The sequence below is a fragment of the Podarcis erhardii genome (assembly GCF_964252035.2).
Source record: "Podarcis erhardii genome assembly, chromosome: 13".
NCBI lineage: Eukaryota > Metazoa > Chordata > Lepidosauria > Squamata > Lacertidae > Podarcis > Podarcis erhardii.
Window position 1 is genome coordinate 40,404,533 of NC_138502.1, and position 218,319 is coordinate 40,622,851.

At 46.9% G+C, this 218,319-nt stretch overlaps 6 protein-coding genes across 13 annotated transcripts; all 6 read left to right on the top strand.

Annotated features, from left to right (window-relative positions):
- Nucleotides 1-1,332: 1,332 nt before the first annotated feature.
- On the top strand, nt 1,333-12,850 carry LOC309328228 (B-cell antigen receptor complex-associated protein beta chain-like). Its single transcript, XM_081838291.1, has 5 exons — nt 1,333-1,519; nt 4,672-4,956; nt 6,654-6,772; nt 9,839-9,880; nt 11,183-12,850. Exons 1-5 carry the CDS (start codon nt 1,450-1,452, stop codon nt 11,282-11,284), a joined length of 618 nt encoding a protein of 205 aa, XP_081694417.1. The 5' UTR covers nt 1,333-1,449; the 3' UTR covers nt 11,285-12,850.
- An 8,937-nt stretch (nt 12,851-21,787) lies between these two features.
- GH1 (growth hormone 1) lies at nt 21,788-31,043 on the top strand. The gene is made up of 5 exons (XM_081838254.1): nt 21,788-21,939; nt 24,874-25,040; nt 25,448-25,564; nt 29,159-29,320; nt 30,770-31,043. The coding sequence occupies exons 1-5, from the start codon at nt 21,882-21,884 to the stop codon at nt 30,968-30,970; spliced, it is 705 nt and encodes a 234-aa protein (XP_081694380.1). The 5' UTR covers nt 21,788-21,881; the 3' UTR covers nt 30,971-31,043.
- A 1,651-nt stretch (nt 31,044-32,694) lies between these two features.
- On the top strand, nt 32,695-44,038 carry RDM1 (RAD52 motif containing 1). 2 transcript variants are annotated; one of them, XM_081838209.1, is made up of 7 exons: nt 32,695-33,251; nt 34,729-34,908; nt 36,560-36,682; nt 39,026-39,197; nt 40,489-40,578; nt 41,868-41,956; nt 43,574-44,037. In XM_081838209.1, the coding sequence occupies exons 1-7, from the start codon at nt 33,150-33,152 to the stop codon at nt 43,628-43,630; spliced, it is 813 nt and encodes a 270-aa protein (XP_081694335.1). In that variant the 5' UTR covers nt 32,695-33,149; the 3' UTR covers nt 43,631-44,037. The 2 variants fall into 2 exon arrangements, with proteins under 2 accessions (XP_081694335.1, XP_081694334.1); XM_081838208.1 differs by lacking the exon at nt 32,695-33,251 and adding an exon at nt 34,211-34,587 and having other exon boundaries at nt 43,574-44,038.
- A 1,318-nt stretch (nt 44,039-45,356) lies between these two features.
- Nucleotides 45,357-88,441, top strand: LOC309327976 (leucine-rich repeat-containing protein 37A-like). The gene is made up of 18 exons (XM_081837704.1): nt 45,357-46,318; nt 49,417-49,488; nt 51,380-51,451; nt 53,791-53,862; nt 54,940-55,020; nt 56,706-56,777; nt 59,066-59,140; nt 59,335-59,453; nt 61,192-62,720; nt 64,944-65,051; nt 66,949-67,001; nt 69,110-69,149; nt 71,954-72,090; nt 75,543-75,581; nt 77,797-77,838; nt 81,205-81,240; nt 82,801-82,839; nt 88,296-88,441. The coding sequence occupies exons 1-18, from the start codon at nt 46,107-46,109 to the stop codon at nt 88,339-88,341; spliced, it is 2,844 nt and encodes a 947-aa protein (XP_081693830.1). The 5' UTR covers nt 45,357-46,106; the 3' UTR covers nt 88,342-88,441.
- Nucleotides 88,442-94,515: 6,074 nt separating this feature from the next.
- Nucleotides 94,516-141,260, top strand: PLEKHM1 (pleckstrin homology and RUN domain containing M1). 3 transcript variants are annotated; one of them, XM_081837667.1, is made up of 13 exons: nt 94,599-94,620; nt 104,594-104,713; nt 109,320-109,415; nt 112,581-112,828; nt 114,618-115,244; nt 119,250-119,649; nt 123,100-123,343; nt 124,724-125,644; nt 127,540-127,685; nt 129,000-129,193; nt 131,263-131,326; nt 132,466-132,623; nt 140,445-141,260. In XM_081837667.1, exons 3-13 carry the CDS (start codon nt 109,362-109,364, stop codon nt 140,560-140,562), a joined length of 3,174 nt encoding a protein of 1,057 aa, XP_081693793.1. In that variant the 5' UTR covers nt 94,599-94,620; nt 104,594-104,713; nt 109,320-109,361; the 3' UTR covers nt 140,563-141,260. The 3 variants fall into 3 exon arrangements, with proteins under 3 accessions (XP_081693792.1, XP_081693793.1, XP_081693794.1); XM_081837666.1 differs by lacking the exon at nt 104,594-104,713 and having other exon boundaries at nt 94,516-94,620; XM_081837668.1 differs by lacking the exons at nt 94,599-94,620; nt 104,594-104,713 and adding an exon at nt 107,230-107,250.
- Nucleotides 141,261-148,490: 7,230 nt separating this feature from the next.
- On the top strand, nt 148,491-217,098 carry ARHGAP27 (Rho GTPase activating protein 27). Of its 5 annotated transcripts, none has more exons than XM_081837712.1 (17): nt 148,492-149,819; nt 156,116-156,421; nt 158,192-159,001; nt 189,797-190,246; nt 191,499-191,693; nt 192,949-193,053; nt 194,831-194,898; nt 195,851-195,938; nt 197,425-197,529; nt 199,115-199,213; nt 202,717-202,822; nt 204,271-204,396; nt 206,240-206,338; nt 207,584-207,661; nt 209,498-209,632; nt 211,943-212,048; nt 213,275-217,098. In XM_081837712.1, exons 3-17 carry the CDS (start codon nt 158,234-158,236, stop codon nt 213,450-213,452), a joined length of 2,706 nt encoding a protein of 901 aa, XP_081693838.1. In that variant the 5' UTR covers nt 148,492-149,819; nt 156,116-156,421; nt 158,192-158,233; the 3' UTR covers nt 213,453-217,098. The 5 variants fall into 5 exon arrangements, with proteins under 5 accessions (XP_081693840.1, XP_081693838.1, XP_081693839.1 ...); XM_081837713.1 differs by having other exon boundaries at nt 148,492-149,807; XM_081837714.1 differs by lacking the exon at nt 156,116-156,421 and having other exon boundaries at nt 148,491-149,819.
- The last annotated feature ends 1,221 nt before the right edge of the window (nt 217,099-218,319 follow it).

Genomic DNA, 218,319 nt, shown 5'->3' on the forward strand with positions numbered 1-218,319 from the left:
TTGAAAGTATTGGATGTGGGGTTTTTTTTGTTTTTCTCTCTTTTTAATTGTTTTTCTTTTATTTTTGTTATGTATATGTAGTATTTTTCTCTTTGTATTGTATTGTATGGTTTTGTTATGTTTAATTCTTTTTCTTTCTTTCTTCTGTAACTTTCAAAACTTCACGAGGATTTTTAAGCAAAAATGGCAGATCGCTGCAGAAATGTGGAGCACTAGATTCAAAATGGAGGAAATGAGAAATGGAGAGAACCAAAACTGAATGATCCTTCCAGCCCTAGCTGAAAGACTAAGGTTACTCAGTGAGGTTTGCGGCTGTGTGGGTCTCCCTGCTCCTTGTCTAACACACTTTTTTTAAAATAACTTTTTTATTCAAAATTAAAACAAAACATATTATCCAGAAACATATCATCCTTATTCCCCCCCCCCCATTTTTCCTCCCTCCCCCCACAGAACACCCCCCCACACACCTCCCACCTCCCGGCTTCCCTCAGTTCCAGTCTTTGATTTCTCTAAAAATGCTGTTTTCTGCATGTTACACAGTTGTATAGATCCTCAAACTATTTAGCTGATTATTATCAATAAAAGGGATGTGGGTGGCGCTTTGGGTTAAACCACAGAGCCTAGGACTTGCCGATCAGAAGGTCGGCAGTTTGAATCCCTGCGACGGGGTGAGCTCCCGTTGCTCGGTCCCTGCTCCTGCCAACCTAGCAGTTTGAAAGCACGTCAAAGTGCAAGTAGATAAATAGGTACCGCTCCTGTGGGAAGGTAAACGGTGTTTCCATGCGCTGCTCTGGTTCGCCAGAAGCGGCTTAGTCATGCTGGCCACATGACCCAGAAGCTGTACGCCGGCTCCCTCGGCCTTTAAAGCGAGATGAGCACCACAACCCCAGAGTCGGCCACGGCTGGACCTAATGGTCAGGGGTCCCTTTACCTTTACCTATCAATAAAAAGTTTGTGAATGTTTATTCAAAGCCAGCCAAGGAGTCCAGTTTGCTTTGTTGCATCTTCAAATATTTCGTAAAGCGTTCCCATTCATCTTTAAAGTCACAGTTATCCTTGTCCCGTAGCTTGTATGTCAGTTTTGCCAACCTTGTCTATCACTCTTAAATACCGCTACACTTCTCTGCAAAGGCATCTGCCACAGGCGCAGTAGTACGGCAGCCTGGGGAAAGGTCTCTGTCCCAGTGATATGCTTAACCTACCAATGGCCGCTTCTCCATGGCAGTCCTGTCAGTCAAACTGGCTACCCGTGGCAGCCCCTGGTCACATGACAGAGTGCGCCCTGCCCAAAGGGTCTGCCTCCATCGCAGCTGCATTTACATGGGCAGGAAACAGAAAAACAACAAGGGAGAGGCCTCGGCACTTTCAGTTTTTCAAAGGCAGAACTGAGAGCTGGTTGTGTTTTCGCCAGGTCTGCAGCTGGGCTCGAGTTGGTATCTTCAACCGGCAATGGCGCCTTATTTCCTTTGTGTCTGCGGAGTGTTCTGGGTGATGCTGGGCACCTGCTTTGTGGTCACAGGTATGGCTTCTTCTCTCTCGTCTTCTGTTCCCTTCAGTGAAATGGGCCTGTTGGTTTATTCACAGCGGGACGGCAAGTTGAGGGGACAATGGGCCTGTCTCAAGCCAGATGTTGCTGGACTCCAGCTCCTAGGCAACATAGCCAATGGTCAGGGATGGAGGCAAGGGCATCGACTCCTTGGGGTGAGGCACTTTGGGGCGCCCTATCTTTTTTAGGGTGCTGGGCCTCCTCAATATTCAGAGAGCCCCGTGCCCAATGTCAGGACACCACATTGAGACCCCTCTAACATCTGGAGAAGCTGGCACCTCTGAAAGAAGCAGAGTTATAGGCTAGCAACACCTGGAGGATTACAGGTTTCCCTCCCTGGGTAATTTCTAAAAAGAGAGAGACACTGGGCCTCAGACCTGCCTAAAAACTCAAGTTCTCTCACTGTAAATCAGCTGGTGGGGAGGCCCTTTGGGGTATTGGATAGTTCCCGCCCCCTGCAGTAAATTGGACTACAACTGCTATCATCCCTCACCACATTTGGGTTTGGAAAGACTGCTGTGGACAGGGGACTCAGCTAGACTGGTAAAGAAAAAGCAATTTAGATGCGTTGTACATGCTGAGCCTCTTGGGCTTCCTGATCAGAAGGTTAGCAGTTCGAATCCCCGTGGTGGAGTGAGCTCCCATTGCTCTGTCCCAGCTTCTGCCAACCTAGCAGTCCGAAAGCACGCCAGTGCAAGTAGATAAATAGGTACTGCTGTGGCGGGAGGGTAAACGGTGTTTCCGTGCGCTCTGGCTTCCGTCACGGTGTTCTATTGTGCCAGAAGCGGTTTAGTCATTCTGCTCACATGACCTGGAAAGCTGTCTGTGGACAAATGCTGACTCCCTTGGCCTGAAAGCGAGATGAGCACCGCAACCCCATAGTGGCCTTAACCGTCTAGGGGTTCTTTACCTTTACCTTTTACCTATATGCGATATAACATTGTGCCACCATATGGCACTGTGGGGTCCCGTTTTTCTCTACCTGCTTTCCCTGTTTAAATTTACGACGCGTTTAACTGAAACGCTTCTTTGAAGTGTCTAGATCAGGGGTCAGCAAACTTTTTCAGAAGGGGGCTGGTCCACTGTTTCTCAGACCTTGTGGGCTATATTTTGAAAAAAATAATGAATGAATTCCTGTGCCCCACGAATAACCCAGAGATGCATTTTAGATAAAAGCACACATTCTACTCATGTAAAAACACGCTGATTCCCGGACCGTCCGTGGGCCAGATTTAGAAGGCGTTTGGTCCGCATCCAGCCCCGGGGCCTTAGGTTACCTACCCATGGTCTAGATCCAGCCAAGGTCTGTCCACTTAGGAAGCCTCACACTGTAAATGGAGGAGCAAAACAAGGAAATCCAACCAGGTTACAGGACGTGTGCAGGAGAAGAGTTGAGTGTAGGAACTGAAAGGGGAGAGATGCTGAGCTAGAGAATGGTGAACTCTTCCAGTTGTTTTGAGCCCTCTGGGCACTTTTCAGTTTGGAGATTTAGCCCTAGAAAACTGGGACCAAATGTATGAAGCTGTCATCGTATGCACTGTTGGCTCCTTCAGCTGGTGGGGAGGCTCTTTGGGGTCCTGGGTGGTTCCTTCACCTCCCCAGTCCGCTCCTGTTTGGACCAGACAGGTCTGGGACCAAGATGGGACCTTCTGCATTTTGCTTCTGCGTGGGGCTCCCAAAACGCCCCCTCAGCCCCGATCACCTGACACAGTTGTGCTAACTGGGGATAGACTTTCACAGAAGCAAGACCAAGAGGAGTGGCCATGTGTGCAGTGAGCTCTGTCAACAAACAGTGCAGTACTTCCTGCCCATCTGTTTTGCATTTGCGGACAGACCTAAAATAAACCAGTGCCTGGTTAGATAAATAGATATAGATATAGATATAGATATAGATATAGATATAGATATAGATATAGATATAGATGATATAGATGATATAGATATAGATATAGATATAGATATAGATATAGATATAGATATAGATATAGATATAGATAGATATAGATTATATAGATATATAGATATATAGATATAGATATGAATTAATTCATTTAATTTTAAACAACTCATAAATGCATGATATGATTATTATCAAGTTACCAAGAAGATAAATAAATTGCCCAGACACACCTTCTCCTGGAATTTATGCTTCCAAAACTGTACTGCTTCATTTACAATCGGGGCACGCCCCATAAGTTCCTGCTGAAATCAGGTAACTTTTAATAATAATAATAAATTTTATTTATATCCCGCCCTCCCCAGCTGAAGCCGGGCTTAGAGCGGCTAACAACAGTAAAATGATAAAAGATTCTAAAATCATTTCATTATAAAATTAATTCAAATCAGATTAATGGCAACCATTGAGCTAGAGTTCTGTGAGGATTTCCAAAGGAGGGAGTCAGGCTGTGCCCTGGCCAAAGGCCTGGTGGAACAGCTCTGTCTTGCGGGCACTGCGGAAAGATGTCAAGTCCCGCAGGGCCCTGGTCTCTTGTGACAGAGCGTTCCACCAGATCGGGGCCACAGCCGAAAAAGCCCTGGCTCTAGTTGCCAGCCTAACTTCTCTGTGGCCTGGGACCTTCAAGATGTTTTTATTTGAAGACCGTAAGTTTCTCTGTGGGGCATACCAGGAGAGGCGGTCCCGTAGGTACGAGGGTCCTAGGCCGTATAGGGCTTTGAAGGTTAAAACCAGCACCTGGTTTACCAGTTAAAATAAATAATTCTAAACTATAATCAGTCAAATAACAGCAAGTCATAATGCATAAAATACCACAAAACATGCAAAACAAGGATCAAATTGAGAAAGCAGGGCGCACAACTTACAAAACTGATTTTTTATAAATATCCCTGAACTCTTCCCTCCTCCCACCTGCTTTTGCTGTTCTCAAAGTGATATAATCATAGTCTTCTTCCTAGGGCTGGAAGGTGAAGCAATGTTTAGTTCAGGACTCAAATTTCAAAATTGTGCTCACATTTGAAACCTGTGTAAAATGTGGTTCCAGTTAGACATTAAATCACCGGAGAGCTTTGCTTTGTCTTGTTTTGGTCAAAAGAGAGAGATCTCTTCACCTCCGCCCTCCCTTTCGCTGCCATTTTGTGGTTTTTCACCTTTTCTGCACATGCTGTAGTTTCTGAGAAGGCGACGCGGATACGCTTCATCGCTGCCCGCTGGGGCAGCCAAGTTTCCTTCAGGTGCGTTTCCAGCTCTCCGGCAAATTGGTACAAAGAGACGGAAAAGGGCAAGCATCAGGAGATGGTGAACACTTCCAGAGTCCAGGTGCTGAGGAACGAATCGCTGGTCCTGATGCACATCAGCAAAATCCAGCACACCGACAATGGCATCTACTTCTGTGAGAACAACAAGACACAAATTAGTCGGCAGCAGTGCTGCGGCACTGAACTGCGAGTCATGGGTGAATAGCTTTAATTTGCTTCAATATTCCTTTTTCCTGCTTCCAAGGTCCTGTAATCTGTGGCTGTGAGTAACCATGAAGCAGGGCTCTACCATAAAGTCTACCTTTCCTGGGCACAGACCCTGCAAGTGTCCCTATTTTCCAGAAGCCATCCCAGTTTATGATTTGATCCCAGAATGTCCCACTTTTCCTTAGGATGCTCCTATTTTCCTTGGAGAAATGTTGGAGGGTATGGAGTTATCCGACCCCTGAGCCATCTGAAGCCAGTTCTGCATAGGGAAGTTTTTTTTTAAAAAAAAATGTTGAATGTTTTATTATTATTTTTTATATGTTGGAAGCTGCCCAGAGTGGCTGGGGCAACCCAGTAAGATGTGTGGGGTATAAATGGTAAAATTATCATTATGGAACAGGATGTCCCTATTTTCATCGGGCACATGAAGCGAACAGCCACATATTCACAGGGACAAGGTATTGCCTTGCATCTTGGATTGTTTCTGATCCCATTTAGCGGGCCATCCTTGCTCTGTTCAATCAAAGGGCAGGATTCAATTAATGAATCTTGTTAGTGGAAGCCCAGAACAAGGATGTCCATTTGTGCGATGGAGCTTTCTTCCCTTATCTTGCTTCGCCCTCCAGAATTGGCTCCGGGGAGGTGGAGGGCATAGCTGTCACTTTCCCATTTTCTCGCGAGGAATCCTATTCAGAATAAGGGAATTTCCCTTAAAAAAAGGAAAAAGTTGACAGCTATGGGGGTGGCTCTGGGAGAGAAATTGGCTTTGGGTGAGACACCCCCCGCCCCCATGGAAGAGATGGGTGGGGTTGTTCCTGTCAGGAGCTCGTCCTACTCTCGAGTAGGACCCTGGCAGAGACGCATGCCCGATTGGCATGTTCCCTCCCTTCTGGTCGATCGTTCAGGAGCTTCAAAAGCTTTCTTCTGCCCAAACATCACAGTGACTGATGCCAACAGACACCGGCACACTTAGGGATCTGCAGAGTCTTCGCAGCTTGCGTAACAGACCTCAGCAACTCAGCATTTTGGCTAATCTACTTTATTTACATATAAACACACATGGAGCACTGCAACATAGCTCCTTCTCTCTCTAGCATCAGTCTGCAAAGAGAAAAAGAACAAAGGACAATAGTTTTTTTCTTTTTTACTGTGTTCTTTTTCATTTTTTATATATGTTAATGATGTTTGAATGTTTATATGTGTTTATTTGTTTTGTGTTTTTCTTTATGTAATTTCTTTCTTTTTCATAAAACTCAATAAAATATATTTTTTTTAAAAAAAAAGAACAAAGGACAATAGTCCCACTTCACAGAACACAGTAACACAAACATCCTGTCTCCGTCACTTCCCACTCTGTGGAATGAAAACATACACCGTCATGTGATAGACAAAAATCCCATGACTGCAATCATGGAGCAGGAATTCTAACAGTTCCATCCAGCAAGCCGCAATGTTTACACTGACAGAACCATCACCGTAGCACAACATTGGATTCCACCAGAGCCCTGGATGCTTATGCAAATACAAACCACGCCCACAGTTGTACTGCATTGTGGGCTTTGTAGTCTGTTGTATATTATAGCAGGGAGCTGTTCCCGTTCAAAGATGGAAAGGAAACCATAGTCACATTGCAGCCAAAGATGACAGACTGAACTAAGTAATGAGCTTATCTTGTCTTTGTTCTAAGGTATCAGCACATTTCAGCAAGTGCAGAATCGAAACACCCTGAAAGATGCCATCATCGTGATCCAGACCCTTCTTATTGTCCTGTTTGTGAGCGTCCCTGTGTTTCTAACTATGGGAAAGGTAAGTGAGTTGGGCCCTCCTGTGGAAATGCCAAATTCTGACATCACTGGTGCTCAAGCGCTGCTACAGCGCAATGATGTAGTCCTAACATTATTTCATTCCTTTTAATAGCCTGTTTTTTTGAGAAATTGTGCGTATACAGCAGTAAATACAAACAACCCATTTGCAACAAGGCCATAAAAACCGACATGTGGCAAGTCTTTTAAGGTTCAGCCTGCAAGTAACATCAGCTCGATCAAACTGGGAAGTCATAGCGTATTATGTTTTTAATATTAGGTTGCAAGCCGCCCAGAGTGGCTGGGGAAACCCAGCCAGATGGGCCGGGTATAAACAATAAATTTTTATTATATTATAGCGCTGTTTCCTGGCTGCATGCAAAGCAGAGCCAACAGACGACTGCCACTGGGGAGCTGGTTCCACAAAATCAGAGCTACTGTGAAAGAGGACCTGGTCTGTACTTTCCCAAGTCTCACCTCCCATGTAGAGAGACTGGGCTTTGCACAGAACCTCCATGACTGACCCTACTGGGTAGCCGCTTCTTGTTTCTAGCATGGCATTGCAGAAGTGTAATAGACGAGAGATCAGATGCTGGGACAGATATTTAAGAGAGAGCTTTAATGGGTGTCAGGTTCTCAGAACCCCAGGGGGTCTCTCACCCCCAGTGACCCCTCTGGTGGGTTCCTTATTCAAAGAATTTAGTTGCTCAGTTTCATCGTTGGAACCCGGTCTATTCTGTAACGTACACAGTCCTTCCTTCTGTCAATATTTCCTCTCCTTCTTATCGTCTTAGTAGCTCGCCATGTCAGCTTAAAAGCCCCAGCCCCCTTTTTCCTATTCCTCTTTCCTTTACCCTACACTTTGTCCTCGCTGGGGCCATGCCATTTTCCTCTGTCGTTCATCCCTTTTCCACTACACTTCCTCTGAAGTGTACCCTTCACACTGAGAGCCAGTGTGGTGTAGTGGTTAAGAGCGGTAGTCTCGTAATCTGGGGAACCGGGTTCGCATCTCCGCTCCTCCCCATGCAGCTGCTGGGTGACCTTGGGCTAGTCACACTACTTTGAAGTCTCTCAGCCCCACTCACCTCACAGAGTGTTTGTTGTGGGGGAGGAAGGGAAAGGAGAATGTTAGCCGCTTTGAGACTCCTTAAAGGGAGTGAAAGGCGGGGTATCAAATCCAAACTCCTCCCCTCCTCCTCCTCCTCCTCCTCCTTCTCCTCCTCCTCCTTCTTCTTCTTCTCTGTCTTATCCCTTTGTGTTTCTCTCCTCCTTGCCCTCCTGGCTTCCTCTGTGTTTCTCCTCTATGTTTCTTGTCCTCCTCCTCCTTCATGTTGGGACTGGCACCAGGCACTCAGCAACACACCAACTTTTAAAGAGCTGCCCTCTGCATTCATCTCTGCACAGCTCTACTTCTGGTCCTGATGCCTCCAGGTTTTGCTGGACCAGCCAAGGAGCCTCTTGGAGTCAGTCAGTCAATCTGTTTTATTGCACATAGCCAAAGGCTGCCGCAATGTACACAGAATCATTCAACAATTAAAAGGAAATATACTGGATTGATACAAAAACATTTATATTATCAAGACATTACCTACTCTAAACAGAGCTATAAAAGTACTTTAATATACAAGTTAAGACATTAAACAATAAAATTTATAAGCTAAAATTATCACATGGCCACTAATATATTAAAAAATAATGTTAATTACCGTATTTTTTGCTCTATAAGACTTACTTTTTCCCTCCTAAAAAGTAAGGGGAAATGTGTGTGCGTCTTATGGAGCGAATGGAGGCTGCGCAGCTATCCCAGAAGCCAGAACAGCAAGAGGGATCACTGCTTTCGCTGCGCAGCGACCCCTCTTGCTGTTCTGGCTTCTGAGATTCAGAATATTTTTTTCCTTGTTTTCCTCCTCCAAAAACTAGGTGCATCTTGTGGTCTGGTGCGTCTTATAGAGCGAAAAATACGGTAATACAATGTGCAATTATATTCGGAGTTTGGTGATAAAGATAGAATATAGCTTGATGTAGATAGGGTCAAATAAATTCATCTCCTTTACAGCTGGTGGCTACCTTGGCTATATAATTTGCTCTAATTTTCCTAGCAGCAGTTGCAAAGAGTGCTACACGCCAGGTCACATACTTAACTGTGTCTGTGAGGAGATATAAAATCATGTCAGAGGGGTCAGGGGACCTTGTCATTATAGGTGCTAAAAATCTTTCTCTTGCTTCATTATATAAGGGGCAGCGCAAGATATAATGCATAAGGTCCTCTACTTCAGGACACCCCTTAATGCAAACACGTTCGTTTGTTGGTATGCCTCTGTGTCTCCCATCTCTATAAGCAGAGTTTATTGTAACTCTGTAAAAGCTTTCCGAAGTTGCACAAAAGTCAATTCATTAAAATAAGATGTACCGTATTTTTTGCTCTATAAGACTCAGTTTTTCCCTCCTAAAAAGTAAGGGGAAATGTGTGTGCGTCTTATGGAGTGAATGGAGGCTGCGCAGCTATCCCAGAAGCCAGAACAGCAAGAGGGATTGCTGCTTTCACTGCACAGCGATCCCTCTTGCTGTTCTGGCTTCTGAGATTCAGAATATTTTTTTTCTTGTTTTCCTCCTCCAAAAACTAGGTGCGTCTTGTGGTCTGGTGCGTCTTATAGAGCGAAAAATATGGTATATTCATAGTCCTCTCACCAAGGACTCCTTCTCAAAGGGTCTAGGGCCTTCTCAAGATGTACAGATTAATCTGAATCACCCATGAAGTCCCATGAAACTGTGTTGCTTGGTAGTGTGCATAGGTATTTTTTTCGACCATCTTTAGCTGGACTGGTGCAAATCTGGCTCCAAGTTTGCGTAGGCCTTTGGGCAACACCATCTTGCTGCCCGCCAGCCCTGGCACTGCCCCTTCAGCATCATTTCTGGCAATTTTTCCAAAGCCCTTGTTTGAGACAATCCTGCTCAGTTACTCTGCTGATTCCAACCCAACAATTGCCACGGTGAGGGATGCTTCGCTAGCCGTTCCTTTTCAAACAGAGACTCAACAGCTTGGAATAATGTGACGCTATTTCTCCTTCAGGGTGATGGCAAGGATGCGTCGGCTGAGGACCATACTTACGAGGTGAGCAACAGAGTGAGGTATTTTCAAAATGGTAAAGCTGGAAAGTGGGGTAGTCCATCTTGGGCAGGAGAGAGAAGAGAAAGTATAGTGGTGCCTCGCAAGACGAAAAGAATCCGTTCCGCGAGTCTCTTCGTCTTGTGGTTTTTTCGTCTTGCGAAGCAACCCTATTAGCGGCTATTAGCGGCTATTAGCGGCTATTAGTGGCTATTAGCGGCTATTAGCGGCTATTAGCGGCTATTAACGGCTATTAGCGGCTTAGCGGCTTAGAAAAAGGGGTGGGAAGCGAAAAAAATTGCAAGACTCACAAGACGTTTTCGTCTTGCGAAGCAAGCCCATAGGGAAATTCGTATTGCGAAGCGCCTCGAAAAACTGAAAACCCTTTCGTCTAGCGGGTTTTTTGTCTTGCGAGGCATTCGTCTTGCGGGGCACCACTGTACAGAAATTCATTCAGACATCAGCCAAGGTAGGAGCAAACAGAGCCTGGCTAGAAGCTGTTAGTGGAGCACTGGGTTCAGAGAGGAGAAGAAGTGTTCATCTTGCAGAAGTGGTGCTGGGGGGGACGGGGGACGGACGGACAGACAGTATATGTGTGTCAGCATCTTCACACAAGTAAAAGAGAAAAAGGAGGAGGCCTAAGTGAATAGGGCAAGACAATGGTGTTTGTATATGGCATGATCTGTGTTCAGGTGACTGCTGAGCGCTTTAAAACAATTGTGTGCCTGTTGTCTGGCGAGAGAGAGAAAGAGTTCGCAGAGAATGGACATAGGAAAATATATCGAAATCCAAAGCCATACCTGTAAATTTATGTGGTTCTGTAATGTCATTCGGATCCAGCCTTTTCATTGGTACGTTTGAGGAATTGGGGGGTGGGGGGTGACCCAAACCAAAGCAATTACAGCAAATCAACACAAAAATATTGTCACAAATATGAAAATCACGTTTGGTACATAATTATTACGAATCGTACATTTCTGTGATTGTGGGGTGGGAAGATAGAAAGCTGGTTTTTGCCCCTTCTTCCTGCTGCTGCCCGTTGATGGTTGCCACCCATAGCTGTCAACGTTTCCCTTTTTTTAAGGGAAATTCCCATATTACGAATAAGATTCCTCACAAGAAAAGGGAAAAGTTGACAGCTATGTTGCCACCTGGGTGCATTTTGGCCAAGCTGAACTGTTTTCAGGTGTGTAAGCCATTGCTGGTGATTTAAAAGACAGTGATTGCTGGATATGTATTTGGGGTTAAGAGTGGATCCCTTACTTTGTATACAAACTTTTTTTCCTTTTCCCTTTTGCTTCTTCACAGGGGTTGGCGGTTGAACTAGCTGATACATACGAAGACATTTGTACTTACCAGGACAGAGTAACAGACAAGTGGAATCTGGGGGAGAGTCCAGGCGAGGAGTGAAACTTTTTGCAACATCTTTGGCAAGTGTGCCACACCTGAGTTGGGAACAAGTTTTGCTTGGCTACAGTGCTCTCGATGCAGCTCTTGCTTGCTTGCTTGCTTGCTTAGTTATCATCAGCCGAACTGCTAGATCAAATGTGGTATTCCTTCGCTCCTGATTCCTTGGGCATTGGGTTTGTTGTTAAGAGGGACCCAAAGCTGGGGTAGTGGCAGACCCTATTTAGGGAAGCTCCCTTCCTACCTTCCCCATACCGGAGGAAAACACAAAATTGTCAGTAATAAAATCTGAGCATGGGTTTGATTCTCACATATGTTTTTTTTCCCCTAACATCAGTTTGCTTGCCATAAATGTGCATTCTAATTTGAATGGGTTTCCACCCACACATGCACACATCCTCAATTCTTGAAGCTGCTAGATTTAGGGTGGTTTTTAAAGGAAAGCCGGATATTAGAAGTGTCAAATTTGGTAAGCCAATGCCAAACATAGGGATGCGGGAGCCATTCAGTTCAGTTCTCATTTAAAGGTGAACCAATGTAATCTGCAAGGGACACGGGTGGCGCTGTGGGTTAAACCACAGAGCCTAGGGCTTGCCAATCAGAAGGCTGGCAGTTTGAATCCCCGCGACGGGGTGAGCTCCCGTTGTTCGGTCCCTGCTCCTGCCAACTTAGCAGTTCGAAAGCACGTCAAAGTGCAAGTAGGTAAATAGGTACCGCTCTGGCAGGAAGGTAAACGGCGTTTCCGTGCGCTGCTCTGGTTTGCCAAAAGCGGCTTAGTCATGCTGGCCACATGACCCGGAAGCTGTACACTGGCTCCCTCAGCCAATAAAGCGAGATGAGTGCCGCAACCCCAGAGTCAGCCACGACTGGACCTAATGGTCAGGGGTCCCTTTACCTTTTTAATGTAATCTGCATGTTTTGAAACAATATGCAAACCGAAACACAACCATCCCTCGAAAGGCAGGCAGCTCTGAATTTTTCAGTGCAGTTCTTCAGCCAAGTGATATGCAGAAAGATGCATATGCTAAAGCATAGTGTGCAGAAAAAATGCACATATTGGTGAAAATGATATACCACAATGCATTGTGCTAAGGGGAACTGCTTTGTCAAAATGTGCATAATAGACTAAATTGCAAATAAGCATGTATATTGGGAGCAATTCTCCTAATTTAATAATGGAATAATGGAAAATCGGAATAGAAATAATGAATATTAAATCAAATCCAAAATGCGGATGAATTTTCATGAATTGCTGACGTGCGAAAATGTGGAGTCCCAAAAATACATTTGGAAAAATTAGAAGCTGAAATTGATAGGTTTACCGATCTCGAACCAAACATTAGTACTTTAAAACTAACCAAGAAGACATTAAGGTATAGCACGCAATCTATTGAAATGTCCTGTCATTTGGCCAGGACACTCCAAATTTACATCACCTTTGACCCCCCTCATAAGATTTAACATATTGCCGTTTGCAGTTCTGCAAGGCAGATTTTTGAAAATCCCATATTCTGAAAGGTACTGCCTTTGTGGCACAAATCAGGTCGAATCTGTCACACATTTATTTTATTGCCCATTTTGTGAGTGTGTGTGTGTATGTATATGTATATGTGTGTGTGTGTGTGTGTGTGTGTGTGTGTGTGTGTGTAGGGGATCTATTTCACCGACTCTTCCAGGGTGCCCTTTCTGCTGAATAACTGTAGGAATGACGTTGTGGAGAATGTGGCAAGATTTTAGCGTGATGCCACGAAACTACGTCACCGTAGGTCCCAAGAGCCACCTTTGTGTCTCACGATGTCTGGACAGCTTTATCCTAAAGTATCTCCTATTACGACTCGCTGCCAGTGTTGTGTTTTGATCCATGTATACGACGTCCTCTTTCTATGTGAATAAAGGAGACTGAATTCAATTGAATTGAAGAGTCCTGTCACCAAAGCTTCAGTTTCACAGCTCAGACTAATCTCAACGATGCTCGTGCAAGATGTGGTGTTTGCCTCCTAGATGGGTCATAAGGAAAGGGTTAAATGAGTGTGATGTGATTAGCCAGAGAAAAACTGATAGGAGGAGTTAGAGTGAGAGTGGAGCTCTGTGGAAGTCAGCTGAGAGTTGGGAGTTGAAGAAGGAAGAGGGAGGATATAAGTCTGTGGGTTGGTCGAGTTGTGTGGTGAAAGAGTGAGAGGAATTGTTAGGTGGAGTCAGATAGATAGTTGGAATAATCAGTTTGAAGTTGTTAGGAATGAATAGGACAGTTAAGGAACTAAGATTAAGAAACTGCCAAGAAAAATTAACTGAAACCATAAGCTTGTTCATGCCTATAAAATAAACTTAATTATTTGTTAATGTTAACAACTGTCTGGACTCCGTGTGTACCCGTGAGGAGAAACGGGTTGGTGGCAGCGAAGAAAGCAATCACAGTGGTGGCACAGGGTCAATAGACCGTCAAACGTCTGGGGGCCCTGTGTGATCGCCACACAAGAGAACCTCCCTTGTGCTTTTTTTTCAAAAGTTGCTCTCCAATAAATTTTTCAAAAGTGATCTTTTAAGCTTTTCAAAATTAAAAAAATAGTTCTAATGCTGATTTATTTTATTTTTTTAATTTTTGAATGTGTGTGCTGGTGGGACCTGTAACCAAAAGTTTCCATGTAGAGTTTTGCTGATTTTCCAGTTCTCCCTCCACCCAGACTTAGAATCATAGAATCATAGAGTTGGAAGAGACCACAAGGGCCATCGAGTCCAACCCCCTGCCAAGCAGGAAACACCATCAGAGCACTCCTGACATATGGTTGTCAAGCCTCTGCTTAAAGACCTCCAAAGAAGGAGACTCCACCACACTCCTTGGCAGCAAATTCCACTGTCGAACAGCTCTTACTGTCAGGAAGTTCTTCCTAATGTTTAGGTGGAATCTTCTTTCTTGTAGTTTGGAACCATTGCTCCGTGTCCGCTTCTCTGGAGCAGCAGAAAACAACCTTTCTCCCTCCTCTATGTGACATCCTTTTATATATTTGAATATGGCTATCATACCACCCCTTAACCTCCTCTTCTCCAAGCTAAACATGCCCAGCTCCCTTAGCCATGCATTCCACGCCCACTGAGCTTGCTCAGTCCACACTGGGTTCTTTTTGGGTTCCCAAGCTTAGGATTCTTTCTGAATGTTTTTATACCCCATTGTGCACAGCTGGTACCATTTTGGTTCTGTAATAACCACTCGTGGTCTGAAAGCCAGAAATGGAGGAAAGTGTGTTTCTTTCAGCTCTGGAGTGGATTTTATTGATCCAGAAAAGGAGGGGGGGGCATGTGAAAACTGTGTGGAATCTGGCACCATTGTCGGAAACTGTGTCTTGAGGCTCCCACATGAGAGAAGTATAGCAGTGGAGAGAGGAGCACATGGAGGAGCATATGTGAAGTAGGAGCAAACTAGCTGATGCTGTTCTCCTGGTATGCCCCGCAGAGGACCTTAAGGTCCACAAATGACAACATTTTGGAGGTCCCAAGTCGCAAGGTGGTTAGACTGGTCTCAGCCAGGGCCAGGGCCCTTTCAGTACTGGCCCCGACTTGGAGGAACACTCTGTCTCAAGAGACTAGGGCCCTGCAGAAAGATCCTGCAGGGCCTGCAAGACAGAGCTGTTCTGCCTGGCCTTTGGTTTGGACTCAGTCTGACCCTTATGTTTCCCTCCCCTTATGGTTTTGATCTATGGGCTACTTTTAAAACGAGGCTGCATTTTAAACAGCATTTTAACCTATATTTTAAATTGGGGTTGGTTTTTTTTGCATATTACGTTTTTACTGTAATTTTATTGGTGTTAACCGCCCTGAGCCCGGCTCTGGCCGGGGCGGACAGGGTATAAATAAAAAAAAATATTTTTATTTTTTATTAGGCTGCATCAACAGCTTCTGACTGGATCCTGGAATGTCCTGTTTTTTGGTCCCCTTTTTGGTCCAGAGCTCTGGCATGAGACAGCCGGATCACACCAGACCATCAGACTGAAAGACACTCGTTTTTTGGTCTAGCTCTCTGCCACAAATCAACTGGCTCACGCCAGAGGGCCAGACCAAAAGACACTTGTTTTTTCAGTCTTGCAGTCTCACACAGATCAGCTGGCTCCCACAAGGGCTCAGGACCAAAACAAAAAAGAGCATTGCAATTTTGATCAGTGGGATGTCGAAAGGTACACATGCTGATGTTCAAAGCAGAGGAGGCCCAAGCCAGAAGGAAACAGCGGCAATTTATAATTACACAACACCCTGGAGAGAACACACTTGAAAGGTACCAAAGCGTTGGCCCCCAGTGATCTTTTGCTAGGAGTTGGCGGTGCTTCACAGTGTTTCCTCTTGTTTTCGTGTGGTTCACCGAAGCAGATCTCTTTCTTTCCTGTCATCTTGCATGACTAAATAACTCCCCCATGTGCAGCGGGGAAATGGGTATCTGGGGCGGGAGGCAGAAATGTCACACGTTCACTCGGGCAAGGCAATGGAAAGGGGACTTTACACAAGCAAGTTTCAGTTCTGCCCGCCACGCCTCATCCCTCCATCGCCATCTTAGCTTTGAGACCCTCGCTGGTCTCTGAGGTTGTTCTCACTCCATGTTCCTTTTGTTAAGGGAAAAATCCGAGGGCTCCCTTGGACAAAAAACAAAGACACCAACCAGGATTACTTGGAGCAAAACAGCAGCCTGTAGGCTTGGCCTTTATTGATCTGTTGCAACAGGGTGCTCCCCTCACCTGCAGGAGAGAGGAGGGACCCAGAAAAATGGTGTGCAAGGCCTTATAAACACTTGAAATTGCCACCCTGTAGATCAAGACCACCCCCAGAAACATCATACATACATCACAGAAGGGGTGTAACCTAAGACCACCCCTCAGATACATCACACCTACATCACAGAAAAGGTGGTCTAAAACAGAAATTTGAATATTGTTTTTCTCCTGTTGTTTATCTCCTGTCTGGCAGGTTACTTGATTGGATTGCCTGGGGAGCCTGGCCAGTCTTTTGTAGTGATAAATACTTATTTCCTGGGCCAGGTCGCAGGCTCACACCCTATTCAAACACAGACATACCCTTAACACAGGATTTGTGAAGGATAAGACAATGGGGAGGCCTTTCCAGTTTGACCTTGCAGAGAAAATATTTGCTCAGTTTAGGAACCAAAATGGTTCCAGGTTGGCCTTCCTGTGCTGATCTATGTATGTGCTTGGTTGGTACACTTATGAACATTACCATATATTTAAGACCATAAAATTCCTATCACACTTTCAACGGGCAGCGATTTCTTAGCCCTTCAGTGAAAAAATGTATTAATTCAAAATGGAAAACAGCAAAGAAGCAGAAACCCTGTCAGAAAAATAGACCCAGAACTTCTCCTGTTTCAGCCCTCATTATGCTTTCCATCCATTTACCTCCTCCACACAGATATTTTTTCCTCCTTTCGCTCTGGTTTGTTGGTTCTAGGGAGGGAGTGAAAATTCCGTACGTTTGCATTTTAATTCCAGCCAGCGTAACTGTTTTCTTAATATTTATGCGCCCGGTCATTACCTGCTCCCTGGAAATTAAATCCCACCCACCCTTTCCTCCCCCTCTTGCATGTAATAAGATACAAATGCAAGTGCCGTGTTTTGATAAACAGATGGATGTCCCCTGCAAGGCGATGAGGGCGGCAAAGATCAGAGCTCCCCCACCCCAACACAACCCACAGTGATCAAGGGGTCAGCTAAGGATTTTGGGGTTATATCTGCTAACGGGGGACTCTCCAGCAAGAGACGGAGAGCTGAAACTGGAGGCAGGGCTCACCATCAGAATCAAGCTCTGGCGAACCAGTTTTCAGTCTCCGGGCTCAGTTACTTTATTTACAGATTTATACCCAGCCCTTCTGTGAAAAGGATCAGGGCAGCATGTAAAAGTCTACACGAAAACATCCTCAAACACAACTGCATTTCTCTGAGCATGTGCGTGTTGGAGGTCTTTGTCAAGTACCGTATTTTTCACTCTATAAGACGCACCTGACCATAAGACGCACCTAGTTTTTAGAGGAGGAAAACAAGAAACAAGAAAGCAACGCAAAACCTCTTAAGCAAAGAGGGAGGAGCGCTCCCACTGCGCTCCAGAGTCTTTGTGTAGCTAAGCCAGAAGCCAGAAGAGCAAGAGGGATTGCTGCGCACCGATCCCTCTCGCTCTTCTGGCTTCAGCGATAGCTGCACAGCCTGCATTCTCTCCATAAGATGCACACACATTTCCCCTTACTTTTTAGGAGAAAAGTGCGTCTTATAGAGCATAAAATACGGTACTTGACATAAAAAGGGAGACCATCTTTGGATCTCAGCATCTTTTCCCTCAGTGCTTAAGTCACCCCACCCAACATTCCTCACACTCCCGTGATTGCAGAGCAATGTTTCCACAATATAAGTGGTGGCTTCGAGGACCCTGTTCCAAGCCCAGCATGTTTCATTTTACAAAATAAATACTTGGGAATGATAAAAACAAAACAAAAACAAGATAGGAAAAAAGGAAATTCCTAATTTCTTTGCAGGCTCCAGAGCTGGCTGCCCTTTGAGGAAATATATTATCAGATGACTGTCCAGATTTTGATACGGGTGTGTTTGGCTGTTGTTGCTGTTTTGTTGTCGTTTGTACCAGAGCGATGGCAAACCTGTGGCTCGCTGGACTCCAGCTTCTATCAGCCCCAGTCAACGTGACCAATGGTCGGATTTTATTTATAAGAATACTTACATACCGCTGTATCATTAAAAATATATCCCGGTGGTTTACAACAACTGTTTCTAGTATTTTGAGAAGCTTGAATTTCTGTGCTTACTCTCTTCAGACCACCAATAATTTTACAAACCTATTTATAGCACACACACCCAACTTCTTGGGAGGAAATGTGCTCTGACACACATCACCGCCTGCTTTGACTTCCTTGTGTGGTGCTTCCCTCCAGCTCTGATGCGCCTTCTTGAGGTGTAAGTGATCAGAATTTCACAAGGTAGGCTGAACGTGGGCGTTACCCAGCAAACACGGATGAACCTGAAAGCAACCCAGCATCGAAAGTGGGGAAAAACACACCCAGATGTTGCTGCCTCTGCGGTTACTGGACACCTGTCCTTGGCAGGGGGGTGATTTTCTCTCCCGCCCCCTCCCCAATGGCTTTCCTAGGAGATGACCTTTGCATGATGCTCAAATGAGGCAAAGCTCAGAGGGGCTTCTGAGAAAAGGCCCACAACTCACCTTGCAAAATCCATGTTTATTAACGGGGGTGACTTTCCTCGAAATGTCATGAACTGGAAGATCCCTGCCCAGGATTGCATAAGCCCCCGTGGGTGTGCTACTAAGATGTCAGCAACGGATGAGATTGTAGACCACACGCCTGGGGTGAACATTGTCACCATCACGACACAGAGAGTAAAACATTGGTTCAAAATGCAGAATCCCTGGAATTTCAATGTTCTGAATGTTCTAGGGCATTGAGAAGGGATGGGAATTGTTTGTTTTGTTTCCAAAAGCAATGGTGTTTCTATAACATATCGTGATGGCTTTTTTAAATTTTAAAAATATTTTTTATTCAGTTTTACATTTCATCATCATCATCATCATCATCTATTATTTATACCCCGCCCATCTGGGCAGCTTCCAGCGGAATATTAAAATACAATAACCTATTAAACATTAAAAGCTTCCCTAAACAGGGCTGCCTTCAGATGTCTTCTAAAAGTCTGGTAGTTGTTTTTCTCTTTGACATCTGGTGGGCGGGTGTTTCACAGCGCAGGTGCCACTACCGAGAAGGCCCTCTGCCTGGTTCCCTGTAACTTGGCTTCTCGCAGGGAGGGAACCACCAGAAGGCCCTCAGCACTGGACCTCAGTGTCTGGGCAGAACAATGGGGGTGGAGAATTAGAATCAGATACAAATCATAATCATATATACCTAGGATTCTCTGAATCCCTTGACTTCCCTCCACCCCTCCATGGGTTCCATATTCTTTTCCAACTGTATCGTATACTGTTCTCCCTATTCCCTTAACACTCAATTCTTACCATGGTTCTTGTGACATTGCAAGTGTTTTCAAAACCCTGCCAATATTTTTAATTGTTTACAGTGTTCTTTTAAGTAACTTATAAATTTTCCCCATTCTTTATTAAATTTATGATCTTCTTGGTTTCTGATCTTTCTGGTCATTTTCGCCATTTCAGCATAGTCCATCATCTTTGTTAGCCATTCTTCTCTGGTAGGTACATTATCTTCCTTCCATCTCTGGGCAAGCAACATCCATGCAGCTGTCGTAGTGTACATAAACAGTCTTTCTCTTTGTGGAGCGGATTTGCCACAATTCACGCATTTTCCTGAGATCAGTAACAGAAGTCACGCAAAAAGAAATATGAGCAGCATTCACTTTTTTTAAAAAAGTCCAAGAACATCACATAACTGTGTTATTTTCTGTACTGTTGCTGATGTTTCTCTTCCACTGAAATGCACTGACATTAATTATGTAATTAACGATTACATAATTGTGTTCATATTGAAGGAGTCATTGTTTTGTTTTGTTTTGTTTTTGTTTTATTATGTATTTTGTGTTCTCACTGTGTTGTTGAACCAACCTGTGATCTTCAGATGAAGGGCAGTATACAAAATTTTAATGATGATGATTTAGGTTTTAGTAGAAGCCGAACTGTAGCACAATGTGTATCTGAAGAAGTGTGCATGCACACGAAAGCTCATACCAAGAACTGACTTAGTTGGTCTTTAAGGTGCTACTGGAAGGAATTTGTTTTGTTTTGACTGTAGCACAATGGAAACAGTGCTGACAGAGAGGAATACAGGACAGGATTGAAATCATGGCCTCCTTACATCCCGAGAAACTACACAGGGGATTGCAATCATGCTGTTCCTAATGAATTGGCTGTTGTGCTATGGTGTGTGTGTGTGCGTGTGTGTGTGTTCAACACAACTGCCTGCATGTTGATTTTTTCTTCCAAGTCATGGCCATGAGCTCCTGCACTTCACAGTTTTTCACTACACCACTGCAAAAAAAGAACTCACCTCACTGGTGTCCACAGCAGCATCAACAATCTCCATCTTTCAGCCCCATTCCTTCCAGTTCCTAGCTGTGTTCCCCTGGGAGCTGCCACCTCTGAGACCCAGCAGTCTCTTTGGGTAGGAACAGTATTACAGCTGACTTTATCACTGGAGGTGTGCTCCATTGTCTTTTGAGACAGATGGACAACAACAACAACTGACCTTCATGTTTAAGAAGAAGCTCCATGTTAGAAAGTCTCCATGCAGACTGCCTCAAGTTATCTCCCGCTTGGACTACTGAAATGCGCTCTATGTGGGGCTACCTTTGAAGGAGACCTGTAAACTGCAACTAATCCAGAATGTGGCAGCTAGACTGGTTTCTGGGAGTGGCTGCCGGGACCACAAAACACCAGTCCTGAAAGACCTACATTGACTTCCAGTACGTTTCCGAGCACAATTCCAAGTGTTGGTGCTGACCTTTAAAGCCCTAATCAGCCTCGGCCCAGTATAGCTGAAGGAGCATCTCCACCTCCATCATTCAGCCCAGACACTGAGGTCCAGCTCTGAGGGCCTTCTGGCGGTTCCCTTCCTGTGAGAAGCCAAGTTACAGGGAGCCAGGCAGAGAGCCTTCTCAGTGGTGGCGCCCACCGTGTGGAACGCCCTCCCATCAGATGTCAAGGAAATAAACTATCTGACTTTTAGAAGACATCTGATGGCAGCTATGTTTAGGGAAGTATAATAATAATAATAATAATAATAATAATAATAATAATAATAATAATAACGCCCCTGCCCTAGCTGTAGTCACCACCTAGCAAGAGAAATTTGGTACAACAATCATGTATGCCAACAACAGAATCTAGTTCCAATTGTCAACAACCAGGTAAAAAGGTAAAAGGACCCCTGACCATTAGGTCCAGTCATGGCCAACTCTGGGATTGCGGTGCTCATCTCGCTTTATTGGCCGATGGAGCCGGTGTACAGCTTCCGGGTCATGTGGCCAGCATGACTGAGCTGCTTCTGGCGAACCAGAGCAGTGCACGGAAACGCCGTTTACCTTCCCACCGGAGCGCTACCTATTTATCTACTTGCACTTTGATGTGCTTTCGAGCTGCTAGATTGGCAGGAGCAGGGACTGAGCAACGGGAGCTCACCCCGTCGTGGGGATTTGAACCACTGACCTTCTAGTTGGCAAGTCCTAGGCTCTGTGGTTTAACCCACAGCGCCACCTGCGTCCCCAACAACCAGGTACAAACAGTCAAATCCAATATTCACCTTGGCCGGAGGTTTCTAGCAAGGAAGATGGTGGAATTTTCACTTGGCATTGTGACACCCCACCACTTGATCAAAAGCCTATTTTGGTGGTGTACCAACAGCCTATGTGGACACAGCTGAGATCAGGTTGTCCTAACTCATCTGCCCAGGTGTTGATGATGCAGGTCAACACCCTTGTTGTTGCCAACTGACATGGATAGCCTCTACATATATGCATCTGCATGTGCTGGTTAGCAAACGCAAGCATGGATTTACGCATCCGATCAATAAACATTATATGCTTGGCATATAAGTATGGCTCAGGTGGGGCACTAAGTAGTACTGATGAGAGGAAAACTGCCTTCAAACACCTCAGTGATTTGCCAGCGGGACATGGATTCAGGTATGCTTTTGCATGTTAAGAAGAGGGAGGTTGCCATAATTCTGAACGAAAGAGATTCTATGTCCTTGATAACGGCAGGTTTTGCAGAAATCCAATGGGTGCAGATTTCCTCATGGGGAAAATATTCACCTGTTACGTTTTGGCCGCTTGGGCAGCTGCTAAAGTTGTGGAAATCTCTGTGCATCAGAAAGGTGGCAATCCAATTAGGATGATATCTGGGAATTAGCTGCTGGTTTGATGGATATCGTTCTCCGTGCTAATATTAAGCAAACTCGTAACTTTGGGTTTTATGAGACCAGGAGCAAAATGAGATCCAGCAATCTTGGAGGGCAGGGCAGGGGAGTCTGTCATGCAAATAGGTACAACTGTCAGGTAAGTTCAGGTAATAGTAAGAATTCAACATGCTCAGCAAGCTAAGTGACAAAACATGGACTGTACGTGGGTGACATGCTTTGGAAGTCTAAACCTTCCCCACTCCAGCTATCAGCCCAGGGGCTCCCGTGCCCAATTTGACAAGCTTGGGGTGGAGGGGAAGAAAACTGCTGCCATTCAAACTGCTGCCAAGCCTTCAAACCATCTTAACCCTGAGATTAAGAGTCTGCTGCTCCACCAGTTGAGCTACACTTACTCCCAGGTAGTGAATTTGGAGACTTCTGTCAGAAATAAAAACAAGGACAGGGATTGCCACAATTCACACATTTTCCTGAGATCAGTAACAGAAGTCACGCAAACAGAAATATGAGAGCATTCACAATTTATTTATTTTAAGTCCAAGAACATCACATAACTGTGCTATTTTCTGCACTGTTGCTGATGTTTCTCTGCCATTGAAATGCACTGACATTAATTATGTAATTAGCGATATAATTAATTGTGTTCATATTGAAGGAGTCATTGTTTCGTTTGTGTTTTATTATGTATTTTGTGTTCTCACTGTGTTGTATTTTTATGTAGTGAACCAACCTGTGATCTTCAGATGAAGGGCAAATTTTACAAATTTTAATGATGATGATGATGATTTAGGTTTTAGCAGAAGCCGAACTGTAGCACAATGGAAACAGTGCTGACGGAGAGGAATACAGGACAGGAATGAAATCATGGCCTCCTTACATCTCGAGAAACTACACAGGGGATTGCAATCATGCTGTTCCTAATGAATTGGCTGTGATGCTATGTTGTGTGTTTGTGTGTGTGTTCAACACAACTGCCTGCATGTTGAATTTCTCTTCAAAGGCATGGCCATGAACTCCCACACTTCACAGTTTACCACTACACCACTGCAAAAAAAAGAACTCACCTCATCTTGAAAAGTGATAATAAGGGCACCTCAAGAGTCAGGCAATGATTCTGAAGGGAAGATTGGGGCGTGCTTGGGGCACATCCATCCCCTGCTCTCTGCATGCACCAATGACTTCTTCCATTTTGCTCTTGTTTTCCCCATTCGTTTCTGTCCACACCAAACGTCAGACAAGGTGCAGGCTGCTTGTTTCAAATGCCAGCAGACTCCCCAGCAGAGAGGCAGACTACTTGCAGCTGCTTACTTGAGTCCCCAACATTTCTGGCTAAAAGATCTCTTGCAGAAGGTCTCAGAAAGGTGACTAACAGTTCAGTGCAGGTGGGCTGTTAAGACCATAGGGCTGACCAGGTATAAGGTATTTGTCTTCCCCAGCAAATCTTGCTTCTAGTTTAGAGCCCAAATACTGGGGTGAGGGTGCCAGAAGGTGGCTGTCTAGATTTGCCTTTCTAATCTGTTTGAAGAAATAATAGAAAAGGTAAGTTGGAATACAACCTCCAACCCACCTGCCCATGCCAACAGCAAGAACCGGCAGGAATTATTTTGCCAAACCTGCCCCCATCCCAAAGGAGGATAACTATCTCACCTGGGCATATGCTGAACACAGTCAAAGGCTGCTTAAAAATTCCATGACTTCCTCTGGAAAAACACTAGGAGGGCTCACACTAAATGTATATTTCTCCAGAAAAGATGGTTGTGCGGTTCAGAAGCAACTCTCAGTGGTATAAGCAGGTAACAGAAAACAGTGCTCATCTCGCTTTATTGGCTGAGGGGGCCAGCGTACAGCTTCCGGGTCATGTGGCCAGCATGACTAAGCCGCTTCTGGCAAACCAGAGCAGCGCACAGAAACACCGTTTACCTTCCCGCCAGAGTAGTACCTATTTATCTACTTGCACTTTGAGGTGCTTTCGAACTGCTAGGTTGGCAGGAGCAGGAACAGAGCAACGGGAGCTCACCCCGTTGCGGGAATTCAAACCGCCGACCTTCTGATCAGCAAGTCCTAGGCTCTGTGATTTAACCCACAGCGCCGCCCGCATCCCTAAGGTCATTGTAGAAGATGTGAAATCTGAGCTCTATAGCAGCTCGAATTTTGTAACCTTTAACATTGCTCACTTAAAAAGGCGATGTGACTCTCCGGACGTTATTGAACTCCCATCATCCTTGACTGCCGGCAACATTGGCTGGGGCTGGTGAGAGTTGGAGTAATATCACATCTTGAGGACCACAGGTTCCGTATCGTCGTTTTTACAGGTTGATTATAAGGCTTTTCAGACAGTGGCGTAGCGTGGGGGTGCAGGGGGGGCCGGCCGCACCGGGCGCAACATCTGGGGGTTAGGGTTAGGGGGCGCAAATCCACGGGTTAGGGGGCGCAAATTACTTACTTGCCTTGCCCCGGGTTAGGGGGCGCAAATTACTTGCCTTGCTGACAACCCACGCTACGCCGCTGTTTTCAGAGACAAACAGAGATCTACCTAGACTGGAGCTCGGCTTTAGCAGAATATATCAAATTGCAAGATTTGCACAAAGCATGGATTCAAAGGAGCTGCTTAGGTGTTGCATTGCTTCTTTCAATTATGTTGCACGCATTGTAGAAGACTCTCTTTTGATCTGAGACTCTCAGCCTCCATCTTCTTTTGCAGCTTCCAGACCTTCTTCTCTGTTTGTCATTGCACTGACTATCTTGGCCCTGCAATGGCCGAAGGGAACAACAGCCTTTCCCACAATGCCCCTCTCCAGCCTGTTTGCCAACGCAGTTATAAGGGCACAGCATCTTCACCTGCTTGCAGCTGATACCTTCAAGGAGTTTGTGAGTAATAGGACTCAGCTATACAGCTGCAAATAAAACGTTTTGAACGTGTTGGAAAGTGCAATATACAAATGTGACAGTAGATGGCGACAGTGAGCTATGCCAAATTCTGTGTCTTTTTCAAAACGTTTTTTAAAAAAGCATTTTCACAGCGTTTTTTTTATATGTGTGTAGATTCCACCATAGTGTACTATTCAGAAATGCATCCATTTGGTTTCTATATCATCATTCCTTCTGAACAAGGGCGGCTGGGTGCCACTCAGGCATAATTATAACTTGGCTTGGCAGCCCCTTATCCAGCCTCAACTTCACCTTTGCTCCTGGCTAAACAGTGGATGGAGGAAGCAACCCTCGTAGCATTTTGTGGCTTTTTTTGTTTTTTGTTTTTTGTTTTTGTTTTTTTACAGGAACGTTCCTACATCTCAGAAGCCCAGCGGTACTCCAACAAAAACTCTCCGTCTTCGTACTGTTATTCCGAAACCATCCCTGCGCCCACAGGGAAGGACGATGCCCAGCAAAGAACAGTAGGTTGCCTCCCTTGTTGCCTTATTTTATGGAATTAGCAAAACAACAACAAATCTATGGTTACGTGAAACATACTCAATAAACACGCAAGACGTAACCGCTGCACTTTTGAATAAATAAGGTATGCTATTCATTGTATCAAATTGTAGATTTCAACGAAAAAAGCAGAAGACCCAGTGGGTCAGTTCATTCTATAGTCTGTTCATGCCTAAGGTCCATACATGTATAAGTGTCTATTCCACCTGTCTGTTCATAGAGTCCAATAATCCACATGAAGGGTTGTTACAGTTCCACTGAATCCTTTCACAGAGTCTAAAATTAATTTAAATAAATCCATCCTGGTTTGAAATGCAGAATACTTGGGAGTAGGAACAAAACCTAGACCTAGATTTAATACTCGAGATTCCTCTGGTTTTTAAAGTTCTATCAGATAAGTTAACCACTAAAGTGGTATCTCGATGTTCAGGAATTATTTCCTCCGATAAGATGCGCCATTTGGAAAAAGACTGGTACGTTTGACCAGATCTAAGTTCTCTGTCTTCATCTGATCTGTCTTGTGTGTTTATTATTTTATGGAATGGCTGCATCAAGGTGCAAAATCTGGAATTTCCGTGTTTTGTGTGTTTAGCTTCCCATTGTCCCACTTGGCGAACAGTGGGGCAGCTCCCAACTTCTGCAACAATACTTTACAATCCCATTTTCTCTCCAGCTGCCATCTGAACATAACTTGTCCCAAACAACGTAACTATTCCATCACTGAGGAAGGAATGTTCCCAGCCATTTGTGCCCATTGAGAGAATGCCCTCCGCCAGCTTTATAAGCATCATCTGGCATTCACTACTCTTTAGCAAGTTATCAAGGGCACTTCCTGACAACCTCGTTCCGGAGCAATCTTATTTGTTTGCAGAGAACCTAGATGCCTACTGTTTAATGAGCATCCATTCTGATTTGTTTGAGGGTAGGTTAGATGACGTTGCATCAAGGCAAGCCTTATTCCACCCTTTCCAGTGTTTCCCCCTTCACTTTCCTTCCTGCAGAAAAAAATCAGATTCAGAAGCAGTTTTGTTGTGCAGACCAACTACTAAATTAGCTGGTATGCAATTGAATCCCACTCGAGCAAATGGCTCCAGGTATACTTCAATTAAATGTAAGGGTTTCCTGGAATAGGGCTGGGAAAGTCCTCTGCCCAAGTCCTTAAGAGGTACCTATGGGTCATGGGGTTAAGCTAGACATGGCATTTGGGAGATCTTCTTCTTCTCCTTCTCCTTCTCCTTCTCCTCCTCCTCCTCCTCCTCCTCCTCCTTCTTCTTCTTCTTCTTCTTCTTCTTCTTCTTCTTCTTCTTCTTCTTCTAGGAGAGTATTAGTAGCAGTGCAAGGAAAGAAATCCGATTGGAACTAAGATTTTGAGGGTGTTTGACATCTGGGAGTTTGACACCACAGGTTTCCCCACCCCTGCTGTACATCTTCTGGAGGTGGTGCCCTTATTTAGGTTGACGTTTGGTCTCAAGGACGGAAAAAGTATAATAATTAGTATACCATTATCTAGGGATGTGGGTGGCGCTGTGGGTTAAACCACAGAGCCTAGGACTTGCCTATCAGAAGGTCGGCGGTTCGAATCCCTGCAATGGGGTGAGCTCCCGTTGCTCGGTCCCTGCTCCTGCCAACCTAGCAGTTCAAAAGCACGTCAAAGTGCAAGTAGGTAAAAAGGTACCGCTCCAGTAGGAAGGTAAACGACGTTTCCGTGCACTGCTCTGGTTCATCAGAAGCGGCTTAGTCATGCTGGCCACATGACCCGGAAGCTGTACGCCGACTCCCTCGGCCAATAAAGCGAGATGAGCGCCACAACCCCAGAGTCGGTCACGACTGGACCTAATGATCAGGGGTCCCTTAACCTATTAGTAGCAGTGCAAGGAAAGAAATCCGATTGGAACTAAGATTTTGAGGGTGTTTGACATCTGGGAGTTTGACATCACAGGTTTCCCCACCCCTGCTGTACATCTTCTGGAGGTGGTGCCCTTATTTAGGTTGACGTTTGATGCTCAAGGACAGGAAAAGTATAATAATTACTACACCGTTATCTACCTTGTTATTGGGTTGGATGGAGAGGGCTGTAAGTACAAAGAGGCACACATTGAACCCAGGGCACAGCATTCCCTCTCAAACCATTTCCTTGATCTGACCCAACATTTGTTGCTCTAATGGAAACACATGGACTCCAAACCGCATCAATTTCATCCATCAATGTGATCAGTAGTCAAGGATGGGAGCTGTCGTCAAGAAGGCCATAGATTCCCCACCCCTGATGTGCAGGTTCAGGTTTTGGCGAGTCCTCCAGGGAACGAATCTCAAGGTTGTGGGGCCACCACAATAGTGTTTTGCTTTGCTTGTGCAAAGCTGGTTTGGCACAGAGATGACGTACTTAAGAGTGTCTTCAGTCTTGAAGGCTATTGTAATGGTTGTAAGGGGGTTACTTGTGCGTAAGTTGCCTTCAGTTTTAGTTAGATTGCCTGGCCAACCATGCTTTGGCTGACAGCTCACACTCCGTGACCGGTCAGTCACTTGCAGAATCCGTCAGTGGGCGTTTCTTGAACCTCTTCCAGCATAAGAGCTGTTTGACGCCAAGTCTCCTCCTACTTTCCCTGCGCGGAACTCGTCTGCGCAAGTAAGGAGAAGGCAGGGGCGTGTCAGCGCTCTCTCCACTAGTCTCTGGTGAAGGGTCTTGGAGACCTGTCTCCAATTCCTCCATCTCCCTCTCTTCTCTACTGCCCTTAAGACTGACCCAGAAACTTCAGCGGGTGCAGAATGCCGCGGCGAGACTCCTTATGGGGTCTTCGCTGCGAGATCACATTCATCCGGTACTATACCAGCTGCACTGGCTCCCGGTGGAGTACAGGATCAGGTTTAAGGTGCTGGTTTTAACCTTTAAAGCCCTATACGGCCTAGGACCCTCGTACCTACGGGAACGCCTCTCCTGGTATGCCCCACAGAGAAACCTACGGTCTGCAATTAATAACATCCTCAAGGTCCCAGGCCTCAGAGAGGTTAGGTTGGCCTCAACTAGAGCCAGGGCCTTCTCGGCTGCGGCTCCAATCTGGTGGAACGCTCTGTCACAAGAGTCTAGGGCCCTGCGGGACCTGACATCCTTCCGCAGGGCCTGCAAGACAGAGCTGTTCCACCAGGCCTTTGGTCAGGGCGCAGCCTGACTCCCTCCTCTGGCAACCTGCTTAGAATCTTGCTTAATTAGTTGCCATTAATTTGATTTTAATTGATTTTTATAATGAAATATTTTTAGAATGTGTGAATATCTGATTGTTTGATTGTTGATTGTTGTTAGCCGCCCTGAGCCCGGCTTCGGCTGGGGAGGGCGGGATATAAATAAAATTTATTATTATTATTATTATTATTATTATTATTATTACTGGTGTTACGCTGAATTCCTTCCCCCCTGCTGGTCCCCTCTCCGGCATCGCTCTGGAGCCCTGCCTCCGCCTCTCGCTCTGATGTCAGTTCCCTGACAGCTATGATGGGAGGGAAATGAGTGGCTCATTATGGTTCTTTTTAACACTGGCCTCTTTGTTTATTTTCCCTTCAAGGACATGGAGCTGCTCAGGTTTTCGCTGACTCTCATTCAGTCCTGGCTAGGTCCTGTACGGTTCCTAAGCAGGGTCTTCACTAATAGTCTGGTCTTTGGGACTTCGGACAGAGTGTATGAAAAACTCCAAGATTTGGAAGAAGGCATCCAGACTCTTATGAGGGTAAGCCATCTGTTCCCAAGGGGCAAAGGGGCAAGCAGTTCCCTTTGAGTGAAGCTGCAGTTCTGATCACCCTCCTAACCACGATGACTGTGTGCTAGCTCCCAATATTGGAGACAAGATGCATCTGAACTCCAGCTGCTGAAGTATGCAAGTTGTGCTCATGTGAGCTTCTCTTTTGGCCTCCCCCAACAAGGCATTTGGGACGTGGGTGGCGCTGTGGGTTAAACCTCAGAGCCTAGGACTTGCCGATCAGAAGGTTGGCGGTTTGAATCCCCACGATGGGGTGAGCTCCCGTTGCTCGGTCGCTGCTCCTGCCAACCTAGCAGTCCGAAAGCACGTCAAAGTGCAAGTAGATAACTAGGTACAGCTCTGGCGGGAAGGTAAACGGCGTTTCCCTGCGCTGCTCTGGTTCGCCAGAAGCGGCTTAGTCATGCTGGCCACATGACCCGGAAGCTGTACGCCAGCTCCCTCGGCCTTTAAAGCGAGATGAGCGCCGCAACCCCAGAGTCGGCCACGACTGGACTTAATGGTCAGGGGTCCCTTTACCTTTACTAACAAGGCATTTAAAGCTCTCAACTTGCAGTTAAGCCACATTTGGGGGAAAGCCGGAAACAGTAACTGCTGCTGAGTTCCGCATTGCTGTTGCTGCATCTCAACCCATCCATTGCAAAACTGCCTGTGCAGGGCCTCTTACTCGATTTTGCAGCCAGGCTGAGGAGGACCTATAGCAGGCTTCCTCAACCTTGGCCCTCCAGATGTCTGGTGACTACAATTCCCAGCATCCCTGACCACTGGTCCTGCTAGCTAGGGATCATGGGAGTTGTAGGCCAAACACATCTGGAGGGCCGAGGTTGAGGAAGCCTGACCTAGAGAAATGGGCTTCAAATGCTTGCCAATAGACACCTTCCACCTGCCTTTTCCCATTCCAGGGGCTGCCGACCTACAACACAGGGCAGCGGTTGTCGTAATTAGTCATGAAGCAAACCGTGGGAAATTTTCAAAATCACCCAAGTTTGTGATTTGGGGCCATGTTTCCTAATAATAATAATAATTTATTTATACCACACCCATCTGGCTGGGTTTCCCCAGACACGCTGGGCAGCTCCCAACAGAATATTAAAAGCACAATTAAACATCAAACATTAAAAACTTCCTTAAACAGGGCTGCCTTCAGATGTCTTCCAAAAGTCAGATAGTTGTTTATTTCCTTGACATCTGACGAGAGGGCGTTCCACAGGGCAGGTGCCACTACTGAGAAGGCCCTCTGCCTGGTTCCCTGTAGCTTCACTTCTCGCAGTGAGGGAGCCACCAGAAGGTCCTTGGAGCTGGACCTCAGTGTCTGGGATGGCAGTGGAGACGCTCCTTCAGGTATTCTGGGCCGAGACCGTTTAGGGCTTTAAAGGTCTGTCGTAGTACTTCTCCCATTTGCAAGCGCGTATTTTCCCACAGGAGCTGGAGGACGGGAGCTCACGGGGCGCCCAGCTGCTCAGACCCACCTACGACAAATTTGATGTCAACCTCCGGAGCGAAGACGCTCTGCTGAAAAACTACGGCCTTCTGTCCTGCTTCAAGAAGGACCTGCACAAGGTGGAGACTTACCTGAAAGTGATGAAGTGCCGGCGTTTCGGGGAACTTAACTGCACCATCTGAGGGCAGAAGAGATCTACCTCTCCCTTCGGTCCCATTTCCCAAGGCCTGGAGTTAGTGCGCTGCTGATACCTCGTGTGTGCGTGTGAGAAAACCCTGAGTCAAGTCAAGAGCAAAATGTCATGCATTCTATAGCTCTGAGACTTGCAAGGACCCTCTACGCTTCTTTGTACTTGTAAAAATAAATGCAGTTTTGCCTCTAGCTCCATTCAGACGTCGTTATTTGTATTGGATCAACTCAGATAGGCCTTTGCGAGCGAGGGGGCCTCTTTACCCTTGCCCCCATCAGGTTTATTTCCAACTGTGAAGGCCTGAAAGTGGGGGGGACTCTTCTAAGCATGCTCCATGGAACCTCCCTACAGTCAGGAACCTTGTGTTAAGTGGGTTCTCGATTGCGCGTGTTCTAAGGACGTGTCCTTAGAAGCCCCCTTTCACCTTTCTTTTTTTAATTTTTAAAATAAATTTTATTAGTATTTTCCAAACAACACGAAAAATATCGAAAAATAACAATACACAACACACAAAAAACAACATTCAAAAAACAAAAAACAAATCCGTATCTTACAAGTTAATAATATAAACACTAAAAAAAAAAAAAACCATTGACTTCCACAATCCCACAGCACCTCCTTTATCTCTCATTGTGTCTTCCTGTTTTCCTTATCATCTCTATCCTAACATCTAGATATGAATCCCTCTTTCTTATCCTTTCACTTCACAAGGTTATTCCAGACTCAGACAGATTTCTGTCCTCGAACCTTGACTTTTAAGGTATTCATTTAGGCACTCCCATTCTTTTTTTACTTCGCTTTTTGGGTTTTTGTCTTATTATGTCTGTCAATTTGGCTAATTCTAAGTATTCTGAAAGCTTACATAACCACTCTCCCCTAGTGGGTAACTGATTCCCTTTCCAGTACTTAGCCACCAGGATTCTTGCTGCAGACGTTGCGTATAAGAAAAATTTAGTTTTGTCATTTAAAATCCCTTTCGTGAAAGTTGCATGAAGGTTTGAAGCAAGGGTGACTCTCAACTTATGCTGGGTTGACGTTCTAGGTAAAAGGTAAAGGTACCCCTGTCCGTATGGGCCAGTCGTGTCCAACTCTAGGGTTGTGTGCCCATCTCACTTAAGAGGCCGGGGGCCAGCGCTGTCCGGAGTCACGTGGCCAGCGTGACGAAGCTGCTCTGGCGAGCCAGCACCAGCGCAGCACACGGAAACGCCGTTTACCTTCCCGCTATAAAGCGGTTCCTATTTATCTACTTGCACTTAAGGGTGCTTTCGAACTGCTAGGTGGGCAGGAGCTGGGACCGAAAGACGGGAGTTCACCCCGCTGCGGGGATTCGAACCGCCGACCATGCGATCGGCAAGCCCTAGGCGCTGAGGTTTTACCCACAGCGCCACCCGCGTCTAGAGAAAGTTCTAGACGCTCTAGAGAAAGTGCCTAAAACCAAAATTATGTACAGTCAAAGCATACTGAGTTCAGTGGCAAGTGAAACTGCCAAAGGTTTATTTCCAGGACGTCCAACCCATTATTATTTTTTTGCCAGACAAATAAAGCTGAATGTGTACAAGTTTAATGCACATAAATTGCAAATCACCCATACAGTGTTTGTGCCTATGGGGCTTACTCCATTTTAAAAAAATAAATAGAGGAAATCCCTGTGCTTCATTTCTAGATAAAGTTCTTCTGATTTGGAAGCCCTTTCCTTTCCCCTTTATCCCTGACCAGATGCAACAAAACATGTCTCTCCTGCACTGGTTTCTCCTGCAAACCTCCAACAGTTTGACCAAAGGACTACTCCTCTGTTGTCTCCCGAGACAGATGGATGCCAATCTAGCCCTGATTGGTTATGATTCTAGGCTCATCCAAACTTCCATTTGCCCTGCAACTTTCCCCTGGGGAAAACCTGATCTTTAGTGCTAAATCGGACCAAACATCAGCTGGGTTTCCTTCGGATTGACATTTCTTCCGATTTTAATTTCGTGGCTGCTATCACAGCCTTAATTTACTGGAGGCTTTTTTGTGCTCCAGAGTTGAGGTTTGGTGTTGAACATCGAGGCAGGGGGCGAGGGCGGAGGGCGTCCCGGGAAGTCACCGGAGCCCTCCGTCTGCAAACACGTGGCCTGGAGGGCCGCCCCCAGGAGGGAGTGGGGCTTTTGTTTTTTTGGCTGGAAATCCGCTTCATGTTCTGCAGCTGTCCCATGGCAGAAATAGTGGAGTTCCGCGTCCCGGATGGAAACGGTCGGACCCTGCTCGTTTTGGGATTGGAGACAGACGCGTCAGAGGCAAGATCGCAGAATTGTAGAGGGGACCCCGAGGGTCATCTAGTCCAACCCCCTGCAAGGCAGCAATAGTTTTATATTTCCTTGGATTTGCCCTGTGTTTGGGTGGGTTATTCAGGTATTCGGGTGGGGAACCTTCAGCGCCCGACATGCATGCATGCAAGCAGGGGCGAGAGAGGGTTTCTTTGCAGACCTCTTCAGACGTTCGGGGCTGCTCGCGAATGCGTGTCGGGACGCACCGTGTCCGATTGCCCGGGGCTAAGAACTGCCCTCGCTTTGGCTCTGCTTTTTAAAAAAAAAGAAATGAAAAAATAGCGTTTATGCTGTCGGGGACCTAGCACGCAAATTTCTTTGAATCGTTTGGAGGTACTGCATTAGAAAGGGCTTGCGGGAGTTGCTGTCGCTCCTGTCCCGCTTTCACTGGATCCGTGTACGGGCGAACGTCGGGATGGGCAGCAGACGCGGGACTGGCTAGCCTCAGCCTGGCCCGGAACTCTTCGAGCGGGGCTGGTGAGCCCGCGGGGACCTTTCGCCGTTGCGCAGTGTTGTTGGACTACAACTCCCATCATCCCTGACTACCGGCTGCGCTGGCTGCGGCTGGCGGAAGTTGTAGTCCAATAAGATCTGGAGGCCCGCTGATTCCTTGTCCCTGATTGGAAGCAGCTTTTGAATCGGTCTTCGCGCTTTGCAGTAACGACCAGTTCCTGGCTTTGTAAAACGGATCAGAAACATCTTTGCTTATTCCAGGCTTTTATAGATATTTATCCCAGAGCGGCAGTTTAGAAATCAAAACAACGATAAAATGCGCAATAAACCAGTTAAAAGTAATGAACCATTAGCACAACACACAACTGAAATAAGCAATTAAAATAATAAAGTGAAAACAAAATAGGTCACCCTCTCAATACTGTTTCTCTGTACATAGCATTAAAAATGCCCCAAGGAATAAAAAATGGATCAGCTTCACAATAAAGTTGCAATCTCAGCTGTTGGTGCTCTGAGAGGAGCTGCTGTGGGAAATCTTAGTGCCTGGGCAAGTTGATGGGGAGAAAGTGGTCTTTAGGGTGCCCCATCCCAAGCTGTGAAAGACTATAAACATAGCTGTCAACTTTTCCCTTTTCTTGCAAGGAATTATACTCGGAATAAGAGAATTTCCCTTTTAAAAAGGGGAAAGTTGACAGCTATGACTATAAAGGTCAAAAGCAGCATCTTGAATTGGACAAAATATCAAGAGGTTGAATGCTATCACCTGAGGACTGAACCGAGACAAAGGATTGTAGCATGTTATATGGACACAGCCCCTATTATTTTCAATGGAGTTTGCTCTGGAGATGTTCTGGTAGGTTGTGCCCCATCGATCTACCTTTTACTCTGCCGTAATACCCAGAATCTTATGCTGCAGAGGCCTTATGCAGTTGGCTATGCTAGTAGATTTTCTGGCCTTGCTTTTTCAAATGGAATTTTTTTTCTTCCCTTCCAGCATGCTCTATATTTAACCTTCTCTGCATTTGGGCCGCTCTATTCCGTGAGGGTTCACCAAAATGCTCCAGTCGCTGGGCCTGGCTATTATGCCCTTGTGAAGTTCTACTCTGCGAGAGATGCCAGCAAGGCACAATGTGCCTGTAACCAGCGGCCCCTGTTTCAGAAATCCCCTTTGAAGGTATCTTACCAACACTGAATCTTAAGACTGTGTCTATGTTACAGGTGTTTTCCCTACAGAATAGTCGGTGTGCGCTTATGAGTAAATTCTAATGCAACGAGGTAGTTTTCCCCTGGGGTTAGAAACAGGATGTAGAAGGTGCCATGACTGGAATTTCTGACATCTTTTTATTTTACCAAAAGCGGCCACAAAGCTTCTCCAACTGCCACATAACACTCTGGCCCTGTGCCCCCATCCCAATTCAAGTGGGGACTCACACAGCTGTTTTTTTGGTGGGGGTGTAAAATAAAAACATGTTGCACGTTTTAATCACAGAGGCTTCACATCATGTATAGTTTGACTGTAAATCAATAGCGCTCAGCACGGCTCAGCATCCCCCATCTCAGACATTATAGTAGGTACAGTGATACCTCGGGTTACATACACTTCAGGTTACAGACTCCACTAACCCAGAAACAGTACCTCGGGTTAAGAACTTTGCTTCAGGATGAGAAGAGAAATCGTGCTCCGGCGGCACGGCAGCAGCAGGAAGCCCCATTAGTTAAAGTGGTGCTCCAGGTTAAGTACGGACCTCTGGAACGAATTAAGTACTTAACCCGAGGTACCACTGTACTGTCCATTTTGGGTTCTTGCAGTTTCTCATCCCCCCCCCCAATTGTTAAGTACAGTTCTCCACATTTTCTCATCAGTTTGCAAATTCAGTCTTTGTGAAAATTAGCATTGGTATTTTAGTGCGAACTCTCCTAATACACACATTTTCTAAAAAAAGTAAAGTAAAGGACCCCTGGATTGCTAAGTCCAGTCAAAGGCGACTATGGGGTTGTGGCGCTCATCTTGCTTTCAGGACGAGGGAGCCAGCGATTGTCCACGGACAGCATGGCTAAACCACTTCTGACACAACAGAACACCGTGATGGAAATAAGAGTGCACGGAAACGCCATTCACCTTCCCGCCACAGCGGTACCTATTTATCTACTTGCACTGGTGTGCTACGTTGCAGGAGCTGGGACAGAGCAATGGGAGCTCACCCCATTGCAGGGATTTGAACTGCCAACCTTCTGATCGGCAAGCCCAAGAGGCTCAGTGGTTTAGACCACAGTGCCACCCACTGCTTGGTTCTCTTGCCAATCCCCTCCTCCCACACTTCCCTCACTACTGCCCTCCTAGGGTAACCCCGTAGACCAGCCTTTCTCAACCTTGGGTCCTCAGATGTTTTTGGCCTACAACTCCCATCATCCCTGACCACTGGTCCTGTGAGCTAGGGATCATGGGAGTTGTAGGCCCAAAACATCTGGGGACCCAAGTTTGAGAACCACTGCCTTAGACCTTCCCCCTTCCGTGTCATGCTGATACAGATCCCAAGGCCAGGAATCAGTTCCTTCCTCCTCCTGCGACTCTTCAAACTGATGGGTGGGGTGGCAACAGCTTCTAAATGCAAAGAAAACGGGAAGATTGTAAAACCATTGTACGGCTTTGCTTTGTGTTTAAAAAAACGAACCAAATGGGACAATGTTCTAAAACGGCTCTTGATACAAATAGCTGAAATGCCATTGCTTCTTGTCTTCTTCACCTGTGGAAGAAAAGATGATGATGATTGTGGGTTGTTATCACCTGGGACTTCTTTTTCTTCCCCCACCCCTTCCATGCCCAGGTTTGCCTCTGTACCAGACAGCGGCCCTTTTCACAGCAAGGCTTGGGTCTGAGCAGCTACAGATGCCGGGAACTAGCCAATCACTTCCTTGGTTTCAACAGCTGGTCCAGTCGTATCATCACGGTAAGGATGGCCTGCTGTTTGCACTTGGGTTTCTTGTTTTCACTCCGACTTTCATAAGAGATGCTAAGTTTGCTAAATGTCACGGCTTCCCTCTAAGGCAAGCTTCCTCAACCTCGGCCCTCCAGATGTTTTTGAGACTACAGTTCCCATCATCCTTGACCACTGGTCCTGATAGCTGGGGATCATGGGAGTTGTAGGCCAAAAACATCTGGAGGGCTGAGGTTGAGGAATCCTGCTCTAAGGCAGTGGTGGCCAAACTTGGCCCTCCAGCTGTTTTGAGACTACAACTTCCATCATCTCTAGCTAACAGGACCAGTGGTCAGGGAGGATGGGGATTGTAGTCCCAAAACAGCTGGAGGGCCAAGTTTGGCCACCACTGCTCTAAGGGTTGGGAGAAAAACTAGTACAGCGGTACCTCGGGTTAAGTACTTAATTCGTTCTGGAGGTCTGTTCTTAAGCAGAAAGTGTTCTTAACCTGAAGCACCACTTTAGCTAATGGGGCCTCCCGCTGCTGCCACGTCACCGGAGCACAATTTCTGTGCTCATCCTGAAGCAAAGTTCTTAACCCGAGGTAATATTTCTGGGTTAGCGGAGTCTGTAACCTGAAGCGCATGTAACCTGAAGCGTGTGTAGCCTGAGGTACCACTGTAGACCGAGTCTGACAGTCGGTCGGCCGCTTATATAAACAGTCACATGGGGGTTTGCTACCTATGTGTCAGGCGGCAGAGGATACAACCCCCATGGCAGGTAGCCAGAAACGGATAAGACAAGGAAGAGTTCTTACCAACTCCTCTTTAAGCAATATTCAGAGAGAGAGGCTTGGAAATGCAACCTTTTGGAATAATGGCGTTGCCCCAAGTGAGTCTCCACTATCTCCCTCTCTCATGTGTCGTAGCTATGGGTGCTGAGAAGTGCCCTTTGCCTTTGAGCTCTTTGCTCTCCTGCTTTCAATGCTCGCCGGGTTCTGGGAGAGGGGGTGTGTGTGTCTGGAATGCTTTCTAAAGACACTGTGTCCGTCAGCTGTCACCCCTCTGGTGCTGCTGCTACTTCCTCCCCCTCCTCTCCCATTATTTCCCAGCTTTCCCCCTCATCTGCCTCTGAGCTGTGATCTCCCTCAACCACCTGTTGTACAGTGGTACCTCGGGTTAAGTACTTAATTTGTTCCGGAGGTCCGTTCTTAACCTGAAACTGTTCTTAACCTGAAGCACCACTTTAGCTAATGGGGCCTCCCGCTGCTGCCGCTCCGCCAGAGCACGGTTTCTGTTCTCATCCTGAAGCAAAGTTCTTAACCTGAAGCACATTTCTGGGTTAGCGGAGTCTGTAACCTGAAGCATATGTAACCTGAAGCGTATGTAACATGAGGTACCACTGTAATTCCAAACTGTCTTCTTCTCTGGAAAGGTCAGGCTGGGGAGGTGGTCTCCACCATTCCTCTTCTGCCCAAGTCCCTGACATCATGAGAGGCGGCGAACAAATTATATCTTATTTTTTAAAAATGGCTGTCCATTGTAAGCTTTATAGGACATGCTCGAAGTGGGATGGGGTGGGTTGGCGCTATTATTATTATTATTATTATTATTATTATTATTATTATTACATGTATTCATCACTCAAAATGGCTTACAATTTTTAAAAAAGCATACAGGTACAAAAGGTTAAAACAACAATTTTTTTTTACTAAAAATGCTCATCTTGCAATAGTATAAAAAAGGGACTCATCTTACCCACTAAAAGAAGATGAAGATCACAACAGGCCAAGGTAAACGTCTTTCCTTCTGCAGTGTTGGATGGCAGGTTGAGAGGAGTTCCCTACCAGGAGAGACTTTGCTCATGTGCTCAAGACATTGATTCCATAAAACATATTTTGTTGCACTGTGCAAAATATGAGCAAGCCAGGGCTGAACTGATACTACTCTTGCTGGTACCTTTCCTGGGAAAATCAGAAGCTCACTATGTCAGGTTCCTATTGGAAGACCAGACAAATGCTAGAACATTAGCAGTGGCAATGTTTTTATCTATGGTTGCAAGAACCATTGATCCCTATATTCTGAACAAAATGCTTGTTTAACCTGGAGGTAGGCTGTATGAATTGTGTATTGCTTTGTAATGATTTGTTGGGTCTCTGGACCGTAATAAAGATGGTTATTGTTGTTGTTTTGTGCTCATCCACAAAGGTGGTTGCCATAAAAATAATTACTGGTTGCTGGTGGTGACCTGGCAACTTCATTTTTTGAGTCCTGGCATGCAGAAAGATTCCCTGGAATTATGAAGGGACAGGGGAGCAACTTCTGGGGTAGCTAAAAGCAGCTGGACCTTTGCTAACACAGTTTCTGTTGGGAGCAGCTCCAGAATATATCTGGTTTTGAAGACGAGGAGAATGATGTGGAAGAAGTGAGGACATCGCCCAGGAGCAGGAATGCCAAATATCTGTGTATCCAAGAATTGACCTTCCCCCAGTATGGGATCCGCACCAGAGGGATTGGTGTGGCTGAGCTTAATGTAGATCCCAGCCAAGGTAATATGGGGCAGGGTGGGAAGACAGAATAAAAACGGGAAGTATAAAAGTGTTGTTGTTATTAATTATGTGGTCAGTAGGAATGCTGATTGGGAGGCGGTTGGTGCTGTGGGTTAAACCACAGAGCCTAGGACTTGCTGATTGGAAGGTCGGCGGTTCGAATCCCCGCGGCGGGGTGAGCTCCCGTTGCTCGGTCCCTGCTCCTGCCAACCTAGCAGTTCCAAAGCACATCAAAGTGCAAGTAGATAAATAGGTACTACTCCGGCGGGAAGGTAAACGGCGTTTCCGTGCGCTGCTCTGGTTCGCCAGAATCGGCTTAGTCATGCTGGCCACATGACCCGGAAGCTGTACGCCGGCTCCCTCGGCCAATAAAACGAGATGAGCGCCACAACCCCAGAGTCGTCTGTGACTGGACCTAATGGTCAGGGGTCCCTTTACCTTTACCTTTAAGAACGCTGATCAGGAAGAGGGTTATTGCTTGAGCCTAAAGAACCAGGATCCTGTACAATAGTTTGGCTGAAAGATAGCGACTGACCCGTAGTCTCCTTGCTGAGCGGAGATCTGCATTCAAGTCTTCCTGCTGCAAGCACTCTGCAGAACAAAAGACAGCAGTGTAGACAAGATTTCACTGGACTGTTTGGTGTTGTTCAGATTTTTGGTTTGTAAAGTACGTAAGAGATCACAGGGCAAACCAAAAAATCAATGAAAAGGTAGGGGATTTTGCAATTGTGGCAAAAATGACTCCTTTTTTAAGATCTTGAGAGAGAAGACAGAGACAAGATACCTTTTGGGCACAATGGCAGAAATTCGTTGCTTATACTAAGACGTTTAGAACCAATGGAGACCTAAGAGTTTACAATGTATTAATATTTTGGGAAGTCAAATTATGGAAGAAATCATGGACATGCCTTATTATGACAAATATCTAGTCAAATCTGGAAATGCGTAGTCATAGTTTTGTCCCTCCCACCCCCCTTTTTTTTTTCAGTAGGAACGTATTAAAAATATCCTTATATTTATATTATAACTATAATGGCCATCTGGAGTTTCATTGTCCATTTTGTTATGATTAAAGATACTCCTTTGTAATGTTACGGATTTAATTATTTTCTTTGATATCACAGACATCTGAAATAATATTAAAGTGTATTAGTGTTTCAGGTCCCACATTATAAGGACATTCAAACTACTATGGCTTAAAGCATTGATTAGTTCAGAGACTGACAGCAGCTGGCTTGCCAGCAGATGTATCTTGAAACAATCTGGTCTTCTGCTGGCTTCTGTCTTTCAGAGTTTCTCATGGCTGCGAACAACATCCAGAAGCTTGCCGTGCATCGAGCCCTCTCAGATGCATTTCAGAAGATTCTCCTTATAGTTCTAGGCAAGGCTCTTTATTTTTGTTTATTTTTTCATATATACTTTCCATTTGCTCTTTCTTGGGGCATGCATTTGTCTCCCTGGAAATGGACTCCCTTGGGAGGTTGTGGGCTCCTTCCTTGGAGGTTTATAAGCAGAGGTTGTGGGGGGGCAACGGTCCACCCAATCTGGTGGAACGCTCTGTCTCAAGAGACTAGGGCCCTGCGGGACTTGACATCTTTCCGCAGGGCCTGCAAGGCAGAGCTATTCCACCAGGCCTTTGGCCGAGGCACAGTCTGACCCCCCCTGCTTTGGTAATCTGCACAGAACTCTAGCCCAATGGTTGCCATTAATTTGATTTTGAATTTATTTTAGAATGAATTGATTTTAAAATGTTGTGTTACTTTTATTGTTGTTATCCGCTCTGAGCCCGCTCTATGAAATATCAAATAATACTTTTAATTCAGAAATCCCACGTTAATCCTACAGGAGGAATTTGGCATAGCACTAAGGAGACAAGTATTTCTGTTTGCCTGATGGAATGAGCTCCTCTCTCCAGTGTTGTGGTTCTGGGGGTTCTACCACCACCCAAAGCCAATTTCAGGGAGTGGGCTGGAAGACGAGGAGGGGAAGCTCTGTTGGGCTAGAGGAAGTCCTCTCACAGGCTTCTGCTAGTGGGTCTGTCCAGTTCAGGCTTCCTCAACCTTGGCCCTCCAGATGTTTTGAGACTACAATCTCCATCATCCCTGACCACTGGTCCTGCTAGCTAGGGATCATGGGCGTTGTAGGCCAAAAACATCTGGAGGGCCGAGGTTGAGGAAGCCTGGTCTAGTTGAATCTGGCCCTGTATCAATAAAACGCTATATAAATGTCAAGTACGTCAGAAAAATGGGACGCAGGTGGCACTGTGGGTTAAACCACAGAGCCTAGGACTTGCCGATCAGAAGGTCGGCGGTTCGAATCCCCGCAATGGGGTGAGCTCCTGTTGCTCGGTCCCTGTTCCTGCCAACCTAGCACGTCAAATTGCAATTAGATAAATAGGTACCGTTCCAGCGGGAAGGTAAACGGTGTTTCCATGCGCTGCTCTGGTTCGCCAGAAGCGGCTTAGTCATGCTGGCCACATAACCCAGAAGCTGTACGCCGACTCCCTCGGCCAATAAAGCGAGATGAGCCCCGCAACCCCAGAGTCGGCCACAACTGGACGTAATGGTCAGGGGTCCCTTTACCTTTACCTTACGTCAGAAAATAATACAGAAAGCTTTTTCCTTCTTTTAGCTTGTTCAAGCTTGACCACATTTGCTTGACTGTTTTCAGAGAATGGGAAGGTAGCTGTCGAGTACAGCTGTCCCCAGGAAGGCCACATTGACGTTTTAACAGAAGAGGAATTCAAAGGTCTCGTCCAGGTAATCTGGAACACTATCTAATGTACAGCGTCGGATTGCTTTGATCTGTTAAACTCAGTTTTTGAGCACCTTAGCTTCATAGGAAAGAGTGATCAGAGAAAATACGGCTTCTCTGTTGTTAGAAAGTTGAGGAAATTCTCTGAGGATGAACTGCTTGTCAGGTTCGCTTAGGAAGCCAGATGGGTGGCTTTGCAGAAGAGTAGGTGGCCTCTAGCTGCTGATGGACTTCCCGTCGCCTGGCTTCTGCGGCCAAGAGGATTGCTGGCTGTTGCAGAAAACTCTCAGCTGGAGTCTTAACTCATCTGGTTGGCATCCTGGGTTGCACAGAGACCCAGTGTCGGAACCAAAGGGCTCTGTTTTCAAGCCCCATGGCATCTAATAGATCAGAAAAAAAGAAGTACATCTTCATCAACAATGAGTTAACTTTTGGCTTTCGTTTTGCAAAGATGCTAAAGCAGTCGCTATTAGCGTGTGTGTAACCCCCATCATGCTCAGATTCGCAGTGGTTTTCAGCTGGGGAGAGCTCTTCTCGTCTAATCCATCAAAGCAATTTCTGTTTATTTTTTAAGGGATTCTGCAGCCTTGGCAGATCCTGGCAGATCGAGCTCCTTTTTAGTTGCGTGTGGGGCAGGGTGAAAGCAGAATGAGAGCAAGGGAAAGGTGACTGGCGTATTTCAAAAACCAATTCCTGATTGCTCAGGCCCACATGCAAGCCTGCCCCCCCAATCACCCACTGTGGGGAGAAAAGGATCATTGGGTGTACAGCACCAGGCACAGATATTGAACATACAGTTTCAGCAGCTTCAGGCTGCGTACCCAGCATACATTTAAAATACACAAGTTCCTCCCAAAATATTTTTTTTAAAAAAATGGGAAGAGTAATTCATTAAGGGTACTGTACTAGCAATTGTAGCTGTATGAGGGGTGTACAGTTCTTGAGGGGAAGTAATGTGCTTTCAATGTATGCTGTGTACACAGCCCCAGTCTGTGAAATGTAAGTTTTAATGTATTTTTATTAAAGATTTTCTTGATTTACAAAAGTGTTTGCAATGTCTCTCTCTCTCTCTCGTATTTTTTTCCCATGTAACATTTTTACAAATCAGTTTCATTTGTCGAGACATTAGGAAGAAAAGGGGGGGAAAGGTGTGGGGGGGGAGATGGGTAGGGGTGGGGTGGGGTGGCGATGTTTCTATTTTACTTACTATATGTAGGGTTTGGTGTCAGCGTTGATTGTGCAGGTTCTCGGCTGTTCACTTGTGTTCCTTTGGTGGTGAGAGAGGTTGGGGTTGGCCCAAGGTGTGGTTGTTCATTTGTGGTTGGCTGTGGTGATCTTTGTTTTCATGTGTGAGTGGGGTGGGTGGGTGTTTTGGATCAGGTTAGCCATATTGATTTGTATGCTGTTGGTGGATTTTTGTCGTCGTCTTGTTGGGCTGTGTATGTGATAAAGGGGAGCTATACCGGGGTGAAGTCTTCTTCTATTTGTTCCCGTGTCAGTTTCAGTTTATTGGTTAATTTTTCTAGTAAAGCTGTTTCCCATGCTATTTGGTACCACTGGTCCACTGTAAAATGTAAGTGATCCAAACTGCGCAGATAACAAACGCTTCCTTCTCTTCCCAGGTGACTGAATTATCACTCTCACAGTTAAATCCTGTAGAGGAAGAGGAGATATCTTGATTTTAGCATGCAATTAAAATAGCACCTGGTGCCCACAGAGTAATGCCTTTAAAGGAGGATATTTTACACCTGTTGAGTCCTTCTCTTTGCTTTGAAAGGGCAACTGCCGCATCTGAAGCTCGTGACATTATTGGAAGTTCCATTTTGTTGTTTACAGTAGTTGCAGATGATGATTTCCATAAATTGACACCTGCCTATCAAACGATTGCCTATAATTGCCTATTTATTTTTAGCGAAGTGGGGTGATTCCCTCCTCACCAATTTAGTCTCTTTTTTTCTAATAAATTGGTTCCTGAAAAAAAATGATCTGTTATGTTTCTTTCATTCAAAGGTGAGTATTTGTCCTCAGTACAGTGGTACCTCAGGTTACATACGCTTCAGGTTACATACACTTCAGGTTACAGACTCCGCTAATCCTTTGCTTCAGGATGAGAACAGAAATCGTGTTCTGGAGGCACAGCAGCAGCAGGAGGCCCCACTAGCTAAAGTGGTGCTTCAGGTTAAGAACAGTTTCAGGTTAAGTACAGACCTCTGGAACGAATTAAGTACTTAACCCGAGGTACCCCTGTATAGCAAATATGAGCCTGGGATTAGGAATGACCTTTGCCTGATAACTGTTGCCAGTCAGAGTAAGAACTATAGAGCTACATGGGCCAATGGTTGGACTCAGTGTAATGGAGTTTAATTTGCTCCTATATCCATCCAGCCATCTTGGCTGTCTCTTAGTGCAGGGCCAGCTCATTGGGGCCATTCCTGCCACCGCCTACAATGAACCACTGTTGGCAGGATTGCCAGCGATATCAGAAGATACGTTCTCTGATTATATATATATAAATTATCTTGCTAATTACCGTATTTTTCGCCCTATAAGACGCACTTTTCCCCCTCCAAAAATGAAGGGGAAATGTGTGAGCGTCTTATGGGGCGAATGCAGGCTCCTTGGCTTCAGCGATAGCAACGCGAAGCCTCCGAAGCCTGCACTCCAGAGGCTTCGCGTTGCTTCTGCTGAAGCCTGGAGAGTCTGCTCTTTGAGGATGGCGGTGGGAGAAAGCAGCGCTTCCCCCATCGCCAGCCCCAGAGGATGGGGGGCAGCGGGAAGGTGCGTGAAGCCTTCCTGCTACTCTCCAACCCGGCTTGGAGGCTGGCGGTGGGAGAAAGCAGGCTTTTCCCCAAGGAGGGAGAAGGGACAGACTGTCGGAGTCCGTCCCTTCTCCCTCCTGTGGGCTTTTGCGGGAGATGGGGGAATTCCCCCACCTCCCGCAAAAGCAGGAAAAAGCCCCCACCTCGCAGAAAAGCCCGCAAGAACCGCGCAGCCTTTAAAGAGCGCGCAGCTCTTGGGGGCTTTTCCCCGAGGAGGGAGAAGGGACTGACTGGCCGTTTCAGTCCCTTCTCCCTCCTGGTCGAAAAGCCCGCAGGAGTCGCGCACAGCTCCTGTGGGCTTTTGCGGGAGGTGGGGGAATTCCGCCACCTCCCGCAAAAGCAGGAAGAAAGTCCCAGAGCTGCGGGGGCGGGGGCGGGGAATCATATTTTTTCCCTTGATTCCCCCCCCCCCCGAAAACTAGGTGTGTCCTATGGGCCGGTGCGTCCTATAGGTATACTGTTAAATATGCATTTTATATTTCACTTCCTTTAGTAATGTTTAAGATAAAACAAATTTTGGTTCACTTTGCTGCATTAAATGTGCATTCTGCAGTTGACCTCCTTAGAAATGTTTTATTTTGAAATATTTGCGATATTTACGATAATATTTTAGTCTTGTGTTAATTATGTTGCTTTGAATGTATACTTTACCCCCCACCCAAAAAATGAGCCTTTTCCCCATACTAGCCCAGTTGTAAATGACATTGTGTAAACAGTTTTATTTGTTTTTTAATGTAAATACTTTGTGTTTCCCCTGGTTCTACTGTTCATTAAGTTCAAGTGAAATATTTCAGCGTTATACATGGATAAAGAGATTGGGATATTGTCAAGAGTTGGGAGAGCAAGGCCATCTAGCAAGGCCATCTAGCCAGATTCCTCAGTTGTAAGACCATCTAACATCAAATCGCTCTGTCATCCAGATCACTGTGTGTCACAACCGACATTTAGGGATATCGCATCAAGCACCAAACATCTCAAGAACATCAAGGCGTGGGCTGTGAATTTGGACCTCCATTGTTGCCATGGCTATGAGAATTCTAGGATGCTGGGAGTAACGCAGAAACGATGTCACAACCGAGCGGAATGCTTGGAACTGGCACACAGAGGCTTACTGTGAAGGGGTCAAAGATCAGGGAATACACAGGCATGGGGTGGTGATGCGGTGGCCTCTTCCAAGAGCCTCGCCAGTGCAGCCTCCGTAATGGAGAGGCATGTGGCTGTGGTTGCTTGGTAACCGCATGGAGCCACGACCAGTGTTGGCCGCCATTTCCCAAATCATCCTTTGCTGGGGTCAGATGAGCAAGAGGGGAGCAGGGCCTGGAATCTGCTCTGTAGTATGGGCCCCGTTGCCTCCTCTAATGCCCATCTCTTCTTCCTCGTGATACTGCTGGTGTCCTTGACGAGGGTGGACTTAGCCATAGAGCCTTGCCCAAGCCCATGCCGTTGCACCTTGGAGATCCTCAACTGTAGCCGGATCAGCAGCCCTCCGGGACTCCACCGCGTGCCTCTCCCCAAGCCCTTTGGCCATGCTCACGTTTTTTTCTTCTTGTAAGTATTCGAGAACCCGAGAGATGATCACCCTGCTCCCAGAACTCTGGGAGGCCAAAATGCTTTTTTATTTTATGAGAGCCAGTGTGGTGTAGTGGTTAAGAGCGGTAGTCTTGCAATCTGGGGAACCGGGTTCGCGTCTCCGCTCCTCCACCTGCAGCTGCTGGGTGACCTTGGGCTAGTCACACTTCTCTGAAGTCTCTCAGCCCCACTCACCTCACAGAGTGTTTGTTGTGGGGGAGGAAGGGAAAGGAGAATGTTAGCCGCTTTGAGACTCCTTCGGGTAGTGATAAAGCGGGATATCAAATCCAAACTCTTCTTATTTAAAGGTCCCAGGCCCTAAAGAAGCCAGACTATCCTCCACCAGGGCCAGGGCTTTTTCAGTGATGGCTCCAACCTGGTGGAATACTCTGTCCCACGAGACTAGGGCTTTGCAGGACTTGATCTCCTTCCGCAGGGCCTGTAAAACAGAGCTATTCCGACTGGCCTTCAATCTGAATTAGCCTGATCCTCTATTCCCTTTTCCCTTTCCTTTTCTATGAAGAAACCTTTCTGGGATCCCACATTTAAACTCTTCCCTGGTCTCCTTGCTGGCCCTAGTAGGACCAACTTGGCCAGTTAGCCCTGGTGATCATTTGATGTTTACTGATTGACCCCTGAATTTTAGAATTTTATCGACATTGATGCTGCATTTATGTTGTATTTTATGCTGTTTTTAAGTCGCATTTTAATCAATGTTTTATATTTGCTGTTAGCCGCCCTGAGCCCGGTTTTTAAACTGGGAAGGGTGGGGTATAAATAAGAATTTATTATTATTATTTAAGACTCGGGGGTGAGCGAGATGGGGGCAGGGGACTTCTGACTCCCAGGTAACTTGAGGGACGACTAGGTAGAGAGCTGGTTGTGTATCTGCCGAGACCTGTAGTATAGGTGTGACCTTTGGGAATCTCCATCCAGGTAAACAAAGGCAAACGACCAAAGGGGGAAGGCTGTCCAGGTTGGTTCACTGCAGGGCAGCTCAGAGATGAGCAGTAAAGTTGATTATTTATTCAAGGAAACGGAATACAAACCTATGGGCATGGCTGGCCCCATTAAAGCAGTTGTCAGAGCTGATAATCTGTGCCTACCACATCCCCCTATATAGCCTTCTCAGCTGTTTTCCCTGCAGTCTTTAACTCTTACTGGAGAGGGACTCCCTGTGCTCTTTGTTCTTCTACATGCAAGGCCCTCCATGCCCTCGGAGACAAGGGAGGAGAGGAGCTGAATCCAGAGGGACCAGCAGGCTCCTATGTAGCTGCTGCAGCCTCTGTCTCCTCAGCTGCCTGTCCTGCGTCTGCAGTGCCTTCTGCCTCTGGTTCCTCTCTCTCACTCAAGCCTGTTGCTTGTTCAGCATCCAACCATTTTGCTTTGCCCTTTTCATCCTCTGACTTGTCTTGAATGTCCCACCACCACTCCCCTGGCTCTGATCCTTCCTCCTCTGAGTCCTTCCCTAGGGGGCTCAAGGAAAAGAAGGTACATCAGCAAAGATGGGGTTTATCACACCATACCTTCCTCCTGCAGGGCTCATTCAATTGCACATGCTGCCTAAGCAGGTGTCTAGGCCTAGGCCCTAGGGCATCCCTGTTTGGACTCCACATGCCATGACAAGCAGTGTTCAAGACTGGGTTTCTCATGTTGGTTTTGGTAGGGCTGGCTTTCTACACAAAATGAGTGCATGCTCCAGGAACATCTAAGTATCTCCACCCTGCTTAAGGTGGTAGAAAACTAGAGCCTGTCCTCCTCTCTATAATTTGGGGAGTTCAGCACCACTGTGTTAATTGGCATGAAGAAGCACACCCAATACTTGCTTAGAATGGTTACTGTATTGTTTTTTCCTAGAAGGGCTCCTCTGCTTTTGAACTGGAGGGGAAATGTGAGAGTATAGTTCTCTGCCTCTCCTGCAGCTGCTAACGGTACAGATGTGCAGGGGGAAATGTATCATGCCTCTCTCTCTTGGTTATTTGCAGTAGATTGGCAGGGATTATTCCCAGTTGTTTTAATAATTGCAACCGCAAAATGACACCCGCCCATAGTTAGCCTGCTATTTCAAAAAAATACGGACACAAAAGTTGTTGAGCATTTGGCAAAGTTGAGTTGTTGAGCTATTCTTTATGAAGTTCGTCAAGACACGGGCTGCCATACGTCTGGATTTTCCTGGACCCTTTGGCGATTTCTACCTGGACACTGTTTATGAGGGCTGTATATGGACCATGTCCAGGAAATTCTGGACTTATGGCAACCCTAGGTAGCTAGTCATGGATTTGGATGTGGAAGGACTGTGAGCTTCAGGTCTGGGTACTCTAAAAACGCCCCCAACTAAAGCAGCTGCTGAGAGGCACCATGTGCTTTTGAGTCTAGCTGAATGTCCTTTGCACCGAACTCTGAAGTTTGCCTTTCCCTGCCATTCATGGAGGAGAAGGGTGACCCTAAGGAAAATATTCAGCAGGACTGGGGAACCTTAAGGTCCAGCGGGCAAACAGGGGCTCCTCCTGGGCCGCACCTCTCCCTGGGCCTGCTCTGCACCCCTTCTCCCCCTTGAGTACTTTTGCCTGCCTAGAGTGTGTACATGAACCACCATAATGCCTGGACGAAATTGGAGGGTTGTGTAGAAATCTCTGACTTGTGTTGGCTGGAATATAGCCTATAGTGAGAATTCATTCCTCTATTCAATTTGCCTCGGATCCAGGTCTGGCCCCCGGAAGGTCTTACTCAGGGGAATGTGGCCCTGGGTCTGAAAAACAAACCTCTGCTATGCACATTTTAACAGAAGAGTCTGGATCTATTGCACCAGCTCTTCCTAAGACCTTCTTTCCTAGAAGTCATCAACATAGAGGAGAAATTCTCCTGGGCAGGGGTGGAGTTCATCTCCTCTCGGTCATAAATGTGAGACTTCCAGGTTCAGGAAACAGTGTTCTGTGGAGGCTTGGAACACTGTACGTCTGGAAATTTGACTTTCAGGATGCCAGATAAACATGACACACAAGAGATGCAGAGTTCATTTTCCCACACCAGGAGTATCCGTTTAATTTTCGTTCCCCCATGTTTATTATTTTCCCCAGAGACTTCACTGATAATGCGATTTCTTCCATTGGGAAACAGGTGTGGAGGGCCTATCCTTGGGCTGAGTACTTGTGAGTATTATTTAGAGTCGTCAGTGAGTACCTATCCTAGCCTTGGTTTTGGCCAGTTTCAGTCATGGTGGTTTTTGGTTGTAAGTTATTGGCAGTTGACCGACGACTAAGGCCATATTCAAACCATACATTTAAAGAAGGCACTATGATTCCACTTTAAACAGTCATGGCTTCCCCCCAAACAATTCAAGGAGCTGTCATTTGCTAGAGGTGCTGAACAGGGCCAGTCCAAGGCATTTTGGCACCTGAGGCGAACCATAAAATGGCACCCTGCTCCCAGCCAGGGAAGAAGGGGTGAATGAAAATCTACATCAGGAACGGGAGTGGGGGAATAAAGATCTACTTTGGGATCTGCTGCCCCCGTGGATCCTGCTGCCTGAGGCAATCGCCTCACCTCGCCTCATGGGTGGGCCAGCCCTGGTGATGAGAATTGTTAGGAGATTCCTATTCCCCTCACCAAGCTGTTCTCCCTGTGGAGAGGGATTGATATACAGTGGTACTTCGGGTTAAGTACAGTGGTACCTCGGGTTAAGTACTTAATTCGTTCCAGAGGTCTGTTCTTAACCTGAAACTGTTCTTAACCTGCACCACTTTAACTAATGGGGCCTCTTGCTGCCGCCGCGCTGCTGCCACATGATTTCTGTTCTCATCCTGAAGCAAAGTTCTTAACCTGAAGCACTATTTCTGGGTTAGCGGAGTCTGTAACCTGAAGCGTATGTTATCTGAGGTACCACTGTACTGAATTCGTTCCAGAGGTCCGTTCTTAACCTGAAACTGTTCTTAACCTGAAGCACCACTTTAGCTAATGGGGCCTCCGCCGGAGCACGATTTCTGTTCTCATCCTGAAGCAAAGTTCTTAACCTGAAGCACTATTTATGGGTTAGTGGAGTCTGTAACCTGAAGCGTATGTAACCTGAGGTACTATTGTACTACCCTGGGAATTACAGTTCTGTGAGGGGAATAGGGATCTCCTAACAACCCTCAGCACCCTTAACAAACTATAGCTGCCAGAATACTTTGGGGGAAGCCATGATTGTGGGATCATGGTCCTTTAAATGTGTGGTGTGAATGTGGCGTGAGCTGGGCTAGATGAAGGCAAAAGAGCTTGCTCTAGCTAGATGAAGTTCAGTTATGCTGCAAATCAATTCGAAAGCTTAAGGTAATTGGGACAGGGTTCCTGCATGTTTGTGGAAGTTTTGTGAGTTAATAAATATACATTTGTCTAAACCATAGCTGTCAACATTTTCCTTTTTTTTAAGGGGAATTCCCTTATTCCGAATAGGATTCCTCTCAAGAAAAGGGAAAAGTTGACAGCTGTGGTCTAAATCCGAGGTAGCAGGAAGCTCCCAGCTAAGAACATTGCTTTCTTTCCCAGAGTTTTGTACTCAGAAATCCCCAAACATTTCAAATAGATTGATACAACTTTTGAAAGCTGGGGCAACACAGAGCATCTTAATCCAGGCGGTGTGAGTAAGGGGCTAGGAACGGGGAACAAATTCAGTTCGGTTGTCATTTAAAGGCAAAACTACCTAATTTGTACTTTCTGAAACAATAAGTAAGTGAACTAAAGCACATCTCAGCTTCCCGAATTCACGCTTTCCTGAATTTTGCAAACGTGCATATTAGGACTGAGGAAATCTAGCTCCAGTCCAACGATGGAGATCCACCTCTGTAAGCAGCTTCCAGGAAAGCGGATTTGCATCTCCATTATGAAAGTGATTTGGGCCATTTTTTTGACGTGCAGGAGGTGGGTGCGAGTCTCCACCTGGAGCCAGTTGCTGTGCATGGCAAGTTGCTCATGGCTGCAGCTGGGCCTGAGTTCTGCAAGTGCAGAAGGACTGTGCTTTGGTTCTGTTAAGGCAGAAAACATGCCTTGTCTCCACCTCTCCAGGGTCCTCAAGAGCAACAGCCTGAGCAGACTTCAGAATACCTCTCTGGATGGCTTGCTTTCCCTTACTCACCTGTAAGTTTCTGTATCTGGCTGCAGTAATTTATAGGCTTTATAGTTTCAGCATGCCACCTTTCTTATGGAAGTAATATAATGTTCTATCTCCATGTCGTTCAAAGCTTCATCAGTGGTGGCAGGTAACATTTTGACTTGGTAGGGCTGCGATTGTTAACCTTGCTGTTTTTCATCAAAGTAGGAATTTCAAACCAGACTGATTCCATACCTGTTATTTAGAAGCTAAGTCATACCGCATGACAGAAGTTTCTGAATTTGTGTATTTTTTACGCCAACGTGTGAATTTCCAAAAAGCTAATCAAACACACAAAAACTTTCAAAAGTTGAGGAACACTTTCTGCTGGCGTCAAATTTCAGCATCGAAATAAGAATTTCAAAAATTGAATATACAAATCTTTCCCACGTGTCTCTGGACAGGAAAACCATAGATTTGGAATTGACCTCAAGAATCATCTAGTGTTGGGTTGCCATATTTCAAAAAGTGAAAATCCAGACACAAAATTTGTTGAGCTGTTTTTTCTTTTCTTTTTTTGCCCAAAGTTGTTGCAAAATCTCAAGTAAGTTTTCCAGCTATTTTTAAGCAAATTTGCCAAAATCTAGACTTCTGACATGGGTTGTCATACGTCCAGATTTTCCTCCTGCACATTGTTTCCAAATGACATATTCAGGCTACGTCCAGGAAATTCCTGACGTATGGCAACCCTAATTTCTAGTCTAACTCCTGCAAGTGCAGAAATGCTGCCCAAAGCCAGCCGTGGGTGGGCCCAAAACACCAACTTTCTGGTTAACATCCATACACACAGACCCACTGATGTATTTCAAACAAGCCATAACTAACATTAACCACAATTTATATAGGTCTAGAGGGACGCAGGTGGTGCTGTGGGTTAAACCACAGAGCCTAGGACTTGCCGATCAGAAGGTTGGCAGTTTGAATCCCTGCGATGGGGTGAGCTCCCGTTGCTCGGTCCCTGCTCTTGCCAACCTAGCAGTTTGAAAGCACGTCAAAGTACAAGTAGATAAATAGGTACCGCTCTGGCGGGAAGGTAAACGGTCTTTCCGTGCACTGCTCTGGTTCACCAGAAGTGGCTTAGTCATGCTGGCCACATGACCCGGAAGCTGTATGCCGGCTCCCTTGGCCAATAAAGCGAGATGAGTGCCGCAACCCCAGAGTCGGTCATGACTGGACCTAATGGTCAGGGGTCCCTTTACCTTTATCTAGGTCTAGGCAAAATGGCAAGCTGCAGTTAATCAAAAACAGAAACAAAAGATTCCAAATTCTTAAAGGCTTTGCTGAAGGAGCAGAGGGGAGGGTATGAGTCTGAGATTCACCTAGGCTTACTCACAAATGGCAGCCAAACAGCAGGCTTGCAATGGAATTTAGTACGTTCCGTTTTTTAGCCATGCCTTGAGCCAATCAAAGCAGCTGAATCTGTTGAATTTTGAATTCTTGTGAAATTTAATTTGCGGTGCTAGAAATTTCAAAATCTGAAATGTCCTATCAGAGATCAGAAATACATCCAGTTTTCAGATTTGTGGAGAAAGATTAAAAAGAAGAGGACCCGAATGACAAAATCAGGTTGGCATGTGGAAAAGTAAATAGCCTACATTGCTTTGCCACATCTATCTCCCAACTGGTAAGAGATCTTTCTAGGCAAGCATCTTGACACATAGGTGGCCAGACACATATCTCCAGAAAGCTAATAAGCAGAACCCGAAGGTGACAGTCTTCTCCCAAGGTTTGTCCTTAACATCTGATATTTCAAGGTATACTGCCTCTGTGCATGAAGGTTCCATTTAGCTGTCCTGGCTAATACTGTTACAATGATGTCATAAACATGAGTCAAGCTACAAGGATGGATCCATGGAGGAACAACTGTATAAGTACGTTTTGCTCATAGCTGTCAAGTGTCCCTTATTTGGCGGGACAGTCCCTTATCCCAGCGCCATGTCCTGCTGCTGTCCCTTATTGATGAGGCTTCATTTGGCTGCTGGCTAGGCTTTCTGCCTTTGGCTCAGAGGGGCTCAGAAGTTGAACATACCTGTGCCCGGAAAATCCCTTATTTTGGCTGCTGATCCCTTATTTTCAAGGCTGCTGGTCCCTTATTTTCAAATCTGTAAGTTGACAGCTATGGTTTTGCTATATGCCACATTCTGTGCAGATTCCACTCTGGATAGTGCTAAAGGATTATTGATCTTTAGTAAAGCTGACTAAACTAGGCCAAAAGCATCCGGTCAAAAAAAAAAAACCCAAAAAACGTCAAAAGCAGAAACCATGGGATGGACATGTCTTTCTTATAGTCTCTAGTTTGATAAGCTCTGTGTGCTGTCTTAAACAGGGACTTGTCGTGCAATAAAATCCACTTCATTGAGAAAAACGCCTTTGAACCTGTCCCGTTTCTGCAATTTATGTAAGTTGTTGGGGGCGTAAAATGGTCTTTTCTGGGAGCGGGTGAGCAGTAGAAATGGAATGGCTTTCAGCCCCCCAAGTCCTGAATCTGCCAAGCCCCTGCCCTGGAAATAATTTCCCACCCCCAACTATTTCTAAAAGCAACCGGGTGCTGGGGGTCAAGTCTGCTGGGTGTGGGGAGAGTACATTATCTCTGGAAGCCTTGGCCCATGATCCCAGATGGGATGGGTTGATTAATTGCTGAGGGAGGAAAGCGACCTCTGCACATGCTCAGAGGTACCCCGAACAATGTGATTTATGTGAATCAGACTGGAATTCTGAAGCAGCGGGGCTAAGTCAGCCTTCAGTCCTAGAACGGATTCTCTGTCCGGTCCTGGTAACTTGGAAAACGCTAACAGGACTCTGAACAGCTTCCAGGCAGACTTAAGTAAAAGTACCCCTTAGAGATCTGTCCCAGAGTTCATCCAGAAGAGAAACTGGCAATGGAAATTGAAGGGGTCAGTACTGGGGGAAAGGGGGGGTCAGGCGAGGCCAATGGAACAGGGGAGGGAATAAGGAACTACCCTCATGTTCCGTCACAACAACTCAGAGTGAGAATTGATATCCACTACTGGACAAGGATAGTGGGACGCGGGTGGCGCTGTGGGTTAAACCACAGAGCCTAGGGCTTGCCGATCAGAAGGTTGGCGGTTCGAATCCCCGCGACGGGGTGAGCTCCCGTTGCTCTGTCCCTGCTCCTGCCAACCTAGCAGTTCGAAAGCACGTCAAAGTGCAAGTAGATAAATAGGTACCGCTCCGGCGGGAAGGTAAACAGCGTTTCCCTGCGCTGCTCTGGTTCACCAGAAGCAGCTTAGTCATGCTGGCCACATGACCTGGAAGCTGTATGCCGGCTCCCTCGGCCAATAAAGCGAAATGAGCTCCGCAACCCCAGAGTCGGCCATGACTGGACCTAATAGTCAGGGTCCCTTTACCTTTACCTTACTGGACAGTGATGGGCGGGGGCGGGGGGCGGGAAGAGCTTGCATTTGTACAAATGCAAAGTCCTGTACACCACGATTGCTTTTGTTTCCCTTCGCAGAAATCTCAGCGGCAACATTATTGGGCGGATCACACAAGGGGCATTTGAGGCCTGGCACGGAATGCAGTTTTTGCTCAAGATGTAAGTGAAATCAAAGCCTGCAAGTACTTGAGAGTAGCCAGCCTCTGGGGCAGGGGTAGGCAACCTAAGGCCCGTGGGCTGGATGCGGCCCAGTCGCCTTCTCAATCCGGCCCGCAGACGGTCCAGGAATCAGCATGTTTTTACATGAGTAGAATGTGTGCTTTTATTTAAAATGCATCTCTGGATTATTTGTGGGGCCTGCCTGGTGTTTTTACATGAGTAGAATGTGTGCTTTTATTTAAAATGCATCTCTGGGTTATTTGTGGGGCATGAAAATTTGTTCATTCCCCCCCCTCCAAAATATAGTCTGGACCCCCACATGGTTTGAGGGACGGTGGACCAGCCCGCGGCTGAAAAAGGTTGCTGACCCCTGCTCTAAAGCCTGAGCTACATTAGTGAGGAAACACTGTTTTGAATGAGTTATCAACATGCAACACCAGATGGCGCCAGAAGATAAAAGAAATTCTACGCAATTTTCTATACCGTCCCCCCACCCCCTTTTGTTATAACAATTTAATTTCTGGCTTATTTAAAGCATGTTTTTCCTGTGTGTGTAGATCCACCCTCGCACACAACCCAAAACGGTGTGTCAGCAATTAATGCCTTTAGGGTAATGCTGAAAGTACTTTGCTTGCCTTTCACTTTTCTTCAGCCCGCAACAATAGTTCCGAATTGCAGCCCTCGGCCCTGCAAGATGTAGCATGCAGTTGTGAGGAAGAAAGGGCCTCTGAGCATGTGCAGAGAACTGTTTTCTTGTCACAGGGTAACCAGAGCCCTTCAGGACATATATTCAGGGTCAACAAATAAAAAGTGTTTCTATCAGAAGCAAGAGCTTTGAAATTGCCTTAACCCCAGTGTTTTTCTCCTCATAAAAGTATAAATCACCGATACCAAGGTTGGTGCAGGGCTGGCCCTCCAAGTGTCCCTATTTTCCATTGACAGTCCCAGATTTACAGAAGCCTATTATTATGGAATAGGACACCCCTGTTTTCATCAGAGAAATGTTGGAGGGTATGTTAATTCAGGTGTAGTGAACCTCCAGGTATTGTTGGACTCCCGGATGACGCCTATGCTGGGTGGCTTCCAGGATATATAAAAACAGAATAAAACATTGTCTTCTAAAGGTTGTATAGTTGCTTATCTCCTTAGCTCGAGGGTTGCATAACTCCATACCCTCCAATATTTCTCTGATGAAAATAGGGATGACTTACCATACCTTCCAACACATCTCCAATGAAAATAGAGACATCCTAAACAAAACCATGCCATTCCGGGATCAAATCAGAAACTGGGATGGCTTCTGTAAATCTAGGGACACTTGGAAGGTCTGAAGTTTTTAATGCTTGACTTTTTGCTATGTTTTTATATGTGCTTGTAAGCCATGCAGAGTGACTGGGGAAACCCAGGCAGATGGGTGGGGTATAAATAATAAAACAACAACAACAACAACAATAATGGATGATGATGAATGGCTTCCATATTTCCACACAGAGTCGAGCCCCATAATCTCTCTTTAAAACTTTAGAATTTCACAGTATCTCTAATGACTGGTTATTGCTCTGTGCAGTTCATCTGTTTGAGGCAGCAAACTGCCTTAGTCCGGCCAGGTATTTTTAAGCGGCTGGTTTTGTTTGCCTTTTAAGCTGGTTACAACAACCAGTTCCCTTTCCCTGGTTTTTCTGCAGGGTTCTCAACCATAATCCGCTAACGGTCATTGAAGATACCCGTTTTTACAAACTGCCTTCGCTGAAGTTCCTGTAAGTACCTGAAATACATTTGCTTGCGTCTTCGCTTGGGATTTTCCTACTACAGATGCTACTATTTGGGTTTGCTTGGGTCGCGAGGAGTTTCATCCATCTTCCTCCTGTTATTTTTGTCACAGCGGGTGGTGCTGTGGGTTAAACCACAGAGCCTAGGACTTGCCAATCAGAAGGTCGGCGGTTCGAATCCCCGCGACAGGGTGAGCTCCCATTGATCGGTCCCTGCTTCTGCCAACCTAGCAGTTCGAAATCACTTCAAAGTACAAGTAGATAAATAGGTACCACTCTGGTGGGAAGGTAAACGGTGTTTCCGTGTGCTGCTCTGGTTGGCCAGAAGCGGCTTAGTCATGCTGGCCACATGACCCGGAAGCTGTACGCCAGCTCCCTCGGCCAATAAAGCGAGATGAGCACCACAACCCCAGAGTTGGCCATGACTGGACCTAATGGTCAGGGGTCCCTTTACCTTGAGCCAATGTGGTATAGTGGTTAGACTGGACTAGGGCAAGGTAGCCCAAAGTTCAAGTCTGGACTCAGCCATGAAGCACACTTAATGACTATTGGTTGGTTGGTTGCTATATTTTCTCAAATCCTCTGCCTCGCAAGACTGTTGGGAATACTAAATTGGTCAGAGGTTGGAGAGGGAGGCATGTACGCTTCCTTGAATAACTTTGAGGAAAGGCTGGATGGCAATGTAACAAATAAAGAGAAATGAAATTTAAAAATACATCTAAATTAACCGCTTGATAGTGCCTCTGAGTAACTCTCATAGTTAAAGGCTTTCCCCTGTAGCCCAGTTTTCCTGCCAGGCCTCAGCCACAAAATGTGTGAAGTAATATATAAAAAGGAGAGTGGTAGTCTCTGAGCATGCACAGATTGCAGCGTTTAATTTTGACTGAAAATTAGGGGGTTTTTTGTTCCTGGAACACATAAGTGAATGATAAGGGCCTTCTTGGTAGTGATATCTGCCCTGTGGAACGCTCTCCTGTTAGATGTCAAAGAGATAAATAATTATATGACTTTCCGTAGACGTCTGAAGGAAGCTTTTCATGTGTGGTGTTCTGTTGGGTTTTTGTATATTCTGTTGGAAGTCCAGAATGGCTGGGGCAACCCAGTCAGATGGGCAGGGAGAAGGAGGAAAAGAAGAGGAAGAAGAGGAAGAAGAAGAAGAAATAAGAAGTCAACTGCCTTTGATCATATGTTTAGGTTGCTTTTGTGAATCACTGAGGAACCTGGATCACCCCAATGTAATATAGGGAATGGAAAGAAATTTGGTTTGGTTCCCCTTTTAATGCACCAAAACACAGCTATGCGGTTCTCCGACTAAAAAAAAATATGTCTGCATGTTAAAGGAAAGTTTGCATAAAAATGATTATATTAGTGAAAACAACATAAAAGAATGCATTGCGTTAGGAAAAAAATGCTTTCAAAAATGTGTCCGTAAGGAGAAACACACACTAAAACGGTAACAAGTTTTGGTGAGTAAGGACCGTTGTTGTTTTTAATGCAAAATATGCAGAAATGTGCCAAACTGAAGATTTAGAAAAAGAGAAACAGAGAGAAAGACACAAACTGATAGATTTTTACATCCCTAATTGATGCCAGGAATGCAGATTCCCAGTCAAAAGCATGACTCCTAGGCATAGCTGTCAACGTTTCCCGTTTTTTAAGGGAAATTCCCTTATTCTGAATAGGATTCCTCGCAAGAAAAAGGAAAAGTTGACAGCTATGCTCCTAGGCCAGGCTGAGTTGAGGGCTCAAGCTTGCTTCAAAGCCACCAACTTTATCAGAAAGCTTTCATCTCCACACCCAGATGCATAGGGGCAGACTGTTCTTAGTCAGTGGCAAAAGAAATGAACTCTGCTTGTGCTTTGAGGCACTCTTGTCTTTAGTGATGTCCGATAGGTGGCAAGGACTGAGCCTCATGCTCTCTCTCTTCCCATTCTGCATGATGTGGAGCTGTGTATAATTCAGAAGCGGCAAACCTTTTCCCCCGTAGAAGCTGCCCCGGTGGAAACGATGGCCTACTGACGCTTTGAGTTGCTACTTCTCACAATTGCATCCCATGCTTTCTCTGAGGAACTCAGGGGTAGCAGGCACAGGGTTAATGCCATTTCCTCCTCTCAACAACCCTGCAGGGTAGGCCAGTCTAGTCTAAGACATAATTGACCAGACTGAGGTCACCCAGTGAGTTTCATTAAACCCACTACGCAAAGCGCTCCATCTTTTATATCTCTTGGTATGCCTTGGCACTTAGCACAGCAAAGACTCTCGCGTCCTTTTTCCAGGGACCTTGGTGCCACTGATGTGACCCCAGAGATATTGGAGGCCCTTCTCAGAACCTGTCTGCAACTGAAAACTCTGTAAGTGTTGTGTGTGGACCTTTTATTTTGTTGGAGAAGGAAAAACTGAAAATGGCAGCTAATCTTATCTTACTTACCTTTTCCCTTTGTGTTCCTCCTGTTGTCACTCAAGTATCTGGGCTGTTTGCGCTCAGATTGCTGGTAAATTGCAACGAGAAGAGGCTAAAGATGTTTGTCGTTTTTTCCGTCTGCAGCATCTTGCCCAGAAAGATGGCCTGTTGCCTCTGCCATATTCAGGACGACATTGAGCTTTTGTGTGAATCGGTCAAGTTGGATTGTGCCAACACATGTACCGCTAACGTCACTTTGTGTGGTAGGTTTGTTTTTTTAAATTAAAACGTTTGTTTCTGTCTGTCTAGTTTCACACAAAGGCTGGGTAGAAACTATACCTCCATTTTCGAATGTAATCCATTCCAGAAGACCGTTCAACTTCCAAAACGTTCAAAAACCAAAGCATGCATTTCCGGAAGCATTTACATCCAGAAAACTCAATACGGAAGCCACGTGGCACATTCAGCTTCCAAAAAGCGTTCAGAAACCGAAGCAGGTTTTTGGCGTTTGGAAGCTGAAACGTTTGTCTTCCGAGACGTTCGAAAACCGAGTTACCACTGTATCTTTAAAGCAAATGTGAAGCACAATCGTTCCCTCAAAGAATTCTGGGCCTTGTGGTTTGTTAAGGGTTTCTGGGAACTGTAACTCTGTGAGGGGCAAACCACACTACCCAGAATTTCTTGAGGGGAAGAATGTGCTTTAATGGTATCGTATGCAACCCAGCCTAAGGGGGGGAAATGTTGGGAAATGGAACACATTAACAAATGACGCCAGAAACGCCAGTGTTCAAAATGGGACCAAAATCTAAACAAATCCACAAAGTGCAATCTTTTTGCCCCCAGAATCCTGCATTTAGGCTCTTCCTCCACATTTCTAATTGGCCGTGGTTGACCTTCTAAAAGGAAACTTACCGTATTTTTCGCCCTATAGGACACACTTTTTCCCCTCCAAAAATGAAGTGGAAATGTGTGTGCGTCCTATGGGGCGAATGCAGGCTTTCGCTAAAGCCTGGAGAGTGAGAGGGGTCGGTGCGCACCGACCCCTCTTGCTCTCCAGGCTTCAGGAAGCTCTGCGCAACCCTTGGGAGACCAGCGTGACTTTGTGCCGGGCTCCCGAGGGCTGTGCAGAGCTGCCTGCAATCCTGGGCTTCGCGCAGCTTTGCGCAACGCTAGGGAGCCTGGCGCGAAGTCGCGCCGGTCTCCTGAGGGTTGCGCAGAGCTACCTGCATTCTGAAGCCTGCGGCGCACTGAAGAGCGCGCCCGGGCTTCGCGCAGCTCTCCGTAAGCCTGTGGAGACCGGCGCGACTTCCCGCCGGGCTCCCTAGGCTTGCGGATAGCAGGCTGTTCTCGGGGCTGGGGTTGGGGGAAGCTCGGGCTTCCCCCGCGCCAGCCCCGCGCCTGGGGGGGGGGAAATAATTTTTTTTCCCCTTTATTTCCCCCGCAAAAAAACTAGGTGCGTCCTATGGGGCGGTGCTTCCTATGGGGCAAAAATACGGTAACTGAAATAAACAGTTTAAAAGCTTACAGGTTCAGAGTAATACAGAATCTGTAAGAAACTAACACAAAGTGTGGTCAGATAAAACACAGGCATGCAAGTGGTGCTAGATTTGCAGTAGCATTGCCCCAAAACAACAGGGCTGAGGGGAAAAAAACACACACATTTGCCCCATTGAATTCAGTGGGGCTTACTCCCAGGTAGAAGGGTATAGGGTTGCAACAGGGGCCATATTCAGCCCAAACGGGACAGAATGGTCACATTCACACCATACATTTATAACATATGGCTCCCCCCCGCAAGAATCCTGGGAACTGTAGCTCACCCTTTTACAGAACTATGATTGCCAGGAACCCTGAACAATTCAAGGTTCTGAGGATTCCTTGAAGGGAAGCTGTGTGATTTCAATGTATTTATCTTATTTCCAAGTTCCCTTCCCGAAGCTCACTGCTCGTAGACACCAGACAACTCTGTTGTTCTTTCCTTGTTCTTCTTTCTCCGAGCAGAGAAAGAGGAGGTGATGAGCAAGATGCAAGAAGATGTCATAAAGGTGTTGGAAACCAGGAAGCTGAACGACAGCGGCAGCACCCTGAACATTTTGCCGGAGAGGTCTTTCCGCACCAACCTGACTCTGACCCTCACGGCCACTGAGGGCAAGTCTCACTTGGACCTCCATTTCCACCGACTCCCCACCAGCCTTTTCGAATCCGTCAAGGGCTTCAAAAAGCTGAAAAGCGAGGACCTCCTGGATGTGAAGTGGACCGACCAAAGCGAGCTGAAGAAGTTGTACCTGCTGGCCAACTTGCTGCAGGTGGCGCTCAAAGAAAAAATCGCAGAAGACGAAAGGGAGAGTCAAGGCGGGCCACAGCTGGCTCAGGAGCCTCCGAAAGCACAGCCTGCTACAGGGGCTGCCCAAGGGAAGGGAAGACACCTAAGAAGGGTGAAAAGAGAAACTTGGCATGGCAACACCCCAAGGTGGGTGGAGTCGTTTCTCAGGGCTGGCAGAGAGAGGCGAGAATTTGCAGAGTCCGCTAAGCAGCATATGGGGCAGCGAAGCAGCACAGATTCCCCTGCTAGGCCTCGGAACTGGAGGAAGCTAGCCGGGGGTCTAGTGCCTCTAAGTATGGCTCGACTCCGCCGAGCAGTGCTTGGTTCCTCTTGGAAACGCTCCGCCGGACAGTACCCGACCCAGTCCCCTCCCTTGACTGCCTCCATCATGGTGGACGAGAATCCCGAAGACATGACAGGCAAGGTAGTGATTATCTTGAAGCACCCCAACAAAACCAGCAGCACAGAACAGGGAGAGCAAACCTCTTCTGTGAAGGAGGAGGTGCAAGTAGTACCTAACCCGGTTTCACCCGTCGAGGCTCAGCCGGCCGTCGAGGCTCAGCCGGCCGTCGAGGCTCAGCCGGCCGCCGAGGCTCAGCCGGCTGCTGAGGCTCAGCCGGCCGCCGAGGCCCAACCTGCCGTCGCATCTCCACGTGAAGAGAGCACAGACAAGTCGGAGGAAATTTTGCGGGAGCGCCTGGAGTCTGAGATATTGAAGAAGGAGGAGCTGCTCAGCCAGCTGATGAAAGAAGATAAATCCAAGCCCCCGCCCGATGACTCGGAAACCTTGAACGAGATCTCTCCTGACATCACCTTGTCGCAAGAGACGCACTGGGAGCACCACGAGCAGAGGACCACCTATTCCCCGCGCCTTCAGCTCCTGCCAGCTCCAGACGACTATTTGCTTCAGGGCGACCTCTTTGAAGCGGAACTGAACAAGCGTTTGGAGCCTCTCATCCCCAACGCGCCGGTGAGGAACCTCATCTCCCACGTGATCCGCATCTTGAAGATGGACTGCACAGAACCCGCCATCCAGCTGGCTTGTGCTAAGCTCATCTCCAGGACAGGCCTCCTCATGAAGCTCTTTAGCGAGAGAGAAAACATCAAGGAGACCACCTCCCTTTGGAAGTCGTACCTTTGGTCTGCCAAGAATGCAGCCAACAAGACCACGTTGAGCCCAAGGAAAATGGGGAAACCTTCCGACGAGGTAAGGCAGCTTCCGCCAACCTGGTGCTTTCCAGATGGCATTGAGTTACAAATTCCATCGTCCCTGATCATTGGCTGTGCTGGTTGGGACTGATGGAAGTTGTGATCTGAAGACTACAGTCCAAAGTTGCAGAAGAGTGTGGGAATGTTGTGGGTAGTAGAAGAGGACATATTGATTAAATATTATCCTTCCTAACTCACACTAGTGAGTCATATATATACAGTGGTACCTCGGGTTAAATACTTAATTTGTTCCGGAGGTCCGTACTTAACCTGAAACTGTTCTTAACCTGAAGCACCACTTTAGCTAATGGGGCCTCCTGCTGCTGCCGCGTCGCCGGAGCACGATTTCTGTTCTCATCCTGAAGCAAAGTTCTTAACCTGAAGCACTATTTCTGGGTTAGTGGAGCCTGTAACCTGAAGCGTCTGTAACCCGAGGTACCACTGTATAGCAGAGCTCATTCCCCGTTTTACACAGCAAGAAGCTAGTTGCAGATTCGTTTGAATCTCTTTAGTTAAGCAATCCGATCTGGCATGCCCAGATTGGAGTATATTCCTGGGAAGACCCCTTTGATTCCCTCCTAAAAGAATAAAGAGTCTTTCTTATAAGTAATGAAAAGTTTACTCACATTCAGTTCACAGTATGATCCCTGAAGGCAGGCTTTAGCTTGTAGGGACAGGCACAGTGTGGCTTACATCCTTGTAAGGACGGGCCCATGTGCTGCTGGCAGAGAGCCAGCAGACAGCATCAGGAGCAGTGGCCAAAGTGGAAGAGAGCATCAAAAGAGAGGTGGCTGTGTGACCAGCTCCTTTTATGGGGTATCCCAAGTCACACCCACCTACCTGGTCACACGCAGGGGGAGGATGTTCCAGACCAGGTGTGACAGGAAGTCGTCTTGGCTGGAGTAACACCCCCCTGCGTGTCCACTCTGGGCAAACAGGAAGTGTTGTACTTGATTGCTTATGTTACATCCCACAAAGACTGAGGTAAGGGGCAAGTGTAGGCAAGTCTACCAGTGGTCTCTCAGAAGGCTGGCCAACGCCCAGCTTAGTTGGGTGTGCTTCTACAGTCTGTTTACCCCAGGGATTGATTTGGCATAGGTTTCTAGGAAGATTTGTTCTTACGTTTTAAACGCACTTCATAAGGGAGAAAGGAGAGGCAAAAAATTATTGATGTAGGCAGGCAATGCAAAGGTCCTTTGGCTGCCTCTGAGAAGGCCCATAGCTTTGTGGTGAACCACATGGTTAGTGTTAAGTTGTGGGTGAACATATCAGACGACACAGCGATTCTTCAAACAGCTCTTGTTTATTCACAGGCCAGAACAGAACTGAACTGAAGGGTTCAGTCAGCCTGCTTATATAGAGCTCCAGTACAACGTAACTGTAACAATTTTCTAAAACTATCCAATCACTGAATGTCACTTTCGATCCCTTATTTGCATAACTATCTACAGTATTCCCCCTGCTGGCCCAGGGTGAGAACTTCAGTACATAACAGTTAGCATACAGAAGAACCCAGATATAGGGGGGAATTCTGCATTGCTCTCCTCTTTCTTCCATCGGTGCCAGTATTTGTGCTTGTCAGGTGGAATCATTCCCCTGCTCTCCTGCGCTGTTTGGGGGGATACGTTCTCCGTACCCTCCAGAGAAGATTTGGGGGAGATGCAGGGAGTATGCAGAGGGAAGAAGTGGGAAGCCTCATCGCACTAGCAAAAAACCTTGCGCCAACTTCTCCTGGCGCGCCAGTTTAATTGAATCCAGGCCTTCGTCCCTGGCATCAATAGTTAAATATATCCCAGGCAATAAGGAAAGACATTGGTTGCCAGATTCAATAGGCTGGGCTTCATGGATCAAAATCTGATTCTAGTACAGTGGTACCTCGGGTTACAGACACTTCAGGTTACAGACGCTTCAGGTTACAGACTCCGCTAACCCAGAAATAGTACCTCAGGTTAAGAACTTTACCTCAGGAAGAGAACAGAAATCGCACGGCAGCGGGAGGCCCCATTAGCTAAAGTGGTGCTTTAAGTAAAGAACAGTTTCAGATTAAGAACGGACCTCCGGAACAAATTATATGCTTAACCCGAGGTACCACTGTATAAGGCAGCTTTATGTGTTTGTATGAGTGCAAGCCACCCTCAAACAGTGTTTGTGGCTGATGAAAGGAGAGAAACACAGAAAAAGCCAACTGCCTTATTTTACTTTTTTCTGTCCAATCTTGCAGATAGCGAGGCAGGGGATTCCAGAATATGGGTACGGCAACAAGCTGTTGCTGGCTATTTCAGTGACGGCTGTGATAATGATTATCATTTCAGTAATTTGTCTGATTGAGGTAAGCTAAATATCTGTTGTTGTTTTAAAAATCCTTATTTTGATCTCTTAACTTGCCATACCTTCCATTGCTTTGAATGGGTAGCATATACCCCCCCCCAACACACTATATTCTGCTGTTGTCGAAGGACCTTGTTCTTCACCTTAATTTAAGCCAGAGTTACACATAAGGATGAAGAATCTGTCAATTTTAATTCTCTTATTTTCTCATTTTTTCCAGTCTTAAATGCACTTTCCCACTTTTTACAGCAATTAGTGACATTTTTAAAAAAAGAAATCTGCATGAAAATTCATCAGTATTTTAGTGCAATTTTCTTATTAAACATATTTGTATACCCAATTTCGGCTGATGCGCACATTTTTGGCGTTAATGCAATGCATTTTTGTTGTTTTCACTAATATGTTTATTTTTATGCCCACATCCCCCCAATATATGCATTTTTCCCCCTAAACACAGTTGAGTTGGAGAATTGCTTTGCAAAATTTAGATAACTGTGAATTTTGAAGCATAGCTTTGTTTTGGCTCATGAACCGCTTCAGAAAGTGTGAATTTCCACTGTATTTAAATGTGCACTGAATCAATTTTCCCCTCCACCCCTACCACACACACACACACACACACACACACAAACACACAAACACACATCTCTTCTGAAATAGGTCTTCTGCTTCTATAATGTCAAGTAAATGTCTTCACAACAGGGAGTAGGGTTGAGGTATCCAAGCAGCTTTGAGCTCTAGCTCCATCCTTTTAAATAGAAAGGACCCTGCACTTGTTATCCAATGCCCATCTCAATGTCCCCCTCCCTGAGAGGTTCGGAGGGTGGCAATGTAAGAATGAGCCTTCTCTGCAATGGCTCTCAATCTATGGAATGCTCTCGCCAGAGAGTCTCACATGGTGCCATCATTGCATGTCTTAAACGCCAGGCAAAGCCATTCTTCTTTAGCCTGGCCTTCGTCATTAAATACAGTGGTGCCCCGCAAGACGAATGCCTCGCAAGACGGAAAACCCGCTAGACGAAAGGGTTTTCCGTTATGGAGGCGCTTCGCTAAACGAATTTCTCTATGGGGTTGCTTCGCAAGACGAAAAAATCTTGCGAGTTCCCGCGGTTTTTTTTCGCTCCCCCCCTTTCCTAAGCCGCTAAGCCGCTTATCAGCTGTTCCGCTGTTAAGCCGCTTAACAGCTGATCGCTAAAAGCCGCTAGACCACTAATACCGCTAATCCGCTAAGCTGTCAATGGGCTTGCTTCGCAAGACGAAAAAACCGCTAGACGAAGAGAATCGCGGAACGGATTCTTTTCGTCTTGCGAGGCACCACTGTATTCTATTGCCTGTTAAATGGGGGGGGGGGGAGAGAGTGTTATTATGATTATTTTATAATTATGCTCCGTATTACCGTATTTTTCGCTCTATAAGGCGCACCAGACCGCAAGATGCACCTAGTTTTTGGAGGAGGAAAACAAGAAAAAAAATATTCTGAATCTCAGAAGACAGAACAGCAAGAGGGATCGCTGCGCAGTGAAAGCAGCAATCCCTCTTGCTGTTCTGGCTTCTGGGATAGCTGCGCAGCCTGCATTCGCTCCATAAGACGCACACACATTTCCCCTTACTTTTTAGGAGGGAAAAAGTGAGTCTTATAGAGCAAAAAATACAGTATGTTCTTATTATTAGGCTGCATAAATTATGTTCTTAATATTGTACGCTGCCCAGGGATTTTTGGATAAAGGGTGGCATATAAATGGAATAAGTAATAATAATAGTAATAATAATTATAATTATAGGCATGACAACAAACTAGTCTCTTACTTGGCCACCCCAACCATTCCTTCTACCCACCTGTGAGTAATCTTAGAATTTTGAGTCAGTCACAATCGCTTCTTCCTCTTCTTGTTAAACAGATCTGCTCTCAGCGTTCAGCAGCTAAATCAAAGGACGGCAGCTCTGAAAAAAGGTAATTCTTCCCTATGAATCCTTAGTTCTCTGCAATTTAGATTTCTGCATGTCTCAAGCTCATGATTTGAGTGCTGGGGATTCTATCCTTTCCTCTGTGAGAACAACAATTACCGGTAGTTGTCCCCCCAACAATTAGTTAAGGAAAATCAAGTCCTATACCAGGCACCCCCAACCTTCGTCCCTCCAGATGTTTTGGACTACAATTCCCATCATCCCTGACCACTGGTCCTGTTAGCTAGGGATCATGGAAGTTGTAGGCCAAAACATCTGGAGGGCTGCACGTTGGGGATGCCTGTCCTATACTGTAGCTTCCTACTACATATTTAAGAGCAAGTCAAATTTATCCCTTAGCAGTAGAACATTTCATTTTAGGGGGTGAAGCTTAATTTGTGCAAATTTCTTCAGTGAGGGGTCTTAAAAATACGTTTTGGGGTGTAAGGAATCCAAATCTGCTATTATTTTTGTGATCTGGACAACATTTAGCTTGTTAAGTATGTTTGATGAGGAAGAACGCAAACTGCTTTTGGAAAACCAAAGAATTTTAATTTTACTTTCTAAAAGGGTTAGGTAATGCTAGATAATTAATAAATACTAAAACTGCAAGTACTTGATTTTTAAAACTGATTTCTATGTAATTTTTACACACATTTTACTTACCAAACAAAACTAAATTATATTAATCTAGCCAAAATATATTTTGAATTCCCAGTGTTATGAATTTTCAATATCCCCTCATTTGGGGAATTTCGAAGTTGGAAAATTCAACACGCCCTGCCTTAGCAGCCTTTTGTCTTAAAACAAAACCCCATGTTTCTACGGAGAGGTGTGCCAATGTCTTCCTTTTAAACTGGTCTAGTAATCAGTGTATCTTTAGTTGTGTGTGTGCCAAATTTTGGATTTGTTGGTGGTCTGTAGGTGGAGCTCCCATTGTTCAGTCCCTGCTCCTGCCCACCTAGCAGTTTGAAAGCACGTCAAAGTGCAAGTAGATAAATAGGTACCACTCTGGCGGGAAGGTAAACGGCATTTCTGTGCGCTGCTCTGGTTCGCCAGAAGCGGCTTAGTCATGCTGGCCACATGACCCGGAAGCTGTCTGTGGACAAACACCGGCTCCCTCGGCCTATAGAGCAAGATGAGCGCCGCAACCCCAGAGTCATCCGCAGCTGGGGTACCTTTACCTTTACCTTTTAGGTGAACTTTAGTCACTTCAAAGTAATTTTGCAACCATATGTTCAGGAAGGCAAGTAGAAGCATTATTGTCTATACACCTACTTCAGTATGCATGGAGGCGCATTTTGGACATCCGCCTCAAAGTTCAGGGTGTGGCGGCAGGACCTATTGCCATTTGCATGTTCCTTGTGCATACAGAGAACAGCCCTAATAATTGAAAAAAGCTCTTGAGAGAGAGCGACAGAAAGATTCATGTCTCATTTTAAGGTGTTTCCAGTAACCAGGACAGCTTTATGCTACCAAACTGAATCTCTCTCACATTAATGTGAAAAAGTACCTGAAACATTTGTGGAAGAAGTGTACAAATGCCAGTGATTACATTTTAAAACCCGGATCGCAGATTTAAGAGGCGGGAATTCGTAAAGCATTGCACTGAGATTCAAAATTTTGTTTATTGCTCATTCATAAGTTCATTCATAGGGACATGGGTGGCGCTATGGGTTAAACCACAGAGCCTAGGTCTTACCGATCAGAAGGTTGGCGGTTCGAATCCCCGTGACGGGGTGAGCTCCCGTTGCTCGGTCCCTGCTCCTGCCAACCTAGCAGTTCGAAAGCACATCAAAGTGCAAGTAGATAAATAGGTACTGCTCTGGCGGGAAGGTAAACGGCGTTTCCGTGTGCTGCTCTGGTTCGCCAGAAGCAGCTTAGTCATGCTGGCCACATGACCCGGAAGCTGTACGCAGGCTCCCTCGGCCAATAAAGTGAGATGAGCGCCGCAACCCCAGAGTCGGCCACGACTGGACCTAGTGGTCAGGAGTCCCTTTACCTTTAAGGTATCTGCACACACCATCAGAAGGTCTTTTACATCTTCCTAGAACTAATACCAAGCACACACATTTCTCCTTTTTATTTTATTTTCTTTCTTTTTTTACATTAAAGGACCTTTCTGGGCAGAAGGAAGAAAGGCGCAGACAGACAGGTAAGTCGTCTCATTGGGCCTGAGAGATTTGGGTCCCCATTTCCATCTGAACTAGGGATGCATTGTGTGACCTTGGGCAAGCCCCTGTTTATTTCCCTTACTAAGCATCTAGTCCAGGGGCACCAGCGGTTTGTGGACTACAACTCCCATCATCCCTAGCTAGCAGGACCAGTGATCAGGGGTGATGGGAGTTGTAGTTCAGAAACAATTGGCGGCCCAAGTTTGGGGAAACCTTGATCTGGTGTCAGTAAACAGCCAGGAGTCCTTTGGGAATGATGGAGGCAGCAATCTGCTGTTGTTTGTCCCCAAATCTGAAAATGAGAGATAATTACTGCCTCTCAAGATTCTGCCAGTTTCTGTTTCTTCCCGTTTCTCATTTTCCCAATCTTAACTTCAGTTTGCCCAATTTCTGCATCTGTTTGCAATTAAAAAAAAGTAAATTTAAATTTAAATTTTTTAAAAAACAATTTTTCAAAATGTAAAATTATATATATATGTATATATATATCTGCATTACAACTGCATCTGTTTGCAATTTTATATATATATATATATATATATATATATATATATATATATATATATATATGCTTTCGTAGATTTTCACGGGTACAGGAATGCAGGTTTTGGTGTCCTCGGGTGTCTTCCCGTGTAAAAGTTGGGGTGTCTAGGCGACGTTTCGACGAGGTCTCACTCGTCATCTTCAGGCTGGTGCTTTCGGCTTCTTGTTACTGGAACAGAGCAGGATCTCAGTGTTTGAGTTCCTATAAATACTGTAGAGGGGGTGTGGTGTATAGCCTCCAATGTTCTGGGCAGAGAGGAAGTTCCCAGGCTAGTGTGCCTTTTCTTCTTTTGTTCCTTAATTACTTGAGAGATATCTTGAGTGATTTCTTGAGTGATATCCTGAGTACCACTTAGGTGGGTCATTAGGTGTGGATTAGTTGTTAAAGTCTTTGTGTCTTGACCTCTTGAACTTTGTGAAGAGTTTTCCTGAGAAGATGGCTGTACTGTACTTAGTTGTGCTCTGGCTTGGCTTCGTGTATAGGGGCGAGCTGTGGTTTTGTGGCTTGTGTCAGCCAGATCTGTGTAGGGATTGCAGGGGGGTGCAGCATCCGGAGGTGCCACCATGGATTGGCTACTGGATGGTGTCTGTAATTCATCACCATCCAGTAGCCAATCCATGGTGGCACCTCCGGATGCTGCACCCCCCTGCAATCCCTACACAGATCTGGCTGACACAAGCCACAAAACCACAGCTCGCCCCTATACACGAAGCCAAGCCAGAGCACAACTAAGTACAGTACAGCCATCTTCTCAGGAAAACTCTTCACAAAGTTCAAGAGGTCAAGACACAAAGACTTTAACAACTAATCCACACCTAATGACCCACCTAAGTGGTACTCAGGATATCACTCAAGAAATCACTCAAGATATCTCTCAAGTAATTAAGGAACAAAAGAAGAAAAGGCACACTAGCCTGGGAACTTCCTCTCTGCCCAGAACATTGGAGGCTATACACCACACCCCCTCTACAGTATTTATAGGAACTCAAACACTGAGATCCTGCTCTGTTCCAGTAACAAGAAGCCGAAAGCACCAGCCTGAAGATGACGAGTGAGACCTCGTCGAAACGTCGCCTAGACACCCCAACTTTTACACGGGAAGACACCCGAGGACACCAAAACCTGCATATATATATATATATATATATATAATCTATATGCATTATTTCAATGCAGTTTTCTGAACAGAAGCACCTCAAGCCTACATCTGGCTAATAAAATCATGAAATAATAACTTGAATTAGAATACAAAAATGGTAGGTGTGAGGAGGTCAAGGAAATAAGTAAAGGAAGAAAACTATGTAAAGGTTCGATTTGTTCTTTTTTTAAAAAAATGATTGTATTTTTTTCTTTTTTCTTTTTCTTTTTTCTCTTTTTTCTTTTTGTAACCTTTAAAATTTTGAAGAAATATTATTTTAAAAAATTAAATAAAATCATGTTTGCACTATGCCTTTAATATATGCATATTCATGGGAGAACCCCTCTGCGAAATATGAAGAAAGCTAATTGTGTAGGATTGCTGCATTTCAGTTGGCACATTGGTTTGGGGAGCGTGAATTAGGAAATTCCACATTGAAATGTGGACCACGTGAACATCTCCCCCATTCTTACCTGCACTGCAAATGTTGTCGGACTCCCATCAGCCCCAGCCATCCTGGGTAATGGTCATGGATGATAGGAGTTGTATTAGCCCAACCACATCGGAGAGGTCAGCAGGCATGTTACCTCCGATCTTGATTCCGACGGTCCTAACTCTCAAAGGGCTCCCTCGCTTTGTGACCCATTCTCTCTTCTTCTTTTTAAATTAATTTTAATGTACAATTTTTTAAAAGACATACCACACAAATTCTTACATACATATTCTTATTTGGACTTCCTTCAACACCTCTGATAATCCTCCGTCCTGTTCACTTCTCCTGCAATTCTTAACTTAATATTGCCTTTACCTTTCTTAACAAATCATCTCCCCCTTTCCATTTTTACAATATTTCTTAAGTTACTCCTCACAGAACCTCTTGTAAACCTACAAACGTAATTTGATCATCACAAATATTTTTCAAATACTCCATAAATTTAGTCCAGTCTTCGGTAAACCTCTGGTCCCGCCGGTCTCGGGTCTTTCCTGTTAGCTTGTCTAATTCTGCGTAGTCCATTAATTTCATCCTCCATTTTTCTAACGTTGGTAGTTCTTCTTGTTTCCATTCTTTGTGACCCATTCTCACATCCCTTCTTCCTTCTCAGGGTTCTGTCGACAAGCCCCTTTGGCTCAAAGACATGTATCAGCCTCTGGATGATGCTCGGAGGAGGAGCATGATTGGTAAACTTCACGATGAAGAGACCTCGGATGAGGAAGATATATTCAACTGGGCCAAATCAAGGTAGGAATGAATGAGCTGCTGCAACCAGACTTGTATGATTTGCAGCTTCCTTTAAACACACACACACACACATTTTTTGCTCTTATGGCTGCAGATGAAACCTGGGGTAGGTGTGGATGGATTGAGTCACCTTGAAAGTCGAGTGTGGATTTCATGCTCTTTATTCAGCTCAGAGTAGTGAGGAATGGAAGTTCCCCCAAAATCTCTGCTTTATATACACTATTTACACAATGGGACCCACGTGATTGGCTAATTCCGGGATTCTCCTGTAGGCCAATCAGGTTGCGGATTCACTTCCACACGGAATTGGATTGGGTGGCTCCTGCGGACCAATCAGACTGCTGCATTCTGAATCCTATTGTTCTAGGACCAATCAGACGGCTGCATTCTGAATCCTATTGTTCTAGGACCAATCAGACTGCTGCGTTCTGGATCCTATTGTTCTAGGACCAATCAGACTGCTGCATTCTGGATCCTATTGTTCTAGGACCAATCAGACTGCTGCATTTTGGATCCTATTCAACTCAGTACATAACACACCTTTTCCGTCTTCTTCCTTTCCTGGCAGCTCTGTAACCAGCAGAATTTCAGCAGATGCACGTTTAATGAGAAAAGCTTCCTCCTTTCCATTTTTGTCTGTTACACAGCTGATTAAGGCACAGAGCCCTGCCTTATCACTTGGGGCATATGGAATCAAGACGGTGGAGACTTCAGCACTATGCAATGCATAGATTAGGGAGGCCCGACACATGTGGCCCCCGAGGCTTTACTTGTGGCCCTTGGCAACATTTGACGCCCCCACCGAGCCCTCAGGTGCTGGGCTTTAGGAAGGAGGGGTGAAGGCTCTGACAGGGTCCTAGAGCCCTCCATCCTCCATCCCAAAACTTATCTGGCGCTTTCTCAACTTTGGGAAGGAGGTGGGAGGGTTCTAGGACCCTGCCAGAGACTTGCAGTTCCTTCCCCAAACCCTACGCCTTGCCTTGCATAGCTGGCTTTGGGAAGGCGAGAGCTGGGCTGTGTGTCAAATTTTGGCCTTGCTCCCTGTCCCCAGAGTGAGAAGGCAGTGTGTAGCCCACGCGTTCTGTGTCAAAGTACTCTTGTGGCCCACTTGGTATGAAAAGTTGGACCACATTGGAATAGGTCCTTGTTCTCCCCACTTGCCCCAGGCTTGCAGAAGCAACAAGCTGCCTCCGAAGACGGTTCGGAAACTTAAACTGGTGCAGAATTCAGCGGCCGGGTTGCTCACTGGAGCAAGACGTTTGAGCATATTACACCAATACTGGTCCAGCTGCACTGGCTACCAATTACAGTGGTGCCCCGCAAGACGAATGCCTCGCAAGACGAAAAACCCGCTAGACGAAAGGGTTTTCCGTTTTTCGAGGCGCTTCGCAAGACGAATTTCCCTATGGGCTTGCTTTGCAAGACGAAAACGTCTTGTGAGTCTTGCGAGTTTTTTCCCTTCCCCCCCTTTTTCTAAGCCGCTAATAGCCGCTAAGCCGCTAATAGCGCTAATCCGCTAAGCTGCTAATAGAGGTGCTTCGCAAGACGGAAAAACCGCAAGACGAAGAGACTCGCGGAAGGAATTATTTTCATCTTGCGAGGCACCACTGTAGTTTCCGGCCCAATTCAAAGTGCTGGTTTTGACCTATAAAGCCTTAAAAGGCTCAGGACCCCAATACCTCAAGGACCGCCTCTTCCCATATGAACCTACCTGAACCCTGCAACCACCATCTGAGGCCCTCCTTTGTGTGCCCCCTCCTTGAGAGGTTCAGAGGGTGGCAACACAAAAACAGGCCTTCTCTGCAGTGGCTCCCCATCTATGGAATGCTCTCCCCAGGGAAGTTCGCCTGACGCCTTCACTATACACCTTTAGGCGTGAGGCAAAAACGTTCCTTTTAAACCAGGCCTTTGCCTGACTTGATCTACATCCTATACCCTTTTTTAAAAGCTGGCTCTTGGGGGGGGGGGCTTCTTGGGTTGTTGTTTCTGTTTGGATTGTATTTGATACTATATATGGACTGCCCTGAGACCTTCGGGTATAGGGCAGTATAGAAAGAAAATAAATAAATACAGTAGATAGATGATAGAGATAGATAGATACAGTGGTGCCCCGCAAGACAAACGCCTCGCAAGACGAAAAACCCGCTAGACGAAAAGGTTTTCCATTTTGGAGGCGCTTCGCAAAACGAATTTCCTTATGGGCTTGCTTCGCAAGACGAAAGCCCATAGGGAAATCTCCGGGACAGCGGGGAAGCGCAGCGCGACTTCCCCACTGTCCTCGGACCTCCTCCGAAGGCTGGCGGTGGGGCGGAGAGACCTCCTCCCACCGCCAGCCTTCGGAAGGCTGCTCTGAAGGCTGGCGGTGGGAGGAGGTCTCTCCGCCCCACCAGCAGCCTTCGGAAGGCTGCTCCGAAGGCTGGCGGCGGGAGGAGGTCTCTCCGCCCCACCGGCAGCCTTCGGAAGGCTGCTCCGAAGGCTGGCGGCGGGAGGAGGTCTCTCCGCCCCACCGGCAGCCTTCGGAAGGCTGCTCCGAAGGCTGGCGGTGGGGCGGAGAGACCTCCTCCCGCCACCAGCCTTCGGATGGCTGTCCTGAAGACTTGCGGTGGGAGGAGGGTTTTCCTTCCCACCGCCAACTTTCAGAATGCTGTTCTGAATGTTGGCGTGGGGAGGAAAAACCCTCCTCCCACCGCAAGCCCCGGGAACAGAGGAGAAGCGCTGCGCGCCTTCCCCTCTGTTCCCGTATCTGTCCTGAAGGCTTGCGTGGGGAGAAAAGCCCTTCTCCGCACCGCCAGCCTGGCAAGCGGTCTCCATAGGAACGCATTAATTGATTTTCAATGCATTCCTATGGGAAACCGTGCTTCGCAAGACGAAAAACTCGCAAGAAGAAAAAACTTGCGGAACGAATTAATTTCGTCTTGCGAGGCACTACTGTAGATAGATAGATAGATAGAGAGATAGATAGATAGATAGATAAGGTGTAGTAAAGAACTACAGTGGTACCTCGGGTTAAGTACTTAATTCGTTCCGGAGGTCCGTTCTTAACCTGAAACTGTTCTTAACCTGAAGCACCACTTTAGCTAATGGGGCCTCCTGCTGCCGCCGCGCCGCCACCGCATAATTTCTGTTCTTATCCTGAAGCAAAGTTCTTAACCTGAGGTAATATTTCTGGGTTAGCGGAGTCTGTAACCTGAAGCGTATGTAACCCGAGGTACCACTGTACTGCCACGGGGGCCAGATTAAATTGACCAGACTTTGGACATGCCTGACCCAGAGTCTTAACTCAGACTAGATCTAGACGCATCAAAGAAGTGATTCTGTCATACAGGGAAATCCCGTTGGTGAAAATGGGACTCCGCTGCGCCAATGTAGCCGAGTTCTAACTGTGCTAAGTTTCAAAACCCTTCAGACTTGACTGCCGTACAACCTAACCTCTGCTCTTCTCTGTTTTCCAGGGAACCACCCCCTGTGGAAAAGCCCAGTTCAGTAAAAGTGTAAGTATCCCCATGCAGTACGTCTCTGGGCTGTTAGTTATGCCCTAGGTTTAAAAAATGGGGTTCGCCCGGGATGCAACCTGATGCTACAGAGTTAAATTTGTGCTTTTGCTGATTTGCAAAGCAAAAGATGATGTGGAAATTCTCTAAGTTTTGTATTCCGAAAAGAATTCTGCTACCTAACGGAATACGTATCTGGAAAGGAGAATAATCTCACACTCCAATCCTCAGCCCTGCTAAACCGCCCCACTTAAAGTGAAACTGAGGACCCCTTCAGACATCTTATATACTGCACATTCATGCCTCAACCAGCGCCCAGGACCTTTTCAACAGCGGCTCCAGCCTGGTGGAACTCTCTGTCTCATGAGTTGTTCCGCCTGGCCTTTGGCTTGGAATCAACTTGATTCCCTCCCCCTCTTTCTTTTTTCCTTTCTCCTCCTGTGATGGAACTCCTATTTGGGGACTTCCCTGGCTTTTTTCTGGCCCATGTAGGACCAGTCTGGATAGTTAGCCTTGGTGAAGACCTGATGTTTTCATCCCCCAAAAAGTTTTTGATTTGAGTTTCCATTGAAATGAGGCTGCATTTTAATGTTTTAATGTTGTATTTTAATCTTGTTTTTAAGTTGTATTTCAATCAATTTGTTTTTATATTGGTTGTTAGTCGCCCTGAAGCCCAGTCTTGGCTGGGGAGGGTGGGATAAAAATATATATTTTAAAATTATTATTATTATTATTTGTGCTCATGATGCTATTGGGGGTCATACACTAACTCACATTCAATACTGTTTGTGCTTTCAAAGGTTTTTTGGGGTATTAACACTGCTTCATTTTCAGGCAATGCCTATCCTGTAACGTCCTGGTGAAATCCCTTAGCTTTTTACACCACAGAAGTTCTGGTTTGCTTTTGTCCTGCTTTTTTTGTGGAGTTTCAGCCCCTCTGGGGGACGCGGGTGGCGCCGTGGGTAAAACCTCAGTGCCTAGGGCTTGCCAATCGTATGGTCAGCGGTTCGAATCCCCGCAACAGGGTGAGCTCCTGTCGTTCGGTCCCAGCTCCTGCCCACCTAGCAGTTCGAAAGCACCCCTAAGTGCAAGTAGATAAATAGGTACTGCTTTATAGCGAGAAGGTAAACGGCGTTTCCGTGTGCGCTGGTGCTGGCTCGCCAGAGCAGCTTCGTCACGCTGGCCACGTGACCCAGAAATGTCTCTGGACAGCGCTGGCCCCCAGCCTCTTAAGTGAGATGGGCGCACAACCCTAGAGTCGGACACGACTGGCCCGTATGGGCAGCCCCTCTGGACAAACATAACGTGGTAGTACAAGGGAAGCATCGCAACACAAACTAAAGCAGAATAAATCCAGCCCGACACACTACTATTGTGTCAAGAACTTGTTGCACGATACACCTACAATGTTTTTTTTTTTTTTAAAAAACGCAACCCTATTCATGAAGGCTACTCGGAAGTAAGCTGCATTGTGTTCAAAGGAAATTGCTCCCAGGTAATTGGGTTTGGGTTGGCATAATACCGTATTTTCGCTCTATAAGACGCAATTTTCCCCCTCCAAAATTTCAGGGAAAATGTGTGTGCGTCTTATGGAGCGAACGCAGGCTCCTTGGCTTCAGCGATAGCAAAGCGAAACCTCCGAAGCGCAGTGGGAGCACTCCGACTGCGCTCCAGAGGCTTTGCGTTGCTTTCGCTGAAGCCTGGAGAGCGAGAGGGGTTGGTGCGCATCAACCCCTCTTGCTCTCCTGGCTTCAGGGATAGCTGCCTGAAGCCTCCGGAGTGCAGCGCGAACTCCCACTGCGCTCCGGAGGCTTCGGGTTTTTTCCTGAAGGCGAAGGCAATGTGGGAGAGGGAGAGCTGCGCAGTACCCCTTCAGCTAAGCGGGAGGTGAAATGGAAGGGGCTCCGTTTCTCCTGCCGCTTTGCTGAAGGGGCGCTGCGCAGAGAGGGGGAGATTTTTTTCTCTTGTTCTCCCCCTCTAAAACAAGGTGCGTCCTATGGTCGGGTGCGTCCTATACAGCGAAAAATACAGTACTTTCCCCTGTGCCCTGTTTTACAACACACCTATCTTGGACAGCTCATGTCATGAGCAGCTTCAAATAAAATTGCTATATTTGGAGCCGGCTTTTTATGTGATGACCAGGAGGAGAGTGAAGGGAGCACAATCCCTGAGTGCAATCGACTTCCCTTAACCTCTGTTTTTCTTGCTTTGACAGAGTTGAAGAGCCCCCTGTTAAAAAGGCCAGTTCAAAGAAACTGTGAGTATTATTATGCAACCGCAAAATTATCAGCCTTGGCTCTAACTTTTTCCTCTTGCAGCTAGGCATTAGGATACAACCTAGAGGGTTGACAGCTCCACCAGCAAGACACCTGAATTGCTTGGCATCTGAATCATACTTAAGCAGATCTGTTGTGCTCCTGGTCTACTGCCCCCTGCACAACATCCGAATGTAGGGTATTCTGTGTCCCAGTGTATTTAAGGGCCTGTCCACACCAGAGCAAAAGTGGACACCCCCCCCTCAGGTTGTCCCAAATCTTTTCCCCTTTGAATGTGAGTTGTTGTTGTTGTTGTTGTTGTTGTTGTTTATCCTGGCTGTTTCGGACTTTCCAGGTATAAAGGGGAAAAGATTTGGGACAATACTGGGATGGGAAAGTCATTGAGTGGGTGTCCCTAGATTAATGGAGAGAGAGGGGTTGGTGCGAATCAACATTTTGCCCTGATTTTAGACTCTTGCCTGAAATCCTGAAGAGATGCTGCTTTTCGAAGAACCCCATGTTCCAAACTGAAGTGTTCATCTCCTTCTTTTCCCCCTTTCTCCATTCCCTCTGCTTCCTCTGTTGTCTCCTTTGTGTCCGTTATAGATTGTAAAGTTCCCTGGGGCAGATACCTGCCCCTCTCATTCCTTGCAATGCACCACGCGCATGGAAGGTGTTACTACGTTAACCATCATAACGAAATATGCTGCCACGGTGCATGGGGGTTTCATTAGGTTACAATGCCTGGTGGCCACTGACTGATACCTCCATGAATCTGCCTTTTGAAATCCACTTGAGCCAGCGGCTAACACAGCATGTTGCAGCAGTGAATTCCATGAGTTAATTCCATGCCGTGCGACGAAGAAGCACTTTCTTTTGTCTATAATAATAAATAATAATAATAATAATAATAAAATTTATTTATATCCCGCCCTCCCTAGCCAAAGCTGGGCTCAGGGCGGCTAACAACAATAAAAGAGTACAACATTCTAAAATCATTTCATTATAAAATTAATGCCCTGAATCTTATGCCAATCAATTGATGCAGCTCTTCTACAGACTAGATCTATGTGGTGTGGATGTATTATGGAACCAAGCTAAAGTTGGTTCTCTCCCCCCCCCCCCCCCCCGCCGCTGCCCCAGTTCCTTATTCCAACTGAAATATACTCGGAGTCGAGAGTGGATTTCATGCTCTTTATTCAACTCATAGTGGTGAGGAGGAATGGAAGTTCCCCCAGAATGTCTGCTTTATATACATTATTTACACAATGGGCCCCATTTGATTGACTAATTCCGGGATTCACCTGTAGGCCAATCTGGTTGCGGATTCACTTCCACCTGGAACTGGATTGGGTGGCTCCTGTGGACCAATCAGACTGCTGCATTCTGAACCCTATTGTTCTAGGACCAATCAGACTGCTGCATTCTGAATCCTATTGTCCTAGGACCAATCAGACTGCTGCCTTTTGGGTTTGGGTAAAGTTTGCATCCTTCTGCACTCCAAAACAAGCATGGGGCTACCCCGTATCGCAGACCTCCACGAGTCTCTTTGAGATGCACCTGCACTCTGTCCAGCCCAAAATACTCCCTAAAATAAGCTTTGATGTATCCCAAATGATACATCTCAACAGTCAGGAGATGCTTCCATGTGTGAAAACGTGTAGATCAGGTCCAGACCACTGCTTCATTTTGGTGCAAGTCTCAGATCTGCTGCCCCCACACCAACAACTGCTAAAGAAGACTGTATCAGTGAATAAGCAGATGGGGTGAGGCATTATCCCAAACGACATATCCACACCATCTGGAGGCTGTCTGTCTCCTACCAAATGGCCTCATATGTCTGGTCCGGTGCTTAATTTCCCCCAAGTCATTCTCAGGCATGCTGTCCCTGTGCCAATCCTTTTCTCGATACAGGCAGAAACCAAAAACGGACGGGGGATTTATGCCGAAGCATTTTTAATAACTGGACGAGGATCTGGGTGCTTGCCCATCCAGTGACCTGTATTGGCTTACACAAAAACAAAAAGATAAGGCCGTAGATTATGCTAGCTGGTCTTATTCAGGGCAGTCTCTGTTGTGTCGGAGTTTGCCATTTGAGTTGATCCAAAGTGGGGTGCACGCATCTCGATCCTTATTAATTTGCATGTGACACAGGCTCATAGCTGTCAACCGTCCCTTATTTGGCGGGAAACTTCCTTATCCCAGCGCCGTGTCCCACTGCCGTCCCTTATTGATGATGTCCCTTAAATTTCCCGGGTTTCATGCTCGCCCGGCTCAGGAGGGAAGCAGCGGCTCGGGGTCCTCCGCCGTGAGAGAGAGCGTGCGCTGGCATTGTCGTCCTGGTGCGAGGAGTTCCATCAGCCCTTCCCCGCCCACGACTCTCGCCCACGCCGCCCACGAGCCCGGAGGTGGCAGTGGTGGCGGCAGCTGAGGAGGCGGCCTGAGGGAGGAGGAAGAGGAGGGGATGGGGAGGGACGCAGAAGGGCGGCGCTTCAGCGGCCGCTGCGGCGCCACAACCGCCTCATGCTGGATTGACAGCATCTGTCAATCCTACGAATGTATGTAACTCTTTACAATAGCAAAATCCCTTATTTTGGCTGCTGATCCCTTATTTTCGAGGCTGCTGGTCCCTTATTTTCAAATCTGTAAGTTGACAGCTATGCACAGGCTGCTATATTGAATATGGAACTAGGAATCAGCCTTGTGGGGAAAGTTTCCTTGAAGGACAGTCAAACCTCGGTTCCCGAACACCTCCGTTGTCGTATGTTTTGACTCCCGAAAGCTGAAAACCCAGAAGTAAATGCTCCGGTTTTCAAATGTTTTTTGGAAGCGGAACATCTGACGCAGCTTCTGCTTGAGTACAATAAGCTCTTGCAACCGCCACGCCTTGGCTGTCAAACATTTCGGAAGTCGAATAGTTTTCTGGAAGGGATTACGTTTGACAACCAAGATTTGACTTTACAATTGTAGCTTGGGTCCTGAACGCCTTGCAAGTTGAACGGTTTGGCTCCCAAACGCCGCAAACCCAGAAGTGACTGTTCCGTTTTGCGAACTATTTTTGGAAGCCAAACATCCGACGGGGCTTCCGTGGCTTCCGATTGGCCTGCAGGAGCTTCCTGCACCCAATCAGAAGCAGTGCTTTGGTTTCCAAACGTTTTGGAAATCGAACGGACTTCCGGAACGGATTCTGTTTGACTTCCAAGGTACGACTGTATCTGAAGATGCTTAGGATGTCTCGGGCAAAAGAGGCAATGGTTGCTTAGGTTATTGAATTAATCAAAGCATCTTGCAGTACCAAAAACAAGTATATTGAGGAAGGAAGATGACAGCAGACCCTCTTTAACATCTCCTTTTTAACTCTTAATCAGGGCGCCAGAACCCCCACCTCCAGCTCCGAAGCCAGAGTAAGTAACTAACAAATGTTTGGGGTTTTTAACAGCTGGTCTGTAAGGCAGTCTGCTAGAGGAAAGGCTCGCCAGATTATATATATTAAAAATACATCAGATATGCACATCTCCACTCTACTCCCTCCCTCCCCCTACAAACTTAATACAAGATGCTTTCCATTGACACTGTAGCACATTTTCTTCTTCCTAAAAAAAAGGGGGGGGAGAATAAGAGAAGGGATCTGTTCTCTAAAAAACATAGGAATAAAAGAACTTAATCTGTAAAGAGGCAAATGGGGGGGGATTTCTTTGAGTTCCCTGCTCCCAAATTTTTAGGATGGGATATCTTAGTGGCGAAAATCTAGTGCTCTTGATCAGCCTTCAGTTTTTAAGACCAGTTTAGATTAGATAATCGGATTAGGGAAGGGAAGAGGGTCCAGTGTTCAAAATTCCCATTGTTCTAGGTGCGTTTTGTGACAGAGAATTTCATTAGTGTGAGCAGTTTCTGAACTATGGGTCGCAGGGCTCCGCCTAAGATTTCAGATTAAAACCACAGAGTGGAAGGAAAGGAGGACCTTTTTCTGCCTCCCCACTTCCAGCTACTCTCTGAAGACTGGAGAAGAGACCCTCTTAAGAATATTACGGGGGTGGTCAGGGGAGAGGCTAGACCATGTGAAAAATGAACATAATATTTCAGCTGCAGTTCATTCATTTTCAGCTTTGTGTTCTTGCTATAAAAAAAAAGAGCACCTAGGCATTCCGTTGTTGTGCCCACAACCTAGGTTTAAGGTGCCATTTAGCTCCTCGCTTTCATATCTCCATTTCTAACAGTGAGTGGGTCTATCTGAAAGTGCTCAGAGATGTGGGTTATTTCGCAGCACTCAGTTTGCTTCAAGCTGCGAGGGAACAGCAACTCTGCTTCCACACCTTGGGAATTAGGAGTGTCCAGAAGCAAAAAGAGGACAAGGCTTCTAGCTATGCAGAAGAGGGGATTTCAGCAAGGGTCGCGTTGCTGTCTGAAATTTTGCTCTGTTGCATAACCTTGTCCCCTTTTCATCTGCCTACTATGCTTGGAATCCAAAAGTTGCCCTTTTCCACTGCCCCAAATGTGGCCATGAACATGACATGGAGTAAAAGCACACACAGCTTCAATTTAGGAGAGGGAGGTGTTAAGTTGTGGGTGAACATATCAGACGACACAGCGATTCTTCAAACAGCTCTTCTTTATTCAGAGGCCAGAACAGAACTGAACTGAAGGGCTCAGTCAGCCTGCTTATATAGAGCTCCAGTACAACGTTACTGTAGCTACTTTCTAAAACTATCCAATCACTGAACGTCACTTTCGATCCTTCATTTGCATAGCTATCTACAGTATTCCCCCTGCTAAAACTATCCAATCACTGAGCGTCACTTTCGATCCTTCATTTGCATAACTATCTACAGTATCCACCTGCTTGCCCAGGGTGAGAACTTCAGTACATAACAGAAGGGAGGGAAGGAAGGAAGGAAGGGAGGAAGGGAGGGATGTACTGATCATCTGCTGTGACGTAACTCCTGCTTTTCTCTCTTGCTCATCAGGTCTTCAGGAGGAGAAGACGATAGTGGGTCAAAGAAACCGTAAGTAGCGCCAGAGTCAGTTCCTTCTTCCATTCAAACCAGAGGTGGGCAAACCTCAAGGCCAGGGGCCAGATATCTGGCCCTTGGGATTCTTGGTTCTCTGGATGGAGGACAGAGAGGATTGTGTGAGTGCAGGCAGAAACTCACCTACTTTGCAAACCTTGCACTTATTGCTTTTCCTACTCTCTCTCTGACCCCACCCAGCACTGTCGTACGTGCCCCAAAGGTTGCCTTCAATCAGAGAAAAGTTTTCCCACCCCTCCTTCAGATGGTTTGATTTTTAGAGCTCGGCTACATAATGCATCCTATTGCAGATTCACGATCTTCAAAGCGCAGATAATTGTGCAAAGGTTTTCCCACCTTATTAATGTAGTTATTGTTAGGAACAAAATGAAACACCGTGCATTACTGGGAAAGGAGAAAGGAACTGAGCTGTGGAGGAAAGAAAATGGTGGAGGGGTTGGGGAGTAAGTTGTAGAGCAGAAGCAGTCCTGGGTGGCATGTGATGGATATATTTTTTTTCCCTTTAACGTAGAGGCTCAGAAGTCGAAACATTTATTTGCTTCATAATATCTGGAGATGATTTCCTCCCGCCCAGCCCCCTTCCTTTGATCAGCAGCCATTCCCATTGGCTTTCCGTCTTTTATTCTGTTTGGCATGAAGGTTTTGGTCTTTCTGGCACTGTAGCGCGAGACATTTTGCAAGCGCTGTGCGAAGGAACAATTTCTTTCCCGCCACATTTTCACGCACATGACATGTTTCTGGCAGAATTGCATTCTGTGGCTTCTTTGCAAATCAGACACTGGCTGCTGTGCAACTCTCTCTAAGCAAACTGGAGGCTTCTTTCCATTTTTGTTTTAGGTTTTGTTTTTAAACTGGATTTCCAGTATATATTTGTTTAAAGACAAGTCAGGAGAACCACTGGAAACTTAAAACCTAGAGACAAGCAGGGGGGAAAAAGAGTTGGAAGTGTTCAGAAAGAGGCTTCCCATCCCAGATTTCTTATGTTTCCCACTCTCTGATCGAGCAGGTTTTGCAAATGTGTGTGCGTGTGTGCATGCATTAGGCAATACAAAAACCTGCAAAACCTGTTTGGCTAGAGGCAAAAATGTGCGCACATTCTGAGCAGCAGCACCAGTTTCAAACTACCTGCCTTCATCTCTCTGAAAATAACTATTCGTCATCTCTAGTTCTGAACTGATAAAAGTCGTGTGGTAGGGCAAGGAGTTTTCCCTGGATATCTCTTCCTCTTAAGACTTGTTTAGGAATGCAGGGTATTTGCATGGGTGCAGCCATGATTTTTGTTGTGGAGAGCAGCCCAAAGTTGTTGCCCCATAAATCTGTTGAGCTTTTTGGGGGGGAAATACCCCCTAGGAGCATGCAGGGGGCAGGCTTTGGTGGGGGGGGGGAGAGACTTCTGCTGGAGGGAGGCAGAACCTCAGTTAATAGTTAAACAGTGATTCTCAACAATAGCCATGGGTATTTGTAACAAAGCTGTATGTGGCTAAAGACAGTGATTCTTGTGATGGTGTGGAATACTGCACTGCCAGCAGTCATTTTGTGCTGAGACACCTACAGCCTGTTTATCATATTAGTTCTCCAAAGCTCTTCCCATTCGGCGATCATTATTGAACGTCCAATGTCCTGTGCTCATCTAACCATTGTTGCCTTAACCACCTCCTCCTTAACTTCCCATTCCAGGAGGAGTCGATATATTCTCGAAATTACCCTGATTTTATTATTTATCAATTCTGTTTCGAGTTTAGAGGGCTGATTATCAAATCCAATCTTTTTATCTTGTTTAAATATTTTGTATATTTGATGGTATTCCAACCAACCAGCCTGTTTATCAAGATATGAGTACCTGCACCTCTTTTCCCCTCTCTTTTCTTTTTTACCCAAAAAAGAGTACTGGGTAAGGGTGGCGGGTGGAATCAGTATTATGTTTGTGTTTTTTTGTGGTTTTTTTTGAGCATATGAATCGGTTTTCCTCTATCAGATCTAGGTTTAGATTTCCTCAGGTAGGCAGAGATCTCTTTTAGGAAGTCCATCTCAGAGACATTGGGTAGTGTTTGTATTTGCTTGTTATATTTGCTTGTTCTTTTCTTTCTGCACACTTACTAGCTCTTCTAACTACAAATGGGGGAGATTTAGACTCCTTCCCCTGTAGATATCAGCAGCTAGTGCCCCCTGGGACCAAATCTAGGGACAAGAATGAAGAAATGATAGGACTTGCTTAGGATTTCTGCTTCCTCCAAGAGGTCCTTGTTGTATACATGGTCGCCAGCCAGCCAAAGCCTACTTCCGCTTAACCTTCACTAAAAGCAACACATACATATATGCACAGAACATCAACCCCCAGGTGGTTGTATAATTTGCATTCCCACCCCCCACCCCGCCAGAACCTGTTCCTAAGTTTAAGCTAAAATATTCCTGCTCTACAAACACTAATCTATTATCTCTGCCAAAGTTTGCCAACAAAGGTCTTGCAACAGCATCAATAACAGCTCACCTTAGGAGGCTGTGTTTAGGTACCGCAAGATGCCTGGTGTATACACCTGCAGCATCATAAACTAAACTAGCAGGCCAGAATTGGTTCGTGCTGGCAAATCACAGGAAAAGATTGCAGGGAACCGAGCAAAGAAGCGGGACCAGTTTGGAACATTTCTGTAGGTGGGCTAGATGTGGTCTGTGGCCTGCCTGTTGCAGAACAGGTGTGTCTATATGAAAATGTGCATCCTCATCCCATTCATGTTGTTTCAAAGGTATGTTCCAATGGGACTTGCTCTTAAGTGAGCATACACAGGATTGAGACAGGATTATGTCCTCTGGGTAGCTCCAACAAGAAAGACATTGGTTACACTGCAGATTGCAGACCTTTTTTCTCTTTTTGTACCAGATTGCATGGGTCTCTTAGCCCCTGCCACATACAACTGCTGTTGTTGTTTAGTAGTTTAGTCATGTCCGACTCTTCGTGACCCCATGGAGCAGAGCACGCCAGGCACTCCTGTCTTCCACTGCCTCCCGCAGTTTGGTCAGACTCATGTTTGTAGCTTCAAGAACACTGTCCAACCATCTTGTCCTCTGTCGTCCCCTTCTCCTTGTGCCCTCCATCTTTCCCAACATCAGGGTCTTCTCCAGGGAGTCTTCTCTTCTCATGAGGTGGCCAAAGTATTGGAGCCTCAGCTTCACGATCTGTCCTTCCAGTGAGCACTCAGGGCTGATTTCCTTCAGAATGGAGAGGTTTGATCTTCTTGCAGTCCATGGGACTCTCAAGAGTCTCCTCCAGCACCATAATTCAAAAGCATCAATTCTTCAGCGATCAGCCTTCTTGATGGTCCAGCTCTCACTTCCATACATCACTACTGGGAAAACCATGGCTTTAACTATACGGACCTTTGTTGGCAAGGTGATGTCTCTGCTTTTTAAGACGCTGTCTAGGTTTGCCATCGCCTTTCTCCCAAGGAGCAGGCGTCTTTTAATTCCGTGACTGCTGTCACCATCTGCAGTGATCATGGAGCCCAAGAAGTAAGAAAGTAAAATCTCTCACTGCCTCCATTTCTTCCCCTTCTATTTGCCAGGAGGTGATGGGCCCAGTGGCCATGATCTTCGTTTTTTTGATGTTGAGCTTCAGACCATATTTTGCGCTCTCCTCTTTCACCCTCATTAAAAGGTTCTTTAATTCCTCCTCACTTTCTGCCATCAAGGTTGTGTCATCTGCATATCTGAGGTTGTTGATATTTCTTCCGGCAATCTTAATTCCAGCTTGGGATTCATCCAGCCCAGCCTTTCGCATGATGAATTCTGCATATAAGTTAAATAAGCAGGGAGACAATATGCAGCCTTGCCATACTCCTTTCCCAATTTTGAACCAATCAGTTGTTCCATATCCAGTTCTAACTGTAGCTTCTTGTCCCACATAGAGATTTCTCAGGAGACAGATGAGGTGATCAGGCACTCCCATTTCTTTAAGAACTTGCCATAGTTTGCTGTGGTCGACACAGTCAAAGGCTTTTGCATAGTCAATGAAGCAGAAGTAGATGTCTTTCTGGAACACTCTAGCTTTCTCCATAATCCAGCGCATGTTTGCAATTTGGTCTCTGGTTCCTCTGCCCCTTCGAAATCCAGCTTGCACTTCTGGGAGTTCTCGGTCCACATACTGCTTGAGCCTTCCTTGTAGAATTTTAAGCATAACCTTGCTAGCGTGCGAAATGAGTGCAATTGTGCGGTACAACTGCTACCTTATTATTGTTATTTTTATGGCAAGGCTTCGGACACCTTTAATAACTATACTGAATTTCTGCAGGCCACCAGCTGTTAAATGTACAGCCCGCCCCTTCCAAAAGGAGATAAGGAGAGTTTTTGTGAAATTACTGCCTTCCACCTAACAGTGAAGGATTCACCCACCACAGTGTCCTTGTTTATCTGTGGTCCTAATCTCCCAGCTGTATAGTGACATTGGGTGGTGGTGCTAGGATGTGTCTGGTGGGCAGGCAATAGGGAGTGGCGAAGAAGCAGTCCCAATTTCAGTGGTGGTGAGCAGGATAAGGTATAGCTGAGGTCCCGTGCCTGACCAACATCTGGGTTGAAAGTCTAAATCTTTTGTCCCTGTCCCTGGCTCAGCCTTTCCTCTCCTCCAGATTTGAAACATGGAGCCCTCTGGTTTGGCAGTGCTCTTATTGAATGCCTGGTCAGTCCATAACAAGGCTGTAGTTTACCCATCACGGAGTTACAATTTCTAGCAACCTTTAGCAAACTGCGGTTCCCATAATTCTTTGGAAGTCTGTGTTCTGAATGAGCTTTGAAGGTGTGGGTGGGTGTACAGAGCCTCAGAATACCGTATTTTTTGCTCTACAAGACTCACTTTTTCCCTCCTCAAAAGTAAGGGGAAATGTGTGTGCGTCTTATGGAGCAAATGCAGGCTGCGCAGCTATCACAGAAGCCAGAACAGCAAGAGGGATTGCTGCTTTCACTGCGCAGTGATCCCACTTGCTGTTCTGGCTTCTGAGATTCAGAATATTTTTTTTCTTGTTTTCCTCCTCCAAAAACTAGGTGCGTCTTGTGGTCTGGTGCATCTTATAGAGCGAAAAATACGGTAATTCTTGTGTTGACAATGTGCTCAGGAGAGCTCGGGACAAAGGCCACCATCTTGTTCACACCAGCCAGATGCTGATGCGAAACTCACAAGCGGGACCTGAGTTCAGTGGTGCCCTCTCCACTTCTGATTCCCAGCGCTGATATTCAGAGACACAGCCTCTCCGATGCCAGAAATTGTAGGCATCCATCTTTCAAAAGGGGAATCGAAAAAGGGAAACAGCACTACAGAACAAAAAGGCAGTTCCCAGTTCTTAGTCTGCCACAGCAGTGGCACTGGGGTGAAAGTTTGCAACACTCGACGGAGTAGAATCCAGTTCAACTGGTTCAATTTTAACCTCGCCTTCCCTTTTCATTTGCAGGAGTTCAGCTGAAGAAGGTGAAGGGGATGAAGAGGAGGATGAATGATTGTCCTTTTGTGAATATTGCTGTATATTATCTAGAGCACTTTATAAAGTACTATTGTTGTTTATAGGGAATACTATTAAATGCATTCCTCTGAAAGGTACCCTTTTTGTTAGCTAACATTTTTTGTTATCTCATGTTTAGCACTCATACAAGCCAGGGGGAGTTCAAAGCAGTTCACATTTACGTCTGTAAAATAACTGTATCCCACTTCACAGCCTCTCACGAAGCTCCCAAACCTACTTACAAAAGACCCCAGGAATAAAACTAATACCAGGCAGCACAGATATAACATTGGGTGCATGTAACACCAGGGTTAAAAGGGAAGCGGGTAGCGCTGTGGGTTAAACTACAGAGCCTAGGACTTGCCGATCAGAAGGTCGGCGGTTCGAATCCCCGTGAGGGGGTGAGCTCCCGTTGCTCGGTCCCTGCTCCTGCCAACCTAGCAGTTCGAAAGCACACCCAAAAGTGCAAGTAGATAGATAGGTACCGCTCCAGCGGGAAGGCAAACGGCATTTCCGTGTCCTGCTCTGGTTTGCCAGAAGCGGCTTAGTCATGCTGGCCACATGACCTGGAAGCTGTACGCCGGCTCCCTCGGCCAATAAAGTGAGATGAGCGCCGCAACCCCAGAGTCGGCCACGACTGAACCTAATGGTCAGGGGTCCCTTTACCTTTATCTTTTAACACCAGGATTATTCAGACAACTGCTCCTGGCCTCAACGTTTTGTGGTTTCAGCTGCCACCTGCTAGCCAGCAACTCCCACTAAGGACCTCTGAAGCAAGGGAGCGATTATGATGGAGGCAAATCTTTCCTTGCTGACAGTAGGCCATCACCTACTGGGGATCTTTACAATGACTCTGTAATCCTCGCCATGCTTACTGTCCTCATATTGCAGATATCGAGATATGATGCCAAGAGATTTCAGCTTTGCCTAAGTCCACAGTGAATTCATCCTACAAGTGAAATCTGAACCAAGAAAATATTAACTGAAGAGGGTGGAAAAGGGGTAGATTAGTCTCACAATTCCAGATTAAAGCATGAAAGGTTGCTGGAAAAAGGGGAAAGGCATTCTGTGTATGGGCCAGAGTACTCTTTCTCATTTACTTATTTACTTGTATATTGCAGGAAGTGAGAACTAGTTCTGGAGCGCCCAAGTGAGTCCTGGCTCAAATTTGAGTCCTATACTCTGCGCATGGTCAGAGGGGCTCCCCACCCCAGTTCCATGTGACCTCCGTTGCAGAAAACCATTCCCCAAGCAAAACCCTAGGTAAAGGTAAAGGGACCCCTGACCATTAGGTCCAGTCGTGACCGACTCTGGGGTTGCGGCGCTCATCTCGCTTTATTGGCCGAGGGAGCCGGCGTACAGCTTCCGGGTCATGTGGCCAGCATGACTAAGCCGCTTCTGGCGAACCAGAGCAGTGCACGGAAACACTGTTTATCTTCCCGCTGGAGCGGTACCTATTTATCTACTTGCACTTTGACGTGCTTTTGAACTGCTAAGTTGTCAGGAGCAGGGACTGAGCAACGGGAGCTCACCCCGTCGCAGGGAACCGCCGACCTTCTGATCGGCAAGTCCTTTGTTTAAAAGATAAGGACATGGGCCTAGCCAGGAGCTTTGGGGGGGTATGTTTTTGTTGGGGGGCAGAATCTCAGATTTTTATTGATGGGGGGCATCTGCCTATGGCCCAGGTGTATTATTTTAGGATCTCACATTTTCCTAGCTGAAAGCTACCAGTTCCCAGGCAGAAACATGCTGCAGGGAGCAGGGAAACATCTCTTTCTGGTCTGTTATAAGAATGCCTGCATTTTCTCCACGCTCAAATATGCTCTTCTCTTTACTACATCTAAGCTTTCTCAGGGGGAGGAGCTTGCTCAGGGTATTTCCCACTTTCAGCCAGTGAAATCCCAGAACGGGTGTGTTTGCCAATCATCGAGCGCAGGCAGCTTTGAGTAGGCGGAATCCAAGCGCGGAAGGGGAAAAAAGTCCTGGTGGCCGGCAGAGGGCGCAAAGGAAAGACCCGCCTCTGTTTCCCCCCCTGTCCTATCAGATCCTTTGCCACGCCCATTCCTCGCTATAGAGATAAAAAAGAGTGGCGTGCCTCGCACAGGGCGGTGATTTCTGAGCTCGCATTTTGAAATCCTTTAATAGCGTATTTTGGTTTCCCCCTGCGCAAATAGAAAGATCTTATTAGCCATAGAAACCGACGGCGAAATTCAGGCTTGTGCAATAGCTGCGATTGATCTGGCAGCAGCCTGAAATAAAATGAAACAAAACAAAACAAAACACAAAACAAAACAAAACAAAATATAAATAAATTATTAAAAATTATTTAAAAATTATAAAAGAATTATAAAAGAATTATTTAAAAAAAAATATTTAAAAAAGGGAGACTGGTTCCTTTCCCCCCAGCTGGTGCATGTCGATTTCTGAGGTTTTAAACATTAAACACAACATCCTTTTCCAACATAACGGCAGTCCATTATCCTCATATAGTAAGCTGAGCTGAGAAAGTGGCTTAAGAACGCAGAAAAAGGCTTCTTCTCTGCAGTCCATCTTTCTCAAGAGTCAGCAATGTCTACCTGCCAACTGGTAGGGACCATCCCGGCTCTACCTTGAGGTAGCAGGGATACAGGACCAGCGCAGGACATTTTGGCACCTGAGACAAACCACAAAGTGGCACACACATCCCAAGCGGGGAAGAAGGGATGAGTGAAGGTCTCGCATCGGGAACAAAAGGAGGAGCAAAAGATCTGCATTAGGGACAAATCATTTTGTATATATATTTAATTCTGTTAATTTCTCAATTTCCTCCTTTTCTATTGGTGATATATTTTTTGCTAATAATTTGGTTTTATTGATATTCAATCTAAATCCAGAAACATTTCCATATTCTTGAATGATTTCCAGCACTTTAGTAAGACTCTCTTTCGGATCCTCAGTTGTTATAATAAGATCGTCCACAAACGCCCTCAGTTTATAACTACTACTCCCCAGCTTTATCCGTTTAATATTTTTTTCCTCTCTGATTTGTTTATTTAGAGTTTCCATTGTTAAGATAAATCAGGAACAAATCAAATCCCGACAGTTGAAGTGGGAATCAAAGGATGTTGTAAAGGGAAAGGGGATCCTGTTCTGAATGAGTTCAGACAGGACACCCCAAAGGGCATTGTTCTGACAGAGAACCAGGCAAAGGGCCTTCCTGGTGGTGGCGCCCGCCCTGTGGAATGCCCTCCCATCAGATGTCAAGGAAAAAAACAACTATCTGACTTTCAGAAGACATCTAAAGGCAGCCCTGTTTAGGGAAGTTTTTAATGTTTGATGTTCTATGGCTTTTTCATTCTGTGGGGAGCCACCCAGAGTGGCTGGGGAAACCCATCCAGATGGGAGGGGTATAAATAAATAAATAAATAAATATTTTTATTATTATTATTCTGAACTACAGGCCCAAAGGAGGGCCTGATTGAGTGATCTGATGCAAGGATTTCATAGAAGGATGTTGGAAACCCATTCTGATGTTTTATTAAAGAAAGGTGTCAACTTATAACACAGAGCCTCTCTGCCCTTACAGACAGACGCAGGGCAGACACCTCAATAGTGAGAGGTTGTCTGCAAAGTGCTAATACGTTAAGCGTTACTTATACCGTCCAGAAGACGGCGTATTTCAGTTTGGCCAGAACTTCCCATCCATCACTTGTCCCATAAGTGACAACTATCCAAAGGGGAAAAGAAAGCTCTCCTCTGAGAACCCAGGCATTCTGGGGCCCACAGATAAGCACAGAATCAAAGCAAACCAATTAGCATATAACAAAGCAAGTGAGCTCGTTCTTGTAACAACCGTCTATTAATTGTAGGGTTATCTTGTGTAATAAACAAAAATCTGCCCTTATTCCCTTATGGGGGACACAAGAACCCTTATAGAGTCCTTTGTAGGTTCTCCGTCGGTAGGAGAAAATAACAAAGGCCAACCAGAGAATATTGAGAAGCAAAGCAGCTACTAAGCCTGATCTTTATTGAACTGCTGCAACAGGGTGATCCCCTCACACGCAGGAAAGGAGGAGGACCCCAAACCAAGGCATGCCTGCCCTTATATAAAGGTAAAGGGACCCCTGACCGTTAGGTCCAGTTGTGACCGACTCTGGGGTTGCGGCGCTCATCTCGCTTTATTGGCCGAGGGAGCCGGCGTACAGCTTCCGGGTCATGTGGCCAGCTTCTGGCAAAGCAGAGCAGCGCACAGAAACGCCGTTTACCTTCCCGCCGGAGCAATACCTACAGTGGTACCTCAGGTTAAGTACTTAATTCGTTCCGGAGGTCTGTTCTTAACCTGAAACTGTTCTTAACCTGAATCACTACTTTAGCTAATGGGGCCTCCTGCTGCCGCCGCGCCACTGGAACACGATTTCTGTTTTCATCCTGAAGCAAAGTTCTTAACCTGAAGCACTATTTCTGGGTTAGCGGAGTCTGTAACCTGAAGCGTATGTAACCTGAGGTACCACTGTATTTATCTACTTGCACTTTGACATGCTTTCGAACTGCTAGGTTGGCAGGAGCAGGGACTGAGCAACGGGAGCTCACCACGTCATGGGGATTCGAACCACCGACCTTCTGATTGGCAAGCCCTAGGCTCTGTGGTTTAACACACAGTGCCACCCACGTAGACATTTTAAATTCCCTGCCCTGGCGCTCAAGACCACCCCCCACAAACATCATACCAACATCACAGAAAAGGTGGTCTACAACAGAAATGTGAATGTTGTTGTTTTTCCTGTCTGTCAGGTTATCTGATCATGCCTTCTCTGATTGCCTTTCCTGGTAGTCTGGCCATTCCTTTGAAATGGTGATTACCCAATTCCTGAGACAATGGGAAGGCTCCCCCACCCCCTCCCTCCTTGCAGAGAAAACATTTGGTCAGTTGGGGAGTCAAAATGGTTTCAGGGCGGTCTCCTGTGCTGCTCCAGACATGTGGTCCACATATCTATGTATGTACATTTATGAACATTTATTGTATATAATAAGACCTTGGTTGTTGTTTTTTATTACACTTGATTACTAAGATGCTGAGTTTGCAGAGCTTCCAGAACATCTCACCTTTGGTGTGTGTGTCCCCCCCCCCCCCATTTTCTCCCTAGGGTTGAGAGTAGCACTTTCTATTCACTGAGGCCAGGTGGCAGATCCAGCCTCCAAGGAGCGTGCGTGGCACAGCTGCTGCTGCTGCCACCATCACCGCAGCAACAGTGGACAATGCACTTCTTGAGTGGGCTGGCCCCGAACCCAGGGCTTTCTGCACGCAGAGCAGATGTTCTGCTGCTGAGCTGTGGCCCTTCGCTGCAATGTAGCCCAGCTGCAAACGCAGCTGTCCCCAAAGTGCAAGCAATTCAGATAATCACACGGGATATCAATGAATGAATGAATGAATGAATGATTTCCCCCGCATAGCCTGAATGCGCAATATGCTGCTTAACCACATTTCCCCCCTATTATTTTCTAGATTATAAATAAACAAAGGATTTGCACCATGTAGCCTGAATAAGGAATACGCTGCTGCTTAATCGCTCCCCCGCCCCTATTATTTTTGTGGTTATAAACAAATGAATGAATAAATAAATAAAATATTTCCCCCGCGTAGCCTGAATGGGGTATACGCTGCTGCTTAATCGCTTTTTCTCCCCTATTATTTTTGGGATTATAAATGAATGAATGAATAAATAAAATATTTTCCCCGCGTAACCTGAATGGGGAATACGCTGCTGCTTAATCGCTTTCTCCCCTATTATTTTGGGGGTTATAAATGAATAAATAAATACAGTATTTCCCCCCACGTAGCCTGAATGGGGAACACGCTGCTGCTTAATCGCTTTTTCTCCCCTATTATTTTTGGGATTATAAATGAATGAATGAATAAATACAATATTTCCCCCGCGTAGCCTGAATGGGGAATACGCTGCTGCTTAATCGCTCCAACCCCCCCCCCATTGTTTTTGGGATTATAAATAAATAAATAAAATAAAATATTTCCCCCCGCGTAGCCTGAATGGGGAATACTCGCAGCCGACCCCGGCGAGGGAGAGGCTGGACGGGGCGGGGACAGAGGAGGCTTTGCAGCTGGCAATTTGTGACCTCGTGGGCCGCTCTACCCTTTTCCCCGCCTACTTATCTCTGCGGCTCCTCGCGCGGCGGCGTGACGTCAGGAGCGGCGCGCTCCCTCCCTCTTAGCTGGTTGGGAGCCGCTGACTTCCGGGTTCCCTCAGTCCAGCTCCGCCATCCGCGCCGCGCCGCTGAGCGGGTGAGAATTTCTCTCTTTCTCTCTCCCTCCCCTCCCCCCCCCCGCCTTCTTGTCCGCCATTCTCTTCAAGCGCCGCCTCTGGTGGGGGTGCAAGGAGGCCGTGCAGAGGGAGGAGGAGTCGGGGGAGCATATTCAGGGGGGAGAAAGTTGGGGGGGGGGTAGAAAATGAAGGGTTAAGGTGCGTGGACAGGGGGGACGAAGAGGAAGAAAAGCTCGGTGTCGGGTGAAGGGATGGGTCTCTCTCTTTCCCTGTCACCCTTTAGCGTGACCAACTGCAGCCACTGGTCACCCTCTCTCGTGACCAAGAGCAGAACCCAGCGCTGCGGTGCAAAGCATAGGGATAATCTCTTGAGATAGAGATCTCTCTCTTCTTTCCCCGTCACCCTTTAGCGTGACCAACAGCAGCCACTCTGTCACCCTCTCTCGTGACCAAGAGCAGAACCCAGGGCAGGGGTGCAAAGCACAGGAGCGGACTTCACTAACAGGATGCCCCGAGCCAGGACAAAACAGTTCTTATTTATTTCCAAAATAGTTCTTATTTTCAAAACGATTCCCTTTACTACAGTTGCTTTTTCTGTCACCCTTTAGCGTGACCAACTGCAGCCACTGGTCACCCTCTCTCGTGACCAAGAGCAGAACCCAGCGCTGCGGTGCAAAGCATAGGGATAATCTCTTGAGATAGAGATCTCTCTCTTCTTTCCCCGTCACCCTTTAGTGTGACCAACAGCAGCCACTCTGTAACCCTCTCTCGTGACCAACAGCAGAACCCAATGCAGCATAGGCGTAATAATAATAATAATAATAATAATAATAATAATAATAATTTATTTATACCCTGCCTATCTGGCTGGGTTTCCCCAGCCACTCTGGGTGGCTTCCAACAAAACACTAAAATACAATAACCTATTCAACATTAAAAGCTTCCCTAAGCAGGGCTGCCTTTAGGGCACTGTGGGTTAAGCCACAGAGCCTAGGTCTTGCCGATCAGAAGGTCGGCGGTTCGAATCCCTGCGACAGGCTGAGCTCCCGTTGCTCGGTCCCTGCTCCTGTACAACTAGCAGTTCGAAAGCATGTCAAAGTGCAAGTAGATAAATGGGTACCGCTCCGGCGGGAAGGTAAACGGCGTTTCCGTGTGCTGGTCTGGTTCACCAAAAGCGGCGTAGTTGTGCTGGCCACAGGACCCGAAAGCTGTATGCTGGCTCCCTCGGCCGATAAAGCGAGATGAGCGCCGCGGCCCCAGAGTCAGCTATGACTGGACCTAATGGTCAGGGGTCCCTTTACCTTTAAAAGTCTGGTAGTTGTTTTTCTTTTTGACATCTGGTGGGAGAAGATGATCTCAGGGTCAGGGTAGGTTCATATGGAGAGAGGCAGTCCTTGGAGTATTGCAGTCCTGAGCCGCTTAAGACGTTATAGGTCAAAACCAGCACTTTGCCTTGAAACTGGCAGCCAGTACAGTCAGGCTAGAATCTGTGTAATATGCTCAAACCGTCTTGCCCTGGTGAATTCCGCACCGGCTGAAGTTTCTGAGCAGTCTTCAGAGGCAGCCCCATGTATAACACCTTGCAGTAATCTAGCCTTGAATTCAATGGCACCTTATTCTGAGTACAGTGGTACCTCGGGTTAAGAACTTAATTTATTCTGGAGGTCCGTTCTTAACTTGAAACTGTTCTTAACCTGAGATACCACTTTAGTTAATGGGGCCTCCTGCTGCCGCCGCACCGCCAAAACACGATTTCTGTTCTCATCCTGAAGCAGAGTTCTTAACCCGAGGCACTATTTCTGAGTTAGCAGAGTCTGTAACCTGAAGCGTATGTAACCTGAAGCGTATATAACCCGAGGTACCACTATAGTCACGAATGGGAGGGCACCTGCTTCCACCACAGTGGTGCCCCAGAGTTCACCCCTTTGCTTTCTCAGTAGTTGCTATAACTGAAAGAGTCTTCTTTGGCGATCCCTCGTAGCTGAAGAAGATTGTCTTCCGTGAACACGGTTTTAACAGTGATTCCGTAAGTGCCTGTGGAGGCCAATTCTGGATCCACACGTCCTTCCACAGTGGGGACATAGGTTTCCAGGCGGGAGTCGATCACAATGAGGGTTTGCCAAACGTGCCTTCCTCTTAGCACCTTTCTCCCTTTCGTCCTGAGTTCAGGTGTCTTCAAAGCCCATGTCACTTTTGGTAATGCCGTTCTCCAGTTGGAGCGCTCGCAGGCCAGTGTTTCCCAATTGTTGGTGTTTATACTACTTTTTTTTAGATTTGCCTTGAGAGACTCTTTAAACCTCTTTTGTTGACCACAAGCATTACGCTTTCCATTTTTAAGTTCGGAATAGAGTACAGTGGTACCTCAGGTTAAGAATTTAATTTGTTCTGGAGGTCCGTTCTTAACCTGAGCCACCAGTTTAGCTAATGGGGCCCCCACTGCCGCCACGCGATTTCTGTTCTCATCCTGAAGCAAAGTTCTTAACCCGAGGTAATATTTCTGGGTTAGCAGAGTCTGTAACCTGAAGCGTATGTAACCCGAGGTATCACTGTAGTTGCTTTGGAAGACGATAATCAGGCATCCGCACAACATGACCAGTCCAACAAAGTTGATGTTGTAGAATCATTGCTTCAACACTGGTAAAACCCTGCTCATGGGGGACAAGCATGTGAAACTGTGATTGGGCCACCACTGAAATGGATCAGACAGAAGGGTGTGATGCTTGTCCACAGACAGCGGCGCATAGCACTGTACTCTTTGAGTGTGCTTACAATGTAATTTATGCTTGCTTGCATCACCAGCACCCAGTTGTCTGTGCGCTTGTGCAGGTGTGTTATGTTAGGGCTGTCAATCTGAATAAGAAATCGGGTCGGCCATGTAGCTGTATATATTTAAGGTCTATATTTAAGATTATATCTGCATAAATTAGCATATGAAAAATAGTTATACAGGAAAAAGCACACTTGCTGCAACATGTTACAACACACTTCATCCAGCAGAGGCATTTTCTCATTTCTGCTGAATTGAGGGGTAAGAATGTCTTTGTGTTTCAGCACACAGACCTATTTGTTTCCATAAAGCATTCATAGTAAATCTATACTCTGCCTTTTAGGACAGCTTTCCTCACAAGCCAGCTCACAAAAACTGATTAATAACAATTTACGGGTAACAAAATCAGCCCCAATACGGTCAGCAGACAGTGATAAATACAGGAGAAAATAAAACAGCAGACTCCAGTAAACTAAAAACACAAAATAGAATAGCAGCTATAAAGAAGTTTTTAATTAAGTTATTGCCTGTGAGCTGCAAGCCCACCTATATTTAGTTTAACCAAGGACAGTGATCTAAATGGGATTTACTCATTTGTGAAGGATTACAGCCATTCCTTTTCACATCACCAGATACCTGCAGACAGCCTGCTTGCTCTTCTTTGACAATTTGCATAAGTATTTGTATTAAAATAGTATTCAAAGTATTCCTTCTGAATCATTGGAAGCATCATATCAGTTGTGCAACACACTGGAAATGGTTTGTTCAGTTTACTGACTAGGACAGCAGTCGTATACATTTCCCCATAGGATTCCTCTGCAAACATTATAGCTGTGCAGTGTGAATGTGTGCATTTGAGTTTATAAAGTGTGTTTATAAAGCTTATATAAAGCGTGTGCTCTTTATTTCACAGGCCAGCGCAATAAAACCATCATGCAAGATTTTATGAGCACCTAAAGCTCTTTAACATACTCTGCATGAAGCCCATAGTTGCAAAACATTTGATTCAAAGATCACATGCACTTTTTTAAGCATATCACTGCCGTCAGGCAGAAAAGTAACACTGCTGGAAATAAAGAAGGGGAAATAACTGCTTTCCACATCCAGTACCCAATGATCCTGCCCCTTCCCGAAAGGATCCTGTGGGGTAGAGCTACCAAACGTAGGGTGCTTCAGGTGCTGTTAGACCACCTTCCACCATCCTAGACCAATTGTCATGCTGTATGGGAACTGGACTCCCAACAGTGTCCAGAAGGCCACTGATTCTGCACCTTGCCATACGTGATGCCGAACACACAGACAAACACAGCGCCCACTCTCACCCTGCCTGTCATGACAGGCATTTTGCAGATAAAGGTGTTATTCTTTAGTATGATCAAGATACAGAATCCAGGTAAATGACAGGGCTGTGTTTTCCCCACATAGGTGAATGATTGTGTAGAAGTCTCTGCTCAAGAACCTTTTACAGAATAATTTATTTCTAACTTTGTGCCTCTGCTTACCACTGTCTTGTGTGCTGTTTTCATTTTTGGAATCTGAGTATATTTTGTGTCTGGTTTTTTGTTTGCTTGTTCATGGGCATTTAAGCACAGATAATGATGAACTTTGATCATAATTTGTGTCAGGGCTGAATGCCTTTCTTTCACTCATGTGAACCTTCCCACTCAGTTATGCAAGGAAACCACAATCTGAGCTGGGAACTTGCAAAATGTGACAGTACGAGCTTTTACAATCTCAGAGGTTGGGAAATCTGCCGCCAAGAGCACAAAAGTTGTCATGGCCAAGATACTTGATTTCCTCGCTGTGCAAAAATACTGCTTGTTGCTCTTGTTGGAGGGTTTACCTGATAATTTGGGCATTTATCACCTAAACCAGTGATGGCCAGACTTGGCCCTCCAGCTGTTTTGGGACTACACCTCCCACCATCCCTAGCTAACAGGACCAATGGTCGGGGGTGATGGGAATTGTAGTCCCAAAACAGCTGGAGGGCCAAGTTTGGCCATCACTGACCTAAACCGTTGTAACCTGTAAAGAGTGAAGGAGGAGGGATCATTTACTTTTGATAGGTCAGATGAACAGAGCTGTTTAATTACCTAATTGCAAGTGGGTTCCCGCCCCCCTGAAAAGGGATGTTTCTCTGTTTTCTTCAAGGCCAAACTGGACGTTACATGAAATGTCAAACTTATATTGATGTTTCATAATAATAATAATAATAATAATAATAATAATAATAATAATAATAATAATAAACAGCTGCAGGCAGCCCAATCAAGACTGGAACCACGGAAAGGGGAATTGACCTTCTCCCCGATTCCACAATCCTAATGAAAATTACTGACCTCCCCAAGCTGACGTTGGCATCAGTTTTTAAGCTTAATTGTGCAATTCTTTATCCAAGCGTTGTCTTTTCCCTTGCAAGGACAGACTAGGAAGCTGCAGAATACTTTGCTGCTTCTCTCAATAGCCATCAAGTGTTTGTGCTAGGGATGAGAAACCTGCGTCCCTCAAGTTCCCATCATCTCTGACCACAGGTCATGTGGATTGGGGCTGAGGGGTGTTGGAAACTGAGCGTGCCTGGAGGACCGCAGGTTCCCTCTACCTGATGTGTGTAGCATTTGCCTTTATTTCACTATTTACGGGGGAAAGGGCTCCTGCTGATTTATCCCCGTTGCTGATGGTTGTTGTTCTGATTTCATTCATGTTCATAAGGGCACTAGGAACAGTGTGGAGAACTTGGGAGCTTGTGAATGCAGCCTCTGCTTCTACCTGGTCCCTTGGCTACGTGGCTTGATGCCTTCTGCTTTTCTCTAGAGAAAGCCATTTGAACTAGGGTGACATGATGTTTACGCCACATAGACTCATAGAACTGTAGAGTTGGAAGGGACCATGAGGGTCATGTTGTTGTTGTTCTTTAGTCTTTTAGTCATGTCCGACTCTTCGTGACCCCATGGACCAGAGCACGCCAGGCACTCCTGTCTTCCACTTCCACTTCCTCCCGCAGTTTGGCCAAACTCATGCTTGACGTCCCCTTCTCCTTGTGCCCTCCATCTTTCCCAACATCAGGGTCTTCTCCAGGGAGTCTTCTCTTCTCATGAGGTGGCCAAAGTATTGGAGCCTCAGCTTCAGGATCTGTCCTTCCAGTGAGCACTCAGGGCTGATTTCCTTCAGAATGGATTGGTTTGAACTTCTTGCAGTCCATGGGACTCTCAAGAGTCTCCTCCAGCACCATAATTCAAAAGCATCAATTCTACGGCGATCAGCCTTCTTTATGGTCCAGCTTTCACTTCCATACATCACTCCTGGGGAAAACATAGCTTTAACTATACGGACCTTTGTTGGCAAGGTGATGTCTCTGCTTTTTAAGATTCTGTCTAGGTTTGTCACTGCTTTTCTCCCAAGAAGCAGGCGTCTTTTAATTTCGTGACTGCTGTCACCATCTGCAGTGATCATGGAGCCCAAGAAAGTAAAATCTCTCACTTTGGCCACCTTATGAGAAGAGAAGACTCCCTGGAAAAGACCCTGATGTTGGGAAAGATGGAGGGCACAAGGAGAAGGGGACAACAGAAGACGAGATGGTTGGGCAGTGTTCTCGAAGCTACCAGCATGAGTTTGACCAAACTGCGGGAGGCAGTGGAGGACAGAAGTGCCTGGCGTGCTCTGGTCCAGGGGGTCACGAAGAGTCGGACATGACTAAATGACTAAACAACAACAAAATTCTAAACTTTTTTTTTTCATTTTGTTAGATATCATTTTGGATCATTTCTCGTGCCAAAGGGGGCATGGCAGTCGAGGATCATGGGAAAATGCTGAAAATGATTCTCCCTTCCATCTCCGCTGCCATGCCCCATAGTTAAGGCAGCCTACCCAGCTTGGACTCATGAAAGCTTGGAGGTGACTGAGGAACAGCTCACCCCTCTATGTTTTCTGTCATGAGGAATGCCAACAGGCTGAGCATTGGTGCAAGCAAAGGGCCTGAATGCTTGTGGAGGGTATGTCATTCCAGCAGTGCAAAGCTGGCTTGGAGGAGGAAGGGTGCAGCTCCCCGCTTCCCAAAATGCATTGACCATTGTTTACCGCAGCAGTGAAGAAAGTAGAGTTTCCTCCAAAATTAGTGCAGTTCCTTCAGGCTTGCAAAAGCAGGCACGTTTACAGTGCAGAAACCGCGTTGCTGACGTTGATGAGCCCTCTGTGTATCCCGTGCTGGCTGCACGTTGAATTTTGAAATATTCCCTTTAGGGCCAACGGCTCATGCAGCTGGAATCTCACTCATTTCATAATGGCCTCCCCGGGCAGGTGATGGGGAACGAGATGTTCCTCACTCACAAGCCACCGAAGTATTTGTCACGCTGCCTGGTAAGAAACAGGTGGAAGGTCCTTCCTCACCTGCTGTGGATTGCTGCTCCTGCCATGGGCCGTGGCAACAAAGAGCAACCTCAGAGGTACATCTGTACAATACCTTTTTATTGTCGGCTGTCAAATTTTGGTGGGGTGAGGGTGCTGCGGAGGACTGAAGGGAGCAGGCGTGGCGGAAATCCTTCCTAAAGGCCGTGGTGCCTGGGCTTTGGCCGGTGAGGGAGGCACTTAATGTGAAGAATAGTGATTCGTTGGTTGATTTAGTTAGCCTTCCTGCAAACCTGAGAAATATCTCTGACATGTATTTGCTGAACCTTTTACAGTGGTACCTTGGTTCCAGAACGGCTCCCGAACGCCGCAAACCCGGAAGTGAGTGTTCCGGTTTACAAACGTTTTTCGGAAGCCAAACATCCGACGCGGCTTCCGCTTGAGTGCAGGAAGCTCCCGCAGCCATTCGGAAGCCACGCCTTGGTTTTCGAACAGTTTCAGGAGTCAAACGGACTCCTGGAATGGATGAAGTTCGAGAACCAAGGTACCACTGTGTTTAAAAAACCTGAGAGAAGAGATTCCTCTGTTTAACCTGTTCCAGTTCTGAACTGCTCTTCGTCATCAGGAAGTTTTCCTGAAATGCCTTTAATTTTCTGGGCCAAAGGCTCAGCCTTTTAAGTTGGGTGTCCTATTCTTCATGCACTCTGCCACCTACTTATGTTATACAGTCATACCTCTTGTTACGTTTGCTTCATGATACGTTTTTTTCAGGTTGCGTCCTGTGGCGACCTGGAAGTACCGGAAAGGGTTACTTCTGGGTTTCGCCACTCGCTCATGCGCAGACGCACAAAATGACATCACATGCATGCGCAGAAGTGGTGAATCGCGACCCACGCATGTTGCATTCTTTTCAGGTTGCGAATGGGGCTCCGGAACGGATCCTGTTCGCAACCAGAGGTACTACTGTATTATCGTCATCATTGTTATTAGATTTGCAGCAGCATTCCATGATCTCATTCAGAGGTCTATTCCAAATACTGGGGATTGAATTTGGGATCTCAGACACTCAAAACTTGCTTCCTTTGAATCCTGTTATAAACCTTCTGGAATCCACATGTTGGTTGGCATCCGTCTGTCTCGGGAGACAATGGGAGAGTGTGTCTTGGGGGAGGGCGAAGTCAAACCACTGGAAGGTTATAGCGCCTGCTGTAGCTGTAGACACCGATAAAGGAGAGACATGTTTCGTTGCAGTTGGGGCAGATGAAGGCATCCAGTTTTGCTGCTGCAGATGCACGAAGGCATTTCTTCTTTCTGCACTCCTCCCATTGGTCATTCCTCCTCTGGCCACTGCTATGGAAGCATGACTTGGCTGATGGTCTCCACGCACCGCTGCTGTCTGCAAGGCATTCCCACCTGTTGAGATATGATATTTCTACAGAGGGGGTCTTTAGACTTTAAAAAATAGTTCTTTTTATAAACAACCTCAGATATGCAGATGACACAACCTTGATGGCAGAAAGTGAGGAGGAATTAAAGAACCTTTTAATGAGGGTGAAAGAGGAGAGGGCAAAATATGGTCTGAAGCTCAACATCAAAAAAACGAAGATCATGGCCACTGGGCCCATCACCTCCTGGCAAATAGAAGGGGAAATGGAGGCAGTGAGAGATTTTACTTTCTTGGGCTCCATGATCACTGCAGATGGTGACAGCAGCGATGAAATTAAAAGACGCCTGCTTCTTGGAAGAAAAGCAATGACAAACCTAGGCAGCACCTTTAAAAGTAGAGACATCACCTTGCCAACAAAGGTCCGTATAGTAAAAGCTATGGTTTTCCCAGTAGCGATGTATGGAAGTGAGAGCTGGACCATAAAGAAGGCTGATCGCCAAAGAATCAATGCTTTTGAATTATGGTGCTGGAGGAGACTCTTGAGAGTCCCAGGGACTGCAAGAAGATCAAACCTCTCCATTCTGAAGGAAATCAGCCCTGAGTTCTCACTGGAAGGACAGATCCTGAAGCTGAGGCCAGTGGCGTAGCGTGGGGGGTGCAGGGGGAGCCGGCCGCACCGGGCGCAACATCTGGGGGTTAGGGTTAGGGGGCGCAAATCCACGTGTTAGGGGGCGCAAATTACTTGCCTTGCCCCGGGTGCTGACAACCCACGCTACGCCACTGGCTGAGGCTCCAGTACTTTGGCCACCTCATGAGAAGAGAAGACTCTCTGGAAAAGACCCTGATGTTGGGAAAGATGGAGGGCACAAGGAGAAGGGGATGACAGAGGACGAGATGGTTGGACAGTGTTCTCGAAGCTACGAACATGAGTTTCACCAAACTGCGGGAGGCAGTGGAAGACAGGAGTGCCTGGCGTGCTCTGGTCCCTGGTCCATGGGGTCACGAAGAGTCGGACACGACTAAATGACTAAACAACAACAACAAAAATTTATTTTGAACAAGGTCTTCAGATTTCTAGAGAGCTAGTGGGTGGGACTCCCTGCTTGCCTGCCTGTCTCTTTCTTTTTGCATAGTTTGGGCAGGATCTGAAAGGGAGAGAACCACGTGGTGCTCACCCGGGAGGTGACTTTGTAAAGCCTTTTCAGCTTCTTCAGAAATAATCACCATAGGCATTCCAAGCTTACAGACGTTTCATTTGCCAGCATCCCAGATAAAGACCCCAAATGTGGGTACACAGCATCGGTCAGGTGAGGAGGAAAAGTCTCATCATTCACGTTGCACGGAACAAAGTGTTCACGTCCCAGAGATGAATAGCTTTTAAGTTTCCCTGTTCCAACTTAGTCACTATGTGACTTGTCTATTGTTGCTTATAACCTTGCGTCTCATGACGATGACTTGGAGTCTGTCAACTGCTCACAGCCGCCTTTTGTCTTAAAAGAAAGGAGCGATCTGACCGACTCTGGGATGTGCAGTTTCAGATTTCTGGAGAATACCAGTGGCTTCTGGATTTAGCAGTCTGCTTTAACCTAGATGTGGCTCCCTCATGGATAATATCACGGTGAGTGGGTGGAATGCCAAATTATAACCTTGCACAACTATGTCTCCATGTCAAAATTGTGCCTACATAGCACACTTTATACTGTATGTGCTTTTTTTTTTTTTTTAGTATGCTGTATATATATATATATATATATATATATATATATATATACACACACACACACACACACACCAGTTGTTTTAGAGTTTGTTCGTTTTTAAAGCTGCTTGAATGAAGTGGGTTTGTGCATTGAGGATTCTGTTCTTGAGACCAGGTGATTTTATTCCAGCTGCTCTAATGTACATGAGAAAGATTTTAACCAGGCCAGGCCAGCCCCTGTGCTCTCAGTGTGCTGCGTTTTGATGCATATTTACTAAGAGCAGCTGAGAGAACTTAAATCTGTGTGAGCTTTATGTTTCACAGCTCTGAAATGCCTTCCTTCGGCAAGATTCCACACTGCCTCCCCCTTCGCCGCACAAACCCCGTCTTTTCTTCCAGTGTTTTTTTGTGAAGAGACTTTTGGGAACGGTGCCTCTGAGCCGTCACACACTCTGGCGTTCAGCCCGGTGTTTTTCAGGAGGGGAAACATTTCTAGTCAGCAGCTACCCAGCTTTTCTGTTATGGGAAGTAGCGAGGCAACGGTAATCAACTCCCCATTCGTCAGGAGCAGCAGCCAAGACTCTGTGTGCCGACGGCAAGCGGTGGCTGTGGTGGGATCCTGTCAACAAGCCCCTTGTATGTACAGTCATATCATACCTCGGGTTACAGATGCTTCAGGTTGCGTTTTTTCAGGTTACGGACCCATCAAAACTCGGAAGTACCGGAACGGGCACTTTAGGTTGCCTTCAAAGCAAAAGCATTTCAGAACATGGCATAACCTTGTTCACAAGCCAAGATTCCAAAGTTGTCCAGCCTGCTCCAGATGAGTGGAGGTGGCATATATCAGCTGGGAGAAGACGTTTTGTGCATGCTCAGAGACACACTTGTGCCATGATTTCCTGCACTCGAGTCAAGGTCTGGTGTTTAAAATAGGCTATGGGGTTGCCACAGCATGCATGTCCCAGAATCTATGTGAAAATGATTGTAAGTAGTTGCTTTCTTTCCACAATGGCCTGCCTCCCCCAGTACCACCTGGTCTGACTAGCAGTGGATTTCCAAGACTTTCACAGCCCTACTACTCAAAATTCTGGGCTCCCTACTCATGCAAATATGTGCCCTGCTATTGGGCTATGGCCCTAACTCTGAAAAATCCAGGTCTCTCGGCCAGCTAAGAAACTTGCAATGTTATATAATCATAATCATAATAACATATTATTTATACCCCGTCCATCTGGCTGGGTTTCCCCAGCCACTCTGGGCGGCTTCCAACAAAATATTAAAATACAATAGTCCGTCAAACATCAAAAGCTTCCCTAAACAGGGCTGCCTTCAGATGTCTTCTAAAAGTCTGGTAGTTGTTCTTTGACATCTGGCGGGAGGGCGTTCCACAGGGCAGGTGCCATTACCGAGAAGGTCTGGTTCCCTGTAACTTGGCTTCTTGCAGCGAGGGAACCGCCAGAAGGCCCTCGGAGCTGGACCTCAGTGTCCGAGCAGAACAATGGCGGTGGAGACGCTCCTTCAGGTATACTGGGTTGAGGCCTTTAAAGGCTTTAAAGGTCAGCACCAACACTTTGAACTGTGCTCGGAAACGTACTGGGAGCCAACGCAGGTCTTTCAGGATTGGTGTTATGTGGTCTCGGCGGCCGCTCCCAGTCACCAGTCTAGGTGCCGCATTCTGGATTAATTGTAGTTTCACCTTCAAAGGTAGCCCCATGTAGAGCGCATTGCAGTAGTCCAAGCGAGAGATAACCAGAGCATGCATCACTCTGGTGAGACAGTCTGCTGGCAGGTATGGTCTCAGCCTGTGTACCAGGTGGAGCTGGTAGACAGCTGCCCTGGACACAGAATTGACCTGCGCCTCCATGGACAGCTGTGAGTCCAAAATGATTCCCAGGCTGCGCACCTGGTCCTTCAGGGGCACAGTTACCCCATTCAGGACCAGGGAGTCTTCCACACCTGCCCGCCTCCTATCCCCCCAAAACAGTTCTTCTGTCTTGCCAGGATTCAACCTCAATCTGTTAGTCACCATCCATCCTCCAACCGCCTGTTATTTAGACATGGGGGAATGTGACTCCAACATGGCAACCCAGGGTACGGATGAGGCAGAGGTGATGATCTGGGATGCCTCCACCTCTCTCAGTTTTCCACGGGAGGAAATACAAGTCAGTGCAAATGACGGGAGGAGTTGGGGGCTTGTTTTTGTCTCCCTGGACTGTCAGATAAATATGTAGACCAGAGGTTAAGAGAGCTGTGGCTTTGTGGTTGCTGTGCTTAGCTTTTAAAATTGCAGCGTTCAGAGTTCAGCAGGTCTTGTGACAAGCCTAGCGCGGAGGCAAGGGGCTTACATTCTCGCCACCCGCCCCGTCTCCCTAGGCAGCTTTTGTCCGTGACTGTCCTCTCTCTGCTTGGACTCGGTTGGTCCTGCCCAGGCTGTCCGCAAACTTCTTGAGGAGCAGGTTGGTGTTTGTGCATCTGCTTTGTCAGTTTGGGGATAGATTAATAGCCATGAAGCCCAGTTGCTTCCATCCTGGCTGGCGTTGCTGGTAAAGGGGCTTACTAGGAAGCGGAAGGGAGACTACTAATATAATATTGAGCACTTTGCCATGTTCCTTTGTGGGTGGACGATTCTGCTCAAGTTTCTCTTATGAAGTCTTTTTTAAAAAAAATTGATTTGATTTTTGAAAGTATAAAAATACAACAAAAAACAATTCAAAATCCAAATATTGAGATTACTCTGAATCTCCTGACTTCCCCCGATCTCTTCCATGGGTCCTAATGATAATATTTACAACTGCATATCAATGCTGATCCAAATTTTTATCCTTCTAAATTATCCATACTTTCCATTACTTTACAAGTATGGTTAAAATCCTGCTAATGTTTTAACCTGCTTACAGTGGTCTTGTAAGTAAATTACAAACTTTTCCCATTCTTTTTTAAAGTTCTTGCCGTCTTGGTTTCTGAGCTTCCTAGTTAATTTTGCCATGTCAGCATAGTCCATCAACTTGGTTTGCCATTCTTCTCTGGTCGGGGTTGTCTCTTCCTTCCATCTTTGTCTCTTCTGAAGGCTTAGCGGAAAGGGGCTGCTCATCCTAGGACCCTGCCGAATGATCGTGTGGCTCTGAGAAGGAATTTGTTCCCTGTGGTCCGACTGCCTGCTGTTCTGATGGAATGAGTTGCATGCGGCTTGGCTCGCTTGCTTGAGCCGCCTAGCGGTTTTGCTCAGTTAGCACCTTTCTGCAGCTCACCTGATTTCCGTATCTGGTGTTACGGGCTCTTCTGGGTTGTGTAGCCTGATCTTTTGAGTGGAGAGGGGGAGGTTCTGGGTGGGGAGTGCTGCTTCCCCGCAGGAGCTTCAACAGAATGGCCTTTTGGTTGCTGATCTAGAATCTGTGATTCTAGATCAGACATAAGGCCCAAAGAAGGTGGTGGACTCTCCTCCATTGGAGATTTTTAAGCAAAGGCTGGGCGGCCATCTGTCATGGATGCTTTAGCTGAGATTCCTGTGTCGCCTGGGGTTGGACTAGATGACCCTCAGGGTCCCCTGCAGCTCTACAATTCTATGGTTCTAGGAGCCTGCCATGAGCTGAGCTCCCTGAGCCTGTAGAAGAAGCAGGAGGGACCCAGGTTTCCTGGCCTAATTCGAAAAGGGAACTGGGCTCGGGGGACTTGTCTCACAACTTTAGAGGGGTGTGTTTCGCACTCATGGCCAGCTCCCTGGCTGCTTGGTTCCCCAGATACTGATGGGAGTTGTAGCATCTGCAGAGCACCAGGTTGGAGGAAGGCTGTACGAATTGGTCTCGGGTCTCCAACTCTGCTCATGTGACTGTTATGTGGTGGGTATTCCAGACTAATTGTGCTGGTCCCGAGGGTTAACTGTGTGGCGAGGTCCGAGTCCAGTCTAAGGTTGAGGGTGTGGTATGGAGGCCGTCCGTCAAAGCTGAAGGCAGGGAGTCGGGTGAGGTCAGGAGCTCTGGCAGAATAGCAGGATAGGGTGCAGGCAGGAACAGGCTACCAACACTGTTGCTCCCGCAACCTGGGACTGGGGCTGGCCAGCTTTTATCTGCCCCGAGGCACAGGGCGGCCCCGATCCTCTGGTGACTCGCCTCTCTTGGCCTGGAGGCGAGCACTCCTCCTGCGGGAACTTAGTTCCCTCCGCCTCTCTGCCCTGAGCCTCTGCAGCTCAGGAGAGGCTGGAGGGTTAGCGGACCCAGAGGCAACCTCAGTTTCCTCTGACGGGGCTGAGAGTGGAGCACCTGCAGGCAGTGGGTCCTCCATCACCTCAGGAGCCAGAGCAGACTCAGCTGATGCCTGCACCTGAGGATCCAGCACAGGTGAGGACCCTTCAGGCTCAAGCCCCAGCCCCGGCTCAGCTGGTTCTGGAGGCGGGGAATCCTGTGCAGGCTGGGATTCCTCAGATTCAGCCTCTGAGTCCGAATCCAAGGCCACACTAATAACCACAGAGGTCAGGGTAGTGGACTTGTTCACGTGATGTTTGACTTTCTTCCTGTTTGCTTTTCCTCAGGTTATCATGTGATTCCAGAACTGGGCAGAAGCAGCAGTAGATATGCATTCCAACCACAAAGCTGAGAATGGATGCCAGCCCCGAGAAGTTACCCAGGTAATAATAATAATAATAATAATTTATTATTTGTACCCCGCCCATCTGGCTGGGTTTCCCCAGCCACTCTGGGCGGCTTCCACAAATACAAAAAATACACTAATATGTCATACATTAAAAACTTCCCTGAACAGGGCTGCCTTAAGATGTCTTCTGAATGTCAGGTAGTTGTTTATCTCTTTGACATCTGATGGGAGGGTGTTCCACAGGGCGGGTGCCACTACCGAGAAGGCCCTCTGCTTGGTTCCCTGTAGCTTTGTTTCTTGCAATGAGGGAACCGCCAGCTGGCCCTCAGCGTCCAGGCAGAACCCCATTCAGGACCAGGGAGTCCTCCACACCTGCCCGCCCCCTGTCTCCCCAAAACAGTACTTCTGTCTTGTCAGGATTCAACCTCAATCCATTAGCCGCCATCCATCCTCCAACCGCCTCTAGACACTCACACAGGACCTTCACCACCTTTACTGGTTCTGATTTGAAAGAGAGGTAGAGGTGGGTATCATTTTCATATTGATGGACACCCAGTCCAAACCCCCTGATGATCTCTCCCAGCGGCTTCATATAGATGTTAAAAAGCATGGGGGAGAGGACAGAACCCTGAGGCACCCCACAAGTGAGGGCCCAGGGGTCTGAGCACTCATCCCACACCACCACTTTCTGAACATGGCCCAGGAGGAAGGTGAATAATTACAGCCGAGCTGCCCTATGGAGGTGAGGCTTCACTGGCCATAGGGATGTCGAGTGGCTGTGAAACATTTCCAGGCCTTTCCAGAGGAAGGGGCTGAGCATCACTTGGAAGTGGCAGCTGGATGCATGAACAGGAATCTCATGATCCTTTTCCATCTGTTCCGTGGAGAGAAGGCACTCCTTTTGACAGCCATTGATGGTGACAATCAAGCTCAGCCCTTCTTGAGTCACACACAACGCTGCTTGGAAACCTCTATGAGATTCATTCTGGGCACGGAACATTGCCTCCCCTCCCTGGTTTCATAGAATCATAGAATTGTAGAGCTGGGACCCCAAGAGTCATCTATTCCAACCCTCTTCAAACCCACAATCCTGAGATCAAGAGTCTCATTCTCCGCCTTCTCTGAGCTACCCTAGGACACTGGCATTTTTTACCATTGCCAACATTTCTATAATTTCTCTCTTCCTCACACATCCCATCCCCTAATTTCTTCACCTAAGCCTACTCAGTTCCTCCAGTTACTTTTCTTCTAAACAGATGCCCATTTCTTCTTTTTAAAATCCTCAAGGCCAATTCAAGATTATTGTAGGCCAATCTAGTATGAGATTGCAAACAGAGGAGAATTAATTTCAAGCAAAAACTCCAAAGTACAGTCATTGAGATATACAAATGGAAGAAGCAGAAGGTGTTTACCAGCAAGCTTAAATAAAACAGGCAGCAACAACAGCCTGGAGAAATCTATATCAAGTTGTGTAAAAATATTCTTTTTCTGTTGGCACCCTATTTTCTTATCACGATTCAGTAACAGGAAGCAAATCTTTATAAAAACCTGAAAGCACAGAAAAGGTCTACAACAACTTGGATAGAAAACTACGTGTAGGGTTCTCAGCCCATGGGCAGTATAGTAAATAATATACAATCAATCTCCTCCTCTGACCATCCTCTTTTGCCATTGGGGAAGGCAGATGGCATAGCTGGAAAATGTAGATCTTGTAAGTTTTGCCGTTGGGCTTGATCAAGAAGACAACACCAGAAGGAAAATGTTAACAGGTAATTTCAGTATCAAGTTGTGATATCTCCTTGATCATAGAATTGTGGAGTTGGAAGGGACCCTGAGGATCATCTAGTCCAACCCCCTGCAATGCAGCTGTCCCACATGGGGATCGAACCTGCAACCTTGGCATCACCAGCATCATGCTCTAACCTACTGAGCCATAATCAGTGCCGTTGCTTCAGGGGCGCTGATAGTCTCACATTTATTGCTCCACCTACAATCTGTTCGTTGCTCAAACAGACATGGTTTAGGTAACTTGAATCTGATCTGGTCTGAAATAGTACATAAACAGCACCTTGTGTTTATAGGCCTTAGCTTCACAATCCTCTTCTCAATGTTTCGGATCTTAACACAGTGCACTCCAGTTGAGGCCTTCCTGCTGTCCTCAACATTTTGGCAATATCCAAAGTCTGCTTAAGAATAAATCAGTAAGGAGTTTCAGAATGAGGTTTCTCTCTGTTTCTTTGATAACACCTGGACGGGAAAGATTAACAATTTGGGAGCTGCCAAAATAACAATTCTCAAAGAGCTGGACAGAACTCTGAATTTGGATGCAATTACCGTATTTTTCACCCCATAGGACGTACTTTTTCCCCTCCAAAAATGAAGGGGAAATGTGTGTGCGTCCTATGGGGCGAATGCAGGCATTCGCTGAAGCCTGGAGTGCGAGAGGGGTCGGTGTGCACCGACCCTTCTCATTCTCCAGGCTTCGCGCAGATCTCTGCAAGCCGTGGGAGCCTGCACCGGGCTCCCGCGGCTTGCAGAGAGTTGTCTGCATGCTGAAGGCTGGGTGCGCTGAGTTCAGCGCGCCCAGACTTCGTACGGCTCTCCGCAAGCCGCGGGAGCCCTTCGCTGGGCTCCCACGGCTTGTGGAGAGTTGCCTGTTCTGGGGGCTGGGGTCGGGGGAAGCTCGGGCTTCCTCCACCCCCGCCCTGCGCCTGGGGGAAAATAATTTTTTTCCCCTTTATTTCCCCCCCAAAAAATCTAGGTGCGCCTTATGGGACGGTGCGAAAAATATGGTAAATGAAGCGGTGCGATGAAAAAACAAAAACAGCTGAAAAAGTACAATATACGGACAAATCTGCACTCCATAGAAAAAAAAGTATCTTTTTTGTGACAGTCAAAATGTGGAGGAAAAAATCAGATATGGAATTATGAAAAACATTGATGATGATATTGAAAGCGCTTCAGAATTCAGACCGTGGGAAGCCAAAACAAAAATTATTACAATTTGGAAGACAATTGGACTTTTTTTTATTTTAGTTTTTTATTTTCATTGGATTTGATATGTTAATTAGATGTTTTAATAGGAAAATTAATAAATGCTTTAAAAACCCCACACACATTTTGGCAATATCCTTGGGGAGGAGGGCTTTCTTTCATCTTGGCCCTAACCTAATACAGCCTCTGCTTTATGCTACCCTAGTTGATCAAGACACACCTGGTGAACTCCATCAAAGCGCTGCAGAAACATTACGTGACTTCCGACGCCCTCGTGACCAGTGACGACGGAGATGCCAACACCCTCTGCTGTGCCCTCGAAGCAGTGTTTGTGCACGGCTTGAAGGCCAAGCACATCAAGGCAGAATCGGGAGCGAAAGGGAGGAAATTTGCCGGGCGCCTGCCCCTTCCCCAACCAGCCTTTTGGGCCCTGCTGAAAACTATCACACACAGGTGAGGTGGGGAAGACAGCCGCTTTGAGGGTGGAGATTGCAGCCATCAGCAAAATTTGCTGATATTACATGCTTGCTGGGCATGGAGTGGTGGGGGCATTTGCGAGATGCAAATGTGAGATTTCTGCTTACGGTGGTTAACCAGAGTTCAAGGGGATGTGGCTGGTGGAGGGACTTCTCATCTCTTCTTGCTAAAGTCCTGCTAGGAATTTAGGCGGATATAGGCAAAAACTCCTGCCCACCTAGCAGTTCAAAAGCACGTCCAAGTGCAAGTAGATAAATAGGTACCGCTCTGGCAGGAAGGTAAACGGCGTTTCCGTGCGCTGCTCTGGTTGGCCAGAAGCGGCTTAGTCATGCTGGCCACATGACCCGGAAGCTGTACGCCGGCTCCCTCGGCCTGTAAAGCGAGATGAGTGCCGCAACCCCAGAGTCGGTCACACAGCCAAGGAACACAGTTGGAGCCTCCCTCCTCCCTGGCCGGCAGGGAGGGAGAGAGAGGAGCTGCTTCCTTTGAAATTTAAGGGACATCATTTAAGGGACATCTAAGGGACATCCATCAATAAGGGACAGCAGCGGGACATGGCACTGGAATAAGGGACTGTCCCTTCAAATAAGGGACCAGTGGCGTAGCGTGGGTTGTCAGCACCCGGGGCAAGGCAAGTAATTTGTGCCCCCTAACCCGTGGATTTGCTCCCCCTAACCCGTGGATTTGCGCCCCCTAACCCTAACCCCCAGATGTTGCGCCCGGTGCGGCCAGCCCCCCCTGCACCCCCCACGCTACGCCACTGTAAGGGACACTTGACAGCTATGCTGTTTGTGCGGGTGGCGCTGTGGGTTAAACCACAGAGCCTAGGACTTGCCGATCAGAAGGTCGGTGGTTCAAATCCCCGCGACAGGGTGAGCTCCCGTTGCTCGGTCCCTGCTCCTGCCAACCTAGCAGTTCAAAAGCACCTCAAAGTGCAAGTAGATAAATAGGTACCGCTCCGGCGGGAAGGTAAACGGCGTTTCCGTGCGCTGCTCTGGTTCGCCAGAAACGGCTTAGTCATGCTGGCCACATGACCCGGAAGCTGTACGCCGGCTCTCTCGGCCAATAAAGTGAGATGAGTGCCGCAACCCCAGAGTCGGTCACGACTGGACCTAATGGTCAGGGGTCCCTTTACCTTTACCTTTACCTTTACCTTTACCTTTACCTTTATAGGCAAAAAATGTCGGGGCTGGCTGGACAATCAGGAGTGGCCGGGGATTCCTGTCAGAGAACCTCAAAGGGAGGAGCCTCAGAAGAGGAAGGCTTTGGGTTGGGGTGGGACAATGAAGACAGGTCAGAGGAGGAATGGGGGATAAAAAAACTTCTGGTTTTTTAACAAACCCCTCCCCACTTTCCAAGGTCCTTCAGAGCTCCGCCCCTTCCCCCTCCCCTTTTATGAAGATCATCCGCTCTGAGACCCCACAGCTAATTCTCCCCTGGCCTCCTCGCTGGCCCAAGTAGGATCAATTCAGCCAGCTAGCCCTGGGGATTATCTAATTGATTTTTGAATTTTATTGTTGTTCATGTTTTTATACTGTATTTTATGCTGCTTTTATAATTAAGTGTTTTAAAGCGTTATAAATTTGTTGTTAGCTGCCCTGAGCCCGGTTTTTGAACTGGGAAGGGTGGGGTATAAATAAAAATTTATTATTACTATTATTATTATTATTATTATTATTATTATTATTATTATTATCAGAGCTGCAGCATTAATGGGCCTTGTGCTCTCTCCCCCTTCCCTGCTCCTCTCTTTACTTTTCTCCAGAAACATCATTTCTGAGCTGGAGCACCTGGACTTCATCAACACAGACGTGGGCCGCTGCCGTGCTTGGCTACGACTTGCGCTGAACGATGGCCTGATGGAATGCTACCTGAAGCTCTTGCTCCACGAGAAAGCCCACCTCTCTGAGTATTACCATTCGCCAGCCTTGCTACTGGACACCGAGGAGGTTGAGTTCCTTCTCACTTACCTGCAGGGCTTGTCCTCCCTGGCCTTCGACCTCTCCTACAAGTCGGCAGTCTTGAACGAATGGACGGTCACTCCTTTATCCCTGTCGGGACTTTGCCCAGCCACAGAACTGCTTGTGAGTTTGGAGCCCCGGAGGAAAGAATCGCTGGGCTCCCTCTCGCTGTCTTCTGGCTCGGATGACGCTGAGGCTTCCCCAGCCCTCTTGCCTGCCGCTAAAAGCCAACGGGCAGAGAAACTCACTGCATCCAACCTGAGCATCAGCACAACAGGTTCCTCACAGCTGTCTTCCAGCCTCAGCTCCGACGGCCTTCCCCCTGGGACATCTGCTGCCACGCAGAACGCGGACAGGGGTGAGGAGCCCATCTCGGATGATGGTGAATCTGGCGTGGCAACAGCAAAAGACTTGGACCAGTCTCTCCAAGAGTGAGTATGCGGAGGAAAGGGGAAGCCCTTATTTATTTATTTTTTACAATAATATTTATTAAATTTCATCAATAGACATAACAAAAAAGAAAATATACAACAAAGCAATAGAAAAGTGAAAAAGAAGGGGGGTGGGTAACAAACTTAAGATACCTAAACAGAAAAAAAAGAAACTCAATTCATTAAAATGCATTTTCATAAACATTTTGGTTGACTTCATCTAATCTCCATCTGAATTTCCTCTTAATTTGAATGTAGCATTTTCCAGTATCATTATTTCATAAAACAATATTACAGTCGTATTCCAATTTCTTTACCTTTCTTATAATACATTTTCTTATTTATATATTTAAATCTAATTTAATCCTAGGCCTGATTGGTTCTTTCAAGTGATTACATATCTTTAATATTATAATATTTGTTCAAATAGTCTTTAAATTTCTTCCAATCTTCTTGGTATTCCTCTTCTTTCTGGTTGCGGATTCTCCCAGTGAGATCAGCCAGCTCCATAAATTTCATCAACTTCATCTGCCATTCTTCTACCGTTGGTAATTCTTGTGTTTTTCCATTTTCTGGCTAGTAAAATCCTAGCTGCTGTTGTGGCATACAAAAATACTGGGGGAAGACCTTATTCGAGCTTGTCAGATGGCAAAGGTGGCCGCTCACGAGTAACTAGGCAGCACTCCGACCTGCCTTTACAGGTTTTATTTAGGTGCAAAACTATTTACAGTGCAGAACCCCAAAGTTCATGTCTGCCTCAATCGCTAGCAGAATCCGGGAGTGCTTGTTTCCTGACCTCCCCCAACATAAAAGTCTTGTTACGCCCAGCCTTTTCCTTCCATCTTTGCGCTTTAGACTTCTGCGCAGGGTGGGCGACGGAAGGGGTGTGCTTCCCTCCTGGCCAACTTGGCCAGGAGTGGGGCTGAGGCTCCCACCAGCATCCTCTGGTCCTTTCATCTCTTCCCCACTAGAGGTTGGGCTTTCCTCCTCACCGGAAGAGGAACTCCTTCGCAAGATTTTCGGAGGCTCCCTGTAACACAACTGCCCCTCTGTTTCCAGCCCCTGCTCTGATGGCAGTTCCCTGACAGAGTTGGTAAATTGGTGTTCAGATCCTGCTACCAGTTTCAGACAGTCTGAGCTAGCCAATGCATCACGGTGGGCAGGGAGCCGCGATGTATTCCCAGCTCAAATTGCCTGCAGGCAGCAAAGGCGCAGGCAGGCAGGCAGGCAGGCAGGCAGGCAGATGGAGCCTGAGAAGGTTTGGGGCATTCACATTCTTGGGTCTGCCTACCTGCCTGCCCCTCCTCATGCAAGCCAGAGTTGTATTGGGGCTTGCTCAGCTGGGGAGGGCACGGCAGGAGGCTTCCCACCCCACAGCTGAGCAATTTAAGGAAGCCCCCATGCCCCTCCAGCTTGCATGAGTCAGAATGGTATGGGGGCTTGCTCATTAGAACTGGGTGATATATCTCAGCTGTTTCTAAGGTGGGGAGAAGCCACCGAGATACATTCCAGACATCGTGATATATCAGCATATCACAGTATTCAGCCGGTGATATATCACGATGGGGATGCGCATGGTGCTGTGGTCTAAACCACTGTGCCTCTTCGGCTTGCTGATCAGAAAGTCGGTGGTTCGAATCCCTGTGACAGAGTGAGTTCCCGTTGCTGTGTCCCAGCTTCTGCCAACCTAGCAGTTCGAAAGCACACCAGTGCAAGTAGATAAATAGGTATCACTGTGGCGAGAAGGTAAATGGCATTTCCGTGCACTCTGGTTTCCATCACAGTGTCCCACGTGCCAGAAGCGGTTTAGTCATGCTGGCCATGTGACCCGGAAAGCTTTCTGTGGAGAAACGCCGGCTCTCTTGGCCTGAAAGCGAGATGAGCGCTACAACCCCATAGCCGCCTTTGACTGGACTTAATCATCCAGGGGTCCTTTACCTTTATATAACGACTTTGAAAACCCGATTTCGCCTAGACCTTTTCATATCTTACTTTGGCAATGAGTTTATTTTATTTTTCCTAATCTTTATCTTGGTGTACCTGGGCAGTTCCAGGTGGATAGCAACATGTTATTAAAATCATACATGGAAGCCTCATATTTGGCAGGCTGGATTAATATATGGGAACCAACCTTCTTCCCCTATCTAACAGAAAGTTGCTCTGATATCGTTAGACCTCTTTGTCAGGCATTTCTTGCCCCTTTGAGTATACAGTGGTACCTCAGGTTACAGACGCTTCAGGTTACAGGCGCTTCAGGTTACAGACTCCACTAACCCAGAAATAATACCTCGGGTTAAGAACTTTGCTTCAGGATGAGAACAGAAATCGGACGGTGGCGGCAGCGGGAGGCCCCATAGGCTAAAGTGGTGCTTCAGGTTAAGAACAGTTTCAGGTTAAGAACGGACCTCCAGAACGAATTAAGTTCTTAACCTGAGGTACCACTGTATATGAGGTGTCCCCAACTCCCCCGATGAACATACTTTCCACTTCCAGTTTTCAACTCTCTGCTTGGAATGGTCCGTGACATCACAGCAGCGCAGCCAATGGCTAAGGGGCTTGCCCACAGCTGGCATGCGATGTCTGTTTTTGAATCTGTTACATGATATTTCTACCAGGTCGAGTGGTCAGAGTTTCTTTCTTTTTTTGTTTTATTAAATTTATAGGCTGCCCTTCATCCAAGGATCGCAGGGCAGTCTGCAGTATTATGTGTAGCCCAGTCCAGATCACAAATGTGACTGATTTGAGAACTTGATCACGCACTTCCACAACAGACAAAGAGGCGCTTTCTTAGCCTCAAATAATACTCTCAGATTGAAAACAGCAAAAGCGCTAATTGAGGATAGTTGCTTCTGAGTAGCATAGTAAGGTTTATTACAGAAAAGGTGTTGCCGTGCAGGTCGCAGAAGCTGAAGTCATTGTCTTTTAAGCCCAGTACCCTGATCTAAGCTGCAATCCTTAAACACACCTGGGAATAAACCCCACTGTGTTTTTTCAAATAAATAAGCACACCTAGGATTGCACTGCTAATAAATAAAAAAAAACCCCAGAGAGACAGAACATTATGGTACCACACAATCACCATTCGCCTTGGTGAGCCAAAGAAAGATATTAAAGACACTCTATTAAATGATTCATATATATGTGGTGTGAAGCTAAGATCCCGAAGGAAGCTGTGGATCCCAGAGGAAATCACCCATAACTGACACATATGCAATGTATGGATGCTCATACTTTTTAGCTGTAGCTTTCCCAACACGACCTCCTCTACCCTCTTGAGCTTTTTGATAATTCCCAGTATTGAAGGAAGAGCCATGCTAGCTTTCCATTTTGACATTTATTGGTGTTAAGCAAATACTGCAATAGGTATTGTGCCTGAAACTACCTTTTAAGCCAGCTTCCAGGTCCACAACAACCTTTTGTATGAGATGAGGAAACTGTGGCTGGGGGTGGCTGGCTGGCTTGCCCAACAAAATTTGTGGCTAAGGAAGAATTTGAACTCGTGTCTGAGTCACAACATACTCCCCTCCGTCTTACTTTCTGTATAACGATCCACTCCATTCTCAAAAGGGAGTGCTAAACCACAAAAAAAGCAAATTCCTTTGCATTAATCTTATTATCCAACTCAGTGCATAGAACTAGCACATTTGTATACATGTGCTAAAATTCCTTATTTCAGGCTAGAATTGGTGTCTTAGCAGATATGGAGCCTGGAGACCATTTGATGTCCAAAGGGGGTTACTGAATGCCTTGCCTCTGTTGGCATAGCACAGAGTTTCCCAAACTTTGGATCGCTAGCTGTTTTTGGACTACAACTCCCATCGTCCCTAGCTAACAGGACCAATGGTCAGGGGTGATGGGAATTGTAGTCCAAAAGCAGCTGGAGAGAGACCCAAGTTTGGGAAACCCTGGCATAGCACACAGTATAGAGGGAGATGCGATCAAACAGATAACATGCCCCCCCCCACACTTTTGAGTTTTGTTTTAAACTTTTGTTTTTCTTTCAAGGGTGCTAGCAGAATTCAGCAGAGCACAGGGAAAGCCGGAATCGACAGACACCTTGTCGGCTTCCTCACTTCAGTGCCCCTGTCCCGCCACTGATCTCTGCACCACTCGCCTTCCTTGTCCTGTAACAGCTAAACACCCTGCCAGCATCAAACCTCCTGACGCAGCAGACTCACAGCTTCCAAGTCCAGTTGACCCACCTCAAACCAAGGAAGCAGCTCCCGGTTCCAGGGTCCAGCAATCGCCTGCTCTGGACACAGCAGACGCCGCTAAAGGAGTAGCGGATCCATCCCAAACTCATCGTAGCCTCAAGAGAGCAGGGGCTAAATATAGGATCAGTCAAGTTGCTGTCCGTGAGGAAAGCCACCCAAGGACAAGGCGACTTCTCTCACCAGTCTCACCTGTAAGTCACATCTTGCCTCCCCAAATCCTATGAGGTTCCGTTAAAATCTTTAATATTTCGCTCTAGTGAAAAGAAAATTCAGAATGGGATTTCCGTGTAGTTCTGGTGGCACGGGCAAAAGCCCAAATGTTTTGCTCAAAAGCCCAGTGACAGCATGTCTCTGAAGTTGTGTGAATGTGTTTGGTGCACAAGAGGGTTTTTGACTTCTTGGCCAAGCTTGGGATTTTAGGAGATCATAGGTAAAGGCTAAAGGGACCCCTGACCATTAGGTCCAGTCGTGGCCGACTCTGGGGTTGCGGCGCTCATCTTACTTTATTGGCCGAGGGAGCCGGCGTACAGCTTCCGGGTCATGTGGCCAGCATGACTAAGCCGCTTCTGGTGAACCAGAGCAGCGCACGGAAACGCCGTTTACCTTCCCGCCGGAGCGGTACCTATTTATCTACTTGCACTTTGATGTGCTTTCGAGCTGCTAGGTTGGCAGGAGCAGGGACCGAGCCACGGGACCTCACCCTGTCGCGGGGATTTGAACCGCTGGCCTTCTGATCGGCAAGTCCTAGGCTCTGTGGTTTAACCCACAGCGCCACCCGCGTCCTGAGTTAGGAGATCATACTGTGCTTTTAAAAAGGCCCCCCTGCCCAAATTAGGCTGACTAGTCAATCTTGAGTTTTTATTTTCACTATTTATTGAACGATCTCACTGTTCATTCGCGAACCTCTGAGAACCTGAGGGAGTATGGGTAGGCTTAACTTGCTCAAATGTGGCTCTTCGTCTGACGTCAACCAGCCTCTTGTGACTAATACCAATTATAGGTACAAGAATTAGCGGAGTCTCTCCTGCTCCTCTCAGTGAGTGAGTGGTGTTGACGAAGCGGTTACTCTGCAGGTCAGGAAATGCTTTTCCTTGCAGTTAATTAGGAACTTCCTCTCCCCAATTCCATTTCCTCTTTGTACCCGGTGCCTTCAAAGGAAGCCTCTCTCTCATACCTGGCGGTCAGCCAATCTGTCTGTTACACACGCAGCAGGAAGTGAGGTCATGCTGCTTGAGTCAACCTGCCCAAATACCTGCTCTGCGTTCTACAGAGGAGAGCCCTTTAAAACCTTAAGGTTCAGCGGTTGAAAGTTGGCTGCACTTAAGACTTCGGATAGGCGTTCCCATAACCAGTCACCGTGGGACCTGTGTCTATAGAGATATGGGAGCCATGGGTTTATATCACATCTCAGCCCGTGACTCATTGCCTTGGTTGCTCATCTATAAAATAGGCATATTAATCATCTGTCTTGCAGAGCTACTGCCAGGGCAAACAAGGCAGAAATCCCGCACGGGGCTGAACAAATATTTCAAATTCCTGAATGTATTGCAGATCTCTAGGGGATAATGGTGCTTCTCATTTTTCTAGTGATACACAAATTATTAACCATAAGGATAATCAAGGTTGTTCCTGAATTGCAGGGGGTCAGACTAGATGACCCTCTGAGTCCCTTCCAACTCTCCAATTCTATGATTCTATGCTTAACAATTGGTGGGTTTTTAAATTTAAAAAAATGCTTTTTTTAAAGTTTCTGTTGTAATTTTCTCTCTCTTTAAGATAACCTCATTCAAAATTAAATCTGAACTTAACACTCGTAGCTGAGTAAGATTGTCTTCCATGAACATGGTCTTAGCAGTGAGTCCATAAGTGACTGTGGAGGCCAGTTCTGGATCCACACGTCCTTCCACAGTGGGGACATAGGTTTCCGGGTGGGAGTCGATCATGGTGAGGGTTTGACAAGTTTGCCTTCCTCTCAGCTCGTTCCTCCCTTTCTTCCTGAGTTCGAGCGTCTTCAAAGCCCGTGACACCTTTGGTAAAGGCTGTTCTCCAGTTGGAGCACTTGCAGGCCAGTGATTCCCAGTTGTCGGTGTTTATACTACATTTTTTTTAGGTTTGCCATGAGAGAGTCTTTAAGCCTCTTTTGTTGACCACCAGCATTACGCTTTCCATTTTTAAGTTTGGAATAGAGTAGTTGCTTTGGAAGATGATAATCAGGCACCTGCACAACATGACCAGTCCAACGAAGTTGATGTTGAAGAATCATTGCTTCAGTCATGCCATCCTGTATTTCTCTGGGACCATCAACTCAGCCCGCATAGACCCTTAAGCCCAACTCCCTGAGCGCTGCACTGTGTTCGGTGTGGAAGAAACTAGTAACCTTTAAACCAATTAAACAATTTTGCGCTCAGTAATTTTGCTTCCGGACACACTAATGCCACAGCCAAATCTTACTCCACTTTGTTCAGTGGTGCTTGTTTCTGAATAAGGGTGGATAAGACAGAAGCCAAAACCTTCAAGTAAATTATTTTGCTTCATATCCTTCATAAGGAGACATATTTGGTTCTGCAATACCAAAAGCTGTGTGAGCAGCATGGCCAGACATTTTGATTTGTGGTTACCTAAGTGTCCTATTCTTTTCGGTCCCAGCTCCTGCCCACCTAGCAGTTCGAAAGCACATCATGTGCAAGTAGATAAATAGGTATCGCTCCAGCGGGAAGGTAAACGGCGTTTCTGTGCGCTGCTCTGGTTTGCCAGAAGCGGCTTAGTCATGCTGGCCACATGACCCGGAAGCTGTCTGTGGACAAACGCCGGCTCCCTCGGCCTATAGAGCGAGATGAGCGCGCAACCCCAGAGTCGTCCGCGGCTGGACCTAGTGGTCAGGGGTCCCTTTACCTTTAAGTGTCTATCTATTTAGTTACAAACCAATATATACGTATCACTAGAGCAATCATTTAGAATGCATGCTTGCTCAAAAAGTATGCGAGCTTTATTTAGATCAAGTTTTATCATTGGTGTCTTTTCTTGATGGTTTAAAATTGACGGTTTTGACCACCTTAATTTAAAACAGGCCACCCTCAGGATAACGACCACCTCTATACAATGTCTCCCACCATATGGTCATCGGGGTGTATATTGACTTGGATCAAGGGGGCTTCATTTAGTCTTAGCCACTGATAAACCTACCCACTCCAAATACTGACCCTGTTTTAAATCCATTGAGGGAGGCTCGTGCAGGTGATGGTTGGGGTCAAAGCCAAAAGTGGGAGAAAACACCCCACTTTTCTTTCTCTTTTGGAAACCCCTTCCCTCCCCTTTCTTCCGTGTCCAAGCAGGATGTTGGGAGGAAGCTGGACCAGTCTCGTCGGGGGACTGAACTAATTGCTCATAGGAGACTTATTTTCCCTCCTTCAATCTCTCCATTTCTTTTGGTTTTTCATCCTGGTTTTCCCTTGGACTCCCCACACTCTGCTACTTGAAATTACGCCAAGGGGCACAGGGCTTCCAGCCCTACTCCAGGGCTTGGGCAGGAACTGCGCCACTTCTATAAAGCCCTTAGCGCGGTAAAAACAACGTTATTTGCTACTTGTTAATTTCCCTGTTGAATAGTCCAGCTCAATTCAGCTCTTTTTGTTCCCCGACAGGAAACAAACTGGATCACCGAGGATGACATTTACCTTCCCTCTCCTCCTCCTGAGGGAACAGCAAAAAGTCTCTCCCGTTCACTCAGTCCCTCGCCAGAGCGTCCTGCCGATAGCCAGCTATCGATACCAAGCGGCGCTCTGGACCAAGACAAGCTTCATGTGACCTCAGCCAAGGCCAGGAAGCCCAAACTGTCCCCCGAGACGGAATCGAAGGGCTTTAGTGTCGTTCACCGGAGGCAAATGGGTAACGGTCTTTCTGCCATGGGGCAAATGATGGGGCAGGGAGGAGAAAGTGATAGAAGATACATTTGGGGTTGGCTTTAGCAGCCCAACTCCCCATCAAGGGGCTCGGTGTCCCCTAAGTTGGAGAAGAACGTGTGGAGGCAGGAACCAGTCAAAGCAAGGCAAATCTTTATTTTTTTCCTGTTGCAACAGAGTTCTCTCCCTTCCAAGGAGGGGAGGACCTAGAATAAAAGTGTGTAACAACTTTTAAAGACTTTAGAATTTGCCAGACCCCCTTAGCCAAAGACCACCTACAAGCATCATACCACTAAGAGGCAGTCTACATTACAACAGAAATTTGAGAGTGTGGCTTGTCTGTCAAGATATCAGATAATGGTCACTGATTGCCTTATCCTGGCCAGTCTGGGCCATTCTTCCAAAATGGTAAATACCTTAGTTCTTAAATCCATTGTCCCAGACTTCCTTTATTCATGTGATAAGTCTGTTTACAGGGTTTGAAGGATTTTGCAACTGAAAAGAACTATTTCCAAGATCATAGAATTGTCGAGCTGGAAGGGACCCCAAGGGTCATCTATTCCAACCCACTGCAATGCAGGGCTGATTTGTTGTTGTTTAGTCGTTTAGTAAAGGTAAAGGTATCCCTGCCCGTACGGGCCAGTCGTGTCCGACTCTAGGGTTGTGCACCCATCTCACTTAAGAGGCCGGGGGCGTTTAGTCGTTTAGTCGTGTCCAACTCTTCATGACCCTATGGACCAGAGCATAGCAGGCACTCCTGCCTTCCACTGCCTCGCAGTTTGGTCAAACTCATGCTGGTAGCTTCGAGAACACTGTCCAACCATCTCGTCCTCTGTGGTCCCCTTCTCCTTGTGCCCTCAATCTTTCCCAACATCAGGGTCTTTTCCAGGGAGTCTTCTCTTCTCATGAGGTGGCCAAAGTATTGGAGCCTCAGCTTCACGATCTGTCCTTCCAGTGAGCACTCAGGGCTGATTTCCTTCAGAATGGAGAGGTTTGATCTTTTTGCAGTCCATGGGACTCTTCAGAGTCTCCTCCAGCACCATAATTCAAAAGCATCAATTCTTCGGCGATCAGCCTTCTTTATGGTCCAGCTCTCACTTCCATACATCACTATTTGGAGTCATTAAGAGAGTCAAGATGGCCACGGGATTGCTCCCCTGTACTATTTCAGACATGTGGTTTATGTACTTAACGTATGCGTGTTTACCTTGTGCGCTTATGAGCGCTGATTGCGTTTATGTCACCTTAGAATTCTTATGACGAAAGACAAGACAAAACGGTGGTCAGCAGCATCGTTATTTATGACTTCTGAATCACTTTGGCTGGGTCTATAATACCCTTCTTCTTTTTTATCCTCCACCTCCAGGCCTTTCGAACCCTTTCCGTGGTCTGCTGAAGCTGGGGACCCTGGAGCGGCGAGGAGGCATGGGCATCTGGAAGGAGTTCTTCTGCGAGCTTTCGCCGCTGGAGCTGCGCCTCTTTGTGGACAGCGAGGAGCGGGTGTGCGTGGAGACCTGTTCCCTGCTGCGGTGCGATTGCCTGGGGGCAGCTCACAGCGACGGCCGCTTTGACCTGTCCTTCTCGGGCAAACGGCTTTGCCTCCGGGCCGCCTCTCAGGACGAGGCGGAGGATTGGCTGGACCGGCTGCACGAGGCGCTTCAGAAATGTAGGCCTCAGCCGGAAGAAGGCTGGGAGACCCTGGAGGGCACCGAAGCAGTGGAGGACCCGGATGCGAACTCTGCCGGTGGTCCGCCCGGCGAGCTTTCGGCCCTCTTGCAATACAATGGGACAGGCAGCAACGGGCTGGACTGGACGTGCGGTTTGGACCCCGAGCTGGATGCGGTCAAGGAGTCTGTTTTGTACCTGGAAACCGAAAAGACGTGGGCCCCTTTTGTGTTCTCCTTGTCCTTGGAAGCCCTGAAGTGCTTCAGGGCCCGGAACGGGGAGAAAACACTGAGCAACAGCTACGGGATCGAGACCATACAGGACATCCTGCCTGACGTGAGCCTGGGGGGCCCGGCCTTCTTCAAAGTCATCACGTCGAAAGCGGTGCTGAAGCTGAGAGCCGAGAACGCGGAGGAGGCAGCTGAGTGGAGGGACTTGGTCCGCCGGATGCTGATGTCGTACCTGGAGACGGCGGAGGAGGCCTTGAGCCTGGGGGGCAACCTGGACGGGAACTCGCAGGCCGTTTTGAAAAGCACCACCAAGGGGAATGGCTTCCTCCTCAAGTACCTGGTTGCCATCCCCACAGAAAGAGGCCTGGACTGCCAGAGCTTCATCTGTGCGGGTAGGTTGGGGAGTGGCAAGGTGGCTGCAAAGCAGAGCTCGGGGTGGGGAAACAGATACAGTGGTACCTCGGGTTAGGTACCATATTTTTTGCTCTGTAAGACTCACTTTTTCCCTCCTAAAAAGAAAGGGGAAATGTGTGTGCATCTTATGGAGTGAATGCAGGCTGCGCAGCTATCACAGAAGCCAGAACAGCAAGAGGGATTGCTGCTTTTACTGCACAGCGATCCCTCTTGCTGTTCTGGCTTCTGAGATTCAGAATGTTGGTTTTTTTCTTGTTTTCCTCCGCCAAAAACTAGGTGCGTCTTGTGGTCTGGTGCATCTTATAGAGCGAAAAATACGGTACTTAATTCGTTCCGGAGGTCCGTTCTTAACCTGAAACTATTCTTAACCTAAAGCACCACTTTAGCCAATGGGGCCTCCTGCTGCCGCCGTGCCGCCGGAGCACGATTTCTGTTCTCATCCTGAAGCAAAGTTCTTAACCCGAGGTACTATTTCTGGGTTAGCGGAGTCTGTAACCTGAAGCGTATGTAACCTGAAGTGTATGTAACCCAAGGTACCACTGTACAGAAGACTCTCAAAATTGCCAAGGGCCAGTTTGTAGCATCCTTGTTGTTGTTTAGTCGTTTAGTCGTGTCCGACTCTTCATGACCCCATGGAGCAGAGCACACCAGGCTTTGTGCATGGAGTTTTCTTGGCAGGGATACTGGAGTGGCTTGCCGGTTCCTGCTCCAGGTGGATCACATTTGGTCAAAACTTTCCACTATGACCTGTCCATCTTGGGTGGCCCTGCATGGCATAGCTCATAGCTTCTCTGAGTTATTCAAGCCCTTTTGCCACGGCAAGGCAGTGATCCATGAAGGGGTAGCATCCTTAGGAACCCTTAACATAAGAAGAGCCCTGCTAGATCAAGCCGAAGGCTCATTTTATCCAGCAATCTGTTGCCACAGCGGCCAGCCAGGTGCCCAGCAGGACCCGAGTGCAACGGCGCTCTCCGATTCTAGCCATTCCAAGCAACTGGTATCCTGAGACATCCTGCCTTTATTTCAGGCTCCGGGGAATTCTCTCCCTCCCCTGGTGGCCACAAGGAGCAGAGAAAAACAAAGAGTTCTTACTAATGAGTTTATTCACTCATCGCACCAAGAGACAAGGAATGCAATCTGCCTCCCTTAACGGCGTTGCTCCAACTGAGCTCCTCCCGCCTCCCTTCCTTCCAACAGCACTTTCCCTTACGGTGGCCGCCAAGGGCTAATTGTCTCTGAGTGCTTTGCTCTTGCACCCTCAATGAACGTCGAGTTCTGGGAGAAGGGGGCTCAGAAATAATATCCAGTGATAACGCATCAGCTGTTCTGCTCTGTCTCTGTCTCCCCTGGCTCTGTCTCCCCTGGCTCTGTCTCCCCTCTCCCTTCTCCCAACACCTCCCAACTCTTCTGTTCACCTGTCTCCAAGCTGTGACCTTCCTCAAACCACTGCTGTAATTCAATACAGTCATACCTCGGGTTACAGGTGCTTCAGGTTGTGTTTTTTCGGGTTGCGGACCACCGAAACCCGGAAGTACCGGAACGGATTGCTTCCGGGTTCCGGCGGTCGTGCATGAGCTGAAGTGGTAAATCGCGCTTTGCGCATGCACAGAAGCACCAAATCGCAACCCGCGCATGTGCAGATGCACCACTGTGGGTTGGGAATGTGCATCCCGCCTGGGTCACGTTTGCAACCCCAGCGTCCACTGTACTGGCTTCCTCTCCTCTGGAAGCTTCAGGAGAAGGGGTGGGGGGCGACCTCCACCATTCCTCCTCCACCTCGCCCCCTTCAGTCCAGTGCCTGACACTCTGACAGGGGAGATATAACGTGGCTGTTGTGGCCGGCAGCCATTACCATTCCCGCTTTTCTTTCCAGGCTGCTCCAGGCAGATTGGCTTTTCCTTCGTGAAGCCCAAGCTCTGCGCATTCACAGGCCTCTACTATTGTGACAGCTGCCACTGGGATGAAGAGTCTGTGATTCCTTCGCGGCTGATTCACAACTGGGATCTCACCAGGCGTCCGGTAAGTCTGGGCGACTTGAGGATAGGGGGCACAGGACTGGGGTGGCAACATCCCCGGTGAGGGGTGGGGCATACAATGTCCCAATTGACTCCTGATGTGGCTCGTGCATTGTTCATTTTGTTATAATAAAAACGGCTCCCTTTCCCTTATGGGGTATTCCGGAGCCCATATAGAGTCCTTAAGTGGGTTCTCTATCGGTAGGAGAAGATAAGAGAGGCCAACCAGAGTATATTGAGAAGCAAAGCAGCTAGTAAGCCTGATTTTTATTCAAGGAGCTGTTGCAACAGGGTCCCCACTCACCACACGCAGGAGGGAGGAGAACGCTGAAAAACGGTGCGCAAACCCTTATATAGACTTTTGAAATTGCCCACCCTGTAGCCCACGACCACCCCCCTAAAATATCACACATGCATCACAGAAGGAGGCGGTCTACCGCAGAAATCCTGTCTGCCAGGAACCCTGATAATGGTCACTGATTGCATTACCTGGGCAGCCTGGCCATTCTTTTGTGATGGTTAATACTTTAGTTCCTAAATCCAGGTCACAGGCTCACCCTATTCATACACAAAGACTCCCTTCAGACAGGATTTGCAAGCAAAAAGGCAATGGGAAGGCTTTCCCCTTTTGCCTCCCTTACTGCAGAGGAATATTTGAGATCATTGGGAGAGGCAAAATGGCTTCAGGATTGCTCTTCCGTACTGTTTCAGACACATGGTTCATACATTTAGATATGTGTGCATTTATGAATATTCTGTATTTGAGACCTTAAAATTCTTATAACAGTTTCTTATTTGTCCTGATTCTGAGGGACGTGGGTGGTGCTGTGGGTTAAGCCACAGAGCCTAGGACTTGCCAATCAGAAGGTTCGGCGGTTCAAATCCCCGTGACGGGGTGAGCTCCCGTTGCTCGGTCCCTGCTCCTGCCAACCTAGCAGTTCGAAAGCACGTCAAAGTGCAAGTAGGGTAAATAGGTACCACTCCGGCAGGAAGGTAAACGGCGTTTCCATACGCTGCTCTGGTTCACCAGAAGCGGCTTAGTCATGCTGGCCACATGACCCGGAAGCTGTACGCCAGCTCCCTCGGCCAATAAAGCGAGATGAGCGCTGCAACCCCAGTCAGCCACAACTGGACCTAATGGTCAGGGATCCATTTACCTTTACTTGCAAAATATCTGGGCTTGTCAAGGCGGAGAGGAAGATAAAGGGAACTGATAATGGGAAATATCCAGGGTGCTATCCTGAAATTGTAACCAGCCCCTCTGGCTGGCTTCTCTAGATGCCAGCCTAGGACACTTACAGGTGTTTCCATCTCTTAGGTCTGCCGCCAGGCTCTGAAGTTCCTGTCCCAAATTCATAGCCAGCCCTTGATCAACTTGAAGCTTGTGAACGAGACCCTCTATGACCATGTGGACCACATGAGCCACATCTACAAGAGCCGGGAGCAGCTGAAACTCCTTGGTGACTACCTGGTCCTTTGCCGCAGTGGAGCCCTGAAAGAGATCAGCAAGAGGTGAGGCTTCACTATACAGGGGGTCCACCTTCTCCCCCCCCCCTCTTTCTTCCAGGCCTCAAGCCCTTGACCCACTCTCTGTTGTCCATGTTCCTAGCTGGATAAGGGCAGGCAGCTAACATGCATGGGAAATGTTGTGCAGATCCTTGAAGATCTTGGCTTCATTTTTTACGTACATTTCAAAACAGGAACGCTCCCTCCATAAACCCTCCAGGTGACAATTTCAAAGAAGAATGAGATTTTGGGCAGAGCCTCTTTTCCTGAGTTGGTCCTCAGTTGAACAAGATTCTTAGGAGTGTACTTGAGGCTGCTTGCAAATATTTGCTGCTTGCAAGTTACTTATTCAGGGCACTGTTCCATCATCAAATTAAGAAATGCTTTGGGGGGGGGGACTAATTGGAATGTGCTTAAATGTCTGTTGAATGACATAAGCATACTGCTTTTGAGCTTTGTATCCTCACCAGGGGACAGAATGGTGGGATTCATCCAACATAGTGGTATAGTTTTCCAAGGAATGTCTCAGCCCTTCTCACAGTGCATCTCAGCATATGATTTAGGGATTGCTGTACCTTATACAAAATCTGTCCTTCAACCAATGAGGCCTAGAAACTTTGGACTCAGCTAGTGGACGCAGGCCATAAAGAAGGCTGATCGCCAAAGAATGGATGCTTTTGAATTACGGTGCTGGAGGAGACTCTTGAGAGCCCCATGGACTGCAAGAAGATCAAACCGATCCATTCTGAAGGAAATCAGTCCTGAGTGCTCACTGGAAGGACAGATCCTGAAGCTGAGGCTCCAATACTCATGAGCCACCTCATGAGAAGAGAAGACTCCCTGGAAAAGACCCTGATGTTGGGAAAGATGGAGGGCACAAGGAGAAGGGGACGACAGAGGACGAGATGGTTGGACAGTGTCGGTCCAAGAGTCGGTCACGACTAAATGACGAAACAACAACAACAGGGAACGCAGGTGGCGCTGTGGTCTAAACCACTGAGCCTCTTGGGTTTGCCGATCAGAAGGTCGGCGGTTCTAATCCCTGTCACGGGGTGAGCTCCCATTGCTCTGTCCCAGCTCATGCCAACCTAGCAGTTCAAAAGCACGCCAGCGCAAGTAGATAAATAGGTAACGCTGCGGCGGGAGGGTAAACAGCATTTCCATGCGCTCTGTTTTCTGTCATGGTGTTCCATTTTGCCAGAAGCGGTTTAGTCATGCTGACCACATGACCCAGAAAGCTGTCTGTGAACAAACGCTGGGGTCCTCAGCCTCAAAAGTGAGATGAGTGCCGCATCTCACTTTGACTGGACTTAACCATCCAGGGGTCCTTTACCTTTTCTTTTCTTTTTTACAATGTTTTAGGTGCATTATACAAATCTGACACTAGATGGCACTGATGAGCTAATGGCAAATTCCATATATAAAGGTAAAGGGACCCCTGACCATTAGGTCCAGTCGTGGCCGACTCTGGGGTTGCGGTGCTCATCTCGCTTTACTGGCCGAGGGAGCCGGCGTACAGCTTCCGGGTCATGTGGCCAGCATGACTAAGCTGCTTCTGGCGAACCAGAGCAGTGCACGGAAATGCCATTTACCTTCCCGCCGGAACGGTACCTATTTATCTACTTGCACTTTGACATGCTTTCGAACTGCTAGGTGGGCAGGAGCAGGGACCAAGCAACGGGAGCTCACCCCGTCGCAGGGATTCGAACTGCCGACCTTCTGATCGGCAAGTCCTAGGCTCTGTGGTTTAACCCACAGCGCCACCCGCGTCCCACATATATACTTTACAACATTTTTTTAAAAAGCATTTTCACAGCATTTCTTCATATCTGTGGCAAATGTAGAAGCGCGGGGCCTGCAGAAGCAGGAAGTGCAGAGAAATGAAATTGGGGGAAACAGCCGAAGGAGGTTGACCGTGCACATGCTTGTGCAAGAAAGAGTGTGGGCTTCCCTATCGGCCTGTCCTTGCAAGCCAATTAGGAGTATAGGGATTATATGGCTTCTATATAGGTCTTGGCAGCAGATGGGAAAAGCTCTTAACAAACTGTTCCTCCTCTTTTGTATCCTTTCCGAAGGCTCAATCACCGGCACTACCTCCTGGAATGTCCCCATAAATACAGCGTGGCTGACCTGAGGCAGGTAGGAGATCTGGAAAGAGGAAGCCTCTGAAACGAGGGTTTGCCTCGGGAAAACGAACCCCACTCTGTCCTCGATTCCCCCACGACCCAGCCCAAGGCTTAACCTACACACGTTAGAATGCAGCGTACTGAACCAAAACAGAGAAACTGGTCTGAGCATGCTCAGAAGCAAGCTTTTATCCCTTTGCCTCAAGATAGCTTCGAAAACAGCTTTGGAGTCTTAAATGGTCGCATGGAACCTCATTGGTGCTCTCCCCAATATGTGTCAAATTTCCCTTTTGTCCTGCATGTTGCAGATGCTTTGTTATCTGTGTCAGAACCTCAGGTGTTAGTCGGTCACCTGGCCTCTCTGTATTCACAGCTGCCTCATAGATAAAGGTTTCCCTTTTACGACCACCCTTCCCCACCTGCTAATACCTACGGGACCACCTCTCCTGATATGTCCCACGGAGGACCTTACGGTCTTCAAATAAAAACATTTTGGAGGTCCCAGGCCACAGAGAGGTTAGGCTGGCCTCAACCAGAGCCAGGGCTTTTTCGGCTGTGGTCCCGATCTGGTGGAACGCTCTGTCACAAGAGACTAGGGCCCTGTGGGACTTGACATCTTTCCGCAGGGCCTGCAAGACAGAGCTGTTCCACCAGGCCTTTGGCCAAGGCACAGTCTGACCCCCCCTCCTTTGGTGATCCTCGTAGAACTCTGGCCCAGTGGTTGCCATTTGATTTTGAATTACCGTATTTTTTCGCTCTATAAAACACACCAGACCACAAGACACACCTAGTTTTTGGAGGAGGAAAACAAGAAAAAAAATATTCTGAATCTCAGAAGCCAGAACAGCAAGAGGGATCACTGCGCAGTGAAAGCAGCAATCCCTCTTGCTGTTCTGGCTTCTGGGATAGCTGCGCAGCCTGCATTCGCTCCATAAGATGCACACACATTTCCCCTTACTTTTTAGGAGGGAAAAAGTTAGTCTTATAGAGCAAAAAATACGGTATTTTAGAATATTAATTTTAGAATGCTGTATTACTTTTATTGCTGTTAGCTGCTCTGAGCCCGGCTTCGGCTGGGGAGGGCGGGATATAAATAAATTTTTATTATTATTATTATTATTATTATTATTAATAGCCCTCCTCTGTTCCTAGATAGCAGATGGCGTGTTTGAGACCTTCCTCCAGTCTCTAATTCAGTTTGCCTCCCATCACGTCTACAATTGCGACCTTTGCACCCAGAGGGGCTTCATCTGTGAGATCTGCAACAGGAATGACATCATCTTCCCCTTTGAATTTGACACGACAACCAGGTGAGCGTTCTTCCTCTCTTCCCCACCTTGCCTTTGGAGTCAAGTTTTCAAAGAAGCGATTCGTTTTTCGCAGTTGTGTTCATTTTTATTGATGTATTTGTCACGTGTCTATACCACCTTTATCTTCCAAGGAGCTCGAAGTGGTGTAGATTCTTCTCCTCCTCCTCCCCACTTCACCCTCACAACAACCCTGTGACGTTGGTCAGGCTGAGAGACAGTGGCTGGCCCAAGGTCACCCAGGGACCTTCATGGCTGAATGGGGATTCGAACCCTGGTCTCCCAGGCCATAGTCCAACACTAACTGTTGCGCCACACTGCCTGTTTTGCAATGGAGGGGAGAGGTGAAGAATAAGTATTTCTTTATAAATACGTTTTTATTATTATTATTATTATTATTATTATTAATAATAATAATAATAATAATAATACAGTCATACCTCTTGTTATGTTTGCTTCATGTTACGTTTTTTCAGGTTGCGTCCCGCAGAGACCCGGAAGTACTGGAAAGGGTTACTTCCAGGTTTCGCTCCTCGCGCATGCACACAAACGCCAAATCATGCCGCACACCTGCGCAGATATGGCGCTTCAGGTTGTGGGCTTTTCATGTTGCGAACAGGCCTCCAGAATGGATCCTGTTCGCAACCAGAGGTACCACTGCATCTTACAACAAAAATGCCCCAAAGCAACTTAGAACTGTAAAAGCATACATAATGCAAAATTTAAAATACACCAAAAAGATAAAAACACATGATTAAAATGGAGGGGGGGGTTATTGGGTTATTGTTTTTATTTTTATTATGTATTTTGTGGTTTTATTCTGTGAATCGCCCTGGGACCCCCGGGTATAGGGCGGTATATAAATTCAATGAATAAATAAATAAAATAACAAAAAAATCATCCTGCAGTGTTATCTCCCATGCCCTGGAGCTCAAGGTGCAGCTGAGGAATAAGGCTTGGCAAGGCATTTATTGGGGATGCTTTAGGTACAGTGGTGCCCCGCAAGACGAATGCCTCGCAAGACGGAAAACCCGCTAGACGAAAGGGTTTTCCGTTTTGGAGGTGCTTCGCAAAACCAATTTCCTATGGGCTTGATTTGCAAGACGAAAATGTCTTGCGAGTTCCTGCGGGGTTTTTTTCCTTCCCTCCCCCCTATTTCTAAGCCGCTAAGCCGCTTATCAGCTGATCCGCTAAGCCGCTAATGGGCTTGCTTCGCAAGACGAAAAAAACCGCAAGACGAAGAGACTCGCGGAACGGATTCTTTTCGTCTTGCGAGGCACCACTGTATATTGTCTTCAGGCACACTGCTGTTCCATGACATCCCTTCCAATCCTATCACAGTTATGCCTCAGGTTACAGATGCTTCAGGTTGCTTTTTTTCAGGTTACGGACTGCCGAAACCCGGAAGTACCGGAATGGGTTACTTCCGGGTTTTGGAGGTCGCGCATGCACAGTAGCGCCGAATTGCAACCCGCGCATGTGCAGATGCACCGCTGCGGGTTGCAAAGGTACATCCTGCACAGATCACGTTCGCAACCCAAGCATCCACTGTATTGTAAGAGGGCAGGGTTTTTGAAAATCAGTGGGGTGGGGTGGGGATAATGCTTCAGTAGCAAGGAGGTCCACCATTTTTTAGCAACCTCTAGCCATCAGAATAAGACGCCTGCTTCTTGGGAGAAAAGCAGTGACAAACCTAGACAGCATCTTAAAAAGCAGAGACATCACCTTGCCAACAAAGGTCCGTATAGTAAAAGCTATGGTTTTCCCAGTAGTGATGTATGGAAGTGAGAGCTGGACCATAAAGAAGGCTGATCGCCGAAGAATTGATGCTTTAGAATTATGGTGCTGGTCGGGGGGGGGGAGACGGAGGACTCAGGGTCGGAGGAGGAAGAAGAAGGAGAAAGCAGAGAATCTAAAAGAAAGAATAATACCAGATTATAAAGTAGAAATAAGGATAAAGTGAATTCAGTAATAACCCGAAATGTCTCTTAAATTTTTTTCATGGAATGTGAACGGCTTTAACGACAAGTCCAAGAGAAATAAATTTGAAAAGATTATAAAGAAAAAAAACATTGATGTCATTTGTTGCCAAGAAACCCATGTTGCTAAAAAACACAAGCATATTTTAATAAATAAAAGGTTGGGAATAGAATTTATCAACTCAGACCCCAAGAAAAAGAGAGGAGTAGTAATCTATGCGAAAGAGAAATTGGAACCCAAACAAATATGCAAAGATGAGGAAGGAAGAATCCTAGGTATCCAAATTAATTACCAGGGAGAGAAAATAAATGTGGTAACAGTTTACGCCCCAAACTCAAATAGAATGGAGTTTTTTAAAAAATTGGAACAACTTCTATTAGATCTAGATAACAATAAACTAGTCCTACTTGGAGACTTAAATGCGGTACCGACACCAGAACTAGATAGAAATACAAGGAAAAAAAATCTAAACCAGGGGAAATTACCAAAATCGTTCAATGATCTGGAAGAAAATCTGGACTTAATAGATATATGGAGATACAGAAACCCCACAACGAAACAATTTACTCATTTCTCTGAACCGCACCAGAGCTGGAGCAGACTGGACCAAATATGGATCTCGAGAGAATTAATAACAAGAACGGAGAGATGTGAAATTTTACCCAGAACCTTATCGGATCACAGCCCAATAACACTACAATTAAAATGGAGGACCCAAGGTCTATACAGATGGAGAATGAACGATTACTTATTTGAAAAAGAAGATGTGATCGAAAAAGCAAAAACCACTATAAAAGATTATTTTGCCTTAAATATTACTAAAGAGATTGGAATAGATACAGTATGGGATGCTAGTAAGGCAGTGTTAAGAGGTCTCTTGATACAACAAAATTCTCAAAGAAAGAAGGCTAAGGAAAGGAAGAAAGAAGAATTAATCCTTCAACTGAAAGAATGTGAAAAAAATATGATAAAAAATCCAAAAGATGACGGCCATAAGCAACTATACAAAATGCTTCAAACACAATATTCAACATTAATAAGCCAAGAGGTTGAATGGGGAATAAAGTTAATGAAACAAAAGTTTTTCGAATCGGCAAATAAAATTGGAAAACTTTTGGCGTGGCAACTGAGAAAAAGAAGAAAAAGTAGTATTATAAACAAAATAAAAGTAGAAGAGCAAGTACTGGAAGACCCTATTGTAATAAAAAAGAATTTTTTTAAATTTTATGAGAACTTATACAAAAGAGAAGAAGAAGATTTAACGAACATTATAAAATATCTAGAAGAAAATAGCCCTAAAAAAATAACAGAAGAAGAAAGAACCGCCTTAAACAGACCCATAAAAATAGAGGAAATTCGAGAAGCGATCAAGAGAATGAAAATTGGAAAAGCCCCAGGACCAGATGGGTTATCAGCTAAATATTACAAGGTCTTAGAGGAATATATAATACCAGTGCTATGTGACGTTATGAATGAGATATTAAGAGGAGGAAAAATGCCAACATCTTGGAAAGAAGCCTACATTACGCTGATCCCGAAACCAGATTCAGATAAACTTAACATTAGGAATTACAGACCGATTTCTCTATTGAATAATGATTACAAAATTTTTGCAGATATAATGGCCCATAGACTTAAAAATTGTTTAATTAACCTTATTCATTGTGATCAGGCCGGCTTTCTTCCTAATAGACAAATAAAAGACAACATCAGACACACAATAGATATTATTGAATACCTAGAAGTTCATAATGAAATTCCTGCCGCCTTACTGTTTGTTGATGCCGAGAAGGCTTTCGACAATGTTTCTTGGGGTTTCCTAATAAAATGCTTGGAAAAAACAGGGATAGAGGGCACATTCCTAGAAGGAGTTAGAGCAATATACACACAACAAAGAGCCAGATTAATAATAAATAACAACCTGACAGAACAGTTTGAAATAGCAAAAGGTACCCGACAGGGGTGCCCCCTATCACCGCTGTTGTTTATTATGGTTTTAGAGACAATTACAAACAAGATAAGGAATACCCCAGAGATCCGTGGCATAAAAATCGGCGTGCAAGAATACAAATTGAAAACATATGCAGACGATCTCATGTTGTCATTGGAAGAACCAAAGGAGAGTATCGGCAAAGCTATAAAATTACTGGAAGAATTCGGAAAACTATCGGGATTTAAACTGAACAAGGAAAAAACAAAAATAATGACTAAAAATATGAAAGAAGACACCAAAAATGAGCTTGAAAGACAAACTGGAATTAAAATAGCTAAAAAAGTTAAATACCTTGGAATTTGGATAACCATGAAAAATATAAATTTGATGGAAAATAATTATAAGAAAACATGGAAAGAAATAATGAAGGACTTAGATACATGGAACAGACTACATCTTTCGTGGATGGGTAGAATGGCGGCGATCAAAATGAGTTTATTACCCAAATTACTCTTCTTATTCCAGAACATTCCAATAATTAGGGGAATTGCAATATTTAAAGAATGGCAGAGATTACTATCCAAATTTATTTGGCGGGGGAAAAGACCCAGAATTAAATTCAAATTGCTTACAGATCAAAGAGATAGGGGGGGGGTTGCGGTTCCAAATCTGAGGCTATATTATGAGGCCGCATGCCTTTGTTGGGTAAAAGATTGGATCGTCATCAAAAATAAAGAGATGTTAGACCTAGAGGGGTTTAACTTAAGATTTGGTTGGCACGCCTATCTATGGCGAGACAAGGGAAGGGTCCATAAAGGTTTTTCTAACCATATCTTCAGAGGGCCACTACTGGAAGTCTGGGAAAGGAATAAAAAATTGCTGGAGCAGAAAACACCCTGGTGGCTATCACCAATTGATATTTTAACAATTAAAAAATCAAACCTGGAGGGGGAACGGTGGACATATGAGGACCTACTAACCAAAACAGAATCCGGGTGGAGGATTAGACCATATGAAGAAATAAAAAATAAGTTGACTGGTTGGATTCAATATCATCAAATAAATTCAATATGGACGGAAGATAAAAAGATTGGAATAAGTGAGAAAAAATCCAGATTTCAGACTGAAATAATAGAAAGTAAAACAAAATTACTATCAAAAATGTACAACCAGTTGCTTGAATGGGACACCAAGGACGAGGAAGTAAAGGAGGTGATGGTGAAGTGGGCGGTAGATCTAGGGTATAACATAGAATTTGATAAATGGGAGGCTTTATGGCGTAAAGATATGAATTATTCAGCATGCACGACACTCAAGGAAAACATGTACAAGATGATGTACAGATGGTACATAACGCCGATAAAATTGCATAAAATTTATAGAACAGGTGATAAATTGTGTTGGAAATGCAAGAACAAGGAGGGCGAATTCTTCCACATGTGGTGGACGTGCGAGATTCTCAAGAAATTTTGGGAATCTATTTATAATGAATTTAAAAAAATTCTTAAATATACGTTTGTCAAAAAGCCTGAAGCCTTCCTGCTGGGGATAATTGGCAAGGATATCAAAGAAGAAGATAGGACCTTTTTTCAATATGCAACAGCGGCCGCCAGAACCCTCATAGCACAGCACTGGAAAACACCAAAAATCCCAACATTAAAGGAGTGGCAATTTAAATTATTGGATTATTTAGAATTGGCAAAATTGACACAAAAAATAAGAAATCAAAAACGTACAAAATTTAGTAATGAATGGGATAAATTTAGAACATATATGGAAATAGAGACAAGGGGAACATCAAAATGTTAATCAGAAATATATATGTATCAAATAAAAAATAAAAAAAAATCACAGTAGGCATGAGATAACGCTTACTACGTTATAAATGTCATTTTGGAATAGACACAGCAGATAGATAACTAAGATAACATTATCCGAAATCGAGATAAAGGGAAGTCGATTAATGTTGTTGTAAAATTAATGTTAAGTTGTGTTGTTTATGTAGTATGTATTGTATGTCTTTCTTTTTCTTTTCTTTTTTCATTTTTATGTTTGTTTTATTTACTTTTGTCTTTTGTATGTCTGTGAAATATACTTATGCAAAATTTAATAAAAATAAATAATAATAATAAAAAATAGAATTATGGTGCTGGAGGAGACTCTTGAGAGTCCCATGGACTGCAAGAAGATCAAACCTCTCCATTCTGAAGGAAATCAGCCCTGAGTGCTCACTGGAAGGACAGATCGTGGAGCTGAGGCTCCAAGACTTTGGCCACCTCATGAGAAGAGAAGACTCCCTGGAGAAGACCCTGATGTTGGGAAAGATGGAGGGCACAAGGAGAAGGGGATGACAGAGGACAAGATGGCTGGACAGTGTTCTCAAAGCTACCAGCATGAGTTTGACCAAACTGCAGGAGGCAGTGGAATACAGGAGTGCCTGGCATGCTCTGGTCCATGGGGTCACGAAGAGGCGGACCCGACTAAACAACAACAAGCCATCAGGATGATGTTGGCCCTGCAGTTGCCTTCAGCCTTCTCCACCAGTGGACCAACAGCTTCTGGAAGAGAACATCTTCCTGATCTCTGTTCTGCGGGGACGGTCAGAACGCTGAACAGGAACTCAGGCACGGTTCCTCCTTTAAAGTAGCTTTTGAATACCCAACTTCCTTTTACCCGCACCCCAGCTTAATCTCACAAGGCTGCAGCATCAGAGCACCACAGATGAGAGAGCCATCGGCAGGCCTGGTTCACTGAAGATTGCCGCCCTCTGCTCACTGGCTTTGTGCTGAGGCAGGAAGAGTGCCTGCTTGCTGAGCTGATGCAGTTTCCTGTCGCCCGAATCAGGCTATTTCCCCGGGGAGGCAGGATGTGCCTGGAGCTCTCCTGACAATAGCTCCGAGGAGGAGCAGGCCCTTCCTGAATCGCTGTCCTGCACAGGTGGCAGCCTGGGGTCACTTCCTCTTGCGTAGCCGTTCAGCCACAGGGGCACAAAGTTACCAGTCTGCTTTTGAGCAGAGGAAAAGAGAAAAATAAGTCCGAGGGCTGTGCTGCGTGCTGGCTGCAAACAGGGGGGGATGGTTCTTCCAAAAGCCAAATGCAAGCGTGGAAGTTTGTTCTGAACTGAACAGATCACACAATTCACAGAGAGGTTTTTGAACAAGCCCAGCATGATGATTTGAAAAGGGGTGGCGAGACAGGGGATGGAGAGGGTGGTAGCCAGCAGTCCTAAGCATAACTTTGTTTTTTTCAAAAAATTTTTATTAATTTTCCAGAATTTTTATTTAAAAAACAAACAAACAGACAAACATACATCTCCACCATAAAAGAACCGATCTTCATAACATTGTTAAGTGACTTCCTCGTATCCCCCTGGTTGAATTTCAGCGTATATCATTTTAACGGTTTTCCAAAACCTAAACTCTTAAAAATTTAACTTAATCACTTAACATCTGTCTTTCTTAACCATTCAACTTTAAACATATTAATTCATCACATTACATATTTAAATCCTAAGCCTATCTGGTAATTGCAAGCTTTCCGATTAAGTTAATTTAACATGTTTAACTAAGCATAATTTTGTAAAAAAAAAAAACCTGCAAGCGATCGGTTCAGAGCTCTGTTGACCTGTGCCTCCCTCAGCAGCTTGCTAGATGTGGAGGAAGAGAGAGAGAAGAGAAGAAAAATTGGGTGTCAGAAGGTGAGGGTGGGGGAATGACTGGTCCCACCACTGACTTCAGCCCTGACCACATCTGTGGGATGTGGCCCCCAACAGATTCTGCTTGAGGGAATGCGGCCCTTGACAGGGGGAGTTCTTTACTCCCCTACGCTTTAATGGGCTGTCTGTACTTCTTTCACCTCCCTTTCCAGGCTGCATGAATTGCTTTGGCAATTAACCTCCTCTTTTTCAACAGGTGCAAGGTGTGCAAGACTGTTTTCCACAGCAGCTGCCAGGCAAATGCCAGTTTCTGTCCTCGCTGCGTCCGCCGGGAGGAATACCAGCAGAAGCTGCAGGCGTCCCTTTGCAAATGACCTCTCCCTGAAGAGGGGCAGACCACAGCCCTTAAGGGGGCAGGCCAGAGGACAGCTGGGAAAGGACAGAGGCAGGCTATGGAGCAAAGGAACGCCCTGGCTAGTCCCACAACTCCTTTCCCCTGAAGGTCCAACCCATCAGGGATCACCTGGGCTCTGGCGACATCAGCTGTGGATCACATTTCCGACAGAGAAAGGTGGGAAGAAGTCAGTGACTTCCTTGTGCTGATCTGCTGCTGCCACTTGGAGCCACAATCCTTTCCCTTCTGTCTCTCTCCGGCCTCTGCAGACAAAATACCTGGCTGCTTTGGTCGCAGCAAGCATTTGATACACGTAAGACTTGTCGGACTTGGACTCCTAGGGAGACACAACGTTAGTGGACATTTTGATTCTAACAGCGATAAGAAAGGGTGGGGGGGTTTTCTGTTTTGTTTTTAAATTAATGCACTTTGTAGCAGAGTTCTTGTGCCTTCCGCACTTTACAGGCTACCCCTGAATTGCCACGTGCCAAACAGCTGCTGAATACTCTGGGAAACACATTCCAGCACCCTCTAAGCAAAGTGACCTTCTTACAAATAATAAACCACTTCTCTGCTCCTTCTTTTTTAATGCTAGGCCAATGGGTTCCAGAGATGAATTTTTATTTTCCATTTTAATCTTCTATGCAGATAATAAAAAGTAATTTAATAAGGAACTAACTTGGGGGGCTCTCGTTTCTTTGCAGCTTCCTTTGCCTTCAAAGTTTGGGTGTTAAGGGAGACATTGTTTGTCCACCTTTGGTTCCTACCCTGCCCTTGGGAGCTCTAACCAGTAGCACCTTAGAAGCTATGAGCATGCGACAGTGACCACATCAGGGAAACAGCTTTGAGTGGGTGGCTAACTCAGGTGAGGGCAGTCTTAAACCATTGATGAGTTAGGGACTTGTCTATCCCCTGCCTGCAAAGACAGGCTCCGGCAGATTGAGGAAACGAGACCAGTCGTGGGTCCAGCGGTCCAGAAGACAGTGACTGCACATGTTGTCGAGGGAAATGGGGCTCGTTAACCAGGGAAGGTAACCCCTCTAGGAGAAGGAAAACTCTGGTCCTAAATCTCTGCTGCCTTGCGGCTATAGTCATTTGTGAGCAAGGCTTTGGCAGCAAAAATCCATGCCCACGGTCTTGTGGGACATCTTCGGGAGAGGAAAGGGCTAAGGGATTAGTAGACCCTACACAAATCCAGAGTGGAGGCCCTAAGTGTCAGAATCTGCGCTCGGCCAAGCTGATAGAGCCTCATCTTCCTCCTAGCCGAGCCTTCAGAATCGCCTCCCGACGTGTTTAATGACCTGAGCCTTTGATGAGGCTCCAAGGCACATTCTTCAGCAGAGGTCCCAGCACAGGGAAGAGACGAGAGGTTTGGGCTACATTGTAAAGAGGACACCACTAACGTCACATCCCGTCTCCCTTCTCCCGTGAGACTTCCAATAGCCTGGAATCCCTGGAATGTAAACAGAGTCCTGTGACTCCAAAAGCAGCTGCTCAGTGGCAAACAGAAACTAACAATAAGATGGTTGGATGGCGTCTTGTATGCTTCCTTCTGACAACTCCTGCAGCCAAGTGGGTGCCAAGCGTGTGGCTCTGCTTTCATTTGGACCACGTCAGCGAGGCTGAGAAGGGGGGTCTTGTCATCTGGGCAGCCCAGGACCTCCAGACACACTGCCCAGGCAGGCTCAAGCCCCGGGGAGATCACTTCAGTGCTGCTAACGCAGCAAAAACAACACAAGAGGCAGTGGGTATGAGTTACGGGTCTCTGCAGCCACAGCAGGTGCTGTGATTCTCCAGCAGTTTAGCTACACACACACCCAAGAGACACACTCCTTTGTCTCTGGAAGCAGACACATGACAACAACAAGAAACCAAAAGTCCTTTTCCATTATTGACAGAAACCAGGCAACCAACATGGGCTTTTCTACTCAGGAAGGTGCTTCACACAAGACAGTAACTCTGACAGAAAAAGGAAAGGAGCGTGAACAGGTGATATTATTGAAAAATGTATTTTTAAAAAATATATATATTGAATTTTTAATATATATTTTTAAGACACATTGGTGACTGGGTGAATCGCTATTACAGCCTTACTGAGTTTTTGAGAGGATAAAATGAGGCATACCGCCTTGAGCTCTGTGGAGGAAAGGTGCAATACCAATGTCAGGAATGATGTAAGTATGTGAGATGGAAGCAAATATATTAATATAGCATGGGTCAGCTAGGGAAATGGTGTGGTTTTAGTTAAAGCAAGTATGGAGAGGAAGTGATGCCTCTGTGTATGTACATGAGGAAATGTGAGCAGCTTGGGAGGGTGGTTTTTAGATGTCACGTTGAAAAATGGCATGTCAAATCTCAGCATTAGAAGGAAGCCACAAGATCACACCCACCCGCTCCCATAATTAAGGTTCCCAAATGTGAAAATCCGGACAGAGGTTTTGTTTTGTTCTCGGTCAAAGTTGTTGAGCTTCTTTTGGGAACATCATCTACATTTTTAGGCTTTTGGGGGATTTGTTAAAAATTGCTCCACTTGTCATATGTCCAGGTTTTCCCAGATATTTTGCCAATTTGGCAAAAATCCACCCAGATGCCAATTTTTGGGAGCGATTCCCAGACGTGTCCTCAAAAAGCCTTGGAGCCCAGAAGATGGTAGCAATTATTGTCTGATAGCTACTAGTCCTTTCCTATATCCAATTTGGCCTGGTTTTGACACAGGAACTGCTTTGGCCACCCTGATTAATAACCTGTGTTGGGAGGATGAGGTGAGGGGAATATGATCCTGCAATAATTCTCTTGAAACCCTGAGTGGTTTTCTCTGCCAATGAGTCATGGCATTGTGAATTAGCTCTCTGAACTGGAGTTTGGGGGGCCCTGTGCTTCTGTGGGGCCATACCTACCTGGGTTTTCTTGCTCCCATGGTTTCCAACCTCCATTTCAAGTGGGGCAGGGCCAAGCTGCAGCCTGATTTCGAAAGTCATCTACAAGCAAGCAATCAGCTCAGACCTCTGACAAGAGCAGACCTTTCCAAACTTTTCAGGTTGGCGACACACTTTTTAGACATGCACCATTTTGCGACACAGTAGTTCAGTTTTGGACACAGGTGGCACTGTGGGTTAAACCACGTTGCCTAGGACTTGCCGATCAGAAGGTTGGCAGTTCGAATCCCCACGACGGGGTGAGCTCCCTTTGCTCGGTCCCAGCTCCTGCCAACCTGTTTGAAAGCACGTCAAAGTGCAAGTAGATAAATAGGTACCGCTCCGGCGGGACAGTAAAGGGCATTTCTGTGTGCTGCTCTGGTTTGCCAGAAGCGGTTTAGTCATGCTGACCACACGACCCAGAAGCTGTACGCCGGCTCCCTCAGCCAATAAAGTGAGGAGAGCGCCGCAACCCCAGAGTCGGCCACAACTGGACCTAATGGTCAGGGGTCCCTTTACCTAGTTCAGTTTTACTAGCAAACTGGAGGTTAAACTAACCCCTTTCCAGCCCCAGGAGGAGTACGGGGAGCGTTTGTGCAACACACCGACACACTGCAGCCGACACACTAATGTAAGGTTACCAGATTTTTTTCAAAGAATCCAGGTACACTCTTTTTTTAAAATAAAAAGAGAGAGAAAAGTTATTTTTTTTAAGTAAAAAAAAGAAGAAGAAATATTTTTTTCTGCAGTCTCCTCTGTTGCGCGGCTTTCCTCTGGGCCCCGGCCTGCTCTCTTGGTGCGCTAGCCCTCCCAGTGCTCTCCTACCTCTCCTCCTGAGCGGCAGTGGCGCGGCAAGGTAAGGGCTCCCCTTTTTTCTCTCCTTCCTCTCTCTCTCTCTCCTCCTCCTCCCTGTGTCAGCTCCGGGGTTTTCCTGGCCCCGAAGCGCCACTGGGCAGTTGGCCGGGTGCTCTCTCGCTCCCGCCTCGATTTGGGTCACGGGAATGTGTGTGTCAGTGGTTCTCCCAGTTGCTGCGCCGGGCGTCCCCGGTTCCCCCTCGGCAGTGGCAGTGGCAGTCTCAGCAGCCTGGAGCCAGCCTGGTAGCGCAGTTGGCTCTGGCTGGCTTCAGGAGCTGCTCGCTGCCGTGGCGCCCGCCATTTTGCCTCGCCGGAAGTCCCCATATAATGTGTCTTGTGCCCTTGAACCAATCACGCAACTTTCATTCCCTACTAATAAATCTACAACACTTAAAATATAAATCTAGGGACATTAAAATAAATCTGGGGACATTCCGGGTACGGTTTTTGTCCGGGTACAGATATGTAAATCCGGGGACTGTCCCTGGAAAATGGGGACATCTGGTAACCATACGCTAACGTGTTGAGACGCACAGTTTGGAAGGCTCTGGGCAAGAGTGATCTGTTTTCCCTGCCCCATCCCGAGCAAACCTGTAGGGGGAAGAGGGGAGCAGGGAGAGAGAAAAGGAAGTGAGAGAAAAAATGGTGACCCGAACGTCATGCAAGCCCCCCGCTCCAAGATTACCCCTGAAGGAAAACAGCCCTAAAGGGGGGGGGAGTTTCCCCAGAATTGATCTACCTGAGTGTGGCCATCAAGGGATGAGTTGCAGGAGAGGTCATCAATGGGTTAATGATGCTCAACTCTACTACTCCTTTACATCCGATTTCAGGTGCATGCTAGGTTGAGTGCCTGGCACCCGTCATGTGTCGCTTAAAGTCAATAAACTGAAGCTCAGCTCGGATTAAGACTGGTGGGTGTTTATGTGCTTTGGGAGGCTGTTTCAACTTGTTCCGGATGTGGTTGCACTCCACCAAAAGGAGGAGGTTTGCAATCTGGGAATCAGGGCCACCAAGAGGGAGGTGCGGCGTAACCTGATGTACTAGGCCCAGAGCCAGCTGCGGCCGCCCACGAGCCCAGGCCTCCAGCCAGCCACCCAGCTACTGCAAGGCCAGGTTGTATGCCTTCAGCCATTGCTACAACTACAACTAATCCAGAATGTGGCAGCCAGACTGGTGACTGGGAGCAGCCTCCGAGACCATATAACACTGGTCCTGAAAGACCTACATTGGCTCCCAGTACATGGTAGCACTGTGGTCTAAACCACAGAGCCTAGGACTGGCCAATCGGAAGGTCAGCAGTTCGAATCCCCGCAACGGGGTGAACTCCCGTTTCTCGGTCCCTGCTCCTGCCAACCTAGCAGTTCAAAAGCACGTCAAAGTGCAAGTAGATAAATAGGTACCGCTCCGGCAGGAAGGTAAACGACGTTTCCGTGCGCTGCTCTGGTTCGCCAGAAGCAGCTTAGTCATGCTAGCTACATGACCCGGAAACTGTATGCCGGCTCCCTTGGCCAATAAAATGAGATGAGCACCGCAACCCCAGAGTCGGTCACGACTGGACCTAATGGTCAGGGGTCCCTTTACCTTTACCTTACATTTCCAAGCACATTTCAAAGTGTTGGTACTGACCTTTGAAGCTCTATACGGCCTCGGCCCAGTATACCTGAAGGAGCGTCTCCACCCCCATCATTCAGCCTGAACACTGAGGTCCAGCGTGGAGGGCCTTCTGGCGGTTCCCTTCCTGCAAGAAGCAAAGTTACAGGGAACCAGGCAGAGGGCCTTCTCAGTAGTGGCACCAGCCCTGTGGAACGCCCTCCCATCAGATGTCAAGGAGATAACTACAGTGGTACCTTGCTTTACAACAGGCATCCCCAAACTCAGTTCTTCAGCTGTTTTGGTGCCGACTGGTTCTGGGCAGCTCCCCAGTGCCGAAACAATTGCACTGGCTCCCAGTTCCACCACATAGCTTGGGATCTGGGTAGCTGAAGAATTGCCTGCTCCTAACATATGGCTACCACCCAGGTGTTATTTCTTTGGAAGTCTGCTGAGAACCACCAAAGTGAGGCAGATGGCAACTGGCAGGAGGGCCTTCTCAGTCGTGGCCCCCGCACAGGCCTGCTTATTTTCTCCCCAACACAGAGAGATGCGCAGCAGCACTTTTTCCACCTGCAGTTCCCAGCACCTCGTATTCAGATGCATATTGTTTCTACAGTGGAGGTGTAATAACCGACATAATGATTCTTATTATGTGGTGGAGGTGTTTTAATTGCTGCTTTGGGTTGCTGCTGCTGAGTATTTGTATTCTTTCGTGCTGCTGCAATTTTGTTTTATTTTTAACAAGGAAGGGCGGGGTGGAAAGAACACCAAACTAGAGAGAAGCAGGGCAAGGCTGCATGAAATATTCATTGGAACGAGAGAAAATGAGGCCGTGATAAAGACAATTCAGTCAATCCCTTAGCGCCCAGTCAAATTAAACAACAACAAAAGCCCAGCTTTAGACCTGCTGAAACAATATTGTGACCATTTTCCAAATGCTACAGGAGACTTGGGTTATGATGTATGTGAACCTCCTCAAGGATGTGTGGCAGATCCGCAGAGGCCTCCACTTAACTGTGTGGCACCCTTGCCTAATGTAATGTCTGCCTGTCTGCCTGGAAACATTTCTGCACCTGAGCCAAAATATTAAAATTAAATTAAAACAGCAGCCTCCTGTCACTCAGATAATAACGATGCATCTCTAAAGGGCATCTTTAAATGTGCCAAATTTTTCAAAGGAGGGATCTCAGTAATAACAGTCTCGTAATGTAGGACAATATGAGTATATCCAGGGCTTTTTTTTCCAGCCGGAACTCGCTGGAACTGAATTCTGTTGCAGCACCTCTCAGGTGGACTCCATTGCCATTATAAGAAAACAAAAGAAGTGTTCACGGTGAGTTCCAGCATCTCTTTTTCTATGAAAATTGCATTGAGTATATAGGTAAAGGTAAAGGGACCCCTGACCATTAGGTCCAGTTGTGGCCGACTCTGGGGTTGCGGCGCTCATCTCACTTTACTGCCGAGGGAGCCGGCGTACAGCTTCCGGGTCATGTGGCCAGCATGACTAAGCCACTTCTGGCAAACCAGAGCAGTGCATGGAAACGCCGTTTACCTTCCTGCTGGAGCGGTACCTATTTATCTACTTGTACTTTGACGTGCTTTCAAACTGCTAGGTTGGCAGGAGCAGGGACCGAGAAACAGGAGCTCACCCCGTTGCGGGAATTCGAACCACCGACCCTCTGATCAGCAAGTCCTAGGCTCTGTGGTTTAACCCACAGCGCCACCCGCGTCCCTGTTGAGTATATATCCTTTAGTAAAAAGGCCTGTGGAATTTCTCTGGTGCAGGGGAGGTATTTTGGAAGTTTGGGAAAGAGGGCCCAACTTTTTCTTGTCCAATCAACTCAGGGGTGTGGCACTAAAGGCTCTTTGAACTCTCCCAAGCCACACCCTCTCTCCAGGCCACACCCTCTCTCCAGACCACACCCTCTCTCCAGGCCACACCCCTCACTGCCCTTGCTTGCAGCCCAATGTTTTTGTCTGGCTGCAACGTGCCCTTGACCTCGGATGGAGCCTTTTGCGTTCCTAATGGAGGCCAGAGAGGCATGTGCCTGTTTAGAATCTGGCCTAATGTGCAAAGATTTTTTTAAAAAATGTTCATTGCTCCGCCCCCTTTAACTTTTGCCTGTGGCCCCTCCCACCTCTGGCCTAGGGTTGACCAGAGGGGAACATGGCCCTTGTATCAAAAACATTCCCCCACTTGACCCTTTTTCACCTAAGGCCTTCACCACAGGCGCCTGGTCTCCCCCAAGATTAAAGGGGTCCGGCGCGCACATGTGATGTCACACACGCGGCAAGTGATGTCACACACATCTCCCGACACCACGCAGGATGAGGCAACCTTCTGCTACCTGCTGGTAGGCCCCATCACAGCCACGGAAAGGTTTTTCTGCCACAGGGCGCAGAAAAATGGGGCTTATTGAAAAAAATGGGGGGGCGCACTTGGCCCCTCAGGTTTCTTAGATGGCACCCCTGCCCCTCACGCTTCCCTGCATGACAAATTTATAAATGGCTCCCGCCTTTTGCTTCTTTGACTCACTTTTGAGTCTGGCGGAAACCAAACGTTGGGAACCTGTGCGGTTATAAATATCCCTCTCTGCGTGTCTAGGCTCCTGGCTAAGTGGGTGCTGAGACGATAAGAGCAGCTTGCCAAAAACCACCTACTGAGCTTGTGGCAGACCTTCCGCAGCTCGGGAAACAGAAAACAGCTCCCTTTTTGGCGGTCTGCCTGCCCAAAGGGAGAGGCTTTCTTCTGCCCCTTGGCATGGCAAAGGTCAGCCCAGCACATCATGCCCTCGGTTTTGAAAGGCACAGGTAAGTTGCTCCTTCTGGCGACAGACACGTGTGGCTCCTCATTGCCTTCCTCCGCTGCTCGCGAGAGAAATAAACGTGCACATGCACATCCTTTTGGGACTGGAGGAGCCCAACCCAGCCGGAATGCCATCCATGCCCTCCAACAAGCCCGTGACTCAATCAGGGTGGCACAGGAGGCTGGTGGAAATCTTGGACACGCACCGAGAGAGAGAGATGCACTTGGCGGTGGTGTGTGAGTCATTCCCCACTGAGCAGCGCCCTCCCCCCAACCTCCCCGGCCTTGGGGAGACTTCCTCTGACTGCAGAAGCTTCCTTCCTCCATCCAGCGCAGGCTGGTGGGAACAGCCCTGTCGTTCTGCCTGCCTCACTCTTGCAAGACTCTGCACAAGTTTGGCAGGGCTTGGCCGAAAACGGGCATCGCTGGGGAGGAGTCGGAGGAGACGAGGTCATGGAACTAGGTCTTGGGTGACTGCAAGGAGCTCTTTTTGACAGGTGGAGAAGCGAGCACCTGTCCTCAGCTGGAATTGACCTGGATGAAAGAAGCTGGAAGGGGTGTGGCCGGCTGTTTTCCCCAGAGGTGCCTCTTCGTTTTGGTTTTTCGGCTTGCGTCGAAGCGGCACTTGCAGAACGCTCCTCTCGCCGTCGGACGTCTTGGCTGCTGCCCGCAAGGAGAAGCTGATTTTGATCCTTTAGGTGACGGCTGAATGCCAGACTTGGGCTGCTGGCGATGATGAAGATGTTTGGGGAGAGCCGCTGGACCAAAGTCTTGCCTGGCTGCTGTTTCTTTCCTTCACTCGCAAGTCTCCTTCTCCTGAGGAAGCCGACGGAAAGATCTGTTTTGTGACAGTCTCTGCTCCCCCTCCTTTCCTCCGTTCTCAACATAGTTTAGGTAGGGGAGGACCAGAGGCAGGTTCAGACCAGGCACACAGGCCTGGGCAGGTCCGTGCTGCTCCTGATACAATCGACGAGGAAGATCTGGGACATCCTTCGAAGCGTAGGATCGAAAGGCAGGCGAAGAAGAGGCCGGGACAGGAAAGGAAACTAAGAAAATGTGAGCCAGCAGGTAAAACAGGGGAACAGGGTGGGGTCAAGGGGTCAAGTCCCGGGAGGCTGGCTGAATCCGCGATGGGACAGCATGGAAAACAGGTCAAAATGACCTCCGTTTCCCCAATGTTGTTCCAGCTGTTGAATATTCAGAGTGTGAGCTGAATTTCTTGAATGATCAGCTTCGGCAGGGCTTGTGTGTTTGTCTGGGCAAGAGTTGCTTGTTAGAGAAATGGATTCTCGCCAGCACTCCTTGCACAGAAGGGAACAGCTGCTCCTGACATAAAAGTCCCCTCCAAATATTTTCCAACCCATTCAATTGGCGAGCTAGAGAGAGGATGGAGAAGCTGGGCGCAATCCTGAATCTCTTTTGGTCCACAAATTCTGGCCCATTGATCTTCGAGAGGCAGGAGGGCTGGCAGCTGTCCAGCAGGGGCAGAGAGGTCAAACTGTGGTCCAGATCCCATATAGCCATGCTGGGATTGTTTAATGGCCCTGGGAGAAACTTCGGTTCTCCTCGTCTGTGCAACTGGAGCGATGGTGCCCTGACGCACAGTGCAAACATGACGGGAAACAGAAAATAATTGTTGCCATATCGGCCCATCAGAAAAATCCCAACATCCCTATTGGGGAGATACTTTTATAAAGAAACATCTCAAAAGAGCATGCAAGCTTTTTTGAATTCTCCGGAACGCTAAACAATGTCCTGCTATCTGCTCTTCAGAAGCACTGAGGGAAATTAAAGAACCTTTTTTAAAATCAGATCAAGGTCCGTCTAACTCAGTACCTGCTAGGAACAGAGAAGAAATGTGTTTGGTCTGCATTTTGAAGTGCACAGACTTCTATGCAGATCAGAGCACAGCTATCACACACATTCCTGATTTTTGCGATATGGTTTCGGTGATATTTTAAATGGGGAAATGCATACCAAAAACGTAATGGGCATAGGATTGAGGACATGCTAAAGCTGATCCATCCAGCCATCTCCAAGCACTGTAACAGCAGCCCTGTAGATGCAAGCAGGGCAGAAAAACAAAGCTCTTTGTCTAGGGTTTATTCCCTGAATCTGTAAACAAGAGCCTCATTCCTCTGAAACATGGAAGTTTCTTCCCCAGCCACCATGTCTACTAGATACTGATTTCTCTCTCTCTCTCCTTGTTCAGTTTGTCTATTCATTCTTAAAAATACATCTATGCTAGTGGCCACAACGACATTGAGTGGCAATGAATTGCATGTATTTCGCCATAATAGGGTGAGCACAACCAACACCCTCCTGATGTTTTGTCTTTGATGACTAGTGGATGTTTGTTGTAAACTGCTCTGGGCGCAGCTCAGTGTAGAAAGGTGACATATAGACCAACTTATAGGTGACATATAGACATATATACTCTCCTTACCTGGAGGTTTTTTTTAGCAAAGGTTGGATGGTCATCTGTCGATGTGGCTTGGCTCACTTGCTCGAGATGTGCATACAATTGCTTTTCAGACACCTGTCGCTACGGTGCGCTTGTGGCACATTGTGGTTTGGCTTGCATGAATTGTTCCACTGATGTTTTTTTTTGTGTAGACCTGCCTTTTGTACAGGGGTAGTTAGAGAAGGTGGCTATGCACTGAGTTTTTTCAGCTTTTGAATCCCTTGCCTGAGTTTCCAGCAGCCTCAGAATGTGTTTTCAAAGCCAAAAACTCAGTCCAGGAAACCTGTAAAGAAATCATATAGGCGAGTGCCTCTGAACATGTGACGAGACCTTTCTCTTCCTTACTGAGCTGAAAGGTGACAGCAGGGATAGCTCAGCTGGTAGAGCTTGAGATTCTTAATCTCAGCATTGTGGGTTCGAGCCCCACATTGGGCAAAAGTTTCCTGCATTGCAGGGGGTTGGCCTAGATGACCGCTGGTGTCCCTTCCAACTCTTCCAGGTCGCAAGGTGGTTGGATTGGTCTCAACTAGAGAACGAATGCTATAGCCAAATTGAAAAGAAAGATTAATTTATGTTCCCAGCAATATCAAAAGCAACACAGTGGCCAGAAACAATTACAATACCAGACTTTACCCAGCAGAGAGCAAGCTGTGAAGCTTTGTATAATCAGCAAATGTCCGATTCTGATGTCCAGCTCTGAACTCTGCTGAACAGTGTTTCCGGATAACAACTACTGTTTCGTTGAATTCTTCATCAGCCAATTAGTTCAACACTTGTGAGTAGAAAGATATGTAATTTCTTCATTAGCCAATCTTTTTTCGAATAGATATAATATACAGTGGTAACCTCAGGTTACATAGGCTTCTGGTTACATACGCTTCAGGTTACAGACTCCGCTAACCCAGAAATAGTGCTTCAGGTTAAGAACTTTGCTTCAGGATGAGAACAGAAATCGTGCGGTGGCGGCGCGGCAGCAGCAGGAGGCCCCATTAGCTAAAGTGGTGCTTCAGGTTAAGAACAGTTTCAGGTTAAGAACGGACCTCTGGAACGAATCAAGTACTTAACCCGAGGTACCACGGTACATGAGAATGAAAAATACTCTGGAACAGTGCTCATGCGATTATGTTCGACATCAGAATCAGTCATTTGCTTATTATACAAAGCTTGCTCTCCTCTGCGTAAAGTCTAGCACCATGACTCATTTAAGAACTTTCAGAGACTTCAGTTTGTTAGCTTTGATGTTTTGAATTAGTCCATAAAGTTTTTCACATTGTAATTGTTTCTGGCAATCGTGTTGCTTTTGATATTGCTAATTTATGTTCCCGGCAGCAATGCACCCACTTTTTTTTGTATCTGGTCCTTAAAAAAAAATAAATCAGTTTTTGAAAGCGACCTATTCCCCATCTGCAGTTTAGTCAATTTCACTTCTCTGCTTGCTGAAAGTGAGATAGTTTGTCGGAGAAGGCCACTTCCTCCATCTCTAACTCTCTTCTGTGCAATGATGGGCAAAAGTTAAACTACTTTCAAAGGGTCTGGGAACACCTGCAGATTACAAACCTGCTCCTTCAGGAAGAACATGATCCTATTCAGGGCAGGAAGTTTACCAGCTTCCCAGATCTGGGAACAACTCGCCTACAGAGCCTCCATTTTGCCAGGATTCAGATTCAGTTTATTAGCATTCATCCAGCTCACTAGTGCAACCGGAACCTCGCCCAGGACCTCCTTGGCCATTACTGATTCAGACATTACAGAGAAATAGAGTTGGGCCATCGTCAGCATATTCCCAGAAATAATAATTAAATAGCACTGGAGACATTGTAATGCCCTGCAGCCCCCTGTGGTTCAAGAGGCAGGAATATGAGTAATAATAGTAATTTATTATTTCTACCCCGACCATCTGGCTGGGTTTCCCCAGCCACTCTGGGTGGCTTTCAACAGAACATTAAAAACACAATTAAACTTCAAACATGAAAAACTTCCCTAAACAGGGTTGCCTTCAGATGTCTTCTAAAAGTCAGATAGTTGTTTATTTCCTTGACATCTGATGGGAGGGCGTTCCACAGGGAGGGTGCCACCACCGAGAAGGCCCTCTGCCTGGATTCCTGTAACCTTGCTTCTCGCAGGGAGGGAGCTGCCTGAAGGCCCTCGGAGCTGGACCTCCATCTCTGGGCTGAGCGATGGGGGTGGAGACGCTCCTTCAGGTATACTGGGCCGGGGCTGATTAGGGCTTTAAAGCTCAGCACCAACACTTGGAATCGTGCTCGGAAACGTACACCCTGTGCTACCTTCTTAAACCGTTTCTGGAGGTAAGAGCGGAACATTTCCACTGAAACCCATCTCCTGCAGACAGACTAGGAGGATACATGGTCAGTTGCATCGAACACAGATGAGAGATTGAGCCAGGAGTAGCTCCGGTTGCCAGTGTGCTTGCAGGCCATACACCAGTTTGGCAGCCACATGAAGGGGTCTATTTCATAACATCCAGCACGGGCACCAATTCCTGAGGGCCGAGGGGACTTAAGTGCCCCCCATGTATTTTAGGGGGCTGAGCTCCCCCCCCCAGGGGCCGCGCAATGCCCAGATGTCACGCATGACGGTGTCACGTCCAGTATCCATGTGTGTCGTGTCCAAAAAATGAGCGGTTTTTGTTCTAGTGCTCTGGTGCAACCCAGTTGACTCATGCCAGAGCATCAGTCTGAAAAAGGAGTGTTGTACCAAAAAAATTCCAGGGTCCAAACAGAAACCAGGATTTGCTTCTGGGATGTCCCACATAAAACGAGACAGTTGAAGGGTATGCTACATGTATAAACATACAGTGGTACATGTATAAACATACAGTGGTACCTCGGGTTACAGACGCTTCAGGTTACATATGCTTCAGGTTACAGACTCCGCTAACCCAGAAATAGTACCTCGGGTTAAGAACCGTTACGTAACGGGGAGTGCAAGGCCCAAGTAAGATCTGGTCCCTTCCGTGCAACCTGGCTCTGTGCAGATCGTTTTGTCACAGACTACAATTCACGCAGGAAACCGCTGCACCAGCCGCAGCTGTAGCGTCTGGCCCCATTTGCAAGACTCCTCCCAGCAAAAAGGGGGGGGGGAGAACAGAGGCAGGAAAACAGAGAGAGCTGGTTCACAGACTGACAAACGGAAGAGCCCCGAGACAGGCACACCCAGGCACTGTGCTGCCTTTGTTATGACAGTGCGGTGTGGCATTTGGGCTAGCATCAGAGCAGTGTGCACTGGTTAGCACACTGCAATGTTAGCTCTAGAATGCAACGTGCTATTAAAAATTGCCATTTAATATGCAAACTAAAACCCTTCTGGTTTCCACACCATCTTCTTGTTTTGAATACATCTTGCTTAACCATCAGTAAGGAATCCTTTGTAAGGGTAGCACAGGCGTATGTATGATCATTAATGGGGCGCGGGTGGCGCTGTAGGTTAAACCACAGAGCCTAGGACTTGCCGATCAGAAGGTCAGCGATTCAAATCCCCCGACGCAGTGAGCTCCCGTTGCTCGGTCCCTGCTCCTGCCAACCTAGCAGTTCAAAAGCACGTCAAAGTGCAAGTAGATAAATAGGCACCGCTCCAGCGGGAAGGTAAATGGCGTTTCCATGACTGCTCTGGTTTGCCAGAAGTGGCTTAGTCATGCTGGCCACATGACCCGGAAGCTATCTGTGGACAAACACCGGCTCCCTTGGCCTATAGAGCGAGATGAGCGCCGCAACACCAGAGTCGGCCATGACTGGACCTAATGGTCAGGGGTCCCTTTACCTTTATGATCATTAATATTAATATTATTATTAATAATACAATTTATATACCACCTTTTATCAAAAGATGTCAGGGCAGTATACAACATCGGAAATGCATTGCAAAACATCAGTGATAGAAATGTAATAAAAACATAGTCGAAAGCATACTGACAGCCCAATAGTAAAAAAATCATCATAATAACTGTCCTCTCCCCACACTTTCACAGGTCATAGATTATTTAATAGCCATAAGCCTAAGCAAATAATACTGTTGGCTGCAGCTCACACTGTGGTCCAGAGGATAGGAACAGCACGCTGCACAACAGAAACTAGGCTGGCGTATTGAATGCTTTATTAAATTCCCCAAATGGGAGGTTTGCACAACAATTCGGTGCATGCTCACTCAGGAATAAGTCACAGCACTCAGTGGGGTGACTTACTTCTGGCTTAGTGTTCGCAACTGTTTGACATTGCCAACTTCATCTATATCAGCTGAGGGCCTTTGGGGCAAACTGGCCCTCTCTGTTGCTAACCGAGAGGGAAGATGGAGGGAGCAGAAATGGCTAGCTTTCAGAAGGAGAAGGAGAAGCCTTCAGACCTGTTTTCAAAAGTAGCCCTTGCTACTTGCCCAGGCTACTTATTGTTGTTGTTTTGTTGTTTAGTCGTGTCTGACTCTTCGTGACCCCATGGACCAGAGCACGCCAGGCACTCCTGTCTTCCGCTGCCTCCCGCAGTTTGGTCAAACTCATGCTGGTAGCTTCGAGAACACTGTCCAACCATCTCGTCCTCTGTCGTCCCCTTCTCCTTGTGCCCTCCATCTTTCTCAACATCAGGGTCTTTTCCAGGGAGTCTTCTCTTCTCATGAGGTGGCCAAAGTATTGGAGCCTCAGCTTCAGGATCTGTCCTTCCAGTGAGCACTCAGGGCTGATTTCCTTCAGAATGGAGAGGTTTGGTCTTCTTGCAGTCCATGGGACTCTCAAGAGTCTCCTCCAGCACCATAATTCAAAAGCATCAGTACTTATTAACCAGTGCCATATTGTTATCCTGGAAGACCACCGGAGAAGTTTTAATATTGGGACCTATCTGATTGCATTTCTCAGTGCACACTGTTGAAATGAATTGTTTTTTTAAACTTTTTTCAGAGTAGTGTTGGGAAGCCCTCGGCCTGAAGCCCTCATCCGGGAACGCCATTTGCAAGTGTGTAATCTAGTCTGGGAATTCCCTCCCCCCCCCCAATCAGGACTCAAAAAGCAGAGAAACTGCCGAAGAGGAAGCCCTTCTCCTGTTTGGAGGAAGTCCACCACCTCAGACGCGGAGAAGTCAGCATCTATCAGTATGGGAGGAAAAGCAAGAGAGCAGGGTTTCTTCTATCAACAGCCAGATTCATGATCCAGCTGCTCATTTTGGAAGCTCCAATAAGAAATAGGTTTTCCTAAAGCTGCTCTCAGGTAGGGGATAGATGACATGTCAATTCTAGTTTCTCTATATTTCCCAATCCTAAGCTTTGCCTTCCATATTAGCTAGCCAGCGATGGGGGGTGGGGGTGGGGAGGAGGGGGTTAAGTCTGGATGAAAATGTATGCACATTTTTGCATGCATTTAACTTGGTAGACGTATTTTTATATGCAATGTTGCCCCAGTATGCATTTTCTTGCAAGCAGTTCTAATAGAACAGTGTTTCTGTTTATATTTCTTCCTATATACATAAAAATGTAATGCTGTCGTCATCCCACTAGAGGATTCTTAGTGTCACAAAGAGGTGGTTTGCAACAACGGCAGAAGTATGTGTAAAGCAGGGATGGAAGAAACAGGAAAACGGCAGTTTTAAACAATGGTAAAGGTTTGAGTAAAGCACTCTGGAATATCTGAGGACTCCACATCCTTTATCTCACATGAAGCAACTGGGGGAATGGAATAGGGGAGAAATTTGAGTATGGCAAGAAGAGAGAGACGCTGAAAGGAGAAAAAGTGGCAGTTTTAAACAGCCGAGGTTTGAATAAAGCAGGGGTGGATTGAAATTGATAGGGGAAACTGGTTTGAGAGAGTGATTGGGGGTGACACTGTGGGTAGAGACGTGGCAGTTCAAAACAATATTTGGGTACAGCCAGAACTGTTATATACTGAAGTTCTCTTCCTGGGCCAGCAGGGGGATACTGTAGATAGTTTTCACTCAGGTCCACATATGCAAATAAGGAATTGAAATTATGTTCAGTGATTGGATAGTTACAGAAAGTTGTTACTGTTGCTTTGTAGTTGAGCTCTATATAAGCAGGCTGGCTGAACCCTTCAGCCCAGTTATCTTCTGGCCTGTGAATAAACAAAGGGCAAAACAATTGGGCAAAACAAAGGCTGGTTCTGTACCTTTTGCCCTCCCCTCATGTTTTGCCACCTGAGACAGAAAAACCCACAAGCACCTCTCCCCACCCCAGGCAGTAAAAATACAATACTCATATCTTTAAAAACTAACAATTTGGCGGCCATTACAGCAACCAAAACCTAGTGCCTGAGTTCACTCTGCCTAACGGTAGGGCCTGTCCTGACAGAAACTAAGTGGATTTATCTTACATTTGCCTCTTACGTGAGTTGTAGGATTCTGCTTGTTACAGAACTCTTTCTTTTGCCGTTCCCCCCCCCCCATTGCTAAGTCCACACAGGCCTACCTATCTCTCTTTTTTAAAAATATTTTTTATTAAATTTTCCATTTTAACAATCCAATCAAATCACATTAAGTATTCCAAATTATACAAATACATCTCATATAATCCAAATATTCTGCCAAATTATAATTTTTTGTTGGGGCTTCCCGTGCTTCAAGTTCAGTGGGGCTCTAATCATCTTATGTTTCTACTGCCTTGAGTTTCCAATAGTTCCTTCTTTAAATCTTCCTGTTGTTATCCTTCCTTCTTTCGTAGCCTGTGAGTTGTTTCCACAGGCGAGTTGAAGTAAACAATAATGTGCTTCTGTGTGAAATTTGTATGACTCTCCTTTTTTTGCAGCTGGTAAGTCTGTTGTTTGCAGAATGTCCTCACACGCTGGTGTTTATGCCGAATCAATCCAAAAGTCCTTCTCTGGTGGCAGACGCCATCTTCACTCAGTTCCGATGAAATAAAATCTAGGCGTTTGCTCATTAATTTTCTCAGACAAGTTGCATCAAACATTAGTCTTTCCAGGCCTACGTATCTCAACCCATGCCACCAACTTTTCCTTCTTCCTTTTCAGAAAGAAGTTGCTGCTCCGAAGAAGCCACTTTAGGGCACAAGAATGGATTCCCTGGGTGGCAAGGAGGAGAGATATGTCTTGGTGGAATACCCCTTTGAGTACACCGCGAAGGACGGGCAGCTCATTTCAATACAGCCCAACGAGAGATACATGCTTCTGAGGCGAACCAATGACCACTGGTGGCACGTGAGGAAGAACAGAGAAGCCCGGCCTTTCTACATCCCAGCAAAATACGTCAAGGAACTGGGCTCTGTGACCCACTCCATGCCATCCTCTGAGGAGCTGCCCTCCACAACCATGTTGGAAAATGTCAACTTAGAGGCCTCTATCCGGGTCAGCCAGGAACCGCCAGCGGAGTACGAATATCGGTTTGTCAATGCCGTTCCAGCGTGTGAGGTAGATGCGGAGAAAGCTGCCTCTTCTTCCCCGCGGTGCTCGATCTCCTCAGGGGTTGGGACGACGATCCCCTTTGACGTTGGTGGGAACGCTCCGTCGCCCATTTCCGGAGCAAGCAGAGCCACTCTTTCTGCCTTCAGTGCATCTCACGGATCCCTGAAGCCTCACTACGCGACAGGTCCCGATTATTCCCCAGTGGGCTACAGCCATTCCTCTGAACACATAAGGTCTACGGTGTCCCTGGACGACCTGGCGAAATTCGCGACGCCCCCCGGCCAGGCAGGTGTTGGGAACTTGTACAAAGCAGCCTCGTGGAGTCCGGCTCGCCCGCTCCCAAAGAGCAACTCCGAAACCTTCCACAAAGCAGCGGAGGAAAGGTTGGAGCAGGGTACGCCAGAGCCCTGTGCCAGACAGGTATGGGATTTGCTTAAAAAATATCTGCCTTAAATATTTGCTTTAAAAATATCATGTGGAGGTCCTCATTTGTTGTTGTTGGGCTAACGCCCTGTATCTCTGACTCTCCCAGCTGAGAGGCAGCCTTTTCTAGGTAAGCCACGCATTTTTACTACCGTATTTTTCGCTCCATAAGACGCACCTTTTTTCCCCTCCTAAAAAGTAAGGGGAGATGTGTGTGCGTCTTATGGAGCGAATGCAGGCAGGAGGCTCTGCTCAGCGCTCCCTTTAAAGAGCCGTGTGTGTGGCTCTTGCTGGCTTTCCCTGAGGAGGGAGAAGGGCAGCCCGTCAGTCCCTTCTCCCTCCTCAGGGAAAAGCCCCCAAGAGCAGCACAAACGCTAGGCGTAGCTCTTTAAAGAGCACACGGCTCTTGGGGGCTTTTCCGGGAGGTGGGGGAAGGGACTGATGGGCTGCCCTCTATCTCTTCCCCCACCTCCTGGAAAAGCCAGCAAGAGCTGCTGCCAGGCTCTGCTCAGCACTCCCTTGTAAAGTCTCCCTTTCGTCCCTCATCCCGCTTTGCTGGGAAGCTAGCAGAACAAGAGGCGTTGCGCAGCTATCGCTCTTGCTCTGCTGGCTTCTCAGCGAAGCGGGAGGAGGGACGGAAGGGTTTAAAGCAAGAAAAGCGAGAGCCGCTTGCATGCTCTGCGCAGAAATTTTTTTTCTTGCTTTCCTCCTCTAAAAACTAGGTGCGTCTTATGGTCAGGTGCGTCTTATGGAGTGAGTAATACTGTAGTTTTCAATTACAATAACCCGATAAAAGCCTCATTGTCACTACCAAATTATAATACAATTAATAATGCCAGTTGTTCGGGTGCCAAGTTATATTATTTTGTTGCCCCCCCCCCAGCGTGCTAGAATTGATGATTTGATCATTTACTTTAACTCTGCGTTCCAAAAACTTATAAATTCCAATTACACACCAGTCAGAATAACAAACCCTTATACCGCAGCTGCAGTTTTAATGACTTCCATTCGCATTAACACATCAAATAATTTACAGGCCTACAGGCGAAGCCTTCAGACTCTCTCTTTGTTCTTCTTGTGTGTGGCTATTACTGTCCATTATATTTCTTCCTGTCCTTGTACTGTATTATGTCTATCTTTTGCCAGTTGCTGTTCTCCTTTATACCTTAGGCGGCGCTAGCATTCCATTGCTCGTAAGCCACACATTCTGACATTCTGCCTTCAGGTGGGAAGGAGCTGACTTGGGTTCCTTGAAGGATTGCTACTCTGCACACGCTCAGAGGCACCTCTTTTGTTGCACGCTATGGTACCAAAACCAGGACACGGGTGGTGCTGTGGGTTAAACCACAGAGCCTAGGACTTGCCGATCAGAAGGTCGGCGGTTCGAATCCCCACGACGGGGTGAGCTCCCGCTGCTCGGTCCCTGCTACTGCCAACCTAGCAGTTCGAAAGCACGTCAAAGTGCAAGTAGATAAATAGGTACCGCTCCAGCAGTAAGGTAAACGGTGTTTCCGTGCACTGCTCTGTTTCGCCAGAAGCAGCTTAGTCATGCTGGCCACATGACCCGGAAGCTGTACGCCGGCTCCCTCAGCTAATAAAGCGAGATGAGCGCCGCAACCCCAGAGTCGGCCACGACTGGACCTAATGGTCAGGGGTCCCTTTACCTTTACCTTTACCTTATGGTAGCAAAAGAGGCTCTGGGGCGAAACCCTGACTCTAGTTAACCTTGCCATCGGCACTCTTCCTTCGATGCACATTACCCAGGATCCTCCAGCGACGTAATGTTCCCGATGTAGAAAAATGTTGTAGCCTAGCCCTTTCGGACAGTATGTAGATTGGAGAACGAATGAAACAAGCTGCTTGAACACTGCAAGGTAGCATGTCAGAGAGAAGGGTTCTTCCTTCTCTCTTGATATGTGACTTTTCTGTGTGCAGGAATTGATGAGGGTGGGGGACAGCAGGGCAGTCTGCAGGCTGCATTTGGCCTGTGAGACTGTTTTCCCCAAACCACATTCACTTGCCCCACCCCAAGCATCATATGTGATGTCAGGTGTGGAGCAGGTAGAGTTGCAGCTGGATCATCTGATCACCCACCTGATCCCTGCAGAAAGCAGGACCAAACTCATCAGCTGATGTGCAGGGGGCTGAATTCTGCTTGGTCACTATCTCCCCCCCCCCCAATTATGGGCCATATTTGACAGGTAGGCGGGACACCCTACCTGTCAGTCACCAGATGCTATTATTATGTCAGGTGTTTGACAGTTGGCAGGCCCCACCCACCTGTCAAAGTAGGCCAGCAGAGGTGCGGGGTGGGGAAATCAAGATCTGGGCCACAAGGCCAAAAGGATTTTGCTCCTTTGAGCTACAGCTGCAGAAAAGCAACACCATGTGATTTATCTGCGTGTGCCAGTGGTGTAGCGTGGGTTGTCAGCACCCGGGGCAAGGCAAGTAATTTGCACCCCCTAACCCGTGGATTTGCGCCCCCTAACCCTAACCCCCCAGATGTTGCGCCCGGTGCGGCCGGCCCCCCCTGCACCCCCCACGCTATGCCACTGGCATGTGCACGGCTACCAACTTCTTCCCAGAGATAGGTTCCTGTGCAACCTAAAAGCACAACTGGAACAAATGCAGCTTTTCCTGTCTCTGCGGTGTGGAAAAGGTCTCTTTGTGAATCTCTCCCTTTGGATGCAGCATGGAAAGGGCAGTGTGTGTTGTCAGGAAAAGCCTCTGGCAAGTTGGGACGTCGTTCCAGTGATAAGAAGTGAGCGCGCTTCTTTCAAAGCCTGCAAAAACCTACCAGGCAGAGTTGCCAAAGAGTTCCACTTCTTCCAGCAAATCTCGGGTAGTTACAACCATGTATATAGTTCACCTGGTGAACTAACAAGGCTGTTTGTTCTCATGGCTGTGGCGTGAAGTATTTTCGATTCCCGTTTTTCCATGGCGATACAAGCATACAGGGGTTTGGGAAGTCAGTCTGCTTCAGGTTCCCCCTTGCATAAGGGAGAAGTGAGCAAGCCGGCTGAAGTTCATGTGTGCGAGAAATGATAATACAGTCATACCTCGGGTATGACTTCGGGTAACTTCCGGGTTTCGGTGATCATGCATGTGCAGAAGCGCTAAATCACGCTTTGTGTATGCTCAGAAGCGCCAAATTGCAACCCACACGTGCGTAGATGGACCGTTGCGGGTTAATAATAATAATAATAATAATTTATTATTTATACCCCGCCTATTTGGCTGGGTCCCCCCAGCCACTCTGGGCAGCTTCCAACAAAACACTAAAATACAATAACCTATTAAACATTAAAAGCTTCCCTAAACAGGGCTGCCTTTAGATGTCTTCTAAAAGTTTGGTAGTTATTTTTCTCTTTGACATCTGGTGGGAGAGCGTTCCACAGGGCGGGTGCCACTACCGAGAAAGCCCTCTGCCTGGTTCCCTGTAATTTGGCTTCTCGCAGCGAGGGAACCACCAGAAGGCCCTCAACGCTGGACCTCAGTGTCCAGGCAGAATGATGGGGGTGGAGACGCTCCTTCAGGTATACTGGACCAAGGCCGTTTAGGGCTTTAAAGGTCAGCACCAAGACTTTGAATTGTGCTCGGAAACATACTGGGAGCCAGTGTAGGTCTTTCAAGACCGGTGTTATATGGTCTTGGCGGCGCTCCCAGTCACCAGTCTAGCTGCCGCATTCTGGATTAGTTGTAGTTTCCGAGTCACCTTCAAAGGTAACCCCACGTAGAGCGCATTGCAGTAGTCCAAGCAAGAGATAACCAGAGCATGCACCACTCTGGCGAGACAGTCTGCGGGCAGGTAGGGTCTCAGCCTGCGTACCAGATGGAGCTGATAAACAGCTGCCCTGAACACAGAATTGACCTGCGCCTCCATGGACAGCTACGAGTCCAGAATGACTCCCAGGCTGCACACCTAGTCCTTCAGGGGCACAGTTACCCCATTCAGGACCAGGGAGTCTTCCACACCTGCCCGCCTCCTGTCCCCCCAAAACAGTACTTCTGTCTTGTCAGGATTCAACCTCAATCTGTTAGCCGCCATCCATCCTCCAACCGCCTCCAGACACTCACACACGCTGCGGGTTGCGAACGTGCATCCCGCACAGATCATATTCGCAACTTGAGCGTCCACTGTACATAACTTCAATACAAATCCATGCAGGCTGCAAGTAGCGTACCCACCAAGTGTCCCGATTTTCCAGGGACAGTCCCAGAATTACCAAAGCCATCCTGGCTTCTGATTTGATCCCGGAATGTCCCTATTTCCCTGCCAGGGCAGCTGCCACCCAGCTCAGGGAGGATGAGCTGCTGCTTGTCCTGAGTGGCTGCTGTGCGGGAGCACCCCATTGCTGCCCCATGGTTGCCGCTGCCCTCCTCCTCCCTTGAGCAACTTTGTAGAGGCTACTGGAGAGCAGACCAGAGGAGATTCTGCTGCAGCTGTGGCCCAGCCCCGTGTGATAAAGCGGCTCTGAGAAGCAGGCAGAGGCCGGAGATGCCCTGGGTGGGAAGAAATAATAATATAATAATAATTTATTATTTATACCCCGCCTAGCTGGCTGGAGCGGAGCGCAAGAAGTCTTGATTTATTTATTTTTTAGTGCTTTGTTATTCGTGTCTAATTTTGCCCCTTTCTAATTCCCCCTGCCCATTGCTGTGGGCCTCTCTTTTTGTAAAGCTTTTGTTGTTGTTTAGTTGTTTAGTCGTGTCTGACTCTTCGTGACCCCATGGACCAGAGCACGCCAGGCACTCCTGTCTTCCACTGCCTCCCGCAGTTTGGTCAAACTCATTCTGGTTGCTTCGAGAACACTGTCCAACCATCTCGTCCTCTGCCGTCCCCTTCTCCCAACATCAGGGTCTTTTCCAGGGAGTCTTCTCTTCTCATGAGGTGGCCAAAGTCTTGGAGCCTCAGATTCACGATCTGTCCTTCCAGTGAGCACTCAGGGCTGATCTCCTTAAGAATGGATACGTTTGATCTTCTTGCAGTCCACGGGACTCTCAAGAGTCTGTAACGCTACCAAAGCATAAAAGAAGGATTAAGGTTTTTCTCAAGACGGTGGAGGGCGTGTGTTCTGTGTCCCATTGGTGCACTGGGGACGACACTTGCCACTTCCTGCTTATTCCTGTGCCGCCTCCTCGAGAGGTCCGGAGGGTGGCAACATGAGAACAGGGCCTTCTCTGCAGTGGCTCCCCATCTGTGGAATGCTCTCCCCAGCGAAGTTCGCCTGGCACCTTCATTATACACCTTTAGGCGCCAGGCAATAATGTTCCTCTTTAAGCAGGCCTCTGATTGATTTGATTTACATCCTGTGCCCTTTTAAAATGGGGGTGGGGAATATTGGGTTGTTGTTTTGATTATGTATTTTGTGGTTTTATATTCTGATTTTATTCTGCAAATTGTCCTGAGACCTGCAGGTATAGAGCAGTATATAGTAAATTCAACAAATAGACAAATTAGTTTGCCTTTAAGTGTGAACTGAACCAAATTTATCCCTACCGAGTATCTTCAGTCTTTCAGCTCTGATCTGACCGATCAAATTAATCATTGAATAGACTTACCATATTTTTTGTTCTATAAGACTCACTTTTTCCCTCCTAAAAAGTAAGGGGAAATGTGTGTGCGTCTTATGGAGTGAATGCAGGCTGCGCAGCTATCCCAGAAGCCAGAACAGCAAGAGGGATTGCTGCTTTCAATGCGCAGCGATCCCTCTTGCTGTTCTGGCTTCTGAGATTCAGAATATTTTTTTTCTTGTTTTCCTCCTCCAAAAACTAGGTGCATCTTGTGGTCTGGTGCGTCTTATAGAGCGAAAAATACGGTATTTCTTGGTCACTCTTCCCCTTCTAGACTGTGTTGCTGCTTTGGTGTATTTAAGACAAACGTGCATTAATCACACCAGGAGTCCCATCCCTGCGATTGGGAAAATATGTGCTGTTCAACATCTGGAAGGCAAAGCAGGCAGAAATGCAACAGGTGCATCTCCCCATCATTAAATTTCTGTGCTGAGCCCTTTTGAATTGCTGTCTATAGGACTCTCCTTCATTGGAGGTTTTTAAACAGAGGCCTTGTCAGGGTCTCTTTAGTTGTGATTCCTGCGTTGCAGGAGGGGGTTGGACTAGATGACCCTTGGAACCCTTCCATCTCTGTAATTCTATGATCCTATGAAACAGCTGCAAATAGGTTCTCCAGTAAGTGAGGAGGTAACAACTGTAGCAAAATAGGAAACCAAACATGTTAAAAATGCTTGAAATGGATCCTTTCCTCCTGCAAACTCAGAGGATCCAGCAGGTGGCAGCACCTCACTAAAGCTTGATCAATTGATGGGGCAGAAGGAACATCTTAAGAAGACCACAGGTGGGAGATACCATTTTTGCATGTCCCCCCCCCAATAATTCCAGCAAACAGAAGAAGAAAAATAGCACATTAAGTAGAAAACTTCTAATATTTGTCTGCTGTGTTAGTTTTCTTTGGGAGTTTTTTTTTAAAAAAAGAGAATTAAAAGGGTTTTTTAAAAAGTATTTAAATATGAAATTTCCCCATCTGCTCTGTCGAGTGGTAGAGTCCACTTTCCCACCTGATTCTGCGACAGGTAGAGACCACATCTCAGGAAAGGCAGCACCTGTCAGCAGGTGATGCCTGTGCTTCTTTTGAAGACTGCTCCTGCCTGCCTGGAGGTCTTAATATTTGGAGGGTCCTGTGTGACTCAGTCCTTCAGCAAATGTTTGCCTGCAGAGACAGAACAAGGTAGCTCTAATTTAACTAATGACTCATGCACAGTCAGAATGACAGCTCACCCAGCTGGTTCCTAACTCTGCAGCCCGAGAGGCCATGAAGCCGCTTGGCAGTGCATAATTTGATTAACCCGAGCTCGTTAAGAGTTTGTCTTGGAGTATTTATACTGGGGCAGGGAGAGAAACGTAGCCATATGAGTATCATATCCCACTGAATAGGCAGATCTGGCCTGTGCCGTTTAAGCTTCCCTCACCTACAAGAGGGGAAATTTTTGGTTCAGACATTAAAGTGAATCTACTTCGTTCACAATACGTGGACCAAAACACAGCTATCCTTCAAAGTTAGCATTTATCCACTTTTTTTGACACAGTTCTGCAACCAAATGAAGCGTACAAAAATGTGAATATTGGGAGGAAGTGCGCATATTTGTTTTTTTAAAAAGGCATAAAAATGCATTATGTCAGGGGAAATTGCTTTCGAAAATATGAATATTGGGATACATTTACACTAAAACGCCGGCAAATGTTTGTGAGGACTTGAAAATATATATATATACACAGTGGTACCTCGGGTTAAGAACTTAATTCATTCCAGAGGTCTGTTCTTAACCTGAAACGGTTCTTAACCTGAAGCACCACTTTAGCTAATGGGGCCTCCTGCTGCTGCCGCGCCGCCAGAGCATGATTTCTGTTCTCATCCTGAAGCAAAGTTCTTAACCTGAAGCACTATTTCTGGGTTAGCAGAGTATGTAACCTGAAGCGTATGTAACCTGAAGCGTATGAAACCCAAGGTACCACTGTATAACAAACTGACATGAAAATGTGGAGAACTGAAGAGTGGAAAACTGAGAAACTGAAATTGAAATTGAGAGGTTTTATACATCCCTAGAAATGTAATAATTTGCAGGGCAAAGGGTGTTATTTCCCAGCAGTTTTAAGGCTCCATGTTTCTCTTTTTATAAAATCGCCCAACAAACCTCCTCACCTTGAGGTGTCACCGTTTTCTCTAGTGAGGCTCCTGTGCCTTTCGCAGCTGTGTGCCAGGCAGAAATCCAGCAGGAGAAGCTTCCCCTGCATGGGGAAATGTTCAGTTTAAATGTGTGCCTATCATCCAGCTTTTCAGAGGCAGAGGAGACTTGCCAGAAACCCCTCCAGATATTTGGGCGCAAGCTTCCAGGGCTGAGTTATGTTATTACACTGCCTTTACTATTTTAGCCACAGGTCTGGAGTGACACCTTGGTTTATGTAACTCTTCCCTGGCACCTCAGTTTATGTAATATGCTCTGCCTTGCCTTGCTATAAATAACAGGGTGAAGTAGGGAATTGTGCATGCCAGAGACCACACCCTGGGGCAGTGGCCAGAGCTGAACAAACTGATAGCCCTTTGGTAGATGCCAAACGACACTCCACATGGGTCCCTGTCCCTGTGAGAGGCATAGCTGTCAACCGTCCCTTATTTGGCGGGAAACTCCCTTATCCCAGCGCCGTGTCCTGCTGCTGTCCCAGATTGATGATGTCCCTTAAATTTCCCAGGTTTCATGCTCGCCCGGCTCGGGAGGGAAGCAGCGGCTCGGGGTCCTGAACTGCGAGAGAGTGCGCGAACACGAGTTGCCGTGTCTTCGTCTCTCCCTTTTCCCCCTCATGGGTGCGTCGTGAGGAGACGGGTGGTGGCAGGGGGGCAGGCAGCCCCTCTCTTGCGAGACTTCCGCCGCGCTGCCAGGGGAAGCTGGAGGCGGCTGCGGAGGTGGCCTGAGGGAGGAGGAAGAGGAGGGCATGGGGAGGGACGCAGAAGGGCGGCGCTTCAGCGGCCACCGCGGTGATGCAACCACCTCATGCTGGGCTCGTGGGTGAGAGTCTCTCTCGGGCGGGGAAGGGCCAATGGAACTCCTCGCGCCAGGACGATGGCAGCCCCGACGTGCATAAGCTAAGCAAAATGCCTTATTTTGGCTGCTGATCTCTTATTTTCAAGGCTGCTGGTCCCTTATTTTCAAATCTGTAAGTTGACAGCTATGGTGACTCCGGAAGGCTGACCATAGGACTACCTTGACAGTGCAGCCTGAGCAGCAGGGAAAGATTCCACCACTTTTTCTCCTGAGGCTGAATCTATTTAGTTGCTGAAAAATGACAAACGTTCATTTTGGGGAGGTTATTTTCGGACGGATTACCTCAACTGTTGTTGTTGTTGTTGTTTAGTTGTTTAGTTGTTTAGTCGTGTCCGACTCTTCGTGACCCCATGGACCAGAGCACGCCAGGCACTCCTGTCTTCCACTGCCTCCTGCAGTTTGGTCAAAGTCATGCTGGTAGCTTCAAGAACACTGTCCAACCATCTCTGTCATCCCCTTCTCCTTGTGCCCTCAATCTTTCCCAACATCAGGGTCTTTTCCAGGGAGTCTTCTCTTCTCATGAGGTGGCCAAAGTATTGGATCCTCAGCTTCAGGATCTGTCCTTCCAGTGAGCACTCAGGGCTGATTTCCTTCAGAATGGAGAGGTTTGATCTTCTTGCAGTCCATGGGACTCTCAAGAGTCTCCTCCAGCACCATAATTCAAAAGCATCCATTCTTTGGCGATCAGCCTTCTTTATGGTCCAGCTCTCACTTCCATACATAATTACTGGGAAAACCATAGCTTTAACTATACGGACCTTTGTTGGCAAAGTGATGTAGGTACCACTGTACATGACTTCATGGGTTGCTGTGTGAGGGACTACAGTGGTACCTCGGGTTACATACGCTTCAGGTTACAGACTCCACTAACCCAGAAATAGTGCTTCAGGTCAATAACTTTCCTTTAGGATGAGAACAGGAATCGTGCTTTGGCAGCGCGGCGGCAGCAGGAGGCCCCATTAGCTAAAGTAGTGCTTCAGGTTAAGAACAGTTTCAGGTTAAGAACAGACCTCCGGAACGATTTAAATACTTAACCTGAGGTACCACTGTACAAGGTGCCTGTTTCTGCTTCCTCCAGAAACACTCCACTACAGGGTCCTTTGAGCTAGGATGCTGATGGAGCGATGCTCAGTGACAACCGTCTTTGCACCCACTTCACCATGTAGCTTTTTAGTATGAGGCCATATCTTATGTTTCTGATCATTACTCCAGCTATCTCAGTATTGTTTGCACTGACTGGCAACAGGTCTCCAACATTTCAGAGAGGGGTCTCTCCCGGGAGTCCTACCTAAAGAAGCCAGAAATCAAACCTGGGACATCTAGATGCAGACATGTGCACCGTATCTTCCAGTAGAAGGCTTTGTTGTCTGTTCTGCTTCTGCCAAAGTCCCCCAACTTCTATCCCTGGTTTATAAAGCTACAAGTCTGGTAGGTGGGGGAGGTGTTATGTACTGAAGTTCTCACCCTGGGCCAGCAGGGGGATACTGTAGATAGTTATGCAAATAAGGGATCGAAAGTGACGTTCAGTGATTGGATAGTTTTAGAAAGTTGCTACAGTAACGTCGTACTGGAGCTCTATATAAGCAGGCTGACTGAACCCTTCAGTTCAGTTCTGTCCTGGCTTGTGAATAAACAAGAGCTGTTTGAAGAATCTCTGTGTCGTCTGATATGTTCACCCACAACCTAACAGGAGGAAATCCTGTGCCTTTAACAACTGCTTGATGCACAGGAAGTGAGGGTTTCACAGCTTCTTGATGACAGTAGATCAAGCTGCTTTTCAAGGCGAGGAGCAAGAGCCAGGGACAGAAGTTGGCAACCTTGCTAACCTGTCCCAGCAGTTTTGCCCAGGGGACCTGAATTTATTAAATCTGAAGTTGCCATCTTGGGGTGTGTGTGTTTGTGTGCGTGCACGTGTTTGAAATTAATCATATTGTTATGAATCTGGGGGTGCAAGACACCCTAGATTCCAGATTATGCTAGTGGTAGGATTTAATTTAGGTTTGGAGTATTAAAGGCAGGAAATAGTCAGACTCATTTGTATTTAGGATAGACCCAATTGCGAATTTGAGCTGTGCCAGACCTTGCTAATCTTTTAATGAAGCCAAGTGCTGGGGCTAATTAAGTCAGGACTAGCTTGGGTAATTGGTCTTTAGCAATCAAAAGAAACTCACCTTAGAGAAGTGGGAGCCCTTTAACTGGAGAGATAAAAGCCAAGAGCTTTGAGAAGGGAAGGGAAGCAATATGGACAAGAGCTTAGGGCAGAGTTTTAAGAGTTATGCAACTGAGTTATCGAGCAGTGGGGCTGGAGAGAGAGGCAGAGAAATGGCTGGGATGTGTTTGAATGCAATACAGTGGTACCTCAGGTTACATACGCTTTAGGTTACATACGCTTCAGGTTACAGACTCCGCTTACCCAGAAATAGTGCTTCAGGTTAAGAACTTTGCTTCAGGATGAGAACAGAAATTGTGCTCCGGTGGCGCGGTGGGAGGCCCCATTAGCTAAAGTGGTGCTTCAGGTTAAGAACAGTTTCAGGTTAAGAACAGACCTCTGGAACGAATTAAGTACTTAACCCGAGGTACCACTGTACTGCACTTATGGAGGAGGCAGAGCATCTTGGGGTATGACTGCTATGTGCAGCCTTAGGGTCAGGTTGTATAAATAAACCATATGTCATAAAGACGCCACAATCTCCGCTGTGCCTCATTTCCCCAAAGAAATCCTGGACTCTCGCACTGCTGTGGGGATTGGGGTGGTATGTAGCAATATATACACTCTGCCGTTAAAATGGGATGTTCTCTGAAGGAGGAGATTTTATTGGTGAATGATGTAAATGATAATTAATATGATCAGGATGGAAAGGTTGTCTTCCTTAATTTTTAAACAAAAAATACTTTTGTTTTCAAACAAGCAGAAATGTAGTGGAAGGATTCAAAGATTTAAAAGGTAACCAGTAGCTTTTGCACCTGGAGCTATGCGCTGAAATTGACAACGGGTTTCTAACTAATGAGGTCTTAGGAATTTTGTTGCTCTGAGATGCATAGCTGTCGTATGGAATATATATCATCACAGGAAGTGGAAAGGGCCATTAGAACTGTTTGATTTGTTGTTGCTTACAGACCAGTCCTATGCATGTTCACAGTCAGTCTCACCAATTCAAAACTGATTTACTCTCAGGCTGATGCGCAAATGATTTCAGCCTAATTTTATGCAATGTTAGGTAAAGGTAAAGGGAACCCTGACCGTTAGGTCCAGTCGCGGACGACTCTGGGGTTGCGGCGCTCATCTCGCTTTACTGGCCAAGGGAGCAGGCGTACAGCTTCCGGGTCATGTGGCCAGCATGACTACGCCACTTCTGGCGAACCAGAGCAGCGCACGGAAATGCCGTTTACCTTCCCGCCGGAGCGGTACCTATTTATCTACTTGCACTTTGACATGCTTTCGAACTGCTAGGTTGGAAGGAGCAGGGACCGAGCAACGGGAGCTCACCCCGTCGCGGGGATTTGAACCGCCGACCTTCTGATCGGCAAGTCTTAGGCTCTGTGGTTTAACCCACAGTGCCATCTGCGTCCCTATGCAATGTTAGGTGCTCTTAATTTATTTTTGTGGGCCTTGGTCCATCTCCCTTGGCATAGGATGGGGCTGTTAAAAGAGCTTGAGAAATGCATGGGATACGTCCGTTGGAGACTGCTAGCAATGATTACAGTGCATCTTTTTAAGCACTTTGTGAAAATAATTGCCACAGGACGTTGTGAGAGTTACTTGCCTCAACCAGGAGGTGGGTGTTCCTAGGTTTGTAAAGATGCAAGGTAGACTCTGCATTCAGTTTTGATGCTGGGGATTAACCACAGGGGTTGAATTTTGCCCTGATGAATGACGTTTATGAGCTTCCCTGATGTTTATGAGCTTCCCTGATGCACCTGACAAGCCAAATATATGTGGATCATTCTTCTTTCTCAAAATGACCAATAAATAAATAAAATTAAAATGTTCTCATTAGTTTCAGGAGAAACCTTGAAGGTGTGCTGAAATGTAGAGGGTGGCAGGGATGGTTGCTAGCCAAATTCATACACCCGAGTCCACTGGGGACTGAGCCTGCTCTGCATTTTTAAGTGCATTTTTAAGTGGGGGAATGCAGTTATTTCTGGGTATTTTCGCTTCTGTGGGTTTTGCAATACAGTTCTCTGCTCAAAAAAAAAAAAGTACCAAGATACATTAAAAATGTATATTTTGGGATAAATGTAATTTTAGAATGTATTTTTTCAGGATTCTTAACAAAAATCTCCATTAAAATCCATTTCTATTCTGCTTTTCATTCTAAACTAATCCCAAAGCAGATTGACACAGAAATGATTGATTTATGATTGAATATGTGCAATGCTGGGGGGAAAGACGACACTGTCACTCTTTCATTCTTTTTTAAATTTTAATAAAAATTGCAATATTTTAAAAATGCAAGTGACAGCCTTTGATTGGGGAATATCCCCCCCCCCCAGTCCCAGAGGTGCAACTGTGTGTGCACCTAGTAGTGTGTGCACTTAGTAGTGAAATGTGCACTTAGTAGTGAAATAGTGCACCTTGCATCTTCTCAGAGTTGCTCCTCCTGTTCCTTTGCACCTCGAAAGGCTGAATTAAAAACAGCGTCGCCCTGGTGGATGCTGGCCTCCAGGGGAGGGTTATTACAGCAACAACAAAACCACAACCTGTCCCTGCTTGGAAGCCACATCCTGTCTCGTGGTATTCTGCCTTCCAGCCACGCGTTCTCTGCAGGTGATTCGGTGGCAGAGGAGGAGTCCAGGGGCCGAATGAGGCAAGGAGAGGGTTAAAACCACGGAGGCCTCGCCCCTTTTCTCTTATGCAAATGACCCGTTTGCCTTACCTGTCCTAGCAGGGCGGGGTGGGGCTGTTTGCTGAAAAATCCAGCTAGGCAAAGTGAAGGCCTAAGGTAGCGATTTCTTTGCTCCCGGGGTAAGTAGAAATTTGTGTAAATCTCCCTGTGTCCATTACAGATTGCTGATCAGAGTTTTTGAGCAGGTGCCTCTCATCAAAAGTGTAGCCCTAAGACTTCTCTCTTAATGAAGATGGGGGCTTGGGCAGGTTCACAACGCAGTATTGCATGTAAAACAGGTCCTTTTCTCTTTGGTTTGAAGTGGATATTTTGCATTTTTGTTGTTGTTGTTTAGTCGTTTAGTCGTGTCTGACTCTTCGTGACCCCATGGACCAGAGCACGCCAGGCACACCTGTCTTCCACGGCTTCCTGCAGTTTGGTCAAATTTTTGCATTTTTACAAGTGGCATTTAGAGGCATTTAACTGTTTTGTAAGGTAGTGAGTGGTGTTTCCTGGCAGATCTCATTGGGAACTTCCGGATGAAGGTTTCCAGGAGAGCAGCTGTAGTGTGTTAAATCTGGTGGCATCAAATAAGACACTTGCTTTTGTCCCATGTTGCCGAAAGGAATCTCTTGAGCTTCTCTTGTGCTGTTTGCGACCCATCTAAATGCTCTTAATTTGAGGGTAGAGCAAAGGTGAGGAATCTTATTGGTGCAGTTTGCAGCTATAAACGAACATACAGGTTTGATTTGTTTAGCCCTCGTTATCATCTCATACTATATTTCTGTACAGTGGTACCTCGGGTTACATACACTTCAGGTTACATACACTTCAGGTTACAGACTCCGCTAACCCAGAAATAGTGCTTCAGGTTAAGAACTTAGCTTTAGGATAAGAACAGAAATCGTGCTCCGGCGGCGTGGCGGCAGCAGGAGGCCCCATTAGCTAAAGTGGTGCTTCAGGTTAAGAACAGTTTCAGGTTAAGAACCGACCTCCGGAAGGAATTAAGTACTTAACCCAAGGTACCACTGTAATTCAATCTGTCAGCCGGATGGAAGCTGTGTTTTTTGTGGTTACATGGGAGAATTTGAATAAACAAACAGAAGCACCACACACTGATAATACAGAAATCAGGCTTAAGTAGAGAGATGTGACAGTGACAATATTATGCACACTCAACTTGCTAGGCCTGTTTGTCTCCCCTCAGTACCACGATCCGTTCTTCTAAGTAAACATGCAAATGGTTGCACTGTGAATCACCTGTTTTATTTTCAGTTTTCTTGGGCTAGAGCCCACTTTGCGAAGTCTCCCACGAAGGCATCCTGTTAAGACTGAAGAGGATTGTTGATGGATTGCAGTACCTGTAGATGCTTTAAGCATAGAAGCATTTAGGTGAGGGTGGGAGAGATGGACAGTTTGATTGTCTTGAAGTACCAGCACGTGAGAAGTTGCTTTTTTATGTGGATTCTCGAGTTTACCACTTGGTTTCGCTAACCAGCACCTCCTGTCCAGCCCTCAGCACGCTGCTTCTTGGGAATGTTAAAATTCAGGTTTATTGCAGCGGGTGCCACAGAGTTCTTGTTGGCCTCTGATTTAATTTCTTGCGCATAACTGCTTTGCAAAACACACCCAGTGATCTAATACTTGATGGGCCGCATGCAAACACGTCAAGGTCAGAGTAACTGTGAGGGGGGTGTGTTCAGTTTTCTAACTACCCAGTAAAGTTTCTCCCTCTCTTTTAATAAAGTTCCCTGAGTTGCTATAGCGCCTTTTGTGATGTATCCTTCCTGTCTCCCCGTTCAGTATATATTTTAGCTGCTGTTTTGTCATGGGCTTGTGCAGATGTCATTATGAAAGGTCTTTAGCATACAAAAACAGAGTCTGGTTCTGGGGTTGCTAGCCCCACCATTATTATGGTCGCAGGACTAAGATTTCATAGAATCATAGATCTGTAGAGTTGGAAGCAAGCCTGAGGATCATCTCGTCCAAACCAGTGCTGGATTTACATATAAGCTAAACAAGCTATAGCTTAGGGCCCCACTCTCTTGGGGGCCCCAAAAAACTTAAAAGGGGAAAAAACTGGATGTACATTTCCAAAATATAAGATGGGAAACAAATATAATAAAACCTACACACAGCAACATTGTTTTGTGTAGGTTCCTATGATGGAAGTAATGGGTCCCGTCTGCTAGCCTGCTCCCTAAAATATCACTGGTTTGCTCATTTCTATATATAGGGTGCCTACATTCTGCATATGGGACGCGGGTGGCGCTGTGGGTTAAACCACACAGCCTAGGGTTTGCCGATCAGAAGGTCGTCGGTTTGAATCCCCGTGACAGGGTGAGCTCCCGTTGCTTGGTCCCTGCTCCTGCCAACCTAGCAGTTCGAAAGCACCTCAAAGTGCAAGTAGATAAATAGGTACCACTCCGGTGGGAAGGTAAACAGCGTTTCCGTGCGCTGCTCTGGTTCACCAGAAGCGGCTTAGTCATGCTGGCCGCATGTACGCCGGCTCCCTCGGCCAATAAAGAGAGATGAGCGCCGTAACCTCAGAGTTGGTCACGACTAGACCTAATGGTCAGGGGTCCCTTTACCTTTTAACTGTTGGGATGTAGGGCTCCCAGGTCAAAAAACGTAGGGTTTGCTGAGGGACTGAATCCTTGGCATTTCCCTGCGCATGGCCCCAGGAGCATAGAGGAGGAAGTCTTGATGAGTGACTATGAAACTGTCAGTAGAGCGCATTAGGTAGGACTTAACGCCCCTGTTGTCACAGCAACTGATCTATCCCACAAACCTCAACAGGAAACCTGCAAAAGGCAATCGGCAAGGGTTCTTGTTTTGTGCACTGCGTTGTGTTGCTCCTTCCCTCGTGATTGGCCGGTGGTTGAGAAAGTGAATTGTCCCTTTCCCGCCCGCCCTCATCCATTTTCTCCCCATTAAGGCGCTGCGTCTGGGTTCTGTGACATACCTCCTTGGCTGGCGTTGGCAATGGGCGACTGGGTCCCCAGAGCGTTTTCCCGGCGCAAATCACGTCGTCCGCCTGACCTTCCCAAGGTATGGTGATGTGGGAAAGGTAGATAGTTGCTAACTAATTCAAGAGTGCTGCTTTAGCGCTTGCTTTTGAGGTGGTGCAGAACTTGCCTTGTACTCCATGGACTAGGGCTGGAAATATGTGGATGTGTTAGGGCAGGCACCCCCAAACTCGGCCCGCCAGATGTTTTGGGACTACAACTCCCATCATCCCTGACCACTGGTCCTGTTAGCTAGGGATGATGGGAGTTGTAGTCCCAAAACATCTGGAGGGCCGAGTTTGGGGGTGCCTGTGTTAGGGCCTCTGGGCATGTGCAGAGTGTTTGCGCTCTCTCTCTGTTGAATAGCTACAGTCGGTCACTTGCATATCTGGGGCTAGGAATATGAGATTCCTAGGGAAGTTCATGCACGCCTTTTAGAAAGTAGTCAACAAGGGGGAAGGGTATTCCAATTGCTGATTAAAATACATCACACCCTGTTTAGAAGAGGTGGTGGATGATAGCAGGAAATTCATAATAATTTCCACCATGTAAAATCCACACACACACACACACCCCGCCCTCACCCCAAAGCTCTGGGCCTCTATCCCATGATTGTCAGAAGATGGGCCTACGCAGGATTCCCCATCGCAGCACCTCTGTGACTGGTAAATCTATTTATTTATTCTAGATTTTATATCCTGTCTTTCAAAAGTGAACATTTTTGCACAAGAAGGTGCACAAGGTAGACAAGCTAAACATTATATATATGCATATATAACAAAAATATGTAGGAATAATTCTAGTCAGTGTTTAACTGTGTTGCTTTGAACGTATGCTTTATATTTATGTTTTATCCTGGGTTGTTTTTACTTGACGTTTTAACGTGTTTATAAACCGCTTTGGGGGTTTTTTCTTAAGAATATACAGCGGTAAAGAAATGAGATAAATAATAAATAAAATCTAATGAATGTAGTAACTAGTCAACTAAAACATTGAAACATCCGCCGCTCCCTGTACAATAGAGTCTCAAGACTACAGCTCCCAACATAACTTAAAATACAATTACAGCAAAAACAGTGCCAGATTTCAGCAGATGTGCCTTGTCAGATTTCTGTGGAAAGCACAGGAGGCCTGTAGATTAGAGCAGCGAGCCCGTTCTTTGACTACATTCAATGCTCCATGCAGCTGTTATAGTGGGAAGAGGCCAGGGGGCTAGAGTACAGTATTTACCATTGCTTTTCTAAACAGTGGCATGCTATAATAATAATAACAATAATATTTTTATTGTTTATATGCCACCCATCTGACTGGATTACCCCAGCCACTCTAGGTGACTGACAACAAATTGAAACACAGTAAGACATCAAACATTAAAAAAATAATAATAATAATAATAATAATAATAATAATAATAATAATAATAATGCTATACTTTGATGGGAAAGTTGGCTTCTGGAAATGTTTAGAGGTGGGAAATCCTGATGTATCCACTCTTGGCCAGGTCTAGAACTTGCTCTGCGTTTTAAGTGTTGCATGAAAAAGTGTTTCACAATCTGCTGTCCCTCCTCCCTCCCCCCCCCCCGCCCCCAAAAGCACCGTGAACTGAAAGCTGGTGCCCTGTCTGGAAAACGTTAGGCTGCAGTCCCATATCTAGTCATAAGCCCTACTGAGCTTGCTTCCAAGGAGACTTGTGGAGCTTTGCACCTTTGGACAAGTAAAAAAGCCTTTTCAGGACCTGAACTTTGCTCAGGCAATTTAGAGCTGTTTGGGGTTTGCTCTCCCTCCTTCTCCTCCCCACATTGGCAAGACTGAGACAGGAAGGGGAAGTAAAAATGCCAAAGGTCTAAATTTAGTCAGGGACAAGAAAGTGGGGGCCATTGTGATAAATGTAGAGCTGAGCTAATTTTCTCTCTGAAGAGATTTTTCTGGGATTATTTTTTTTTATCACCCTCTCCCCCAAAGACCATCATCTGAATATTTCTGTGGTGCCCTAATAATACTGCGCCCTGCAAGGAGACTGAAGACTACCAGACCTTCTAATCCAACCCCCAAAGGACACAGTAAATAAATCAGCCTTTTACAGCCTGTTTAAAAGAGACCACAGATGGGGCTTGTGTACTATCTCTTGGAATTGGGTGCCATAATGGGGGGGCCCGCTTTTTTAAATATATGCTGGTGCTATTACTCCAAAGAGCAGTTTGGAGGGCTGCAGTGACCCATTTGCGGCCTAAAGAGCAGGTCAGTCTGGCTGGAGTCACGGCCACAATGACTGGGACTTGCTCTGGAATAAGCATGCATGAGATTGCAACTGTTTGGAATCTACTGAGGTCTTCGAGCAGTTTGCATGACTTGTTGTTTAGTCATTTAGTCGAGTCCGACTCTTCGTGACCCCATGGACCAGAGCACGCCAGGCACTCCTGTCTTCCACTGCCTCCCGCAGTTTGGTCAAACTCATGCTGGTAGCTTCGAGAACACTGTCCAACCATCTCGTCCTCTGTCGTCCTCTTCTCTTTGTGCCCTCCATCTTTCCCAACATCAGGGTCTTTTCCAGGGAGTCTTCTCTTCTCATGAGGTGGCCAAAGTATTGGAGCCTCAGCTTCAGGATCTGTCCTTCCAGTGAGCACTCGGGGCTGATTTCCTTCAGAATGGATAGGTTTGATCTTCTTGCAGTCCATAGGACTCTCAAGAGTCTCCTCCAGTACCATGACTGTTAGCCGGCCACTAAAAATATTTGAAGTGACGCTTTTCCTGCGTTCCAAGCGCTTCGTGCAGTTTCTTTGTGTTCCTTAATACAGACCAGTAACGTAGGCCGGCCTTGACCACAAAGTGGGGTTTCTGTATCCAGAGACAGTTTGGTTTTGAATGCTAGATTCTGAGCATAGGGTCCTGCTTTCATCTTCTGCCTCTGGGACTGGCTGACCTCTCTTGGAGACAGGGTGCTGGCCTAAGGGAGACAGTGGCCTCATTGCAGCAGACCTGTTTTGCTCTCCATGTTCAGGCCTTCAAAGATCCCATTGCCACAGACGACTTAAAAGTGGCCCTGGTGGTGTTTCAAGCTGAGTGATTTGAAGAGAGCACAAAATAGGTTTTCTCCGCCTCCACCCATGTCTGCTGTTGGGGGTGAAATCTGGCGCCTCCACTTCCTCCCATAAACTCAGCCAGGGCTTAGCTGCAGAATTGCATTCAGTGGTAGAATATGCAGAGTGATGATCCCCTCACTATCATTAGGTCACCGTTTCTCTTCCAAATCTGTTTTGCAAAGAAGGAACATTTCAGGTTCAGATTGGTTGAGAGTGGAGGGTTATTTCTTATTCTGTTAATATTTTCAGGTGGGATTCCATTGCTTGCCAGCAAATTCAGGTTGTGCAATTCAAGGCCTTGTGCAACAAACCCGATTCCCCCAAATATTGGATTATTTTTGCAATAGGGAAGGTGGTGAGAAAATGTACAGTGGTGCCTCGCAAGACGAAATTAATCCGTTCCGTGAGGCTCTTCGTATAGCGGTTTTTTCGTCTTGCGAAGCAAGCCCATTGACAGCTTAGCAGATTAGCGCTATTAGCGGTTTAGCGGCTTTTAGCGGATCAGCTGATAAGCGGCTTAGCGGCTTAGGAAAAGGGGGGGGGAGGGGAAAAAACCCGCAGGAACTCGCAAGACATTTCGTCTTGCGAAGCAAGCCCATAGGGAAATTCGTTTTGTGAAGCGCCTCCAAAACGGAAAACCCTTTCGTCTAGCGGGTTTTCTGTCTTGCGAGGCGTTCGTCTTGCGAGGCACCACTGTAATGAGAAGCTTGGGTTAATACTTGCACCGGCCGCTCCGTAAACAAATGGAGTGAATGTTTGTTTGCCCAGGTTGTCTAATCTCCTTGCAAACAGATTGGGGTGAGTGCTCAATAAACAGGTTGTCCAGAAGCGCCTTGAGACCAGTGACTTGTCTTGAGCTGGCCACAGTGATCCATGCGATGGTCACCTCCAGGCTTGATTATTGTAACTCGCTCTACGCGGGGCTGCCCTTAAAGCTGACCCAGAAACTCCAGCAGGTGCAGAATGCCGCGGCGAGGCTCCTTACGGGGTCCTTGCCGCGGGATCACATTCATCCAATGCTTTACCAGCTGCACTGGCTCCCGGTGGAATACAGGGTCAGGTTTAAGGTGCTGGTTTTGACCTTTAAAGCCCTATGCGGCCTAGGACCCTCATACCTACGGGACCGCCTCTCCTGGTATGTCCCACGGAGGACCTTAAGGTCCACAAATAACAACACTTTGGAGGTCCCAAGCCGCAAGGTGGTTAGCTTGGTCTCAGCCAGGGCCTTTTCAGTACTGGCCCCGACTTGGTGGAACGCTCTGTCTCAAGAGACTAGGGCCCTGCGGGACTTGACATCTTTCTGCAGGGCCTGCAAGACAGAGCTGTTCCGCCTGGCCTTTGGTTTCGACTCAGTCTGACCCTTATGTTTCCCTCCCCTTATGGTTTTGATTTATGGGCTACTATTAAAATGAGGCTGCATTTTAAATTGTATTTTAACCCATATTTTAATAAACTGTTTGTTTGTTTGTTTCCCCCTCCCCATTATGTTTTATTGTAATTTTATTGGTGTTAGCCGCCCTGAGCCTGGCTGTGGCCGGGGAGGGCGAGGTATAAATAAATTATTATTATTATTATTATTATTATTAAGGATAGATGCCTAGTTCACGACTGAAAGAGATTTGACCCAAAGATAGCTGAGTCAGTGTGCTGCCTTTGTGTTGTGTAGGGTGAGTTGTGGGAGACCCCAAAAGCCATACAGTCCACCCTGCTGCTCCACTCAGACTGATATTCTCCCCCCAGCCTGCTCTCTGCCTCCGTAGTTCCTCTTGGCTGGGTTGAGTTTTGCAACCTGGGATCTATTTATGTCCTCAGCCCTCGGCCGTCGCCTGCCCAAGAATAAAGCAGCCACTTCCCCCATTCAGAGTCAGCTCAGAGACTCTTGTCTCCCTGCCTGTTTCTGTCGTAAGCTCTTAACATCTTTGTGAGCCAACACCCACCGGCTCTGAGCGCTCCCAACTTGGCTCAAGGAGAATGCCCGTCTGAACTGTTGAACTTTGTCCATGCTTGGATGACCTCTCAGCTCTGCCTTTCATGTTGCCTGTTTCGGGAGCATAAGAAGCTTCCTTCTGCAGAATCACACCATTGTAGTTATACCCTTAACCCATACTTCTCTAGTTGACTTTCCGTTTGGAAGCTGCCATTTCCCTTATCACCCCTGATTTCACATACACCCCCCCCCATTCATTCACATGTCTTTCTCTTCCTCCTGCACATGTCTTTTTTATAGAATAATCTTTATTGGTTTTTCAATTACATACTCTACATACAGATATTGTATTACATTTTACATTTATACTTGCTCCTAAGAGCTGACTTCCCTCCTTCCTTCTTCTGGCTTTTTTATATCACCTCTAAATTTTTCGCATTGTCTTCATCCATTTTGTATACAGTGGTACCTCGGCTTACAGAAGCTTCAGGTTACAGACGCTTCAGGCTACAGACTCCGCTAACCCAGAAATAGTACCTCGGGTTAAGAACTTTGCTTCAAGATGAGAACAGAAATTGTACGGCAGTGGCACAGCGGCAGAGGAAGGCCCCATTAGCTAAAGTGATACCTCAGGTTAAGAACAGTTTCAGGTTAAGAACGGACCTCCGGAACGAATTAAGTTCTTAACCTGAGGTACCACTGTATTGTTCTTCTACTTCCATATTTGTCCATGATACATCTATAAACAAATAAGTCCTTCTATAAATACAATTCTTGTTGTCTGTCTATATTCATTTACAACTACTATTATTTACATTACCCACATTATACATTTTACTTCTTCTTATTTTTATTTATCCGATAATTTTCTTTGTATTTCTCATTATGAGGTTTATTTCAATTCTACTGGTTTCACTATTTCACCTTATTTTTCCTATGCACAACATAAATTTTTCCCATTCTTTCTGAAATGTTTCATCGCCCTGTTGTCGAATTTCCCCCGTTACTTTAGCTATTTCTGCATATTCCAATACCTTCTGTCGCTGTTCTTCTACTGTTGGCAATTGTTGTTGTTTCCAACCCTGGGCTAATAATAACCTCGCTGCTGTTGTTGCATATAAGAACAATTTCTGATCATTCTTAACAATATCCTCTGGCTTTTTCAAAAACGTATATCTAAAGATCTCCTTTAGTTCGTTGTATATGTTTTCCAAGTATGTTTTTACCTTATCACATGACCTCCTGGATGTGTTGTACCTTCACTTCTAAATTTGTAGGACAGTGTCTGCTTTTTATTTATTTTTCTGCAGCATCCTTCTCATGAATATATGCATTTTTGCAGACCTTTTACTTGGTACATGAAAGTTTTGTGCCCATTACTGGAAAAGTCCGAAATTTGGACAAGTGTGAAATTTGAAGGATGGTTGTTCTTTGGAAAGTGCAAATTAGGGTAGTTTGCCTTCAAATGTGAACTGAACTGAATCTCTTCCCCTTATGCACATCTTGATAGTGTTTTTTTTGGCTATGTGCACATTAGCTGCTTGAAACAGAGCGAGGGTCACAGAGTGGGTGGAGATACCTGCCCCTGATGCCAATTACCTGCTTGGTAATTGGGATGTGGGTGGCGCTGTGGTTTAAACCACTGAGCCTCTTGGGCTTGCCGATCGGAAGATCAGCGGTTCGAATCCCCGCAACGCAATGAGCTCCTGTTGCTCTGTGCCAGCTCCTGCCAACCAAGCTATTCGAAAGCATGCCAGTGCAAGTAGATAAATAGGTACCACTGTGGCGGGAAGGCAAATGGTGTTTCCGTGTGCTCTGGTTTCCATCATGGTGTCACATTGCGCCAGAAGCGGTTTAGTCAAGCTGGCCACATGACCTGGAAAGCTGTCTGTGGACAAATGCCGGCTCCCTCGTCCTGAAAGCTTGATGAGTGCCGCAACTCCATAGTTGCCTTTGACTGGACTTCACAGTCCAGGGGTCCTTTACCTTTACCTTTCTTTACCTGCTTGGTTTCCCTGCGCCAAACTCCAATTCACCACTGAAGCTGTCGTCTGCGCTTGTGCGACAGCTGCCTGAAATGTACACACCTCAGCTTAACTGCGGCTTGCGTTTTCAATCGGGGTGGTTGCCGTTTTTCAGGAAAGCACATCCAACAGGAATATTTCTCTAGAAGCTACAAGATACCTGTAGATTGTAGTTAATATCATGTGTAAAGGTAAAGGGACCCCTGACCATTAGGTCCAGTCGTGGCCGACTCTGGGGTTGTGGCGCTTATCTCGCTTTATTGGCCAAGGGAGCTGGCATACAGCTTCCGGGTCATGTGGCCAGCATGACTATGCCGCTTCTGGCGAACCAGGGCAATGGAAACACCATTTACCTTCCCGCCGGAGCAGTACCTATTTATCTACTTGCACTTTGACGTGCTTTTGAACTGCTAAGTTGGCAGGAGCAAGGACTGAGCAACGGGAGCTCACCCCGTTGCGGGGATTCGAACCACCGACTTTCTTATCGGCAAGTCCTAGGCTCTGTAGTTTAACCCACAGCGCCACCCGCGTCATGTGTACTCGGCTTCAAACACCAGAACTGGAGTGAGCAATAATGCGTATAGAGCCGCTCTATTCCCCAGTTGCTAACTATAGGCCTGGATAGCAAAAACAACCCTACACATTTCCTGTCAAGTGTTTCCCGCTTCTGAGTGGCGAGCAGCTCCACAGCTTTTCCTATGAACAAGAAAAAAATAGATTCACAAATAGATTAGGGCAGTACCATAAATGCAGGTGTGCCTCAGTAATGCAGGTCTTTATTCTATGTCTGATTCCCAACAGCGGCTGTGGCTGTCACAGGCAGCTGGCAAAGGTGTAAATGAGTTAATTCTGGCTAAATTCCTAGCTTTTCTTCCTAGAATCATAGAATTGTAGAGCATGAGGGGACACTGGTGGGTTATTTAGTCCAACCCCCTGAAGTGCAGGAATCCTGCGCACAGCCACCTCCGAGTGGGCTCGAACCACCAACCTTCTGGTTAACAGCCAGACGCACTCCTTAAATTCAGAAGATGTCAAGTCTAGCCTCAGTTTCTCTGCCCAAACTTGAAGGCAAGCTGCTCATTTGGGAAGCCATCCTGTTGATGGAATGGTCTGTTTCTGCCTGGGTAGTTCAGTCGGTAAAGTATGAAATCTCAGAGTTGTGGGTTCGAGCCCCACGTTGGGTGAAAAATTCCTGCATTGCAGGGTGCCGTGGTGTCCCTTCAAATTCCACGATTCTGTGGATGTCGGTGTGCAGTTCCTAAAGAGCTTGGGTCAACTGCTTCCACCTGGGAGTGTGGGGATCAGCACTCCCTATTTGCACATGGGTTTCACAGGTGGTGCTGTGGGTTAAACCACTGAGCCTAGGACCTGCCAATCAGAAGGTCAGCGGTTCGAATCCCTGCGACGGGGTGAGCTCCTGTTGCTCGGTCCCTGCTCCTGCCAACCTAGCAGTTCAAAAGCACGTCAAAGTGCAAGTAGATAAATAGGCAGGAGAGCCAGTGTGGTGTAGTGGTTAGGAGCGGTGGACTCGTAATCTGGTGAACCGGGTTCGTGTCTCCGCTCCTCCACATGCAGCTGCTGGGTGACCTTGGGCCAGTCACACTTCTCTCAGCCCCACTCACCTCACAGAGTGTTTGTTGTGGGGGAGGAAGGGAAAGGAGAATGTGAGCCACTTTGAGACTCCTTTGGGTAGTGATAAAACGGGATCTCAAATCCAAACTCTTCTTCTTCTTCTTCGTCTTCTTCCATGCGCTACTCTGGTTCGTCAGAAGCGGCTTAGTCATGCTGGCCACATGACCCGGAAGCTGTACGCCAGCTCCCTTGGCCAATAAACGAGATAAGTGCTGCAACCCCAGAATCGGCCATGACTGGACCTAATGGTCAGGTGTCCCTTTACCTTTAACCGAGGTCTAGTAGCAGCTCATGCACAGAGGAAGCTGAGTGAGGATGTGTGAGCAGAGGTGCCAGTAGGAAGCTCAGAATGAACTCACTATTCAAAGCGGGCAGGGAGGAGGTATCACTGCTTAAGCATGCCGACAAACAACTTTCTCTCAGCTGAGAAGCAGCTGGCTGTATAGTTTTGCAGTGATGACTGATTGAAACTCGGCAACGCATCTTGTATAATGATCAAGACTGAGTCCTGGCACAGAAAAGCCGGTCCCACGGCTAGGCTCTGATTCAGTTAGTGCAGCTCAGCACTTGCTCAGAGGCACTCTTTACCCCTGTTGCACATGTTCAGGGACTCGGGCTTGACACCAGCGAACAGGCTCTGGGGTGAGGCCTTCAATCAAATGGCACTCCCGAGTCAGAGGTACCCTGGGTCAGCCCTTGGGCAGCTCATCACTGATGAACCATAGAATTGTAGACTGGGAAGGGACCCTGGGGGTCATCAACCCCCTGCAATGACATCTGCCCTGGGCCTGGATCTAGGCACCCTTTTAATCTCCCTCATTACCCCTGTCTCAGTGTTGCTCTGAGGCATCAAGGGAAAATGCAAATGATGGCCAGGCCCAGCTACCCAGGGTTGATTAGAAAGCTGCCATCGCAACCCTGTGATCATCATCTGAGCCTCTCCTTTGTGTGCCTCCCCCACGAGAGGTCCAGAGGGTGGCAACCTGAGAACGGGGCCTTTTCCGCAGTGGCTCCCTGTTTGTGGAATTCTCTTTTTTTTTTTTTTTTTTTTTAAATAATTTTTATTGGGTTTTTACATTTTATAACAACAGACACACACACAAAGACAAAGACAAACAAACACACAAATACAATTACATACCCTAAATTTCTTTACCCACTTTCATTGACTTCCCCCCACCCCCTCCTCTTACATCCCAATTCCAAAATTAATTCAGCAAGTTCTTACCTAACCTCTTAAAGATATTCACATTGCTTTTAAAAATTAAGTTCTTTTGTTTGTCTATATTCAACTATCCAATTCTCTTATAATCATTAATTTCTTTTTTTTTTAAGGTCGATCTAACTTCCCCTTCACAAATTTTCCCTTTATTATATTAATTATAGGTCACATTGACCAAGTAAAACAAAACATAACATTTTATAGTTCTATTCTCTCCCCCCCCTGCCCCGGTTTCTGTCCCTTCCTAGACAAATGTCCAGAAAACAAACAAAAAATAGTTCTAGCCCGGATTCCTCACATCCGAGGCGTCTGATTCTCTGTCAGTCCCTCTCTGCCAACTATATTGGTAGTCCTCTTTGATGGTCCTAAGACCCCGAAGGAGTTCAGTCAGAGTCACATCATATTTTCTTTCGTCCTGAATGTTGAAGAGTGTTTGCTGCGAAAGACCATCTAGTTTTCCATACTCAAGAGAAAAGTCCCAATCATGTTGCTTTGTTCTTTCTAGTTTTAATATTCCAAGTACTCCAGGGGCTTCTCTCTTCTTCTTTCTCATCTTTCGCAGGTCTGTAATCCAGAGGTCTTCTTGCTCATACTCTAACACTGCAGATTCCTGGTTGATATTTTCCACTTGTAGTGTCTGAACTCCTTCTTTTTTCTCTGTCAATTCCAAAGGCATCTCTTCCTGCTCAGCTGCAGAATTTTTATCATGCATCTCCTTTGTGCATTCAGCAGAGTTGTTTGTTTCAGGATTCAAGGTCATAAAAACTTTACTTAGAGCCATACTCTGCTCCTGCAGGATTCCCACGAGAAAAAACATTTTTTCTATCTCCGCCAGTAATTTTCCCTCTGCAGCCATTGTAATGTCACTAATTCCCCCTAGGGGGCTTTCAGTTATTTAGTAGTCCTTTTCCAATAATCTGTTACTTTGTTATTATCAATACTTTGTTTCCAATCGCCTCAGTCCAAATATATCAGCTTTAATTCCAAGAGTTGTTAAATAGCAAAATTCTTTACTTTGTCCGCCCGTTTGACAGCTTCTTTGACAGCTGTCAAACTCCTTTCACTTCTTCCTCCGGCACCCAAATAGGACACTCCCGGGTTTTTTGGGGGGGATACACACAAAGTTCCAAATTCCCTTTCTCTCCAGCACAAAAATCTTGTTCTATCAAATTTGTGAGAAACTTTTAAATCATCAAAACAATATTCATTCCGCCTTAATTCTCCGTTCCTTGCTTTGAAACGTCTATAAGTAGAGGGGGTGCGGACTTCCCTTTAACACATCCCCCGATCGTGCCGAATTCACAGGATAAAATTTTTAAAGTCCAAATTCTACTACTCACGGGTCCTTTGTTATCCAGTCCAAATTTTGGGAAGAAAGTCAGCGCTCTCCGGCCATGGCTTGCGGCTTCGCTCTACCGAGGTAGCGGTCTACTCTCAGCACCACGCCACTCTCCGTACCCTCTCCGTAGCCTTTAAAAAGGCTCTTCGTGGGTCGGGGAGGGCGCTTAAGGTGCCCACCGAGTCACCAAGTCCGCAGGCTTCCGCGCCTGCGGTTTCTGAGGGTCCCCGTGTCGCCGGCACGGCAAGACCCGTCCTCAGTAGAGCCGATTCCCTCCGGAGCTCGGAGGGAATCCGCCATTAGCCGTTCGCGCTAACCCGGAAGTCCCCTGTTTGTGGAATTCTCTCCCCAGGGAGGCTCGCCTGGCGCCTTCATTGCATATCTTTAGGCCCCAGGCAAAAACATTTCCACCATCTGTTTGGCTGATAAACATTCTGTGGCCTTTTAAATGTGTCTGTGGGTTATTGGGTTGTTTTGCTTTTGTTTTATTGTGTATTTTACATTTTCGTTTTGTACTTTTATGTTGTGAACTGCCCTGCGGTTTTCTGATGAAGTGGGGTATACAAATCCAGCAAACCTGGAGCCAGCCCTGACCACAATGTTTGACCTATCATCTCCCCTCCCTTAGATAGAGAGAAATTTAGCAGATGAAGCTCTCCTGACATGGAGCTAAGATTATGCCAAGAGTATCACTTATTTTTAGGCTGACCCAGTGCAAGAAAGGTAGTAACTCTAGCTATGAGCCGAGAGATGTGGAAAGCGGGGAAAAGTACTGAACTCGACAAAGATAAAAGGAGCTGTTTTGGGAGCTGAATGGAAAGGGGGAAAAACCACCTTGATATTTCAGGGGCGCAGGATAACTTTTTGCTACTTGGGATGTAGGTCTGCTTGTTTGGAGTACCATAGAAAATTCTGCAAACTTCCTTTGCTGTCTCACCACAGAGCAAACTGATCCTCACAACTCCTGTCCACCAGGAAACAACATAAGTTTAATGTTTTAAATGGTTGGTGAGATTTATTTACAACATTTATATGTTGCCATTAATAAAAGCTTTCTCTGTGTAGTTCAAAAATAAAAGTTTTAAACCGTGAAATGTAAAAAAAAATTGGAATGTAACCAAGATGCAGAGTAAGCACTGAGAAAACCACAAATTACCGGTAAAAATAAAACTAAACCTATTTTAAAGGAAATCAGAATTGAGGCAGCCTAAAGAAGAGGAAATACTTCAGAACTGGCACAAAAAAAGCAAATTCCCTGGGCAAAAGCCTTTTTTTATGCTATATTTGTCTTTCTTTCTTTTTAATGGATCCTTCCTTTCAACTTGTAAATAAATTTTCTCAATGTAATAGTGTACAGTCTGACATACAGTTATGCACAGGGTTGTCTCTTGCTCCATTTCAAAATAGTTGGCCTGTGTTGCTTGATTTTCTTGTAGGTGCTGCATTCAGGTAAGTTTCAGGAAACGAATGGTCTGCCTTCCCCGTGAACTGCCTTTGGATTTCTCAGGTATATCCTTCAATAGACAGAAGCAGGTTTGATAGGGAGAAAGGACTACCAAACCTGTTAAGTTGTGGGTGAACATATCAGACGACACAGCGATTCTTCAAACAGCTCTTGTTTATTCACAGGCCAGGACAGAACTGAACTGAAGGGCTCAGTCAGCCTGCTTATGTAGAGCTCCAGTACCACGTTACTGTAACAACTTTCTAAAACTATCCAATCACTGAATGTCACTTTTGATCCTTCATTTGCATAACTATCTTCAGTATCCATCCAATCATTGAACGTCACTTTCAATCCTTCATTTGCATAACTATCTACAGTATCCCCCTGCTGGCTCAGGGTGAGAACTTCAGTACATAACAAAACCCACTTTTGGAACTGGGCCATTCATTGCTGGACACAACTGCGACGGGCCAGGCTTGTAGCAGCCAAGCAGACCAGCTGGAGAACCAAGAGAAACCAAACCTCAATGTGAATCGCTCTCGGGACATTGAGGGCACTTCTGTCAGACATGTCATTGTACTGGGGTGGGATTCAGTCACATCCTGGCAAATTCAGGTTGTGTACTTGATTAGGAGGTCTTGGGCAACAAGCTCAAGGTCAAGCCTTTTGCTGTAAGGAAAGTGATGGGGAAAGGCTCCAGAAAATGTGAGGTGGAACTTGCTTTGATGCAGCATTGTCTGGCCTCCCTGCAAGCAGATCTGAGTGAATGCTCAGGTCGTCTGGAAGCACCCTGAGTTAACATTATCTAATGGGAGAAAATGTGAGGAATATCAATCAATCAATCAATCAATCAATCTTTATTACGGTCCAGAGACCCAACAAATTGTTACAAAGCAATGCACAATTGAGACAGCCTACCTCCAGGTTAAACATGCATTTTGTTCAGACTTAAAGATAGGGATGGGACGTGGGAGGCACTGTGGGTTAAACCACAGAGCCTCGGGCTTGCAGATCAGAAGGTCGGTGGTTCGAATCCTCGCAACGGGGTGAGCTCCTGTTGCTCAGTCCCTGCTCCTGCCAACTTAGCAGTTCGAAAGCACGTCAAAGTGCAAGTAGATAAATAGGTACCGCTCCGGCGGGAAGGTAAATGGCGTTTCCGTGCGCTGCTCTGGTTCACCAGAAGTGGCTTAGTCATGCTGGCCACATGACCCGGAAGCTGTACACCAGCTCCCTCGGCCAGCAAAGCGAGATGAGTGCCACAACCCCAGAGTCGGCCACGACTGAACCTAATGGTCAGGGGTCCCTTTACCTTTACCTTAAAGATAGGGATCATTGGTTCTTGCAACCATTGATAAAAACTTCACCACTGCTAATGTTCTAGCTTTTGTCCAGTCTTCCAATAGAAACCTGACATAGTGAGCCTCTGATTTTCCTGGGAAAGGTACCAGCAAGGGTAATAGAAGAATATAGGAAATACAACGTATAGGAGCTAGGTGACAAGGGAAGTTTGGGCGTTACAAAAGATGAAGATGTTCACATCCAGCTGACCAAACATTAGAAATCCAGCATGTTTCTGTGGATTGGAGGCTTTGGGCGTCCTGCCTCTGTGTGTCACGTAATTGTGTGATGATGCAGTTGGCTGACGACGACTTATTTTATTTCTTATTTTCAGCCTCAGCCAAGCAAGGAGGTGGCTGAAGATCCTGTGTATGTGAATCTCCAGGAGCTCCGGTTGGAACGGAGTCCCTCCACTACAAGCAAAACTGAATCCATACCCCAGCCCCACCTCAGCAGCCCCCCGGCCAGCTGGGAGACCCACACGGACGCAGAAAGTGGCCGCTTGTTCTATTACAACTCGGCCACCGGCCAAACGACCTGGGAGCCTCCCTTTGACGGTCCTGCCGGCGGCGGGAGTCCCCCTCCTTCTTGCTCTCCCTTGCTTGCCCTCAGCCCTGCCACACCTGCCGAGTGGGACCAATATGTAGACGAGGCCAGCGGGCAGGTGTTCTTCTACAACACATCGACCGGCGAGACGTCGTGGGACGCACCCCGGATGGACGAAACCCTCAATTATCCGGAGATGCAGCCTGCATTTGTGCCCTACAGCCCTGTGGATCGGAGGGTAAATGTCGGGGAGGGGTCTACTGGGTCTTGGGGTGGCAGGCAAATTCTGATTCTGCAGTGGATAGCCCACAGAAGTCTAGTTTGTGTATTGAGGACTGAGGACAATCTACGTCCAGGGATGAGAACAGTGCCAGATTTACGTGCAGTATAAGCCATGGGTAGGCAAACTAAGGCCCGGGGGCCGGATCCGGCCCAATTGCCTTCTCAATCCGGCCCGTGGACGGTCCGGGAATCAGCATGTTTTTACATGAGTAGAATGTGTGCTTTTATTTAAAATGCATCTCTGGGTTATTTGTGGGGCATAGGAATTCGTTCATGTTTTTCCCCAAAATATAGTCCAGCCCACCACATGGTCTGAGGGACGGTAGACCGGCCCACGACTGAAAAAGTTTGCTGACCCCTGTTCTATACTAGTCTAATGATTGTTGAATGTTACTTTATTTGATAAAGTAGGTTGTTTACTTTAAAGCTCTGTTTTATATTATCACATTTTTGTATTGCATCAGATTGTTACAAGGTGTGCATTCTTTGTTTCTTCAGCTTGTAGACCACCTTGAGTATTGTAAGATAGAAAGGTGGTATACAAATTAAAAGTGACAGGTCGGCAGGGTCAAATTGGAACCCATGCCAGGTCCAATTAGACCCGTGGGCCAAAGGTTCCCTGCTATAGATTAGCAGGTGCCCACCCTATCGATCAGGAGAAGGCCTCTGTATTTATAAGCCTTTGGAAGCACAGTCAGAAATGCCTGCTGCCTTTTTGGTTTGTAGCTCTTTGCTCCCTCCCTATCTTCTGGGGGCAGAGGGACGCGGGCGGCACTGTGGGTTAAACCACAGAGCCTAGGGCTTGCCGACCAGAAGGTTGGCGGTTCGAATCCCCGCGACGGGGTGAGCTCCCGTTGCTCAGTCCCTGCTCCTGCCAACCTAGCAGTTCGAAAGCACGTTGAAATGCAAGTAGATAAATAGGTACCGCTCCGGCGGGAAGGTAAACAGCATTTCTGTGCGCTGCTCTGGTTCGCCACAAGTGGCTTAGTCATGCTGGCCACATGACCCGGAAGCTGTATGCTGGCTCTCTCAGCCAATAAAGCGAGATGAGTGCTGCAACCCCAAAGTCGGCCACGACTGGACCTAATGGTCAGGGGTCCCTTTACCTTTTTCTTCTGGGGGAAGATTCTCTAAGGAGATTTAAGAACCCCTGAATTATTGTTTGACAACATGCTATGTGCTGACCTCTTGTCTGAAACCTCCTTCAGCCGCCAACTCCAGAAACTGACTACCCCAACCTTTCTCCCGATGAACTTGAGCCCTACCCTGAAGAAGATTATTCTCCGGTTGGCTCCTACCAGCCGCTGGACGGACTCTGCGTTCCCTCTGCATACCAAGGCTGGCCGTCCTATGGCAACCAAGAAGGACTGGTGTTTGATGGTGACCAGTATGCCTCCAACCCGGTAAGGAGGGCTCGGAAAGCCTGTGGGTCTGTGCACTGGGGTAACCATGCTCCATTTGCCACGGTTTGCCATGCTGTCGTTCGTTCAGGGTTGCTGGGAGTTGTCACTCCAGGAGAGGGAACTACAGTACCCAGAATTCTTTGAGGGGAAAGAGCGTGCACAGAGTCACTAAGCACAGAAGAGGAGATAAGCATTCCCAAATGGAAATAAGCGTAATCTTATTCCACCAAAGGCTACTTTGGCCACCCAGCTGTAAAAACTCAGACCTGTTTGCCAGCTGCCTTGTAACACCCTTAAATCTTCTGTGTTTCTGCCCCCTCTGCTACAAACTGAAGAGGGCTGGAGTTTATTCCCCATTTTAACCAGAAAGTGTGTCCTCTTGGCTGGCCTGTTGTTATAGCCACTAGTTGTCATGGGTCATTGAAAAAAACCGCTTGAGGCCTTTGAAATGTCAGATGATCATCACTGAAAGTTATAGCAAGTGATCATGTTATACAAAACATTATCGTAAGTGGTCAATGAAACCAGCAACCCTGTGAAAATAACAAATACCGCCTTTTTTAAAGCTGGCAAGATCCTGAGCCTGTTTTAAAAGCTGCTTTGGGGGCAGAAATTCAAGGTGAAGATTCTCCTTCTGATTTGGGGATTAAGCTTTGAAGAAAGTTTTTTTAATAAAAAAGCACAAGTCAAAATTCAGTTTTTCCTCTGTTTTCTGTTTCTTATTAAATGGTATGGACTAGCTGATGGCAAGGCTTTTCTTCTGTGGTACTATCAACACAGGGACACGGATGGTGCTGTGGGTTAAACCACAGAGCCTAGGACTTGCCGATCAGAAGGTCGGCAGTTCGAATCCCCACAATGGGGTGAGCTCCCGTTGCTCGGTCCCTGCTCCTGCCAACCTAGCAGTTCGAAAGCACGTCAAAGTGCAAGTAGATAAATAGGTACCGCTGTGGTGGGAAGGTAAACAGCGTTTCCGTGCGCTGCTCTGGTTCGCCAGAAGATGCTTAATCATGCTGGCCACATGACCTGGAAGCTGTACGCCGGCTCCCTCGGCCAATAAAGCGAGATGAGCACCACATCCCCAGAGTCGGCCACAACTGGACCTAACGATCAGGGGTCCCTTTACCTTTACCTTTACTATCAACACAAACACAGGAATATTTGGGCAGGGCTTCAAGGGCGCTGTGGGCTGATCAGCAGCTTGCGACATACCCCTGTTCTGTGTTGCTCCTGCTAATAAAAGGATATCTTCCAGGTCGCTGCATCCGGCCACCATCACCACAGTACCAGCAGTGGGTCCAGCCTGGACAGCAGCCCTTTTGGAAACTGGGTACCCTTCTCTGGGCCAAAGGAGGGACAGGTAAGGAAAACCCTCAATTGTGTTGGACTGGTGGAGGAAAATCTGAAGTGGGAATCCATATCCCATTGAGGAAGGTATATCTGCAGGTTTCCTGATCCTTCCTGCATTTTGAGCTACAAGGTTCATCTGTGGAAAGATTAGGGTGGGGGAGAGAAATTAATAAGATGCTATAGGGTGGTGAGCTGAGGACCCAATTTCCTTCTGCTCCATAAAGAGTCAGCTGATAACTCTTGTGGCCACAATTCCCACTTCTGCCATTTCCCTTCTGTTTTCTCTTGATTGGTAACTGGGAGACTGGGCATCGCATGTAAGGCCACATCTGCAAACATACTGGTACATTGAAATTTAATATATAGTCCTTTAAATATTGCATGTGGCCTAAGGGCATTCCCCAGGCAGCTGTTTTATATTCTGCAGTATGTTCTTGCCACAAAAGTACAGTAATAATAATAATAATAATAATAATAATAATAATAATAATAATTTTTATTTACACCCCGCCCTCCCCAGCCAGGGCCGGGCTCAGGGTGGCTAAAAAGCAATAATAAAAGCAAGTTGAATGAATACAACTTAAAAACAAGATTAAAATACAACAATTAAAATATTGAAACATTAAAATGCAGGCCTCATCACAGGAGGAGAAAGGAAAAAGGAAAAAGAAAGAGGGGGAGGGAATCAAATTGGCTCCAAGCCAAAGGCCAGGCGGAACAACTCTGTCTTACAGGCCCTGCGGAAAGAAATCAGATCCTGCAGGGCCTTGGTCTCATGAGACAGAGCGTTCCACCAGGCCGGAGCCAGTGTTGAAAAGGCCCTGGCTCTGGTTGAAGCTAATCTAACTTCCTTAGGGCCCGGGACCACTAGGATGTTGCTATTTATGGACCTTGAGGCTCTCCGTGGGGCATACTGGGCGAGGCGGTCCAGTAGTGTGTCACTGGTGGATTTATTCTGTTCTATAAGTTGTTTTTGCGATGCTTCCCCAGGGCTGCCCTAATATTGCTGTCTGTAGTGCAGCAAAAGCAGGACATAGGTGAAAACAGAACTTTGGGGACAAAGTATTTGTGGTATCAAGATTTTAGCAGGAAGCGACAGGATATGCACTGATTGGTGTCAGTCTTTCACATAAGTAACAAGAGATGCCCATTAGAGGCTGTTGAAAGCACATGACTTCCCTCAAAAAAATCCTGGAAACTGTAGCTTCTTAAAGGTGCTGGGAATTGTAGATCTGTGATAGGGACGCGGGTGGGGTGGTCTAAACCACTGAGCCTCTTGGGCTTGCCGATCGGAAGGTCGGCGGTTCGAATCCCCGCGACGGGGTGAGCTCCCGCTGCTCTGTCCCAGCTCCTGCCAACCTAGCAGTTCGAAAGCACGTCAGTGCAAGTAGATAAATAGGTACCATTGTGGCAGGAAGGTAAATGGTGTTTCCGTGCGCTCTGGTTTCTGTCACAGTGTCCCGTTGCGCCAGAAGTGGTTTAGTCATCCTGGCCACATAACCCAGAAAGCTGTCTACGGACGAACACCGGCTCCCTCGTCCTGAAAGCAAGATGAGCGTCACAACCCCACAGTCGCCTTTAACTGGACTTAACCGTCCAGGGGTCCTTTACCTTACCTTTACCTATAGGTCCCAGGATTCTTGCAGGGCGTGTTTCAAATGTATGGTGTGTACACAGATTTTCCTCGGCAAGAGGCTTGTATTGGGAATGGGAAAGTGGGTGAATAATGTTACGGGATCTTAGCCAGAACAGATTTAAACTACAGCCTTTTCCTTCCCTCCACTCAGTTAAAAACGCTTGAAAAGGCTGGGATGCTCTTTCGGACAAAGACTGCTGATAAAGGGAAACGCCAGAGGTAAGAATAATTTGTTTGTGTGCATCTCCTTTTGATCTTGGGGTTTGGGGCAGGTTGGTATGGGGTCAATCAATCCCCCAGGTATCCTGGATCCAAGCCGTTTGAAAACCTCTCTTTTAAAGCGGGTGTTAAAGATGTGTCTCTCCTTAATTGAGAAGGGGTGTTTGGTTTTGAAAAAAAGATTTTAATGCAAATGTTTTTTTAAACAACGGAAGCTTGTAGGCCCCATCTTGAATCAGAGGCAGCCTAGTTTCTTTCACGCCGGGGAGTGACTTCTTTTGTGTAAACAGAGCTGGGATTTCATTGCAGGATTGTTGTGGGATAAACAGCGCTGCACAAAACAGCAGTGCTTTAATTCCGTTTCCAGCTGATTGCAGAAGGGCAGTTCCAAAAGGCCCTAGGGTGGAAAGGACTTCTGTCCGTGCAGCAAAGCATTTTCTGTGTGTTCAGCAGCTCAGGCTCACCATCTTGTCTTCTTCCCACATCTCTCCTTGAACTTTGCTGGTCCTCTGTCTCTTCCTCCTCCCCAGCCCTTCCGTCTCCTCCTTTTCTGCCCTGCTTGGACTGCTTCCTTGGAACTGGTATCTCAGCTTGGCTTCCTGGTTCTGTCTCCATCTCTTCCTTCGACCAAATCCCATGGCCTGGTTCCCTCAGTTGAGAAGTCCCACCTTCTGCCTTGCTGACTCTTCATCAGAGGCCCTGAACTTGCGGAGAGGTGCATGGCATGAGACCTGGTTGTTGTAATAATTGCATGTCTGAACTCTCCCTAATGCCAAAGTTGGTGACAGAAATGCGGAGCGAGGGGCGGGTGGAAGGGAATCAGGAGAACTGAGGGTAGGAGAACCTTTTCCCTTGACGCAGACAGAGTTCCTCTCCTCCGTTTCACGCTGCTCAGTTAGCACTGCTCTGTGAATGAGGTTTCCTTTTCTTCCTTCCCTTTCTCCCCTCTTAGGAAGAATTGGAGTTCTTCATGGACTGTCCTGGAAGGTGGTGTCTTGACTTTTTTCAAGGACTCAAAACACTCCACGTCTAGCAGTGTGGTGAGTCCTCAGCCCTGGCTTGCTGCCCCAGTTGAAAGGCAGACAGTGGAGGCTGCTTCACCAAACCTCAGCCTTACCCCACCTGCCTGCTGTCTTATTATTTGTACCCCTCCCATCTGACTGGGTTGCCCGAGCAACTCTGGGCAGCTTCCAGCTTATACGAAAACATAATAAAACATCCAGCATTAAAAACTCCCCTATACAGGGCTATCTTCTGATGTCTTCTAAAAGTTAGATATTTGTTTATTTCCTTGACATCCGACGGGAGGGTGTTCCACAGGGTGTGGGTGCCACTACCGAGAAGGCCCTCTGCCTGGTTCCCTGCAACCTCACTTCTCGCACTGAGGGAACCACCAGAAGGCCCTCGGAACTGGACCTCAGTGTCCAGGCTGAACGATGAGGGTGGAGACGCTCCTTCAGGTCTAGTGGGTTGAGGCTATTTAGGGCTTTAAAGGTCAGCACCAACACTTTGAATTGTGCTCGGAAACGTACTGGGAGCCAATGTAGGTCTTTCAGGACCGGTGTTATAATGTCTCAGTGGCCACTCCCAGTCACCAGTCTAGCTGCTGCATTTGGGATTAGTTGTAGTTTCTGGGTCACCTTCAAAGGTAGACCTACATAGAGCATATTGCAGTAATCCAAGCAGGAGATAACCAGAGCATGCACCACTCTTGGCATCAAGCCAAGTTATGATATGTTAAAATGAATATAAAATTATTGAAATGTATAAAATTGAAAATCATAAATAAAATACATTAAAATAATAATACAGGCAACTTACAACATGAAAAGATTTAGATAACCACACAAAAGACAAAAGCAAGTCTGCCGCCGTTGATCTGTGACCCAGTGTGAACGCCTAGCGTGGGTGTGGGTGCCACTACCGAGAATGCCCTCTGCCTGGTTCCCTGTAGCTTCACATCTCGCAGTGAAGGAACCGCCAGAAGGTTCTTGGAGCTGGATCCCAGAGTCCAGCTTAACAATGGGGGTGGAGACACTCCTTCGGGTATACAGGGCTGAAGACGTTTAGAGTTTTAAAGGTCAACACAAACACTTTGCATTGTGCTTGGAAACGTACTGAGAGCCAGTGATCTTTTGGAACCCCTCCAGGCTGCTCTAGTTTGTTCTGTGGTACTTACCCAAGCCAATGCTTGCATGTTATTGTTGTCCAGAGGGACTGTAGCACAACAAAAGCAGGGCATCTCCTCTTGCCGAATCTTTGTGGTATATAAAAAGTTGCAGGATTTCAGAAGGAAGTTACACAATATGCACTGGTTGGAAATTCAGCTGTGTGACTGCCCCAATAGCATCATGAGCACAAACCATCGTAAATGCACAATAAAAAGGGTGTCTGGAAAACCCCATAATTTCTCTGCAGGGTATAGTTTGATGGGTAAGTGGGTGGGATTTTTGTTTTCTCTGTAGTTGCGAGCAGTCATAAAATGTGGACTTCCATGCTGCTTCTATTTCCTACCTTCACCCTCAGAAACATCCCTCCGTGTTGAGTAGCCCCGAGCACACTGTGGATCTTAGTGGAGCAACACTTTCTTGGGCTGCAAAAGACAAGTCGAGCAAAAAGAACGTCTTGGAGGTAAAGGATGGTGGTCCCCATCTCTGCTTCTGTTTCCATAGCAACAGATAATGGCAAAGTACATGGAGGAGGAAGCAACACAGGCCTGTGCTGCTCCTCACCAGGCAATCTGTCTGTTACACATGCCTGAATGTGGATCTTCCTGCAAATATCAATTCAACAAACTTATCTTCACTGGGGAAAAAGGGAACACACATTTTTTAAAAACAGACAGACTTTTAAGGCAGTCTTAATGCTGATGGTACAGATGAGTTTTGGCCACAAAACCACAACACTCCATCTTCCAATCATCTTCCTCTATGAAGACTAGACTTATTAAAAGTGAACCTTGTCATTTCCTAAATATGGGCCACTTCTTTAAAATGAAAGTTATGGTTGCCGTGCAATGTGTCTTGTGCTGCGTCGGTTACAAAAGATTAGTATCGGGAGTCCATATTTGTACATGGCAACCTGGTTTCAAGTGGTGGGGAAACCTAGCCGAGTCTTTTTCCCTGTGAAAGCCTGTCTCTGGAGCTGCCAGGCATACAATGAGTCCGACACTGCTCATCAGTAAGATGTGTCGTGTGCGTTTCCAGTGACCCCGTTGGAACATGAAGGAAACTAGCAGCAAATCCTAGGTGCAGAAAGTAAATCTCACACTATATAAAACTTCAGTAACTTCATTTCCACGTTTGATGGTGGTGCTGTGGGTTAAACCATAGAGCCTAGGACTGGCCAATCGGAAGGTCGGCGGTTCGAATCCCCGCGACAGGGTGAGCTCCTGTTGCTCAGTCCCTGCTCCTGCCAACCTAGCAGTTTGAAAGCACGTCAAAGTGCAAGTAGATAAATAGGTACCACTCCAGTGGGAAGGTAAATGGCGTTTCCGTGCTTTGCTCTGGTTTGCCAGAAGCGGCTTAGTCATGCTGGCCACATGACCCGGAAGCTGTACGCCGGCTCCCTCGGCCAATAAAGCGAGATGAGCGCTGCAACCCCAGAGTCAGCCACAACTGGACCTAATGGTCAGGGTCCCTTTACCTTTACCTTTCTGTGATTAGCTGGAAGAGGTTCTGTATGAGCACAATGCTGTCCAGCAATGTCTTGTTTGCACAGCTAGTATCTTCTACAGAAGGGGTGGTTAACCCAGTAGCCCACGGCCCATATCCAGCCCCTCCCAAATTTTGTTTTAGGGCCCCTAAGATTCCCCTTTGTTTGTTATTTAAAACAATTTTAAAAAAGTTAATGCCCCACAGACCCCTCAAATTTGCCCACTTATTTTATAACATCATATTTTACATAAAATTACCAACTGCTCCCGGAGGTCTCCCCCTGTGATGTCAAAAGGGTTTCAGTAGTCCCTTAACCCTCCCCCCTGTCCAGTTTGTGCATTATATGGCAGAGTTGTTGGGCTAGAGGGCAAGCTTTGCGGTTTAGCTCTGAGGTCTGGCACCGTTCACCTTTTAGAAATTTTGAGGTACTGTACAGGAACGTCCTCAATGAGAAACCCATGAGAATTGTACTGAATCTGGGGGGCATTTTGCTGAGTTCTAGGGGTTGTGGTAAGCATCTTCTGCCTGGATGTCACAATTGGGTGGTTCCTCTGTTCCAGCTGAAGACACGGGAAGGATCCGAGTACCTGATCCGGCATGATTCAGAGTGCATCATCAGCACATGGCAGAAGGCAATTGCTGACAGCATCAGTAAACTGGTGAGAGTGGGGCTTGTCCCATGTTTTTATCCCAGGCAGGGCCGGCCCACCCATGTGGCAAGGTGAGGCGACTGCCTCAGGCGGAAGAATCCACAGGGATAGCAGATCCCGATGTCAATCTTTCTTCCCACCCCTCTTTTTCCTTCCTTCACCCCTTCTCTCCTGTCAAGGAGTGGGGTGCCATTTTGAGGTCTGCCTCAGGTGACAAAATGTCTTGGGCCAGCCCTGAATGTAAGAAATCTCAGTTGGGTTCCTGTCAGGTGTATTTACGGCAGACATAACTTAAGGGGTTAGCAAGGACTTCCAGGAAGAGGATAGCATAGACCCTGGGGGGACAGGTAAGGCCTTATGTTCATCCAGGGGAAAAACAAATGTTGTAAACCGCTGCCCCCCTCCAGTTTTGTGCATCAAGTGTAAACAAGGTTGGTCTGAATGTGACACAGAGGTGCACTGCCTCAGGCATCTGATTGTGTGTAATATGAAAGGCTGTGTTCCAGGTTTTCCCCCTGGAAACAATTAAATCAGGAAACTAACTTATTTTTTGCTCTATAAGACGCACCAGACCCTAAGATGCACCTAGTTTTTGGAGGAGGAAAACAAGAGAAAAAATATTCTGAATCTCAGAAGCCAGAACAACAAGAGGGATCGCTGCACTCTTGCTGTTCTGGCTTCTGGGATAGCTGCGCAGCCTGCATTCGCTCCATAAGACGCACACACATTTCCCCTTACTTTTTAAGAGGGAAAAAGTGAGTCTTATAGAGCAAAAAATACGTTACATGGATTCCTGACCCCCCCCCAATGCCATTTGGATCTGACTTAGTATGTTTATTTGACTTTTCTGTTTAGTTTAGTTTTTAATGGCCATGTCAGAATTTCATGCTGTATGAAAATCTCAGAAGTTATTCCAGGGCCCAATATTTTGCAGCATTAATGTAGGTTGCAGCATTAATGTGGTGTTTGAATGTTCCGTTCAAGCAACTTCAAAGCTTTACTTGGAAATTATTCTTATTTTTGTGAATACTTAAGACATGACACCTCAGTGGCACTCAGTTCTCTTACATTTTATTTTTTAAGGCTTGATTTACAACTTTGAAATTGCCAAGTTTCATTGGCATTGTATCCATGTGTTGTATTGCTAATTAAATTTGTGAAACACATATTCGGAAAATGGAAACAAATGCAACAGTGGAAAATTTCATTGAATAGTCTTCAATAAAACTACATTTAAAAAGAGAGGACGCACACTGGAAAGTTTCCATTGTAGAAAATTTCCGCCCCATGTTGCTAATTAAGGGGCATTAAATGATTAGTGTATTACGTATTCTGTTTTCTTTTTTACCATTTGATTTTCTGTCTTGATCGGCTTCTATGTGTTACTAAATATACTGTGTAATTTTTTTAAAACTAGTTTGTGCGTTGGGGAAGGACAGCTCAGTCCGCTTCTGGTTTGTTTATTCATAAGTCATTTCCTTCCTGTTTCTGCATCATCCTGCAATTTTATTTTTTAAAAGCAACCTACAAAAATTTGCATGTTGGGTACACATTTTAAACATAAAACGTGTGCCATTATAATAACGACGTTGCTAACTACGTGTTTATTCAGTAAGGGCAATTAGATTGGTTCACTTAGGAATGTGGACGTAATGAAATCCCTGAGCACCCCTAGTTTGCATATCCTGTGTTATTTGAAGGCCTTTACCATTTCTTTATTGTTTCATTTTCACAAGAATTCAGTCAGGAAGCTTCCATCAATTGGCAGCCAATTCATGAGAGATATTTTATTCTGCTAGCCAGAGGAATGGGAGGAAAATGGCATCCTTGAGAAGACCTGCACACACCCAGTTACACTTAGGAGTTGTACACATTTGAGCATTGTGAAGCTGTTTGTTCACCTTCCACCCCCATTTGAATTAGACCAGATTGGTCCACACTTGCACCTATTTGAATGTATATATGAGGAGCAACTTGGGTCTTTTCCATTCATGCCAGTAGGTGTTCTGTTATACAGTGGTGCCCCGCAAGACGAATGCCTCACAAGACGAAAAACTCGCTAGACGAAAGAGTTTTCCATCTTTTGAGGTGCTTTGCAAGAAAACGTCTTGCGAGTCTTGCGAGTCCCCCCCCCCTTTTTCTAAGCCGCTAATAGCCACTAATAGCCGCTAAGCCGCTAATAGCGCTAAGCCGCTAATAGGCGTGCTTCACAAGACGGAAAAACCGCAAAATGAAGAGACTTGCGGAACGAATTAATTTCGTCTTGCGAGGCACCACTGTACTGCTTAAGTACCAGCAGAGGCTGTGCACAGATAGCTGTGCAATATCAGGTACATCTCCCTCATTTTGTTCCCTCAGATTTGCACAAAATGAGAAAACTGCACAAGCAAACCACATGGACTGCAGTGGTACCTCTGGATAAGCACACACTGGTTGCATATCTTTCAGGATGCGAATGCAGCAAACCCTGAAGTATTTTTCCGGGTTTCACTGCATGCACAAAAGCGCTAAATCGCACCATGTGTAGAAGCGCTAAATCATGCCGCATACATGCACAGAAACAATACCTCTGGTTGCGAATTCCTCGAGATCCGACCGAAGCTCTGGAACGGATCCCATTCGCAACCAGAGGTACCAATGTATTTAACATGGTTTGCTTGCATAGACTCTATAGGACGGCAATGTCTTTAGTTACCCCCCCCCCAAAAAAAAGTCTGTTTGGACGAGACTGAGCCTCCCCCCCCCAAAATATTGAGGGGCCAGATCTTGTGGCGACAGGCCTTGTCGGGCCTTGCAATGGCGGTGGGCCTCACAGCAGTGGCGGGCCTTGCAACACGTGTTGATGGGGGCCCCCCAATGTTGGGTGGAACTGGCTGCCTCTACAGTTTTCTGGTTTTGTGCAAATGTGAGGGATCAAAGGAGGAACTGTATAGTTTAGGAATGTGCATGAAATAGTCAGGAGCATTGCTAGAGAAGAAATGAAGGCATTCAGGAAGTACAGTGGTACCTCGGGTTACATACGCTTCAGGTTACAGACTCTGTTAACCCAGAAATAGTGCTTCAGGTTAAGAACTTTGCTTCAGGATGAGAACAGAAATCATGCGGCGGCAGCGCGGCGGCAGCAGGAGGCCCCATTAGCTAAAGTGGTGCTTCAGGTTAAGAACAGTTTCAGGTTAAGAACAGACCTCCAGAACAAATTAAGTACTTAACCCAAGGTACCACTGTAGTAGCTGTGGAACGGAGAGTTGCAGAAAGTGGCGATGGTTCCACCTACCCCAAAACACTGAACCAATTGTCTGTGACCCTGACTGGATTGTTTTGGAGCCCAATTTCCCCCCAGTTTACTGGATGATCCCCATATCGGGCAACCCCCATATTTTGCAGGGGACAAGCGTTGAGAGCGGTGTGGACAATGCAAATGAAATGGGGAATTCAATCAGCTGCAAACACACCGTAAAATGTCGTGTTCTCTTCAGAGGTACCGACAAAGGTGACCCTTGTATTTCTTTCAGCCTACAGATTTCCCTCCGGAAGACAATGAGGAGAATTCATCCGATTTGAAATCGAAGGAACAGCTAGGAAGCAACAGAGAGAAAGAGGGCGAGAAGAAAAGCCCAGGTCGGTGTTAATATTCAGTGCAAATTTTTGGTTTCAAACACAGAAATGGATTTTTGGAACAAAATTTTCCTTGACAAATAGTTCAAACAGTTTATATTTGTCTATTACAGTATTATTATTATTATTATTATTATTATTATTAATTTACATTCATATCACATTTCCCCCCCCCAAAAAAAAAGCAGCTCAAGGCATTATACATTATTCTCCCCTCCCCTTCTTTTTATCCTTCCGACAAGTAAAAATCCATCCATATACACCCCCCAGTGAGGCAGGAGCTTGTTTTTGCACGTCTGTTACAGTGGTACCTCGGGTTACAGATGCTTCAGGTTACAGACTCCACTAACCCAGAAATAGTACCTCGGGTTAAGAACCTTGCTTCAGGATGAGAACAGAAATCGTGCGGCGGCAGCGCGGTGGCAGCAGGAGGCCCCATTAGCTAAAGTGGTACCTCAGGTTAAGAACAGTTTAAGGTTAAGAACGGACCTCCAGAACAAATTAAGTTCTTAACCCGAGGTACCACTGTACTTGGAAGTTTGTCTTGTGCCTGTTGGGAGTGACCGTTCAGCATGGCGTCTCTGTCTCCACCCTTTGCCTTTGCTTGCTCCTCACCTGAGCACAGTCTGGATATTCATTCTAGCTAACAGAGATCACACACCTGCCTCAAAGATTCTGGACAAGGCAAATAGCACGTTGAGGGGCATATGTGCAGGGCCGCTGCTAGGGGGTGGTGAGGTGGGCCTCCTCCAGGGGCACAGGCGAGGGACATGTACAAAACCAGCTTTAAAATATGTCCATAAATAAAAATATTGATTATTGCCTCATAAGTAAAGGTTTTAAATGGAGGGTGAATTGAATGGGTGGAGGGGGGGTGGAGGAGAGGCAAAAAGAAGAGCTGATTTGTTGGTGACTAGGAATGCGGGTGGCGTTGTGGGTTAAACCACAGAGCCGATCAGAAGGTCGGCGGTTTGAATCCCCGCGACAGGGTGAGCTCCCGTCGCTTGGTCCCTGCTCCTCCCAACCTAGCAGTTCGAAAGCACGTCAAGGTGCAAGTAGATAAATAGGTACCGCTCCGGCGGGAAGGTAAACGGCGTTTCCGTGCCCTGCTCTGGTTCGCCACATGCCGGCCACATGACCTGGAAGCTGTACGCCGGCTCCCTCAGCCAATAAAGCGAAATGAGCACCACAACCCCAGAGTCGGTCACGACTGGACCTAATGGTCGGGGGTCCCTTTACCTTTAGGGGGGCGCAATCTGGATGGTTCTGCCAGGGGCGCAATATCCACCTAGCTATGGCTCTGCATGTGTGAACAGGCCCTTGAAACTGTCTTAGAAGAGAAGCATGCATTTCCTCTTGTACGTACCTCTTCTCTGAAGCATGTGGGCAGGCTCAGCCTTCAGCAGAAAATAAATCTCCTGTACTAAAATGCCAAATTCTCCCCTCTGCAGCCTCCTGGCATTCATCCACCTCTCTCAACTCGGACAGTGATTCCAGCAAAGTTCGCAACAAACTCCTGAGGTTTCTGCAGAGGCGGCCAACCCTTCAGTCCCTGCGGGAACGAGGCTACATCAAAGGTATGTTCCTGGAAGATCTAAGAGTCCATTAAAAAAAAAATGGCTTTCAAACTATGCTGATCAGCCAAGGCCAATTTACAGAGGTTTCAGCCTTTGTATTGCAGCTGTTCAGTTGAGGTAGTGTACACGCCATACATTTAGAACACATTTGAAACACACTGCTTCCCTCAGAGAGTCCTGAGAACCGTAGTTTGCCCTTCGCAGAGCTACAGTTCCCAGCAGCCTTAAGAAACTACACTTTCTAGCATTCTTCGAGGGAAACCATGTGCCATTAATGTATAGCGTGTCCCCAGCCTGCGTGTAAGTCAGTGTTTCCCAACCGGTGTTCCGCGGCACACTAGTGTGCCGCGGGACGTCGGCTGGTGTGCCGTGGGAGGGAGGCGGGCGAGTCGGGTGGCGAGAGGCGGGGCGGCGGCGGCGAGCACACGCGGGGCGGGGAGCGAGCTCCCTCCCACATCCCATCGCCCCGTGCTCCACGCAGGTGTCCGCAAGCCTTGCGCACCCGGGGGATCTCCCCCCGGGAGCGCAAGGCTTGCGGGCAGCAGCCTGCAGCGCGGAGCACGGGGCGCCCTCTGGAGGACGCCCCGTGCTCCACGCAGGTGTCTGCAAGCCTTGCGCACCCGGGGGATCTCCCCCCGGGAGCGCAAGGCTTGCGGGCAGCAGCCTGCAGCGCGGAGCACGGGGCGCCCTCCGGAGGACGCCCCGTGCTCCGTGCTGGTGTCCGCAAGCCTTGCGCACCCGGGGGATCTCCCCCCGGGAGCGCAAGGCTTGCGGGCAGCAGCCTGCAGCGCGGAGCACGGGGCGCCCTCCGGAGGACGCCCCGTGCTCCACGCAGGTGTCCGCAAGCCTTGTGCACCCGGGGGATCTCCCCCCGGGAGCGCAAGGCTTGCGGGCAGCAGCCTGCAGCGCGGAGCACGGGGCGCCCTCCGGAGGACGCCCCGTGCTCCGCGCTGGTGTCGGCCAGCCTTGCGCACCCGGGGGATCTCCCCCCGGGAGCGCAAGGCTTGCGGGCAGCAGCCTGCAGCGCGGAGCACGGGGCGCCCTCCAGAGGACGCCCCGTGCTCCGCGCTGGTGTCGGCCAGCCTTGCGCACCCGGGGGATCTCCCCCCAGGAGCGCAAGGCTTGCGGGCGGCAGCTGGCAGCGCGGAGCACGGGGCGCCCTTCGGAGGACGCCCCGTGCTCCGCGCTCGTGTTGGCAAGCCTTGCACACCCGGGGGGCGCATGGGGCGCCCTGAAACAGAGGGTTCCCCATGCTGCGGACTGTAGCCTGCCGCCGGACGCGCGGGGCGCCCTGAAGCAGAGCGCCCCTCGCGCCAGGCAGACATGGGCCAGCCCCACAAGCTCGGGGGACAGCGGGGAGGCGCAGCACCGCCATCCCACTGTTCCCCGACCTGGTTTTTTGGGGGGGAAATAAAGGGAAAAAATTTTCCTTTATTTCCCCCCTCAAAAAAGTAGGTGCGTCCTATGGGACGGAGCGTCCTATGGGACGAAAAATACGGTACTTACTATTTCATAATAAAGTAATTATAAAATACTTTCTTTGTGTTTATTTGATTCCTATTAAAGAGAGTTACTTTATATATAGTCAATATAGGCACAGAGTTAATTTTTTAAACATTTTCTAATGGTGGTGTGCCTCGAGATTTTTTTCATGAAACAAGTGTGCCTTTGCCCAAAAAAGGTTGGGAAACACTGGTGTAAGTTAAGGAGGCTTTGATTTGTTTATAGCTGTCTTACTTTTGCCACAAGTTTCAAGGATGGCAATGAGATATAAATAGAAAGGATATTTTGGATCGTGTTTCTAACCTGATTTCTCGTGGGGTTGTTTGCTTCTTTAATCCAGATCAGGTGTTTGGATGCCCTCTGCAAGTTTTGTGCGACCGTGAGAAGAGTACTGTGCCTCAGTTTGTGAGGCAATGCATCTGCACTGTGGAGAAGAGAGGTACACAGTTCTATGCCCCCAAATAAATTGAAATTATGCGCCTACTACCCCCAGTTTTGTGGCTTGCACGCATTGTACAACTTCAGCAAAACTTGCAAAACTTCTGTTTTGTGCCATTCATATTATCTGGTTTTGCTGAGTCGTGGGAAGTCTTGAGAGTTCCTCCTCCTCCTGCTGCTGCTGCTGCTGCTGCTGCTGCTGCTTCTTCTTCTTCTTCTTCTTCCTCCTCCTCCTCCTCCTCCGCTTCCTCTCCCTCTTCCTCCTCCTACTAATCCAGTGAAAGCTGCTCTGTTGAGGCCCATGGGGGACGGCGCCACCAATCTCTGTCTGCCCTTGGCCACCCCCCACCTGCCTGCCCTTCTTGCTTACCCCTCTGGACTGATGGTAACATTACTTATTGGCTTCCTCCATCTTAGTCTCGGTGTTGCCCTTGAGCAGTGGTCAGCAAACTTACCGTGTCTCCAGTGCCGATTGCGCGGCAGGCTGGAGGGCGGGGAAGCGCGTGCCCATACACATGCGCACACGCTATTTCCGGCGCACTTCCGGGTCGGAGGAGCACTGGAAATAGCTTGTGCACATGTGCACGGGCCTCCGACCCGGATGTGCACCGGAAATAACGCTTGCACATGTGCAAATAAAACTTGCACATGTGCAAATAATGCTTGCGCATGTGCACAAGCTATTTCCAGTGCTCCTCCAACCCAGAAGTGGGCAGCCGCGCAGCGCGGTGCCGGTAAGAGCGGGTGGCGGCAGTGGGCAGCAGGGGTCACCACGGGCTGGATAAACGAGTCCCTCGGGCCTTATCCATCCCACGGGCCTTAGTTTGGGGACCCCTGCCCTTGAGGAACTCGGCAGAGATTTAGATGGCCGACAGGACTTGAAGAGAGTTCACTCCGCATATTATTGCCTGCAGCTCCACCTACTGTTTGTGCTCCCTTCCATTCGCCCCACCAGTCCAAAAAGGGCACAAGCCACCACTAACCTAATCCTTGTGGCAGTCAAGATAAGTGTCGAAACATGTGGGCCCGGTGACATCTCGGAAAGGAGCTGAGCAGCAGGACTTCCAGAGGTGCTTAACTCCTTGTCGCTTCCCACTGAAGCAAAATATATTGTGCAAAGGAAGAGAGATGCATGCAAATACCCGTAATTTGCACGATACCTTCTCAGGCTCAGACTTATTGTTCATGGCAATTCTTTTGGTCTCGTGGGCCTTTAGTATAAGAGCCATAATTTCTCATCCCGCAGGTTTGGATATTGATGGACTCTACCGGATAAGTGGGAATCTGGCGACGATACAGAAACTGCGCTACAAGGTGGACCATGGTAAGGGACTCCATAGATTCAGCTTGGCAGGGGACAAAGCTTAGTAGTATAATGTTCCCCTTGTGTGCAGAAGGTGCTAAGTTTAATCTCTAGCATTGTGTGTGTGTGTGTGTGTGTGTGTGTGTGTGGAGAGAGAGAGCGCTCTAGAAAGGGTATTGGTTGAATATTTATGTGGATTATTAGTATTGTTATTCTAAACCACTGAGCCTCTTGGGCTTGCCGATCAGAAGGTCGGCGGTTCGAATCCCCACGGCAAGGTGAGCTCCCGTTGCGCTCTTCCAGCTCCTGCCAACCTAGCAGTTCAAAAGCACACCAGTACAAGTAGATAAATAGGTACCGCTGTGGCGGGAAGGTAAACGGTGTTTCCGTGTGCTCTGGCTTCCTTCACGGTGTCCCATTGCACCAGAAGCAGTTTAGTCATGCTGGCCACATGACCCAGAAAGTTGTCTGTGGACAAACGCCGGCTCCCTCAGCCCGAAAGCGAGATGAGCACCACAACCCCATAGTCGCCTTTGACTGGACTTAACCGTCTAGGGCTCCTTTACCTTTTACCTTATTAATTACATTTGTATACTGCTCTACATGCAAAGATCTGAGGGCAGTTCACAGCATAAAAGCACAAAATTCATAAGATCCCCACACACACTCGTACTGTGATAGAAAAAAATGAATGAGTAACTGTTGTTGTTGTTGTTGTTGTTGTTGTTGTTGTCCTCCTTTTATCCTAAGGCCCCAGAGTTTAAAACAGCTTAAAACAATTTACAATACCTGAAATAAGGTGGGTCCTAAAATATATACATCTTAGTTGTCAAAAGCTCTACAATTCTATGATTCTATTATAGATTCTATTATAGAATCATAGAGTTGTTTCTAGACCTGCTGCTTTCCCATGTTCACAGCCAATCAGAGTTGCCCAAGTGGTGGAACTGAAGCTGGACTCCTTCCACAGCCGCTCTGTGTTGTGACCAAAGGTGTTATGTACTGAAGTTCTCACCCTGGGCCAGCAGGGGGATACTGTAGATAGTTCAGGTGCACATATGCAAATAAGGGATCGAAAGTGACGTTCAGTGATTGGATAGTTACAGAAAGTTGTTACATTTACGTTGTTCTGGAGCTCTATATAAGCAGGCTGGCGGAACCCTTCAGTTCAGTTCTGTTCTGGCCTGTGAATAAACAAGAGCTGTTTAAAGAATTGCTGTGTTGTCTGATATGTTCACCCACAAATTAACACTGGCGACGAAGGTGGGATCGATGGACATCAGAGCACAGCCAGATACGGCCACTCTCTGAGCTGAATCACTGAGCTGAAACACTGAGGGAAATCACGGAGCAGAACCAATTCAGAGCTGACTGTTCTGGCTAGAGCACGGTGTTCCATCCATCGCCCTTCATGCTGGCATCGGAACCATGGCTTTACTTGTGCCTCTACCGCCGTTTGCCCCAGCCTCTGAATCATGGGACTCCTACCTCACTCCGTTCAACTGCTACCTCCAAGCCAACGAGCTGACGGAAGTATCACAGGAGCGTAAGCGGGGCCTATTCCTCAGCCTCTGTGGGCCTGAGGTGTTTGAGACGGCCTGAGCATTGCTTGCACCTGAAGCAGTCCAGGCAACACCATGAGACACGATTCAAGAGAAGCTCCGCAACCACTACGCACCAAAGCCGTCCAAGATTGCTGCCCGCCATGCATTCATCCTCATATTTTAGATTAGTGCAGGAGTGGCCCTTGCTGTGCTGCAGTCAAGCCCAAACATTCTGGACAAAAGTAATATTGGCTCCTTAATTCAGCAGCCCTAGGATACGGCTTAACCTGTTTCCCTGCCGTCGCTTTTGCAGATGAGCGCTTGGATCTCGACGACGGCCGTTGGGACGATGTCCACGTCATCACCGGGGCCCTCAAACTCTTCTTCCGCGAGTTGCCAGAGCCGCTCTTCCCCTTCAGCCATTTTGACAGATTCATTGCAGCCATCAGTAAGAGACGTTGCTTTGCGAAGGGGAAGGGGGAAGCTGAGTGCAAGCATCAGAGCATCTTTTGGTCCTTGCAATATTACTTAAAGGTGCATCTGTGGGAGCGGTTCTCTGTTTAGTAAGTGCTTTCGAAAAGACAAGAGCAGGAAGAGAACTCAGATTATGCCCTGCTGCTGCTTCTTAGAGGCCTGCTTCTCTTGAGGCCTTTGAGCCGCAGGGGGAGTCACATTCGGCTAAGAATCTGTGCCTTAAGCACAGGTTTGTTTTTCCACAAAGTGGAGGAGGGCCAGATCCAGATCAGGACCCTAGTGTGCAGAGTAGGCACCTTAACCCTTTCCCCCCCTGCTATGGTCCCAGTCCAGTTTGGGGAGGCTGTGACTGCAATTTGCATAGGGGAAACAAGTTTTTATGACAGTAGTTTTTCCATTGCAATTTTTAATTGGGAGGGCTGGCCTGGATTTGTGATCACAACAGGCAATAAAGGGTTAAAGCCTACCCTCCATGATAGAGTCTCTGGATTCCACACACACACACACACACACTCTCCAGAAATTTGTGATTTAAAAACAACCCTGTATTAAAGAGCATAGTAAACCCTGTTTGGGATCCGATCACCATCAGCTAGCCTCCTCTGCCCCCAAAACATAGCATCCTCCTGAGAAGATAATAATAATAATAATATCTTCTTCTTCTTCTTCTTCTTCTTCTTCTTATTATTATTATTATTATTTACACCCCTATCTGGATGGGCCTCCCCAACCACTCTTGGAGACTCCCAACAGAATATTAAAAACTCAATAAAACATCAAACATTAAAAACTTCCCTAAACAGGGCTGCCTTCAGATGTCTTCTAAAAGTCAGACACAGTAGTTGTTTATTTCCTTAACATCTCATGGGAGGGCATTCCACAGGACGGGCACCACTACCAAGAAGGCCCTCTGCCTGGTTCCCTGTAACCTCATTTCTTGTGGTGAGGGAACCGTCAGAAGGCCTTCGGAGCTGAACCTCAGTGTCGGGGCTGAGCAATGGGGGTGGAGACGCTCCTTCAGGTATACTGGGCCAAGGCCTTTAAAGGCTTTAAAGGTCAGCACCAACACTTTGAATTGTGCTTGGAAATGTACTGGGAGCCAATATAGGTCTTTCAGGACCGGTGTTATATGGTCTTGTTGGCCGCTCCCAGTCACCAGTCTAGCTGCTGCATTCTGGATTAGTTGTAGTTTCTGGGTCACCTTCAAAGGTAGCCCCACGTAGAGCGCATTGCAGTAGTCCAAGCGGGAGATAACATGACTTTTGTAGAAATCAGAGGAGCTGGTCCATCTGACACACAGCTAGGTGTTGTGATAAATGCCGGCTGCTGAAGAAAAGCAGCCGTGTGTGCCTTGTCGTCGTTTCTCACCTCTCTTCCCAACATCTAGTGAGGGAGATGTCTGACGTGGTATCGTACACACAGACTTGCCCTGCTCCGTATTTTGACTGCTGCAGCGTGGCAAAGAAATGCTTGACACGATGGTATGTCATGTCAGGTATTTCCCATACTAGACACTGCAGCGAAAGGAGAGAAACTAGTAGACGCACTGCTGGTTTTTGCCCACTTCCAGCAGCAAGTTGCAATATCAAGATTGAGCCCTAAGACGCACACTTCCAATGTCTCCAAAAGGTTGCAGTTATCTTTCCCGTGCCCCTTTGCAGCGGCCCCAAGTATTGGGTGGCAGGGAAGATGGAGGGAGGACTATAGCAGCAGTGCAGGCTTCTACATTTATTTGTACAGTGGTACCTCGGGTTAAGTACTTAATTCGTTCCGGGGGGGTCCGTTCTTAGCCTGAAACGGTTCTTAAGCTGAAGCACCACTTTAGCTAACGGGGCCTCCTCCTGCTGCTGCTGCTGCGTCGCCAGAGCACGATTTCTGTTCTCATCCTGAAGCAAAGTTCTTAACCCGAGGTACTATTTCTGGGTTAGTGGAGTTTGTAACCTGAAGCATCTGTAACCTGAAGCGTCTGTAACCTGAAGCGTATGTAACCCGAGGTACCCCACTGTACAGTATTAAAAATACAATAAAACATCAAACATTAAAAAATTCCTTAAACATGGCTGCCTTCAGATGACTTCTAAAAGTCAGATAGTTGTTTATTTCCTTGACATCTGATGGGAGGGTGTTCCACAGGGCGAGTGCCACCACTGAGAAGGCCCTCTGCCTGCTTCCCTGTAGCTTCACTTCTCTCAGGAAGTGAAGTATGTAACCAGAGGTATCACTGTATCTCTATAGGGGGCAGGGATGCACTGAATGAGATCTCTTCCTCTGTTTGGCATTGCAGAAATTACAGAGCCCTCGAAGCGCAGCTACCGCTTACGGGAGCTGGTGAATTCTCTACCTCCTGCTAACCACAATACCATGAGGGTACTTTTCCAGCATCTCTGCAGGTGAGCAGCTGCATCTCCTGGTACTCCGGGCTGGCGTAAGGGTGTTGAGTGCGAACTCTGCAGCCCAGCGCCTCGAGTCCCTGTGTTTGTCTTGCTGTCGTCCAGCCTTTTGCATCTCCACACCTGTCGCCAGCATGCTGACTCTCCTGTCCCTAGGCTTCTGTCTGTAAACAGGACTCTAACCCTGTCCACACCTCCAGACAACCCAAACTTATTTATTATATTTTTTACTCCACCTTTCAGACGTTTCCCCTGGGTGGTTTATAGAGGAATTTTCTTCTAGCTGCACTGCTTTGAATTGATGGTCAACGTTCTGTGGGTGATTCTTTCGGTTTTTTCACTGTTGGAAAGCATTAGTATTTGACGATACCATATGGTGGGTGGAAGAGGGATTTGCACATGGTAGCAAGTGTCTTTTAACCTGTGTTAGAAGACACTTGAACCACATCCGCACTAGACATTTAAAGCTCCCTTATATACCACTTTAAGGTACGCGGGTGGCGCTGTGGGTTAAACCACAGAGCCTAGGACTTGCCGACCAGAAGGTCAGCTGTTCGAATCCCCGCGATGGGGTGAGCTCCCGTTGTTCGGTCCCAGCTCCTGCCCACCTAGCAGTTCGAAAGCACGTCAAAGTGCAAGTAGATAAATAGGTACCGCTCCGGCGGGAAGGTAAACGGTGTTTCCGTGCACTGCTCTGGTTCGCCAGAAGCGGCTTAGTCATGCTGACCACATGACCCGGAAGCTGTACGCTGGCTCCCTGGGCCAATAAAGCGAGATGAGCGTCGCAACCCCAGAGTCGGCCACGACTGGACCTAATGGTCAGGGGTCCCTTTACCTTTACCTATACCACTTTAAAACCCCAAATAATCCTGGGAACTGTTGTCTGTTGAGGGTGCTGAGAGGAGAACCTCCAATTCTCCTCATAGAGCTACACTTTCCAAAGTTCCCAAGAAAGAGGGATTATTTGCTAAATCACCCCTGGAGGGACCAGGGGTCTCCTAATGACTCTCGGAACCCGTAACAAAATACAGTTCCCAGGATTCTTTGGGCGAATCCATGACTTTTTAAAGCGCCATGATACTGCTTTACATGTGCAGCGCAGATGAAGGTGAACTACAATAAGATGCCACCACCAAGCGAGGATGCCCAGACGAGATACATCTCTAGCTGCTGCATCTCACTGTCCCTTTTCCCCCTTCATGGAATCCTTCCTCTCTTCCCTGCAGGGTTATAGAGTTCCGGGAGGAGAACCGCATGTCTGTTCAGAGCGTCGCGATTGTCTTTGGGCCAACGTTGCTGAAGCCAGAGGCCGAAGAAGGAAACATGACTATGTACATGGTTTTCCAGAACCAGATTGTGGAGCAAATCCTTAGCCAATACAGCTACATCTTCCCCGAGAGCTAGGCTTTCCCAGCGGAGTGAGGAGCCTGGTTGAATGAAGGAGCAGCTGCCACGCAAAGGGGCAGGTCCCATCGCTGTGGGGACGACGGTGTTGCTGGGCAGTGCCAAGACTAGAGACAGTGAAGATATGGGAGGGAGGGAGAGAAACGACTAGCAATAAAACTGTCAATGTAGGATTCAGAATGTCCATGGTTGCCTCTCTTGAACGTTGCGGGTCAGGGATGTGAAACCCTGCTGGACGCGAAAGGTTCGTGATCTTGGGTTAGTGATCTTCAACTCCCATCCGGAATATTTTTCGCTGAAGGATGTAGTGTGGACAAAATTTGGGGGGGGGGGTGGAATGGGAGGGAGGCTTCTGTGGCCAAGTGCACACTGTAATGTTTTCAAGCATCCTGGCTTTTTGCTAAGGAATTACAGGGATTGTCTTGCTACAATTGTCCTGTGAATCTTCAGCTCCTTTGAGCAAACTTGCTTTTGTTTAAAAAAGCATGTCCAGATGGTGGGTTTGAATAGGGCTAGAAATCCATTCCGAGGGCATCAATCACCCAAACTCTAGACCGTGTTCCACACACCACCTGTCTCTGCCCATGCGCAACACGGAAAATTGCAAGATGCTATCCTATGATGCAGGTCACAAGTGTTTATGGGAATAATGTTGGGTTCAGTGTTGTAGGGTTAACAGCAGTGCATCTTCTGCTCATTCCGGTGCATGTGTGTAATTTTAGCCAAGTGTGAGGGTAACTTAACGCTCCTCCTGAGATTTGCAAGTTTGTGTTCCGTTTTCCTCCCTAAGATGGAAAAGGAAGAGTTGATTGCACTTGACAGCCAAGACTGGTTTATTGAGATTGCCCTGTTTGTAGTATGCAACTTTGTCCACCCGCAGTGTGCTTCCTATACATGTTCTACCTCTGCAAAAAAATAGATCCCTGGGAACATCTACCACTGATTGAAGCTTATTTCCATATGTCCACATGATGGCAGGTGTGTGTGCTTGTGTTTCTTTGTGTCATAGAACAAAGCACATGTAGGGCACACACAACTTCCGACGTTGCACAAGAAACAATATCCGTATGAGAGTTTTCATTGGCAAACTTTCTGGTTCAGTCAAGAGGATTCAGTCTGCATGTCTAGTGCCAATATTGACAGCAAAGAGCTTGTGCTTTTAGCACCAACGGTGATTGAGAAGGCTAGTTTCTGCCATTTGGGAAAAGTTCTGCGGCTTAGATTTGTGAACTTCCTGCTCCAATGTTGCGCCACTCATCTGTCACACTGCTCAACAGCACAAATAAGTGGCCGAGTCTCAGGCTGGTAACAATGAGGTCTAATTCTTCCCCATTTTCAGTGAAAAGCACCGTGTGCTGGAAGGCTTGCTGCCTTTTCTATCCTGCCCTCCTGGTTTGGGCACTGCTGTTGGTACATGAATAACTGAAACGTCTGAGTGCACATAAACGCCCCGCCATGGGCCCAGGTTCTCTGAGCTATGAGGGTTTAAGGTTGCCTTGTCCTGGGAAAATACTGGATTCCATGGCGTGCCATTCTACCAGGCTGTACTTCCCACGGGAATAAGAGATGCTGTTAAAACTGTGATACATGAGTGGCTGGCACAGCCAGGACTAGTCTACAATCTACTGAAGAATTGGGAGTGGTTGGGGGGTGGGGAGTATCTTGTTTTTTTGCTAAATCCAGCATTCAGGAATTCATAAGGGGCAGGTGATAGAGAATCTGTGGCCCTCCAGTTGCTGCTTGTATTGCATTTGATAAAAGACAGAGCACACTCACTCAGTGGCGTAGCATGGGTTGTCAGCACCCGGGGCAAGGCAAGTAATTTGCGCCCCCTAACCCGTGGATTTGCGCCCCCTAACCCTAACCCCCAGATGTTGTGCCCGGTGCAGCCGGCCCCCCCTGCACCCTCCACGCTACGCCACTTCACTCACTGAAAGCAATGAAAGCTCATGTCCATTAACGTAAGGGGGTCTACTTTGAGTAGGGCTAGTAGGACCGCCCTACAGCTGCCATCTTCCCCAACCATTTGCCTGGGGCTGATGGGAGTGGCCACAGGTTGTCTGGCTTAGAGGAACACTGTTGCAAAATGGCGCCTAACCATGACTTTGGTTACACCGGATTTTGCCAATATGGTGCCCTCCAGATGTTTTAATAATAATAATAATTTTTTATTTATACCCCGCCCTCTCCAGCCAAGACCAGGCTCAGGGCGGCTAACAACCAATAATAAAAACAAGTTGATTAAAATACAATTTAAAAAAAGATGAAAATACAACATTAAAACATTAGGATGCAGCCTCTTCACAGGAGGAGAAAGGAAAAAGAAAGAGAGGGAGGGAATCAAACTGATTCTAAGCCAAAGGCCAGGTGGAACAACTCTGTCTTACAGGCCCTGCAGAAAGAAATCAGATCCCGCAGGGCCCTGGTCTCATGAGACAGAGCGTTCCACCAGGCCAGAGCCAGTGTTGAAAAGGCCCTGGCTCTGGTTGAGGCTAATCTAACTTCTTTAGGGCCCGGGACCTCTAGGGTGTTGCTATATATGGACCTTAAGGTCCTCCGTGGGGCATACCAGGAGAGGTTTTGAACTGAAACTCCCATCAGCAGCTGAGACTGGAGGGAATTATAGTCCAAAACATCTGGAGGGCACCAACTTGGGGAAGGCTGGTATACAGGAATTTACCATGTGGTCTCACCAGCATAGGCTAGATCTCTGCCTGCGCAGGTTCCAGCACCATGTGGCTTTGGCTGGAGGCATTGAATGTGCAATGGGCACTTCTAAGTCCCTCACACAAAGCCATAAGCAGATGTAGAAAAGTGATTTTACCAACCTACCTCGAGGGGGGATGGGGGGGGGGAATTGTATTTATGATTTTAATGAACAATGAAGGAGGAATGTTCATCCTGCTTTTTCACCTGGCTAAGGACAGGATCTTTTCTGTGTCTTCCCTCCCAATCTCACATGGTGTAAGCTTGTCCGCTTTTCCTGCACTGTCTGCTTGGTGTCTGACCTTCAAAACACAAAACCTGCAGCCCAGCAACCTTTTACAGTCCACAGAAAGATAAATGAGTATTGCTATTAAGAAAGTGCCCTTTCCCTATGTACCTCCCATGCAGAAGCAGCTATGTATTTCCAATAATAATAATAATTTATCATTGGAGGGGAGGGGAGGGGTGTTATTTACTGTTTTGTGTCCACAGAGCTCTGGGCTACCAGAGGGGTTGTGTGGTTATAAATCCTTGGGAGAGGGAATCGTCACAAATTAGAATGTAACATGCCTCTGATAAACGTTGGCCGAACAAGTTAAATATACTTCTTTCTCCCCAAGCCTTTCCTGTTCCTGAAAAAGATTTGACAGGAGAGTCAAAGCATTGTTCGCAGGCACAACAAAAATGAGATACTCGAATCCTTTTGTTCAGGAATTGGACAATTAGCACATTGTGGCATGGGTTTTGAGGAAGCACAAAATGATTCAATCCCTACCACTTGCCTTCTACATTAAACAGGTTTTGATTTTTAAATTGATGGTCATTTTAGGAACCATCTTAGACAACGGTGGTTGGACCTGAAGGATTTTTTGTTTTTGTTTTTTGCTGGAAGACAATTTGTGACAATTGATTTTAAAATAAACAATAACCTTTCAATGAACGAAGTGTGTGTGTTTACTTGGGATCATGTGATGTCGTGTCCCCCCCCCCCCTTCCAAGTACCAGCACCTATTTTTCTAGAAGAAAAGCACAGGTGTTATGTTGAGTGTTTAGGATGGAGGTTACGACGTCATTTTGAGAAATGAAGCATTCTGTGTAGATGCATTTGCCTTTGGATTTGCTTTTTTGCATTATAGGATTGTTATGTACTGAGTTGAATAGGATCCAAAAGGCAGCAGTCTGATTGGTCCTAGAACAATAGGATCCAGAATGCAGCAGTCTGATTGGTCCGCAGGAGCCACCCAATCCAACTCCAGGTGGAAGCGAATCCCCAACCTGATTGGCCTTCAGGAGAATCCCAGAATTAGCCAATCACGTGGGGCCCATTGTGTAAATATTGTCTATAAAGCAGACATTTCAGGGGAACTTCCATTCTCACTAATATGAGCTGAATAAAGAGCATGAAATCCACACTCGACTCCGAGTATATTTCAAGGATCTTCCTTGTGGCTGAGGCTACAGTCCAGTTAGGGATTCAGTTCTCTTCACTCATTTCCTAATGTGGAATTTGCCTTTCCCAGTTGCTACACATGGAGTCTACCCCAATGTGCATCGCTTCACGCAGACCTTGAGCTGCATTTTGCCATTTAGATGCCCCATCTCTCATTCTGCGTGCATCTTGTTGGGAGTTGCAATTGTTCCCGCTGGGATGAGGTTCTCCTCCAGCTGTTAGCTGGCTAGCAGGCAGGGCCGCCTTTAGCAGATGCGGCGCTGGGGTGCAAATATCTGCCCAGTGCCCCCAAATTACCATGGATAGTTGCGGGGAGGGTGAAGCTGTGCACTGCCAACCATGGGGGAGGCAACTTTCCCCCATGCCGCTGTGGGAAAGCATAAGCCCTATGGAAAAGACGGCTCTGCTTGCAGGCCAAAGTGATGTGAATGAATGAATGAATTTATTATTTCGGTCACAGGCCAGTTCCAGCTCATACAAAATCAGAGGGAAGTCAGAAATTGGGATGTGGAACTACAATGCCATGTGAGCGAGATGAATAAACACCCAGCAATAAAAGACAATGGGAGAGGGTTTACCCCAGCAATATACCGTATTTTTCGCTCTATAGGACGCACTTTTTCCCTTCCAAAAATAAGGGGAAATGTGTGTGCATCCTATAGAGCGAATGCAGGCTCCTTTGCTTCAGCGATAGCAACGCGAAGCCTCCGA

Excerpts from the sequence above, each read along its gene's own strand:
- LOC309328228 (XM_081838291.1), top strand. The coding sequence starts at position 1,450 with ATGGCGCCTTATTTCCTTTGTGTCTGCGGAGTGTTCTGGGTGATGCTG. Across the intron at positions 1,520-4,671 it reads CACCTGCTTTGTGGTCACAG|TTTCTGAGAAGGCGACGCGG; the intron begins GTATGGCTTCTT and ends CACATGCTGTAG. Across the intron at positions 4,957-6,653 it reads CACTGAACTGCGAGTCATGG|GTATCAGCACATTTCAGCAA; the intron begins GTGAATAGCTTT and ends CTTTGTTCTAAG.
- GH1 (XM_081838254.1), top strand. The coding sequence starts at position 21,882 with ATGAGAGGAAAACTGCCTTCAAACACCTCAGTGATTTGCCAGCGGGAC. Across the intron at positions 21,940-24,873 it reads CCAGCGGGACATGGATTCAG|CTTCCAGACCTTCTTCTCTG; the intron begins GTATGCTTTTGC and ends CTTCTTTTGCAG. Across the intron at positions 25,565-29,158 it reads ACGATGCCCAGCAAAGAACA|GACATGGAGCTGCTCAGGTT; the intron begins GTAGGTTGCCTC and ends TTTCCCTTCAAG.
- RDM1 (XM_081838208.1), top strand. The coding sequence starts at position 34,432 with ATGACTATAAAGGTCAAAAGCAGCATCTTGAATTGGACAAAATATCAA. Across the intron at positions 34,909-36,559 it reads TTCAGAAATCCCCTTTGAAG|GTTTGCCTCTGTACCAGACA; the intron begins GTATCTTACCAA and ends TTCCATGCCCAG. Across the intron at positions 39,198-40,488 it reads TAATGTAGATCCCAGCCAAG|AGTTTCTCATGGCTGCGAAC; the intron begins GTAATATGGGGC and ends TCTGTCTTTCAG.
- LOC309327976 (XM_081837704.1), top strand. The coding sequence starts at position 46,107 with ATGGGCCCCGTTGCCTCCTCTAATGCCCATCTCTTCTTCCTCGTGATA. Across the intron at positions 51,452-53,790 it reads TTGCTTTCCCTTACTCACCT|GGACTTGTCGTGCAATAAAA; the intron begins GTAAGTTTCTGT and ends TGTCTTAAACAG. Across the intron at positions 77,839-81,204 it reads AAGGCCAGTTCAAAGAAACT|GGCGCCAGAACCCCCACCTC; the intron begins GTGAGTATTATT and ends ACTCTTAATCAG.
- PLEKHM1 (XM_081837666.1), top strand. The coding sequence starts at position 109,362 with ATGCATTCCAACCACAAAGCTGAGAATGGATGCCAGCCCCGAGAAGTT. Across the intron at positions 109,416-112,580 it reads AGCCCCGAGAAGTTACCCAG|TTGATCAAGACACACCTGGT; the intron begins GTAATAATAATA and ends ATGCTACCCTAG. Across the intron at positions 119,650-123,099 it reads TTCTCTCACCAGTCTCACCT|GAAACAAACTGGATCACCGA; the intron begins GTAAGTCACATC and ends GTTCCCCGACAG.
- ARHGAP27 (XM_081837714.1), top strand. The coding sequence starts at position 158,234 with ATGGATTCCCTGGGTGGCAAGGAGGAGAGATATGTCTTGGTGGAATAC. Across the intron at positions 159,002-189,796 it reads CAGAGCCCTGTGCCAGACAG|CCTCAGCCAAGCAAGGAGGT; the intron begins GTATGGGATTTG and ends TCTTATTTTCAG. Across the intron at positions 199,214-202,716 it reads CTGACAGCATCAGTAAACTG|CCTACAGATTTCCCTCCGGA; the intron begins GTGAGAGTGGGG and ends TATTTCTTTCAG.